Here is a 288,358-nt window from a genome sequence, read left to right on the forward strand (position 1 = left end):
AAATAAGTAGCAAAATTGTGATGCTAATGCTGAATAATCTGGGTAAAAGAGACACACCCTTAACTATTCAGCAATCCTGGATCAACATTTATTCTGAGAGCAGAGAATCTGGATTTGAATCTCAGTTTTGGCTTTGTGATCTTTTTTCTTCCTATCAGTAAAGTCTGGTTAATAATAGCAACCCTACATGATGGCTGAGCAGACCTAGTGAGAAAAGGTGTTCTGTAAATTATGACATGCTATATATATGCCATCAACAAGTTGTACATGTAGCGCACATTAGACACTGTCTTTACTGGGTTATATTACCCTATTGCCCCACGCACCCTGACCTGAAGGGACTGAACACACAAAATTGCACATTTTCAAATAATTTCTCATTGAGTATATCTCAGTAATCTTTGAAATTAAATCTTGATCTATGTGAGGATGCTAAGACATTAGTTATTAATTTTTGAATTACCCAGATTTTTTTCTCTCTGCTTTCCCACTAGAGATTTCTGGCAAGGTCTACAGCAGAGTCTTCCCTTCCCAATGTGGGACAATTCTTGGGGTGTGCAAAGAAAAGGTGATTTTTAACAAGGCAGGACAGAGTAGAGGACACCAGGAGGAAGCAAATGCAAGGACTATAGAGTTCTCACAGTTTGAGGAAGGAAGCTGTACTGTGTGGGGATATGGATTGCAAAGAAACCCAAAAGGGCTTATTGCCCAGGACATCGTATGCCCTTCACAGTATTGAATAATGCTAGTTTGAGCTGTTTTGAAGTCATTCTTGGTCTCTTGGACTGGGGTAATTCAAGCGCAATATTGCTCTAAAATTGATCTATGAGAGTCACAGGTTTACAAGCCTTACCACTACTGGCCATATCTTACCAGGGAAAGACTGCACACATTCCTTCCCAGTGCTTCTTAAATGGGAACCAAAATGTAGTAGGTAAGTAATGAGCTGTAGTAGCATGGCTGGGTAAAACCTAGGAGGACAATATTAGCAAATGGAATTGGGTTTTTGAACACTGTGTTGCTAAGTACCTACTTCAAAACTTCCTGTAAGACCTGAGTTTGAAGGGAAACACCTACTGTTTACCCGTTTCCATATCATCTGGGGCTTAGAACTAGCAAACAATAAATGTGGGTTTTGGGCTTTACATTGAGGTCTGTGAGGAATATGAAAAATATTGATTTTTTTTGAGCCAGAGATGGAATTCTATAGAACACTGACACTGAGGGAGATATAAAAAGGCTTAGGCAGTCAGGGAAAGATGAAGAGCGAGGAGGTCGAGGGCAGGGACAGAACGAAGGAGCAAGGAGAGGGTCTTCTGATAAGGTCAACTTCCTGGTGGACAAAAGTGCTCATGGACACAAGAGGGCAACCCAATCAGATAGATGCTTCCATACTTGTGCTCCTAAGTGGGAGATGCAACAGAAAAAATAAAACAGACCCATGGACAGAGGAGGCACCAATCAATAATATTGAGGAGTACATCATGGACAGGGGAGGTGATAAGGAGAGGAGGAAATTCCAGAGATCATAAAAAGAGAAGGCCAAAAGTCCCCCACTGGATTCCCAGCTCTGAGGTCCCTTCTCTTTGGAGAAGTCTATCTCTGTATCTCTGGCACTTTGCAATAATCCTACTTCTTGCTTGCTATCTCTGTGTCCTGTTCTTCAATTCTTTGCTGAACAGGGACGACAAACTCAGTGCCCCTAGACAGTAGTAACATAAGCAGCAAAATATAATTCACTGCCTGTGCTCCTAGCTCTGAAGTAGAGGTCAAAACTAGCTCTCGCCTTTTAGGGTTTTACATTCTAGAAACAGAATAGGGCAAGGAAATTGGCATTTACTATTTGCCAACCAGTTTATATTCATCATCTGCTGTTTTAAAAATATCCTTATAGGGCTGGGGATGTGGCTCAAGCAGTAGCGCACTTGCTTGGCATGCGCGGGACGCTAGGTTCGATCCTCAGCACCACATAAAAATAAAATAAAGATGTTGTGTCCACTGAAAACTAAAAAAATTCTCTCTCTCTCTCTCTCTCTCTCTCTCTCTCTCTCTCTCTCTCTCTCTCTCTCCTCTAAAAAAAAATATCCTTATAAACACCCTATTTGGTAGTTTAAATGACTTGCCCAAGGTCTCTTGTATTTATTACAGATATAAGAGAAGAAGAAAACCGTGGAGTTTTTCATTATAAGATACATGTTGGAAACAGTGGAGGGTTTTGGGAGAGAAAAGAACTGGAGTAAGTATTTCTGATTTAAAAAATAAAGAAATTAAACACATGAGTCTGTTTAAATTATTTTAGTTTGACAGTTTAGCTGTGATTTGAAAACATGGAAATGAGAAGGCAGAATTTGTTATGATGTTCTTTCTGAATGGGAGAGAGGGTGTGTCTACCAGCAGCTTCTAGCACTTCAAGATGAGTGCCATAACATATCAGGCACGGGCATCATGTGTGTACAACATGTATTTATTTTTCTTGTACTTTTCAGTTCTGAACCTGCTTTGATGTGAATGCACGATAATTTTAGTCAGCCAAAATAGTATTTCAATAGCATTCATTCAAATGGTGCATATAGGTATTTAATACACATAATTATATTTTTTTCTTATTTTTGTTATAAATTCAGAAAACCAGTTATGGATATACATATCAGTTATCTATTACATAATTTCAGTGGATGATTTATGTAGATTTTACAGTTCTATTCTGTTTTCCTTAAAGTATGTTTATTTATTTGTGTGTGTGTATGTATAATTTTATATTGGCTGAATCTAGTAATAAAAACAGGATGTTTTGAAAAAAAGTACAGTATTTCAAAATTTAGTAAACCAACTAACCAAGTCCATACTATGAATTCAACATAAAAAGCCACAATTTTTTTTCTTGTCTTCATATACAGATAAAACACTACATTTGGCCTCAGGAAAACCTTCACATGAATCCCATCCTGAATAGTTAGCTTTGTATCTTTGGCTGAACTAATAATACAACTTACTGAGACTTTATTTCCTTAACTGTAATTTGAGGATGATAGTACCTAACTTTTAGGAGTATTACTGGTATTAATTGGTAAAATATGAGAAAAAATTTAGCAAAATATAAAGCATACACTTATTTATTGTTTTCAATTAGTGATTATAATTATTACTCTTATGATATTACTATTATTCTATTGGCTGAGCTAATGTGGTAGTCTGCATATACAAAATCTCCTTGTAAATTTACCAACACCACTTGAGTCATCCTGAATATTCCAGGATGTGTGGAAGAGGCTGGATAGGATATCAAGTGCAGACAGATTGCAGTGAGGTGAAAATTGCAATAGTGAGATACTGATGGTGAAATCAAACCGAACTGGTTGTTTATCATTCTGACTGATGGGAACTGAGAATTTCTAATTCCCTCTCAAAACCAAGAAACTTCTTCCCACTGGGAAACTCACAAGCGTAGTTATAACAGAGGAAAGAAATTTTTACTCTCAGGAATTCCTCTTAGAAAGGAAACTGCATTGTTGGGGAAAGCATTGTGTCTGCGTGGTAGATGGTGAGACACCGAGGAAAGTGGTTCGAGTGAAATTATGCATAAGCTTTGAGATAGAGCTGGCTCCTGGAGAGGGAGAAGGAGACAGAAAGCAGCCAAAGACAACAGAATGCAAAGCTTCCAGTGACATCTCTTAGTAACATCTGCTCCCACACTCTGTCCTCAGCCAGTCAGTCTTTAGTAGCATCCTATAGAAAACAGAAGAAGCAGAGAGGAGCAGAGAGGCAGGAAACAAGTAAGAAATGTCAGATGAGGGAAAAGGGACTGAGTATTTTTGAAACCAGTTCCTGTGACCCCTGGAAGCTGGTGTAGGAGAGAAGTTCTTTCCCAGACATTGCAGTGAGTTTAATCCTCTGAGGCCTTTTATTGAGGGTTTGGGCATGATTTATTCACAGAGTTTAGAAAGGGTGGGATATTTCTGATAGTAAATATAAGGGTCTATGACAGGTCAGAAAGGCGGTGGGCAGGCTTCTCTCTGTTTTTATCCAAGAATGCACAGCAGAGAACAGGAGTCTGGGCTTGACTTGGAGGGGAAGGCAGAGTCTTCTGTGGCTGCAGCATGGAGGAGAGGTTCCTCCTTGAGCAAGTTCTACACAAGGACGCTAGAATTATTCTCCAAATGATGTAGAAGCACGTATTCTAAAACCAGCATGTTGAAGATCCTTAGTGACACACTTTTGAAGACTGTAGTGAAAGGAGCTAGAGGACGATGGGATATGTAGAAAAGAAAACTGTGTGGCACCTCTTCTGGGATGTTCCTTCACTGTCCAAGAGGATGGAGGGCATGAAAGAGGGTTCCCTGAATGTCACTCTCCACTCTTTGCACTGTTGTCCACAGAGAAGAGGGTGGGGAGTAGTAATTTTTATTTTCATACAATGTTACTTAGAGTCGACCTGTTTTGTGAGATTGGGCAATTATTAATCCTGCTGCTTTTCATTCTTCCACTCAAAAAAAATAGAGGTCAGCAACACATCCTAATGGGGACTGAGGAGGATGTGATTCCTTTAAAAATGGAGCTTATTTTTTCTCCAGATCTTATTAATTGGCAGTTATTAATTTTGGATCTAACTGATAAATAGTTATGGGTGGCTTAGTATTTCTACAATCAGAGAATAGTTTCTCTAAGTATGGATTAGACCCTCATTTTCAGCTTTTGAGCATCATGCCCAAAGCAGCTGAGATAATAGCTCTCTGTCAGTATTGCATTAAATCAAACAAGATATTTGACTTAAAGTTCAATTTATATGTCAAATACGTCACTCAACCATGGGATAAGTGGCATTACATAAGTGATCAACTCTCTGGTCTCATATATGAATGCTACCTGTCGCTCAGGCTACAAACCTTGCAGGGATCCAATACAATCATGTCGAACTATAAAACTTAATGACAATGGAATGTGACCCTGGCTTTAATTATGGCTTGTAATAGTAAAGAATCCCTCAGACTTTTGGGTATAGTTTGCTCCCCCACAGGATCACGTGCTAGAAGCTTGGTCTCCAGTGTGATGGTATTGGGAGGTGACGGCTCTTTAAGAAGTGGGACCTAGTGGAAGGTGATTGGAAAATGGGGAGCCACCCTTGGAAACAATGTAGTTCTAGCAGGACTGAGTAGTTCCTAGAAGAGGGAATTGTAATAAAAGAGTGAGGCTCGCCCTCTCTAGTCTCTTGCTCCCTCCAGCTATGTGAACTCTTCCACATGGGCCACTTATCCCTCTTGCCTACACCCTCATCATTTGATGCCATTTGCCATGTTACGATGTAGTCAGAAAGCCTTCACATGAGGTTGACCAGATGGGACACCCCCAATCTTGGACTTCTAGCTTCTAAACTATGAGCTTGATAAACCTCAGGTATTCTGTTACAGCAACACAAAATAGAATAAGACATCAACTGACTTCCCATAAATCCACTCTTTCTCCACTCTTCCCATTCCTCTAAATGGTATTGCCATTCAGCTAGTTGCTCAGGGTGAAGTGAGGAGTTCTCCTTACTTCCTCTCTTTCTCACATTCCTCTCAACCAATCTAATTGATCCTCAGCAGCAACTGGGTTTAAGTTTTACCAAAAAATTTTTAAAATGCAACTATTATAATTCCCATTGCTACCACCCTAGCTCAAGCCATAATTCTGTTGCCCACATGACAGCAGTCCTCTTCCTCTGCAGTTGCTGATCCCCTGGGCCTTCTGCTTTCCACACAACACACAGAGCAACCAGGTCACTCAGCTCTATTGATAATTTTGAAATTTTCCAGCTTTGTTGATATTGATGTACCAAGAACTTTCTTACCACGAGACATCTGCAATCTCTCTTCCTTCTGCCTGAAGAATACTTGCCAAGATTTCTGTGTGGCCTGCTTTCTGAGTTCAGCACTCCCGTCAAGGATTTGCTTCCTCTTCTCTCGCCTCCCTGATTTATTGTTCAAAGATCCTCTCACAAACTGGAACTTTATTGTACATTTATTAGCTCCCTTGTTATACCCTGGTTTCCCGTAGAATGTAAACTTGATCCAGATGGGAACTTTATTCCATTCATTGCCTCATCTACTAAGCCTACAGTTAGTGTTCAAAATTAGTACTTGTTAAATGAATGACAGAGTGAACTTTGTGTGTGCACATGATCCATGAAAGGAACTATACCATGAAAAGAAGGTTCTGGAAGATATGAGAAATGAAATGATTTGGACAGACTGGAGGTCATTCCAAATCATCATCATTTATGCAGCAAATGCATTATTACTATAAATAGCTGGAACAAAAGACCTATATCCACAAGAAAAGGACACAGATAAAAATGGGTTAAGTACTGCTACACAGTGTCATAAACATTGTCTCATTTAGTTCTTACTCAAACAAAATTGGTATTTCTTTTCTTTCTTTTTTTTAAAGAATAAACGAGGAAAGGGTAAGTCACTTGGCAAAATTCAATCAAACTGGTGGCACTGGAATTTCAATCTAGGTCTTATGACTTCAGATCTCTTGCTTTTTCCTCCAAAATATCTGTTGCCCCTATGTTGTTACAAATGCCAAGAAAGCTCAACAGAAGTACAACAAAAAAGAAGAAGAAGAAGGGGAGTAAGGGAAGAGAAATGAGAAGGAGGGTACTAGTTAGGGGCCTCAGTCAAACCACGCTTTTGTATGAATTCTCCTTTACTGCACCAGCATGTGTTAAGTAGTCATTCCCTTGAAAGTATCCTCAGTTCTTATTTGGGAACAGTGTGTTTGTAAACTTCCTTTTCACTTACTGATTTAGTGCATGTGCATCCTTCAAGTACTAAGTCAAGTCTTCTAAAATTGCTGATATTCTACCATTTTTGATCTATAAAAATAGCAATTCTGAATGATCCAACAATAAAATGAGCATTCCTTGAATACAGGGCCTACATCTAATGTCCCCTTGCTTCTACTAGTTTCTGACTAATGACAGCAGATACACATGCCCCTCTGGTAAACAGATGGAGGACAGAGGCAATGGTCTCCATTTCTCAGTACACTGAATATATTTTTCAGATGACATTGGGTTTCTGTACCTCTGCAAAGAATCACATCAATGATTTTACTCTCCCTATTTCTTTACTTCAATAGAGAACTTCATTCACCGAAACTTCCAACCCAATGTATGTATGAAGTAGCCAATTTAAAAAATCGAAGCAAAGACATTTAAATAATTGCCACTCACATTGTTCCAGACAGGATGCTAAGCACTTTATATTATCATAGTAAGTCCTCCTAGCAACACTGTAAAGAAGAATAATGCCCTCACTTCCTAATAGAGGAAATGAAGCATTCCACGGTGGAATAACTTGACCAATGATACAAGTCTAGTAGTGGAAGAGTCAGAAGTAAACCCCAGTTCTGACTGACAGTCTGCCTGTATAGCCACCCAACACACTATCATCTCCGCCAAATAACACCAAGTGCTCTGTGAGAAAAAGTCATTTAGGTGTCCTGGAACCAGAGGTCACATGCTCATTCTACCATTTATCTGGCATCTGAAGTATTGTGGATCCTTGGTTAAAAGCCACTTTCCATAGGGTAGGTGACCAGTTAGCCTGCTTCTTACTAAATACAACCAGGCAGCTCAGGGCCATGGCAGATGAACCACACTACACAGGGCAGTGACAAAAATGGGAGTAATAGAAATGCCAACATCAAAAATAAAATAAGAAAGAAAAATAATATTAAACTATTGAGCTCTGCTTTTCTTCCACAAAGTACTTACATTCAGGTACTCTCCTCACCGAGTAAGGCATCTGGGTAAACACAATGAGCAACAATGGAGGTTTCTGAGATGAGTTATTAACGTGTCTATTGCTTTCTCTGAAGCTTAGAGTGTAATTTTTTTCCTATGGGATGAACCACTTGGGTCCTTGGTCTTTTTACATCAGAGTGAACAAATAGACTAGGTGACCTCCCAAGGTTACCCCCAAATCCCTCAAGATCTGTGTTCAGATGATAAATCAAAACGAAGAATTCAGACCTTTACTGACAACCATAATTAGCATAGTTCTCTCAAGACTCTGCAGATGCCAGGTGTAGAGGCGTCCTTATTTTTAGAACACTGGAGCTGGTTGCCCATGAAAAGGATATAGAAAGGAAGAGGAGTAGACAATGTCAAGGGCAACTCCAAACAGATAGGAACATAACTAACATATTGATTATGCAAACACAGGGACCATATAATTTCACATTTTGACAGACATTGCCATTAGTTTTCTTTCTCACATCACAGTAGTTCACTGCATAATAAAACATTGTATGAGACAAAAAGGAATACATATTTTCTTTGTGTCAAAGGAAGTCATTTCAGGTATTTGCCTTATTTTGTAGGGCGGGCAATTATTGCAATATTATGTGTTTCAGTGCCTGCCATTATTCAGCTGAACTGTCTTCCATTTAAAAACCGTCTTTGTTCCTCACCTTTTTCTACCTGCCTCTCAATTTCCTCAAGGTTCCAGTTGTCACCAAAACCATAAACTCATTTTCACTTCTTCTTCTGCTAAACCACATCCCGACTCTGGGAAATTCCCACCCTGGGTATTCAGATTGATTTCTCTGACTTTTCTGCTTCTGTCAAGTTGCTGGCAAAGGTGTTAATGATAACACAGTGGGCTGTGGCCCCAATAACTCACCATCAGTCTGATGAATTTTGACTGAAAACAACTTTCTAGTCTTTTGCTTCATCTCTTACTAACAACATTCTCACTTTATATAATCTCTTAAATGCTTATGTTTTTTCAATATTTAAATACCAAGCTTGGGAGCAACAGTTAGATGGACATTAGACATCATGGAAATCTCAGCCATAGAAGCAGTGACTACATACATTCTGATATATTGGTTCAGTGAAATATAGGCACTTATCATTAATTTCTTCAGTAGTTATTAAGTCAATGTTCCATATCCTGTGCAAGTTGCTAGAAAAGAGGCAAAGAAATCGTCTCTGGGTGAAAATAATCTAGTACATGGGAAAAGAAGCCAAAGAAAAATTATTCACACAAAGGGGTAAACAGTATAACTTAGGTTAAAATAATGGACTGTGGAATAATAGAGAAGAGGATGATCAATGAGAAGAATTTCATGCACAATGTACAGTAAAATAAATAAATAAAATTGTATTATTGCTATGGGAACATCACATGTGCGTATTGACAAGCCTTAAAAAGCAATGCAGGAAAGAAATTAATATATAGTAAGATTTCTAGGCAGTTTTCTGGTTTATTTTCTCCTCTATTTTGTAATAAGTGAAAATTTGGTGTGAAAATATTAACTAAGTAAATGGAGTCACAAGTGCAGCATCACTTACTAAAATGGATCTAGCCTAAGTAAGAGGCATAAAAGCAAATTGGCAGACTTTCTATACACAGGCACAGAAAATCGATGTGCAGACCAATCTCAATACCACCAAATAGGCCACATGTGAGAACTAGAGGAACTATTTTTTTCCTTGTATTAGCCAGATATGCTCTCATTAGACAGGAAGCTAACTGTAGAATCAATAGTTCTCTGGATAAAAGGCATGAATCACTTAATCATGGGTTAATGCAAAAGACTTATTGACTGATATGCTATATTTATGGACTTAGTAGAAGTTTGCACTTGAATTAGTTGAATTCAGGGTTCTTTAATTGTCATAGAGTGTATTGGGTGATTTTTTTTTCTTCTTTCTCATTGTCATTTCACATGTATCCTAAGTTAAGAAATGGCTTTTTGTTGTTGTGGTTGGTAGAGGTAATATTTTTAGGATAAATTGTGGATACATTTTAATATTACCATTGACTTTTTATGAACGATAATATCAATAAATTTCAAATTTTATCTGTCAAAATCCTATTTATCATTAAAGTCTATATCAAGTTCCTACTCCACAAAATTTTTCCTATCAACAATAGACCTTAAATGGATGCCCCCCAACTTAATTTCTGCTTCTTTAAGCATAGCTTACAAATTAGTTGCTTATGTGTCTAAAAAATTGTGGGCTAGACTTCACTACTTTACTTAATTATAAAATCCTTAAAGAGAGGTAATCCTACATTTTACCACTAACTCCCAGTATCTAACATGTGACTAAAAACATACAAAGAGCTTAATACATGATTTTTTTAAAAAAGACATTAATTTTATATACACACACTCCTATTATTTTCAGCTTTAGTCACACACCAGGACCTCTCATATAGAAATATGTCAAACTGAATTATTAATATCCCAAAGAAGTGTTTAACACACACACACACACACACACACACACACACACACACACACAGAGCAAGATTGTCTGAAAAATCATGTTAAGTTGATATATGATGGTTCTTGCTGGTTCTGTGCCAAATTTTAACCAAAACCCAGGACAATATTCAGCAACCTATAAATGGGTGAAACACAAAGTCTACTCAGGGTCAGGGCTAATTATCTATAGTTACACCCACCTGGTAGATGTGAAAGGTTTAAGCAGTGCATGTGCTTGTTAATTGAGGGTCAAACTATACTTTGTATAATTCAGCAGAAGTCCAGGTGAATTATAATGGCATTCATTTTGAGGTAAAATTCCCAGATCATTAGGCACTTTGATATGTGATTTTTTTTTTGTCATAAGTAAGAGAACCTAAGTCCAGGTGAGCTCCAATCCTAGCTTTGCTTCTAAAAGCTCTGTGACCTCGGGCAGACTCCTTGCTAAGCCTCAGATTTCTGCCTATACATAAGGTACTTTTACTAATGGATCATTAAGTACCAATTTCTCTCAGACTATGATTCTCTATTATTTAATTGAATACTAAGAACCAGTTTTTATTGTGTACTTACTATACATGAGGCAATTGCTTTGATAATTTTGCACTGTATATTAAGCTGAAATTAAGCCATTCTGGGCTTAACCACAATGGAGATATCTTTGTGAGATTGTATCTTTTTGTCTCATCAGAGAACTACTGATAAGTCTGGCATATTCTTTCTTTCAGATCTAATGACCTTAAAACAAGTTGGATATTACTTCAAAGCACTCAATTTCCAGCACTAAGCGAGTCAGTCATTCCCAAAATGTATTTTGTAGAGCAGTCAACATCCTTTTCCAACAGTAGGCTTCCTAGTTTTATTTTCTAAATGAGTTTCAGGAATTGGGTTCACACAGCTCTTTTTTTGTGTGTGGAGGGAGGGGTACCAGAGATCGAACTCAAGAGCACTCAATCACTGAGCCACATCTCCATCCATATTTTGTATTTTATTTAGAGACAAGGTCTTACTTAGTATCTTCCTTTTGCTGAGGTTGGCTTTGAACTTGATATCCTCCTGCCTCAGCCTCCCAAGCTTCTAGTGTGTACCACTGCACCCATCTTTTTCTTTTTGTCCGAGACTGACATCAATCTGTGCTTTAGTTACTGTTTTGAAGATTATAATGTGTTAATTTTCTACTAAACTTACTTGTTACCCACTCTGGTGGCTTGTCTCCAAGGTTATGCCCATTAATTATTCTCTTCCCTGTACACACAGGTCATTCTGCCTTTAAAAGGTAAGGTCTGTTCTTCTTCCCATTTGATTCTGGCATGGCTGGTGACCAACACAATACAGAGTAATTGGTGTCATGATGTCTGGCTGGGCCCTATAAAGCCTTTCCTATTATACCTGGGTCTTTTAGAATGCTAACTTTGTGGAGATGGGACAACTGCCAATGTAAAATGACCAATGTATTATGAGGTCCTCATGATGTGGAGCAGAGTACTTGAGGGAGTACAGAGAATAATAAATAATTGCTTTAAACTTGTATATTTTGGGGTGGTTTGTTATGCCACACAGTATAATTTTAAAAATGCACTAAACTCAGAATATCAGAAAAGATAGAACTTTATTTCTTAAAGGATGAAGTACTTGGGGTCCTACTAGAGGGTACAGATTGGTATCCGTCTAGAGTTCCCTCCTACTGTTTGTGCTGTCTAAAATCTTTGGCAGAGCAGTGAATTTTAATGCAGCTAGGAATGAAGAATAATGAGGCAAAAAGTTCCAAAGGGTTCAAACTCAAATGTACCTCAAATAAGAAAGACATATTGGGCCCTGGACCTTCGACTCTAGGTTAGTGCATGTACCTGAAAATTTAAAAATCAAAACACAACTCCCAAAGCCAAGAAAGAGAAGCCATAGTGGCTTAGGAAGAACATAATCAGAGAGCATGAACCATGTAGGTTAGAATGGAGGAATGCCCTGGTGAGAATGCTTTGTATGCAGGTGTAACCTGCCAGCTGAGTGACAGAACCAACTCCACAAACTCCACCAGAAACCTCTACAACTTAATCACAGTGCCTAAAGGTGAGAGCTCTGTGTGCATTGCATTGTTGCCTGTGTGGAGAGCCTGATGGACTTAGACGAAGGATACGCACAGGCCATCTACCCTGGAGGCTGTATATTTATGGTGGACCACTTCTTTCCCCCAATATCTTCCTGGCAGACACCACCACCCAGGTGGCTGGGCTGCCCTGCCACAAATCTTCCTTTAGAATATTATGTAACTCAGTATTCATGAAAGGTTACATCTCCAAGTCCAATTAAAGACAGACTATCGAAAGGAGTGTTATAGATCAAAAGAGAGGTAGATGCTGATTTCTAGGGCTTGGGAACTCTCAAACAGATATTATTTAACAGATATGATGGAAATAGAACATAAATTGTTAGAGGACAGAATGGATTTTAAAATAACAAAATTCTCTCAACATTAGATCCTCTATACATGATGTCAAATGACTATTGTTACAGTACTTGATATGAGCTTTGCATGAGACTGGAATGTTTTCTAAAACCTACTTTTCTGATATGCAACGATGATATGATATTGATTTTGGATACTTAACAGGATAAGCTCAATAAAAAAAAATCAGATGTGAGTGAGTAGGTACCCTGATGGCACAAGTTCACTGAAGTGTTTGGAAGGCCCCCAAGTTCAACTGTGAGAAGTGGAGCATTGCTCAAGTTACAGAATGGCAAGATTCCAAAATCAACTTGTGAGCATTTGTTTTTATAACTTCCAAGGTGTTTTCCCATTGAAACAACATCTTGAAGGATGCTATCTGTACAGGGCAGCCTTTGGAAAATTGACTCAACATATCATAGAGCCACAGAGTGTCCTAACAGGAGAAGGAGATCAAAGCAGGAAGAAAAGGGAAGATTGGGGGTTATTTTCTTTCTGGTTTCTTCATTATTATAAATTTTAAAAATCTGTGTCAGTTAGGTTTGATTAAAATATTAATAAAAATAGCACAAAAATTCTTTCTTTGGACACTGAACTTTCACACAGTTTTGTGCTCACCAAATGACTGACTTTATTTTCTAAAATACTACCTCCTCATTCCTGACATCTGACATCCTATTCAATCAAACAAACATTTATCGAGTACCCCCAAACACTGAGCTAAGTGCTATAGTGCAATTTTGACAGGTTTGGACTTGGCAGACCTGCAGAACTTTTAAAAGTGGAGACACTATCATAAAGTTGACAGGAGTTTTGTTGTTGTTGTTGTTATTTTAATTGCCAAGAAGCACACACAAAAGAAAACAACTGCTGTCTAGTTTTCTTCACTGTAGCCTGGTAGTAACTTCACTCAGACTCTCCTTTGGGGATTGCTGCACTGTAAAGTATCTAAAAAATAATATAAAATATATTTCTGTCTAGTCTCCTTTCCCTGACATGTCAGCTTAATTCTTACTTGAATAATAACAAAAAATCTGATATTTCCTTCAAGACAATTCCAAATTACTTTTATAAAATATTTTAGATTAACTGATCATTACACAGAAATTCAGTCTTTTACATTTCAAGGCTTTATCTGTTTGGGATCCATATTCACCATCAACATACTTTTACATATTTTTAAAGGAAACTTCTAAATCTATTACAGAGGTTTTCAAAACTTTTTTGTTAAGCCATAGAATTCTTTCTTCAAACAAAATCTTACTCAGGAAGACCAATATCTAAAATAGATCAAAGTGAGCTGTTCTGATTGAAGCAGTCTGCTTGATTCCCCTCACCCCTCTCCAACAGAGCACAGGAACCCCCAAGGCACCTCCACAAAAACCTCCAGAGACCCACAGGGCAGACCTGAACAACACTCATCTAACAGAATCATAGAAGCGTGGAATTCACAAGTCAGGAGATATCTTAGAAACCATCACATATTAAGGAATAGCAGAGCAGAAAGGACCTTAAAGATCAACTGGTTAGCTCAACTCAATTCTCAGATAAGAAAACTGAGGCTCAGAATGGTTACAAAGTATCCTTCCAGGGTGTCATTCATTGCTACTTAATGGCAAACACATGACTGAAAAATCAGGATTCCTTTGTCTAAGTTCAAAGCCTTTTCTACATTATTGAAAGTCTTTTAGAGGCACTGTATATGTAGAAAGAAAATGACAGGAAGATTTGGAAAAGAAATCATTTAATGCAGAAAAAGTGTTCATCAGAGAAGAGAAAGCAGAGACCTGCCTCCCTGACCCACAGGGGAGATCAGGCCAGGGTAGGACCAGGTCGATCCTGTCACTGGCAGACACCTGCCGGAGTCAGGCTCGTCCCAGACCTGCCTCCTGACCTGTGCAAGACTCAGGGCCCTAGGCCTGGGTCCATCCTGCCACTGGCAGAGTCCCACCAGAGCTCAGGCCTAGTCCAGACCTGCTTTGGAGAACTCAGCGGGAGTCAGGCCTAGAGTAAGCTTGGGTCCACTCCACCCCCAACCTCAGAGCCCAGGTCTAACTCACTTCCATCTTGAGACACTGCAGCCATCCCCATAGCCTTTCCTATGCAGTAGCCTCTATCTTGGGACAATAGACAGGCCCTAGAAGCAGCTGCATCTTGGATCAGGCATCCCAAAGCCAGTGTAAGGCTCACCCTTCCAGGCCCGTTTATGAAAGACATTGCATCCATCTTGGGGAACCTCCACTGCCATCTTGAGTTATCTCCTGCTATTGCTGCCACCTCCTGTAGTTGCAGTAGCATCCATCCTGGGACACTGGCAGGGTCTGGAAGCTCAACACCAAGGTGAGGTGCAGATAATCTGCACAGATACTACAAGATTATGGGGTAGAAACCTAAGATCCTCACTGCAAACAAGAAAATCACATAGACTACATGAAAAAAAAAAAAAAACGAGGAAAGTGCCCCCCCAAAACCAGGATACTACAATAACAGAACCCATGGACAGTGCAGTTGATAAAATGTCAGAGAAGGAGTACAAACATTCATAATTAAAATGATCTGTGAATTAAAGAATTACCTAAATGAGCAAATACAGGCAAAAATTGATCATTCCAACAAGTAGATAAGAGAGTAAATACAGGCAGCTGTTGATGACACCAATAAAGATATAAGGGATCAAATACAAGCACCCATTGGTCACACCAGCAAAGAGATAAGGGAGAAAATATAGGTAGAAAAAGATTATTTCAAGAAAGAGAGATTCTGAAAAAAGAAAGAAAGAAAGAAATCCTTGAAATGAAGGAAACAATAAACAAAATAAAAAACTCAATAGAAAGCATCACCAACAGACTAGACCACTTGGAAAACAGAACATCAGAAAATGAAGACAACATATATAACCTGGAAAATAAAGTTGACCCCACAGTGAAGATGGTAAGGAACCACAAAGAAAACTTCTAAGAATTATGGAATAGCATCAAAATATCAAATTTAAGAGTTATTGGGATATAGGAAGGCACAGAGTTTCAAACCAAAGGAATTTACAATCTCTTCAATGAGATAATATCAGAAAATTTCCCAAACATGAAGAATGAATTGGAAAATCAAATACAAGAGGCTTACAGGACATGAAATGTACACAATTACAACAGATCTACACCAAGGCACATTATAATGAAAATGCCTAGCACACAGAATAAGGATAGACTGTTAAAGGCCACAACAGAGAGTAATCAGATCACATATAAGGGGAGACCAATTTATATCTCAACAGATTTTTCAACTCAGACTCTCAAAGCCAGGAGATCCTGTTACTGCATATACCAGGCTCTGAAGGAAAATAGATGCCAACCAAGAATCTTATATCTAGCAAAATTAAGCTTTAGATTTGATGATGAAATAAAAATCTTTCATGATAAACAAAAGTTAAAAGAATTTACAACTAGAAAGCCCACACTACAAAATGTCTTTGCACAATATTCCATGAAGAGGAATTGAAAAACAAAAATAAAAATCAGCAAATGGAGGTATTACACTAAATGAAAAATTAATCAAAGAAAAAAACAAGTCAAGTTAAACCAAAAATAAACAAAAATGGCTGGGAACACAAAACATGTATCAATAATAACCCTGAATGTTAATAGCCTTAATTCACCAATCAAAAGACATAGACTGGCAGATTGGATTATAAAAAAGACCCAACAATATGCTGCCTCCAAGAAACTTGTCTCATAGGAAAAGACATCTACAGACTGAAGGTGAAAGGTTGGGAAAAATCATACCACTCACATGGACTGTGGAAGCAAGCAGGGTTTTCCATTCTCATATCAAATAAAGTAGTCTTCAAGCTAAAGTTAATCAAAAGGGATAAAGAAGGATATTTCATACTGTGTAAGGGAACCATTCATCAATAAGACATAATAATAATAAATATATATGCCCCAAACAATGGAGCATCTATGTTCATCAAACAAACTCTGCTCGAGTTCAAGAGTCAAATAGACTACAACATAATAATTCTGGGTGACATTAACACACCTCTTTCACCACTGAATAGATCTTCCAAACAAAAGCTGAACAAAGAAACTACAAAACTCAATAATACATTCAATAACTTAGACTTAATTGACATATATAGTCTATTTTATCCTTCAACAAGCAAAAATACTTTCTCCTCAGCAGCACATGAATCCTTCTCTAGAATAGATAGTATATTATGCCACAAAGCAACTCTTGGCACATAAAAACATAGAGATACTACCCTGCATTCTAAAAGATCATAATAAAGTGAAATTAGAAATCAATGATAAAATACAAAAGCTACTCCAACAATTAGAGACTAAATAATATGCTACTGAATGAACAATGGGTTGCAAAAGACATCAAGGAGAAGATTAAAAAATTCTTAGAGGTAAATGAGAACAAAATATCAAAATCTCTTGGATACTATGAAGGCAGTACTAACAGGAAAGTTCATTGCATGGAGTTCATTCCTTAAAAGAATAAAAAGTCAACAAATAAAAGATGTAACATTATATCTCAAAGCCCTAGAAAAAGAAGAACAAAACAACAAAAGCAGAAGACAAGAAATAATTAAAATCAGAGCTGAAATCAATGAAACTGAAACAAAAGAAACAATTGAAAAAGTTGACAAAATAAAAAGTTGGTTCTTTGACAAATTTAATAAAATTGATAGACCCTTAGCCACGTTAACAAAGAGAAGGAGAGAGAACACTCAAATTACTAACATATATGATGAAAAAGGAAATATCACAACAGATACTACAGAAATACAGAAGATAATTAGAAATTATTTTGAAAACATGTACTTAATAAAATAGAAAATATTGAAGGCATCGACAAATTTCTGGAGTCATATGATTTGCCCAGATTGAATCAGAATGTTATACACAATTTAAGCAGATTTGTTTCAAGTGGTGAAATAGAAGATGCCATCAGAAGCCTACCAACCAAGAAAAGCCCCGGACTGGATGTATACACAGCTGAGTTCTACAGATCTTTTTTTTTTTTTTTTTAAAAAAAACTAATACTAATACTCTTCAATTTATTTCAGGAAATAGAATAAGAGGGATCACTTCCAAACTCATTCTAGAAGGCCAATATCACCCTGATTCCAAAACCAGGCAAAGAAACATCAAAGAAAGAAAATTTCAGACCAATATCTCTAATGAACATAGATGCAAAACTTGTCAATAAAATTCTGGCAAATCAAATACAAAAACATATCAATGATCAAGTAGGGTTCATCCCAGGGATGCAAGTTTGTTTCAACTTACAGAAATCAATAAATGTAATGCATCACATCAATAGACTTAAAGATAAGAACCATATGATCATCTCAATAGATGCAGAAAAAACATTCAACTAAATACAGCACTGCCTCATGTTCAAAAACACTAGAAAAACTAGGATTAATAGGAACATCTCAACATCGTCAAAGCTATTTATGCTAAGCCTCAGGCCAACATCATTCTAAATGGAGAAAAAATTGAAAGCATTCCCTCTAAAAACTGGAACAAAATAGAAATGCCCTCTTTCACCACTTTTATTTAACATAGTTATTGAAACACTGACCAGAGCAATTAGATAGACAAAAGAAATTAATGGGATACAGATAGGTAAAGAAGAATTCAAATTAGCACTATTTGCTGAGGATAGGCTTCTATACCTAGAAGACCCAAAAATTCTACCAGAAAACTTCTAGAACTAGTAAATGAATTAAGCAAAGTAGCAGGATTCTAAATCAACACCCATAAATCAAAGACGTTTCTGTATCACTGACAAATCCTCTGTGAAGGAAATGAGAAAAACTACACCATTTACAATAGCCTCAAGAAAAATAAAATACTTAGGAATCAACAAAAGAGGTGAAAGACCTCTACAATGAAAACTAAAGAACACTAAAGAAAGAAATTAAAGAAGACCTTGGAAGATATAAAGATCTCCCTTATTCTTGAATAGGCAGAATTAATATTGTCAAAATGACTATACTGTCAAAATTACTATACAGATTTAATACAATTCCAATCAAAATGCCAATGACATTCCTCATAGAAATAGGAAAAGCAGTCACAAAATTCATCTGGAAAAATAAGAGACCCAGAATATCTAAAGCAATACTTACCAGGAAGAATGAAGCAGGTGGCATCACTATAACAGACCTTAAACTACACTACAGAGCTATAGTAACAAAAACAGTATTGGCACCGAAACAGACTTGTAGACCAGTGGTACAGAATAGAGGACACAGAGACTAACCCACATAATTACAGTTATCTTATGTTAAATAAAGGTGTCAAAAACATACATTGGAGAAAAGATAGCCTCTTCAACAAATGGTGCTGGGAAAACTGGAAATCCATATGCAACAAAATGAAACTAAACCCCTATCTCTTGCAATGCACAAAACTCAACCCAAAGTGGATAAAGGACCTAGGAATTAAACCAGAGGCACTGTGTCTCTTAGAAGAAAAAGTAGGCTGAAATCTCCATCATGTCGGATTAGGCCCCAATGTCGTTAATAAGATTCCTATAGCACAAGAATTAATATCAAGAATCAATAAATGGGATGGATTCAAACTAAAAAGCTTCTTCTCAGCCAAATAAACATTGAGGAGAATATAGAGCATACAATTTGGGAACAAATTTTTACCACACGCACATTAGATAGAGCACTAATCTCTAGGTTATATAAAGAACTAAAAAATCTTAACATAAAAAAACAAATAACCCAATCAATAAATGGGCCAAGGAACTGAACAGACACTTCTCAGAAGAGGATATACAATCAATCAACAAATGTATGAAAAAGTGTTCAATGTTTCTAGCAATTAGAGAAATGCAAATCAAAACTACTCTATGATTTTATCTCACTCCAGTCAGAATGGCAGCTATTAAGAATACAAATAATAGTAAGTATTGCTGAGGATGTTGGGGGAAAAGGCACATTCAACCAATCTGGAAAGCAGTATGGAGATTCCCTAGAAATCTGGGACTAGACCACCATTTGACCTAGCTATCCCACTTCTTGGTCTGTACCCAAAGGAGTTAAAAATAGCATACTACAGGGACACAGCCACATCAATGTTTATAGCAGCACAATTCATAGTAGCTAAACTGTGGAACCAACCTAGATGCTCTTCAGTAGATGAATGGATAAAGAAAATGTGGTATATATACACAATGGATTATTATTCAGCATTAAAAGAGAATAAAATCATGGCATTTGCAGATAAATGGATGGAGTTGTAGAATATATTGCTAAGTGAATTAAGCCAATCCTCCAAAACCAAATGTCAAATGTTTTCACTAACTTAAGGATGCTAATTTATAATGTGGTGGGAGGGTCATGGGAGGATTAAATGAACTCTAGATAGGTCAAAGGGGAGGAAGGAGGAGGTAGGGGGTAGGAAAGATGGTGGAATGAGATGACCATCATTACCTTAAATATGTGTATGAAGACATGAATGGTGTGACTCTATTTTGTGTACAACCAGAAATATGAAACACTATGCTCTCTATGTATAATATGAATTGTAGTGCATTCTGCTGTCATATATAATAAAATATTTTTTAAAATTTAAAAAGAAGAGAAAAATAGGAGACAGATGAAAAAGAAATAGATGAATAGTTCTTAACTATTTCCAACTTCTCCAAAGTTCAAAAGTAGTACAACCTAATCCTCATAAGAGCTTACAATCTACTTAAGAAAACAAAGGAAGCGTGATGCAAGAGAATATTTATAATTTCTGTAACTCTAAGCAATGACTACAACTCATCAACATCTTGACAACTGTTAAACCAGATGTTATACAGACACATGAAGGAAACTTGTTGCACCATAGTCACAGGGTTAAAAGTTAAAGTTTAGACCCTGTTATGGTTTGGACATGAGGTATCCCCCAAACCTCCTGTGTTAACGTGAAAACATTCAGAGGTGAAATGATTAGACTAAGGAAAGCCATAACCTGATCAGTGCATCCTTGTTTGAATAGACTGGGTGAAAACTGTAGGGAGGTGGGGTACAGCTGGAGGAGGTGGATCACTGGAGGCATGTACTGAAAACCTTCTGAGCAGCCCCTTTATCCTTCCTTCTCTGTTTCCTGGCTGCCATGGATGGAGCGACACTCTTTCACCACGCCCTTCCACTGTGATGTTCTTTCTCACCTTGGGCCCCAAACAACGGACTGAGTGCACCATGGGCTAAACATCTGGGAATCCTGAGCAAAATAAACTTTTCCTTCTCTGAGTTGTTCTTGACGGGTACTTTGGTCAGAACAAAGAAAAGGGAACACAGGCCATGATTGGGCAATCAAGTTCACAAAAGGTGCTCTATAAAAAACTTGAATGAACTTTAAGACAAGGCACTTACTGCTTTGAAAGTCACAGAGCTCAGTGATGGTACAGATTTCCCAATCCATCAAATGGTATATTACAGAGTGAGCAATACATACATACACACCTGAAATAGATAAATGAGTCCCGGAGGTGTGGTGTAGGCAGCATTGTCTCTGTTCAACCTGACCTCAGTCAGTGCTCAACACACATAAATTCCTACTCCCTCTCTTCTCTTCATTACTTTTTTCCTTCCCTTTTATACTTCAACTTGTTTCATATGTTTATGTGTGTTTGTAAAATCAGAAACTAAACTGAATCTGTATTTTTTCCTAATCTTTAAAAAGTAGGATCCAAATTTCTACTCACATATAAGACAATGACAAATCCATTCCTAGAAAAGCCATTATCAAGTGGTTCTAAATAAGCATGTCTGCCAAGAAAGAAACCACTAACTCTGCCAATTCACTTTTCTACTATTAAAAACTACTATAATAATTAAAGGAAATTTTACAGAAAGGAAAAAAAAGTCCTCCTTGTCTTTGTATTACAACTGTTTCTAGTTGTCTGTGTTCTCATTCAGTCTATCTTTGCATTCTCATATATTTCTAAAATAATTGAAATAGTGATCTGGCATGTAATTTTGCATCTCTTTTGGTCATGTTGAATTACTAAGTATGGGTACATGCAACTACCTAGTCTCTTTATCAGAGCTAACATCATTGGAGAAACGTAAGTACTTAAAAACTCATCATCTTGATTCTCATTTGAACACCACTATGTACCAATGCTGAGTAGATACAAATGTTACTTGTTTGAAAATATTTTTAAAAATTGGCCACTCAAAAATAAAAAGTGAATATGAACCCTTGACTACATAATTTAACTCATGGGTAGCATGTTTCATTTTTAGAACAATGAGATAGCTGAACTGGCCTTCAGTAAAAGACAAACAATTTATATGATTCCACCTTGGAACAACTAGATCATGAACTCCTTATTAAGCTAGTTTTTTGATGCAGGATGTTGTGTTTTCAGTATTTACTTAATATTCTCTAATAGGAATTAATCACTTCCTATTCTGGGAAGTTTCCATAAAGGCAACACATAATGTGTTTTCCTCATATACTTTAATTTAAAATTCTAGGGAGAATAAAAGTGCATTATTTACAATGTTTTAAAAGCAGACAATAGACTATTGGTTCTTTTAGGGTATGGACTTTGATCTGTTTTGTTTCCTTCAGCTTGTACCACAGTGTTGTATAAAAAGTATGTGTTCAATAAAAGTTTGTTGAGCTGAATTGATCTTAGCTTCAAAATAATCAGTTTCCAGGGACATGTCTTTCTGACAACAAATCTAAGCCAGTCTGCAACCTAGGTCCTGACACTTACTGGGTGAATCATTCAACTGTGCTGGTGGAACATCCACCCTAAGAATTTAAAAAGCTATTTGAGTAATTTTGTCATTTCAGTTGTGGCTTAAATAGTTTCTGATTTCAGGAGGATTTTGAACATGTGACCTTTTGCATCTTGTCACTTTGTTTGAATTCACTTTGAGTTCATATATTCATTTACAGTATGAAAAGCATGTATTGTGTAATACCAACTCAGAAAAGAAGTGCAGATTAGATCACATGTCCTTCTTTATTCACTTAGAGGGCTCACTCCTAAATAACACTTTTCCAGTCTCTAATTATATATTTGTGTGGTTATTGGTTAATGTACCTCTCCATTGGATTCTGTAAAGATCACCAGAGCAAGGCAGGTTTGTTTGTGTACTGTTTTATCTCTACATTCTGGCCAATAGTGGATACTAAGCACCTGAACAAATTAATGACGTTCTAAAGAAGGCAGAGTTTAAGCTGGTTTTGAAGATAAGTGAGAGAACGTATCCACCAGAATGAGAAACAAATACCAAATAGGATGCGGTTTGAAACAGGGAATTGGAAAGTAGAAATATTGGTAAAGATCCCTAAGGGATTGTACCAAATATGCAGGGATCTCTGTGTTTTGGTGAAGGTATATATTTTGGGAGTTCAATCAAGAAATGGATTGTGTTTTTATCTGACATTATTTTAAAAATGATCAAGAAACCTAGGGCATGAGGTCTGTCTTTCATTCTTTCTTCTTTTTTTTTCTTCTATTTTTTGGGTACATCCTATAATGTCTCCATTATGCAAGAGGAGATTTCCATGATGCACTTAATTAGGCAGTGATTCTGAAAGGTTATTTTTGTTTTCATCTCCTGGAAAAAGTAAAATATTTAACCAGTTTTACCAGTAGCACACGACTCTCAACTGGTTATACCTTTTACTTCCCAGAGGATGTAATCAGATGAGACCATATAAATTCAGTGGTCCTGAGTCACATGGTCATGCCCACTGTTCTACCATGTTCTGTGCCCACCATAGATGTTTTAGAAGTTTAGAATGAATAGACCTCTTTCAAACTTAGGCAATTTATTTACCTTGTTTTTGACACTGGTCTGATGAGGGAATGACCATATATGTGCTTCCCAACTCCTCTGAGCTGATTGGAGAACAAGTAAGACAGGATTAAAAAACTTCCCAAGTTCTCTTTATTTCCTCCTCCTCCTCCTCCTTCTTACTAGTTCTATTTCCCTTTTCCTTTTTTTCTTATTGTTTATGTATAATTTGCCACATATCCTAGGACATTTGCTGTTCAGTGTTCCAAACTGGTGTGCTTATTCTGTATATAGAAAGCTCAATTTTTAAAAAGTCTTGTTTAAAGAATGCAACTACTTCTAAGCATTCTGCTGGACTGAAGGACTGTTTATTGTGGGTGTATGTTGTTTAGGTGATTTCATTCTGAGATTCATTTCAGTTACCCAGGGAAGTAAGAATGGCAGCAAGTGTGGATATAGTGTGGATATATTTTAACATGTAATCTTTTATTTTGAGTGCAGTTTTGACAGAAATGCAGTTTGCAACTCCCCTCTTTCCAGGGCAGCCAAATCAAAGCAAAGGGATTTTTTTTTTCCTTTTGAGGAAAGTATCAAAAAATGAAGAGATGGCCTTATCATATTGAGATAGTCAACTTGGCCATTATTTTTTCTTTGTCTGGTTTGTATTAAAGCCATTAATGGATTCAGAGAACTGCACTTCCTGCCTATCTTCCTAGAGATGTTAACCCTGGTGGCATCAGAATCATAAAAATAAAGACTGTATATACCGATAAGCAATTATCACTGGGCAAAAAGAAGAATGATAAGGTCTAGGCCTATCATAGGGCAAATACATTAAGATTTATTTCCACTGTTATCAGAGGAGATTTGCTGCCCATGCAAAGCTCTTTCAGGGAGGGAAAAAAAGAAAAGCATAAGAAGAGATTATATTTCTTGCAAACATTTATCAGTAAAAACAAGAAACTCTGAATGTGAAATTGAAACACAATCAAAATGTCAATTTTAAATGGGGGTGAAAGCCACACAAAACATAGACCTTCTGAGGATTAATAAGAAGAAACTCTTACCTACCTAAGATTTAAAAAAAAAATCCTTACCACAGATCAAAATAGAGAGGGCTTATGAGAGGAAGAAAGAGGGAAGATTGCTTTTACAAATGATTTTGGACTGAAATAATTTATACAGCTTGAATTCAGTCATTGAGAGCAAGATGGAAAATTTATAGAACTATATAAAATGACCTGCATTAGATCAGAACTATAAAAAATAGAACACAGGCTCAACTCCAGGGATGCAGAAGATTCTTTCATTAGAAAATTCAAGTTATCCATGAAATGCAATTTTAATCATGAACTTGAGGATGATGCATATTAATTCCAAACAAATCCTCTTAACCACAGTATCTTTTGCCCTGATAGGACTACAATGTTCTCTCGTGGAAAGAGGAAAACTCTATTAGGAATCACTTCCCACAATGCATTCTTAAGGCATTCTCACTGAAATAAAAATTTCAAGGAGTGAACCAACTGAGGAGCTACCTAGCAGACTAAGGAATACTGAAGTGATTTATTATACATCATGCATGGTTTCCTGTCTCAGAAATGCCTTCCACTAAAACTGAACAGCAATGCCTAACAAATATTTATGATTGAACCAATTTTGTGAACACCTAATTCATATGTACTGAGCTAGTCTCATTCATTTTATTCCTTCACTCATTCATTCATGCAACCATTATTTATTGAACACCTAAGTAAGATATGTTAGACATTGGCTTTAGTACTGAGGATGCTGAAGTGAAAAAAACAGATACCACCTGCTCTCTTATGTCTTTTAATAGGGCAATCTTATATTTCACTAGTCTGTTAGTTTGTATTTAAACCATTTTAAAGCCACCAACTCATTTTTAAAAAAGACTCATTTATGAACCATAGAATATAAGACTTATAGACATAAAAAGGACCTTAGAAATTCAGAGACAGGTCATCTAGCCCAACTCCTGAATTAAATCTTACCGAAAATGTAGACTCACAGTATGTAGCAGGGGCTCACAGTCAGTTACAAAAAGGCTTATGACTCAGGGAATGGTGATATGCACAGTGATAACTGAAAGCCAAGAGAATCCTTTATAGAAGATAATGATTGCAGAACAGGAGAGAAGAGCTGGAAAAGCAAGCAAACACACCAACCAACCAAGAAATGATCCAATACCAAATAGAGCTTTCAGATTACTATTCCAAAGAGGAGGAGTAAACGTCACTGTGAAAACATACTTTCAATCACTTTTTCTTCACAAAGGTAACCCCACTTATATTTATTTTAGGAGCAGTAAAATGGCTCTGTTGAGAGTTAAAATAAATTCTCCTGGTATCCCCTCTTTGAGTCACAAGATAACCTTATGAATAGAAGAAAACACTGGAGTCAAGCATGGTAGCACATGCCTGTGAACCCAGCAACTTGGTAGGCTGAGGCAGGAGGATTGCAAGTTCAAAGTCAACCTCAGCAATTTAGTGAGACCCCATCTCAACATAAAAAAAATAAAAAGGACTGAGCTGGGTGTGGTGGTGCATGCCTGTAATCCCAGCAGCTCAGGAGGTTGAGACAGGAGGATCATGAGTTCAAAGCTAGCCTCAGCAAAAACACAATGCTAAGCAACTCAGGGAGACCCTGCCCCTGTGAAGAATCTGTATAATTGAAACAGTCTTAAACAAGAATTGCAGAGTAATTTATGGGTTCCTAAGTATTATTATCTTTATTTCCATAACAATTGGATGGGCAACAACACCAAGTTATAAACTAGTAATGAAAGCACATAAGTGCCTTAATCAAAGTCACAAAAGAAATTAAGATTATTGACTAGGTTTTTCTCACTCCTGGTTTGGTTTTCTTTACATTTTATCAAGATACCACTCACAAACCTCATGAGCCAGGTGCTGTGGCACACACCTATAATCCCAACAATTTGGGAGGCTGAGGCAGGAGGATCGTGAGTTCAAAGCCAGCCTCAGCAGATTATTGAGACATTCAGCAACTCAGTGAGAACCTGTCTCTAAATAAAATATTTTAAAAAGGGCTGGGGATGTGGTTCATGTTTAAGCGCCCCTGGGTTCAATCTCTGCTAACAACAATGACAACAAAAAAACTCCTCATAACTCAAAACATCAGCAGGTGCACTCTTTCTCTACTTATGGGAATATTCACACAAAATTGCCCTTAGAGCTTGAACAGTATTTGTTGAAATCAGGGGCTCTTGTTACATGTTCTGATAGAATTCCCATCTTACTTCATTTCTCAGAATAGCCTCACATTACTTTCAGGAGAGGCCTACAAAGGTAAGCTGGTCCTTTGTGAAAAGTGGCAGAGTAGGAATAAATTCAACAATTGTTTCACTGAATTGATTTTAATATATTCCATCAATATGCCAGTATAATTCCTTTATAATATTTCTCAGCTTTTTGGTCTTTATATCATTGTGTGCTTTGAAAAATATATATCTATTAATCTATCTTATACACAACCTCTAAGATAAAACCTATCTTCTAAATTATACATATAGTGTATAATTGTAGGCATAATATATGTCATGTAAATATAACCAGAAAGGAATAGCTATAAACCCCTTAACTCACAGTGGACACATAGAAAAATGAATAATTGTACTCTTACTACTTCTATTCAAAATTTTACTGGAAATTTTAGGGTAAATCATTAGGGGTAGAAAAGAAATGAAAGGTTTATAGATTACAAAGAAAAAAATAAAAATAATTCTCTTTGATAATACTAATTTTTATATAGAGAAAAAATCTGCTTAGAAACTATTAGAACTAATAAATGAATTTGGTAAGGACTCAGGATATGAGAGCATCGTAAATATGTAACTATCGAATGTATTTCAGTGAACAATCTGAAAGTCAAACTATAAAAAACTAATGCCATTTACAATAGCATCAAGACAAATAGAACACTTAAGAATAATTTTAACAAAAGAAATGCAAAATTATAAAACACTGTTGAAAGAAAGTAATGATGTAGAGAGATGGAAAGACAGTTCATATTCATTGATAGAAAGGATTAATATTGTTAAGATGGTAATATTCCCCAAAGTGATCTACAGATTTCACATAATTCTCATATATACAGAACTCATATAACTCAATAATAACAACCCAATTAAAAATAGACAAATGATCTGAAAACATACTTCTCCAACGAAAATATAAAAATGACCAGTAAGCATATGAAGACTGTTGATATTATTAATTGAAAGCAAATAAAACAAACAGCCTTGACAAATCTCTTGAGTGGCAATAGTAAGAACAAGACAATAGTAAGTGTTGTCAATGACTCAGAGACATACGAACCCTCATTTTTTTTTTTTCTGGTGGGAATGTAAAACAGAAGTAGCCCCTTTGGAAAAGAGATTGACTGTTCCTCAAAGTCATGGTAACATAAATTTGTTGTATGACCCAGTAATTCTATTCCTACAACAATCTGATGTGAATATTCATTGTGCTGTTTTTCATATAGCCTGAATAGAAATGACCAAAATGCCCATCACCTGATGAAGGAATAAACAAAATGTTTTATCCATATCTATAAAAAGGATAATTCTTTGGGAATAAAGAGATGATCCATGCTACAATATGAACCTAGATAGCATTATACAAAGCAAAAGAAATAACTCACAAAATAGCATATATTGTATGATTCCATTTATATCAAGTGTCCACAGATTCAGAAAGAAGACTAGTGGTCCTCAGGGGCTAAGGCATGAAGCAGATAAAACAGTCATGCTAAGGATATGCAATTTCCTTAGGGGATGTGTTTTAATTCATTTGTGTCATTAATTACACATCTCTGTAGTATTCTCAAAACCACTGAATTGTACACCTTAATATATATATTTCAGCAAATTTTGGCAATTGTAACTAAAAAGAAAAGTTAAATGTAGTTTATCTGAGTTGTAACAGCATTTTATCGGCAAGACTCTTCTATAATAGTTTGTAACTTGACACATGGGCACATAGATCTTGCTCCTCTGGGTCTCAGCTTCCTCACCACTAGTTTTTCTAGCAGTGTGGCCTCCTTTTCCTCAAATAAAATTTTCATGGAAACTCAATGTGCAAAGTGAAGAAAAGCTGAGTTTCTCTGGTTCAAATGGGTGGAGGTTCTGAATTTCAACCACACAGCTAGCTGATTTCTCTGAGTTTGTCCCAGCTGCACCCTCAAGTAGCCACAGAACACTCAGACTTGACACAGAAAACTGTATAAAACTAATCTAAATGGACTCAAAGTTACCTTCCACTCTTGACAGTGTAGTGTCCACTGCCTGTTACCATGTGGTTTTAGTCCTAAAGCAGGTACAATGTGTGCTGTAAGACCTGGGTAAAAATAAGGGAATAAATTAGCGAACTTGTCTGGGGAGTAGAGAGGGATTCAAGATAATAAGGAATAAAATAAGGAACAAATTGTTATGATTTGGAGATGAGATGTCATCCCCCCTCCCCCGCCCCAAAGCTCCTATGTTAATGCAAGAATATTTAGAGGTGAAATATTTAGATTATAAGAGCTGTAACTCAACTGTCCATCCTAGTTTGAATGGCAGGTGGGGTGTGGCTGGAAGAGGCGTGTCGCTCGGAGTATGACCACTAAGAATGGTTCATCTTCCCTATGGCCCCTCCTCTCCCTCTTTATGCTTCCTGATTGTCACAACAGAAGCAGCTTCCTTTACCATGCCATTATACTATGATTTTGTGCCTCACCTTGGGCAGGCTTCTAACAATGGTCTCAGCCAACCATGGATTGAAACTTTGAAACCAGGAGCCAAAATAAACTTGTCTTCCTGTAAGTTGGTCTGGTCAGGTATTTTGATCACAGTGACACAACACTGATCTACACAGAACTGGTACCAGGAGTAGGGCTGTTGATTTGACTAATCTGACCACGTGGTTCAGAAGTCTTTGGAGTTGGTTTGCAGGAATAGCTTGGAAAAGCACAGCTTAATGAGCAGTTCTGGTGGGAGCTCAGTTAACCATAACTCAGAGAGTAATACAGACAGCAAAGACTATGCTCCTAAGGTTTCAGATGGAAGTGGGGCTTTCGTTGGAAAATGGACTGGAGGTCATTCATGTTGCATTCTGGCAAAAACCTTGTCTATATTTTGCTCATTTCCTGAGACTTTTGTGTGAATTTAAAAGTGATAGATTAATTAATCTACTGGAGGAAATTTCAAGGAAGCATAGCATTCAGGAAGTAGGACAGATTCTTCTGGCAGCTTTTAGGCAGATTTACAGTGGGAATTATGAACAGAAAGCAAGCTGGAGGATTTTGAAAAATTGAAGTTTGACCAGAAAAGTGCATATAAAATGAGTGCATATAAAAGGGCTAAGAAAGGTACGGTTGAAGAGATAATATCCCCTAAAGAGATGTTAAGAATTTTGTTCAGAGACTATAGAAAAGATGGCTTGAGGGCATCTCAGGTATTTGTAAGACCACACAAACTTCAGGCTGGATGTAGAAGGGGAAATTTTTTGAGAAGAGATCCTAGGGGCACCCTGCTTGCACAGAGGGCCTACTAGGAATTCAGAGTCACTGCAGCCAGGATTCAAAGCTTGAGCTGGCTGTAGACCTTGGCAACATCTACATGGTTCTGGTTCACAGGAATGTAGGATGCTGGAGTTAAAAAGGGTCAAGAAGCCTTCCACTGAGATTTCAAAGAAGTCCAGGAGGCCATTCAAAATATAGCAGGGGTAGAATCCCTGCTGGCAGTGCCTGAGAGGGTAATGCATGGAGCTGTGAAGGCGAAGCCAAAGCTGGAATGGAAATCCAAGGAATTGAAGAGATGACAGTAATCTGGACTATCTGCAGAAGAAGGCTGCTTGCTGTACAGAAAGCCAGGCTAGAAAGGCTATTTGTGTTGCAGTCAGGAAGGACAAAGGGCAATTTTGGATAGCACATTTCACTGTCATGTATCCTAGATGCAGTTACAGGATCTGTTTGCTACGTGGGTTTCAGTCCTATTTTGGACCCATCCCTTCTATGAGCCTCTTTCTCCCTTTTGAAATGGGTATGTTTACTTTTGCCATTGTATATTGGATATACATAACTTGCTTTTGATTTTTATGGGGGCTCACAACCAAGAATTTGCCTTGAGTCTCAGATGAGATTTTGTACTTGGACTTTTGGGAAATGCTAAAACTGATAAGACCATGGGACTCTTGGAGATGATGGACTACATGCATTTTGCATTATGAGATGGATGTGAGCTTTAGGACCAGGGGCAGAGTGTTATGGTTTGAATACGAGGTGCCCCCAAGAGCTCCTGAGTTAATACGGTATATTCATAAGTGAAATATTTAGATTTTAATAGCTGTAACCTAATCAGTCCATCCTAGTTTGAACGAACTAAGTGGGTGATAACTGTAGGCAGGTACAGTGTGGAAAGAGGAGGTTGGTCACTAGAATTGTGCCCTGTAAGGGTCCATCTTGCTTGATGCCTCTTTCCCTCCCTCTCTCTGCTTCCTGGCTGCCATGATAGGAGCAGTTTCCCTCTGCCACAAATTTCTGCCATGATCTTTTATCTCATCATTGACATGGAGCAATGGATTCAACTAACCAGGGAATCAAACTCAAGATGTGAGCCAAAATAAGCTTTATTTCCTCTAAGTTTTCTGGTCAGGTATTTGGGTCACAGTAACAACAACAACAACAACAAAAAATATATCAGATCAAATTAATTTTCAAATTAGCCATAAGGAACAAGACTAGATTTTTGTGGCATAAAAAAGAATCAGCTTCTCGTACCAGAATTATTCTTAGGGAAATGTATTAGTCTGGTTTTTGTTGCTATAACTTTATAAAGGGAAGAGGTTTATTTATCTCATAGTTCTGGATGTTTAAGAGCAGGGTGCCTACTTCTGCTTGGCTCTAGTGAAAGCTTCCTAAAGATATTATCTTGATGGGAACTTGTGGAAGATTGAGAGATCACATGGATTGACAGAAAGGAAGGTAAAGACCAATGAGAAGCCATTATTGTTCTTTTATAACAACTTGCACTTATAAGAGCTGACTCCATGAAACTAACATTAATCCATTCTGAAGGCAATGGCACAATGACTTAATGACCTGCCACTAGGCCCACCTTTTAAAAGTTTCACTATTTCTCACGTCATCACTCTGGAAAACAAGCTTTGAAACATGAATCTGCATCCAAAACAACAGGAAATACCTTTGCTTAGAAAAATTCTTTTACATGTCCTTAAGTAGTAGAATGTGAGATCCTTCAGGCGTAAGTATTTGGAGAAAATGAATCCAACACAGTGCACATTGTTCTGCATTGGAGAATAGCAAGATGCAGGGCAAAGAATAACAATGCCTGACTTGGGAATGAGGAAGAATAGCTGACAGGCTTTAAGAACAGGGTGAAATTTGCATTTCTGTAATGTAATAAATCAAATCTCAACATTTGTTGCACACACAAATGCTGAGAGCTTCAACAGTAGAAGGCAAATGAATGAAGTTATATAGGTCTATCCTTTGTATTAGCCTTGATGGAATTTTATTTAACTTATTTGTTGGTTAGAAGGTCATTGACCATTGGGATTGGTGTGCTCTGTACATTGTCATTTTACTGGAAAGTTTACATACCCTGCAGTCCTAGCACAGAAGGGGCCCGATGGGGAAATGACCAGGTTGGACAAGGAGACTCAAGGCATGAATTCAGATCCAAGAAAGCTCATGTGCATGAGCATTTGGGCTGCATGTCCAGGGTGATGTTGGTCTCCACTGGCAATCCAAGTCTCTTAGAAAAAATAACGTCCCCATTTGGGGCACTCTTATGATTAGAGGATTATGAAACGAACTTTTTATTCTAGGAACTTGTGGAAATGGGTTATTATTTTCTTTTTTTTTTTTTTTTTTTTTTTATTGGTCGTTCATAACATTACATAGTTCTTAATACATCATATTACACGGTTTGATTCAAGTGGATTATGAACTCCCGCTTTTACCCCGTATACAAATTGCTGTATCACATCAGTTACCCTTCCATTGATTGACATATTGCCTTTCTAGTGTCTGATGTATTCTGCTGTCTGTCCTATTGTCTACTATCCCCCCTCCCCTCCCCTCCCCTCCCCTCCCCTTTTCTCTCTCTACCCCTTCTACTGTAAATCATGTCTTCCATTTGTATTCTCTTGACTTACCCCTCCTTACCTCTTATATGACATTTTGTATAACCCTGAGGATCGCCTTCCATTTCCATGCAATTTCCCTTCTCACTCCCTTTCCCTCCCACCTCTCATCCCTGTTTACTGTAAATATTCTTCTCAAGCTCTTCGTCCCTACCCTGTCCTTGTTTACACCCCTTATATCAAAGGAGTCATTTGGTATTTGTTTTTTAAAGATTGACTAGCTTCACTTAGCATAATCTGCTCTAATGCCATCCATTTCCCTCCAAATTCTATAATTTTGTCATTTTTTAATGCAGAGTAATACTCCATAGTGTATAAATGCCACATTTTTTTTATCCATTCATCTATTGAAGGGCATCTAGGCTGGTTCCACAGTCTTGCTATCGTGAATTGAGCTGCTATGAACATCGATGTAGCAGTGTCCCTGTAGCATGCTCTTGTTAGGGCTTTAGGGAATAGACCGAGAAGGGGAATAGCTGGGTCAAATGGTGGTTCCATTCCCAGCTTTCCGAGAAATCTCCATACTGCTTTCCAAATTGGCTGCACCAATTTGCAGTCCCACCAGCAATGAACAAGAGTGCCCTTTTCCCCGCATCCTCTCCAGCACTTATTGTTGTTTGACTTCCTAATGGCTGCCAGTCTTACTGGAGTGAGATGGTATCTTAGGGTAGTTTTGATTTGCATTTCTCTGACTGCTAGCGATGGTGAGCATTGTTTCATGTACTTGTTGATTGATTGTATGTCCTCCTCTGAGAAGTGTCTGTTCAGGTCCTTGGCCCATTTATTGATTGGGTTATTTGTTATCTTATTGTCTAATTTTTTGAGTTCTTTGTATATTCTGGTTATTAGGGCTCTATCTGAAGTGTGTGGAGTAAAGATTTGTTCCCAGGATGTAGGCTCCCTATTTATCTCTCTTATTGTTTCTTTTGCTGAGAAAAAACTTTTTAGTTTGAGTAAGTCCCATTTGTTGATTCTATTTGTTAACTCTAGCGCTATGGGTGTCCTATTGAGGAATTTGGAGCCCGATCCCACAGCGTGTAGATCATAACCAACTTTTTCTTCTATCAGATGCCGTGTCTCTGATTTAATATCAAGCTCCTTGATCCATTTTGAGTTAACTTTTGTGCACGGCGAGAGATAGGGATTCAGATTCATTTTGGTGCAAATGGATTTCCAGTTTTCCCAGCACCATTTGTTGAAGATGCTATCTTTCCTCCATTGCATGCTTTTAGCCCCTTTATCAAAAATAAGATAGTTGTAGTTTTGTGGATTAGTTACTGTGTCCTCTATTCTGTACCATTGGTCCACCTGCCTGTTTTGGTACCAGTACCATGCTGTTTTTGTTACTATTGCTCTGTAGTATAGCTTGAAGTCTGGTATCGCTATACCGCCTGATTCACACTTCCTGCTTAGTATTGTTTTTGCTATTCTGGGTCTTTTATTATTCCATATGAATTTCATGATTCTTTTATCTATTTCTACAAGATATGCTGTTGGGATTTTGATTGGCATTGCATTGAACTGATAGAGAACTTTTGGTAATATCGCCATTTTGATGATGTTAGTTCTGCCTATCCATGAGCAGGGTATGTTTTTCCATCTTCTAAGGTCTTCTTCTATGTCTTTCTTTAGGGTTCTGTAATTTTCATTGTATAAATCTTTCACCTCTTTTGTTAGGTTGATTCCCAAGTATTTTATTTTTTGGGGGGATATTGTGAATGGAGTAGTTGTCCTCATTTCCGTTTCAGAGGATTTGTCGCTCATATACAGGAACGCCTTTGATTTATGCGTGTTGATCTTATATCCTGCCACTTTGCTGAATTCATTTATTAGCTCTAATAGCTTCTTTGTAGACCCTTTTGGGTCTGCTAGGTATAGAATCATATCATCTGCAAATAGTGATAATTTAAGTTCTTCTTTTCCTATTTTTATGCCTTTAATTTCTTTTGACTGTCTAATTGCTCTGGCCAGTGTTTCGAGGACTATGTTGAACAGAAGTGGTGAGAGAGGGCATCCCTGTCTTGTACCAGATCTTAGAGGGAATGCCTTCAATTTTTCTCCATTCAGAATGATGCTGGCCTGTGGCTTATCAGATTGCTTTTACAATGTTGAGGTATGATCCTGTTATCCCTAATTTTTCTAGCGTTTTGAACATAAAGGGATGCTGTACTTTGTCGAATGCTTTTTCTGCATCTATTGAGATGATCATATGGTTCTTATTTTTAAGTCTATTGATGTGGTGAATAACATTTATTGATTTCCGTATATTAAACCAGCCTTGCATCCCAGGGATGAATCCTACTTGATCATGATGTATAATTTTTTTGATATGTATTTGAATCCGATTCGCCAGAATTTTATTGAGGATTTTTGCGTCAAGGTTCATTAGAGATATTGGTCTGTAGTTTTCCTTCTTTGATGTGTCTTTGTCTGGTTTCGGAATCAGGGTGATGCTGGCGTCGTAGAATGAATTTGGAAGTTCTCCCTCTTTTTCTATTTCCTGAAATAGCTTGAAAAGTATTGGTGTTAGTTCCTCTTTAAAGGTTTTGTAAAACTCTGCTGTATACCCATCCGGTCCTGGGCTTTTCTTAGTTGGTAGTCTTTTGATGGTTTCTTCTATTTCCTCTATTGTTATTGGTCTGTTTAGGTTGTCTATATCCTCCTGGCTCAATCTGGGCAGATCATAGGACTCAAGGAATTTATCTATGCCTTCACTATCTTCTATTTTATTGGAGTATAAGGATTCAAAGTAATTTCTGATTATCTTCTGTATTTCTGAAGTGTCTGTTGTGATATTGCCTTTTTCATCCCGTATGCTAGTAATTTGGGTTCTCTCTCTTCTTCTCTTCGTTAGCATGGCTAAGGGTCTGTCAATTTTATTTATTTTTTCAAAGAACCAGCTTTTAGTTTTGTCAATTTTTTCAATTGTTTCTTTTGTTTCAATTTCATTAATTTCAGCTCTGATTTTAATTATTTCTTGCCTTCTACTTCTTTTGCTGTTGTTTTGCTCTTCTTTTTCTAGGATTTTGAGATGAAGTATGAGATCATTTATTTGTTGGTTTTTTCTTTTTTTGAGGAATGAACTCCAAGCAATGAATTTTCCTCTTAGAACTGCTTTCAATGTGTCCCATAGATTCCGATATGTTGTGTCTGTGTTTTCATTTAACTCTAGGAATTTTTTAATTTCCTCCTTGATGTCTTCTAAAACCCATTGATCACTCAGCAACCTATTGTTCATTCTCCAGGTGATGCTTGCTTTTTCCTTCCTTCTTTTATCATTGATTTTCAGTTTCATTCCATTATGATCAGATAAGATGCATGGTATTATCTCTACCCCTTTGTATTGTCTAAGAGTTGCCCTGTGACATAGTATATGGTCTATTTTTGAGAAGGTTCCATGTGCTGCTGAGAAAAAAGTGTAGCTACTTGATGTTGGGTGGTATAGTCTATATATGTCAATTAAGTCTAGGTTGTTAATTGTGTTATTGAGTTCTATAGTTTCCTTATTTAACTTTTGTTTGGAAGATCTGTCCAGTGGTGAGAGAGGTGTGTTGAAGTCTCCCATGATTATTGTATGTTGGTCTATTAGACTCTTGAACTTGAGAAGAGTTTGCTTGATGAATACAGCTGCACCATTATTTGGGGCATATATATTTATGATTGTTATGTCTTGTTGGTGTATGGTTCCCTTGAGCAGTATGAAGTGTCCTTCTATATCCCTTTTGATTAGCTTTGGCTTGAAATCTATTTTATTAGATATGAGTATGGACACTCCTGCTTGTTTCCGCGGTCCATATGAGTGATATGATTTTTCCCAACCTTTCACCTTCAGTCTATGTATATCTTTTCCTATCAAATGCGTCTCCTGTAGACAGCATATTGTTGGGTCTTGTTTTTTGATCCATTCTACTAGCCTGTGTCTCTTAATTGGTGAGTTTAAGCCATTAACATTTAGGGTTATTATTGAGATATGGTTTGTTCTTCTATCCATATTTGTTTATTGATGTTACTAAACCTGATTTGTTATCCTCTATGACTACTTTCCCCCCTTTACTGTCCTACCTCCCATTGTTGGTTTTCAATGTTGTTTTCCATTTCCTCTTCCTGTAATGTTTTGCCAAGGATTTTTTGAAGAGATGGTTTTCTAGCTGCGAATTCTTTTAACTTTTGTTTATTGTGGAAGGTTTTAATTTCATCTTCTAACCTGAAGCTTAATTTCGCCGGATACACGATTCTTGGTTGGAGCCCATTGTCTTTCAGTGTTTGAAATATGTTATTCCAGGATCTTCTAGCTTTCAGAGTCTGTGTTGAGAGATCAGCTGTTATCCTGATTGGTTTACCCCTAAATGTAATCTGCTTTCTTTCTCTTGCAGCTTTTAAAATTCTCTCCTTATTCTGTATGTTGGACATCTTCATTATAATGTGTCTAGGTGTGGATCTCTTATGATTTTGCACATTCGGCGTCCTGTAGGCTTCTAGGATTTGGGATTCTGTCTCAATCTTCAATTCTGGGAAGTTTTCTCGTATTATTTCACTGAATAGACTGTTTATTCCTTTGGAATGGAGCTCTGTGCCTTCCTGTATCCCAATGACTCTTAAATTTGGTCTTTTGATATTGTCCCATAATTCTTGGATGTTCTGCTCATGGTTTCTTAGCAGACTTGCTGAGCTGTCTATGTTCTTTTCCAGTTGAAATACTTTGTCTTCATTGTCTGATGTTCTCTCTACTAAGTGATCTACTCTGCTGGTAGTATTCTCAATTGAGTTTTTAAGTTGGTTTATTGTTTCCTGCATTTCTAGAATTTCAATTTGTTTGTTTTTTATTACCTCTATCTCCCTGTGAAATTGATCTTTGACTTCCTGGATTTGTTTGTCAATGTGATCTTTCATTGTCTGATTTTGCTGTCTCATGTCTTCCTTGAGACTCCAGATCATCTGAAGCATATATATCCTGAACTCTTTATCTGATATTCCATCTGTTGCAGCTATTACCTCTTCTAAAGTTGAGTTGACCTGCATTGCTTGTGGTCCTTTCTTTCCTTGTCTTTTCATACTGCCCGCGTTTCTTTCTGCTTGGTGCAACTGTTGTGCTTTGAAATTTACCCCCTATTTATTTATGTTGCTCTTGTATACTTGAAAAGTCTCCCTTGCAGGTGCGGGCGGCGGCTGTGCCCCTACTCCAATTGGGGTGACGTGTCTATCACGCTGGCGGCTCTCTGGGCCTGTTCCGGGAGTGGAAGGCGGCTCTGCTCTGTCCGTATTCCAATTGGGGTGTCGTGACTACAATGCTGGCAGATCGCTGGGCCTCTTCCGGGGCGTGGGCGGTGGGCTTGGCTGGTGGGATTCCACCTAATGGCAGTCCCTAACCTCCCTGCTTGCTAATTAATGGCTTCTCTGAGGCGCCACGCCTTCTGTAGCTGTGGGGCAGGCCGCGCGAATCAGTTGGCCTGGATCTCCGGGGTCCTGCTGCTGGCTGTTTTGATGTTACAAGCTGTTGGAGAGTGGTGGTGTATTCTTCAGCTTTCCCGGATGGTGGCCGCTGACTGCCTCGGTGGAGTGTCCGCTGTGGGGGATGGGACTGTACCGCTTTCTTCCCCTTCTGAGAACCCGAGCTCGGCCCAAGGGTCCGTGTGGGCTTGGCTGGTGGGATTCCACCTAATGGCCTTCCCTAACCTCCCTGCTTGCCAATTAATGGCTTCACTGAGGCGCCACGCCTTCTGTAGCCGCAGGGCAGGCCACGCGAATCAGTTGGCCTGGCTCTCCGGGCCCTGCTGCAGGCTGCTGGGATCCCTGGCGCTCTATCACTTTGATTTTTTCTGCTTGCCCCTCCCCCAGCGCTGGCTAGCCAGGTTTCCTTTTGGCTGCTACTGGGAGGAGGGGTTGGAGGTCAGGTGTCTCTGGTTTCCCCCTTGCCTGTATGGAGGCTCAGCTTGATACTCCCTCTCCCGGCAAGCCTAGGAGAGATTTTATGCGAATTCCCGCTGTCTGGGGGGTGAGCTGAATGACACCGACCTGTTTTGATGTCACACTCTGAAGGAGAGTGGCGGTGTATCCTTCAGCTTTCCCGGATGGTGGCCGCTGACTGGCTCGGCGGAGTGTCCGCTGTGGGGGATGGGACTGTACCGCTTCCTTCCCCTTCTGAGAACCCGTGCTCGGCCCAAGGGTCCGTGTGGGCTTGGCTGGTGGGATTCCACCTAATGGCCTTCCCTAACCTCCCTGCTTGCCAATTAATGGCTTCACTGAGGCGCCACGCCTTCTGTAGCCACAGGGCAGGCCACGCGAATCAGTTGGCCTGGCTCTCCGGGCCCTGTTGCAGGCTGCTGGGATCCCTGGCACTCTATCACTTTGATTCTTTCTGCTTGCCCCTCCCCCAGCGCTGGCTAGCCAGGTTTCCTTTTGGCTGCTACTGGGAGGAGGGGTTGGAGGTCAGGTGTCTCTGGTTTCCCCCTAGCCTGTATGGAGGCTCAGCTTGATACTCCCTCTCCCGGCAAGCCTAGGAGAGATTTTATGCGAATTCCCGCTGTCTGGGGGGTGAGCTGAATGACACCGACCTGTTTTGATGTCGCACTCTGAAGGAGAGTGGCGGTGTATCCTTCAGCTTTCCCGGATGGTGGCCGCTGACTGGCTCGGCGGAGTGTCCGCTGTGGGGGATGGGACTGTACCGCTTCCTTCCCCTTCTGAGAACCCGTGCTCGGCCCAAGGGTCCGTGTGGGCTTGGCTGGTGGGATTCCACCTAATGGCCTTCCCTAACCTCCCTGCTTGCCAATTAATGGCTTCACTGAGGCGCCACGCCTTCTGTAGCCGCAGGGCAGGCCACGCGAATCAGTTGGCCTGGCTCTCCGGGCCCTGCTGCAGGCTGCTGGGATCCCTGGCACTCTATCACTTTAATTTTTTCTGCTTGCCCCTCCCCCAGCGCTGGCTAGCCAGGTTTCCTTTTGGCTGCTACTGGGAGGAGGGGTTGGAGGTCAGGTGTCTCTGGTTTCCCCCTAGCCTGTATGGAGGCTCAGCTTGATACTCCCTCTCCCGGCAAGCCTAGGAGAGATTTTATGCGAATTCCCGCTGTCTGGGGGGTGAGCTGAATGACACCGACCTGTTTTGATGTCGCACTCTGAAGGAGAGTGGCGGTGTATCCTTCAGCTTTCCCGGATGGTGGCCGCTGACTGGCTCGGCGGAGTGTCCGCTATGGGGGATCGGTTATTATTTTCTTTTACCAGATTTCTGTGCAAATTTTACCCCTAATTCCCCCCCTCTCCTTTTTTTTTTTTATAGTGAGTTGGTTTAGAACTTCAGAAAAAGAAATTAGACTCCTCTTGCCACAGGGTAAAGTAAAGCATATTTTCTCCTTTTTTGCCCATGGTAGAGTAATGTTTGGGGGAGGAACACAGGGGAAAAATTTTTTGAAATGAATATGTATATTCTCATACATGTAAGTTCATACATGGAGAGGATGTGAAAGTGGGGAAGAGTTGGTGTCATGTTAATCTTATTTGTCCTTCCTAATCCTGAGAGGATAAAGAGTTTTTTTAAAATTCTGGTTTACATTTTTGGGGACATATGATCAAAAGGATTATAGTTTCTTTCATGATTTACTACCCATCAGTAAAAAATAAGGGGGGAGTATATTTATTCATCAAAATATCAAAGTCAGGATGTTCTAGGTTTGAGCTTTCTCAACTGTCTTTACCAAGGGCCATTCAAGGGCAGCAAGAAAAGTGTGATTCAGGTCATGTACTTCCACATGGCTTATTTATCCTGATTTTGTGTTCCTGAAAGATTCCTCCAAGGCACCAGCTCCTCTTCACTGTTGCCCAACTCCTCTGCTTGACAACTCTTCCATACTGCCTTCCAAGCCACTTCAATCTACAAGACATTCTTCAAAGGACAGTTCAGTGATATTTTAGTTGGGGTTTGCAGTTTTCCCAAGATGAACATTTGCTCCTAGCTACCTCCTCCCTGGGCAACGCCCAGTTATATTCCGAAGGAGCTTAGTTTCCTTTATTCCCTTTTGTATATCCCCATCATGAACAACTGTCAATTTGAAATCGACTGTTAAAAGAAATACCATCTTCTCTAAGAAGATGTAGAAACCTTTGTTTTCCTACAGTTCTCAGTGTTTGAAAGGCATCGCTAGCCCTATAGGGCTTGTTAAAACAGACTTCTCAGCTCCATCCTGACCCTGGTTGCCTAATCATATCAAGAATCTTGCCTGAACCAACAATAAAAATTAAAAAAAAAAAAGAAAAAAAAAAAGAATCTTGCCTGAGAATTTGCTTTGCTAACAAGTCATCCAGGAAAATCTTGGTGGTGGTGTAGGGTTAGCATGAGCTACAGTCTTATAAGTTCTAGGTCTAGACAGGATTTTAACTAGTTGTTAGTTAGGTGAAAGGATATTTCTATCTGAACAATGGGGCTTTCATGACCCTTATTTTCTTTTCAATTATTTTTCAGGCCTTAGAAAGAACTAAAACTAGTTACATTATATTTTAGCATAAGATACATCTGTTGTCCTTTCCAAACACTGAGCCTCTCCTCAGTCACATTTTTAGAGATAACAACAGATAAAACATGTTTATACATATAATTTCCTATTTCTGTTTCCCACTGAAGATCCTCCTCCTCCCTCTTTATTTAGTTCTTCATGTTCCCTTTCCTCCTTCCCCAAGCTACAGTCAAAAGAGCCCCATGTGCCAAATGACAGGAAGGAACAATAGGAGTGGTATGAGAACCAACTAAGAGGGCAAGTAAGTCTGCTCTCTATTTGCTCTGTTGTTGCTACTATTGTCAGTACTTCCTCTAACCTAGTCATTCAGGAATCATCCAAACATGCTGTGAACATTTGACTTGATGCTTTTATCAGTATTTTCAACAACTATCAAATTATCTGTGTGGAGGAACGTGTAAGATGGGTAGAACTTTGTTTAAAAAAAGACTGACGGTAGTTCTACCTTCAGTTTCTTAATGTCTACACTGGCTTTCCGTTTTGAAGCCTGTGCTTTGCTTTGTGGCATGGTCCTAACTTGCTATTAGGAAGCAGAGGCTTCCCACAAAGAAGGGATTTCTGATTCCTCTTTTTCTGTACCTGGACTTCAGCTTGGAGTTGAAAATCAATAAGTTCAAGGACATTTATTACCTTTATCCTCTTAGCACAGCAAATTGGGAGATGACAGGATTTTAACTAGTTGTTAGATTGTTAGGTGAAAGGATATTTCTAGCTGAAAAATGGGGCTTTCATGACCCTTATTTTCTTTTCAATTATTTTTCAGGCCTTAGAAAGAACTGAAACTAGTTACATCTCTAAGGTGAAGAGGTGCATGCTCCGGCAGTCTGCTCTAGTATTTCTGCAATGAAGTTCTTCAGGCCTTGACATCTTACAAGCCCACTTGTCAATCATCATTTCTAGCATGTGCAGCCTTTTCACCACCACTGTGAAGGATGTGGTTACCACTCAGAAATTATAGTAAGTTAATCTACAGGCTTTATTAAATCATCTTTAGAAACATAGGAACACAGTCGGTGTGCTTGAGCATTTGGAAAACTAAATTATTCTTTAGAATAATCCTACTGAGCTGGAAGAAAATAAAGAACACTCACCAAAGGGGAAAAAGTAACAAAAATTGCAATCACTAATGGTTTTTAATTATAATTGCATAATAGTCTCTTGATACAAGTGCTACTCATTGTTTTGATGATTCTTGCCACTGATCCATTGGGCCCCTCCATATTTACAGAAGTACCTAGACTAGAAAACAGAATGTAAGAATATTATCTAACTACACTCAAGTGCCTCGAATGAGATCAGTTCAATGGCACTCTTAACCATTCTACTATTAGTAAATGCTGAGAATAAGATAAATGATAAGCAGCTTCCAACTTATGTGCTATAATATGGTTTTATCCTGGGATAAAAGAAGCAATATATAACAATAGTAACATTTAGTTCATTATAACATTTTATTTTTAAATTTCCTGACCATTGTGAATAGTGCAGTTATAAATATTCATCGACTGGTTTTCATGTCTTCAGGATAAATTCCTAGAAGTTGGATAGTTGGGTCACAGGGCAATTATATGTTGGGAGAGTCTGACCATAAAGGGTCCACCTGAGATAATTCTGATGGTGGTTATAGGAATTTTAATATGTATTAATATTCAAATAACTATACACCAAAAATCAAATGCTGTTGTGTGAATTAAAAATTCTTAACATATGACAATTTAACAAATTCTCTGGATAATCTGTAGCAGATTTATAAACTAAGATAATATAATCCAAATTATCACATAGAACATCAAGATACCTCTAGTACTTGAGAAGGCTAAAGTTTGTAAAAGAAATATACCAAATAAAACCCAAAATATTTGTGAAATAGAATTTCTATTGGGTAAAATTATATATCCATCACAGGTCAAGATACCTGGAAATTCTTTGATTAAAGATGCAGTCAAGTCCTTTGTGCTACATTCAGTTTCTATTCCAGATTCCTCAAAGAGATAGAAATGGATCAGTGAAAAGTAATTTTTTGGATGAGAGCTGGGATGCAAAATCCCTCTTACTTGAACATTATTTAATTCTCCTATTCTCTCATCAAGGATTGGTCAAATTATCTTATATTAAGAAATTCTGGTAGAATTGAGAAAAGGTTCTGCTCCAGCATATGAGGTCCATAAAATTTTCAGCCTTCCAATGGCAAATGGTTAACAATTTTAATTTTAAAAGTGTATGACACACAGTGGGATAATAAAATCTTGAAAATTTTGAAATTTTTAATTAAATCAAAAAATGTTCACTCTCAAGCCCACAAACAACAAACCATCAATGAAAGAATTTTGAGGTTCACTGTGTGGGAGAAGTGGATCATTGGTCTTTCCTCTATATTTTAAGTTTTTAAGGTTGAAGGACAAATTTTTTTTAATCAATAAACATTACTTCTGATGCTGGCAATTTTCAAATCCTTTATTGCATTAGGAAAACAGGTTTTAATAATCAGAGGTTATTTCCGTGAAAAGACAGGATACCAAAAACAGTAGGCATTCCTTTAATAAATAGGACATACATTTTGGGAAACAGCTATTATTATAAAACTGAACCTATCATTCTTTTTCCTTTTCTATATTCAAAATGAGCCATGACTCAAGTGATGGTTCCCTCTTTCCTTAGACTAATGTTGGGATGAAACATGAGGTGTGATGTGAAGAAATCTTAAGAATTCATCATTTATTCATTTGGTCATTTAACACATAGAATACAATTGTGCATCACGACCCATACTGAATGTTTCGATTCAAAGGTAAGGGAAAGAGATTTGGGCTCTGACTTAGAAGAGAAGTCCAATTAATCACACAACTATTTAATTAGAAACTGTTATTATTAAGAAAAAAAGACAATATTGATGTATCGGGGATGTATTAAGGGAAAGTATCTATTCTAAAATTCAAAGAAGGCTTCTTTGGGGAGGTGGCATTTGATCTTCATTTTGTGACCAGCAACCTCATTTCCTAATTTCAATTTCCTTTTTCCTCTGAACTCTGGATAATATCTATGATAATCTTAGGGACCTCAAATTACATGGAACCTACCATTACATACAATTAGGTGCTTAGGTGGTACTCTGAGCAGAAGCTGAGTGTCATCTCCAGGATTTCTGATGTAGTTCCCTCCATTCCCACATATTTATAACAGAACCTCTCAGAAACAAAATAAATTACAAGTCCTCTTATCCTCTAGGCAACTTTGATGTTCTGAAAGTGAGGTTGGTTTCCTCCATGTACTGTCTGAGAATAGGAAGGAGAACAAGATCTATGTTCAACAAACATGACAAGCCTAAAGCTTCTGTGGTTGGTGAGCATTGGATACAATTTTGTGGAAAAAAAAAAATAAAAGGATCATGGCACCCTAATTTGATCCTTGATGCATTCTGGGGAAGTACAAAATTCACTAACAAAACAAACTAAAGGCAATGGCAAAGAATATTATAAGTGATAAGTAATATAATTACACTTACTTAATCTCTGCCTAAAATGTCAAATTAAGAGCCAGATTTATCAAAATAAGTCAGATATATAAAAATTTATTAGGATTTATCACAAAGTGTTAGGGTTATTCCAACTCCTGATATATTATTTTTTGGTTGTCTATACACCTTCAAATATTTTTCATAAACTTTTTTTTCTTAAAAATATAAAATATTGAAAAGTGTTCTAAAAATTATGCATGTCACGAGCAACTGAGACAAAATGAATCAGATTCTCCAGAGAGAGGCCTGGGACATAGGCCCAGTAATTCATGGGATAGGCTGACTGGGAAACACCAGGGTATCTGATGTTTATGATCATTTTTCAGACTTAATGGGTCCTCTGTAGGTACATGGCATGCTCTAGATCAACTCATTTATAAGTGGAAAGAAAACTCTTGATGGAAATAAACCTAAGTGCCCAGAACACATCCCTTCCTTTAATTTGTTTTTGGTATTAGGGTATTGCTAAGCTTACAGAATTAATTAAGAAGTGTTATCTCAGCCTCTATTTTCTAAAGAGATTATGGAGAACTGTTACATATTTCTTTAGTGTTTGGTGGTATTCATCCGTAAAATCAACTGAATCTAGCCCATGATTTTTTGGAAGGTTATTAATTATTGACTCAATTTCATTAATAGATACAAGCCTACTCAGATTTTACCAATTTTTCCTTGTTTTAGAAGTTTGTTTTTATCAAGGAATTGATCTAAAGTATTCAATTTACAGGAATACAGTTATTTACAGTGTTTCTTTATCATTTTAATCTCTGAGTGAATACCCTCTTTCATGTCTGATATTGGAAATTTGTGTCTTTTTAAAATTAGTATTATTTGCTTATTTGATTAGTTTAGGAAATCACATTGTCATAAAAATGCCATTAACATCTCAGATAAAAATTTTTTTCTAGTTTAGAAAAACAGTTAATATTTGTCCTTTTTAAACATACATAATAGTAGAATATATTTTGACATATTTATACAAACATGTATTACATCTAATTCTAATTAGGATCCCAGTCTTGTGATTATACATGATGTGGAGATTCACGGTGATATATTCATACATGTATAAAGGAAAGTTGAGTCAGATTCATTTCACTGTCTTTCCTATTTCTATCCCTTCTCCCTTCCCTTCATTCCCATTTGTCTAAACTACTGAACTTCTATTCATCCCCTCTCTCCCTTGTTCTGTGTCAGTATCTACCTATCAGAGAGAACATTTGACCTTTGATTTTTTAGGGATTGACTTATTTAGATAAGCATAATGGTTTCCATCTGACTAGAGGTTTATAAGTTTTACTGAACATTTCAAAAATCAGTTTTGGGTTCCCTGATTTTCTCTAGTGTTTTCTTATTTCTAATTGCATTGATTTATGCTCTAATTTTTATTTCTTTGCTTTTTTGTTTTGTGTTTAAAATGCTCTTCTTAATTTTATCACAGTGGAAGCTTAGATTATTGACCTTAGACATTTCTTATTTTACTTAAATTTAATTTTAACTGATACACAGAAACATACAAATTGTACATATTTATGGGGGACTGTGTGATGTTTTGATACATGTAAATATTATATAATGTTCAAATCAGGGTAAACATATCTAAATTCTCAAACATTTCTTAATTTTGTATGGTGAAAATATTCAAAATCCTCTCTTCTAGTTTTTTTTTTTTTTTTAAACTGCAGATTGAATCCAGGGGCACTTCACCACTGAGCCAAAACTCCAGCCCATTGTACTTTTTATTTTGAGACAGGGTCTTCCTAAGTTGCTCTGAGACTTGCTAAATTGCTGAGGCTGGGTTTGAAGTGCCTCACCTCCTGAGCCACTGGGATTACAGATGTGTGTGCTCCTAGCTTTTTTGAAATACACATTATCATTACCTGTAGAAATCCTGCTGTGTAGTATCTTCTGGCAATGGCACACTCGAACGTTTACCCCTGTCTTATTATAACTTGGACCCATTGATCAACCTTACTCTCCCTTCTGTCTCCCCAGCCTCTGAAAATACATGCATTTAATGCTGTAAGTCACCTGGATGCACTGTTTTCACTTTCTCCTACAAATTAGGAAAACTTGCAGTTTCATTTTTATTTAGTTCAAAATATTAATTACCTGTCAGAGTTTTTATTTTTATTAAATCCATGGACTATTTAGTACTGTCTAACTTAATTTCTAAATATTTTGAGATTTTCCAGCTGTTATTCATTTCTGCTTTAATTCCATTATGATCTAAGAACATCAAGTGATTTCTATTCTTTTAAAGATGTTAAGACATAGATATGAGTTTCTGAACTATATAATATTTATTCCCCTTAGGAATTTATTTTAACAATTCTTAATAGAGCAAATCTTCTAGCAATGAAATCCCTCTGTTTTTACTGGTGTGAAAACCTTTAATTCCTTCATTTTTTTAAAATAAATTTTTTTAGTTGTAGATGGACACAGTATCTTCATTTTTATTTATTTTTTATGTAGTGTTGATGATTGAACCCATTACCTCATGCTTGCAAGGCAAGCACTCTAACACTGAGCTACAACCCCTAATTTCAGTGGATATTCAAGGTGATTTTCCCTCCCAGTCCTTTAGATATTTCAGTTTACTCTTCTTTTGATTATTTTTTTGACAAGTATGATGTAATTCTTAAACTTGTTCCTCTTAATTGCTTTCCAAACTGCATTCTCAGTTTCTTTAAAATGTTTTCCTTTTTGTCTTTTTTCTTCTGCAGTTTGAATATGATATTCCTAGGTATAATTTTTTTTTTAAATGTTTATCTTGCTTGGTGTTTTCTGAGCTTCCTGGATCTGTAGTTTGCTAACCATCTTTAATTTGGGGAAGTACTGGTCATTATTACTTCTATATTTCCTCTGTTTTGCTTTCTCTTCTCCTTTCTCTTCCAATTGTGCTCACATTATGCCTTTTGAAATTGTCTCACAATTCTTGGGTATTCAGTTCTACTTTTTCATATTTTTTCCCTCCTCTGCGCATTTCTGTTTGGGATATTGGGGAAATTTTTATTGACTTTTTTTTTTTGATACTGGGGATTGAACCCAGGAGTGCTTAATTACTGAACAACATCTCAACCCTGTTTTTTTTTTTTTTCTTAAAGAGAGAGTGAGAGAGGAGAGAGAGAGATAGAGAGAGAGAATTTTTAATATTTATTTTTTAGTTCTCGGCGGACACAACATCTTTGTTGGTATGTGTTGCTGAGGATCGAACCCGGGCCGCACGCATGCCAGGCGAGCGCGCTACCGCTTGAGCCACATCCCCAGCCCCCTGTTTTTAAAATTTGGGACAGGACTTTGCTAAATTGCTGAGGCTGGCCTCAAAATTGTCATCCTCCTGCCTTAGCCTACCAAGTCACTGGAATAACAGGCATATGCCACCATGCCCAGCCCTCTATAGACTTATCTTTAAGCTCATTTTTTTCTTTCCTTTTTATATCTGGTTGATTAATGAAATCATTAAAGACAGTCTTCACTTCCACTTTTGATTTCTAGCATTTCCTTTGATTCTTAGGTAAAGTAACCAAATGGAAATGCTATCTGTTCTTGCATGATTTCTCCCATCTCCACTGGGACCTTTAACAAGTTAATTATAGTTATTTTCAATTCTTATCCTATAATTCCAAAATGTGTCATATCTGAATCTAATTTGGGTGTTGTGTTTGCTTTGTTTCTTCAGACTGTTTTTCTTGCATTTTACCAACTTGAATTTTTTTTCTGAAAGCTGGATATAACAAATTAGTCAATCGAAGCTGAGGTAAATAAATCTTCACCTATGCATCTAGTGTTTATCTGGCCAGGAGTTGAAGTGTATCTGATGCTTGTTATATTTTAGATACCTGAAGCTTTAAATTCTTCCAGTGTCCTTGTTTTCATTCTCTTAAACGGAGCCTGCTTTTTATAGTTTTTTCCAACTGTAACCCACTGTTAGTGTATCAGAACACCATGGTGTGTTGAGAGCCACAGCCGAAGGGGCCCCAGCAAACTTCCAGCTGCCAGCAAACTTCCAGATGCCTGCTGATGATTGGCTCACAGCGGCCCCAGCAACATCTAGCTGATTGGCTCCTCTGTGGTGATGCTCATTGGAGATGATCATTGAGCTGTTTCCCCTGCCCTTTCAGACTGCCAGCTGATGATTGGCTCACAGCGGCCCCAGCAACATCTAGCTGATTGGCTCCTCTGCAGTGATACTCATTGGGCTGTTTCCCTGCCCTTTCAGACCACGGAGCTGCTCATTGGGGGACTTCTTTGGCTCCGCCCACACGACCCAGCCAATCGGCCTCAAGAGCAGGAGGATTGTGGGAGTGGGAGAGGCTTGTGTGTTGGTGTGAGAGGCTTGGGGGAAGCCCGTGGTGGCAGTTGGGCTCTGAGGGTTTTTCCTGAGGAGCTGTTTTGTTTGGCTTGTGTGGTTCTAAAAATAAAGTTTGTTTCTTTTGACAAGTGGCTCCTGAATTGTGCCCAGCCAGACTGCGGCAATGGTGTGTTGGTAAGATGTGGACAGAGGAAGAAGAAATGTTCTTGAATCTTATGAATGAATCTCAGACTTATAGTGAACCTGCATTTCTTGGCTATGGCTTTTATAAGTATTTTTTAGCTTCCCCACATCCAGGCAAAACAGGAAAGTTCAATTGTGCTAGAGTTAGAGAAATAAACGGGATAAGGCTCCAACAGCTCTTTCTCTTTATAGTGAACATCTGTTATAAAAAAATGTCAGGGCATATCTTTTAATGTTTCTTCTTCTTCCTTTTAAAACCAAGAAGGGAACTTTCCTGCCTCTTCATTTTGAGAACCTGGTGTAGTTCTTAGAAGTAAAACCTACCAAAGGGGCCTCCCCAGACTATAGCACTCAAGAATTTCTCACTTTTCCTATAGTCTGTACTGATGCTTGTTATATTTTAGATACCAGAAGTTTTAAATTCCTCCAGTATCTTTGTTTTCATTGTCTTAAACAGAGCCTGCTTTTTATAGTTTTTTCCAACTGTAACCCACTGTTAGTGTACCAGAACACCATGGTGTGTTGGTAAGATGTGGGAAGAGGAAGAAGAAATGTTCTTTAATCTTATGAATGAATCTCAGACTTATAGTGAACCTGCATTTCTTGGCCTCCAGAAATTTATCATATATACCATTAAAATCTTCCTACCAGTTTATGGCTTTGGTAGCTTCTGTTCAGGTAAGCAATTCTTAGCATGCCTCTCTGGATTCTGTTCTCTGTATAGAGTTTGGAGTAGCAGTTTGCCTTGCATCTTCAATTCTCTAATGGGTCCGAAAGAAACCACTGATTTCCAGTTTGCTCAGCTTTTTCTAGTTGTAAGAACAGGGTAACCACTTCCAAGTTCTTTAAATGTTGCAAGCAAAATCACAAAAAAATGGCCCTTTCCTTTTATAACTATGTGTTTCTGGATACCGTTGAGTGACCCTGCACGGTTTTAAAATTATATGTTTTCTGAGCTACTGCCTATGGTTGTGAAGGCTGTTGCTCTGCACAAGGGCAACCAGCCTAGGAGACAAGAAAGGGGTGGCATCTAACTTATGGAAAGATGCCCAGTGGGCTAACAGCTGACCCTGCATTGCAAGGTAAGGCAAGAGAGACTGAATCCCGAGCTTATCAATTACAACCTTCCTACAAAGCTATACACTGGATTTTCACAGCTTACTTTGAGGAGGACATCCACCTGTGCCCCCTGAATTCCTCTACCCCATTGAGGCTTGATAGAACAGGGTCCAAGCAGAATGCCCTTTCATTAATCTGCAGTCCCTCTGGGAACACCAGGGCTTCCTTTAGGATGATTTTATCCTGCCCCCTGCTTGCCTAGCTGTTTGGTTTGACCACTTCCATTTGAAAGCAACAAGTGAGTCCCCGTGGTCCACAATCACTCCCTCTTAATGGATGCCCTAGAAGTGGTATATGTGAGCTTGAAAACTAGAGAGTAGGCTTGTGCAAAGGCAGACAGCTTCTTCTACATGGAGCCAAATGTTGAGGAAATGTTGCAACCAAGAGGGGCATTTGAGTTGCATCTCTTCCCAGCCCTGAAAATGACATTCAGTCCTTCTGTGGTTGGTAGCCATAGAATCTGGTAATGGTTCTGGCCTGTACGGGCAGCAGGCAGCCCTCATTTATTTTGCTGCCTAGCACTGGGGCGAGATCATTGTTTATTATGGCTCAAAGGCAGTAATCATTTCACATAATGTGAGGATTTTTTTCACTCAATTACTTTCATGCTTTGGGCTGATGAGAATAATAATCATGTGTTGATTACTGGTATCTTGACTGATGACGCTCAGAAATGCAGGTCACGGCTCATTCCTGCCTGCAACCCCCATCAGCCCCAAATATTGAAGGTTGTGATTTGGAATCTTCTTCAGTGACCATGTTCACATCCCACAGTTTCTAATGTCGAGAAGACCAAGACAAGATATTCCTTTCAGGGTCCCCCAATTCCTACAGTCTGCCCTGTGGGGTAATTTATGCTGATTTGCTCTAAGAAGATAGGCATACATAATTCATGTCTTGTGCATTGCGGCTTTTGGACATTGAAAATACTATCTCTCTTTTGGCAGTGCTTGCAGGAGCTAGCTACAATAAACATTTCATACCTCAGTAGACACTCTTTTCTCAGCTAATAGGAGCCTGACTTAAATGTAGACTTCATCATGAGAGAAGTGTATTTAATGGCGAATTCAGCTGAGCATTTTTTTTTTTACTTCCAAAGCATAAAATGAGCTTATTATCAGTATCAATAGTTGGTTTTTCTCAAAAGGAGTCAAGGTGTGAATGGGCATGAAAAGGAAATTAAATTGAAACTCTTGGTGGTTTCATGGTCGGAGGCCAGTTTAAAACTCAAACTCTAACAAACTGCTTTTGAACTAGCCAGGAGAACTGTAAGGTCAAAAAGCACACAGATTTGAAGGGAGGTATCAGGGCTGGGATTTCTACCCAGAAGGCAGAGGGACAAACAAATGAGATTTCTGAGGATATTAGGGCCACTACTTAGGATGGTTGAATTTATACCCACGTAGATTACAGTGATAGGAAATATATTCTACATAAGTAGAATCCAAGTGGTCTTTTAAAATGCAAACCTCTTCAAGCTGCTCCTCAGAACTCTTCAATGGATTTCTGTTTCATTTTGGACAAAGGCTGAGGAAGCTGTGTGGTTGATCAGGTGAGTCTCTCCTAGTGGGTCTCTCATCAAGCTTCTGATGTCCTTCCCTACTGTGCCCCAGCTGTTAGGCCTGCCTTCCTCACTTTCTACAACCACATGCTTTTACCCCAGAAACTCCTGTTCTTAGTTCAGATTCTTAAATGTCACTTCTTCATATATTTTTCATATTTATTAGATTCCCCCAATTAAATGTGCTCACATTTTTTTTTGCTTCCATGAGACTTTTTAATATTTATATAATGAAGCTTGTGTTCTCCCACGGACTAAGTCCCAAATGGTACTGGGACCATACTCTGATACCACAAAGTTAATAATAGGAAGTGAATTAATAAGAATCAGTGAATTCTGATTGTGAGGACCCAAAGTTAGAAGATTCACATTCTGGAAGTCCTTAAGCAAGATCTTATATGTTTTTTCTCTAGTCAGTCAGTGCAACATATTGCTTATTTCATGGAGGTATCTGTTGTACCTACTCATTCCTCCCCCTCTGCCATGTTTACATTTGGGAATGTTATAACCTTACATTTGAATTACTATAACTACATCCTTATCATTTTTCTTGATCCCCATTCTCTGCTCTTTGAAAATCCTTCATTTACTTTATTGAGATTTTTATGTGCCTAAGATACCATTATGATGATGCCTTGCCTTCATCTAACATTTTGTTGGGGATCTTAACATTCAAGACTTTTTACAATCTGGACCTCCTGCCGTGTGTGGTTCTCACCTATCCCAAATTCAGTATACAGTCACTCATAGCTTATTGCATTTACCTAATTGTCCATCTTTCCTGGCAGGCTGCCAACTGCATAGAGGGCAAGTACCATGTCAACTCTGTCTACCTCACATAAACTTGACCCATCGTTATTGCATCATCAAACATTACTAGACAGATGAAAGTCACTGAACACTAGTTCTCCCTCCTGGACAATAATAGTTCTAGAAAACACTTAACTGGAGCTATTCTGACAGAATTCTTCCAATCACTTTATACACAACAATTTATTCAATACTTATACTAAGCATCCCTGTTTTACAGATAAGAAAATTGAGGTACAGAAGTTAAAGGACTTTTCTGCTGTCTCACAGCGGTGGTACAAAGATTCAAACCCAGGAATTTGGCTGTTAGAGTTTGTGATCTTACCTATCATGCTGCACTGAGATGTGACCCCAAATAATGCATAATATTACCTGGTGTAGTAAGAATCTGTTGTGTCTGTGCCTTTTATGTGTAGAGAGCTATGATAGAAACTGAGGAGGCAAATAGGTATAAAATATAGCATGAGGCAGTCTAGTCCTATAAGTGGAGTAGTACAACCCATGTTCTACCTCTTTTTTAGCTATGTGACCTCAGAAAAGTTACTCAATCTTTCTATATTGTTTCTCACATTTAAAATGGGGGAAACATATGTCACACGGTTTCTGCTAGGATTAATGCTAATATGTATGTAAAGCATTTAGCACAATAGCAATCACAGCACACCTCTTTAGTAGAGATAGTAGAGTTTTTTTCCTCCCCCCACCACCCATCCTCCTCTGTAGTCACAAGACAGGAACTAGAAGTGATCCTCTTGGATTAAGAATTTAGGTACTATAAGCAGTTGTCTCAATATATCCAAGATGGAATACCAAATATGGTAAGGGTTTGTCCCAAAAGCTATTTAGGAAGGGTAGGTAATATTCAGTGAAATAAGAATAGTCATAAAACTATTAACAAGTAAGCTTTTCTGAGCACTCACTTATTTGTTATTTCTTAAGCACCTGGGTTTCAGAAACTGTGCTGGCACCAGGAGTCCAGAGAACAAGTTTTTTGTTTTTCTTTTCCCCATCTCCAAACTGCTTTAAGCACCCCTGCTGTATTCAAGCTTCTGTTGTTGCTCCCCTTGATCTCTGTGTTAAAAATGATTGAGGTTAAATTTAGGCTTGTTCAGAAAACAAACCAAAGTCCTGGCACTTGAACAGAAATAGAAAGCTTGGTTGAGCAGGCTCTTAACATCACCTTTCAACAACTAGGTGGGTATGATGCAGCCGTAATGAATCTGCATTTCAACCTTTCTTATCTTTCACTTGTTCAGTATTTTGAGCTAGTCTGCCTATCACACAATAGAGTTATGTCATGAGAGGTGAAGAGAATATTTTGGATATTTAAAATATGAAAAATTAATGTAGGATTTTGTTTTATATATATTTATTCATATAGAAGTTATAAGTATCACACCCATAGAGTCATTGAAAGTAACATATTTAATATATGTGAAGAATGTGTGCCTGCCTCTGTGTGTGTGTGTGTGTGTGTGTGTGTATTCGCACAAAGACACACTCACAGGCACACATTTGTAATCATTCAAAATTTACCACTTCTGAGCCTGTGAGACCAATTTAATCTTGGTGCAGCAGGCCCCAAGGCAACCATCAAACTCTGCACAGACAAGTACTTATTAGGTGCTTACTAGGAAGGTTCATAGACGCTTCCGGAAATAGGACTGGCAGACCTAGATGAGAATACATAAAAGGCCCTCTATGTAAAAAAATTACTAGCACTGCATCTTTCTCTTTATGAAGAAATCTCTTTAACTCATATTTTATTTGATGGTATTTATTCCAAACTAAGGCCCCTTTAAGAATGCAAGTGATGAGACAATTTTTCATCTAGTACAGAGATTTTCAAACTTTGGTGTATATTGTTATCATCACTAAGGACTGCTGTAAAAATGCCAGGTCAGATGCACTGATTCATCTCTTGAGGGCAGGATCCAGGAATCTGAATTTTAACAAGCATCCTGACTGTTCTGCTGCCTCTGATCTGTGGCCAACACAATGAGAAACACTAAGGTGTAAATTAAAAGCAGGTAGGATCGCCTTCATAGCTACTCACAAAATAAAGGAGGAAAAAGAGGCAAAGCTGGTCTGCAGGAGAAGCGGTTAAAAGACTGCATAATTGAGAGGCAGTTAGGGAAATACAGCACCCAGATAGAAACCACACTTACGATACAAAGAACAGTCAAAAGGAAGATAAAGGAGATGATGTCAGGAGGTAGCAAAAGTGGCCTGATGTAGGCAGTGATAAGAGAAATTTTAAAAGTACACATTGAGATATTCAAAGCTCATAATAATTGGTAAACAGGTACTAGATTATTTATATTGTTTCTTTTCAATATTCTCTGAAAGGTTATCTTCTTATTTAAAAGCAGTAGCATATTGTTTCCTATGGTTTAAACAAGTCTTGTGTTTTATGAATACACATACACACATATGCGTGTTCATACAGATTTCACATTGATTTCATCACTGACTGTAGGAATTATTAGCTGGTTTAGAAATTAAGGACAAATTTCATGGCGTGCTCTGAAGATTAAATATAATTATGTGTGGGAAGCTCTGAGAACAATTCCTGGCATGTCCATATTGTTCAATAAATTATACTTATTACTCTTAATAATTAATGTGCAATTATATGACTTTGAGAGCATTTCCTGTTGGTTGGGGCAAGGTTGCAGGTCAGAGAGCAAAGCTTAAAGCCATAATAGTTTCAGAGTCCCTAGGGAAGTAGCCAGGTTCCTACTGAGAATGAGGACAAATCTCCAGTAAGAAGCACAAGAGAATTGTTAGGGTAGCTGGCACAAACATCCAGGAGAGTCACAGATCTGAATTCAAACAAAGGTTTATTGACAGAGAATAGCTATTAGACTGCCCTTTTGCAAGGTGCAGTGGCCAGTGTCACTTCAATAAAAGCTTATATATCTTTTAGACAAGGAACAAGAGCAAGCTAGAATTGACCTTGGGTGGTTGGGTAACAAGAGTTTTTTGTGCTTAGGGACCTTAAGGGGTGGGGTTACAAGAACAGAGTATCTTAAGTTTCTTTTTCATGGCAGTTTATAAGTTTTGGTTTTGGGTCAAGATGGAGCCTCAGAACCAAAATGAAGTTACTGATGTCTAGGGACCTAACAGGAATGAATCTGGAATCCTAGAAATTAGAGGGGATGATGCAAGATCATCAGAGATGAAAAGATAGAAGTAAACCCGATCCCAAGGAAAAGGCACTCTGTCCTGTAGGAGCCTCCTTATACTTTAGGCAATAACTGGCTGTCTTTGAAGGTTCAGGTCAAGCCAGAAGGTTGAAGACTAGTGGTGGGTATTATGGTTTGGATCTGGAACCTTCCCTAAAGATTCATGTACTTAATGGCTTGGTCCCCAATGTAGCAAGGTCTAGAGGTAGGGCTTTTAGGAAGTGATTGTTTCATGAAGGAGCTAACCTCATCAGAACCTTAATCCATTTGACAGGTTAATAATTTGAATAAATTGTTTGGAAGGTGGTGGAAATTATAGGAGGTGGGACCTAGTTGGAGAAAGTAGGTACCAGGCATATGCTCTGGAAGGGTTTATCTTGTCCTGTCTGGTCTCACTCTCTTGCTCTTGCTCTCCGCTTTCTGGCTGCTAGGAGCAGCTTTCCTCAGCCATACCCTTCCACCATTATGTTCTGCCTTGACTCAAGCCCAAAGCAATGCAGCTAACTGACCATGGGCTGAATCCTTTGAAATCATGAGCTAAATACATCTTTCCTCTTCTACGTTGTTTTTCTCAGGTATTTGTCGCAGTGACAAAACAGTGGGTAAGCACTTGGGCACAAATGACTTGAGTTCAACACAAACTGGGAAGTGAGAAAACACCTTTCTTGAGTGATGTCCGCTCAGAATGGATGCCAAAAAAACTAAGTTTGATTCTTAAAAGACTGTGGATTCTGATAATTGGAAAACTCTAATAGGATCCTCTCACTCCCCAACATTGCTGACCAGAAGAGACTCATGTCCTTCAAAATTAAGCCCATTCTTTTTTCTTTAAAAGTTATTGGGTCTTTCTATTTTTTTTTATTGAATTGCAAAGATATTCATGGAAATTAAAATCATTTTCTTAATTTCTGAAATAATTATTAACATTTGCAAGGCAGGTGTCAAACCCATTGGTTTTGCACAATAAAGATTACCCTGGAGTCACTTTATTCAGACTTATCTGTAGATTCTTTAATCTCCTTCCCCACCTCTGTGCTGTCCATGTGGGCTTCAGCCTCTTTTTAAACATTCATATGGAAAACTTGAGACCTCATGAGAAGAGGAGAATAGAATTAATCCTCTGTGGGTCTTTCTTGAACAGGGATCAGATGTCACCCACCTTTGGATTACCAACACCTAGCATGGTGCCAAGCATGTAGAATGCACTCAATAGAAATTTCTTGGTGAAATTTTTAATTGGGCAAAATGAACTAACAAAAACCTTTGACTTAAAAATACTGTGCTTTCCTAAGATAGAGATGCTGTTCTAAATATTCAGGAATAGTGACTTAATAAAGTTATACCTAATAAAGGTCCCCAGGGAGCAGGCTTTAATGAAAAGATAAGAATGACTCATAATTAGTATGTCAATCATTTGCATGAAAATGAATGCTTGAAAGCAATTTATTCTCTTAAGTAGCTTAACTATTCCATTGCAAGAGTGTTTATCCTGCTAATTTGCTTAACAAACATTACTTTCTTAGTGGGTATAAAGCTAAACTTCAGCCTACTCTCCTGTACTGATCAGCACAAATTCTGAATTCTGTATTTATTTGCACACCTTTGATAAGTTGATAAATCCCCAGGGCCCCTTGCACTTTGAGGGGTGGAGGGAGAGAATGGAGGTGGACAAAGAAAGCAGAGAAAGAGGTAGAGATGAAGATTTCTAGGAAATAAGGATTTATACCATATAGTAACAAATGTAGTCTGTGAGATAGTGATAAGGTCATACGATCACTGTCATACTCTTCTAATTTTGATATCAATTCTATAACAATGAATGGAGCCTGTTTTCACAAGGATTTATGGTGTTAGGCAAATTCTCCTCTTCTTCTGGGCTATAATGTGACATTAAGATGGAAAAAGCAATAACTTCTGAAGACCAAGGCCATGTAGAGGACATAATTTCTTTAATATATCCAAAGTAGCAATAGTCCCTTCAGTCTCTGGGACTACAGGAACACTGTCCACATTGGAAATATTTAATAAAATGAGCCTGTCCACCATGTTTGAGTTTGATTATTTTGCAGAAGTTGAACTGTGTCTATCCTGTTACCTTAGTTACTTAGCATCTCAAAAACTCAGTTTCCAGACAGACACCTTTGCACACACATATAATCCCAGCAGCCTGGGAGGTTGTGGCAGGAGGATCATGAGTTCAAAGCCAGCCTCAGCCACTCAGTGAGACCTTATCTCTAAATAGGTTAAATGCCCCTGAGTTCAATCAAACAAAACAAAAAATAAAAAATAAAAATCCTCAGTTTCCTCACCTATATGATGGGGACAATGAGGTGTCTGCCAAATGGCAATGTCACTGGGGTGGGATTAGCTGAAAAGATTATTATGTGCCTTTGGTGTTGGTTGTGACTACTATCTGTGCAGGAATGACTGGGTTTATCTGGGAAAACCTTGCGAGTTCCCTTTCATTAATGTGCAGCCACAAGCTGTTTGGCATACACATGCATCTACCAGAGGAAAACAAATCGTTATAGAGAGATATTAGCAATTCTATTCTTAAACCATTGGGCAAAACCACACTTCACCATAATCCTCCAAACCCTTCTTAAAATACTTCAGCAATCTGGCATGTTATTGTGGCAGCCAACTGTGTGGAAGGCAGGCAGTACCTATTAAAAGTTGTTTGGAGATTAGGACTCAGAGAACAGCTGGGTACCTTTGTTACCGGCAAGCTGCTGACTCAAAATAATGAAATAAAAAAAAAAAAAAAAAGAAGAGAGGATAGAAAAACCTCAGAGCTGGGGGGGGAAACAAAAACAGCTTTGGTCTTTGAAAACATATTACTCTGCTGTCCTGTCATGAAGTAGGTGCATGGGCATTCACAAATCCACCTAGGGCCTGATGCATTTCTTAAACACACACACCCACACAACATGATAAAACCCAGGTCCAGATGCAGTCTGTTTTCTCTTGGTATTTTGTTTGAGAAAGGATTTGTGGCTGTATTTATATTATGAAAGTGCACAATTGCCCTCTCTCACTACCCAGCCTCCTTCAGTCTCCGGGACTACAGGAACACTGACCACAGAAGGGCTCCCACTGGAGATGAGCAGATGCTGCCCTTGTCAACAATAAATACGATTTCCATCACTAAGTGTTCCTGCCTTGTGATTCCAGGCATTCAACTCTGTGAATCTGGTAACAGCTTATGGAGAAGCAAGTATCAGAAATATCTTTCATCTCTCAATGCCTTTGGGCACTCCATTCAGTACTGAAAGAAGTTGGATGAAACAAACAGAACGGAGTTTCTTAGCCCCTTTTACGATGAAAACACTGAGAGTTTGAGTCAAGAAAACTGTTCAAGGTAATAGAACCAGCTGGTGGCAGAACTGGAATCCTGGAATGAGGACCCAAATCCATTATGAATCCATTATGAAAACACATATTGACGTAGACAGATCCTGCCAGAAATACTCTCCACATTTATATAATATAACAATAAATGCTACGCAATGCAAAATTCTGCTCTGGTTTACTTGAGTCCTAATAGAGCCAGTCAGTTGTGCCATGTCAGGGGAAGTATACAGAAAAAGGTGCAAATCAAGTTTTTGCCTGCTCTTGTCACATTTAAGTCTGAAAATTTTAGGAGAGAACATCCTGGTTGGCCTCATTCTTTCTATGACAATTATCCAAAATAAATTCTTGTGGTTCCCAAATGAGATGAGAAATGAGATAGAAAACTAGAAAACAGGGCTTAAATAGAGGCCAATACTATGGCAACTAATACAAAGCCTGCCCCATTCTACATTTGCTCCCAGGATCTCTTCAGGTATGTGTTGTGTTAGTTGTGTTTGTGAATTGTGTCTTTCATTCTCTTTGCACATATCTACTGAGCCCAACTCAGTGTGTTATACCAAATAGATGTTTATGAATTCTTTTAAAAAATGCTCATTGATTTCCAAGTATGACCTCCAAGATATGCATATTACATTCTTGTAACTGAAAGAATTCCAATGATGAAGGAAAGTTAGGGGTAAGGTAAGGGTCAGTGCCCCCCCCCCCAAAGTTGGAGACACTGAGGCAATTCTAGGCAGGAGATCACTCATTAGTAGTCAAAGGTTCTTGCCCATCTGCACAAGCTCTGCCTCACCGAATCCCACATAGGAGGGACCCATCATCAGCTTTAGTTGGTGATAGAGGAAGACAGAGAAGTAGGGATAGAAGCTGACATGGAATAGCTTTGAAAGGTAAATACAACAAAATGTCAATTGGGTAATTTCATCATGCACTGATTTTTTTCTAATTTTTCAAAATATTTTGAGGGTAGATTATCTTTATTATGGCAAAAACATTACTCAAAAATATTTGAAGCATTTCCATTCTGCTCAGGATTAATTCCAGTGTCATCTGTGAAATATTAAGTCCTTTAAAATATTGGCCAGTATCAGCTGTGAAATTTACTAGAAAGACAGAAGATATTGCCTAGTTCATCTAGTTAGTTTGACATGAACTCAGCCCAAATCACGTATGTAGTCTCCTTGAAAGACATATTTTCTGCAAATAATGATTTTGCCTGTCCCTGTGGGTAGAGAGGGATGCCAACCCGGCCTCAGTTTATCACTTTCCTCTGGGGTCTTCTATGTTCTTTTCTTGTAAACACAACTTCAAATATCACTTACTCTAAGAAGGGAAAGTTCATTTTAATGAACGTATGCAGGTCTTCCTTCTAAGAGATGCATTGGTGAAGCTTCATTTGCTCTGGAGGTCTCCAGCCCTCCCCAAGGCTAGGATGGTCCTCCTGAGTGAATTAGCTTCTTCTCCCCTTCTGCTCTACCTTAAACCTGTGAGGTGTTTGTTTCCCAGAGCAAGAGCTTGCTGGGGCATTCAGCTGCCTGTACACCAGCTGCTGCTCTGCTCCCTAGCGCACATCTTGTAACAGCACAGCTCCTTTGCTCCTTGTTGAATAGGCAGAGGGGCAGCTGTGAAGGACAGAAGAAAGCTGATTATTCATTTTCTTCCTTTTGGAAATTCTGCTTTGGGATCTTGTTCCTACTTAGAATGTTTCCCTAGAAGCCCATTCTATTTAGCTATCTTGCTAGGGAGCATTTTCTGTCAATTTTCCAAAATGCATATATCCCAGGCAATTAGTTAGTTGGAGATTTTACATATATTCTAGGTAGGAAAGCTCAGCATGGCTTTTCTTTGTGACCTACAATCCCAGACTTTTAGCCACTGAACATAAGTATCCTTATGTGTGATACTTGAAGAGTAGAACTTTGCAAGTCATCCTAGAAAACAGGATAGTATTTCTTGGCTCTAGAATAAAGAAAGTTCATCTCATCCCGGCTAGGAGAACAAAGGTTTAACTTGGAGAACAAGTTCTGAGGGATAATAGCTAGTGACTAACAATTTGTCTGTGATAGATTAAAAAGTGATATTTAAGCTAATAATTTCTATCTTCTCATCTTTACAGACACTTTTATTTTCTTTCACTTGTTTGGTTCTGCTTCTACAGACTAGAACCAAAGTACCATTTCAGGTAGGTCAGTTGAATTATGGATTTTGCATGTATAAAATGAGTGTGGCTACCCATGAGCACTGTATAGATGAGGGGTATCTATCACTGAAGACCCATCTATCCACAGCTATTTCACATTGCAAAAGTAACAACACTGATGCAACACCTTGAATAATTTACCTGTTTTGATATTTGCACGTTTTCTACAAAAAAAAATAAAATTTATATATTAACTTGTACATCTGCACTCCAGAAAATCCAGCCCTCAGGGTATTTTGGTACAATGGTCTGAAATTGCTTTTATTTTCCTAGTTCTTGTCAGCATACAGCTATTCAGTTTATGCATGTTCTTTCTCTGTTTTATGATTTATGCTTCAGAGAGATTTGTATAGGCAAAATGGATAAAGTCATAAATTTCCTTATAGAACATATTTTAAATAACATTACTTTGAATTCAGAATCTGTGTTCTCATTCTGGGTATCAATGCCTTTTTCAAAACAATAAATAACTTCAAGGGCAGATTCACACTTATGATAGGCTTTTACATTTAATTCAACTAACTTTAGATGAGTATGCAACTGTATATAACAGAACCTAGTGCCTCTTACCTAAAATAGTAAAATTCCTATTAAATTCAACATAGTAGCATGTGTGCTAATTATTAAACTATCTGTTGCACATTTGCACAACTGAAAAATGTAATTGAAGTCTATCTTCAATAGAAGCATTTAAGTATCTAATTGAATTTCCCCTTAATGACATTATTTTTAAAATTCTAAGAATGTCTTGGAGCATTAGAATTGAAATGAAATCCATCTTTTGAACATGCAGAGCTGATATTACAGTAGGGGTCTGTATGTTGAAAATGTATTGTTACATATTTTTAGAGGGGTCTATATGAATATAAAAGTCTATGATTGCAAGTTTTTGAACATTTTATTGCTTTGCTTATTATTTAAAATTAGAAGAAACATAGAGAAATTAAACAATGCACAAACAATACTAATATAATACTGTCTCATTAGGTAGTTGACTTGATGTGGTCATTCAAAACCTATCCCTCAATATTGAACACTGATTATTGTCGGGGCAGTGACAAATAAAGGAATAGTTTTTCAGTCTACTTTGAGACTTAGGAAATATCTCTATAGCCTTCCATGGAAGAGTTAAGGAATTTAAATGAGACCCAAGGGGATTTTCCATTGGTAAGGCAGCAATTACAAGAGAAGCCAAACCATCACACTATTGAGTAGGACTATTTTGCTTTGTGCTCATCATTTATAGACAAAGAGGGAAGATTTTGGAAGGTAGAAAAAAATCTGCTGTTCTTAGCTAGACAATTTTATCAGAAATTGGCTTCCTAGTAATTCCTTCTTACAGAGAGCAAAAGGATATAAGAGCTCTGCAGATCAAGGAAAAGGAAAGGGATCACCAGGACAGGACAGGCAAAAGTGATTCAGGGTAGGGCTAGTTTTCCCAGGGTACCCATTCTTTATTGTGACTCCTGGATGGCCAAACATGGTTGCCAGGGAAACCACAGTGATGGAAATGATGGATTTAGTTCTAGTAGACTTACAGGTGAAGGTATTACTCTGTCTAGAGGGCAGAATTTTTAACCAAGACAGGCAATAATACTTTGGTAAAATATATGGTTGAAAGGCAAAGTACTACTTTGAGAAAAAATAAAATAATGAGATTTAAGGCATAGGACTTTAGGCCAAAGTTTAGTACAACCTAAATTAAACCAAGATGACTCTTGGGTGCATGATTAGATGGAAGATGGCCACTCCATTTTAGTGTTGTGGTAAAATGTCACGGAAAGATAAATGCAAATAGACACATATGAAAGATTAAAACCAAGTTCGGAGAAATGACTTCTTATTAATTTAGATGAAGAAAATTAAGGAGTGGAAGAAGCTAGACTATTTCTAGACACAGAAAATTATGACTTGCTCAGCCTGAACAAGAGATTCTAAGAGAACTCCAGGAAAATAGAAAGTTACCCATCCCTACAACTGAAAGGTCAGTGTTTGGATGGAAAGGATGTGGTGCATATTGCAAATAGTTATATCAAGGCCTGAGTGTAATGCATTCATACTGTTGCTTGGATAATCCTGGATGAATTCCTGTTTTGAGTCTAAACTCAAGAACTTGGTTCAAATGTTAATGCAGGTAAATCTATTTCTGGATAGAGCTAAATAATTGCCTGGTTACAACCTGTGTTTTCCCAGGGTATGGTGGGAACTCTGAGTTGGATACCTATTTATACAAACACTAGTCAAGGACCTTCCAACAACCAACTTAAATCCCTCTTTTTAGGGGGAATCCCAGTCTTCATGTCTACTGCTCTAGCTCCATTCCTTGACTCATTTTTCATTTTTTAATATATTTTTTTAGGGCTGGGGATGTGGCTCAAGCGGTAGCGCGCTCACCTGGCATGCGTGTGGCCTGTGTTCGATCCTCAGCACCACATACAAACAAAGATTGTGTCAGCCGAAAACTAAAAAATAAATGTTAAAAAATTCTCTCTCTCTCTCTCTCTCTCTCTCAAAAAATATATATATGACTGGTGGGACGTGCGGCTTCCATTTGTCACGTCCAGCACGCTGCGAGCTGCGGGGAACCTTCCTGACTAGGGGCGGAGCGAGAGGCGGCATCAAGCGACCTGCAGGTGGTGCTGAGGATTGAACCCAGGATCTCACATGTGGGAGGTGAACGCTCTACTGCTGAGCCACAATCCCAGCCCAAGTTTCTGAAATTTCAAGCTCATAATATGTGCATTTTTGAGTCAGCGGCCACCATCCGGGAAAGCTGAAGGATACACCGCCACTGTCCTTCAGAGTGCAACATCAAAACAGGTCGGTGTCATTCAGCTCACCCCCCAGACAGCGGGAATTCGCATAAAATCTCTCCTAGGCTTGCCGGGAGAGGGAGTATCAAGCTGAGCCTCCATAAAGACTAGGGGAAAACCAGAGACACCTAACCTCCAACCCCTCCTCCCAGTAGCAGCCAAAAACGAAACCTGGCTAGCCAGCGCTGGGGGAGGGGCAAGCAGAAAAAATCAAAGTGATAGAGTGCCAGGGATCCCAGCAGCCTGCAGCAGGGCCCCGGAGATCCAGGCCAACTGATTCGCGTGGCCTGCCCTGCGGCTACAGAAGGCGTGGCGCCTCAGTGAAGCCATTAATTAGCAAGCAGGGAGGTTAGGGAAGGCCATTAGGTGGAATCCCACCAGCCAAGCCCACACGGACCTTTGGGCCGAGCATGGGATCTCAGAAGGGGAAGGAAGCAGTACAGTCCCATCCCCCACAGCGGACACTCCACCGAGGCAGTCAGCGGCCACCATCCGGGAAAGCTGAAGGATACACCGCCACTCTCCTTCAGAGTGCAACATCAAAACAGTGGACACTCCATCCAGGCAGTCAGCGGCCACCATCCGGGAAAGCTGAAGAATACACCACCACTCTCCAACAGCTTGCAACATCAAAACAGCCAGTAGCAGGACCCCGGAGATCCAGGCCAACAGATTCGCGCGGCCTGCCCCGCAGCTACAGAAGGCGTGGCGCCTCAGAGAAGCCATTAATTAGCAAGCAGGGAGGGTAGGGACTGCCATTAGGTGGAATCCCGCCAGCCAAGCCCACCGCCCACGCCCGGAACAGGCCCAGCGACCTGCCAGCATTGTAGTCACGACACCCCAATTGGCATAAGGACAGAGCAGAGCCGCCTTCCACTCCCGAAACAGGCCCAGAGAGCCGCCAGCGTGGTAGACACGTCACCCCAATTGGAGTAGGGGCACAGCCGCCGCCCGCACCTGCAAGGGAGACTTTTCAAGTATACAAGAGCAACTTAAATAAATAGGGGGTAAATTTCAAAACACAACAGTTGCACCAAGCAGAAAGAAACGCGAGCAGTATGAAAAGACAAGGAAAGAAAGGACCACAAGCAATGCAGGTCAACTCAACTTTAGAAGAGGTAATAGCTGCAACAGATGGAATATCAGATAAAGAGTTCAGGATATATATGCTTCAGATGATCTGGAGTCTCAAGGAAGACATGAGACAGCAAAATCAGACAATGAAAGATCACATTGACAAACAAATCCAGGAAGTCAAAGATCAATTTCACAGGGAGATAGAGGTAATAAAAAACAAACAAATTGAAATTCTAGAAATGCAGGAAACAATAAACCAACTTAAAAACTCAATTGAGAATACTACCAGCAGAGTAGATCACTTAGAAGAGAGAACATCAGACAATGAAGACAAAGTATTTCAACTGGAAAACAACATAGACAGCTCAGCAAGTCTGCTAAGAAACCATGAGCAGAACATCCAAGAATTAAGGGACAATATCAAAAGACCAAATTTAAGAGTCATTGGGATACAGGAAGGCACAGAGCTCCATTCCAAAGGAATAAACAGTCTATTCAGTGAAATAATACGAGAAAACTTCCCAGAATTGAAGATTGAGACAGAATCCCAAATCCTAGAAGCCTACAGGACGCCGAATGTGCAAAATCATAAGAGATCCACACCTAGACACATTATAATGAAGATGTCCAACATACAGAATAAGGAGAGAATTTTAAAAGCTGCAAGAGAAAGAAAGCAGATGACATTTAGGGGTAAACCAATCAGGATAACAGCTGATCTCTCAACACAGACTCTGAAAGCTAGAAGATCCTGGAATAACATATTTCAAACACTGAAAGACAATGGGCTCCAACCAAGAATCTTGTATCCGGCAAAATTAAGCTTCAGGTTAGAAGATGAAATTAAAACCTTCCATGATAAACAAAAGTTAAAAGAATTCGCAGCTAGAAAACCATCTCTTCAAAAAATCCTTGGCAAAACATTACAGGAAGAGTAAATGGAAAATAACATTGAAAACCAACAATGGGAGGTAGGACAGTAAAGGGGGGAAAGTAGTCAAAGAGGATAACAAATCAGGTTTAGTAACATCAATAAACAAATATGGATAGAAGAACAAACCATATCTCAATAATAACCCTAAATGTTAATGGCTTAAACTCACCAATTAAGAGACACAGGCTAGTAGAATGGATCAAAAAACAAGACCCAACAATATGCTGTCTACAGGAGACACATTTGATAGGAAAAGATATACATAGACTGAAGGTTAAAGGTTGGGGAAAATCATATCACTCATATGGACCGCGGAAACAAGCAGGAGTGTCCATACTCATATCTAATAAAATAGATTTCAAGCCAAAGCTAATCAAAAGGGATATAGAAGGACACTTCATACTGCTCAAGGGAACCATACACCAACAAGACATAACAATCATAAATATATATGCCCCAAATAATCGTGCAGCTGTGTTCATCAAGCAAACTCTTCTCAAGTTCAAGAGTCTAATAGACCAACATACAATAATCATGGGAGACTTCAACCCACCTCTCTCACCACTGGACAGAACTTCCAAACAAACGTTAAATAAGGAAACTATAGAACTCAATAACACAATTAACATCCTAGACTTAATTGACATATATAGACTATACCACCCAACATCAAGTAGCTACACTTTTTTCTCAGCAGCACATGGAACCTTCTCAAAAATAGACCATATACTATGTCACAGGGCAACTCTTAGACAATATAAAGGGGTAGAGATAATACCATGCATCTTATCTGATCATAATGGAATGAAACTGAAAATCAATGATAAAAGAAGAAAGGAAAAATCAAGCATCACCTGGAGAATGAACAATAGGTTGCTGAGTGATCAATGGGTTTTAGAAGACATCAAGGAGGAAATTAAAAAATTCCTAGAGTTAAATGAAAACACAGACACAACATATCGGAATCTATGGGACACATTGAAAGCAGTTCTAAGAGGAATATTCATTGCTTGGAGTTCATTCCTCAAAAAAAGAAAAAACCAACAAATAAATGATCTCATACTTCATCTCAAAATCCTAGAAAAAGAAGAGCAAAACAACAGCAAAAGAAGTAGAAGGCAAGAAATAATTAAAATCAGAGCTGAAATTAATGAAATTGAAACAAAAGAAACAATTGAAAAAATTGACAAAACTAAAAGCTGGTTCTTTGAAAAAATAAATAAAATTGACAGCCCCTTAGCCATGCTAACGAAGAGAAGAAGAGAGAGAACCCAAATTACTAGCATACGGGATGAAAAAGGCAATATCACAACAGACACGTCAGAAATACAGAAGATAATCAGAAATTACTTTGAATCCTTATACTCCAATAAAATAGAAGATAGTGAAGGCATAGATAAATTCCTTGAGTCCTATGATCTGCCCAGATTGAGCCAGGAGGATATAGACAACCTAAACAGACCAATAACAATAGAGGAAATAGAAGAAACCATCAAAAGACTACCAACTAAGAAAAGCCCAGGACTGGATGGGTATACAGCAGAGTTTTACAAAACCTTTAAAGAGGAACTAACACCAATACTTTTCAAGCTATTTCAGGAAATAGAAAAAGAGGGAGAACTTCCAAATTCATTCTACGAGGCCAACATCACCCTGATTCCGAAACCAGACAAAGACACATCAAAGAAGGAAAACTACAGACCAATATCTCTAATGAACCTTGACGCAAAAATCCTCAATAAAATTCTGGCGAATCGGATTCAAATACATATCAAAAAAATTATACATCATGATCAAGTAGGATTCATCCCTGGGATGCAAGGCTGGTTTAATATACGGAAATCAATAAATGTTATTCACCACATCAATAGACTTAAAAATAAGAACCATATGATCATCTCAATAGATGCAGAAAAAGCATTCGACAAAGTACAGCATCCCTTTATGTTCAAAACTCTAGAAAAATTAGGGATAACAGGATCATACCTCAACATTGTAAAAGCAATCTATGATAAGCCACAGGCCAGCATCATTCTGAATGGAGAAAAATTGAAGGCATTCCCTCTAAGATCTGGTACAAGAGAGGGATGCCCTCTCTCACCAATTCTGTTCAACATAGTCCTCGAAACACTGGCCAGAGCAATTAGACAGTCAAAAGAAATTAAAGGCATAAAAATAGGAAAAGAAGAACTTAAATTATCACTATTTGCAGATGATATGATTCTATAACTAGCAGACCCAAAAGGGTCTACAAAGAAGCTATTAGAGCTAATAAATGAATTCAGCAAAGTGGCAGGATATAAGATCAACACGCATAAATCAAAGGCATTCCTGTATATGAGCGACAAATCCTCTGAAACGGAAATGAGGACAACTACTCCATTCACAATATCCCCCAAAAAAATAAAATACTTGGGAATCAACCTAACAAAAGAGGTGAAAGATTTATACAATGAAAATTACAGAACCCTAAAGAAAGACATAGAAGAAGACCTTAGAAGATGGAAAAACATACCCAGCTCATGGATAGGCAGAACTAACATCATCAAAATGGCGATATTACCAAAAGTTCTCTATAAGTTCAATGCAATGCCAATCAAAATCCCAACAGCATATCTTGTAGAAATAGATAAAAGAATCATGAAATTCATATGGAATAATAAAAGACCCAGAATAGCAAAAACAATGCTAAGCAGGAAGTGTGAATCAGGCGGTATAGCAATACCAGACTTCAAACTATACTACAGAGCAATAGTAACAAAAACAGCATGGTACTGGTACCAAAACAGGCGGGTGGACCAATGGTACAGAATAGAGGACACAGTAACCAATCCACAAAACTACAACTATCTTATATTTGATAAAGGGGCTAAAAGCATGCAATGGAGGAAGGATAGCATCTTCAACAAATGGTGCTGGGAAAACTGGAAATCCATTTGCACCAAAATGAATCTGAATCCCTATCTCTCGCCGTGCACAAAAGTTAACTCAAAATGGATCAAGGAGCTTGATATTAAATCAGAGACATGGCATCTGATAGAAGAAAAAGTTGGTTATGATCTACACGTTGTGGGATCGGGCTCCAAATTCCTCAATAGGACACCCATAGCGCTAGAGTTAACAAATAGAATCAACAAATGGGACTTACTCAAACTAAAAAGTTTTTTCTCAACAAAAGAAACAATAAGAGAGATAAACAAGGAGCCTACATCCTGGGAACAAATCTTTACTCCACACACTTCAGATAGAGCCCTAATAACCAGAATATACAAAGAACTCAAAAAATTAGACAATAAGATAACAAATAACCCAATCAATAAATGGGCCAAGGACCTGAACAGACACTTCTCAGAGGAGGACATACAATCAATCAACAAGTACATGAAACAATGCTCACCATCGCTAGCAGTCAGAGAAATGCAAATCAAAACTACCCTAAGATACCATCTCACTCCAGTAAGACTGGCAGCCATTAGGAAGTCAAACAACAATAAGTGCTGGAGAGGATGCGGGGAAAAGGGCACTCTTGTTCATTGCTGGTGGGACTGCAAATTGGTGCAGCCAATTTGGAAAGCAGTATGGAGATTTCTCGGAAAGCTGGGAATGGAACCACCATTTGACCCAGCTATTCCCCTTCTCGGTCTATTCCCTAAAGCCCTAACAAGAGCATGCTACAGGGACACTGCTACATCGATGTTCATAGCAGCTCAATTCACGATAGCAAGACTGTGGAACCAGCCTAGATGCCCTTCAATAGATGAATGGATAAAAAAAATGTGGCATTTATACACTATGGAGTATTACTCTGCATTAAAAAATGACAAAATCATAGAATTTGGAGGGAAATGGATGGCATTAGAGCAGATTATGCTAAGTGAAGCTAGTCAATCTTTAAAAAACAAATACCAAATGACTCCTTTGATATAAGGGGTGTAAACAAGGACAGGGTAGGGACGAAGAGCTTGAGAAGAATATTTACAGTAAACAGGGATGAGAGGTGGGAGGGAAAGGGAGTGAGAAGGGAAATTGCATGGAAATGGAAGGCGATCCTCAGGGTTATACAAAATGTCATATAAGAGGAAAGGAGGGGTAAGACAAGAGAATACAAATGGAAGAAATGATTTACAGTAGAAGGGGTAGAGAGAGAAAAGGGGAGGGGAGGGGAGGGGAGGGGAGGGGAGAGTAGGGGAGGGGAGGGGAGGGGAGGGGGGATAGTAGACAATAGGACAGACAGCAGAATACATCAGACACTAGAAAGGCAATATGTCAATCAATGGAAGGGTAACTGATGTGATACAGCAATTTGTATACGGGGTAAAAGCGGGAGTTCATAATCCACTTGAATCAAACCGTGTAATATGATGTATTAAGAACTATGTAATGTTATGAACGACCAATAAAAAAAATATATAGATATATATATATTTTTTTAGTTGTTGATGGACACAACATGTTTATTTTATTTAGTTTCTCCTTTTTGTTAATGTGGTACTGGGGATCGAACCCAGTGCCTCATACACACTAGGCAGATGCTCTACCACTGAGCCACAACCCCAGCCCACATTCCTTGACTAATTGACTAATTTTATACTCCAATACAACTCAACTCCTTACTATATTAGAACTTTGCAGACTAATTACTTTGCTTAGAATTTATTGCTTCTCCTTTTTATTTGGGGGGGGGGGCTGGTCAGTTTTTATTCATCCATCAACAATTCAGCTAATCCTCCATCTTGTTTGGGAAGTATTCCCAGAGCCCTCAGATAGTCTTAATTACTCTTTCCTTGTCAATGGTTTTGTCTCTTATACACTTTTAATTCTTGAAATTTCCTATTACATTTTCATTTGTTTGCTATGTGCTGTTTTCCCTGCAGTCTGTGAACTCTTTGGGAGAAACAACTGTGTCTCTTCTTTGGAGTATGGTGTAATGCCAGAAATACCATGGAAGGGGATCACTGAAGCACCATTGTGTTAGTCTGTTTGTGTTGCTATAATGGAATACCAGAGACTGGATTATCTATAAAGGAAAAGATTTTACTTCTGATAGTTCCTGTAAGCCATGAGGTCCAAGTTCAAGGGGCCTGTACCTGGTGAGGGCATTCTTACCCCATGGCAAAAAGGTTGAAGGAAGAGGGGAAAAAAGGGTGAGAGAGTGCAGGTGAGCAAGAGAGGAGCTAGAGTCACCTTTATAACAAGGTGCTAACTAACCAACTCCTGCAATGAGATGTTAACTCATTCATGAGGCAGAACCCTTGAGACTTAGCCACCTCTTACTTCACCCTACCTCCCAACAAAGTTGTACCTGGGGGTGAAGCTTCCTTCACATGAACTTTGTAAAACACATTCAAACCAGAGCAACCACTGAATGAGTGAATGGCTGAATTAGAACCCAGGAACTCAAATATCTGGTTACTATCATTCTGTCAATGTTTCATGCAATGTCTATAAGATGACTCTCAAAATATCTCCTATTTGGGAGTGGTGCTATGTTAGTTGCATCCACTCTACAAGTCCTATTGTAGGAACTAACTCACAGGGTCACTACATCCATGTGAGGTTAGCATTATTATTATTCTTATTTCTAAGTGAGGAGACAGGCATATAAAAGTTAAATAACTTGGGCTGGGGATGTGGCTCAAGCGGTAACGTGCTTGCCTGGCATGCGCGGGGTGCTGGGTTCGATCCTCAGCACCACATAAAATAAAATAAAAATGTTGTGTCCACCGAAAACTGAAAAATAAATATTTAAAAATTCTCTCTCTCTCTCTCTCTCTCTCTCTCTCAAAAAATAAAAATAAATAAATAAAAAATAAAAGTTAAGTAACTCTTCCAGTTCATGCAAGCAATAATAATAGGTGAACTGGGATTTGAACCATGGTAGTGAGTTTCAGAGTTGAGCTCTTAACCACCAGACCACAGCACCTTTCAATAAGAATGCAGGCTCTTCTTAGCTAATTCTGAAAAATGAGCCTGTAATTTCATTTTCTGAGATGATAAGAGGGATTTTATCATAAGTAACCTAACAATTATAATGGATTTAATTTGATACCATGCCAGGACAGACATTTATCATGGTTCACTTAAGTAACTGTTCATTAAGTGGCCAAGGAAAAGAAAACCACTGAGAGCAGAAGGGGCCTCTAATGAGAAAAAGATGATGATCGGGGAAATCAAGAATTTGAGGTATGGGAAATGTATATTGTAGAATATTGTAGAAATGTGCTCATATTCATAAAGTTAAAAAGTACTACTTATAAGATTATAATACATAGAATAACCACAGTACTCTTAAGACCAAAGAAAAATACTCCAATAACAACAAAATGTACTTTTAAAAAATGCAGATTTTCACATGTAGCGCTTAAACACTGTGAAGGACATTCACAAACCACAAAAATATTTTTAAAAATATTATTTGTTTTCTGTAATCACTCCCCTTAGACACCATAGTTGCTTGTTCCCTATAATGTCTCTCTAAATCTCTTCTGAATAAACCCAAATTTCCTCCTCTGGGTTTGGTTTCACAGCATGAAGTCTCAAAGAAGGACTTTGGCATATAAAGACCATTCTCAGAGGGTGAGGGAGAGGGAGACATTTAATGCAAAGCCAGAGCCTTGCAGGAGAGGACATGTTTCTATTCAAAATTGTTTTTCCATCTCACAGAATTGATAAAAACAAGAATAAGCTGCCTGTGGGGCTCTGAAAATGGTGTGTTTATGGAGTCCAGTTTTCTATGAATGTTTCTTAAAGTAACGAGGCTTTGCCTTTAATTTATAAGAAATGGGACTTACAGAGGAAATGACCAATAAATTTGACTAAGTCATTTTTAAAGTTTTAAAAATTCTACCTATAAAATGTAAGTACAAAGAGAATCTTAAATTTTCTTTTGGGCAAAATGTGGAAAAACACATCACAGCATACAAATTCTTACAAAAGGGACACAATTAAAAATGGGGAGGAGGGGAAATAAACTTAGCTGAGGAAATGCCCCTAGATGGCTGGGCAGAATAGGTATTAAGAGGGAGAGGGTGTATGTTTGTGTTTTTGTGTAAAATAAACACAATAAGAGTGGTATCTCTTACATTTCTTTTGAATAATTTATATATATATATATATATATATTATATAAGAGAGAGAGAGAGAGACTTTTGCATTGTCTTTGAACAGTATCACATCACTATTGCTGACCCTGAAGAAGGGAGGGGTGAGGATCTTTGTGCCTTCATGGAATACACCTTAAGGGGGGTTAACTCAGTCATAGCAAAGTCTCCTGAGCTTTTTGAGCAGATATCAAAGTTTAGTCTTTACATAGTCTCCTAATTAAAATTATTTCCATCAATGGTCCCAGCCTCCTCAGAAGGCCCATTTCTGCTCTTTTCTTTGAAGGGCTCCCCCTCTGACAACAGCCATTTTACTGGAGCATCAGCTCGATATTTTGTAGATGGGTTTAACATTATTTCCTTTACAACTTTTCTACACTCAAAAATGAGAACTTAATTAAAACACACGCTAAGCTAGAGCCCATGTGCTAATCAGCATGAGATAAGGTATGCTATTTTATTTTGGCCCTGGACGATTTTTTCAAAACCATTTTGCTTCATTCACTGAATTTACAGGGTAAATCAAGTTTGGGGTGATTATCACTCTCTTCCTTACAAATTACATTTGGCCTTCTTTCTTCTTATTTTTTGTTGTTAATGTTGGCAAAGCAGGTTGATTCATTAAAAGTTAGATATGACCTCTTCAATTTCCCCTCAAAATTTATATGATTAGAGGAAAGGCACATTACTAGTAGTTTGTCTTGAACAATGTGGCTCAGTGTTTGACTGGAAAACCTTTACCACCAAAAATGAACCTGAACTTCAAAAACTGCTGAACTGGAAATTTCCTATCAATGGTACATTGAAACTTTCTTTCCATCTTTTTAAATGGTCTTTCAAAGACCTATTGAAACCTTGATTTACGTGGTTTTTTTTTTTTTTTTTTGGTCAGAGATTGTACTATCTCAAAAGATTGATTCACTCTAAATAGTTTAAATCAATTTTCTTTGTATTTTGAATAAAATTCCCTTTTCTTGACAGATTTATAGCAGTTTTATTCTCTATTATGACATGGCTCATAATCTAGTTATTTATTATAATTCTATTGTTTCAACATATATTGAGCGCTGCCTACTTCAAATTCTTCTGCTGTTGGCTACAGCCCATTAAGTGCCCATTATTCAATAGTTGTGTAGACTGTTTGAAACCTAAACAACAGTCCTAAACATAAGTTTTGTTATTCCTGTTTTACTAATAAGGAAACTGAGTTTCAGAGAATTCAATGGACTTTTCACAAAACAACAGGCAAATTAGCAGATACAGTACTTTGAACCAAGGAATGTCTGATCCCAAATTTTTGTTCCCTTCCCCTAACACAAAATACTCTTACCACTTTCTTACTATATTGACCAGTTCATATTAGGCACTTAGCTCAGTGCTGTAGTGATAAAGGGATTAGTCTCTGGTACACATTTGGTCTTTGGAGCTATCAGTGTGGCAGGAAACTTAAGTCAAATATGAATAGTACCTGTGGCAGGTGTCATGAGGTAAAGTCATCTTCTCTCTCTAGGTGTGATCATGCCATAGCATTGCTGCTGACGTTTCCTCCATGTAACCCAGAGTATAAATGAAGTGGAAGGTCAAAATGTTACCACTATTGTTGGATGAAAAATATCCCTCAAAAGATATCTAAGACCAGTGGTGTCTGACCTGGCATCTATTCTCTTTCTACTGTACCCATAAACTCTGTTTTCTCAAAGACTGGAGGTAGAGAAAGTGAAGACTCATACCAGAGCAGCCAGAGTTGGGTTCAATCAACATCCTTCCATGGGTTTACAGAGAGTGGTAGAAGACAGAGGGTGGACTGCTGTCTTAAGCTTCAGGTTCAACCTGAGCTGAGAAACTGAATTGTTTACAACTACTCCCAACCTGTGTGACCTACTCTGAGTTGCCCTTCCTTGACTAAAAACAATAGTGTTAGAAGGCACTCCGTAGGGGTACTGTCTGTGAGAGATATTAGCTAGCTTGGAAAGCCTATTTAAGATATTGAAAAAAAAAATCCAGCCCATCTGAGCAGTTCGATTTTTGAAAGTCTCAATTCTGAATGATTGAGATTTATAGTCCATCAACCACAAATAGAAAATCACAGAAGAAAATAATTTATGTTTTATTTAACCAAGTCACTTTATATTTGGCAGAGATGATTTGGGCCCAGAGAATTAAGGCCTTTATTCAGAGCCACACAAATAGCTAGTAACATTGTATGATGTATATATTTTCTCCTTTTCCAAGCATCTTATCCTACAAAATGCGTGTTTGTACTTAATGGTTATTGCAAGTTGAAAAGTCAATAACTCTAAAGTGCCTAGAATAATTCTTTTAAAATCTGCAAACTACTTTGGTACCATATCCTATATAGTAACATAGCCAATAAGATGCAATAAAAAGAAAACAGATGTTAGACTCAGAGCTGGTTTTGAAGCTTAGCCCTGTGCTTCCTGACTGAATGACTATGAGTTAGTGAATTCTAAATTTCCAGTTTCTTCATCTGTAAAATAGAGAATAAAATTACCTCTACCTGTGTTTCTAAGGATTTAATTAAACAAAATGTGTGGAGCACCTTGCTTCATACTAAAGTATAAGTATCAGCTCCTGTTCAAAACCAGTAAGAATGGGAGATGCACAGAGACAGAATCTACAGACTGCCAATTTCCATTTGCTTTCATTTTAGTACTCTGAAGCATTTCCTGACAATGCCTGTTCTGAAAAGAAGAAGGGTAGAATATTTATCCCGTAAATACTTGCTATCTCTACTATCAGCCCCACCTACAATTTGCCCCCTTTTGCTCTATCCTGAGTAGATCAATCTGCTCTGTACAGAATTAATCTAGTTGTATAAAACTAAGTTGGGGAGACAACACTGGTATATGCTGGGAATTTGATTATAAGCTATATCCTATGTTGTTGTGGATATTTTTTTAATGACATACCTATTTTCTTTGACTTTTGAAGAGAAGTCATGGAAAAGGGTGTGACATAGCCAAAGGCTACCACCTTCCATCCTGAATCCTGGCATTAGCTAGTTAGTTCATGATATGAAAGAAATCTATAAAATTCTAGGAGATATTTTGCCCTACAATTTAAATTTCATCATATGCCTTATGGAAAACTTCACATCTTTAATCTATTTTTCAGTGTTTTGTCTCCACTTCAGAATCCCACTAGAATCTCAAGAAGATAACTTATTTGCTTCATATTCTATAATAAATACTATCTTACATTCTTTACTCTTTCTTCCCCATGTATGTTAGCTTTGTTCCTTTTCTTCTCCTCTTTAGCATGTTAATAATTATCTGAATGATAATTGTGAATAATACTGAGAGGAAAAGAGTTACTAAGGAAACATTGCCATCTTTCATTTCTGTGCTTGACAAACATGGTAGCATGAAAGAGAAGGAAGGAGAGAAAACAGGGTAACATTTCTACAGAAAACAAGTACTCTTTGGGGGTTCTAACGCAATGTGACTAGTACATTTCATGGGTTGAATAAAACTCTTGCTTAAATAGCATGCACATGCAAATTGGGGCCCCCTGCCTGTGTCAAGCCCCTGGTGTTAATGAGACACTGCAGGACAGCCTGGCTTTACCAAGGAGACAAGTAGAAGATGTCAGTGGGTGCCTCCTGGGCATTGAAAGCTGGCACTAATTTTCAAATTTCCTTCTTGCCTGGCAAGGGAAGAACTACCTCAGACACATGATAAAACTGCAGCAAGAAGTGAGATAACAAGGCTCTGGAAAGACCTATTTCAGAGAACCATTTGTGCTCACTAGCCCATCAACCACAATCCCACTGCAAACCCACTCCCCACCACTTCAGAGAAAGGACCACCTCTTTTTTACTACACACTCAATAAATAATTTCATCCGACAAGGCTCATCCAAAAGGAATTTGTCAGGTGAGGACTAGGATGTGAGAGGAACGTGGAAGTTGCTGCAGTTGCTGGAGGAGAGGGTTCGTTGAAGGCTTAGGGGCTGGAACTGCAAGCAGGCAAATGTGGCTGCCTAATAACATCAGAAAAAGAATACTTTCCTATTCAGAATTCTGACAGCAAAGGGAATGCTGTTCTAGTTTTACCATTTTACATACTATTTTTTATGGAAAGTCTCAAATATACACAAAACAATGTGACTAGGAATCTATCACCCAGCTTGACAATGATCAAATTACGGACAATTTCGCTCCCTCAGTTCCTCTCGCCCTCCCCAAATCTTCCATTCCTTATTAGATTAAAACAAATCTGGCTTGGCTTTATTTCATCTATAATAATTCAGCATATATCTCAAACCTATGATACTTATGAAAAATATACTATTTTAGATAGAATATCTTTAGGTTTTTTTATTGTTGCTAGAATAATTACTATCTTCAAAACCTATGATACTTATGAAATAAATAATTCCTTATAATTATCAAATGTCCATTCAATGTTCAAATTTTCCTAATTATTATTATTTATGTTTTCTGTTTTACATTGTGTTTGGATCAAGATCAAATGAAGGTCATTATATTGTAATTGGTTGTTGGAATCTTTTAGTTGTTTTTTTTAATCCAAATTATTTTCCCCATTTGATTTGAAATATCCTTTGAATCTTTAGGCCTTTGTATGGGGGTTTATAAATCTGTCTTTATAGCAACTTGAGACAACTTAAATGTCACATAAGGAATAATGGCTAAATCAACTATAGTACATACATTTAGCTAAATATTGCTATTGCCCATGATGTAGTTTAATGAACACCCTCTTTGTTAAACCTAGGGAAAGTTATATTTGAGCCCTAATGTATCATTTGTAAAATGTGAATAATGATACCAATTCATGGATTAAGTAAATTAAGATTACATTTCCTATCACAGTGCTCAGTATATAACATGGTAGCATGCAGGAGTGTTTTGATGTACTTTTAACATGCATAATATTTAAATATTTTGAATAGACATTTCAGTTTCTCCTTAAATCATATTAGGTTTTAGCTAGGTCTCCTTCAGGGAAGCGGGCAGTAGATATTGCCCTACTTATCATGGAACAGCTTTACATTTCAAATCAATCTCTAAGAACACACAAAAAAACTAAAATCTAGGTTTGTGTAGCAACAGCCTGGCTTGCTTTTTCATATCAAGATCTTGGACTTATAAAAAATATTTTTTTGATTTGGTTTCTTTCTTTCTTTGATGTACAGGAGGCACAAGTTAAACAGTATATATGAATCTCTAATCTGATAAAAGGAAACCATTCTATCCATGGCGCTGTGCTACAGGGCACAGTCCAGACAAGCAGGGAGATGACCAAGAAATCAAAAAAGAAGGGGAAGAATCAGGGAAGCAGATGGGAAGTACAGGTGTGATGAATTTTCCCCTCAGGCAGATGTGTTAGGATTAGGGAGATTTTTCCAGAGGTTGGAAAGAAAGCTAAAAGCATACTGGCCCATTTCCCCTTCTGTACTTGGAAAAATCTTCCCCTAGAGACCATAACTAAAGCAATGTAGGAATGATAATATCAAACTGGTTGAAGATGGCTAAAGAGATGAGTGTAAGACAGTTCTAACTCCCTGCAAATCCTGAGTGTGCATTCTAGTGTGCATGCCCCTACATGCTAGTGGGCCAAGAGAGGGCTTGTAGGCTCTAAGAAGCCAGTGAACTAACAAAGGCCTACTGCTGGAACAGGGAAAAACTGAGTCCTCTTTTCCATGACCAAGATTCCATATAAGTCATTTATAGGCTCATTTTCACCACACCCCTCAAAAAACATAAACAAATCCAAAACAAAATGCATACAGGTTCCATCTTATAAACAAGCAGCAGGAAGGAAGAAAATCTGAAACTGAGCATTTATTTGAAATACAACAGATTATTCAACACACCCTGACGTGAGAGTTTCACAGACATGAAATGGTTAAACGGAGAGACTGAGATACCTAGTGTCAAGTTTTAGTTTTCCCATTACCTAACCAGCTAATGAGAAGAATCAAGTTAGCTTAAAAAGTTGTATTCTCTTTGCACATCTGAGTGTTTTGTGTAATTTGATTCCCCAATACACACTGATCCAAGGGGAAGCAGCAGAATTCAGAATTTTGTGCATAGTATGTTTATAACCATGTAAAACAAACAAAGCTTTAGAGTATGTGAGAAAGATCTGGTTAGTATTCTGAAATATAAATCTTGTTTGTGTTTGGTTATGGGAGTCTGGGGGATGATCTTCTACTCTTTTGTTTCATTTCATCATAATGCTTTAATAGAAGCATCTGAACCTGGAGAACAGATGAAATTAAATACATTGCGTTTAATGAGCAATGATTGAACACGAATGTTTCTCAGGCACTGTGCTAAGCACTGTGGAAGAGACACAGATGGATGAGACATGGCCTCAATGCCAGAGGAACTTTTCGCAGCATGGCAGGAGAAACAGATGGTTAACTGGCAAGGGAACTCATCATCCATTGTGTCCCTGCTATAATACAATGCTCTTCCCATCTATCTTAACTCACCTCTGGAACATTTCAATTCAGTTTGATGAGGAGGAAAAGAAGAGAGTAAAATTACAGTATTAGGTTTTAAAAATTTCTTCCTGTGTCCTCTGGGGGGAAATTAGACATAATGAGGATGATTGAAGCCTTCACTAGTGGACACAGCTTGGTGTGTGGAGAGACCTCCAGCCTCGTAGTGGAACACCCGAAGTTCAGTTGAACACTATTTCAGGGTTCACACCATGAAGAAATTTACTGGATAATATAATGAGATCTTTTTCCTGTTTCAATTACTGTCTTCCCTTAGATTTGATACACTATATTGTATAATCTGATATGAACATGTACTACACGACAAATAGAAGATTTAACAATTTTAAGGGACTTAGGCATTTATCTAGGTACAGTAGTTCTCAAACTTTAGTGTGTATCAGAAAATATCTGTATGCCTGTGAAAGCAGAGATTTCTGGGTCCCACCTTCAGTTCTGAATAGTTTGAGATGAGGTCCTCTAATTGGTATTTCTTATAGCTGTAGGTTCTGGCTGATGCTACTGGTCCTGGACCTACAGTTTTAAGAACACTAATCTAGGTTAATTTCCTTTGCCGTTTAGGAATCTATTTTTGGGGGTCTTTGGTCTCTGCTTAAGGACTTCAAAAAATGAGGCAAAAAATTGCAAGGAAGCCAGTTTCACTGTTGGACATGTTAATTCTGAAAGTTCTCACCCCAGACCAAATCTGTCTATTTAAAACTTCTATTCACCTATACGCTTATTCTATTCTGACATAACTGTTCTTCCTATGTCTTCTTTTAACCATGTTTAAAGTGCTCATCCTCAACCAGTTGTTCCACATAACTCCTCTTAATCTGCCAGGTTGAGAACTATACAGTTGTATAAGACATTCAAAATGTGGGGCCCACGAGGTCACATTCTAGATGTTAAGCCACTGGGACTACATGCTTTCATCAACTGACACCACATATCTATTAACCCAGAACTGGATTTAATTGCTTGGTTTAAAGCAATTCATGTAAAAAATCTGTTCCAGGTATGTGACAGAGAAACAAGTTAGTTGTAGGACACGGTGACTGGAGAGAGCAGACGGTGCCAAAGCAACTGCAGCAGTTCAGAACATCCAGCCCCTTTTGGGAGTGTTCGCCAGATTGCAGGGAACCCAAACAATCCCTTTAAGCAGAGAGTAAACTGACTTAAAAGCCACCAGATGGCTTAACATGCCACCAGTGACACGTTTTTCCTTTTGTTGGTATAAAGGCTAGAGAGGTATGCATTGTAAGCACCCTCTACCTCCTCTTACTGCCACCTGAAATTGCCTCAATTATTTCTCCTAATTAAATACTTGTCTACCTACAAGCCTGGAGTGGTATGCCTCTTTTTTTGATCAAAGATTATCTTCAGCTTATGGAGGGTGGTTCTTGGTTCTGGCAGGGAGCTTTCCCAACAGCCAGTCATGTTATTGGTTCATACCAGTAGAAAAAGTATCATGAACATTGTGCTCTATTTCATATTCTAAATAGATATTGGCCTTCCCCTCTTTGTAAAATTAAAATATTGACCTTAGCACAAGAATTTTCCTTTTATTTTCACTAAATCTTCCTTCTATTTTCACTATATTTCATTATCTTAATAGCCCATAACTTCAGTTTAATAAGGGCAAGGTGGTACATTAAGAGCTTGGCTTTTGAAGTCTGACTTTGCTAGGTACAGACCATAGTTCCACCACTTAACAGCCATGTGACCTTGGAGAGTTTATATGATCAATCCAAACTTCAGTTTATTCCTAGGCATTATTGTGATGATAACAGCAGTTATCATCAGGGCTCTTGCATAGATAACTTGATTAGAAAATTAGTTCAATGACAGGTATAAATGTGAGCTATTATTATTTTATTAAAAGCAGTCTAAGACAGGTTTGCACGGAACATGAGCCAAGTCCTACACAAACATAAATCCTTATAGGAACTTTATTTTTTAATAAAATAAAATACAGGTATAATGTTTGCTTCAGTGAGACTACAGATTATAGATCTCTCTGCTCATGCTAAGGAAATTTACAGATTGAATGGAATTTCAATCAAAATAACCATATAATTTTTCAGCACTCAATAACATTTCCATGAAAAATGTGAGAAAACGTAGGTAAGACTATAATAGAAAATCTGAAAAGAAGGAAATCTAACGGTATCAGACATTGAACTTAAGGATTGGAATTTAAAACTTTGTGGTACTGGATCAAACATTTAAAGATATCAATAGGAAAGAGAGAAAGATTAGAAATAAGCCCAAAACATATGAACAGAGTCAGCTCTGCCTAGTAGAAGGATAAAGAAGGCTTATTTAATACGTAGTATTAAAATAAAGCAATTTAGAAAACAAAGGAATTAAAGGTATGCCTTATTCAATAACTCAGAGAAAAAATTTAAACACACATTGCCATAACTAAATATGTTAAAATTAAAAGCCTCTAAGTGAAAAATGTCATTATAAAGTTTTTATATTAACTGATTATACACTATTTATACTAAAATGTCAGAAAAATTAACATTTATAATATATGAAGAGTACATTCAAATTCAGGAGAACATTTTAAAGTTTAAAAAAACTGCATGAACAACTGACATATGAACACAAAGATTATATAAAAAATTAATAATTAAGCCACACAGAAAAAGAGTATCCTCAATGGAACCTTAAGATAATTTTCATGACCTCTTTATCAATTTATTTCTAATGATCATATGGATTTATTTTCCAAAGGGAGTAGACCACACATTAAGAATAGTAAAGATATTCATCATCTTTGGTTTAGGAATTTTACTCTAGAATTTTTAATGAAATGATTCAACAAAAAAATATATATGCACAAAATAACATGTGATTCTAAAAGACAAAAAGCTGTACAAATGTTCAAGATTAAAGGAATAGATTTAATAAGATCAACTCAGGCATCTATAGTACAGTCAATAAAAGGATTATTATGTAGGTTGTATAGAAATGAATAAAATACCATATTCAAGGAAAATAGCAACATGCATTTTTATACATATATGTTTGTATTTTGCATTTTACATGCATGGGGGATGAATTCCATCCCGAATGTAATGAAGTGAATACCATGTGCATGTAAAATGCAAAAGGTACTAACAATATTATTAGAGGAGGAGCACAGTTTTTGAATCATTATAAGAACTCATTCAGCAAATATTTATCAAATTTATACTCTGACTCTGCAAGGAAAACATACAAGAAGAACATGATATGATCTCAGCCCTGATGGTCTAATGAGGAAGACTGACATACAAGTATATAAAATCATTAAATTAGAATTTAGCAGGTATAATACCAGAGTTATTCTGGGATATTTTAGAAGAACCAAGGTGGTATTTATTCAACATAAGAGTTAATAAAAGATACAGGGTTAGTATGAGTTAGGGAAAAAGACAAGTATTTAGGGGAAAGAAAGGCTTTGGGTGTAGAGTAGGCATGATGGTAGGGAATAGTGTGGTAAGTAGGGGAAACCTGGAGAGTTGGAAAAGGCAAGGACTTTGACTTCATATTTAAGTTTGGTTCTAGCACTTATTGTGGGGCAATTCAAAACACTTTCTCTCGTGTAAGATGCAAATGATTCTACTTACCTCACAAACTGATGAAAGGATTAAATGAGATGCTGTGTGTAAAGGAGGTACTGTAATGCCTGACACAAAGGAGGCCATCAACAAATAGAGGCTACTCAAGAGTATTTTAAAAGTTTTGATAGTTTTTAGAAAGCTTGATATTAACCTAAAAGGTTGAGAAGCCAGAATGTTTTTAGAACAAAAAGTACAAGATTGGATGAAGTGAGAGGTAGGGGACAATCAAATCCTGTAGGGCTTCTATAGTAGGCTAAAGAACTTGGACTTCATCCCATAAATCACTGAAAGCTCTGGAAGTTTTTAATCAGGAGAGCAGTGTGGCCAGGGCTGCTTTTTGATAGATCACTCTGAAAACTGGCTTCAAGTTGGATTGATGGGACTAAGACTGTAGCAAGGAGGTCAGTCCGTTGGCAGCTCTAACAGAGGGGGTGATGAGGGCTTGAGATAGGAATGGAATGGGGGATTGCTTCCAGAAATGTTCCCATTGGAAAACAGCAAGGCTTTGTGATTATAAAGCAGAGTAGGAGCGGAGAAGAGAGTGAGCTATCAAGCATTACTAGCTTTCTAGTATGGGTAGTTGAGTGGATGGGAGCAGAACAGCTGAAATAATTGAAAAGGAGCAATAATTTAAGGGAAGACGTTGAGTTATTGGGTACCATGTGGTAGGTATTATGCTGAGTTCTGAGTTACAAAGATGAATGACACAGCCCAGCCTGTAAGGAGTTTGTGTGCTGGTAGGGAAGACATTAAAAATAAGCAAAAAAAAAAAAAATACAGCTTGTTTTTTTAAAAAATTACCTATCTGCATTCTTGCCCCAAACCATATGTGATCATGAAAAAAAAAATTATACATATCCCAATTAAGGGGTATACTTCAAGGCAAGGTAGACTCTGATAATATCAATGTAATGAAAGACAAAAACATTGGGAGATGGATATTAAAGGCACTAATAAGACATGATAACTTAATGCAATGTACAATTATTGATTAGATGCTAATCTTCCCACCCAACTCCCGGAGAACTGTTAAAAGGACATGAACTATGATACTGGGAAAAGTTGAGTATGGACCAAAAGTAAAACAATTCTATCACATTGCTGTTAGATGTCTTAGCTGCCTGTATCAGTGCTAATATCGTGTAGGAGAGCCTTAGCTAGTCAAATATACATTCTAAAATACTTAAATATTTGGGGTAGCCTGCCATTATGCCTGCAATTTATAAATATGTATATATTTTATTTATATGGATATTATGAACAACTAGAGAGAGAACATGTGAATGTTGCAAAATGTTCAATATGGTGATTTTATATGACAGGCATTTGCGTATTTGTTTATTGCTTTTTCCATTAAATCAGATTTGAGTTTTTTCCAAATTAAAAAAAATGGAGCCGTGCATGGTGTCACACGCCTGTAACCCCAGCAGCTAAGAAGGCTGAGGCTGGAGGATCTCAAGTTCAAAAGCCAGCCTTAGTAACAAAGAGGGGCTAAGCAACTCAGTGAGACCTTGTTTCTAAGTAAAATACAATAAAGGGCTGGGGATGTGGCTCAGTGGCTAAGTGCCCTGAGTTCATTCCTCGGTATAAAAAAAAACATGGAAAAAATTAGTGAAGTATATGTTATGACAGGTAGGAACAACACACTGTTCAGATACATAACAAAGACAAAACAAAGTTTTTATCTTTAGCTAATCCCTTTCTCAATTCTAGGGTTTGGCTAATCCTTTGCTCCAATATCTTTATATTTTGATTTTCCCCCATTAAATATGTGGAATCTCATTTTCAGAATAATAGTATATGTGATGGCAAATTGAGCCACTTCCCATTGTTGTAGAAACAGCAACTATTGATGTCATTGCTACAGCACAAGATTTCATAACTGTGACACAATCAGCCAGTATAGAAAGCTTTTTCCACGGGGAAGATTGAACCCATGAGAAAGGATGTACTTAGACCAGGATTGCAACAAATTCACAAACCATATGACAAATCCCCCCATCTCTAGCAGAAAAATTCATCTGTTTTCAAAGTGTTTCTCCATAGCATTCGACATTCACAAATCTTGTCTGTTGAGATTTTTCCCACTCCCATTGGTTCCGGAAGGAATTCTTGCTACTTCCATTTATTGAAAACTCCTATGCACCTAATATTATGGTATATATGATATTAATTTATCAAAAAAGCATCTACTGAATGAATACTTTATAACAGACACTATTCAAGGACTGGAGACAGAGTAGATATAAAACCCTCCCTCTTGGAGCTGATTACATCCAAATGATCTCATTCAAACTTCCCTTATGATCTCATTCAGTCTTCACAGTAATGCTAAAAGGGAGATTTGATGAGATTTCAAACCCTCCAGCTCAACTTCAACCGTACTCTTACAAGTGTGTTTCAAGGCACAGATTTTTTTTTCCCATATTATCCTTTTTCTCCCACTAACTCAACATCACTGAAATTTGAGGAACTTTGAAGATGGTGTGATTAAACAGAGATTTGATCAAGAATAAAATAATTCATTAAAAAAAAACAAGTAAAAAACAAGATATGCATTCCATCCAAGAATAGGCATGTGGGTCTCAGACACAGTTTGTACAGCAAAATGTTGGCATTTTTCATATCCAACAATAAAAATAAATACAGAATATTCAAAATCACAATTGCCCTGGGTGCTGTGGCACTGCCTCCAATGCCATGTGTCCTATCTCTCATTATACAGTTGGGGTTGTCTCCTGCGCTCAGCTCTTATCACTTTGATATGCTAAGAAGCTTTGAATCAGCAGTGGGTGAATTGGGCCCAGCCAGTGTCCCAGATTTAAATTTTAATTCATTAAAGAAGCACAGAGTTCTCTGTAGTGAATTCAGCAACAAAAATTATGGATTCTGAAAAAGACAGTCCAAATGTATTCCTACGGCAACTTGACCTTTGACGAAGTAGAAAAGTGCTGCAAGTTTGAGAGCTGCTTAATGAAAACAACAATAATCCTGGAGAATGGAAATTTAAAGTGCTAATACCAGCAATTAGAAGTAATGACTAGTTTATTAGGCTATCATTTGAACAACTTTATTTCCACTTCAAGACAAATCGCATGGTTCATACCTCATACATGGACGGCAGGATCCACTGTGGGAATTTGGGGGTACCCGAGGAGCTAAAGAGCAGAGTTCTGGGGTTACTGGTTCTTGCCTCTGAACACATTTCCCAAATATACAACAATGAAAGGCACTAATACCATCTCCTAGAGAGGACACCTCACACCACAGGCAGTCCTTTACCTGGAAACAGCAGATGCCTAACTTGACAGCATGAATGTATCCAGTGAATTTGTGTCATTGAGCCTTCAGGATGGGAATCAGGAAATCATAGTTTTTAGAGGTAGAAAGAACCAGTGCTATTAATTCCCAAGCTTTCTGGCATGTAGGTAGGTTCTCACAATTACATATCAAAGCCCAAGGAGGCAAAAATAATATTTTTTATTAGTTTTATTTGTTCCAAAGAAAGACTTTCTTAAGGAATAAAATCTAGTAAGAAAAAAGGAATATCTATCTTAGTTCTCAAATGCATGAAACATGACATGAGGAAACTCATGAGGAAATGACCAAGTATTTAGCCATTTTATGTGAAAGTTATTCAGACTTGAGATATCTAGATAATTGCCAACTACTGTTTCTGTGGGCAAATAAATTTTTTTATATAAATAGTCAATTCAACATGTATTGAGCATCTACTATATGCTTGGGCAATTTCCAAAGCAATCAGGTCTCATTTTTTCTACAGGGCAACCTGAGTCCACCTTTTTCTGGTGACCCAGCAGTCCCTATAGAGGGAAAATAGGTTGTAGCACAGATGAAAGAAACAAAATCCTGGGAGAGAATTTGTTGATGGAGTAAAACTGTGCATAAGAGGGATGTGGACTGGGATGCTGTGATGGGAGGTGGGGGGAAGCCTGATATGGAAATCAAGGTGTTTGGGCTCAAAGGGACATTAGGGGTCTTAACTCCTCATGTACTTAACTTCAGATAGTAAGAAAAATCTTGACCACAAGCAAAGAAACAGTATCAGACAAATGCATGGAAGGCCTGGGACCTTCTCTCACATTCTCTCCTGTTCTTTTATTCAATTCAACCAGGAGAAGTTGTGGTTGCATCTTAATTTTCAACATGACTTTGCATTTTGCTTGACTTAGCTATTTTACCTACTGGCTGTGAAGGTCTGGAAAGGTCAGCAGTAGTTAAAAAGTGAGATGGGCCATTTGACACAGCCTGCGGTCTTCACCTGTTATTGCTATACACACAGATTTCTTCTTTTCTATAGCCTAACTAATAGTATGTATTAAGGATTTTAAGAAGAAAATATGTATTATATTTATTGAGTGAAGTCTAAAGTTCCCTAATGTGTATTTTTTTTAAGTTTTAGAAGAAACTTAAATTTTTACATCACTACCCTTTTACCTATTTCAAACATAAGCAAAATACAAAACAAGCATTAATTTGAATTTGTCTTTCCTTTGGCTAATAGGTACTCCTCCTCCTTATTAGGAAATTATAGTGTGTTTATAGATTAAACCCCCCCCCCAAATGCAGAAATAATAATATCCCAGGCTATAACCATTGAGGATCTTTAACTTTTAATATTTCCTTAGATATTTATACTGAACCTAAATTTTAGGTTTTTATGCTACAGTTTTAGAAATAAAACTTTTTCAAATACCCAAGCAGTACTTTCACACGTGCCAGTTTTACATACCTAACACTATATAAATGACAGTATTCTCTCCCTTCTTCTAAAATGTGAGCATCATTCACTAGGCCTTTACCAAAATTTAATTGCTTTCAGATTAAAACAACAAAAAAATGCAAACCTACAATCTAATATATAGCCTCCCAGAGAAAGACCAGATTTTGTAATCAAGAATTTGTGGAAATTATAGAATGCTTTACTTACAAACAACATTTCAAAGCAAACTGCTGAAAATATTTTTCTTCTATTCCTTGTAATTTATTCTTATGTAAGAATTGCCTTAATCTCTTACATTCTTGCAAGCTTAATTCCTTATGAATGAAGAGGACCTGTGAAAAAGGAGGAGGCCTTGAACTTGTATGCTTTTCCCTTGAGTGATCTTGTGTTTTTGAGTGTCATAGCAGTACCTTGACAGGACAGGAGCCTGTGGCGGGGAAATTGTTGCTCGGATAGGCTGCAGACATATCCCAGCCCTGGCCTCTGAATAGCTGGAGCATTTTAGGCCTTGAACACTTCTGTTCTACTCAATGTTGTATCTGTTGTGTAAAATGGCATTTTCGGCCATCTATCTGCATAAAGTCTGAGAACTTATGAAAGATTTAACTTTAGTATAGCATGAAGTACTTTTCATAGTCTGACCTTGTGACTTCCACACCGAATGGAATTCATCAGAAAAGTCAAGGCCTTCAGTGCAGTTTTTCAAAAACTTTTATCTCTATTATGGACTTGCGTGGCTTACTTTTGAGATAAAAGTTTTTCGTGGAAAAAAGGATGAACAAAATTCTTTGTTAACCATCTGCTATGTTATTGAAAAAAATTAACTTTGTTTATTTCTATTTGAAGCCTGTGGATATAAGTTGATGCAAAAATAGAGTTAGTCTTATTGCATAGTTTGGGTCACAACTTGCATGGGTTTTGGGGCAGGGATATAGCAAATGTTAAGAGCCAATGTTCTTGCCCTGTCTCAGCTTTCTTCCCATGGGAAAACTACTTTTCCTATATTCTTTAATCAATGTGCAGAGTTCATGTGGTTCATTTCATTTCTAACACTGCCCCCTTCAGATCCCAGGGGTGATCCAGTGATTTGTGAACAACACAGGACTGAATAGAACAGTTTGACATAGTCATTGGCCCAAACCAATCAGGTCCTGGTAGGAGCTATCAAGAAAAATGCACTTGGGGATCTACAACTCTCAGAATGACCTTGGAGCTCTCACCAGCCATTCTGCTAGTAGATGGAGCATAAGAACAGTGTTGTGATTTAAACTGGTGTTATGTTTTTGCCATTTGTAATGTCAAATAATCTTGGTCTATATAGAAAGAGGCTAAGGTGTTGTCATATCTTTTAGAATGAAATGTCATAGTTTGAGATATGCAAACTCAGTCCAGTCTTTTAAAAAATAAGAATGACAAAAATTGATTTGACCTTAGATTAAGCATGCTACATATTTTTTACAGAAATATTATACTGAGTTTTAAGAGAGTATCTTAATTTGCCTTCAGAAGTGCCTTCCATAGATGGTCCCATATAAAATAACTAAGAAACACCATAAAAATGAAAAAAATCCACCTGATGATATGCTTGTTATTCTATTTTTGAAGCTGTAACTGTTACACTTACAAATGAAATAATACATGATCTATTATAAAAAAAATCAACGTAAACCAAGATGTCCATGTCAGCTCTCTTAAGATACTTGGCTATATTAATTTTCTTCATGGTATTCTAATTGATTTAGGCTGAATTATATTCCATGTTGAACTAATTTGGGAACCACTATGTTAAGCAAAATCAAAGTTTATTTATTTATTTATTTGCACTTTTTTTTCAAAACCCTGAAATAAAACATATATTCAGACATTTTCAAGCTTATTTAATCAAGGAACCATTTGTGACTAAGCAGTTTTTGAGGACTAATGTTCTGATATACAACTTGAAAAATTCATGTCCATGTTGTTAAAACAGGCTCCATATATGGTACTTTTCAGTCACTAATGCATGTAAAATAATTGCCCAAGTAAGGAAGATATCTCTATCCATTTTGAAAGGTAGTGTGGTGGCATTATCAAGAATATACTTGTGAATTCCACCTCTTTTGCTTACTAGTTGCCTTTTATTAAAAAAAAATTTTTAGTTGTAGTTGGACATTTATTTATTAATTTTTATGTGGTGTTGAGGATCAAACCCAGTGCCTCGTGCATGGTAGACAAGTGCTCTACCACTGAGCCACAACCTCAGCCCTTTATTAGCTTCTTTTTAAGCCCATTACCTTCTAGGTTTTTTTGGTGAAAATGAAATAGTATCTTCTCTCTGCCTAGGCTACTCTTCTTCTACTTTTTTGTATAGATAACCCACCATGTATTTTTTTTTTTAATCGGGGATTGAACCCAGGGGAGCTCTATCACTGATCCACATCCCCAGCCCTTTTTATTCGAATACAGGGTCTCACTAAGTTGCTCAGGGTCTCATGAAGTTGCTGAGGCTGGCCTCAAACTCATGATCCTCCTGCCTCAGCCTCCAGAGCCACTAGGATTACAGGTATACACTACCACAGCCAGCACCACCATATTCTTAAAACAAAACAAAACAAACAAAAAACAAAAACATCTCAAGCATTGCCATGTTCCCTAATATCCTCTATGTTCCTGTGTATTATTGCACCAAACCACACTGCACCATAGTTTTCCTTTTGTTGATTATTGTTCCCCATTAAGCTTTGAGCTACTTTAAAACCAAAAACATGATCTGATCATTTCATATTCTTGGGGACAAAGTGCCTGGCATTTAAAAAATTCTCAATTGGGCTGGGGATGTGGCTCAAGCGGTAGCGCGCTTGCCTGGCATGCGTGCGGCCCGGTTCGATCCTCAGCACCACATACCAACAAAGATGTTGTGTCCGCCGAGAACTAGAAAATAAATATTAAAAAATTCTCTCTCTCTCTCTCTCTCTCTCTCTCTCTCTCTCTCTCTCTCTCTCTCTCTCTCTCTTAAAAGAAAATTCTCAATAAATGATTGTGCCAATTGGAGAGTTATTCTTCTTGGCTGCTACACTTGCTTATGAAGAACTCCAGTTGCTAGTTGAAACTAAAAGGCTTAATGGGTTAAAATATTTCATGGTCTCTAAATTTTTTGGTAGTCTTTAAAATGGGATGCTTTCACCAAAGTGGGGGGTACGATGTGATGTAATAACTAGCATATTGAAAGATATCAGTACTTCTACTTATATATATATTTTTACTAAGGAAAACTTCAATCTTTATGGATATTTAATCATTGTCACCCACAGGACACATATTGTATCAAGTACTTAAAGTAACTTTTACACAATAGAAGGAAGACTATAACATGTAGCTATAAAACTGGCTTAACTTATTTCTTCCTTTTCAACATTTGTTGGTTAAATAAATTTATAGTTTCTATCATGGGGTTTAAATTAAATGTCACTAAGTAGACAAATGACTTTAACAAGTTTCTTTCCAGTTTGAAGATAAAGCAAAATACATACAATGCAAGCACAAATGACTGAGAAAATTGAAGAACTATCTTCCTTCAATTCCTAGTTTAAACTTTCAGCCAATTTATGTGCTCAATATGGTTACAGTTTAATCAGAGAAAAAAATTAATGAAATTCAAAACTTACCATGAAACTTTGACATAGACTTTACTTATATTAGCTGGCATTAGTTAATGATGGTATGAGGATACTGGAATTTCTAAGACATTAACAATATAGTTTATTTCAACTTGCTCTGATCTACTGTTAAAATCTATATTTCTTTCTAGATACGAACAATAGTATACTTACATAATTTATAAATAGTTATACATAAATTAGTGTGCATGCTCATGCTTCCTTCCTTCTTATAAGGGCATATATCAGAAAAAGAGTTTGGAGTTTACACTTCAATGGTACCAAATATTTTACTGGCCATTAAGAATGCCAAGAATCTGGCAATGCATTTATATAGAATTCTGCCTTCTCTGGGCACAGGGAATAACCAGGGGATGCCACATAACCAGTCATAGTCCTCATAAATGTGAGTAGAGAGCAGATAATAAAAGAACCATTAGGCTTATGTTTTCTTAATCATAAGAAACTAATTTTTCAAAAATTAGTTTCTTATCAATAACAACATTCACGGGAGCTTGCAATTATGGAACAAATTTGAACAAGAAAATTCAATTATAAACATATAATTGAATTTTTAGAAAATTCAAAAAGCCCTATACCCATCATGTTGACTTTAAAAAGTTCAATTCATCAAAATTATATAGCTAATAATGTTGTTTATAATGATATTATTTTAATAGAGGGATATAGGGTTGACTGTTCTCAATAGTGCTTTGGCCAGAACCAATTGCATGGGCTCTACCTACATGGAAATAGAAGAATGGGTATGAGAAGAAAAGTGGAGGTTGGCACGAGCTATCTGTGGGTGATGTATGGACTGTTGCACATAGTAGCCGTGTGATGGGATAAGTCTGACATTGGGAACTTCCATGGCACCCCTCCCTCAGAGATTGACCACCTGATGCAGGTGAACTTCCCCCTCAAACTCTGCCAAAGATCCCATACAGCACCTCAGATGGGTATAACTTTCCAAGATGTCAATCAACCTGCTGACTGCAAGATAGTGAAGCAAGACTCCACCCTTGAAACCTTATCCCTGCCTTCAATGTACCCCCTTAAATAAACCACGGGAGCCATTTTTTCTTTGTCTAGTTCCAGAACCCATGTGGACTACTAGATCTATCAAGGGCTTTGCCTTTTGTAAATATATTTTTGAGTATTTGTGTTTTGTTATTTGAAATTTTAAGTTTTAGGGTGGCTTACAGCCTTCTGGGTAGGAGGAAGAACACCCAATGAGACGTTGGACATGGATACCCCCACTACCACCAAATAAAGGGCTTTGAACTTAAAGATCTTGATGCAAAACATAGATGTGCTTTGTACTATCTGTGTCTCTGGAAGCTTCATGATCCTTTCTTAGTGTCAGTTTCTTTGGTTATAAAATTAATTAAAATACTTGTCATAAAATACTTGTCATAAATTTGGGGGAATGGTTTTAATGATTATTGCTACTAATATTAAAAAATTAAAATTCTTAATCTGGTATGTTACAGAGAACCAGTCAAAATGAAAACTTACAATGTGACCACTTGACCAAAAGTTTTCACTTACTATTTACAAACAAAATTTCATTATGATAGTCTAGGAGTTAGGAACAATTGAATTTTAAACCTAAATACTCAAAAATACCTTCAATTTTTTTTGGTTGGTGGAAATTCTATCATCATTGATACTGTTATCATTATCAATACCTTATGAGAAAACATTTATTAAGCTTCTAATATACACTACACATATAATTATACACATATAATTAATGCTAATGCCTTGATTCCTTATTATGTGCTGGGTACTCTTCCAAGTGTCTCACATAGTATTTATACATTAAACTTTTCATAAGACAAAAAAAACTACTATCCTCAGTTTACAAATGAGGAAAATGGGTACTGAGAGATCAAGTGAGAGGACAAAGTACAAAGCCAGGAAATAAGTAGATCTCAGATTTGAACCTAGGCTGTCCGATTCCAGAGCTTGAGGCGATTGCCACTGTACACATCTGCCTAGAGGAGAGGTACCCTCTGTGAGCCCGATATGCAGAGACAGTACAGCAGAAATGTAATTGAACTGAGACATGAGACCAGCCCCTGAAAGGAGATCAAATAAAACAGCAAATCTTCAGGGCCAATTTATGCAAATTTAAGATTCAAGTTCAAAAGGAAATGTATAACTGGGATTTTGGACTGGGGGGAAAACCTGGCCTAATCATGAAGTGAGTTTCTGCTCTCAGCTAGGTTGACCTCTTTTCTTGAGGAAATGCCCTCCTTCTTCAGGGCTTTCAGACATGCTGTTTTTTCTTACTGGTATACAACCCCCAGCACCCTTCAGTTGCCAACTTTACGCACTTTCTTAAAGGGCTTTTCCTTCTCATTCCTCCCAAGATTAGGGAAGAACCTATAGTCGCATGCTCTTATTATGACTTGCCATTCTCCTTGCAATAATTATTATACTTACAAATATTTGTTGTAGTTAGTTTTAAAGTCATTCTTTTCTTCTAGAACATAAGCTCTACATTCTTTTTGTTTATCTGCTTTATGTCACATTCTCAGAATCTAGTAGGTTCTCTGAAAGAATGAAAAGAATTCTAAGGCATGACTTGCGGGCATAAAGAAAACCATACAGGTAGTGAGACCTCTAATGATAAAAGAAAATAAGGACCACAGTGCCCACGTGTACCATGGATACCAGTTCTCCTCAGAAGCTAATCACAACAAACCAGAGTCCCATCTCTTGAACACTAGAATTTCTCTTTGTTCATGCTTGCTGAAAGCACAGTCAAGGAAATTAAGGAAAATAACATGAAACAGGTTAGCAAGTGATTAAGAGAATACATTGCGGGGGCTGGGGATGTGGCTCAAGCGGTAGCGTGCTCGCCTGGCATGCATGCGGCCCGGGTTCGATCCTCCAGCACCACATACAAACAAAGATGTTGTGTCCGCCAATAACTAAAAAATAAATAAATATTTAAAAAAAAAAAAGAGAATACATTGCCTAAATTTTAATCCCGGCTTGAACTAATCTCTCCAAGCCTGTTTTTCATAATTGTAAAATGGGATAATAAAAAAACTTACTAATAATGTTGGTATAATATTTAAAATGAAATGAAAAGAACCATTCAAAAAGTCCCCCCACTCACAGTGCCAGGCAATACTATTTCTACTAATGATGGAAAAAAATATGTATGTGCATGTGTGTATCTTATTATATACGTATATTTTTCCAGTGGGAATAAATTGGATGGCTTTGGGATATGAAAGTTATCCTATCTCATTGCCAGGATTGATCAAGTCCCGATATTACAGAAACAGATGGGTGAAAAGACGATCAAGTCCTGATATTACAGAAACAGATGGGTGAAAGAACCCAAGACTAGAAAAACGAAAAGAGATGTGAAATGGGCTTCAGATTCACATCCAATTTTGACTGCCTCATCAGCTTCCCAGGGAGCGCAGTCCCCACTAGCATTACTACAGGTTGTCACAGAATTGGTGATGACCATCTTCGGAAATGCATATTCAGACTTCCTCTTTTTCAACAGAATATTTCATTAAGGAGTCAATATTTTCCACTTAGAGTCATACATGTCTAATCAGTATCATTGTGTGCCCTAAGATATAGACATACACCTAATGTATTTTATTGCATTTATTCTTTATTCATCTTTTACTATATTTATGTGTATACATATAAATGTGAATTGTATTCTCTAAAGGTACTTTTTTGAATAGCAGGTTTATTGAGATATAATTTACAAATAGTATAATCTACCTATTATATGATTTTTTTCCACTAGATTCAAACAGATATGCAACCATCATCACATTTTCATCAATTTCTCCAAAAGTCTGACACTCTCCTCCTGCCCCCATCTCCAGCCTTACACAACCACAGATCTACTTTTAGATCTCTATGTATTTCCTTATTCTGGACATTTCACATACCCAGTGTATTTTAATTAGTACATTTATTTCATACTTTACATTGCAAAGTCTACTTGGCTTCAGAAGGATGTAAAACTTCTCTCTCAGAGAAAGAAATAACAGAACCAAGGCAAAAAGGACCTAAGTTGCAGACTAGTTTATGGAATAATCCAGAAGTTGCAGAACATAGCTAGGAACAGTTCATGGTTTCTGTATGTGTGTTGCAGAAATAGAAGAACAAAATATCATCCATTTTGTCTTATACATTATTGTCTTGATACATTGTCTTATACATTACTGTGCTTGATACTTAATTATTATTTTATCCAGTCTTTCAATTACATATTAATTGAGCCATGTAATGTGTATCAGACACTATGTTCAACTTCTAACAATTCTGTGACAGAAAAGTAGGGTTATATTATTATTTCTGTTTTAAGATAAGAAAATTGAGAGACCCTTGTCCAACACAACCCATACATAGAAGGTATAAAATTTGAATTTAGGGGTTTTTTTACTTCTATTTTGTGCTCACTCCATCATGTTACCTTTTGCACTTTTGAGCAACCAGTTGACCTTTTATAAAGACTCTGCACAAGAGTTAACACCATAAAAATGATTTCTACTTCTCTAAGACCATTTTCCTAAAGTACCTATGATTATACAGTCTAGACACTTCTATATGCAACAGGATCACCTCACTATAATTAATATTGTAGGTCTGGGCACAAAGCCTCATGCACAAAATCCCTCTCCTGGTTTGTTCTTCCTCATTGTCCCTAATGCAGAAGAGTTTAGCTAGAATTTATCTTTCTCCTCATTCATGCCTCAATACCCAATACTCTCTCCTGGTTATTAAATCCCAGTGGGCTTGTTGCAAACTGAAAAAAAAAATACAAAAAATAATGTGTGATCATTTTACACAAAGAATCTTGAACTAGAAACTCAGTAATGAGGAGGAAAAGAAATGAGGGGAAAAAAACTGATGATTACTAGGTCAGCCTCTATCCGCAGCAGCAGTGGCATAACAATATCAGAGAAATGACTAATCACCTTACCCATCATAGTGCTCTCTTGCTGTGTTTAGTACAGTGTGTTTCAGAGCAGACTGCAGCTTTCCCCTAGCTCTTAAGTGCCTTCGGGTTGAAGGCACCAACATATCCATGAGGTACACACATTTAACCTGGGGCAGGAATCATCTTCTGCAGTAAACCAGGCTGCTTATATTAGGTTGGGTTTCCAGAGTCCACTGGCACAAGTCTTCACTGAGCAGAAACAGGGCCAAGCCAGGCAGGACTGCATTGATGGATCAGCCGGGCTCGTCTTGGTACAGTAACCTAATAAACTCCAACTGTGAAAGGCGCCACCGATGCTGAGAAACTGGATTGTTCATAGTAATGGGACTTTCTCCAATACGGTTGGTGAAATATTCAAGTGATCCTGTCTGCCTAGTAATATCCGGGGCACTACCTCATCCATTTAATTAATCCCCAGAGAGTTAGCCAAGGAACCGCTCTGATTACAAAATAATGGGTCCATCAGGCACAATTAGTACCCAAGTGAAACATGGCAGTTTGCATGAAAACAATTGAAGTAAACAATTCCAGGCCCTGACAGGGGCTTGCTTCCTAATTAACCCTTAGAGGGCTAATCTGTTTGCCTGAATAAAACCTAACCTGGTGCCTTTGCCAATTGGCATGTTGGAGAAAAGATTTTTGCATCAGATCTTGCTAGGCTTGACACTGGCAAGTGGAAACCACTATTCCCCGAAGACCTATGCCATAGAACACCTTGGTAACACACAGGACTCAGTGAACTATTAAAAAATGATTTGCCAAGGCATTAATAGATTATAGAGAATGAGACCTAGAAAGAATCTTAGAAAAATCTAAATTCCTGGAAGCACAGAATTCCTGCACTTGCTACTGGAAGGCAAGACGTGCTTTCTTTAACCTGAGAGCTCCATAGAACCTAGTACAATGCCCTGTATGCAGGAGATACACAACCTGAACTGTGGATGTGCTCTGAAGTGAGATTGGAAGAGAGAAATTTGTTCGTTTTTCTGCCATCAAGAAACAAAATAAGCTGGGCGCAGTGATGCACACCTGTAATCTCAGCAACTCAGGAAGCTAGGTAGGAGGATTGCAAGTTCTAGGCCAGCCTTAGGGACTTAGTAATACCTATCTTAAAATTTTTTTTAAAAATGAAAAGGATCAGGATATAGATCAGCAGTAAAGCATCCCTGGATTCAATCCCTATACCAGAAACAAAACAAAAAGCATAAATACCATTGTCTCAAGGTCAGTTTTAATGACTTTATTTTTGTTATGTATTCTGATGATATTTGTCTTTATTTTGTTCATTGCTATAACCTCATCCCGTAGAACAATGGCTGACACAAAACAGGCTCCTGTCAAAATACTGTTGAGTAAATATGTGAATGACCTAAAATCAGGTTATTGTGAATGAGGGTGGGGGCAACAGCAGTCATTGAAAAGCACATATTTAAGAATTGTATGGCAAATAGGAAAATCATTAACAGGTGATAAATGGGGTCAAGTCATTTTTTACCATTTTATTACTTAAAATGTACCTTAAAGTAATAAAAGTACATGTTAAGGGAGTAAAAATGGTCATAAAGACCTGACCATATTTATCAAATGTAAATCAGTCATTTTCACTTGCCAGTGACATGTCTAAATATCCAAAAAATATGTATCCTCTAAGAGTCTAATACAGGCAGATCAAAGATGCTAGTTACTAGATAAGTGAAATTTTTCTATTCTTACTCAGATTTTTAGTATCTGGTGGGTTGGAGACAAGCATGAGTTAGATGCCATAAAGTCAAATGGTATAAAGCATAGTGTCCTTACCTGTAAATGGGGCTATCACTGTCCACCACCTTTGTCTCCATGTGAAGGGCTCAGTAATTATTGATGATGACGATGATAAAGAAAATTATGGCTACAGCTCATAAAATAAAAAGTTATATAAAATTGTTCACAGGTGCAGGAAATCATTTTGACTCAGTTGTATGTATTACACATACACACTCACTAATAATGTTCTCCATATACATCTTACTACATAGCAGAAATAAAATCTAGCCAAAGACACAATTTTGTGGTTCTTGCTGTGCCAAAAAAAACATATCAGAAGGGGATTTCCTGTATGATACAGCATTCTATTTTGTTAAAAGCCCCTGAAAGTCTTCATTGTGGTAGAACCAATGGTCTGATACTTTACTTTACCTAATTTTTAAGCCAATGAAACCACTGATTGTATACCAAGGGAGAAGCTGAATTTTCTCCATCATTTTGATTGTCAGAGCAGCAGGCAGAAATCATACTCACAATACATTTGTGATCAGCAGAAGAGAACAAAGTTTGGAAAGTATCGGTTGCTGGTTTATCTTTCAGTTGGGCAAGTGAATACTGAGAGCCTGGCTTTATCTACCTGCTTAGCGTGATTATTTAAACACATGTTTAGGGGTGGCACCATGGCAAGCCCAGTCTAAGACCATGATCTCATACTTACAGGAAAGGCCTCTCAGCTGGGCTCCTTGAAATTGTATCATGACTTCAGCACCTTTGGGGCCTCCTAGGAGGAAACCTTAGCTGGAGAACAGGAATTCCCCAGAGAACTGAACCAGGTCCCTTTCCACAGGAGGCTCAAGAGTCCTGGGCTTTGTCTTCTTTTATTGAACTGCCATTAAATGATAAGATTTAGGGAGAGGAAATTTTCACATCAATCCAGGAAGAAATACCTTCTGTTCTTCCTCCAAAACTTAAAATGCAGAAGAGGTATTTAAGAAACCCATCTAGGCTCTGAATGCCCAATTTGCTTTAAATTCCTGGGAGTCAGGCTAGGCTGTCAATATAATCTGAGCAATAATGTGTTATTCATGTTTTTTCTGAGGTCATCAACGTCTTTGCTTGCTATTCTTACTATTCTTCAGAATAATGGTGCTTAGTGAAGCAATTTCTTCTTAACTTCTTCCCTGTGCCTAGTTACAGGCTATATTCAAAATCCTATTGTAAATTTGTACACCTCATCACCATCCTTCCCCCAGAGATTTCTATATAATCTACACTTTTCATCTTGTTATTTGCTTAATAAATAATATCTGTAGATGTGGAACATGAACCTACATCTTCTTATTTTATGCCAGCTCAAGCTTTAAACTATGCAGGATCACAAGCCCTTTTTGATATTTATAAGCATAAAATATTCTTACATTAATAGTCCTTTAAAAAAAATCTTTGTGAAAAGTTAAATATCAATATGGTATTATGCCAATCTTAATAAGGGACCCATTAACAATTTGAACAAGGGACCCTTTGTTAAACTGTACCTTAAAAATAGATGCCAATAAGAATATTGCCTATTTGCAAAAATTTAAATTAGAGGTAGTGGAAAACTTCATAAAATCTGAGATATTATTTTGATTGGATTGAAGATGATAAGAGAAACTGGATCTCACTGAAAATAAAAATTGTTATTTTAAAATATATAAGTTTAAAACTCAGAAAGCTCATGTCTTAGTACTTTAGAGTGAAGAGCTACATATTTAAAGCTATTGAATATGTACTGAGGACCTAGGTGTCACTGTGGCAAGCTGGGTAGCCCTGAACAATTTACTTTGCCTTTATAGCATAGTTTCACTGTAACATGGCTCACTTTCTTGTAACATGGCTCACTGGATTTTAGTTTTGATTTAATATATATATGTATTTTTTTTCTCAATAAATCCTAGGATGCTTGAAATTTCTAGGTCATAAGCAATCTTGGTAAGGAAGCTAATTTTCTGAAGCAAAGAATGTAGTATAAGCCAAGTTTTTAATGGAATGCTACTACCCATATGAACTAATATTTTATTGGCATTTAATCATTTGCAAAATATCAACACATAAGTTAGTTTGATCATCACAACAATGCTAGAAAATATATATCTGGACATTTTCATCTTCGCTTTATATAAGAGGATAGAGGATCAGAGAGTTAAAGTGTCTTGCAACAGGCGCCAAGTGAGACTTTAATGACTTAATATACTGTTTAATTCTTTCCTTTATGTTCTGAATTTAGGAATAAAGTAGTTGATTTTAGGAAATATATTCAGCAAACTTAGGCCATATTGCTTTTAAACATTAATTAGTTTTCTGGAATGACTGCAGTGTTTCTTTCCTGTAGAGTACCTTTGTTTACCTCTTGATTAGATCCCCAAATTGCTTGGATTTTATGGAATTGTATTTTCTATTTATTCATTCATGCATGCATGCTGTTTTAGTCAGCTCAGGTTACCACAGTAAAATACCACAGACCAGGTGACTTAAATAACAGTCACTTATTTCTCAGTCCTGGAGGGCAGGAAGTCCAAGAATAAAGTGCTGGCAAAGTAGGTTTCATTTGGAGGACTCTTTTTGTCTTGTAGACAGCTACCTTCCTGTTATATGTGCCTATGATCTCTTTTTGTGCACAAGAGGAGAGAAAGAGCAAAGTTGCTGGTTTCTCCTTGTAGTAAGGTACAAGATCAATGTAAAGCCCCACCCTTATGACCTCATCTAACCCAGATTACCTCTCTAAGGCTCCATCTCCAAATACCAGTATACTGGGGTGTGGGGCATCACTACATGAATTTTGGAGGATAAAAACATTCAGTCCATAAAATATGCATTCATTCAATGATAATCATTATACAGTTAGTTGTAATTACTTTTACTATTTTAGCAGTGAACAAAGGGGCTATTTTCCATATATATCATAATTATTTTTAATCCTCAAAATAATTGTGCATAGTAAGTAAATTATAAATTCTTCTTCTTATTTTATATATAGGAAGCTGAATCTCAAATAGACAAAGTCAAAGATTGAGCTTGATTTTAAATCTAGGACTTTGGAGCTCAAAGCCAATACTCTATAAGTACAAGAAAGTACTGTGATGGAGAAAAAACTCTTAATTAATGAATAAATGCAAAATATTTATAGAGTTTACCTCATACCTACAACCATTATTGTGGATACAACAATGAAAACAAAATCTCATAGAATCATGCTACCTTTTTCAAGCTTGTATTCTAGATCTTTTACCCTACAGAAGCATACAATTTGGAAGAATACATACACAAAATCAACGATACAGGCAAGCAGAAGATAAAAAAGCCATCTGAGCAGTGAAGACAGGAAAATGCAACAGGATTTTAAAGGACATGCAGAATATTTTAGGATAAAACATTCAGAAAAATCTTCACACAGGGAAGTCCTTGAGGTTAAGCTTGGAGGATAGATGAAATGAAGATGTAAGCAAGCAAAAATAAAATGCCCTCAGGAAAAGTTTTCTCCTTGTATTAAGGACTAGACCAGATACTGACATATATTCATTGCTCAATATTTACTGAGAAAGGATACAAGGAATGGCATCCTGAAGGGAGGGAGATAAAGCTCAAGATGTGTCTATGGGAGCTGAACTGGGTAAAGCAAGTTGGCTAATGTGAACTATTCTAATTGTAGAGAAAGGATATCAGCAAATTCTTTCATTTTCTTATATTTAAGCAAGACTTAGCCTAGTGATTGTTTTGTATTCAACCCATGGCTTGGTATTTGGTATTCTTTCAGAATGCTTGTCTTCTACCACCACTCCAAAATTTCACTTCCCAGAGTTTCCAGCCCTTCAATCTCATCAGATTTTTCTGGTGAGAGAACACACTCTCTCCAAGGAGCATACTAAAGAGTAGCAACATTTAGTGCCCAGGGAACCTCATGTTAAGCTTGAGGGCAGAGACATCCAAGTTTGAGGTCTCTCCATTTCTATGTACTCCCTGTTCCCAGTGGGAATCCCATAAGTGGGAATTAGTAGTGACAACTGAATAGTTGTTTTAACTGCCAAATGGTCATAGGATAATGATAGCCCTTTCAATAACTGCTGTTGAATATGGCAGTGCACTGCAAAGAGATGCAACAGAGAAAGGGCAGCAGCCGAAGCCAGCCCAAATGTAGCAGGTTTGAATAGAGCCAAGTGGCCTGCTTAAGATAGACAACTAATATAAGCCCATTCTCTTAAACATGGCAGGGCATTCTGACCAGGAAGCCCCAGACATCCTATACCTGGGAGACACCCCAGGCCTCTCCTTTGGTGGTTCACTACCAGCCAATTTATAAGTACAACTGCACACACCCATCCTCACTTTGAGCTGTAGGCTGCAAATATACCAGGTATTGAATCATCATGAAAAAGACACTTTCCCTGGAGTTGGCTGGGGTCATCCACCTTAGATATGGTGGCAAGAAGTTAGAGAAAAGGATTCAAAGGGAAAGAAAAGTCTATCAAGTTTATCGAGTTTAAAACCTATTTATAGCCAGCCATGTGGTGGTCTGCGCAAACAAACAAGTCAACCAATATAAATAAATAAATAAATATGACAGGTACACACGTGATTATTCAAACCGATTTATGTGTCCTGCATTCTGGCCTTAGATCCCAGGATGGCCATCCATCTACTTACACAAATGAAAGGAAGTGTCATTGATAACATAGAGATGTTCATCTTTCTACTCTAATTCATATACAAAGGCAACTCATTCACAAACTTTTATATTTTAAATATTAATTAAAATTATTTTAATCAATCTTATGACTAGTTATTATGTACTTAGTATTCTATGACATGGACCAGAACTGCTAGTTTTAAAAGATCTCAGGGAAACTGAGGTGATTGACGTGTCCATCCAGGTCCTTTTTCCTATGTTCTGAGGCACTTTTTTTTTTTTCCAAACAAATTCTTGACTTGACTCTCAGTAGCTTAATTATCAGGAGGTGCCAAGAAACACCCATCCATCTGGTAATGTCCAAATTCAGGTAATGAGAGTCATAGAGAAAGCCACCATGAAACTGAGAGTCACTGTTCACAAAGTGAATACCAGTAGTTACTTCATGGAATCAAGTAAGGGTGATGCTTCCCTGCATGCACTTATAGGTGACATTAAGAAATTTGGAAGATGAATATTCCTGCTTGTTTTTTCAGGTATATTGGAGTTAAAGGTGGGGAGTTTGTTATTTTTGGACTGTAAACTTCAAGTGATGGCCCCATGCTTTCAACTCTCGCCAAACGACTTGCCAATCATATTTGCAACATTTAGTAGCATAATGTGGGGTCGGCTATGTTCTTTCTCCTTTCTCTTCATAGCCTTTTAATGTGGAAACAGCAACAGTGCATTCTTCATACTTGGCCACTGTTGGTGCCTTTTCAGTTGCTCTGGCGCCCTTTGTACTTATTCATGTACCCTAGCTGATCGTCACACATAGACATCCAGTGCTTATCACCTTAAGCTTCTTTCCTTGGCTGTTTTTTTTTTTTCTGGATGATTTTGAAACTTCACATTTATAATCACTCAAGATAACTTTGATCTAATTCCTACTTTTACCAAGAACCCTTAAGAATATTATTGAATGGGTATTTGTATCTCCACTTGAAAGAAAGTTAAGGACCAGAAATATTGTGTACTTTGTCCCAACTTGGTCATTAAATAAGTGGTAAAAACTGTTTATACACCTAGGTTCAACTGATTCTAAAACTTTTACTCTGTGTTTTATTGTCTTATCCTGTTTAATATAAATATAGTTATGAATATAGATATCAAATGTTTATGAATTAGATTCTTATATTTGTTATCCCAGAATGAAAACTAAGACAGTTAACTAATAAAATGACTATATGAGATGAAATCATTCAGCTTTTAATGTATTTCCATCCCTCTATATGCTCTATAATTTGTAAAAAATATACATGTCATGATTTTGTTAAAGTATAGATTTCATTAGAACAAAACCCTATGTTCATCATCTTCCTACACGTAAATATTTAACTACAAATACCCTCTCTTTTAGTAACCCATCACAACACATGACTAATTGTAGATAAATGATAAAAGATGCTGAGTTCTATTTGCCCATTTGTATGTTTTCTGGGAAAAGGACTTACACAACATTTATATAACTGACGTCTAGCACACAATGTGGATGGAGACTGGAAACGCTAGTTCTTTCATCTGTATTCTGAGACCAATCCTCTCTAAGAAAACACAGCTGCAGGTCCACCTTTCAATCTTCCTCTCAGGGGCTTTCCTAAGAGGTGGCCAGGCAAGGGAATATTAAGTGGAATTTGCACTTGTGTGTCTTAGAACATTTTCCATCTGAGCATCAGCAGCAACAAAAACCTTCAAACCCTCAACCACATACCTTACTAAGCAAGGAGACTACTGAGTACTGAAATGAATCCTGACAAAATACTTCACCTAGGTCAACACATTTAGTGTAATTGCTTTGGTGTGAAGATTCCTATATATCTTCCCAGTAGGACTTCAAATTATTCCACTTTCTGACTTCAGCTTTCAAACAATAACTGCTTGGTAAATGAGGCAGAAACTCTCCCTCTGGATTTTTTTCCTCTTCTTTTTTGCTAGGAAGTAAGGTAGGAATGAAGCAAATATCTTTAATTCATCTCTATCTTCGCCAGGATAAAATGCCCCAGGGTCTTGCTCACACATTATTGTGGAAGGGCCAAGAGCTGTTCTATTTTTTTTTTTAATATATCTAGAAAGTCAGGGTTGGAGACCTTACCAGTACTCATAGTGTGCTCACTGATAACACAACATGACTCTGGGGTCATGTCTAAATTCTGTTCAGGCTTGTCTTGTGCACCAGTGATCCTAAGCTGGTTTGATATTTATTTAAACTCTTGGTCTTGGCTTGACTTCTTAGTTCACATCAGCATCCTGATTCATGGCAGAGTCTGGACACTTTGGTCTGGGCTTAGTTGATGTGGACCTCAGGACAGCAACCAGGTGGTGCATTTGGCAGACTGGTCTCCAGTACTCTTCCTGCTCCCACACTGGGCTTCTCTAGGGTTGACCAGCATTTGATGGAGAAGAATACATGGAAGTCCAACTCTCTTCCCTAGCTTTAGTGAAGGGCCACCCCTTATTAACTGGGTAACTGGGACCCAGTTAATAAGGGGTGGCCCTTCACTAAATTCCTTCATTTCTCTATGTTTGTTTCCTTGTCTGTTAACTGAAGATGAAAATAACTGGCTTGCCTACTTTTGTGGCAGAGATAGCAAGAGTTTATATATGCATGAAAGAGCTTCATAAACTGTGAAGTGCCCTGTATACAGTTGCAACAAAAACAAAACATCTTTTAGGTTAGTTCTCTGCTGCCCTCTTCTGGATCCCAGTTTTTATAATTGCAATTTAACAGTGGGAATTAAGTCTGGAAAGCCCCAATGACTAGACCATTGATAGAGGGCAACTCTTTTAAAAGATATAATCGTGTCCATATATATTGAAAATGTAAGTCCTACAAATTGGTTAAGGTTAGATTTACATCTAGAATCTAACTTCTGAATCACTTTTCTACTCAGTTTTCCTTATCTGAGTTTTCCCACTCAATCTTGTTCTTTCTGTCTATCAAGAATATATTTATTTATATATATATTTTTTGTACCAGGGATTGAACTCATGGACACTCAATCACTGAGCCACGTACCGAGCCCTGTTTTGTATGTTATTTAGAGACAGGGACTCACTGAGTTGCTTAGCGCTTCACTATTGCTGAGGCCAACTTTGAACTTGCAATCTTCCTATCTCAGCCTCCCCAGCTGATGGGATTACAGGTGCCAGCCACAGTGCCTGACCTATCAAGAACATTTTTGATGAAGTTTTTCTCAAAATGGTTTCTTTATTAGTAGTTTTCTAGGCATTCTTCCAAACTATTGATATTCATTTTATATGTTTTGGAGCTGGGTTGTCTTGACATGTCAGAATATGTCAAAGGAAACTTGATAGAACAAGATTCACATTCTTTCTTCAAATGATTTATTGACTGAAGCATCAAGGGAATTCTGGGGTCTACTCATGCCACTAGGAAGAATCACTAAATTTGTTCATAATCAGGCAATGACAACTGCTTACCCCCCGAGAGTAGTTAAGTAGTTAAAACACCCACCTTTTAGAGAAAAAAAAAGTGAAAAGTGTGTGCCCTAGAATTGATGTTAAGTTAAACTTTAAAAGAAGATTTGTAATACATTTCTTCTATCAAAATACAATTAATGTATGAAAGTTTTCCTTTCTCCATAACCTCACCAAGATTTGCTAATATCCTACTTCAAATTTTTTTTTCAGTGTGTTAGGTATATAACATTATTTCATTGTGGAATTAATTGCATTTTCTCTATCAAATGATGAATGCATAAAGAAAAAGTAGCACATATAAACAATGGAAAATATGGATTCATAAAAAATAATGAAATCCTGTCATTTGCAATAACATGGAGGAAAATGAATTTCATTATGCTAAGCGAAATAAGCCAGCACAGAAAGCCAAATACTGGATGATCTCACTTGTATGTGGAATCTAAGAATGTTGATGGCATAGAAGTTGAGGCTAGAATGGTAGTTACAGAAGCTGGGGATGGTAGTGTGGGGAGGAATGGGGGAAGGTTGAACAATGGGCACTACTGGATTACAGTTAGATAGAAACAGTTTCTAGAGTGCACAGAGGACTGCCTATAGGTAACAATAACACATTTCAAAAGGTTAGAAGAAAGGATTTTGAAAGTTTTCACCATATATAAATGATAACTGTTGGGCATGGTGGCATATGTCTTTAATCCCAGCAGCTTGGGAGGATGAGGCAGGAAGAATGCAGGTTCCAAGACAGCCTCAGCAACTTAGTGAGGCCGGAAGCACCCTAGTGAGACCCCATCTCGAAATAAAATTTAAAAAGAGGAGCTGGAGATGTGGCTCAACTCAGTGTCTGAGCAACCTTGGATTCAATTCCTAGTACCACACACACACACACACACACACACACACACACACACACAGAGGAAATAGACATTTTTAGCCTGATTTGGCATTACACAATGTATACACGTATCCAAACATGACATGGCACCCTACTGATATGTATAATTTTAATGTTTTCATATATCAGTTAAAAATAACTTCACATTTCCTGGCGTAAACATGAGACTGAAAATACTTTCATGTATTTGTTAGGCTGTTGAGTTTCCTATTCTGTTAAATACCTGTGTCTTCTTTTGCCTTTTATTGCCCTCTTTTTGATAGCTTATTTCTTCCTCATTGACTTGAAGAAATTCTACATATATCATGGATCCTAATTCCTTTTTGGTTTTATAATCAGATGTTGCAAATATCTTATGATTTTGTGACTCCTCATTTTTTTATATCTTAGAAGATGAATGGTTTATAATTTTAAAGTAGTAAGCTTTGTTCATTTTTCCTTCATGACTTCTGCCTTTTGTGCCAATCTATTAATTTGAGGGAGATAGCTACTTTTTTTGATACACATTATCAATTGTTCCAATGATATCTATTGGTGGTTCATCTTTTCTGTTCTAGAGACTAAAAGGCTCAGTGGTCACTCCAGTTGAACTGGGCTAATTGGGCTGTGCAAAATAACCACACAAGAGACACAAATACCTTTATCTTTGAGGTCACTGTGATGGCTCCTCTGACCTTAAGGGTCCACAGGGAGAGAGAGAAAGAGCATGCGCTGATCCCTTTTATTAAGGAGAAGCTATTCAAATGAGGCAAGGGGTCAGGTTTCAGGGGGCTGAGTCTAGCTTCATGATGTCTGCTGTCAGCAGGTTGACTGACATCTGGGTAGGCCGCACCCAAGGGCACAGTAAGAGAAGGGGACACGCACAAGGCACTTCCATGGAAGATTCAACCCTCAACAGGGCAAGGGGTTACATTATAAAGGAACAGGTGAGCGTAGCTCCACCCATGGGGCTGTAAGGAAGGCAAGCCTGGGCAGGAAGACACAAGTCACTGGAACCCTAGAAGAGCAGGACAGTCTAGCAGCATGGGTGCCTGACGGCACATTGCCCGGCAGGAGAGTTAAGTTAGTCATGTGCGAGGTTAATCTCCCACAAATATCTATTTTTTTGATAATGTATATCAATTGTTCCAGTGATATCTATTGAGTGGTTCATCTTTTCCCCAGTGATCTTTAATATAACATCTGCCATATTATCCTAAGTTCTTGTCATGTCTTAATTACTATTACTCTTTAAAACAAATCTTTAATATTGGCTTTCATAACCAACCTCATGTTTTCTTCAGGAATTAGCTTTTCTTGATCTTTATTTTTCTATATACATCTTGGAATCATATTGTGTTTTTAACTGAAAATGTATTTGATTGATCATATGTTTTTTAAATTTTATCACCTGGTTACATATACCATCTTTATGCTGTTGATTTATCCCATGGAAGTGTAAACATGCATACTTAATACAAAATAAGTCAGCCTCTTTAATCTCCTTCCAAGCAGTAGAAAGATCTGAGAGCACTTTAATTCTAATCTCCCCCAGCTTAACTGCACAGCTTTTTGATACTTTACATCAAGCCTTTTTCTTTTCCCTCCATTTTTAGTCCTACAAATCAGACATTTTATGGTTATTTTTAAGAAGACACCGTCTTGAGTCTATCAACATGTTATTTTCTTTGCTTGCTTTCCTTCCTTCATCTCAGATTTTTTTTCTGATGATATCAGTTATTTCTTTTTAAAAATTTATTTTTAAAGTGAAGGTCTTTCATTGGTAAGATTTGTTTGTTCATGGAATTTAATTTATTTAAATATGTCTCTTGAAAAATAGCTTCCTTAGATTTAAAAGTTCACATTGACAGTTATTTTTTTGTGTGTTATATTAAAAATCAATTCCACCATTTTCTGGATTCTACAATTGCTGGTGAAAAGTTACCTGTCAAACTCGGTGCTGATGCTTTATAAGACAGCAATCTTTTCTCCTTTGCCTGCTTTCCGTGGATATACCAAGGTATTTGTCTCTGAAATTCTAAGGCCTGTTCTTTCATTGCTTGTTTTGTTCTAAGAACAGACCCTGGAAATTGTGTCATGAAGCTGGAAATAGTAATGTGTAGTGACAGTGGTAAGTATGGGTGCTTTTCATTAACATTTGTGATGTAACTTAGTAAAGTTCAATGGCACAGCTCAGAGGTTTCTACCCCAAATAAAATGACAGTAAATTGCTCTGACAAACACATGGACAATGTGGACATGGCTGGATAAGAAGATCTGCAACAAGAAATCTGACAGTTAATGGAGCATGAAGGTATGTTCCTACTGAACAGTAAACACTTGCTACTTGCTTTTAGAATACATGAGTGACTGTTCTGCCCATCATAAAATGTTAAGAAATAAGAGTTGAGGCCATCTCTCCATCTGAAAAAGGCATGTATTCTCTCTTGAATATGCATTTCTTACTTTAACCCAAAGGATGTACTTCTTGAGATAGCCCATATTCTCCTTTAAAGTGAACTGCTTTCCTAAATAAACCTGTCTCCAAAATAATAATGACAACAATAATACTAATGGTTGAGTAAGGCACACAGGACATAAAGTGCATTGAATGAGATTATTCCATTTCCAAAAAATTATACATAAAATATATTTTCATTTACTCAGTCTTATGAAAGTGTCTTTCATTTTGTGCAGTAACCCTTGGTAAAGGACAGGTATGGGACAACTTATTAACTATATATGTATACTTTGTTTATTTGCCATATTTTATTAGTTATATTTATTCATTTGTAGATTTATTCACTTAAAAAATGACTAAGGAAAAAAACATTGACTAAAATCTTCTATGTTCTGGGGACCCATGTTCTGATCTGATGAAATGGATCAATCATTTCCTTTTTTCTCCTCAGAATGATGAAACAAAAGCTCTAGGATTATGAAGGCAACAACAACACAGGTGTTGTTTTTTATGGGGGGGTGGGGATCGAAGTCTGAGGCACTTGACCACTGAGCCACATCTACAGCCCTATTTTGTATTTTATTTAGAGACAGGGTCTCACCGAGTTACTTAGCACCTCACTTTTGCTGAGGCTGGCTTTGAACTCATGATCCTCCTCTCTCAGGCTTCTGAGCTGCTGGGGTTACAGGTGTGCACCACTGTACCCCCCAAGGTGTGCTATTTAATTGTCATTGTGGAAAAATATTTTCATTAAAATGCCAGTTAATATGAGTGGAAAAAATCCAAAAACTAAAAGCCAAACCTCATTTTAATGTTACTTGAGATGGTTAAAAAGGTTTACTTTATTCTTGGATAAGACTGCAAAGAAAAAGGGGACAGAGACAAGGAAAGAGAGAAGTGGGAGAGGAAAAGGGAGAGAAAGAAGAATGGATATGAAGGAGGGAGAGAAGGAAGAATTAAAAAGAGAAAGGAACTTCAATCTGACAACTGGGTGCTCAATTTCCAGCTACTTTGCTTTGTCAAAATAGACCTACTGGACTGGATGCAGTGGCCTATGCCTGTATTCCCAGCAGCTTGGTAGGCTGAGGCAAGAGTATCACAAGTTCAAAGCCAGCCTCAGCAATTAAGCAAGGTCCTAAGCAACTTAGCAAGACGCTAAAGACGCTCTCTCCTTAAAAAAAAAAAAAAAAAATATATATATATATATATGTGTGTGTGTGTGTGTGTGTGTGTGTGTGCGTGCGCACGCGCGCGCGCGCACACACACATGCACATGCATACACACAGGACTGGGGATGTGGCTCAATGATTAAATACTATGTGTTCAATCTCCCCAGTACCAAAAAAAAAAAAAAAGACCTAGTGTAGTGTCTCAAGAACACACTTAATTTGATGGTCTTAGAATGATTTGGTTGTAATCTATTTGCCACATATTTTATGGTTATGCCGTAGTTTAATATATCTATTTTTAAAAACTTTTAAAACTTATCAAATGTAACAAACCAACAGATATGTCTTTTGCCTAAAATCATGCTAGCAACATACTGACAAAGGAAAACCTCCCTTTCTCCTACTTTGAATCCATCATCTGTGCCAATGAGAAGGGTGCTCAGGCTGGTAAGAGAGAAACACATATTGGTGAGAGGTTAGTGAAATTCAATGGAAGTGAAGTAATTCTCAGGAAGCGAGTGTCCACTGCCAGACAAAGTACAGGCCTGTAGGGCAACTGAGGATTGCAGAGTTGCTGTCAGTAATCTGTGAGGAGCATGGGGAGCAGAATAGGTGCTGAAGGACCAAGGTATTTGTTAATACCTTGAATAAAACAAAACCAAACAAACAAAACTCCAAACTTGAAGACAATTCTAAACCTAACTTTAAAATAGATTATTTTTAAAAAAATTATAAGCAATTTGTAAAAGAACAGTGATCCTAGGAGCTGCCATGTATTCTCCATAACAACATCTGTGCCACACTGACCTGGCTCCATTTCGAAGAAAAATCTCTTATACTTTTCCGCTAGTTAAATCTTTTTTTTTTAATTTTTTTTTTATAAAGAGAGAGAGAGAGAGAGAAATTTTTTAATATTTATTTTTTAGTTCTCGGTGGACACAACATCTTTGTTTATATGTGGTGCTGAGGATCGAACCCGGGCGGCACACATGCCAGGAGAGCACGCTACCCCTTGAGCCACATCCCCAGCCCCAAGTTAAATCTTATAGACATAGTTCAGGTAAATAATTTGTATTAAAAAAAGTAAGAAATAAAACTGGGTTCAAATGAGTTCATGATTTGATGTTTGCATAATTGATGGTACCCAAGGGAGGTGTGATGTCTAACTGAGGAAGATCCCTGGGGAAATGGTGAAGCCCTTTAGGTTCATGGTCCTTCTCAAACTGATTATAAATTTTATGTGTGTGTGTGTGTGTGTGTGTGTGAGTTCATTTTTTTATGGAGACTTAATTGAAGACATATTTGTTAAACTTGCAGGTGGCAAGAAACTGGGAGAAGTTTTTACTATTATGTTTTATAGAAAAATCAGGTTTTTTAAAAAATCTCAACTGCCCAAAATAATGAAATTCAGCACAGATAATTGGAAAGTCTTAACACTTGAATATAGCATGATTATTGAGTAAAATTTAACAATTTAGCAGGTAAAAACACCAGGGTTTTGGAAGAACATAATTAAATGTAAGGAGGTGATGATAAGAAGTAACCATTCTACTCTCTATGTCCCAAAAAAATTCCAGGAAGGACTTATTCAACACAAATTAACCTGTCCAAAGGCATTGTGGGCTATTTTTATTTCAAGTTTCCCACTCTCAGTTACTATAAAAAAAGTAATGATGCTACCTTATATTTACAATATTAGTTTATAGTTTTAAAGCTTGTTACCCCCCCTTCCCCACCCACACTTTTCATTTTGTCTAGACCAAGCTAAGTAAGCATAATAATTTTCCAGATCTTTTCTAGTACATAATATTGCTTACCTATTTCTTGGTACCTGCAATTGTTTTGACCTAGGATAGAGGAATATTCCTGGAGGCTGAGTTACCTCAAATTTCTTTATAAGTGTCTTCTTTCCTCTATAAATACATTCTCCACAGGGGATCTCATTCAGTTTCAAGGTTTCAAATGCCATTTTCATGATGACAACTCTGAATTTACATGTCTATTTCTGATCTTTTCCATGATGTCCAGATTTACTTATCCTACGTCCCTGACATCTTCAATTGGATGTCACAAACAATACAACTTGTCTGACCATACAATATTTCCTTCTAACCTATTTAGCTCTCCATATCAAGCCTATCAGCTTCACCGCCAAAGTAATTCCTTTTAATGACCCACTTGTCCACCTCCACTGCTCCCCCGTCATCTAAGGAAGCAACATCTTCCATTATTTCAAAATCCTTCTGACTCCCTGATTTCATTTGTGCCTCCCACAGGACATTCTCCAAAGCCAAAGACATCTTTCAAAGCACATGTCAGATTTTCCCATGTCCCTACTTTAATTCCTCTAAAGAGTTTTTCATTGCAATAAAAAGATGACCTAATTTTCTATCATGACATATGAACACTTATTTAATCTGGCTTGCTATAGTTTTTTTTTCAGCCCTTTCTCCCATTCTATCAGTTGTTCACTAGAATCAAGGGTTTTACTTGTATTTTTCAAACATTTCAAACTTATTCTTGATTTAGAAATGGAATTTTTCTTGTCCCTTTGATTGGGATTCTCTGCTCCCAGATTTTTAAGTATCTATTTTTTTGATGTGATTTGTATTTTAGTTCAAAATATTAGCTTCTCAATAAGGACTTCAACCCCCTCCCCCACTACTTTCACAACATGCTATTTGCATTTGTATGTATCTTGCTTGTTTCTATATTAATTGTCACCCTCTCCCGAGGGTATATGCAGTAGTTGATCCATACCTGCCACCATTGCACCATTAAAACCTAGAACAAACACTGAACACAGCAGACATAGTGTTTCTTAAATGATGTGTTCTGTCATCAGTAATGAGAAGTTTAAATGCAGTATTTAAATTTCAATAAAGGTGTAGAGTTAATTAAGAAAATATGACTATGAGCAGATATTTTCAGCTTGACCCAGATGAGACCATGAAGAGACTATGAAAGCTTTGGATTTTCATGGAAAACGTCTCAGTCCTTGAATGACAGCAAATGGAACAGAGTTGGTGGCAGGGGATAAATAGAATGGAGTTGGTGGCAGGGGAGGGAAACCTGGAACAGGAGACAAGATGCAGTTTCAATAATTTGAGTCTAGAACTTTCTCCTCCAAGAATTCACCAATGGGGGCGGGAAAACAACAACACTGAAAACAAGATTTCTCAACCACAGCACTACTGAAATTTTAGGTTACATAGTACTTTCTGATGAGGGCTGTTTAGGACATGGTAGAATATTTAGCATTATTCTTGGTCTCTACCCACTGGATGCAGTACCATGTTCACAGTAGTAACAACCAAAATTATCTCCAGATATTGCCAAAGGTCCCCAAAGGGGAAGAGAAGTAAATCACCTCTGGTTAATATTCACAACTAAAGAATTTTTTCACATTCGCAATTAATTTGCTTTTAGTACACAAAATTGTGTAATTAGATTTTTTAAAAAAAAACAATCGCCTCTTATGATAAAACATTATAAGATCTTCAAAAAGGTAGTAAAAGAGAAAAAAGTGGCTAAGACTTTCATGGTGATATGTAATGGTTATTTAGACTCAATTGTAAATTTTCAATATTAAAAATAAGAGGCTTTATATTCAATTACAATTAATGGTAGCTTCAAATACAAAAACCTAGAGAGATCTTGTGGAATTCTGGACAGAGAATGAGCTATATAAATATAGACAGCTGTTTTAAATCTCAGCTTGAGGGCATTCTAGCTGTGTGACCTTGGATGAGTTATTTAATGTAGCTCAACATCAGTTTCCTCCTCTGTACAATAAGAACAGAATCGCTGTATTTTAGAGGGTATAAAGACTAAATGAAGTAATGCAAGAAAATGTTTTGCCTGAGTATATAGCACAAATAGACTCTTTGGTGACACATTTTTTCCAAGCTTAGTGGGGTTTTTCTTTTTATGTCATACAAAAGTAGCTAATGCAAATATATACAGTGATACAGAACTAATTTACATTGAAAGACACCAAGGGAATGCCTTTATTATTTCCACGCAAATACAATTTGACAGGAGTCAAGTATCAATTAAAATACTACTTTCTGGTTAGTCTTTGGACTACTTGATCATAAAAACCTTCTTAATTAGATCTGATCTTTATACTTGGCACATGCTACCACACTCTCAACCTGTTTTACTAATTTTCATTTTGTTGAGGTATGCTTTCCTTCCAGAAGCAGGTGGGGGTAAAGCACATCAAAGTAAATAAAACAGAAAATTACCTTCTGAAACCTTAAGACAGAAAAATCTTTAGGGCTATCACCTTCAATTATTGATTTCAAAAGACCTCATCTCAAATTGGTAATGGAACCATAAGTGAAATCATCACAGGTATGATAACCAGTCTGTGCCTGAACTCTGCATAAAACCTTCAATATTATTACAAAGTGTCAGATTTTTAAAAATCTTGCTATTGATTCTCTGATTAAGGCTTAAACCTTTAGCATGAAGATGAGTCACATCTTAATAGTGCTTTGTCAAATTCATACAAAGCTATGAGTATAGCCTTTGGCAATAAATCATGGGCATGATATGATATTTGGATGGGTTTGCAATGAGACATTTTAAGAATGGAAGTAAATAAATGGGCTAATAGTTGAGCCTTTGAAAACTGTTAACTGGGCTTTCAAGGTCTCTTATTTAGTTTTCAAAGCTGAGTAGTATTAACTCAAGATAGGGCAGAGGGGTGGGAGGGGAAGGAAGGAGAAGGAGGTTAGTTAGCAAGGATGGTGGAATGTGATAGACATCATTATCCAAAGTACATGTATGAAGACACAAATTGGCGTCAACATACTTAATACACAACCAGAGAGGAATAATTGTGCTATATACCTGTAATAAGAATTGCAATGCATTCCACTGTTATTTATTTTTTTAAATCAATTAAAAATTAAAATAGAGAGCTGATAAGTATTATTTATATTTTTTAAGCAAAGTTCTATTTTCTATTTCACAATGAGCCATATCTCAGTTAAATAAAGGCAATGTTCTCTTATTCTTTCTTTCTCTCTCACTTCCCCTTCTGGTTCTTTCTCTTGCTCTGGATTTTTCTGACTCTTACCTAAGTGTCCCTTTCTCTGGATTGTCCTGCCATCTCATTGTCCTTCAGAAAAAAAAAAAGGACCAAAATTTGGAAGCAATTTATGCTGTCTTATAAGGTTGCTTGTGGGTTCCCACTATGCCTGTGACATCATCTCCATGACCCATGCGGATGACTTATTGTCCCTCCAACTGGTACAGTTTGGTGATCCCATGGTGCTGGTGCTTGTCTCTGCCTTAGCACCTGTTTTTGATATTCTAACTCTTTCCTTCCTTGCCTGCTTCTGCTCTACACTGGAAATACATCCCAGCTTTCAGTGCCCACCTCCAAAAGTTTCCAAAAGGATTCACATGCAATGCTAAATATTATGTCTAAAAACCAAGACTCCCAACCAGGACACACTTTTGGTGAAGTCAAGAAAATCCCTGCAGGCAGGTCATCAGAATGTTTGCCTCAGGAAAGCCTGTGGGGTTCATGATGTGTTGCCCCAAGGAGTCAGTCTTCTCACATTACTGTGCCACTAAGTGATGGTGGGAACCTATCTCAGCACAATGCTATTGGTCGAAATATGAAAAGACTCTCTAAATGGGTGGTCATTATAAAAAAAGGAGTGCCACTTCTTTCTCTTAATATGTTGACCATTATGGATTGCTCTTCCTAGTTGGCATCAATGTTACCCTGTGTTAAAACTTCCTGTGCATCACAGTGGGAAAACCAAGAATCATGCTTCCCAGAATCCCCTTTGTGGCTCCCAGTTAGATTTGGCTGCTGTGAAGAGTAAATAAACTACCATATGTGGGAAGCAAGCATAATGCCTGGAACAAAGTAGCTAATCATTTCAAAGTGCTTTTCTCTTTCTTTCTCAACTATGGAAACTGATACCACATTTAGGGCATGCATACCCAATCTAGTGAATTTATAACATTGAGAAGGCCATCAGATATAGTCATTAATCAATAATGATCATTTTTTTTCTTCTTGAGAGTGTTAACTATAGTAATTGCAAAACCTGGAATTGAGTTAATATAAAGTCAAAGTGAGGAAGGAATAAAGAACAGTTAAGAGGACATATGTGTTGGCAAATTCATATAATAAGAGTAATTGTACATCGTGTGTCACATCAAGATTAAAATCCATTTTTTAATTAACTAATAATGATTACGCTGTCATTTTACTGTGCTGTGCATATCTTCTCAGACCTTCTTGGACTTTAAGAGTACAATCTGATGAAATATTAATTAAAAGAAAATTGGTACATTCTGAAAAGCAAGAGAAGGGAAGAAAGTGGTTATATATATAAGCACCTACAGCATATTTGTTGTCTTAAAGAACTTGTCATAGTCTGGTTTGAGGTTTAAGATTGTTTCTACAAGAGTCTTTTGTTGGTACCAGAATCATTTCATCCTAATTAAATTGGTTTTTTTGGCTTTAAAAATATTAAAAGCATCACTCACTGAGCATCTATTCCTATTCCTGGAATGCTCATGAAATACATCCCTACATGTATGGTTCAGCACTCAGACACAGAAATATGCTAACAGTATTGAAAAAGCAACTCAATTTCCACTCCCTTCCCTTCCTTATTTTGCCAGCTCCTTAGCCAAGTATATTGAGGGCCCTTATGCAGTTCCTGAGACAATGCTGTGAAAAATACAATCTCATTGGTTCATGTTTTCAGCCCTAAGACATGAGTAATCTGTGGCATAGCCTTCAATATAGCACAATTTCCTCCAATATTAGCTTGGACAAGGTGTCAACACCAGTAGAAGGAACTCTTTGGTTGCAGTATTCCCAACAACTGTAAGGACTCAGTCCAGGATAATAAGCATCTGTCCTGATAAACACATTATTGTCAGTTTATGCTACTTTGATGCCAAGTGAAGCAATTGAAGGGAACAGACCTTACAGTTAAATCCTAGTGCTGTCACTAACTAGCTTTGGGTTGAAGAGTGAATTAATCTGCCTATCAGCTTTCTTGTTTAAAATGGGGATAAGAGTATCTGTTTCACTGAGGATTAATAGAGAATAGAGGGACAAGATTTCTCTCTCTCTCTCTCTCTCTCTCTCTCACACACACACACACACACACACACACGTTTTAGTACAACTAAAGGGCAAATAAATCATGAAAATAATGAAGTGTGAAGTTGATTTATATTCTAGGCAAGATACTAGATCTGCTTCTAGGGTATACACTTAGATCATTTGGCTGAACTCTTGTGCACTTTAAGTTCTGGTTTTCATCACAAAGCCACCTTGATTAAAAGCAAAATTTAAATCCAAATTCTTTTGTAGAAACACCATAGTGATCAATGTTCCACCTGGTTCTGGCTCTCCTGCCACCTTGGAGTTCAATGATGAAGTCCTGGCATGTCCCAGGTCTGATTTTTTGATTACTAGTAGAAACATGGCATGTAATAAAGGGATAAACACAATAACACAGGCTTCAGTGTAGAATTAAGATCAAACTTGAAAATACCGAGGTTTGCTCTATCTCAAACTGAGAAACATCTTATGAACAATAAGAATTCCACATTCTTTAGTGTTAGGGAGCAGTTCATAACATGGGGTCATAAAGATAATGACCTTCATTAAATACCTGACATTAGTCTATGTGCTTTATATGTATGTGGCTTTTAATTCCTTTCACAATCTTATGAGTTAAGTGCTATCACTGATTCCACTTTGTGATAGGGATAAGTAATGCCAAAACGTCTAAGTAATTTTCCCAGGTCCAGAGTTAGCAAGTAGAAGATTTCAACCTAGGAAGCCAGATCTCATGCTTTTTATTTCTGTACTAGTTACCCTACCTGCAGTTTGCAATAGAGCCAAGCTTCTGCCTTTAGAAGGATTCTTAGACTAGTTCTGAGGCTGTGCTGCCTAAGAGATAGGAATGTAAGAAGCAATTTATACAGTGCATTTTCCTCTGGAATGAAAGGACTCATTTCCTTGTCAGAGAGCTGCAGACACCTCTGTGTAAAAAAATCCCTGGTCATTACCAGGAGCATTAGTCGCAATCTCTGACAAGAAGCAAAGGTTTCTTTGTTCTGATAATGACAAAGATGGGCATTTGGGGCAGACTATGACACTGCATAGTAACTTGCTTTCAGCATACCAATATCCTAGGGTCATTGTGAAATTTAAGACATTCACAGACTGTATTTAGTGTGGCAATTAGGACATAGTAAGTACTCATTAAACATCAGTTTCTTTCAACTGTCAACTTTGCCAAAACTTTTAATGCTTTCCAATTAATATTAACGTCAGACACATTATGATACTTTTTCAACATTCAGGAAACCCTTTTGTTCCCGAAAATGGCACTTTTAAAGGCCTTTGCTATTGGTCTGAAAATGCAGTGTGCTGCTAGCTTAAATAATCCCTTGCCATTAGCGTGTCATTTTTACACTCTCAACCAGGAGCATTAGTGTTGGCAGACTGAGCCATGAGAAAGCAATGGCTGTGAGCCACCTTCTGAGAAGATCTTGAAATGTGTGTATCTTTCCCAAAAGCTAAACATTTTATTCTAACATCTACAACCTTGGAAATTCAGCCAGAACCACTTTTTAGGAGTTTGTAATAAAAGTACATACTTGAAAAAGATAACTCTGTTATGTCAATTTCCACACTTATTACAGATTTGGAATTTTCCAATACATCATGAGTCTGGTACCCCAAAGAGGACCTGGTACATGCTTAGCACTCAATAAGTAACCACACTTATTGTAACAAGGAGCTTTTTGCAAAGGCAAAATAGCCAAACATCATTTATAATTAACATAAAGTATCAACTGGAAACCAGAATTATTTTGACAAAATTTAGTATAATGGGTACGGCTTATTAGGGAAGAAGATGATGAGGAGATAAGTTAGTCTTCCCCACTGCCAATTTACCTAATTAAAAGACTACCTAGATAAGCTGCTGAGAAGATTGCTATTAACAAATGAATACATTTCTTTTGTTGCTCAGACTTCAAAAGTTATAGGAAATAACAAGATGTAGTTTCTCTCTGTAAGGCTCCTGTCCCACTTTCCCATTCCAGACTCTCCCAAAGTAAATTTAGTGTATGCCACAGCTTACAAGACCATCTTGAATAAAATCTCTAAATTTGGTAAAAATCTATCAAGGTATATTTTGTATGCTGAAACAATAGGAAAAATATCCATGCTTCATTTTATTTATGTTTTATAACTAAGCTAGGAAAATCTGTTCTTCTAATAATATTACAAAGACATCATGCATCATGGGAAAGGTTCTATGTGAACTAAAAGTGGAGAGTGATTATTTTTCCCCTCGAGCATCCTCAAACCCTGAATAAGCTACACAATAAAAATAGTATTTGATTTTCATGTTTTCCATTAACATATGAGAAACATATAACATATACAACATACTGAAACATGTACAACATATAACAACATACTGAAAAGTAGACTAGTTTGTACCATAACTCTTTCCTGATCTATCAGGTCCCTAACGGTATTTGTGACATTCTTAAAAGGAAAAAAAAAATCAAATACTCCTCTCAAAGTTACTTGGAAGCATAATGCACCTTGGGTAGCCCCTTTATAGAATCAGGAGATAGGACACAGGTGGACACTAATTACATATAATCTACTTCAGAAGTAATTAGAAGGTAATCACACATATCTAAGCCAATAACCATGTTTCAAAAATGTAATAACAATCTAATTAGAATACACAATTAAAAGTTTAATATTATGTCTGAATTCTGAAATTTTCCAATCAGATTTCTGAAACAAAATTAAATGTCATCTCTCTCTGGGAAGACAGAGCAGCCTATTCATTATGACCCACTGAAGAAAAATACACATTGTTAGCCTAAGAATATCCAGCCCCCAGCCAGGCCCAGGACCACTGAAATGCTGCGCTACTTTTACAAACCAATTAGCATTAGCTACAAAGACCATCTCCCACTCCAACTACTCACTCAGCCACTCAGCATCAGTGATGAGGTTGTTTGCCTACAGTAAAGAGGTGCTGAATATCATAAAAGTAGGCTTTGAGATGGGAGGAGCTGATGGAGCATGATACCATGTTTCAAATGTCCGCAAATAACACTCAGACAATGCTTCTGTTTCTTTGTTCTAAAACTGTATTTGTAAAAAATATGTAACATCACATTTTTTTTTGGTGATTATTTCCTCTACCTGCCCCATGGGTTTGGCTTACACTCAGGTCCCTTCTGTCCACATACAGTGCCTTTGTGTTAGATTATCTATTGCTTAGCAACTAGCCCTTCCTGGTGCAATATGGTTTCAAACTTACAGCATGGATCCTTCTCTTTTTCTCTGTATACTAGATAAACTCTGTTATTTTTTTAATGGGGATACTAGACACTAGCAAAGTCACATATGAATTCAAATATTCAATTCTAAGCACTACATGGGGATGTTTAGAGAGTCAACTGGTAGGTGTTATGCATCCTAAAGACAAGCGTTCACAAACAGGCAAGAATATTTATGGGAAATAGGAAGTGAAGTCTGCATAGCTGGTACTCATCTTGACAAGGGCCCACAGCTTGTTTGGAATATGGAATGTTTTGATGGGACGATGCCAAAGTGGGAAGAAATGGTGAACATGTTTGTATTACGGACAGAAGAAGGTAAATATCCACAACTTTCAAGATATTTTTAGGCTGTCTTTGAAATGTATTTCATGCTGCAATGGTGATGGTGGGCACTAGAAATGAAAAAAAAAAACTCACTAGGAACTGTAATTCTCATTGGCACTGAATTCAAAAAATTATGCTGAACCACAGAAAAACCATATATTTCAGGTAGGAATATTGATTAGATTAACAGAATTGCCAAATCTACCTCAAAGCTCCTTAAAGGTGAATTTTATATTGTAATCTTGACTATGCAAAAGTCTAAGGTTCTATATTATATCCTGGGACAAGGAATATTAGTGGGATAAAATATTTAGTAATTCTTTAAATGGCATTTTTATGTGTTTATTAGTGCATTATTGTTATATAGTTATATAATACTGGAGTTCATTTTGACATAATCATAAATGCATGTAACAGTCTGCTCCATTTCAATTTCTAGTACTTTCCCTTTCCCTCCCTTCTGCTCTCCCTTGACCCTCTTCTTCTATTGGTATTTCTTCTCCTTATTTATTATTTAAATTGGTGCACTATATTTATATCTAAAAGTGGAATTGATGTATTCATATATACACATAGCATAATTTGGACAATTTCATCCCACAGTTCCTCCCCTTTCACTTCTCCTTCTCCCTCAATCCCCTTCCTCTACTTGATTGTTTTCCCTTCTATTTTCACGTGATCCTCCTTTTTATTCCTTATTTCTTGTAGCTTCCACATATGAGAGAAAGCCTTCAACTCCTGGCTTTCTGAGTCTGGCTTATTTTACTTAGCAAGATGTTATCCAGTTCCATCCATTTACCAGAAAATTTCATTCTTCTTTATAGATAAGCAAAATTCTATTATGTACATATACCACATCTTCTTTGTCCATTCATCTTTTGATGGGGACCTAGGCTGGTTCCATATTTATAACCATTTGAAACATTACAACAAATCATCAAGGAACAGACTTTTGAAAAGTACTTGTACAATTTAATCTCTCATTTTATTTTCTTATAGCATAGTATTTATTCCAGAATGGAGACTTACACAGTATATGGATAAGAACAAAAGGAACTAAACTTAATCACTCCCTTACTTCCTACATATAATCAGTGGGCACGTCTTGCTGACCTAGTCCACTGTTCACTCTCCCCAACTCACTGTGGCAATTCTGTCCCACAACATAGTATCTCACTGGGATTATGACAAAACCCTCCTGTCTATTCATGTTCAATTATATTGAGTGAGCAAAAGTAAAGTCAAAATGACCTTAAAATGCAAATATGATAATATTAATCTCTTATTTAACATTTTAAAAGTTCTTTTTAATTTTTCTGTTTAGATATATATGACAGTAGAGTGTATCTTGATATATTAGACATACATGGAGTATAACTTAGGATCTCATTCTTGTGGTTGTACATGATGTGGAGTTTCACTGGTTGTGTATCCATATATGAAGATAGGAAACTTATGTCTGATTCATTCTACCATCTTTCCTATTCCTAAACACTGTGCTCTTGGGATATTCACACGTATTGATAAAGTGGCTTTTGAGGTCAGGAATAATTTTGTCTCAGCAAATGTACTTCTCTGAATTCATCATGCATTACTCTGTATCAAAGCCACTGTGCTCTAGCTCCTTTGACCTTTTGTTCAACTCGGACCTTTGTTCAATTCAGGCCTTGTCTTACTGCTGTTCCCTCTGTAGGTCATATTCTTTTACTCAGCCAACTGCTGCATACTCTACAAGTGTGACTTTCCACTTCTACAAGAACATGTTTTTGCCTACTGTGTTCCCAGCATTTACAGGTTCAACCATTACTCCTTTTAGCATTTAACAAATTCAAAAGTTATTTGTGGATTATTTGTTTCGAATCAGCTTTTCCATTAGATTGTAAGTTCTAGGGGGCAAAGACTCCTATTATTCACTGTTGTGTTAGCTTAGCATTCCTGTGACCAAAAAACCTGATGAGAACAACGTAGAGGAGAAAAGATTTATTTTGGCTCAGGTTTCAGAAGGTCTTGTCCATGGTCAGCTGGCTCCATCACCTTCAGCCTAAGGTGAGATGCAATCCAGGAAGGAAGCTGCCCAGTTGCTGGTAGCCAACAAACATAGAAGGGAGGGAGGCAGATTTCCTCCAACTGGGTCCCACCTCCCAATAGTATATCCTACTATCAGTGGATTAATTCACTAATGAGGTTAGAGTCCCCATGGTGCAATCATTGCCTGAAAGTCCTACCACTGTCATGTGTGCCATCCTACACTTGCATTTGAAAAAGAAAAAAACAACAACCACAAAAAAACCCAGAAATTCAAAACTGGTTTGACAAATAATAAAATGAATAAAATTAGCAAACTACCTAGGAGAGATTCTCCTATAATAGCAAGTGAACCACCCAGTTGAGAAGGGCAAAATTCTCTTATTGTGAACTCTTCACAAGCCATAGGCACTGCATATACAAAAATAATGTAATGCTCCCTGCTTTTGAAAAGCCAGCTCCTAGTTTAGTGGGATTTTGGGGAGAAAATAGAGGGCACAGTAAATGGATGAAACAGAATGCAATGTACAAATGCTAACAGATCTGAACGATATAATATGAAATAGAGAAGTGAACACAGTTTGATAATTAAATGTGAACTTTTAATTCCTTAAAAATATGAAACAAAGTCATATTTGAGTCTCAAAAAGAGAATTAACATTCAGTGTGCAAAAGACAGGTCTTGTTTGCTAATGTTTTTGCCTACTGTGTTCCCAGCATTTATAGGTTTAACCATTACTCCTTTTAGCATTTAACACTTAAATTCAAAATGTTATTGGTGGAATTATTCATTTTGAATCAGCTTGTTTCATTATGCCCATTAGTGGCTCCTTACCAAGATAGAACCAAAGAAGCTCTGTGGAAATCAAAGCTGTGTTGACTTTCTTCATCTCAGGGAATGCTTCCTCTCATTCTCCACTTGGTGCTGTCTTGGTTGAGTCTTTCAGGACCTGACTTCTTAGCATCAATGGCTCTACTGGAATTGAAATTTATTTATAATTTTGTTCCTTTTGTTTTTGTATTTGCTCTCACATCGCTCCTGAAAATTACATTTTGAAAGTGTATTTGATGGAGTACTGCATCAGAAAATTCCTGAGTGAGTGGAGATGTGTAGTCGGGGGTTGATGTGAGAGAAAGCTAGGGAGCAACTGTTCTCCTTGAAGATCTTCAACAATTATACAATTTCAATTTGGGGCACATTATATGTTTACATAATTTTCTTTAAAGCATAATAAAAAGTCATGGGCAACATAGTAAAACTAAGGCCATAAGGAGAGAAAGCTATAAAATGATGCTCTTTTTTGATAAATCCTGGCTCTCCCTCCATCCAACACTAATACTGCTCTCTGTACCTCTGGGCTATGTGTGTCTATACTTGGATTTTGACTATGCTATTGATGATGTGTCCATTCTAAATAAAAATCTTGAAATACAGAGTTATTAATCAAAAGGAAAAAAAAATATAAGTCTTGAATTTGCTAAAGGCTATGCATTTCTACTAACAGAGCAAGCAAATGTTAGTCTACAATATTAAAGCAAGACAGTGCTTCAGAACAAACTATACACATGATTTTCACTAGGTCACTTCAAGGCTATGGCTAAGGGGAGAAAAGGGCTTTTAATTGCTTGCTATTATAAATGTTGCACAGCCTAATACCTCACAGTGTGAAGGGTAAATTAGAACAACTTTTCATTGACAAAGATTAAACTTTTTCATCATTCCTAAATTCCTGGGGATTTCCCCCACTGATTCTATGTGTTTTAAGCTTTTCAATTAAATCTCCTGGGTAGTGGTTGCAAGAATGCCCACTGACAATGGAATATTGGTGTCTGGAAGAGTTAAATTCTTTCAATAGATGTTTGTCTTGTTTACTCCTAAATAGACTGAATCTCTCAGCAATGGTACCTTATCAGCACACACTGCTAGAAGCCAAATGAAGTTTACATCACCATGCCACCAAAATGGGTTTAATGATAAATTTAGTTTTGGAAGAGAAAGAGTTTCCTGAAAAGTGAGGAAGTCAAGAACAGTAAGCCTTGATAACTCACTTGTTTTCCCTGGGATAATTTACTTTGACATTTAGGAGTATGCACTAGAAATAGAAACCCTAGTAAACATGCTACCATAGACTGGTGTGACAAATACAAGTTTCTGCCTTCCAATTTTCCATCAGCTTTGCCTCCAACTCACCTTGATCCCTCCCACTGAGTGTTTTGAATGCTTTAGTGGGCTACCGCAGAGACTGTGCTGGAATCACAACTGTTTTGGTCTGTCCCTGGGCTGAAGCAGTCAATTAAAATCAGCTTAGAAGCAGCCCTGGAAAGGGTTGTATTTTTTTTCCTATAAAATATTTCTGGTGGGACTAAGGGAAAAGACAGCTTTCAATTTTAAACAGTATATATGCTTGAATGATAGATCAAAACAGCCATGTGGGAAACTGGTAGCTTGGAAAGTTGTGTGGTGAAAATAACAATAATATTTTAAATTCAAGTATTAATTCTGATTGAAAAACGCAAGGCAGAGAAGAGGATCCCTAGCTGCCAGGAATGAGGTAAAAGATGAATTCATTTAAGAGATCTTTATTTCCTAAAACTCAAACTTGCCTTAAGCAAGAGAACATTTGTAAGATATTACAGATGGGAGAAGAGGGCAAACAGATCAGTAATTTTATTTTAAATATGCTGTATGTGTTTAATTAATTTCAAAACAAGGATTAGTGTGAGAGACTGCAGCTGGGAAGGCAAAAGGGTTATTTATTTATTTATTTTTAAATGTAGCAGCTTAAAAATAAGCTCAGTTCAGATTTGACAGATACTTAAAATTCATAGCCCCAATGATAAATTGTGCATCCAAAACCATAAAGAGGGATTCAACTTTGATCCCTTCTTATCACTCAGAAGCATGAAAAAAATGTTCACTAGATTGTTTTCCAAACTTTTATTTACAACTTACACCTACTATGACTACTGGAAAAATTTAGTAGCTAGATATCGTTCCAAGGAAGTTTGGCACTTAGCATTTAACAAACAACTAGCCTTTGGAAACCAAAGAACTACAGAACAAGCATATTTCAGAGTGATTATTCTGAACATCTCTGCATGAGGAACCAAGCTGGTAATCCATAGTGAATTCAAGATACTATTTTGTCTGTCTTGCTACATTTTCTGCTTGGGTCAATTTTAAAATATGCTTATATGTAAGCCATTAGCATTCTTATAAATGGGTATTCACCTTGAGTTCAAGAAGATTTATTGGTACAAGTTTCTGATAACTTAATATGCTTGAAAATATAGATACATGACCTATGTAACTTAAGATCTTTTGAATTTTAATGCAAAGTTGAAAAGTATGATTAAGTATAAAAAGTTAAAAATGCACCTGCATTTTTATTTATGTGGACTGTAGCAGATTATTAACATCATCATAATTTTTTGCAGCTCCTCTCATCAGAGGGCAGAGTCTCCACCTCTTGAACTGGGTTGCCTATGATTTGCTTTGGTCAGTTCAGTGTGAGTGAGCCTGTGTAAGTTCCTGAACTGGGCACACTTGTTTAAGTGGCAGCTCAGTTTCCATTCACTCTCTTCGGATCCTGAGTTACCAGAAGAACAAGCCTAGATTAAGTTTCTGGATAAGAGGTATAGTGCTGCCCTCATTGCCCCTATGGCCAACAGCCAGTAACCTCAAGGAACTATGCTGCCAAACAGACCAGACATTGTTCTTAGGTGCTTGAGTGAACCCTACCTAAGCACAGCAGAAAAGCTACTTAATTGAACCAAACCAAGACTGCTGACCAAAAGACACATGAGTTAGACAAATAATTGCTGTTTTCAATCACTAAGTTTTAGATTTGTTTGAGATAGCATGAAAAGTAGTTGATACATATATACATAGAGAATAAATATGGCAAAGCCATCATGACCCTATCTCAGTGGGGAATGATATTTTAACTCTTTTGGATACTCAAAGAGCTAAGGATAAAATATAGAGTAGGAAAGCACAAGTTACAGGATCTCCCCTCCCCACACACGTGAATGAATATGTTAATGAAATATTTTAACTTCTGGGCTCTATATAATTGAAAACATCTTCGTTTAGGCATTGATCAACCTGCCATATGCACATCCTCTGAAGCATGGGGACCCAGAATCACTCATCATTCCAACCTGATTGCAATTAGAGTTAGGAAGTCAGATTGGCACACTTTATTCTCTGGGTATGCAGTAATAGGTTTCTAGAGAGAAAGTAAGAATATGCATGAACAGCTGAAGACAAAAATACTTCACTTCTGTTTTCCCTCTTAGGACCTGTTCTGAAACACCAGGGGGTGGTTTTTCTTGTACTGATGAGAAGTCACAGTATTAGGAAGTGCTCAGAAAATGTGCTCTCCAGTGAGGCTCTTCTACAATATATGAGAATTGCTCTTGTCCTCATTTGGTCCTGTTTGTGTGAGGCACTAATCTAGGTACCCAGAGTGCTGTGATGAGCAAGTCAGAGTCTTGCTCTAATGAAGCGTATAGTCTAGTCTGAGGAGATAATGATAATGAAAATCAAGGAGATAAATAAATGAACAAAAATATCACATAGTGATAACTACTGCTTAGAATTCAATAGCATGAATAAATTCAGGGGGAAAAATGAAGCGAGGTGCTGCAGACTGGATTGTGTTGCTCCCCCCAAACACACACTGAAGTCCCATGTGAACCTTGGTGTGACTCTATTTGGACATAAATCTCTTAGGAAGTAATTAAGTCTATATGAGGTCATATAGGGTGAGGTCCCAAATTGATAGGATTCGGGATTTCATAAGAAGAGAAGACAGTTATCCCCTTCTCTCTTGCTCTTTCTCCACCCGTGCTCACTAGGGAAATTTTGCACAGCAAGTCAGTGGCCACCTAGAGGTCAGGAAGAAAATCCTCCTCACCAGAAACCAAATTGGCTAGAACCTTGATCTTGGACTTCTGGCCTATGGAACCCAGAAATAATTTATCTTATTTAAGCCATCCAGCATGAAGTATCTCACCACAGAAACACAAGAAGATTGACTCAGAGGGAAATCTCATATAATTTTAAAAAGAATCTAGAACATTAATCTTATTTTCCTCCACGGGGACTATTCAAGACTGACAATTGTTCTTACTCTAAATTTCAAAATTTTCAATTGCCTTCTCTTCCATTTCTACCTCCTACCTCAGGAGATGCTATGAAATAATCAAGACGTCTGAGGAGGAGGAAAATTTATTTCATCTTCATGTCTGACGAAGAAATACAATCTAGGCGCTATATGGCCCCAGGGTACTGTACCCATTCCCCATTCTCGTACTTATCCTCAGTTCATTGCTCTATCTTCACCTGCTTTGTATTTCAGTGTCCCTTCCCAGCTCCTTCCCAGTTTCTGTCCCCAGAAGGACTACACTGTGTTCTAAAATCTGACAGTCTGAGAGTTTTATTTGCTAGGTGTTAAGATATCTCAAGTCATTTAAACTTCTCAAACTTTTGTTTGCCTGTTGGCAAATTGGAGAAAAATTACCTCTATCATTTGGGCTGCTGGGAGGATTAAATAAAATCATACAAATGAAGGTAATTTGTTCATGGCAAAATGTATGCTTTTCCCTCCACATCTTAGTCCCATCACTCAATCTTGTGCTACTGCTCACTACATAAGCAAAGAATTCTGAGTTTTCTCATGGTGTTTCCTAAAGTCTGGAATGATCCTGGCATCTCTCCACTATTGCTCAACTCCTCTACCTGGTTAATTCTTTTTTTCTTTTTTTTTGTTTTGTTTTGTTTTTCAGATCTCCCTTTGCTCCTTCAGATGGTTTATTTCTCAATTCTCCCTTCTATATTCTCTTACCCATAGAGGACTTACCACAATTGGATCTTTACATGTATTTGTATGATTTGGGGGGGGTGTCTTTCTCCCCATTGACCTGTATGTGGACTGAAATTATATTTTTCTCATTTATACATAATTAGACCTGTCACAATGCTTCATGTATAGAAGTTGCAAGTTTAGAATAATTTTAAGCCTTCACTTTAATCATTTTCCTTCACCATTGCCATTTTATATTTTGGAATGTATTAGGAGTTTTGGAAAGTTATTTAATTTTGTATCATAATTTTTTTTTACTGTAAATCATTGGGTTGGGCTAGTAACTCTAATGTTTCTTCCACCCTAAAATTCTAATGCTCTTTCTATATGATTCTGAGCCACTCCATCTCATTTACTTGTTTCCGATTGCTTTACTGCCGGTAGTTGTCCATGTATTCCAATAATTACAGGACAGAACATTTATGTATGCTAATTAGAAAAGTATACTAAGTTAAACCTTTTCTGAGCAACAGAGGACAAAGTAAAGAAACCAGTGCTAATTTACTAATATTATTTCAGATATAAACCTCAGTTGGTTTGCTTGACCTCATTCATGTTTCATTTCTAAGGATGTTGTGTGCATTTAAAACAACATTTAAAAGAGAAAAAACCCCACAAAATCCCCATGTGCTTAGCCATTTTTGAAAATAGGTGAGTCATCCAAGTTTAGAATTTAGAGTTACTACAACCTCCCCTACATTTATCCCTTCTAAGAAAAAGTCATTTTAGAAACCCACTTCATGTTTCAGGACATAGAATTACAGGGTCTCAAGTACAATCTATCAGAGTTGTTCTAAAGGGAACACCGATGTGAGAATAACAGCAGTGCAAGTTCACTGATGCTCAGACACAAATGGGAGCAAAAAGCCAGTGGCACCTCCAGAACCTTGTTCAGATGGGTGTAGATACAGGCCTCAGAGCTTTCCCTGAACGAGCCTTCCCTTTACTCTCAATTGTGAAAGCTCTCACAGTAACAATACCTAGTGATTCAATCCCCAAAACCATCTTCAAAAGGGAACACAGACTCTGAGGTCCCTTTAAGGTTGTAATTAGGTTGTTTCCCTTATGAAAAGACTGGAGGAAATGGGTGTGAGCTAACTCTTTTCAGAAAAAAAATTGCCTTTGAAGGGTCTTCAGGCAGCATGACTATTAAACAGCATGTCACACTTGATGCAATGACTTAACACTTGGGTACATTTCCACAAAAGGAGAGTGCACAGAAAAATTTCCTCCTCTGTACACTGGCTGTTGATCTTTCATGCTCACTCCGTGGTACCTTCGTCTCAGAAGGATCTGAGAGTAAGATCAAATCCAACCAGGAGAGAGGAAAGGGAACGGAGTAGATTCTCACTCAGGAGTGTAACTTTCTCAGCCATAGGCTTCCTAGAACTGCATGCTTTACTTTTTCTGTTAGGTTTCTTAGGAGTAAAAAAGGTAAAAATATAGAACGCAATCTGGGCCGATTAGTTCCTGGCAACAAGGGTCCCAAAGGATAAAACTAAGGACACTTGAATACTTATTAAATGAAAAACACCAATCTGAATACTTAGTTGTTATTGAAATATATATATTATACCATTATCCAGTATGTTTTGTAGATGAGGAATGTAGTCTCAGAAAGGTATTCCAAAGTGCTGATGTTCAAGTGTAGGAGCAACCTTCAAGCCAACACAACACTGAGACTAAAACCTATGTGTCTTCTTCTACTTAATGCAAAAGTGGAGAGAAAAAGACCAACTTCTTATGTTAACTCACTGGTGTGGCACAGAAAAAAGTTATTCCAGGGAAATTTTAACTTTGGCCTGATGTTTCATTAACTTATATATTTTAGAAAGGAAATAATCATACTGAATATGACTAATTCAGAGTAATTGTTCTTCTAATTGCACATTAATTCAACAAATATGTTTACCCCTTTTCTGAAGGGAATTAAAATCTATCATGAAGTTGGCAAAAAGATAATTGTAGTTCAATAACATAATGTAAAGGGCTCCTACCATTTATTGGCTCAGTGAAGTACAGTTTTCTTCTCATATTAAATACAGAAGAGAATGCTGCCATAGAAATGTATGAGGGTTTTAGGATTACATCAGGGGAAGGGATGCATTATTTCTGGAGAAACCATGATATATGAAGGTGATATTTACACCATATCTTAGGAGATGGAATGGGCATTTATTAGTAAGACCAGGCTGAAGAGTTTAACAAAAAATGAGAATAGCAAGAGTGAAAGCACGAAGCATAAGAATTCAAAGAGTGCAGAAAAGTGTGGAGAACAAGGAAAATACTGCATATCTTTTTCCCCTAAATGAATTGCAGATTGGTTTAAAGTTGGAAGCCATATGCTATATGCCATACAAAATATCAAATTGTCTCTAGATTCTCAAAAACTTTAATGATTTTTTTCATCAAAATTAAGTTAGTGATATACCTGTGGTTTAGTAAGGACCAGACAGTGTTTCTAACAGAGCAATAACACATTCAGAAAGCTATCCAATTTGGGAGTAGTACAGAGAAGAAAGGTGTATATAAGGAATGAGAAAGGTGACACCCCTAGGTTTAAATGCATTAACAAATAGAAGTTTTCAGTTGATATAGAGTGATTCTGGTGGTTCAGTGTGATTTTTTGGAAAGCTCACAAAAAAATAAAATGGAGGAAAGTACTAGTTGCAGTATACATAGACTGTTGTATGCATATTCACCACTACTAGGAAACTTAACTATATGCTTAATCAGTTGTTTGTGTTAATTTTTTGAAGATTTATAAATTGGATCATGCAAGGTTTTTAAAATTAAATATGAAGTATACATATTTAATTAAGTATAATAAATATAGTACAAGATAGAAAATTTCTTTGCCTTGAATTATACAGCAGAGTAGTCTGGAACCTTAATAGCAAGTATGCCCTTTTCTGTAAAGTGGCTGGAAGCAAAAGAACTGTGAAGAGTGTGACATCTCTGATATGCTATACTTAGGGTGAGGGATTAGAAATTAATTGTCCATGAATCATTACTAGCCAATATCTGGGCTCAAACAAGTTAAACATGGTTAACAATTTTTTTTTGGGGGTATTGGTATTCAAACCTATGTTTATTTGTACATAATAAACATATGTTCTACCACTGGGATATAAACCCAGTCCCCATATATTTTTTTAAATGAGGCTTACTTCTCTGAATCTGTTTTCTAAAATGAAACTTACTTCTCTGAGTCTGTGGTCATGGAAGAGCACAGAGTGAATAAATTCTGGCAAAACCTGTCTTGAAAAGAAACCTCCAGGGAAAGGATTTCAGCACCTGGGACAGCAACTGCTAAACCAGATCCTCATTGTGTAGCTTCTCAACCTAGAAAACTCTGAGACTTAGAAAACTACAACCAAAAGTTTTTTTTTTTTTTTTTTTTTTTTTTAAGATAAAGGTTTCAGAAAACCAGAGTTCATAGAAGAGAAAGATGAGATCCAAAGACTGTATCATTATCTTAGATGATGTATAGTCTGCTCCTCCTATTGGCAAAAAATTACAGAGGGTTTTATTAATAAAAGCCTGAGATACATTTATAAATCTATTCCCAGTAAAATCTAAAACCAGTCACTCCTGTTATGCTGACCTTAGAAGTATGGTCAAATGCACTGAGATAAACAAACAGATGGACTGAACACAAGATTTCTAGTCAATTTTGAAACAATCCAACATCAATGTAATTTACAAGTCAAACCACAGTTTAAAACACTTCTTTCCCCCTTATATATGTGTTATAGAGAAAACAGAGGTGAAAGAAATAAGACCTTCAGCTTAATTTTGAAATCTTTGAGCTATACTTATATTTCAGTTGGGAATGGTTCCTTGTAAGGTAATAGTGGCAACTTAACAAGTAAATTTCTTCTAAAACAAACTGGAAAGAAATAGAATTGATGCTAATGGAACTGAGGAAGGGACTAAATAGACTGTAAAAGCCTAGGCTGCTATCCCAAGCACAAAAAAAAGATGAGGAAAACCAATCTAAGGTAATTCAGTTCATCACAAAAACACATTGTCCAATCAGAGGTACTGTGAATAATACCTTAACGCCTGTCACAATAGATGGGAACGGTCCTTTCTTTTATTCTTTTATTCTGAGGCAATCTCTTTGTGGGACTTTATTTGTATAGCTAACAATCTGAATGAGGGAGCTCTTGTGAGGACTTGTGCACTGTTCTTGTTGCCAGGGAAACTGGGTCTTAATTTCTAGCGGCTGAATGCCAAAGAAAACAGGCTACAGAAAGAGGGGAGAAACTTAGTAACACGGGATTTGTTGGAAATATTTGGTGTTAAAGGGTCTGCATTTTTAGAGTCCACAATTTCAAGTAAAAGTATAGGTCACCCCTCCTTTTTTACCCCAAGTTAAATGCATTACCAAATAGCAGTTTGATTTTTAGTTGATGTGGCAATACAGTGATGATCATTCACAGAATCTTGAGACTTAAAATAAAAATTAATAACCAATGTAGGTTCTTATGAAATTCCAATGGAAGAAACACATAATTATTTTTCTGACAGCTCAAGCCAGCATATGGGAAAAAGCCTACTGTTTCAATTTACAAGGTTCTTCTTGCCCAAACCAGATGCTATAATGTACCTTGTAAGGTACTATTCAGTGGTTCACAACCGTGACACTTTAACTGGAATAGAAGAAAAAGGAAGAAACAAAACCTCCTGGATTAAAAAAGAAAAAAAGCACATGAAACCTACCACATTTTTAGAGTAAATGATATCTATTCTCTATTGATTTATTTATTTGTGGAAAATCTGCTTGAGTATTTTGGTATATATTTCCCCTCAAGATTAGATTTTAGACACATGTATAAAAGATTTTTTTTGTCTCCAGAAAAACAAAATTCCAGTCTATAAATCTGTAGCAAAGATCCAAATAAATAAATAAATAAATAAGGAATAAAAAAACAAACAGAGAAACATGCTAGTAAGGGAGTATATATATGCTGTCTCTCTGGATAGGGGTTTCTTCTGTAGCATCATGCATATTTCTTGACAAATTTACTTTATCTGTAACTAAAATAATTTTTAATTATTTGTAGACAGCTTCAGTTTTATTTCACCAACATGAAGGCAATAAGTAAAACATGTTATTTTAGGATTTTTGTTATTTTCTTGCTCATATAAAAGAATTTAACCTCCTAAAATTTCAAATCTATTATCTTTGATCATTCCTATTTTTTTCTGCATTCTGTTTTTCTGTTAGACTTGGTGGACTCCCATGGAACCTTCCGGAAAACAAAGAGACTCAGTTCTTTTTGTACTTGGAGCTACTGCAGCCAGTAGATAGGCAATCTAAATGAAATCAGCTGGGTCTCTTGGCAGAGCGCCACAAAAGACAATAGGACAATAGAGTCTAAAATGTGTCCCTTACAAGAATGTTCTTCAGAGGAATACCCAAAGATTTATGAAATATATCTTGGAAAAGATTGTTTTATTTAAGGGAAAAAAGGCTCTTCTAAAGATCAGTGAATAAAGGAAAACTGGGCACTTACAAAATCCAATTTATTCTCATTACTCCACTAGAATATAAATCAGTGAAAATAAGCATGAAGACTTCAGAACTGCTGAATTATATATTCAACCTTTGTGCTATTGAAAATAAATATCTTGCAAAAATGTAATATTTAATGCTCTTTTAAATTCCTATTAATGGAAAAAATTTACAGCACTGTCCAAAATAAATGCCACTATCTTCATTTTATGTTTGAGAGAGAATAAAAGACAAATGGACTTACCTGGAAAAATCAGACCTGAGAGAGGACTTAATTCCTGCCCTTTATGAAATCAGTAGATGATACTTCTCTTTACCTAATCCCCTAAATTCCATGGCTTCAACTAACTTGAAATGCCATATGAGGAAGTTTAAAATAAAACTATCAACAGTATACTCTTTTTTAGTGCCCACTTTGAGGATAATTTACTTGAAAAATCATTAAAATGTTTTTTTTCTAGAAAGAGATACAGTTGTATGATACGACTATAAGCAATACACACCATTTTTAGGATTATTAAAATGTGTTAAGAGTTTTTAATGAAATAGGACTATATAAATAAACAGGGATGAGAAAAAGAAAACAACAAGTGCTAGTGGCTCACTGGGTGTCAGATAAGTACAAAAGTCCTATGAAACTCCCATCTTATGGGGTAGCCCTCAGCATTATTATTTTGTATATAAGAAAACAGAACAAACAATTTTGGATGACTTGTCCAGAATCACATGGGTCTGGATGGATTTGGAAACAAAGATGTTTGGTGCCTTAATCTTTATTTTCTATCACCCTGCAAAAGATTAGCTCTGTAGATTTCAGTGTGAACATTACACAATGGTTCGTCATTCTGGAATTCACACTTTTAAAAAGCAAGTTATCCTAGAATATTGCTAACTTAGTGTTTTTCTTGCTTCTCTATTCCCAAGCCATCATCACAACATCAGCAGAACTACAAGACATGTTTTTATAATTTTGTATCTTATTTCATGTAATTTTTTGAGTTCCCTTACATTCCTAACTATTGTACTTCTTTATTCCCATGAAATTTGTTGGAGGGACCATGATGCTTATCATAGGCAATCTGCTTACTGTTGCCTGTTTTCTAATGCAAGGATTGGAAGTCTGTCAGAATAGAAGCAAGGCATATAATAATTACCTTTTCTTTCCTTTGAGATGTTTTATTTTTTATTTATTTTTATTTTTGGATCAAGTTCTTAACATTAAGAAAATACTGTTATGTTGGCATTTTCTTCTTATTCTTGTGCTCATCTATTTCTGTTTGGGACCAAAGTTGTATCAACTTTTTGAGAGACTTGAATAATGCTCAGTAGAGGAAAGGGATCACTTCATTTGTCCAGATTTTAAAAAATAAAACCAAGATTAGTTAATATTTTCCTAGTTTTAAAGAGGTTATCACTTAGAATTACTAGCTTTCAAAATAGAAATCAAATAATTAACAGAACACAGAGAAGGAACATCCTAAAAATGGGCTGCATGTTTAGACTTGGCTATGTGAAATGTGGGGGCTATCAGGAATCCATTCCAGCATCAATTCTACTAATCTGCCTGGTCACCAGCATCTTCTTCATTCATTCCCTTTTTCTTGGCTGCAGGTATGTCCTTCCCAAAATTTTACTGTCAGAAATGAAGGACAGTTTTCCCAGAGAAAAGGGACATGCCTTCAGTCAAGAATTACAGTTCAGTCTGTGTGGTCCTCATGGTATAGGATATAGTGTCTAACACAGAGTCAACATTCCAAAATGGGTTTGTTATTGACCTTCAGGCTAACATGAAACAAGATGCAAGACATTCTATAAAAGAGGAACAGGTAGCCTTTTATTCCTCAATACTGGCATTAAAAAACTGAGATTCTTGACATGGAAAAGGCTTAATTTTATGGGATATCCCAGGTCTTTTTTCCAGCCTTGTTTTCTGAATAAAAGTACAATTCTTTCTACAATGGAAATGTTATTTGTAGTTGGCACATTACTGTGGATTTTCTCAAGGCTTGGGTTTAAGGACAAATGACTTACTCTTTACAGCATTTGTTGGTAATAACCTTAAACAATCCACTTGGCTTTTCAGCCATGAACCCTGGTCACAAGAGACAGAATCAGGTTTTCAGAGTCTAGATGGGATTCTGTCTTATTACTTTAAGAACTACCCTTCAAGTGAGCCTGCTAAAATTATGCATTTATGTTTAGGAACAAGATCTAAGATAAGACTTTGGGAGAATTAATCTACTTATTTTTATAGGAATAGAAGATTTTTCAATTGTCTTCCTTCATGGTAGTTTCAAAATAAGAAATCTGTAACAATAGTTTTCCTTGATCACAGACATATTGCATTTATAATGATGCATGTTATACCATCTGTACAAGACTATTAAAAACAAGAAAGGGTTACAGGATAAACTATATTTGATTTTTAATTTTAAAAATAACTTTATACACATGATCCAGATTGATCTCAGTGGCAAATTAAAAAGTCCAAACAGAGATCAAGCTTATTTTTCTTGGTGAATCAGATATTGGCCTCTCTGATAATTATTCTATTAGCTGTCTGAGAAGTGGGGTCATTATGAATGTTTTGGGCCACAGACATGCTATTGGAAAGAGGTGGAGAAAATTTAGACAATGATAAACAAGAGCAAAAGGAAAGCCTACGCCTTTTTCCTATTGTCTACACCCCGGCCTTTCAATCAGTTTGAGCAATCTATAGTGACTAAATATAAATATCACCAGCAATAATATATTAAATTAGATATAAGGAAAAACTGTTTAAAATATAAGGACATGTGTCATAAAACGGAGGACTGTATATTTATTATTCATGCTAAATGGATAATAGAAGTGGGGTCACTACTCAGGCAGCTACCAGCACCCTTATCTGGACCCATGAACAAAGGAGGGTGGCTCTCAGCAGTACCCTAAAGGCTATTTAAAATCTTAGAGGGAGTGGTGCTTCTGGTTGGACATACAAAACTGGGTACCAGGTAAAACTCTCTGTGGGTATGTATACACATTTCCACAAAATCATTGGAGAGAATAGGAGGAGGGGGGAAACATGCACACGTGGCCTTTCTGGTTATTTGAGCATTTCAATACCAGAGCAAAATTGTGGCAATAAATTTCTTAAGACCTTTCAAAAGCCCAAGAAGCACGACAATTCATTGGCTTAAAGGGAAATAAAGAACACAGGGTTTGTTTCATAATTAAAGATCACTATGATCTGAGGCATCTGTTTATTTATCTCAGCAAACTATATAAATGTATTTGTTCCAGAGGGAACTATATACAGAACAGCTCACATGTAACATACACTAAAAACTTATTTTAGCACTTTAGTTTGTGGAATATATACTGGCTTTCTGTAGCTAGAACAAAATATTCTATTGAGACTGGATTGTTATGCTTCCTCTAAAATTTTTCTGGTGCCAAATTAGACCCAACCGTGTAAACACAATACTGTTGACTACAGAAATTTCTTAGGATAGCAACCCCAGGGACAAAAGAGGTTTCAGTTACAGATCATTAAGGTGTACTAAGATTTCCAAGACCAGAACTCGAAGGAAATAAGAAAATACAGTGAAAGAAAATGAGTGACTTTCAATTTTGTGGAAACAAAAAGAGTGGGTCAAACCCATAAATGGTGACATTAATTGAAAAACTGTAATACTGCCTAAGGCTGATCAATCACTAGTAATAGTTATTTTCAACCCCAGCCCCAGAGGTTCAGTTTTGATATTTCCTAAATATCTAATTGCCAGCATATTTATTAAATCATTTGTGATGAATTTCTAGTGATAATTGACTACCAACTGAACTGCACCTGTATTCCACACCAAGAGGATCTCAATTTCAAATCATTCCAATTAATTTTAACGTGACTGTTTTAAATTAAGAGTCTTAAATATTAAGGAGTTCTATCATGTCAAAATAAACAACAAAAATACTCATGAAAGGTGAGAATTTCTCTCATTTCTCTTATAAAATAGTCTGTCATTTTGTAGCCAAAGTATGTGACACCATATTCTATGCTACATTTTGGTGCTGTGACTTACAATAAAAGTTCATTTCTAAAATATTAAAAGCATAAATAACTATCTTATGGGATTTGGTTGCCACAAAAATTTGAAACCAAGAATAACTACTAAATAAATTCCTTATGCCAGGGTTTAGGGAGGAAGCTCCATGAGATGAATAGCCAGATGTAACGTATATAAGTAGAAAGGAAAAAATCCTGATGACCATTGACCAGGTGCACCACCAACACTGATATAAGACACTGTCATAACAATTATTTATGGGGCTCCACCATCTTACAGACTCTGCCTAAAACAAAATGACTTTTGTCCCTTCAGTACTACAACTGAATGAAAGCTGCTTCACTGTTATCCCAAAGGTGAATATGTTTGAAATAGTTTGACTCAAACTGCAGGCCATTAGGTAAAGCTGAAATTCACTTTGGGGACCCCTAGGGGTGCCTCAAAGAAATAAATAGTCATACAATTAGAGGCTTAGGATGCTCAGCTGAGGACTCACCACACACAAAAACAAGCCACAAACACCAATTTAAACATTGGTGATAAATTAAAATTTATAGCAGTAGCACTTTATTTTCCAGTGTTAAATTCATCTATATAGTTAATAGCTCTTCAACTGGAGAAAGCTTAGTGGTGAGTATATTCAAAGTTGAGTATTCTCCTTTGTAGAAAAGATTCTCTTTACTTTGATGTTGATTTGTTATTGATGAGGGCATTAATGGGGGAGGAGGGGGTGGAATATGCACCTAACTTTTCTATGAAGTTTTATGCTGGACCTTTTACCTGTTGCTTTTGTCAGTGATCACAATCTTAAAATGAACTATTTTTAAGAGGAGGAAATTGAAGCTCACAGAAGTCCCTTAGGTATTAGTTGAAATAAATTAAATTGAAGTTCAGGTCTGTCTGATTCCATCTACAAAGATGGCCACCCCACTCCCTTCCTGCCTTTTCACTCCTCTCATTTACTAAGTGGAGACTCATACCCTTTGAATCTGGGACTGAGTTGACTAATAGAATATAGCATAAGTGATGTGATGGCACTTTGGAGCCCAGGCCTCAGCGGCCTTGTAGCATGTGCTTTCACTCCTGGAGAGTGCCACTCTGAAGGGCAACTAGACTACTGAAGTGAGAGAGGACCTGGAGGATGAGTGGGCACACACCCCAGGCTAGATGTCCTCACCAACACTGCAAGAAACAAAAGATAGCCATTCCTTAAGCCCTACCCAAACAAACAATGGACAAATAATGGACACTTTGATTCTAAGTAATTATTATTATTTTTAAGTTTAAATAGAGGATTGTTAGACAACAACAGATAAGTGAAAAAAGTTTCTCAAACCCAGGTTATTTCTATTGTGTGGTGTTGGCTTCTCTGTTCTTCATCCTTAACTATTAGTTTGATAAAGAAACATTTGGCTGAGTTAAATGGGTTCTAATCAAAAGAGCATTGAGGGGAGATTCTAAGATGGCGGCGAAGGGAGTGCATTACCCCGGGGCGCCGCGTCACTAAGTGGGAGAAAGACGATGCAAAACGGCTGAAGGCTGTCTTTGGGAAGTTCCAGTGAAATTGAGGTGCTCCAGAATCTAGTGGACAGATTTCCATCATGCGAAGTTCGGCTCTGAGAGCTCCATTTCTCCTCACGGAGGGTCGCATAGCCTGACAGGCGATCGCCTGGAGTCTGTGGCGCGCGCCGGGGAGCGGCAGGGTGCCGGAGCGGGGGAACAGCGATACGGATCCGGGGGGGCTCCCGCCAGTGGTACATCGGAGCCCTTAGTGCTGAGTTCTGGCTTTGAAAAAGAGGAGAGAAGTGGCCCAGTTTGGTTCCAGACACGGGTCGGACCACAGTGGAGGACAGCAGCAGCCATTTCGGAGAGACGATGTAATCATCCCCGTGTTCTACTGATCTCAGCCCATTCAACTACAGAACAGGTGATTTCAGGCTGGTATTTGCCTGCGTCTAGCAGACAGATTTCTTGCTCAGGCTCGGGACTGGGGTTCTTGTGGAGAATACTCCTAGAGGCGCGTGCCGGGCAAGCCGTGTGCCGGGCACTGAGTAGCTGGATTCTGGTTCCCGGGGCTAACCTGGCCCAGGTCTGAGGAAACTGCAGAGACTGCCGGTGGAGGCCAGCTCCAAGTGGAGCGTGCGCTGAGCTTGGGGCGACTGGGTTCTGACTCCCGGAACAGTTTTGGCCTGGGGCTGGGGAACCCGTGGGGGTCGCTCACTGGAGCCAGCTCCCAGCGGAGAGGGTATCGGGATTGGAGAGGCGGGGTTCCGGCTACCTAAGCTGCTTTGGCCCAAGGCTAGGGAACCGGCAGTGACTGCTTCTCAATCAGGGTCCCCCGGGGTGCTGTAGGGGCAGAGTGGAGCTTTCACCTGCGCCCAGAGCAGGCCAAGTGACCCGCCGGCGTGGTACCATGACACCCCAAATGCAGCTGGGGCTGAAGAGAGTAGCGGCCCACGCCTAGAATAGGACCAGTGATTCCGCGGCGCAGTAGCCAAGTAACCTCATTTGGAGTAGGGGCTGTGCAGAACTGCCATCTGAGCAAGTAGGGCAGGCAGACCTGCCGCCAACCGGCAAGACAGGCCAGGTAGCTTGCCAGCATGGTGGACACGTAACACCGAGGCAGTCGCGTCACACTGGTTGGAGTGGGGGTGGAGCAGGGTCGCCACCCGGGTCCGGAGGGGGCTCAGCGACCCGTTGGAGAGGTAGTCAGGTACCCCCATTGGGAGTGGGGGCTGTGCAGAACTGCGACCCACCGGCCTAGAGGTCTGCCAGCGCGGTAGACTCGTCACACCAATTGGAGTGGGGGCCCAGCAGAGCCGCCACCCACATCCAGATCAGGACCAACGACCCCAGGGCGTGGTAGTTACCTTACCACAATTGGAGTGGGGGCAGAGCAAAGCCGCCACCCGTGCCCACAGCGGGGGCAGACCTGCGACGGATCAGCGGGGTAGACAGACCACCATAATTAGAGGAGGAGCACAGCCAATACCCGCCCTGCAAGGGAGACTTCCCAACTATACAAGAGCAACATAAATAAATAGGGGGTAAATTTCAAAAACACAACAGTTGCACCAAGCAGAAAGAAACGCGAGCAGTATGAAAAGACAAGGAAAGAAAGGACCACAAGCAATGCAGGTCAACTCAACTTTAGAAGAGGTAATAGCTGCAACAGATGGAATGTCAGATAAAGAGTTCAGGATTTATATGCTTCAGATGATCTGGAATCTCAAGGAAGACATGAGACAGCAAAATCAGACAATGAAAGATCACATTGACAAACAAATCCAGGAAGTAAAAGATCAATTTCACAGGGAGATAGAGGTAATAAAAAACAAACAAATAGAAATTCTAGAAATGCAGGAAACAATAAACCAACTTAAAAACTCAATTGAGAATACTACCAGCAGAGTAGATCACTTAGAAGAGAGAACATCAGACAATGAAGACAAAGTATTTCAACTGGAAAAGAACATAGACAGCTCAGCAAGTCTGCTAAGAAACCATGAGCAGAACATCCAAGAATTATGGGACAATATCAAAAGACCAAATTTAAGAGTCATTGGGATACAGGAAGGCACAGAGCTCCAAACCAAAAGAATAAAAGGTCTATTCAGTGAAATAATATGAGAAAACTTCCCAGACTTGAAGAATGAGACAGAATCCCAAATCCTAGAAGCCTACAGGACGCCGAATGTGCAAAATCATAAGAGATGCACACCTAGACACATTATAATGAAAATGTCCAACATACAGAATAAGGAGAGAATTTTAAAAGCTGCAAGAGAAAGAAAGCAGATTACATTTAGGGGTAAACCAATCAGGATAACAGCTGATCTCTCAACACAGACTCTGAAAGCTAGAAGATCCTGGAATAACATATTTCAAACACTGAAAGAAAATGGATTCCAACCAAGAATCGTGTATCCGGCGAAATTAAGCTTCAGGTTAGAAGATGAAATTAAAACCTTCCACGATAAACAAAAGTTAAAAGAATTCGCAGCTAGAAAACCATCTCTTCAAAAAATCCTTGGCAAAACATTACAGGAAGAGGAAATGGAAAATAACATTGAAAACCAACAATGGGAGATAGGACAGTAAAGGGGGGAAAGTAGTCAAAGAGGATAACAAATCAGGGTTAGTAACATCAATAAACAAATATGGATAGAAGAACAAACCATATCTCAATAATAACCCTAAATGTTAATGGCTTAAACTCACCAATTAAGAGACACAGGCTAGTACAATGGATCACAAAACAAGACCCAACAATATGCTGTCTACAGGAGACGCATCTGATAGGAAAAGATATTCATAGACTGAAGGTGAAAGGTTGGGGAAAATCATACCACTCATATGGACTGTGGAAACAAGCAGGAGTGTCCATACTCATATCTAATAAAATAGATTTCAAGCCAAAGTTAATCAAAAGGGACAAAGAAGGACACTTCATATTGCTCAAGGGAACCATACACCAACAAGACATAACAATCATAAATATATATGCCCCAAATAATGGTGCAGCTGTGTTCATCAAGCAAACTCTTCTCAAGTTCAAGAGTCTCATAGACCACCATACAATAATCATGGGAGACTTCAACACACCTCTCTCACCACTGGACAGATCTTCCAAACAAAAGTTAAATAAGGAAACTATAGAACTCAATAACACAATTAACAACCTAGACTTAATTGACATATATAGACTATACCACCCAACATCAAGTAGCTACACTTTTTTCTCAGCAGCACATGGAACCTTCTCAAAAATAGACCATATATTATGTCACAGGGCAACTCTTAGACAATATAAAGGGGTAGAGATAATACCATGCATCTTATCTGATCATAATGGAATGAAACTGAAAATCAATGATAAAAGAAGGAAGGAAAAATTAAGCATCACTTGGAGAATGAACAATAGGTTGCTGAGTGATCAATGGGTTTCAGAAGACATTAAGGAGGAAATTAAAAACTTCCTAGAGTTAAATGAAAACACAGACACAACATATCGGAATCTATGGGACACATTGAAAGCAGTTCTAAGAGGAAAATTCATTGCTTGGAGTTCATTCCTCAAAAAAAGAAAAAACCAACAAATAAATGATCTCATACTTCATCTCAAAATCCTAGAAAAAGAAGAGCAAAACAACAGCAAAAGAAGTAGAAGGCAAGAAATAATTAAAATCAGAGCTGAAATTAATGAAATTGAAACAAAAGAAACAATTGAAAAAATTGACAAAACTAAAAGCTGGTTCTTTGAAAAAATAAATAAAATTGACAGACCCTTAGCCATGCTAACGAAGAGAAGAAGAGAGAGAACCCAAATTACTAGCATACGGGATGAAAAAGGCAATATCACAACAGACACTTCAGAAATACAGAAGATAATCAGAAATTATTTTGAATCCTTATACTCCAATAAAATAGAAGATAGTGAAGGCATAGATAAATTCCTTAAGTCTTATGATCTGCCCAGATTGAGTCAGGAGGATATTGACAACCTAAACAGACCAATAACAATAGAGGAAATAGAAGAAACCATCAAAAGACTACCAACTAAGAAAAGCCCAGGACCGGATGGGTATACAGCAGAGTTTTACAAAACCTTTAAAGAGGAACTAACACCAATACTTTTCAAGCTATTTCAGGAAATAGAAAAAGAGGGAGAACTTCCAAATTCATTCTACGAGGCCAACATCACCCTGATTCCGAAACCAGACAAAGACACTTCAAAGAAAGAAAACTACAGACCAATATCTCTAATGAACCTTGACGCAAAAATCCTCAATAAAATTCTGGCGAATCGGATTCAAATACATATCAAAAAAATTATACACCATGATCAAGTAGGATTCATCCCTGGGATGCAAGGCTGGTTCAATATACGGAAATCAATAAATGTTATTCACCACATCAATAGACTTAAAAATAAAAACCATATGATCATCTGGATAGATGCAGAAAAAGCATTCGACAAAGTACAGCATCCCTTTATGTTCAAAACTCTAGAAAAATTAGGGATAACAGGATCATACCTCAACATTGTAAAAGCAATCTATGATAAGCCACAGGCCAGCATCATTCTGAATGGAGAAAAATTGAAGGAATTCCCTCTAAGATCTGGTACAAGACAGAGATGCCCTCTCTCACCACTTCTGTTCAACATAGTCCTCGAAACACTGGCCAGAGCAATTAGACAGACGAAAGAAATTAAAGGCATAAAAATAGGAAAAGAAGAACTTAAATTATCACTATTTGCAGATGATATGATTCTATACCTAGCAGACCCAAAAGGGTCTACAAAGAAGCTATTAGAGCTAATAAATGAATTCAGCAAAGTGGCCGGATATAAGATCAACACGCATAAATCAAAGGCATTCCTGTATATCAGTGACAAATCCTCTGAAACAGAAATGAGGAAAACTACTCCATTCACAATATCCCCCCAAAAAATAAAATACTTGGGAATCAACCTAACAAAAGAGGTGAAAGATTTATACAATGAAAATTACAGAACACTAAAGAAAGATATAGAAGAAGACCTTAGAAGATGGAAAAATATACCCTGCTCATGGATAGGCAGAACCAACATCATCAAAATGGCGATATTACCAAAAGTTCTCTATAAGTTCAATGCAATGCCAATCAAAATCCCAACAGCATTTCTTGTAGAAATAGATAAAAGAATCATGAAATTCATATGGAATAATAAAAGACCCAGAATAGCAAAAACAATGCTAAGCAGGAAGTGTGAATCAGGCGGTATAGCGATACCAGACTTCAAACTATACTACAGAGCAATAGTTACAAAAACAGCATGGTACTGGTACCAAAACAGGCGGGTGGACCAATGGTACAGAATAGAGAACACAGTAACCAATCCACAAAACTACAACTATCTTATATTTGATAAAGGGGCTAAAAGCATGCAATGGAGGAAGGATAGCATCTTCAACAAATGGTGCTGGGAAAACTGGAAATCCATTTGCATCAAAAAGAAGCTGAATCCCTATCTCTAGCCTTGCACAAAAGTTAACTCAAAATGGATCAAGGAGCTTGATATTAAATCAGACACACGGCATCTGATAGAAAAAAAAAAGTTGGTTATGATCTACATACTGTGGGATCGGGCTCCAAATTCCTCAATAGGACACCCATAGCGCAAGAGTTAACAACTAGAATCAACAAATGGGACTTACTCAAACTAAAATGTTTTTTCTCAGCAAAAGAAACAATAAGAGAGATAAACAGGGAGCCTACATCCTGGGAACAAATCTTTACTCCACACACTTCAGATAGAGCCCTAATAACCAGAATATACAAAGAACTCAAAAAATTCGACAATAAGATTACAAATAACCCAATCAATAAATGGGCCAAGGACCTGAACAGACACTTCTCAGAGGAGGACATGCAATCAATCAATAAGTACATGAAAAAATGCTCACCATTGCTAGCAGTCAGAGAAATGCAAATCAAAACTACCCTAAGATACCATCTCACTCCAGTAAGATTGGCAGCCATTAGGAAGTCAAACAACAATAAGTGCTGGAGAGGATGCGGGGAAAAGGGCACTCTTGTTCATTGCTGGTGGGACTGCAAATTGGTGCAGCCAATTTGGAAAGCAGTATGGAGATTTCTTGGAAAGCTGGGAATGGAACCACCATTTGACCCAGCTATTCCCCTTCTCGGTCTATTCCCTAAAGACCTAATAAGAGCATGCTACAGGGACACTGCTACATCGATGTTCATAGCAGCACAATTCACGATAGCAAGATTGTGGAATCAGCCTAGATGCCCTTCAATAGATGAATGGATAAAAAAATGCGGCATTTATACACAATGGAGTATTACTCTGCATTAAAAAAATGACAAAATCATAGAATTTGGAGGGAAATGGATGGCATTAGAGCAGATTATGCTAAGTGAAGCTAGTCAATCTTTAAAAAACAAATACCAAATGACCCCTTTGATATAAGGGGAGTAAACAAGGACAGGGTAGGGACGAAGAGCTTGAGAAGAAGATTTACATTAAACAAGGATGAGAGGTGGGAGGGAAAGGGAGTGAGAAGGGAAATCGCATGGAAATGGAAGGCGATCCTCAGGGTTATACATAAGGACATATAAGAGGAAAGGAGGGGTAAGACAAGATAATACAAATCGAAGAAATGATTTACAGTAGAAGGGATAGAGAGAGAAAAGGGGAGGGGAGGGGAGGGGAGGGGAGGGGAGGGGGGATAGTAGAGAATAGGACAGACAGCAGAATACATCAGACACTAGAAAGGCAATTTGGCAATCAATGGAAGGGTAACTGATGTGATACAGCAATCTGTATACGGGGTAAAATTGGGAGTTCATAACCCACTTGAATCAAATTGTGAAATATGATGTATTAAGAACTATGTAATGTTTTGAATGACCAACAATAAAAAAAAAGAAAAACAAAAACAAAAAACAAAAGAGCATTGAGTACTTACATCCTGTGACATAGGAATGACTTTTAATCCCTTTACAGGTGAAGAAAGTGAGATCAAGGTGGAGTTATGAAGAAGCTGGCAGCTAGAAAGTTGTAAATTTAGGGTCAAACCCATGAGGCCAGATTGCATAGTTTCACTCTTAATTATCAAGTCATATTGCCTGGATGTTTTTGTCACTGACATTCAAATCTGGTCAACTGACATACATGGCTGAGACAAGTACTCCACTTTCATTATCTAGAACTGTAATACTTCATTTGCAAAACTGAACGGTAGATGACCCTGAATAACTTTCATTCTGAGTAGCCATGGACAATGGATAAAAGGGTGCTTCTGTCTTGCAATGCTACATTATGAGCTTAGGGAGTGAAGCTGTTTTATGTGGGATTGAATAAAACACCTATAATAGGGAACAAAAATCTAGGCATGTGGTAAAATGACTCCTGGCTATGGTAGACTTTTCCCAGATTCCTTACCATACTGAGAATATTTCCCAGGCATAGAAATAAAACTTGTGTATCACATTTGATATCACTTTTTTTCTATGATTTTTTTCTGATTCAGTGCAGAGTTTTATGTCAGAGAGACCTTGAGGAGTAGCTTGCTACCTACAAATTCTATGATCTAAGAAAGTTCCTTTTCCTCTCCTCTGATATTAACAAAATAGGAGTAATAATGTCTAAATCATGGAGCTCTTCAAAGGAAGAAATGAGATCAGATGTGAGTGTGTATACGTGTGTGTGCATGCATGAACTATACATATCAAACATCTAGAACACAGTAATAACTCTGAAAAAGGTAGCTGATGTTACCTTTGTTATGCTCATGCTTCTGTTGACATGAACCAAAACTAGGTAATAAATTAGAAGGCAACTAAAAGAAAGATTATCATGCTAGAAGCGAGTGAAGAGGCCCGAAGTAAAAAATAAAATATGAAGAAACGAGGAAGGTGAAATTATTCAAAACACAAATAGGAAATTTAGTTATGTGACTTTTTTTATTAAGAGTTTGTTTTTAACATCCAATAAGTTTTCTGCTGTTCAAAATGTTAACATGTAGAATTTAGATAGTACATGTTGGAAAGTTCTGGTTAGATGTTAAGGCTGCTTAGAAGAGTCACAGATTGATTAAAAAAAAAAAAAAAAGAATGCCCACAGAGATCATCCAGCTCAACCCTTTAATTTCATAAATAAGAATGGTTCATAGAGGGAAAATGACTTATCCAAAGAGATAGAGCTTCTTAGTGACAGATGAGCAATGGATCTAAGGTTTCCCTATTCTTCAGTGAAGAAAGGTTCTCACTATAGAGAACTCAAATGTCTGCTGGGAAAGAAGAACATAACTGAAAATATCCCCAGTTACCACTGATGATAATTACCATTCCCAGATTAGAAACTGTAATAAAAACCCCAAATGGGTATGAATAAATCAAACTTCTTGGTATTTATATGTGTATAGGAGCCAAATGTCAGTGTTAATCTAGTTTCCTCTATTTCTCTTAGTTTTCCACGTATTGTAGCACATAATCCTGAAACTTGGCATGACCAAAAAGAGAAAAAAGTTATGAAAGTCTTAGCCAAGGTTGGACGAGTGCTTTTATTCTTTCTCCCTAGATGAGGTGATCTGAAGCTTACCATTGGACTCAGCTACTCTGCTATTCTGTCCTGGGTTGGACCAATGCTTACAAAGAACTCTGGTGAGGTACAACCTTCACTATCCACAAGGCTGATAAAGCTCCCTTTGTTCCCCACAATTGGTTCTTCTTCCATTATGCAACTGAGTACTCATAACTCCCAAGGAGTTGAGGGCTTGCCTCACTCTTGTAAGCATGATATTTAGATACTCTTGACCGAGGAGAAATCCAAAATACAGACTCTTGGCTGGTCTGAATGTCTCAAAAAAGAAACAGTATATTCAGTCATATTTTCTAATCAGTCCCCAGAATAGGCCAGATCCTGTCTAGATGAATAAGTCCCAAGATGCCTAATTCTTCCAAAGACTTACTGGATCTGACTTCTTGTAAATAAGTTATGTGACTTATCAATTGTTTGAGCTAAAGCAATAAGGGGCAGGAGGGAGGAAAACTTGAAAAGTAGATAGTTGGGTATTAGTGGTCCAGTTGTAAATTTGGAAGTTTTCATTGACCAAATGTGCAGATATTTTGTGTACAGATATTCTGAGTGATTGAAAAAACTAATCCAGTCATAAACCTTTCTATTTAAAATTAAGTTTGTTTTTTGTCTTATAAAATTGAAAACACTGATAAAAGAATACTTGGAAAATGATCAGAAGTACATAAGGATAAAAAGTGGTTTTCTTTTTATAACATGAGAAATAACTCTAAACAGATTTGTGATTTGACCCAGAGCATATGAATCTTTGTGGTATAATAACTTAGGTTCCAGTGGACTACTATTTTAGAAGACATTTTCCCCCCTGTAAAATGCAAGGAGCCACAAAGTGACCTCTCCAGATTGCTACAGATATTTCAGGGTCTCATGAATATATTTATTGATCTTTAGGTAAACTCATGGGGATTTAGTCAATTCTGACATTGATTCCCATCGGCAATGGAGGACTTTTCTAGATTTAGAGTTGTGCCTCAATTTTAACCATTGGTTTGAACTTCAGACCCTCTAAAATAGAACTTAAGACACCTCATCAGATTTTTGAAACTTGCTGCTTATTTTTTGATTCATCTGTACTTGTTCTTCTGTGACTGTATTACTTTTGAATTCAAAGAGGTTAGCCACCCATAAGTCTGATATTCAACTCTCCCTTTAGCTCTAAAACCATAGAAGGTATTTAAGCTTTCACATGGAAAGGGCTGTGTTGAGATACAGTAACAGACTCTACAGGTTTTTTCTTTCTTAAACAAATTCAAGGGTTTGTAAACTGCTTTCCATGAGACCACTGATAATGATTTAATCTCGTAGAGATATCTGTAAAAAGAGAACATTGCTCCTAACCCAAGGAATTTACGATCTAGATAGAGAAACAGGCAGCGTATGTATAGACACAAACAATTTTAGCTGAAATCACACCACAGAAGTCATTAATAAATATATACTAGTCAGTGTCAGGGCACAGATGTTTGAGTGTAAGAGAACTATCTAGAGTCTAGATGGCCAGTGCTTATGGTAATAGAGTAGGAAATTATTTGTGTTAATAGATATTCTGGGCCAAATGCACAGAAATGGAAAATATTTCAATTCTAAGTAATACAGCTTGGCATAGAAGGAAACCTACATATATTCCTTCCTATGCAGGCATTTGGAGTTTCCCAAAATGGACCCCACGTCTATATTTGCTTTGGTCCCCTCTATATATAGCCATCAAGACAAACTGGGATAATGGGAATTTCTCACACGACTGCTTTCCTGTCTTTGTTGGTGTTTCTTCCTTAACATCTACCATGCCTCTACCCTTCATCCCCTTATGTCCTTATTATGAGGGTTAAAAAATCATTTTTCGTTGTTGCCAACTCTGATAAATTGACTAAGTTGCTTGGCAGTGATGTGTGGGGAAAGGTTATAAAGTCTCTTTAATCCCATGAGTGATTTGTGATGTCCAATAAGAAACAGATTTGGGAGTGATGGCAAAAATGTCATGTATTTTGTCAACGCCATTCAAGGCCTAGAGAAAGTATTTTTCTGGGTCTTAAATATCTTCTGTATGCTTTTAAATCAGATGTTTCCCTTTCTTCCTTGACATCTCCATTGTATTTTCCATATCTTTTAAACTATGTAACTTATTCCACTTTAAGCTTATACTTGGTTTATCACTAACAATAGACTTAGGTTCCTTAACAGTAAAGAATGTGTCCTAATCTTTATTTTATCTCCCCATAAATTGAATGAACTGAATATAATAAAGGGAAGAAGGATTGAACGCTGAAAAAGTAAATGATAGAATAAATACCAGCTAAATTAATTGTTTATATAACCTATCATATTTTCATATATATCAGTTTAATTCCTATCATAATTAGATGCTACAGGGCCTTAACATACATTCTAACTCACAGACTCTAATAAAGAGCAGATTACTGACCCACCATCTAGGTGCCAGTCTTTCACTTGGGTAAAAACCAAAACAAAACAAAAACATCTAAATGAAAGAATGATCACACCCTTAAGGGTTTTTCAGGAAAATTTACGTCTTTGAAGAAGAGGTTGAAGAAAGAAAAAAAATTGTATTTAGTTTGTATTTAGCTTGAAAATTGATGAAAACTCTTCAGCTGTGATAGAAAGAACAGACTTGGGGAAATCAAGATTTGAAATTCAAGAACAAATCTTGGGCTGGGGATGTGGCTCAAGTGGTAGCACGCCTGCCTGGCATGTGCAGGGTGCTGGGTTCGATCCTTAGCACCACATAAAAGTAAAATAAAGGTGTTGTGTCCACCGAAAACTAAAAAATAAATATTAAAAAATTCTCTCTCTAAAAGAGCAAATCTCCTCTCTACCAGTCAGCTCCACCATCTTACCACTGTGCCCTCTTGAAAACTAAATTCTCTACACTTAATCTCTTCCTTTCCAATGAAATATAATTATGCCTAGTTCCAAAAAGTTCAAAGCTAAATATTTTAATAATTAATTTTCTAAATATTTTACTGACTAATTTCATAAATTCAGACTTGCAAACTTATCAATGCACATGTGATATTTTCCCTTATTATATTCTATGCTATGTTTTCATTGACCCTGGTTTTTCTAGTTTACTATATTGATTACATTGTTAAAAACCACCTCTAAATTTCTGTATAAATAGATGGATATAAATATATAAATTGGGTTATAGCCACTTGTGGAACTATTGGAGGATAAAATGGGATGCTACACACACACACACACACACACACACACACACACACACCTTAATAAATGTGGCTTTCCCTCAAATCTATTATAAATTCTCATCAAAAGTGTGACTTAAAGACACTTTATAAGAAGGGAAGGCAGACACCAAGGATTATGGTTGTCAGAGTTATAATCATTCTTGCTCTTCAACTAGACAACTTTAATTTCTATGGTCAGTTCTTTAGATTTTCCTGAGATTACATCATTTGACAGGTAAAAATTTTCAGGAAGAACTTGAAAGAAATTATCATTCCTTTGTGTCAAAAGGAAATGTCATTCCTTTGTGTCAAAGCCCATCATTTTAATAAATTAAGCTCACATGTAAGAAAACTATAGTTACTTTGCCTTATATGCTTTGACTTAATGAAGACCGAGTTTTAGTCTGTTGTTCTATAAAGTGGAACGTACCTTATGTCATTTAAATCCCAGATCACTCTATGACCTTCTTTTAGATGGTATACTTCACCAGAAAACAAAGCTGATCTGGACCCGTTTGCTTTCAATGGGCATCTACACAAATATCAACCACCACCACTATGTCCTAGAATGAGACATCACATCAATGTGAGCAGATATCCCTATCCATCAAAAAATAATCTCCACATTCATGAAGAAAATTCAGTGAGCTTTAGGTAAGGCTTTCAGTCCATACATTTTCTTAAACATAAATACACTAAGAATAAGTACCTTAAATGTCACAAAAGCATAGAGGAAGACAGAAATCAACTTCTGCCTCATTATATCAAACCACAAAGCAGATGACATTTCTTAAGAAGATTATTTAAACAAAATTGCTTAGGAAAGCTAAGATTGTCCTATTCACAAGTAACCTTTGAAGAGACTAAGTAGATAAAAGACAAAAAGGATAGGCAGGATTAACTCTTGCTATTTTTGTGCATACATATTTATATATGATGGAAGTATCATATACATTAATAATAATTATATATTATGCAATTATGATTAATTATGTATAATATATAATGTATTATTAATATAGCTTTTATTCCATAAGATATACATATATGTATACATATGTATACATTTAACTTTTGGGGGAATCTATTGCTATAGCTATTATAAACACACAGAAAATAATTCCATATTTCTACTAAATATTTGCTCAGCACTGAATATGTATGTTTGAGATCATATTAGACCATCAAACAGAACTGTCAATTAGAAGAGTGTCATATGAACTTTGAGAAAAGTGTTACACTAGATAAATGAAATTAAAATTGACAATATACAGAAAATATTAAAAATTAAACCAGAGATACTATAAATATTTTTTCCAGGTAAATTTTCACACCAAGAGTGAATCTTGGAAGTATTAATTATCTTAGATCACTGACCTAAAACAGTGACATGTTAAGAAACAAACTTGGAAAGCATTGATGGGTACCTCAAAGGCATGGGTCATAAAATTCAGATCCTTTTACTGAAATGAGGCTTTCTGTGTACCTCAGTGTCACTCCTCTTCAATCTCCTTTGCTATCTCCTCTATTTCCTTCGTTTTAAATGTTGATATCCTTAAGGGTTTGGACTTGGGATCTTTAATTTCATTAAACACTCTACATATGACTTTATCAAAATTTATGTTTTAAATGCCATCTGAAATTTATTAGTGTCCAAATTATTATCTCTAATCCAGACCATCCCTTTGATTTCAGGTTTGACATTTCTGCTCACAGGTGTTACAATATTAACATCTAACATGCCATGTTCAAAAGAAACTCTCAACAAATAACACTACCACCTACCCTGTTCCCCAAAATACTGAAGTATTGGACTCTTCCTAGTATATGTTTTCTTCTTTACACACTACCTCCAATTTACCAAGTCCTATCCATTCTATCTCTGAAATACATCTCACATCCATTCATTGATCATCTATCTCTTCTGCCATACTGTAATCTTAGCCTCAATCAATATAGATTGGACTATTAAAGTTCCTTTAAATTCTTATTTCTAGTTTTGTAAAAACAATCTGTTTTTCACTTAACAATCACAATGATCATTTTTGAGAGAGAAAAACAGGAACATATATACATCAGTATGAATATGATTGTAGTTCTCTTATATGGTTATAGCTTACCTAAAAAAACTATCATTTTTCTTATGCACCATTATGTAAGAAGAACAAAGAACATACATAAAATGACCAAAAAAAGTTTAATTTCTGAAATGTTAGGGAACACAAGCTGCAACTCCAAATAATATGTTACTACTACCAAATGCTGCTAAGAGCTGAAGAAATCTGAGCCATTCCAAAGAAAGGGTAACTGGCGACCTAGATGTAAGCAGATTCCAGGAATTACAACACAGATACATTCCCCTAAGGGTCAGAAATCTCCTGAAATGTGAAAGTGAAACTTGTTGGAGCTATAGTAAACGGGACTGAGTTCTATGGAGGCTGCCATCAGAAAATACTTGCAAGACGACAGGTCTAATAGTAGGGTCAGATCAAAGGTAATGCTACTAGAAAAATGTCCTACAATTATTTAAAAAATATTGTCTTGAACTGTTTCTCATCACAGTGGTGGGAAAGGGGTATGCAGGGCTGACAGAAGGAGCTACTGCATACCTTAAGGTTAGGGAGCCAAAGGAAACCTGACTACACAGATAAACTCAGGGATTCTGTACAGCAAGAAAACAATCTAAACCTGGAAAAAAGATAAAACCTTAGAGTTACAAAGCCTGGAAGACTACCTCCTCCTAATGCGGAGCCTTTAGTTCCAGTTAAATGTTATCCATTCAACTACAAGTAACAAAAGTTACTGGACACAGCATGGCTATAAAGATATGCTACAAAGAAGGTGGAAAGAAGAAACAAAACGTATCAAGGGATGACAAACATTTAAGAAAAAAATCACCATGGAACATATGAAAACTATAAGCAAACACTTACTTCATCATAGGCTTAAATAAATATACACAGTGATGGCTTTGAAATACCACCCTAAAAAGGAAATGTAAAAATTCAAGGAAAAGATGTTTAGAAAATGTGATGAGATGAAACAAAAATAGGTAGAATTACAGAAAGATACAGGTAAAAAAATTATTAAACAAAATTAAAGGGAGTACATGGAAGAACAGATGATAGAAAATATGGAAATATACTCATAATGGAAATGAGAAAATTAAATAAAACAAACGTCTATGATTTTACTTATTACTGTTACTCTAGTATGTCCTCAGTAACAAGATTCAAAGTAAAAGAAGGAAATTCTACATGTCACTTCCATTCCTCAACCTTTTAATGGGCTCATGGATTATAAAAGGAAATTCAAACCTTGCATCATGGTCTGTCCTGCATAACTGGCTCTCACTCCCTCGACAATTTAGATTTTGCAATTCCCTCATGTGTTGGTTGGCTTTTCATTGTGACCAAGATACATTACAAGAACAACTTAGAAACAAACAACTTTGGCTCATGGTTTCAGAGGTTCAAATTATGATCAGCCAACTCCATTGCTCGGGGTCTGAAATGAGGCAGAACATCATGGTGGAGGAAAGTGGCAGAGAAAAGCTGTTCAGCTATGGCAGCCAGGAAGCGGAAACATAAGAGGGGGAGGAACAAGGGGAATAAGACACAATTCCCTAGGCCATGTTCCTAGAGACCAACTTCCTCCAGTCACACACCACCTGCCTATAGGTACCCAGTAACAGTGGTCCTTTCAAATTATTAATCCATTTTATGGATTAATCTACTGATTAGGTTACAGCTTTCATAATCTAATCATTTGACCTGTGAGCATTCCTGCATTATCAAATGAGCTTATTAGGGAACACCTCACAGCCAAACCATAATACCTCACTCAGCCACACTGATCTCCCATGTGCACTGCAGCTCTCTCAAAACATGGTTCCCAGAACTTCCCACAGCCGAGTCTCAATGTAATGCTATGAAAGGCCTTCCCTCCACTTCCTCCCTGACATATAAGGTATTTACCCAAGATACTCTAGTCCATCATCCTATTTTATTAATGTGCTGGTACTCATATTGTGATCATAATTATCTTATTACTTACCTTGCTTACTTAGATACTGCTTTTCTCCCTTTACAGAAAAGTCAACTCCCTAAGAACATAAACCTGCATAGTTCAACTTCAATAGTCAGTACTTGATAAAGTCTGATGAGTAGAGTACATAAAATGAATTATTCCTAGAGATTTTGTTTGTTTGGTTCCCTGTTTGTTTTTGTGGTGCTGGGATTGAACCCTTAGCCTCATGAGTGCTAGGTAGTTTCTGTTGGATCTAATGTCTCAATACTCATATCTAGTACTTTGTGGAGCCTGACAGACTTTATCAAAAACATGTAATGAAATTTAAGTCTTTAAATATCTTGATTTATCAAGCCAGTAATTAAATCATGAACTTCAGAATTTTAAAAAAAGTTTTTGTGAGGCCTGGTATAGCCTCAGTACTGAAAAAAAAAAAAAAATTGGTTGTGAATATCCACGTTGCTGCTGGCCGGGATGGAGACATTTAAGACTAGGTAACCCTCAGCAGCCTCACTCAGTCCCTGTGCAGGATACTGTCTCTATGGCCATCTCAGATCCCACACTGCATCTTTGCTTATTATTTGGTTGAGTACGTATCTCTGTGTCACTACCAAATAGACTGACATTTGGTCCATCTGTTCCAACTAAGATTAGTGACATTACTGGTACTTCCTGGAGAGACACTTGGGATTCCAGAGTCACCTTTATGCTTTCCTACTCTGATCAGAATTTATATTTTACTCTAACATAAACATGACCTGACTAGGGTAAGCTTGGGAGATAACTGCTTCATTGTTGTTTTGTACCACATCTTACACTGTGATGACTAAGTTTATGAGTCAACTTGATTGGGTGCTCAGGTAAAAATTTAGTTAAGCTTTGTCCTAGGTGTGCCTCTGGGGGTATTACTGGATGAGTCAGTATTTGAATGGGTAGACCAAGGAAAGCAAATTGCTTTCACCACCGTGGGTGGGTGTCATCCCATTTGTTGAAGAGCCAACAGAACAAAAAGGTTGAATAAGGGAAGATTCACTCTAAGCCTGTTTTTGAGTTGGGACATTGGCTTTCTTTTGCTTTTAGAATTGGACTTGGATTATAATTTACAGTAATCTTTCCTGGTTCTGAGACCTTCAAACTTGGATTAAAACTATACCATTGATTTCCCTGGGTCTACAGTCTACTGACAGCAGATTTTGGAACTTCTCAGTCTTTACAATTGTATGAATACATTCCTTATAAACAAATATTCATATGTTATATAGAAAGTCACACATACACATATACACATATATCCCTTCTATGGGTTCTGCTTCTCTGGAGATCCCCTAATATACATTTAACACACTAATATAATTTTATATAATTGTATTTGAGTTGAGTATCAATTATACTAAACATACATTAATTTAAATTTTTAAGTCTAAACCATTTTTATGGGGCAATAGTGCTTCATAGAGTGACTGGCTTACCTCTACAACAACACGGCTTTTATGGGAATTTAATTAAAACCAGGCCTTCAGTATCAACCCGGCAAGCTGGTTTGTTACTGTTCCCATGTTCTCTCACCCAGAGTCTAGCATATTTTCTGAGGAGACATAGTCCTATAAATTTTTTGGTAACATGGACCTTTTCTTGATTTTACACATATAATTGATATTTTTACTAAAAATTTTCACTAAAAATTTTAATATAAAAATCTAATATGTATTTGATAGAAAAGAAATTTTCTAAAGCCTGATTTGTTCATTTGTTCTTATAATAAGTGAAAAGTTTGGCTTTTAAAACAATAGGTATATGACATATTAAGATTTTGGTCATTTCAAAGGGAATAAGGTAGATATGCAATCAAGCTATTTAGAGATAAAGTTGATATCCTAGTGTTACTTTAAAAGTATTTTCATATGTAAAGGAAAGGGACCAGGAGAGGTATGAGGGGAGGGAAAGTGGAAATATTGGAGAACAATACTGACCAAATTATACTGTTATATCATGTGCATGTACAAAAAACAAATCCCACTATGATATATAATACACCAATAAAATATGGAAAAAATTCTGGTGGATTTGGGTTCCTTGAGGTAAGAGTTTTCCTAAAAATTAATGCAAACTAAACCAGTTGTGTCTGAAAAATTAGTCAATATCAACCCATTAATCTGTGTGAGAGTAAATTTATGTTTCATAAGTTACACACTTTCAGAAAACAGTAAATTCCTCTAAGATCTATAGCTACTATTAGCAACCAGTGTCAAACCTTTTGCTTCTAAATGGTTCACTTGCATGATCAAGTTCATTCTTATAAATACTGTAGCAGGTAGATATCATCCCTGTTTTATAAAGAATTATAAAGAAAAAGTAACTTAATCAAGACCATCTTGACACTTAGAATAAAAGTAACCAGTGGCCACAGTTTGATTGAGCCCCATCTAACTCCCCCAACGATTAAACACAAACTGCTTTTCAATTCACTGGACTAGTTCTCAGTAACATAGTTCCTGGATAATAGTTCCCTAGACTCTACTGATTTTTTTTTTTACTTTGATTTTGACAGCATCTGCAATAATTTAGAAATTCATATCTCTATTAAGAGACATAGCTGAGGATTATAAAATATGCTCTGTCTCCATGTACGCAATGTAGGAGGCAAAGATGCCAATCCAAGACAGCTAGTCAGTGATACAGCCAGGAATTAAAATTTTAATTCTGCCCATCTCAAATACAGCATTGATGCATCATTTTTCATGAGACAATTTTTCAAATTTGAATTCAAGATAAGTGATGTAGTGAGATAACAATTTTCTTTCATCGCCCCTAGTCTTGATTAAAGAATTACAGCCTTGCTTTGAAAATCAGGCATTCTTCAGTGACACATTAAAATAATCATGAACCATATTTTACTTCCTTTAGCAGTGATACTCATGTCCTTAAGCCTCTTTTAAGAATATTGTATAAAACTTAATGATGCTAATATTAACAAGCACATAAAATATATTATAATAAAACTTTAAAAAATTATGTTAACTGATACATAATCATTTTCAATGAATATACATAAACAAGAATGCACAAAAAAATGGAATTCCACAAAGCAATACCTTTCCCTAATTTCACAAATGAAAAAAAAAAAATTCAAAGGACAAGTGAGGTTAGAAAAGAATCAGCTCCATCTCAAAAGATTGAAGTACCAGTCTTTATCTTATAAAAGAATGGGTATTTCTCCCTAAATGATCAATTTCACTGAAAGTTTATCCTTTCACTATCAGTGATTCTCAAAAGGCCTGACTTAGAGAAGGGAGTGGTCTGTTCAGTCAGGCCTGAAGCTATTTTTCAGGTTAGTTAAGTATCAAAAACCTTAGAGCAGCCCTGCTGAGTGCATCATTATCTGCCACTGCAGAGTGACAGCCACAGTTGTGCCACTTGGCGATGCAGGGTCTGGACCTTAGCAGTGACCCCACTGGCATCTCAGTCATTACTTAAAAAAAAAAAAATCACCAGAGACATAACCTTGGCCACTGGTAATTTGCTCTTGGCAAAAGAAAGCTTACCTTCCAATAGATTTCCAGAGTCGGTTAAAGCACAAGTCTACATACACCTTATTTATATCCTATAGCCAGGGTGGACATATATGCATGCAGAATAATGTATCCTTAATGCAAATTGTGTGGATGAAATATATCTTGCTTTTAAATATATTCCTTGTTCTTATTATCCAATTCTGACACCAGCCTCGTCAATCAGCTACATTCCTTTGTATGTACTGGGGCACAAATGTAGAAAGCAAAACTGATAAGAGAAATGTAGATTTTAATTAAAGAGTAGAAAATAAAGCATTTTCCATGGTTAGCAATAGAAATTCTTAGATTATTTACTTTTCACTTTTCATTGAATTTATTTCTTCCTACTAGGAGATTTAATTTAAAATGCGAAGAAATTTTATTGCCAGAAAGACTTTCAGAAATTTTTTTAGAAAATACATTGAGACATGCATTTTGAAAAATCAGATGTACATTTCAAAATGAAAAAAAAATAAGATTAAAACATAATGAAAGTTATAAGTGTAAAGCACAGAGAAACCTGTGTTGATTTTGAGTGAGAAAACGTAATATCAAGATCATTCTGAATCATTCAAAAAGATCACTGAACTCATTTATTAGTCCTCTTAGATAACATTTAGTCTAATGATTATGACTTACAAATATTTCTGCTCTACCATTCAGTTCACTCAAAAGCATTCTTCTTACATTTCTTGAAATGGTTTAGAAGGTCAAAATTATTTTTATCCAAAAATGGTGTGCATGTAAACACACACAATTCCAAGGTAACCTTGGCTCCTCAAGCAAAACAGTACTGATGTTAGGTTATCTAAAACTTAAATAGTTGGACTTAAAAACCAGCGGACATCACAAGACAAAAGAACTTTTTCTGGGTTCTTGTGAAGGGCTCTTTTCAGTTCTCTTATAAACATTGAGACCTGTGGAAGCCTTACTGTCTGTCTGGTGGCAAACAAAAACATTTTTCTTCCCCAAATTCCCATAAAATAAAAATTTTAATCTTCAATCAATACAAACTCAGATGTTTTTACTGAGAAGATCAGATGTGATCAATGCATATGAGAGAGTGCCTTAAAGTTTGCAAACTAATGAATTCATGCACACTATTGCCTAAGAAATCCTCACAGGATTTCCTATTTCCCATATGAAAGAAGTTATACTTCTTACCAGGTGTTCTTTTGAGTGCACATACATCATTTAAATCACATGTCTTACTATTTCATTCTCTTCCAGTTTAATTGAAATAATACTATTTAATATCTCTGTTGCTTTGTCCAAAAATTATCTTACAGAAAACCATTCTCTACCTTTGAACTCCTACTCATACTTTAAAACTTAAATGAAATACCTTCAATGAAGATCTCTTTAAACCCACAAATTTATCACTATCCCTGGAATTTCCCCCATACTGTTCTACATGCACATTTTCTATATCTCTTAGAAAATTCTCTGGTAATTTTTGGTTAACATTTTGCTTTCACTACTAAATTATAGACTTTACACATCAGGATCATTCTTACACATGTAGCTGCAAAAACAATCATAGGGCTTGTTATATGCTAATAATCCAAGTTATTTTCTTAAATACCTAGTGTTATGTGTTAATTTCTTTATTCCATAATATTCTTGTTATTATCCTTATTTAATAAAATATATCCCAGGCATGTAGAACATGCCTTGTAATCACAGGCACTTGGGAAGCTGAGGCAAGAGAATATAGAGTTTGAGACTAGGCTTAGCAACTTAGGCCCCAAGCAACTTAGTGAGGCCCTATTTCAAAATAAAAAAGAACAGGCAATGTAACTCAGTGGTAAAGCACTTCAGGGTTCAATCCCCAGTGCCAAAAAGTAACAAACATGTAAATAAATAAAATATATAATGTAAATATATAACATATACTTACTTAAATCATTAGTCAACAATACAAAATTAAAGTTCATATTAAAAATACAAGTTACCTTGAGTCACAAACCCATAATATTCAAATTAATATTATTTTCAGCATCCTGATGTAGAAAATTGCCTTAATTATCTGGTGTGAATGAAAAAAAAAAAGGAAGCTCTTGTTAGCTGATTAGAGGAAAGTTATTTGTTTCTGGGATTCAACATGAATTTTGAAGGGGGCAAACCACATTTAAACCATAGCAATGAGAGCATTCTTTCATTTATCTATCCTGAAGATTTGGGGTTTACATTAGCAAAATCCCAAACTATTGATCATTGTCTCTGTTAGGTTAAGGACAGCAGCCATATACATCCTCAATATTTCCATTCAGCTGACTTCAATTACAAAGTAAACTGTTTTCCCTAGTGTTTTCATTCTGATTCCCCTGCCTGAAGAAGGGGTACTGACTGATTGAAATGACTCTAGAATTGGTTCAGTTAGCAGTATTAGTTCTCATTATAAATCAGTAACTTCCGGTTCAAGTTTATGTGGAGTTTTGTTATTGAGCAATCAATTCTGGTAGGTTTCAATCTGATCATTTCTAGATGCTTTAGCAAGAACTGAATTTCTGGAACTACAAAGCTCAAGCTGACTCTCAATTAACTGTTGTCCAGATCCCACCTCCGAGGCCCTAGACAAGTGTCAAATTACTTCTACTCAGAAATCACTCTCATTTTCTATAATTGCAAAAATAAGCAGTAAATTTGGGGGAATTTCAAAACTTGATATCTACATTAAATCTGTTAGCTTTGTGCCTTAATAGTATATTTAAAGCAATCCACATTTGTTGCATTTATTGAATGGTCCTAGAGAATTGAAAACAGCCAGAAGTGGTAAGTTGAATATGGATTCTAAGGATGAAAATGAAAAGACAGTGAACACTGTAAATGCAGAAAGAACATTTGCTGTTTTGCATTTGCACAGATATTTCACATCTTGAAACTGAATCCCTTTTGTATTGAGTCTAATAAAAATCACATCTCTAAAGTTTCAAGGAGCAGAGGATTAGAGCAACAAAATAAATTGTAAGGAGCAGGCAAATGAGCTAATAGGCTTAAAATGGTTAAGGAAATAGATGAACTAGTGAATCAAATTGCTCAGCATTTTCAATATGAACTAATGACTAGGAAGAAGATTTTCAGTAGAGTTTTATGTATGAAAGATAAACCCAAGGGAAAAGAGGAGGTATTTGGCACAGAACAAAGACACATAAATAGAAGGCCTGGTGATGAAAATGAGAAAATGAAACTTTAGAATCAATATCAAGTGCATTTTTCTCATCATAAGATTAGAAACATTCCTATTAGGTTACTTAAATTGAGAAAGAGAAGTAGCATAGATCCCCCCCAAAATATATTTTAATGAAAAAACTCAGTGAAGTAAGAGGTATTCTTAAATCTTCCGGGTAATATTAGTTTTTATATTTTTTTTTTGTGGCAAGCTCTTGCTGTAGCATCTCTTTAGTGTTAATTTAGGAAGTTAAAATTATTTGTGCAGAAGATCCTTAAGTCCTTTCTAGAAAAGGGATAATAAATATATTGAGTGGATGATAAAGATGTGGGTAGATAGGCAGACAGATAGATGATTAGAGGCAGAAGGACTGTTGAAGAGAGAGACAAAATTAATTTACAACACTGTGAAAATTAATCAATCTTTACTTTTTCACAGAAAGAAATGTCTATAACAAAATGCCCTATTTCCTTCCACTTGGGAGTTGAAGAGAACATATATAATTCTGCCCTCCTAGATGTAGGTTCATCCTACCTTAGTACCATGTTCTCAAAATTGGCTACAAACTATAATTCCTTGGGAGGACAGTTTATGGTACAAATTCCTAGAATGTATTGCAAGCCATGGAATCAAAATCTTCAGGAGAGGGGCTCGAGCACAGGAAATCTTAAAGGCACTACTGAGATTATTATGGTTCCAGAATTTAATGTAGCAGCACTCATAACTCTAGGAATGAGAGTTTTAATATGTAAACTTTTCAGTCTTTGAGAAAATAAGTAGTATATTTCATCTCCTGGAATATATGTTCAGTTCAGTTGCCCAAGAGTGTTAAAAGTCTGCTGATTCTGTGTTTAGGCCTTTGCTAAATGCTGGAAGCTGTGGACAGAGTATGGGGAGGTAGTCATATCAAACAACAATGAGAAAGGAGACTCCCTCCTATAGAATTTAGAGTTTGGTTGCCAAATATGAATAAAAGACAAATGTGAAGCATGTGCAGGACAGTATAAGATCAGGGATTTGGATACTGGGGAAGTGTAGCAGGAATGTCAAAAGGAAAGATCAGTGTGGGCTTGTGCTGCATCACAGGACTGCTGCAGCTCCTTTGGTCCAATGTGGAGGATGTTTTATAATAGAAACCTTTGAAATGTGAGATGCCAATACCCAGAATCTCCTTCTGGGGGAGGGGTGCACACAGTGAATAATGGATCAAGGAAGGAGCACAGAGTGCTGTCAGATCACTAAGGAGACTATGCAAGAAGGTCAGTGCTTCCTCTCCTCTTCTCCAAACCTAGGATCATTCGAAAATTAGGCCATGCTCTGCTATGATATGGGTTCAAAAGTTGGGGATATTAGGAATCCCAAATGGTTGCTGGAAGCTGAGAGGGTCTGTAGGTATGTGGGAGAAAGGCAAGGGCTGAGAGAGAGAGGATACAGTAATAACTGCAGAGAATTTTTTCATGCATTAGATAATTTGTAGTCTCAACTCTGAATTCCTATGGATTTATTTACATGCTTTGGTTATTTTCAGCAATTCTCTAATCCTAGTAGTCTATAAAATAATATGTTTATATAGTATTTTCTAAGAACAAATTGCTTTCTCAAGACCACCACATTATCATCTCTTTTAAAAAGATGAGTTCTGATTTACAATTAGAGTCGAGACTGGGTGTCTGTACTCAATCAGTTCGGAGATGTGCTTATGACCTATTTTTGTGAATACTTGGAAAACATCTGCTTCATATTTGAGCAAACCATGTTTCCTCTGTCTTCATTCCTTCTCTCTCAATCTTTCCATCATATTATTTCTCTCACCCCTCACTGAATGTGAAATTTGAACTGAGAATCAAGTTCCCCTTCTTGTCCATTCTTTAAGCAATTTTTTAATAGAGCTTTAAATTAAAAAGCTTCATTTTCTTCTTTTGCAAATAGCTTCAATAAAAAGTGAAAGAAACTACTTTATTCCTTCCCAGGCTCAATACACCAGGATTCCTTGATCAGAATTCTTCCTAAAATGACTCTTTTCCTGGGCCTTGGGCCCTTTGGCAGATTTGCTCTGTGCTGAGGTTATCCCTGATCTCCAAGTCTTTGTAGAGCAAACAGATGGAAAGGGATGAAGTTGTATGACATTGTCAAAAATTATTTAATGAAGTTCCACTTTATTCTTACATAGAGTCATGAGAGCAAGTCTTTTCCCACTCAGCCCTGCCTGGTTCTATTCACAATAGGAGCACAGCACAGCCCTCATCACTTAGAGACTGCCAGCTGAACCACAGTCAGCTCTCTTCAGATGCAACTGTCCACAGGGGAAGAGCAAGCTGTCAGTCAAACTTTGCCTGAATGGTCAACAGAGTAGTTGTTCTCTATGGGCCCCTCTCCCCAACAGGCCTGCTTTCAGGATGTGTCAGAACTGGGAAAGAGAGGAGCCAGAAACAGTTCTTACATAACCATCCTATCTTACTGCTGTCCACTCTGATCTCAGCCCTTTTGAGATGGACATGGAAACTGTCCACTCCATGCTACCATGTGCCTAGCACTCTTAGAAGACATGAACAACTTACCTCACCTAGTTCATGGGGTCCTCACAATAACCTTAAGATAAGCACTATTATTATCTCCAGTTTACAGAAGAGGAAACTGTAAAGAGGTACAATGATTTCCTCTGAAGCTCACAGTTATTAGGAGTTCCAGAAAAGGGAAATTAGCAATTCCAAATAAAATCACAGGGATATATGACTTCTAGCAAAGCCATATGAATAATAACAATTAAGACCATTTTAGGTTATTCTTTTCCCCTGCCTTAGGCCTATATTTCATTCACCCCCAGAAACGTCAGATTAGAGCCAAAGTGAAAGAAGACTTCAGATACCAAGAAAGTCTAAACATCGACAAAAATTGATAAAAGTTAGGGGTTGAAATTCTGAAAAATACACTGCAGACATCCTTTTGGTGAGGCTGTTGCACCCAAGAGGATCAGACTGTTCTCTAGAGGATTTCCTCTAAAATTTTATTCCTTTAACATGGATAATATAGCAACACCACTAAAACAATAACTCCTAGAACTTATCCTGCTTCCCCCTCACTGCTGCTCCAACCATTGCCAGGCAGAAAACAGAATGAAAGGCAAAAATTAAAGCAAAAGTAAATTAGAGATAGAATTCTAGAACTATGCTTCAAGAGCAACTAATAAAATAAGCGTGCCACCGGCTAGCCTAATGTAGCAAAGGACAGAAAGTACAAACACTGATTGTGTTTTGATAAATGGGGGAAAACGGCAGTTATAGAGGAAATTAAATGTTTGAAAACCTCGACGAAGTGATTGATTTTCTCGGAAAGCGCAAACCAGCAAAATTTACTTAAGAAGTGATAAAAATCCTTAACAGGTCAATAATCATGGAGGATATTAAGTATAAGAACTTGGTCAAATAGTTATTTCCTGAAACAGTGCCAAACTCAGTTTTAAAATTAAATTCTTCATCCTTAAAGGAACACAGAATTTCAATGTTACTAAAATATTACAGAACTGAAAAAAAATGCAAGGCATTCCATTATTTTTATGAAGCCAGAGTAACATCCATATCCTGAGAAAGTAAATGATTGAATGAAAATTAAATTAAAATTAAATTAAAAATTCAAAAATTAAATTAAAAAAAATTAAATGAAAATTATGCAATAGTTTTATTTACCATGATGAATAGAGAGAGCCATGAAAATGATTCAACAGCATATTGCAACAATTTTTTAAGTGATTATGGTCAAGCATGGTTTCTTCTTTGAGAGCAAAAATGTTTTCATATTATGGTATCAATAACTCTAATTCATTATTATAGTAGATCAATGGAGACAGATCTAATGATTCCCTTAATATGTACTTAGAAGCATTTGTTAAAATCCAAAATTCTTTCCTAATATTTAATAAATGAGTACTATGTAAACCTTTCTTAAAATATAAATTTTTGTTTATGTATATATACATACACATGAATATGTTATGTATATAAAGAAAAAAAGCAATACAAAATACCAACCATCAATATGATATTTAGACTTACTGGTGATATTCTAGAAGCAATGCCAATAAAGTCAAAATCAGCTTAAGGATATCTTTTATCATTAAATAAGCTACTTAATATTATTCTAGATGTGCTGACAAATATAATTAATGGTGCTATAACTATTTACACAAAGAAATATTATAATTACTTGAAGTTGATGGGATTTTAACCAGACAACTCAAAACAATAAACTTAAACAATTAATAGAACTTAATGGTTTTAACTACTATAAAAAGTGATTCATAAGTTTAATTAAAAATACTATTTACCATGGCAATAAAACCATAAAAGTTTGGGGAATTTAAAAGGAAATAGAACCTGTAGGAATTAAAAACTAAGGAAAATTTGAATACAGGGATACATTTTGGTCCTAGACCAGATGATTCAGTATGGTAAAGATATCAATATTCCTTACATAAATCTAGAAAATAAAACACAGTCCCTGAAAAAAGTATGAACAAAACTATTTTGAAATTGATTTAGAAGAGCAAGTATAAATATATAATAATTTAGAAATGTTTTAAGGGCCATGAGGGCTTTTAATCACCCTTTCAAATACAAAACATAGCGATTATCAGAGTATGGTGCTGACCAAGGATTGGAGAAACTAATAGAACAAAACAGAGAAGTCAAAAATAAACTCAGGTAAGTATGAGAATATAAATAAAAATTGCATTTTAAATTAGTAGAAAAGTAGTAAATATCGGTGGAACAACTTGGGGTATTTTGAACAAGTAAAGCCAGAGACTTATTTCACATTTTACTGGAAATTTAGATTGAGGCACACAGTTAGATACAAGAAGTGAAAATACTCCCCAGAGGTATTGGACAACTTATATTGTTACATTGTGTGCATATGCAAATATGTAACAACAAATTCCATCAATATCTAATGTACAACTATAATTACCAATAAAAAATGTAGAAGAAAAAAATGTAAATAGTAAAGTACTAGGAAAACAAGTTGGTATTTTTGTAATTTGGGTGTATAAAATGCTTGAAATGTGAAAACCTGAAAGTAATTTGGAAAATTATTGATAAATGTAAGCAGTAAAACATCAAAATAAACCATCAGTCTTCTTTAAGCAATAAACTTATAACAAATTTAGAATAAAATAATTCAATATAATTAGAAACCAAAAGGACTAATATCGGTGCTATTCAAAATACCTAATCATCAATGAGGACAAGATAGAAGACATTTTTGTCCTCAGCATTATTAATAAAATTGAGGAAATTTAATCAGAGAGTTTACTATTCACTTAGAGAAGTAAAATGTTCATGTTACATAAAACATGCATTATTCCTTTGAGTTTACATTTATACAACTTTCTAAAAGCAATTTGTAAAATAATCTTGTAAAATAATCTTGTAAAATAAATACCAATAATTTTGACCCATTAATTTCACTTAGTGAACATTTGTTTAAGTGCAGAAAGGAAAATGTACTGAGAATTCCTTGTTCCTTTTCTGGGGTGGGGTGGGGGTGGGGTCTATGGAAATTGTGAAGCACTGGAAAAAGCCTGAATACCCATTAATGAAGGTTATACATTGTGTTATGGTATGTGTATGTAGAGAGGTACATCTCTACCTTTGGCAATGGTATATATACACCTTGTCTAGATTATTACTATAACCCATAGCCTAGAAAATTACCTGTCACTGATATTCAACAAATTTGTGCATTGGATGAACTATTTATTTATTTATTTATTTATTTTAATTGCTTTAAAAAAATCATGACAGCACAATGCATAATAATTCTCATTACACACATAGAACACATTTTTCATATCTCTGTATATAAAGTATGTTCACATCAATTCATGTCTTCATACATGTACTTTGGATAATGATGTCCATCACATTCCACCATCATTGCTAACCCTCTGCCCCCTCCCTGCCCCTCCCACCCCTCTGCCCTATCTGGAGTTCCTCTATTCCTCCCATACTCCCTCTCCCTACCCCACTACGAGTCAGTCTCCTTATATCAGCGAAAACATTTGCCATTTTTTGGGGGGGATTGGCTAACTTCACTTAGCATTATCTTCTCCAACTGCGTTCATTTACTTGCAAATGCCATAATTTTATTCTCTTTTATTGCTGAGTAATATTCCATTGTGTATATATGCCACATTTTTAATCCATTCATCTACTGAAGGGCATTTAGGTTGGTTCCACAGTTTAGCTGTTGTGAATTGTGCTGCTATAAACATTGATGTGGCTGTGTCCCTGTAGAATACTGTTTTTAAGTCCTTTGGATATAGACCAAGGAGGGGGATATCTGGGTCAAATGGTGGTTGCATTCCAAGTTTTCCAAGGAATCGTAGTTTTTATTTGTATTTCTCTAATTGCTAGAGATGCTGAACATTTTTTCATAGTTTTGTTGACTGATTGTATATTCTCTTCTGAGAGGTGTCTGTTCATGTCCTTGGCCCATTACAAAAACAACATGGTATTAGTACCAAAACAGACTGGTAGACCAATGGTACAGAATAGAGGACACAGAGACTAACCCAAAAAATTAAAATTATCTTATATTAGACAAAGGCATCAAAAACATGCATTGGAGAAAAGATAGCAACTTCAACAAATGGTGCTGGGAAAACTGGAAATCCATATGCAACAAAATGAAATTAAACCCCTATCTCTCACCATGCACAAAACTCAACTCAAAGTGGATCAAGGACCTGGGAATTAAACCAGAGACTCTCTAAAAGAAGAAAAAGTAGGCCCTAATCTTCATCATGTGGGATTAGGCTCCAACTTCCTTAATAAGACTCCTATAGTGGCAAGAATTAAAACTAAGAATCAATAAATAGGATGGACTCAAACTAAAAAGTTTCTTCTCAGCAAAAGAAACAATCTGTGAGGTAAACAAAGAGCCTACATCTTAGAAGCAAATTTTTACCCCTCACACATCAGATAGAGCCCTAATCTCTAGGGTATATAAAGATCTCAAAAAACTAAACACCAAAAAACCAAATAACCCAAACAAATGTATTTTTATGTGACTAAATAAAATAGAATACAACATAAAATCATGCATCTATCAAATTTACAAAATTTTCAAATTGTTATGACAAACATGCAATTATACGAGATCAGAATGTTGAAGTATGAACAGAGCACTCTATTCATTCATACTGAAGCTGTGGTATTTGGAGTCATCTAAATGTATATTCTTTGTGATCATGCTAATAGTGAGGCAGCAGGATACTACAGTATAGTGGTGGTAATGTTATACCCAGGGAAGGAAGAAAGCTGATAAAGTAATTTTTCATTAAAGAAAGCAAACCCAATTGAAACAAGACTCACCTCTACTTCATGAAGTGATGTTTACAAAGCACTTTCACATACACATTCATTTAATTCTCATATTTTAATAGAAATGAGATGAGTAATATTTAGAAGAAAGAAATAACCTATAATTATTAATGCAGAATCAAGACAAGAATTTGCTTTAATGGCTTTGGATTGTCACAGGTATAGAAAGTATCACTACATAGCAAGTTCTTCTAGCCAGGTAGACAGTATCTTTTTGGGTGATGAAGAAAACAGGGAGGGAAGAGGTTGGATGGGAAAATTCAAATTTCTATCTAGGACATAATTCTATAGCTTGTTATTTATTAGCATACTATTGTGTTTACCTGTACTTTTTTTTCCACTCATAAAGACAACTTAATTCTTTGGATCATAATATTAAGTCAATATTTTTCTGCTCAAAATAAAGCTTACCCCCTTCTTTGTGGGGTCAAATAATCTTTGAAAAAGTTGTAAATCAAAGATGAACACATGCTGATCCAAATGTAAAGAAATTCTAGGAAGTAAATATGGTATTTACACTTCTGTACTCTTTGGTCTATTTGGACACATGCCTCTGAGTAGGTTTTTATTTATAAAGACACAAAGGCAGATTGTATATCATTTTCCTCTTATGGGGGAAATGAGGCTTTGTTCAGAGTATTGTATTTCTGGGCATCAAAATTACTTTCTACCTGTATTAAGTCCCTGTGTTTCCATAATGAAAAGAAAGCCTTTATACTCTAATGAATTATAGTGCACAATTTATAATAAAAGGTTATGAATTTCCACTTTGCAACATTCCCTTTCAAGCACCTACGGACTTTAAGTATTTGTTCCAACACTTACAGAGGTAACAATCTCATCCTAATAATGCCCTAATTTTAGATTACAAAGAAGAACATAATGTCAGATTTGAATGAGAGACAGTTTTCCTCCAATGGAGAAAATTAAAAACAAAACTGAACTTGTTTTATTTCTGCTCATTCTATACCATTAATGTTATATTATTTATAACATGGTATAGAATGAGGAGAAATAAAATAAGTTCAGTTTTGTTTTTAATTTTTCAGAAGAAGTTTTATACATAACTTGCTTCATCTTTTAATCATGGAATCCCTTGCTGTTGTAAGACAGAAGGGAAAATTGTTGGTGCATTGCAATTGCTCTTGGGTTTTAATTTTCTCCTATGAATTCCAGTTAAATTCTTATTGCTGGTATTTTATTTACTAGTAGTTTTATTAATACAAAAAATCTGAGCATTAACATTCATTAAGGAAAAGATAAGGAAAATAAATAAGCTAATGACAGTGATGGTTTCCAGCTTAGGAGAAACAAGTTTATCTTGATAATATATTCAACTTACTGTAAGAATCCTATTCATCTATGTTTAGATTTCCAGAAAATTCAATAATCAGGGAATATAGACAGAAATCCAGAAGTAATGAGAACCAAGGTCCTTTAGGAAGTCACATATCATATGTAGTCCATCATGATAAGTAATGCCTTTTAGAAGCTCCTATATGCTCTCACTTAAGGTCTCTCAGCTTTCTCTTTTTATACTCTCCTAAAAAGTCATACTTCCTTAAGTCTACTGTTCCTTTCCTCTAAATTCTCTGAACAGCAGTCAGAAAAATGTATTTCAAACTCAAAACGGATCATGCTACTCTCTGTTTGAAATCTTTGAAGATATTACCAATATACATTTGTGGAAATTACTTTTTCTGTAAAATATGTCATCAAAATATTTATCTTCTTACAATTACATACATAGTCAATGCATCCAAATGTCCATTTATATAATATATGTATACATAGGTGCATATGCATAAATATCTGTTATCTGTTTATATTTATGATAGAAAATCAGCTCTGGACTTGAGGGAATAAATGATATAACATTAATGGTATAGAATGAATAATTGAATCTTCCCCAAACTCATATGTTTAAATCCTAACACCCAAAATAATGGTATTAGAAAATGAGACCTAGGGAAATAATTACATTTTGAAGGTGGAACTCTCATAAACAGGATTAGTGCTCTTATAAAATAGATGGAATTTTATTTACCCTTTCCTTCACATAAGGACACAGTGAGGAATAGTGCCCTTGCCAGACACTAAGTCTGCTGGCACCCTGTTCATGGAATTTCTCAGCCTTTCAGAATTGTGAGAAAGACTGTAAGCCACCCAGTCCATATGATTTTAGTATAACAGCTTGAATGGATAAGGAACAATTACTGTTGACTTTAACCCTTTCAGATGAATTATTCAAAACAATACAAAATATTTTATTGAAACAAGTATATAAGGAGTTTTGGGTATCCTATCCTTTTCCTTTCTGGGTCTCAGTGGGTTTTCTAATTTCCTTCTATATTTCATATTTATGTTTTGAGAACAATAATATCAGATATGAGTGGCTTCAGATATGTATATCAGATATATACTCCCTACATTGGGGGGAAGACCAGAAAATGCTCTTTCCTTTAATAGAAATCCACCAGACTCAAAATAACTCAGTGAGAGTAACCACGCTATATACTGGTTTGTAAAAACACAGTAGTTAGTGTTGTTAAAGAAGTTACAGTACCAGGCATTGTGGTGGGCATTTTTAAGTATACCCCCCTCATTATAAGACTGAATCTCCTTAACTTTATAATTTTTACTCTAAATTTGCAAATAAAGATCAGAGATTTAGCTTTTAATATAAGTTTTCCTATGATATCACAAAATAAGAGAACTAAGAATTTTCATTGAATTTAGCAAAATGAAAAATCAGACAAGTATGATTTTTCACTATTTAGGGAATAATAGAAGAATCCTTGTATCAGGGGGACCAGGACATGCTGAGTACTAAAAGTTGAACTCTTTAATGGAGCAGGATGCATCTTAATTAGCATGGATAAATTATAATGATGAAGATGACAATATGCTAGTTGATATTGTAACTTATTGAACCTTTCTCTGAATCAAATGTATTTAAATTTTACAATTGTATGAGAGAGATACTGATTCAGATTTTTTTTGGCTGAGAAAACTGGAACTTAAACAGCTTAAAACTGACTCTAGAGAAACACAAACTTTAACTTCAGATTCTTGTGATTCCAAATTCTGTTCTTTGTCAGTGTAAGTATAGCCTTAACAACTGTCCAATTTCCCCATTTCCCTTCTTTACAATAATTTTATGCTCAACAAGAAACATCCTGACTATACATCTGGTTTCCCAGTTACATGCCCCAAATAATGCATATTCAAGCCTTTTTAAGATGGTCACCCTATTGTACATAATATCTTTTTAGTTTACTGAATACTATAGAAAGTGTAAGTATTATAACTCAGCCCCTTAAGTCCTTATTACCCTGGGAACAAATAAAAAAAAAATCAAGTTTCTGAGATTGCAAAAATCAAGGAACAAACTGTACCTATGCAAACCCAGCAACTCAGTCACTTTTTGAAAATTTGTAGTAGTTTATAAACACAATTGTTTTTACAAATTCAACAGACACTTAATGAAAAGCTTTCTAATGAAGAGCCCCACGTTACCACCAAGTTTTAGAGGAGACTTACTAGAAGCAAAAACTGAAGTGCCAATGACGAGTTCTCAAGTAAGAGAAAATGTACTAAAGGAAGGTCTGAGAAAGGAGGAACTTGAAGTTGGTTAGGGAGTCTGAAGGCAAGGAAAGCAGGTTTCACTCCAGCCCAGACTGTGCTCTCAGTTTCTTGTATGCCATGTCCTTCTTCTTTTCCCCTCCTTTCTTTTGAAATTGGATTAAAACTGAGGCTTAGGGCTCAGTGGAGCATGTCCAGTATAGACAAGGTTTTGGCTGGAAAACTTGTATTATACTATCTATAGAGGTAGCAGTGAAGGGCTACCTGACATGGACAAGGGTGCGTACCCTTCCAGCTGCTGTTTTGACTTAGAAAAACTTGGCATGGATGCACAGCCATTCCTAAGGATACTTGAGAATGAGTTTCACAGGGGAAGAACCTGAATTTACAACATAGCTAAGGGACAGTCCATGACCATGTAGGCATTGAGGAAGTTGTTAGTTTAAATTTTCATTTCCACTGAAAATATTTATAAAGGATTATCTTGAAAAGCAGTTCAATTAGATTGCACTAATTCCTACATTTTGCTTCAAAGAAAAATAAAATACAACAATAAAACAAAACTAAAAGGAAGTTGCACATAGACATACACCTGAAGAACAGATCTGGTTACTGAATTCCAGTTATTATTTTCATTCATGATTTGGATGAATGACAAACTGTTTTAGCATATGTATAGTAATGTTAACCATAAGTATTTTTATTTGGTTACTTAAATTATTAATGTATAATATATTTCAATTTGGTTTGATGACTTCTTTGGGGGTGGGGAGCGGGTACCAGGAATTGAATTCAAGGCTGCTTAACCACCAGCCCTTTTGTTTAGAAACAATGTCTTCTACAGCCACTGATTTGTTCAGTTACTATTTAATAATAGCTTCCAAAGAAAAGTGTCTGCCACTTCGCTTGTCCCCCGCTCCATCTCCACTTGCTGTGAATCCAATAAAGCTGCAGTCTCCAAGTTTGCTTACTAACATAAATCTTAGTTCCCATATCTTGCATCTGTCTTTAGAATGAAGCTGTCTCAGAAACATGAGATGTTTCTTAGGGCCTCACTAAATTGCTTAGGCTAGCCTTGTACTCACAATCCTCCTGCCTTAGCCTCCTGAGCCACTGGGATTACAAGTGTATGCCACCATGCCCAGCTTATGATTTATTTAAAATGATCTGGACCATATTTCCCCACAAGTATTATGAAGTTTTAGGTAAATTAACAGAATTAAAGTGCCAAAACTATGCTATGGCATATTTTAAAGTCAATTAAAATTCCCTTAAATAATAAATGTAACTAGTTCTTTGTTTCAAACAAGTTTTAATGGGCATATGTGCATATTTTCTATTTTTTGCACTTAACATGCATCTATATTTTAAGATTCTCATTTCAATTAACAAATTCTAATTACACATATTCATGGGGTACACTTGATATTTTGATGTATGTTTATAATGTGAAATTATGTAACTAATTAGCAAATTCATTTTCTTCCTTAAGTAACCAATTCCTAAGCTAGTTTTCTGATATCAAATTTTGTTGATTTTCATACTTGACCATTATAAATAAAAAAGACCAATCTAAAAATCCAAATGAACTTTTAAATTCCTTTAGAGCCTTCTGGGGTTTTCTGGCATTATTTAGAACTCCAACAAATAAAGACCAATTGGCATGTTTCCTGCTTTACTAGATTGCTTACCCAACAAAAGAAAAATTTAAAAATATTTTATTTAAGCTTCAGGTGACTAAGAACATTATTTTTTATTTGAATGCAGTTGTTTTGTCTTTTCTTATAAAGTAACCTATTACCCACAGGTGCATTCGTCTGAGACTTTTTAAACTAGAAAAACATGACAGATGTCTGTTCAACAGAGATAATGACTTGGAGCATCTAACAGCCTCACTGAACATGAGATTCTGGTTCTTACAACTGCTGAGAAATATTGTGCCTGATAAAATTTAGTAAATACAATTCTCTGGGAAGGTGCTACCTTATGAAAGGGAATCCAAGGCAACTATGAAACCATGACTCCAGAACACCAAGGTTAATGCAGGTATCCTCTAATGTTCTAATGTGCGGAGAAGATCAGTTGAATCAAGCATGTCAGCATGTATCTTGCACTGACTAGTCTACTGGACTCCAATAAAAACAATGGTCCTCTTGGGTGATATTTTGAGGAAAGGCTTGCACTGATTTTATGTGAGAGGCCCACTCTTTAAAAAGAATGATGTTACTTGAATCTTTTATGTTTAAAAACTATAGTAAGAGGGAGTGAAACTGAAGAAAAAAATACCTGGCTTCCATGTTATTTGTCAGCATATAAGCTGAATTGTGTGCATATTTTTTGAGCTATCTTGCTGCTTCTTTTGTATCAGTCTTCCCCTACCCCCAACATCAACTCACAGGTCATGAATGCTTCATAAAAGAAACTAACAAACAAAAAGACTCACAATCTCTCCTTCCTGCTCTCCCTTCCACTCTTTTCTGCTGTTGTTCTTCATCTCTGATTTTATAATCTACAAATGTACATTGCTAATAAATTCATTCTTCTACAGCCACTTGTTAATATTTAATAATAGCTTCCAAAGAAAAGTGTCTGCCCCTTCCCTTGTCTTGCTATCTGGTCCCCACACTCCATCTCCACTTGCTGTGAATCTAATAATGCTGCAGTCTCAAGTAAATCTTAGGTCCCAAATCTTGCAGCTGTCTTTAGCATGAGAGAGTCAGGTGGAAAAAAAAAAAATCACAAGAACAGATTTGGATTCACCTAGCTTGGGTCAGAGATGCACTAAACAACCACCTGGAGCTAAGGAGATAGAGATATATGGTGTAGATGGAAGCCATCTCAAAACCACGAGGTGTCAGTAGAGGAATAAGCCTTTTCCACTGGAGGAAGACCTGCTGGGGAAACCAATAGCATTATCTATTCTATTATATGGGTTAATATGAAATGCAGTAGTTTGTTTAATATGGGGTTAAAATTTGTGTTTTAGAAGTTGTTTTACTTTTTTTATTTGTGTAATTCCTTGTCCACTACTCCCTACCCCAGAATATGGCTATGGTGGTAGTAAGACTTGATGGGAACAGTTACTACTTACAGTGGAGTTTAACCTATTGTCCATGAATATCCATTCAGCACAAACTGGTATAGCACTGTGAGAATTTACACAGACAGAGAGTAAAATGTTTCTGGGAAGAAGGAAAGGATTCAACAAAGGAACAAAGTGGAAGAATACCTTTTTGAGTCCGCTGTGAAAACATGATGAAACTGAAGTGTCAGGGGAATCTTACAGGAAATCAACTACTGGAACATTGTGAGTAACAGTTGAGAAATTTAGTTTTTATCTTTTGGTAACAGATAAATTAAAACTGGAAAAGATCATATTCATATTTGTGCTTTGGAAAACAACTCCAGTGGGAGTAAGTTCTATCAGAGGAGCAAAACCAGATGTGAAAAATAATTATATATAAGTTTATGATAAATATTCCAGATAAAAGTCCTAGTTACTTCTTGATATGAGAGACTTTGGAAAGGAATCATCAATAGAAACCGTAGTTAAGTGGGAGTTGAGAGAGATCCAATAGCCAAAAGTAAGGGAGAATGCAAGCCTGAGCTATTGGCATCAACATTGTGCCAGGAGGTTGATAATTAATAGATACTTATTGGTGACCTGAAATCAAGGTACAGTAGCACCCCCTTATCTACAGAATATATGTTCTAAGACCCCCATATGGATGTCTGAAAGCAAGTGGATGGTAGCAAACCCTATATATATATATATAAAACGACTATATTAATAAAATTAAAAATTATATATATATATAACATATATAAACATATATATATGTTTTCTCCTACCTATACATATCCAAATAAAATTTAATGCACAAGTTATGCAAAGCAAGAGATTAATAGCAACAATAATATACTATAATAAAAGTTATGAGGATGTGGTATGTCTCCAAAAATGCTTTATTTTACAGTAGATCATAGCAACCTCAGCACAGTCGTTTTTTTTTTTCCCCTGTCCTGATTAAGTCAAAAGCTTTTGCCTTTTCACTTAAATGAAGTCCTTTATAGTTCTCTTTGGCATAGCTGAATTGCCAGCATACTACTTTTGTACTTTGGGACAATTATTAAGTACAATAAAGCTTACTTAAACATAAGTGCGTGGTACTGTGACAGATGATCTGATCACTAAGGTGGCTACTAAATGACTGATGGCAGGTGTCATCTATTGTGTGGATGTGCAGGATGGAGCTGGACAATGTGAGATTTTATCACACTACTCAGCATAGCATACAATTTAAAATCTGAGTTTTTTTTTTTTTTGGAATTTTCCACTTAAAAGTTTGGGCTATGATGCACCCTGATTGACTATGGGTAATGGAAACTACAGAGGGACACAGAGATGAGGGGCTACTGTGACTTGAATTCAAAGCCACCCATTCCTTTTAATAATATGTCTTAGAGATGTTTGAAAGCATCCAATAGTTTGTTTCCAGAGGACAGATATTTTTAAAGGACACTATAAACTAATCTACAGAATTCAGATAGAAAATATAGGAGAAATTAAATAATATGGCTTAAAAGCAATGTATGATGGTACCATATGTTGTTCCGGCTAGTTCATTTTTTGTTTGTTTATTTGGTAATGGGAATTTAACCCAGGGACACTTAACCACTGTGCCATATCCTCAGCATCTTTTATTTATTGAGACAGGGTCTTGCTAAGTTGCTTAGGGCCTTGTCAAGTGGTTGAGGCTGGCCCTGGACTTGCAATCCTGCCTCAGCCACCTGAGTTTCTGGGATCTCCGGCATGAGCCTCAGTGCCTGGCCTACTAGTTGTTCTTAAGACAAAAAGAAATAAGAGCAAGAATACATGTTTGAAGATTTACCAGCAAAATCAGGAGTATAGATGATGACACAAGGTCACTTTGTCTATTTTGTGGACTACAGAGTTTGTCTGATTCAATAATCACCACCACTATACACATATACCACGTGTATAGCCAATTTTCTGCCTAAATGGTATCCAACTTGGCTATTTACAACTCACTGGACTTAGTTAAAACTCTAATAACAATTATTCGACTGATTTGACTTCCTGATGTAACCAGGAACTCTTCCGCAACAGCCCAGAATTAAGATGTCTTTTGTCCCTGACTTGTAACATCGATCAAGATGAAAGTAGGCCAGCTTGAATTTGTTCAGCAAATGATTCTGCCTGCATTTTATAAGGCCAAAAATATCAAATTAACCAGGAAAGAAACTTTCTCTAAATGTTGGAAATTATTTGCTTAAGTGTAATAAAAATAAAAAAAATTATAGCCTACTAGCCCTAGAATAGAATAAAATTATCACTTTTGAGAAACTGTCAGGAGGGATGCCTACTATATTATTATTTTAATTCTAACTAAAAGGTGACTATTTTGACCATTTAAGGAGCTTTATAAACTTAGGATTCATTCTCTTTCATTTACTAGTGTGGTAGGTATTTACAGGTCTTTCATAACGTGTCAGTCACTGTAGTAGACACTGGTAAAATATAAAATAATAACGACTATATTAATAAAATAAAATTTTACTGGCCTGCCAGAAATTATCCAAAGAATTTTTCATTTGTTTACTCATTTAATTTTCTTAAAGTTATGAGATCTGTAAACTTTCATTATTTCCAATTGAGAGATGAAAATATAGAAGCACAGACAGATTAATTTACCCCCAAATACACAGCTACAAAGTGTTAAGCTGAGATTGAATCCAGGTGATGTCTATAGGGACCATCTATAATAAAGGACAAAGACAAATTATATAGGAGCAGTACTAATCAATGCTTTGGCAGTACAAAGGAAGCAAAGATCATCTTGATACCAGGCAATGTAGAAAATCATCAGGGAAGATCACATTTGCAATGTATCAGGAGTGATTTTTGTATTTGAGCTGTCTAGTGCAACCATATATGTAGCTGGCATTATGGCATCAGGGTAAGAGCATCTTCCCAGTTCTGTTTTAAACCACTCAACACTCTTGCATTCTCCTGATCAGTTCTGTATCTCTTTTGCTTCCTAGTTTTGCTTTATATGGTAATTGTCACTCTATATAGCCCCTCCACTAACAGTTTTGGCTTTCTACTTACATATGATTCAATGGGCCCTTGGAAACTTTTCTTCAAGTCATCTGGACTCTTTGATAACAAGGAGGCACCAACCCCATCTATGGGTAACAACCAAATTGAACTTTTCTTCCTGCTGGTTAATTTATGAAACAGAAAACCAGACATATAGGACTCAATTTTTTCATTGCTATAGCTTCTAATTTTGACAAAAGACACTAAGTGAAAACCTAGTTATCCAAGATAAGGACAAGGGCAGAGACATAAAATTTGTAATTCCTTTAAAGAACAATTTTTTAATGGGTCATTTATTTCAACCAGAAGTGAATCAATAGTGTTTTATTGGTCTTTTCCATACTAAAGCTTTGAACATGGTATACTTTGTTACTTTCCTCAGAGACTCTTGTGACATGCTGAGGAAATCCAGGGCCCAAAGTTCTGAGTTCAGAAGACTGACTGTGGAGTTAGGTGAGGTACAAGAGGACATGAGATAATCAGCATTGTCTTTCCACTAATCACCCCTGGATTTTTACAACAAAGATGCCTTGTTTTCTGTTCAAACTACAGAGTAGCTTAGCTGGAAAAAAAACTGTCTTCAGTACATGGCAATCTCAAATTCATTATCATCAGGACATTCTCCATTATCAGCTTTATAGGAAGGGAAAATACATGCAAGAAAATAAATTCTGAAATAAATAATTGAGCTTGTAAAGTTTTTATCTGTAATTATTTTACCCCCTGGCCCCACCACCCTGGAAAAGCTGGGGAGGCTTCCTTCCAATGACCTGAGATTCCCTCCTCCCAAATTTACCAAATCTTTTCCTACTAAAAGAATTTTATCACAAAACTTGACAGCTCTGTAAACACGATCTCTTATGTACCAAGAACTATATTTTGCTTCAAAACCTTAGCAAAAATGGGACCACAAAGCAAAGCGAATAGGTGAACAAAAAAAGTATAAAAAGGAATTCGACGTAAATCTTATTTACCAAAAACAATACCACAAAACCCATCAACAATGTATCTCCTACCACACAGACAACAACTTATACTGGCTGTGACTCACCACAGAATCACTTTTCAAAAGATAGTTACAATTCTCATGCTACTCATTCAATAAATACCCACCAATGACCAGCTATAGGCAAAACACTATGCACAGGACAAACAAAGATGAAAAGCACAACTTTTGTCTGTAAAGTTTCTAATTGAGAAAATAAAGTTAAAAAAAAAAAAAAAAAAAGCAACATACCTTAAGGAAAGGTGGTGAAGCCAAGAATTTGTTCCCTAAAGCCAAATCGCTGGGCTCAACTCTATGCTTTGCTACTTATATGCTTGCTAATCCTCCATTTCCTCCTTGGAGAAGTGAGAATTAAAATACTGAGCCCATGTGTCTGTTGTTAAGGTCAAATTAGATAACGTGCACTTCTGCTTCCTGCAGTAACCATCCCGCAGTTATCAACAAATAGTACCTAGGGCTGTGGACGGCTTGCTTCAGGTCTCTAGAACACTCTCCTCCACTCACAGTTTTGGAGCCCATGAGACATCCAAGTGCTTCATAGGAGGGACAATCCTTTTTAGTTTGGTGTTAGAAGGAGGCTCAGAAAGGCTTTTTGGCATTTATGACGGACAACAAAGGAAGAAAATGATTCTCATTTACTGAAATTTATTGTAGGAAAGGGAGTATACAAAATTGAATGAAGGAAAGGTATGTTAAAACTGAAGGGGTGTCTTATTTTTTTCTGTTGCATTTTAGAATTTGACACTACAAATAAGTATGGAGTTTTTCTACAACTAATAACATTATCCATGGTCTTGTATTTTTTTTGTTGTTGTTGTTGTTTCCTCAAAAATTAAAAAAGAAAAAAGGAAGTGGCAATATTGACAGTTTGTACCTTAACAATTAACTGTATTGTAATATTTCTTATTAGTTCTAATCAGTTATACACGGCAGTGGAAAGCTCTATTAGTATACAAATGGAGCAGAATTTATCACTTCTCTGGTTATACATCAAGTAGTCACACCATTCATGCAATCATCTTCTTCCACCATTTTTCCTACCCTCTTGCCCCCTCCCCTTTGTCCCAACCAAAGTTTCCCCACTCATCCCATGCTACCCCCCATTACGGAACAGCATCTACTTATCAGAGAAAACATTCAGCTCTTTTTTTTTTTTGAGATCGGGTTATTTCGCTTAGCATGATCTCGAACTCCATCCATTTACCTGCAAATGCCATAATTTTATTTTCTTTTAAGGCTGAGTAATATTCTATTGTGTATATATACCACAGTTTCTTTATCCTTTCATCTATTGAAGGGCATTTAGGTTGGTTCCACAATTTAGTGCTACTAGAAAGATTGTTATGATGATTGTATAAATAAATATAATTTTCTATCAAGGGTATAAAAGTCTAGCACATACAATTATGTAGAGTACTTGATAATGAAAACAAATGACCATGTTACTGTCTTATGTTTTTCCTATATTATACTGCTATTGTTATTTTAGATATACTATCCTTTACTATAAAAGAGTGTGTCATAGTGAAAAAAAAAAAAGAAAGGAAATGAATTCAGGGATTGTATCATATTACACCTACATGTTACTCACTTTTCACCTGAATGCCACAGGTGGTCAATGAAGATTCTTATCTCTGGGAAACCAAAACTCAAACTTCTCCCAGCTCTGTGTGACTCAGATTGTTAAGCATAGGGTCCTAGTTAGTATTTTTCCAGCCTTTAGAATCTCAACATCTGTGCACACGATTTATTACTCAAGAGGAGACTTAAGTGAGGTACGTGCAGATTCCTGGATCTCTCATCTCAATGTAACTTCTTCCTCTCCCCTCTGGCAAATTCCAGGCACCTCAGCTTCCTCAACCCCTGATCCTCATCTACTATCCTTTTATAAGACCCTTTGCCTGTTTCTGCACTATAATCTGGCGAGTATGTCTAGGCACAATTTCTATGATCTCTGGGCTTGTCTCCCTTGTTTCCTTTCTCCCAGGGAAAACAGTGTTTCTCTGACTGCTGTTTAATTTTGGAAAACAGTTGCTCTACATGTTTTCCACTTTTCTGGTGGATTATGGTGGGAGAGTGAATCTGCTTCTCTCTTACTGCATATGGCTGAAGCAGAAATTTCATTGGCAACCTACAGATTAAAAAGCAACACAGGTGATTCTAAGGGAAAGCCAGGTTTGTAAGCAATCAAGATGGGCATGGGAGTTATCTTCTTCCCTCCACATGGGAGGATTTTGCACAGAAGTGAAGAATTGTGACTTTGCTAACAAGTATCCATTCAGCCCTTTTCTGATAATGTGCTCTTATTTTCACCCAGCTAGTCCTGGTCACCCAACTCACTCCCTGAATGTAGCGTTCCTCTGGTCACAATGGTTTCATCTCTCAGATTTATGCTTGAACTTCTGGGAAAGAGTCCACCTTGCAGTCTGGAGGAAAGGTCGTGTGCAGCATGTTTAAGTAGGGAATATCATTTTGCCATCTTTTGTGCCCTTATTCTAGTTGCATCTAAAGCTAAATATCTTGGATATTTCAGATCTATTAGCTAATAAATTTTCTTGAGATTTTTATTTTTTCTGTGATACTTGGAGCAAGAACTGTGTCTTCTCTCAACAATCATGAAGTCCTGATGCCTACAGTTGGGCTAAAATATGCACATCCAAAGTAATGTGAAAATAGCAACCATGAGGCTTCTTTAGCCAAAGACCTAGAATTAGAAAAAAGGTATTTGTCCTCCCATCTTTAAAGTTCTCTAAATTTAAGAGCATTTACCTCATGTGTTTGTTGTTAAGTAGGTTAGGAGTTTATAACAGGTGCCATTATTTCATTCCTGTTCATTTGCAGTGCTAATAGCTTACTTTTCAAAGGCAGTTACTTGGTTCTAAACGGCAATAGTTTCCAAAATGTGAAAATCATATGCATGCAGAGTCACATATACTGAGCACAGACATGACACATATTGCTCTGGTGGTATGCACAAGTGATTATATGAATGCTTGATGCTAGGGCTTAAAGATTTGTGGGATCTAAATGGCACTAAAGTAATCATAACTTACACGTATTGCAATTGGGACAAAAAAAAATAGTCAATAAATGAAGTTATCACTTCCAACTCCACACAGTGGTTTTGCCTCCCAGCGTCCATTCAGACATCTTTCAATCACCACATGCATGACAAATAAATGCATGAATGAAAGCACTTATTGAACAGCCAATCTATGCCAGGTAACATGTTAACTGCTTGACATACCTTATCTCATTTAGAAATGAGCTACATATCTCCACCCATGAATGCAATTCTTCCAGGCTTTGAATAGGAAAAAAAAACCAAGTCTCTGACTGATAATGTGCACTAAATATTTTGCAGCCATTTTTCAAAGAGTATGGAAATCTTTATTATTTTCCTTATTTGTAATGTACCTATTTTGACAGTTCAATTCACTTTCCCACATTGTTGGGGCAGTAGCCAAAAGAACAAAAAGGAACACCTGATTAAATTCAAGGCTTTATCCAAACATTGCCTTTTTTAAAAAATTGAATAGTCTTTAAGCAGTATTGGCAAGAGAAAGGCTAAATTTTTATATGAAGGAATTTGTATTCAAAATATGTTTGTCCAGAATTTCCAATCAGAATAAGGATGAAGATTTCATAAGTAGAGATGTAATGGAGGCAAAACCAGAAGAAAATATAATTAATAATAACATTTTAAGTACAGGAATTCTAAATAATTTGCTCATTCAAAACATATTTTAATTGGTTTATCTATTCAGCAAATATTTATCAAATATCTAGGATACATGCACTCAGGCCCTCTTCTAGATTCTGATAATACAGCAGTATAAAATGACAAAATCCCTATCTTCATGGAGCTTACAATTTTATTTTTAGGGAAAAAGAAAAGAGGCAAACAAATAGACATAATACATAATCAAGGATGTAGACAACATATGACATGGGATCCAGAATTGAGAAGTGGAATGGTATGTGGAAGGGAGAGTGAGGTAAAGAATGTGGGGTTTTATTTGCTCCATGAGAGAATCAATAGTATGAACTTTGTACCTGGACTTTGTACCTAGAACTCTTTCTGTCTGGATTGCTTTTCCCCAGAATATCTGCAAGACTAGCCGTCTGATGTGATGTGCTTGAATGTTATCTTTTCAATGAGGCCTTCTTTGTTCACCTAATTTAAGTTTATCTTCCTCAACAAACTCCCTAGCATTCCCTATCTTGCCTGCATATTTTACTTTATGTTATCATTATTTCTCTTGTATATTATCTCACTCAGCCCCCACAACATTGGATGCTGTCTCTATAGGGCAAGGAGTACTTTCTGTTGTGTTTACTGCTAAGTCCTCAGCACATGGAACAGTGCCAGGCACAAGCCTGGTATTCAATATTCTTTTTTAAATGAATGAATAACTAAATAAGCAAGCTGTGAGAGGGAAGGATACATTGTGAGGCAGAGAAAGGATGCTGGTTGAGACCACTATAATGAACAGACATTGCCAGATACTGTTCCAAGTAACTTTGTGTACAAATAATATCTATTACAAAAAACTATTTTATGGTTATTATTGTTTTCTATAAGGAAAAAGAGAGCTTCTGTAGACATGTAAGAGATACCTAGTATTTATTCATTCAGTATACTCAGTGGCACATACAAAAACAAGAGTCAAGAGGTTCCTAAACTATGAGAAGCTACATTTAATTTCTCTGAGGTCTTCAGATTATACGTGAGAGTAATTGGCAGTAATGGCCTCTGAAAACCGACTCTACTTCCCAAATGGATGGTGTACTGGTTGCCTATTGGTGCTGTGAAAAATTACCAAAGGAATAGATATTTCGATGAGTAAAACAATACATTTATAATCCTAACTGTGGAGGTGGAAAATGGGTCTCAGGTTTGGGGGAAAAATCCATGTCTTTGCCTTTTCCAGCTTCAACAGGCTTCTTGCATTTCATGGCACATGCCCCTATGTCACTCACAACTCTGTGTTCATCTGTGTATGTCCTTCTTTCACTCTTCTGCCTCTCTCTTTCCCCTTTTAGTACTTTGTGCTGACACAGATAATTCAGGATAATCTTCCCATCTCAAGAACCTTACCTTAATGACATCTGCACAGTCTGTTTTGTTATATGAGGTAACACATTTAAAAGTTCTAGGGATTAGAAAGTGTCCATCTGGTGGGGTCATTATTTTATCACAAATGATTTTAACTGCCATATCCCCTCCCACAACCACTACTCTCTCTCTCCCTCTGTTTTAGACAGACAGACATGCACACATATACATTCCATATAAACGAAACATCTGCATCTACTACTTCTTGCTCAGCATCTGCATTTCAGTTTAGATATATCATCATACAAGATTGCGCAAATTCAGGTCCATATTATGTCCTTTCAACTTTTCTCTTGGTGCTATAGACTACATTCAAGATACATGCCACATTGTATGGCAACTGCCTGAACATTTGTTTGTATTTTCCAGAGACTATAAGCTCTATGAGAGGTTTAAAAGGCCTCTTTTCAACCAGAACAGTTTTAGTGTCAGCTGTTCTTGATCAGGGTGGATGGCGTACCTCAAAGGGCCACTTTCCACTATGCCCTCTACCTAACACTAAAACACCTGAAGTGTGAAAGATATTGCTGCAGGGATTACAGAGGATATGGAGGGCTCTCAAGAACACTAAATAGACAAAACTCCAATAGGATGTGGGACAGAAATGCAATACCTGGGATCATAGGATTTTCGTACTACTCATTCATGTGTTGATGCTTTTGCTACTTAATAATTTATCCTCTTTTGATCAAAATTTCCATGTCTAGACCTTGCAATTTGGCAAAAAAAATGTGTACCTCTGGATCCTGGTTGAATTTTGATAACCACTTCTACTTCTATTTCAACTGTAGCTGCTACTGTATCTGCCATAGTTGAGGATTTTCGAGACACTGATCTAAAGTGCTTTCCATGCATTATCTCACTGAATCCATCAACGGATTCTTCTACAAAGAATTATCTTCATTTTAAGTATCTCAGAATTAGGGTAATTTTGACCTAAGTGTTGGATATTTCTGTGATTGAAAACACATTAATCTCTAAATAGTAAATCCATAATCAAAGGTTACACATGAAGAAGTGGCTCAATTTGAAGGAAATTTTTTCAGGAAAGATGGACAAGTATGTATCAAGAGCTTACTGTGCTGAGTCTGTAGGTCTGAGTCAATTCACTGTTTCTATGTGTAAGTATCTCAATATTTTTTCCTTGAAGTTTTTTTCCTAGCTCCAACCACTCCCACTTTTTTTTTTGACATCCATTTCACATTTTTTTTCATAGTTTACTAATGAATGTTAAGGAAAAGAACAGTGCTTGGAATATTGCCTTTTGTCTATGGCCTATTTCTTACATGCATGCCCAGTCTTATATCCCCAGCATTGTGGACTGGAGAAATGGTATGCCAACCTTCTGGAGGCCAGCATATGCAATTACAAACTTGCTGAAACTATTATCTTTGGTTGCAACTAATAGAATTAACCCCTGGGTACTTAACATTTTTAAAATTGTGTAGTCCAAAGGCTCCAGTTCAATACATTCAGCTTCCCCTTCAAAATACTCTGATTTTAGTTTTAAAGACATCTTGAGGACTTTGTGGTTCTTTTTAAAATACACATACTGAGATCTATCTATCTATCTATTTATCTGTCAATACGCATGCCTACCAGAAGCTGTAGGACTACTGGAACTTATTAATGAATGAGAAAACCACAATCAAGCATCCAATAATACCCTGCCTAAGTCTTTGCTTCATTTTCCTTGTATTTGAAATTTTCAATTCTACGAAGACCTGGTAGATCACTCACCTTAAAATGCATTTATATCTGGTATTTTTTCTCTTATATGTCAGGACCTGATAGTGTGATACAGATAGCTGAACTCTAGAGGAGTTGAAAATTGGAAAGTTAGATATAACTGGGGGAAAAATCAAAGGAAAAAAATTCTTACATTTTTAGTGAGGCTTAAAATGATGGGACCAATTTTCTGGGTTATATAGAAACTAGGAGACAGTAAGATGAGTAACTCATCTATCAGCAAGTGAAGAGGGAGAGGTTGTCACAACTGCGGAAGGATCACTTCATTTGAAGTTTTGGTAAATACACTCTATGGAAAGACATGGGCCATCAGTCCAGATCTAGAAATAACACAAATTGCAAAGTGCTCTGCCACACTGGTTTTTTGATGACAGAATGGTTATTAGAATGGTTGTTTCACTGTGTGTATAATTAGCAAGAAAATAATTTTAATAATTTGTTTAGCATAGTGTGTGTCTGCATATATATTCATGTTATATATATACTTATATGTATATATACATATATATGTATATGGAATCTAATATGTATCTTGTCTATTGTGTTTTTATCTTGTTTAGCTACTAATAATAACTTCTTGTAACTTTTTTGGAGAATAAATTTTTGAGGAAGACATAATAGTAGAAATAGGTGGTTAATACAAGCTCTGTTTAAAGATTTTTATTAATTGTTTTTAAATCTACCAAGTTCAGGGAAATTACATCCAAGAGAAATCTGAGAAAGCTTTCTTACAAAAGGTTCAGATCTTTTAATATAAAGGGCTGCAAATAAATAAATAAATAAATAAAATGCTTTGTAAGGTAACAACGTAGATGCACTAAGATTTTTGTAGGAACTTAACAACAAAAAAAAAAAATGCATGCACTATGTTTCTGTTAAGCTATTCCAAAAACTGCTCATAGAGGATTTGGCTTAGCGCTGGTGACAGCTGCTTGGTGTGAGCTGCGACATTTCTAAAATGAGAATCCACTCAGAATTATAAGCATTCATTCCTGCCTTAATTATAAAGGTATAATAAAAAATGTTCCCCTCTTGAAGATTGAGAGGTAAACTACAGACTCAACACACAAGGGATCAGAACAATGCTACTGCAAGCAAATTACTTGCTTTAAGTTTATTGAATAACCCTTGCTCATGAGGACATGCTTTTCCTTCCTGATCTCAATTCACTGTGGCCTTTCTCTTCCTAAATCAATCTCCTTCTCTCTCTCTCTCTCTCTCTCTCTCTCTCTCTCTCTCTCTCTCTAATAAATATATACTTGTGTGTGTGTGCACACACACCTGTGTGTGACAGACATGCATGCACATACCCATTTTAAATAGATATATGCATTTCTTCCAACCAATTTTTGGTTAGCTTCTGTATTTCAGTTGAGACATTATTATGATTTAGATATGAGGTGTCCCTCAAAAGCTCCTTTGTTATTGCAGGAATGTTCATATGTGAAATGATTGGATTTTGAGAGCTCTAACCTAATATGTTCATCTTAGTTTGAATGGACCCACTTGGGTGGTAACTGTAGATAGGTTACCACCTAGATAGATGGGCATAGGGGGCATGCTTGGAGGAAGTAGGTTACTCAGGGCATGCCCTGGAAGGGTACACTTTTTTGTGGTTCTTTCCACTCTTCTTTTTTTTTTTTAAGAGAGAGAGAATTTTTTTAAAATATTTATTTATTTAGTTAGTTAGTTTTCGGCGGACACAACATCTTTGTTGGTATGTGGTGCTGAGGATCGAACCCAGGCTTCACTCATGCCAGGCGAGAGCGCTACCACTTGAGCCACATCCCTAGCCCTCTTTCCACTCTTCTTTCTGTGCTTTCTGACCCCACTATGAGCTGAGCAGCTTTCTTCCACTGGACCTTTTGGCCATGATGTTCCTTTTCATTTTGGGCCAACAGTAATTGTCCATCTATGGACTGAGTCCCAATAATCCCACCCTCTTCTAAAGTTGATCTGGTCAGGTATTTCGATCAAAGCAATACAAAGCTGACCCAAACAGACATAATCTTATAAAAGAAGATAATTCTGATTCAAAGTTAAGTTGTAGTACCGTACATCATCTTCAAGATACATGTCACATTATATGGTGATTATTTGAGCACCTGTTTGTGTTTTCCAGAAGACTTAAAATTCTGTGAAAGAAGAGTCTTATTTATTATGTGTCTATTCCAGGTCTGCTTTACTCAATAAATGTTTATTAATGTTTCAATGGAAGAACTTTAAGGAATGATTTGTGGTCTCTGTTGAAGCTTATTTAAAGGATGAATGCATTTAATGATGCAATGGTACAGTCAAAAGAGATAAGGCGAGAGTAGGTTGGCCAATAACCTAAAAAGAAAAATATGTTACACAGGCAAATGAAAACAGTGTCCTTTCAAACTGCCCTCAGGAGAGAGGACACTCTTGCCAAGTGCTTCAGTCCTTCTTCTGCTAGCAGGTGGATGTTCATCATTGAAATGGGTACATCAAGCTATTTAAGCTTGATTTTATTGGACATTTGAATCAGATAAGAGACTTCTGGATTTGAGTTCAGATATCCAAAGCAAACTTCTGATTTCAAATCTCCTATGTGGTATTCTGATGAGAAGATTGTTTCATCCATGAGAGCTTCCAACTCTCACTCACTGTGTACTTAAGAATGCAATTCCTGGGGTTACAAAAAAAGGCTGAATCCATGAATTTATGGGTTGAATTCATGAAAATAATGCTTTATGGTGGCTATCCTTTACTGTGGCTAATTGGCTATTTTGATAAATTGTTCATCTGTCTTGTCATCTCATTTGAATTTACAGATTAACAGCTAACCAATGCAGATGCCCTATATATAGTAGCCTTTGAAATGAAAAAACAAATAGAGTCCATGAAGCTTATTTTTGAAACATGAAACAATATTTCTTGGCATTGTTCATAATCTAAAACATTTTATCAAGCATAGAATGTTTCCAGTTCTTAATTACACCACATAAAGGAATATATGCATTATATAGTATTTCTCAAATTAAGGTTCTTTATAAAGAAAATAATTATGCAATTTGAGTTATTTAAATTTCATCAATTGAAACTATTCTTAGCCAGATATGCATTATTAATGCTCAAGGACCTTCTATAACTATCTGAGAAAAATAAAGTTAGAAATTAAATATGAATAAGTCTGAAAAATCCAATAAAATTATAATTAATAAAGTATAATTAATTATTGAGAGGCATCTTGTTATTACAGGAATTTTGTTATTATCCACATATATAGTAATATACTAAATATTTGAAAAACTCTTTAGAATGAAAAAGCCATGATATATGATAGTGCTGAGAAACAGTCTCAGTGAGAGGTCAGTCAAGTTGTTTTCCTGGACCACCTGTGGTGAGTCATTGCATCTAAGTTGGAGTGAGTTTTCCCTGTTCTGCAGGATAAGAATGCTTCCAAGTCCTGTTCACTCTCACTAACACTTAGATGTTTGGTCTGTGTATTGCCTGCATTATCTCCAATAACTCTAGACTACATTGGATGAAGCACCCATTCTGGTCTTGGTGTAAATTCTGGTCCTGATGGTGAGGGTCAAGGAGCCAGTGTGCCTGTGTACGAAAGGATATGGCCATCCTAGAGTCATGATGAACACTTGGAGGTAGGAATGATACATTCTCTTCCCTCTTACATCTCCCTTCAAAAATAATTAAAGAAAAATAAAGACAAAAATATTCTGTGTTGGTGTCCTGCCAAAGATATTTTCATGTCTTCCCAAAGTGTTACAGTCTTCACACACAACCTTCAAACCTGCCATGTAAGCTCATCTCCTGCTAGATGCTCAGTCAGGCACCTTCCACATTCCAAGGGGTGTGCTTTGTTAGGCTTTTGTGTCCATTCTCACACAATCCCTTCCATGGAGGATATTGTTAACAGAAAAGTGTTCTTCCTAAAGAACTGACATCACTGTGAATGCAAGCTCAATATGTCACTCCCACATAAAACTTCTCTGACACATCATGATTGCCCTCAATTAATTATGCCCCTTATTACCATGGCACTAGGGCACTTTGTCTATACATCTATAGTGACAGTTTTCACACTGACCTTAGTTGTTTGGAGAAGACACATATGTTCTCCATTAGAAAGTTATATCTTTGAGGGTAAAATCAAGTTTTTTACCAAAATTTCAGTGTTTGTATTCCCATCATCAAGTGGACTATGCTCAATGGAAGTTTAATGGTCTGAATTTAATACAATGTCTAATATTTATGTAATAGGCTTCAAATACATATAGTCTTAATTCTTACAACGAACCAATAAGGCGGATCTATTTGTTATTTCTAGATTGCAGATAGGGAAATTAAAGCTCAAGCATATTTAGGTTCTTCTCCAGCACAGCATTCACCCACAAATACTTTCAGATTAATAGTTTCATATGAACACTGACCCTCAGATCGATCCCTCTCTCTCTCTCTCTCTCTCTCTCTCTCTCTCTCTCTCTCTCTCACAGAAAACAGACCCATGCAGTCTTCATTCTAAACTTTGTGTCAGTTGCCTGTGCCCCACAGTGCTATTCAATTGTTTGAAATCTAAGAATCACATTTCCAATCTTCCCTCACAACTTCCCACAGGCATGACTTACAACATGGTCCTGACCTCATGTTGGTCACCTCTCCAGTGAAATTAGCATTCAAACATTTTGTTTCAAGCCTTCTACACTTTCATTTGATTGAGACAGCATTTCCCCTGCCTTAGAAAACCATCAAAAATTAGGAGATGTAAAAATTCAAATGTAATTGTGGGCAGAAGGGGATACACCTAAAGAATGTACGTTTCTTATTTCAACATGAAGGATGCCTTCTGCTATCCTGTGGTCAGGTGTTTCTACTGTGCCATATATTTAGATAAAATCATAGGCAGCCTTTTTAAAAAGTGGTTTCTTTAAGTACACATACAGATAGAAATAGACTAGATTACTTGGGGAATAATTAGCTTATTGAAATGGAATTTTTTTTTTTTTAAAAAAGTGATTGGAATTGGAACTGGCTGAAGTTCCACAAGATTTTTCACCCTGAAGCCCTGTCATTCCTAGTACTCTTAGGGAAATCTGAATTCATGCCTTCTAATTTCCAAAGGTCACACAGTATTAATGCTTCAGGAACCTCTGAATTCATAGATTTATGTTCAAATCCCTAATTCACCATTAACCTTCATGAACTTTTCTGAATCTCATTATCTCCCTTTGTTAAATGGAAATAAAAGAAGTTACTACCCTAGAGGTATTTTGATAATATCACATGTTGTTTTTTTTGGAGTACATGTGATGATGAACGTAAAGACTGTCATAGTGCCTGACAAGTATTAAGTGTCCAAAAAATATTGTTATGATTACTGCAGTGGGAATAGAAGAACAGGAGCAAGGAAATGGGTGGATTCAGAATTCTCAGAGACTAGGCACACACTACTGGGCATTTTATCTCATTCTTAACAAAAATTTCATGAAATAAGTTTCTGTAGCAACCCCACTTTTTAGATGAGGACACGGTGACCCAAATAGTGGGTGATTTGATCTAAAGGTCTCATTCATGCACTATATCTGTCACAAGTGACACTGCCAATAATTTATGACTGTACAACCAAACACATACTCATTGCTTTTTCATTCCTCTTTGTAAAAGAGAAATCTGTTTTAGACCTCCTAGTTTCCACCAGGTGTTTTGAAGGTTATATGAGAAACTATGCAAATGGAGATATTTTTCCCTTTTACTGCCCTCTGGACAGATCCTGAAGTCCTAGAAGCTATGAAACCTACTTGTAAATCATCGTCAGCTCTTGGCCTTCCATCACTTTATCTCTGCCTTGCTCTCTGAGCTTTAACAGGCTGAAACTGATTGGCACAGCGTTGTCTATCTGCCTGACACTTCAGGGCATAAACCATGGGGTGAAATCAAGCCGCAGATGCTAGCAGCTCCCGCAGTGTTGTGATAAAACTGAAAATTACAACTCAAGAGAAGACAGTGTATACATTATATTAAAATGCCTGGGCCATCACATATAGTAAAAGGAAGCTTGATACTACAGCTTACAATTTTAGTGAACTTGGAGCTTGAAATTCCTCATAGGAATGAAACTCACATTCAAAATATATAACAAAATCACAATGAATGCTTCCTTCCATCAAAACTTTCTACATATTAAATAGAGATAATGGATCTCAGTTAGGCACCAGAGGTGTTTTGATTTTAGAATGCTACAAGCATTCATATTCATTATAGAAATAAAATTTGATAACCAGAGAAGCAACAGGGTTCAATATTTGCTGATAACAGGAAATTATCTTAATGTTTAGGAAATAGTTTGCTCTCCATTTTTACAAGTCAAAGTTGACACTGAAAGTTATATTCCCTTTAGACTGTACATTTTCTTCTATAACTGTGCTCTCTTCATAGCTTGATTCTCTTGTTTTTATCCTAGCAATTATAATATAATTGATTCTACTCAAATGCATATCATGGATATTATTATTGATAGCTGGAGGGATTCCAATCCAAGAACATTCCAATGGGAAAGAGAAGTCAAGTGCAGCAAAATAATTTTTATTACCTTGTTTCTAAGTTGGAAACAATATATACTCCATTTTCAATTTTTCTGAATCCATGCTCCATTGGGTTATATCAGGTTTCACCTTTAACATCAGCCAAATAGATTTGAAGGGAGACAAATTGAGATTCAAAGGATAATATAGTTTTTTGGGGGATATAATAAAGCCCACAAACATGAATTGAATAGTAGCTTGAAGCAAATGTTAAAATTTTTTTAATACATGGAATTGGTGTCTGCTAGAACCACTTATTTAAATTTCCTCCCATATTTTATTGGAAACTGATACTTTAAAGGATTTATAGCATGGCCAAAAAATCTCTTAGAACTGGCCCACTATTTGCAAAAGCACTTGGTTTTAACTCACTTGCTTTTATACCATAAAATGGATATGAAGTATTCTCCCTTAAATAATCACTTAGAGAAACATGCAGAATTCTAAATTTGCAATACCTTACGCATTTTTTTTTTACCTCTTTTCCTTACTAACGGAAAGATGTGTTTTCTAAAAGTGCCTGCTAAATGGGTTTTTATGGCTAGAACTCTTTGGAAAGTTAAACTAAAAAAATAAAGGAAGAGTCAAATAACTCCTAAAATAAAACTTCAAAATAAACGAGGTATTTTCTTCTTTGAATGTATTTTCATAAGCATGGCATCACAAGTCTATGATAACAATTAGCCTTCATATTCATATTTACTATCCCTACTAATCTCCACTGACTCTGTGACCTTGGACAAAGATCAGTCATTCGGTGCCTCAGTGTGGATTGGGAAAATAAAACAAGATCCCTTTTCTGTAAAACATAGAAGGCACTTCTGGGTAGACTGGGAAGGAGAACACTGTCTGTTTTATCAGTGGTTCCTGGGATGTCCATATGCCTCTTGCTGATTGCACTCAGGTGAATGTTCTTTCTGTGGCTATGTGGCCATGTGTATCTTCAAAGATGAGAAAGGTTCCTAGAGAACTCAGTAAATCTTTGCTGAAGCATGTGTCCCATCACTTAGTGTTAATTATTCTACCTTGTGGATTTTAAAGGATGTTTTTAAGTATCTGTTGTGTATGTCTAAGCAACATGTGTGTGAAAACTATTTACAAATTCTACCTTTTTGTAGTAGATTACTTGTTACTATGGTCATTCTAAGGCAAAAGGAAGAGGCAGACCATTTCCTTTGCTTCCCCTCTCAATTCTATTCTTTTCATCTTTCTTCACTCTCTTTACTTGTTCTCCTTCTGGTTTCAGCTTCTGTTTACCTGCACCTCAAGTATAATTGACTGCTAACATCTTAAAGATATTTTTTTTCCAGACAAAACAATGTAGTTCAGAGAACAAATCAGATATTAGCTCATGAGGAGAGAAGGATTTCTGGAGGAAACTGGATGCTTGCCAATTCACTTATTCAATAAACATCATTTTTCTCTTTTCCCCTCTGGAGTAAAAAACCATAGAAGTGTACCAAACACACACACACACACACACACACACACACACACACACGGAAATGTGCACTATTTACCCAAGAAAGGAAAAAAAAAAACTAATGGATTGTTTAATCCAAGTTAATGTAGCCAGTCAAATGGAGAGTTACATGTTATTGTGGTCTCCCAGGTACTTTCATGGAAACAAAGCATTATGGACTTTGGGATTGAATTAATATATGAAGAAATTTATTGTTGGATTTTTATCAGATTGAGATAGAGACTCAATTCTTTAAGCCTCCCCTCTAGAGGCCAACAGAGACCAGTGGAGCTGGAGGTAGACTGCAAGCATGGGATATCTGATAGTCTGGGGGACCTTTGTGAAATCTGCAGCAGTTCTTACCACCAACAAGCACATCTGCTGATTTAAAGTTATATACCTTCTTTGCTGCCTGTGATAGGTTAGAAAAAAAAGGCTTATTAGTTTATCAGGTGGGAATATTGTATAAAAAGTTTAATATGAGCAATGCTTGGTGGATTAACCAATTCTATTGTTGCTTGAACATTTTCTTATTGAGTATCTTAGATTTTTTTTAGGTAAAAGGGATGGCTCAGGCCAGTGAATCTCAAAGTGTGAACTCTAGACCAGAAGCATCCACATCCTTGGGAAATTTGTTAGAAATAAATATTTTCAGGTCCTATTCCAAACATACTGAATTAGAAATGCCAGTGGTAGGGTCAGCAACCTGTATTATTATTAAGTCCAATAGATGATTCTGATGTACAATGAAGTTTGAGAACTACAGGTATAGACATTGTTTTCTTTGGGAACTGAAACCAGGCTACATTCCCAGTCCTTTGTATTTTTAATTTTGGGAAGGTTTTGCTAAATTACTTAGGTCCTTACTAAATTTCTGAGGCTGGCCTTGATCTTGTGAACTTCCTGTCTCCTGAGTCACTGGGATTACAGGCATGCATCACTGTGCCTGACTAATCTAGGCAGTTTTGTAAAGTCCAGTGAAGTTTTCAAATTCATATTAGGGACCAAGTCCTGATGGCAGTTCACTGAAAGTCATGCAACATGAGGCCTATTCAAGTTTTTCTGACAGCAATATCAGCAGGGTCAATACTTGAGTCTTAATCTCCAGAATCACTGGTGAGTTAGTGTGCACAGAAATGTAGCTTTTATGCAGGGGGTGGAAGAAGAGACTATGATGAATGAGGCAAAGCTAGTTCATTACCTGTTTTTTTTTTTTTTAATATTTTTAGTTGTAGAGGATCCAGTGCCTCGCACATGCTAGCGCTCTACCACTGAGCCACAACCCCAGTCCCTCATTGCCTGTTTTTGCAAATAGTTTTGTTGGAACACAGTCATGATACACTTTTTAATCCACTTACTGCCTATAGTTGTTTTCGAACCACAAAGGCAGAGATGAGTGGTTGCAAAGATCCTACAGCAGAGAGTTATACCTTGCAAAGAGATGCATTGTTTTCCACCCTTAGATTTAGAGCTAGCCTGTGTCTGTGGGGTGTGTGTGTGTGTGTGTGTGTGTGTATGTGTGTGTGTGTGTATCCCTATGAGGAGTTATACAGAATAACAGGGTACCCTTGACCAAAACTGGTATCATCTTGGGACTGAGCTTATGTGAAAATGTGCTATTTTGAAAGACTGAAGGAAGAGCACTTGAAAATGGCGCCAGCATAGTAAAATATGGCTGGGAAATAAAAGAGAAGAAACAGATTTGGAGTAAAATTGGAAAGTTCATATGTAGCAATATCCCTTTCACACTAATGACAGACATTGTTAACTGAGCTTTAGTTTCCTGTTCTCAGAGATCTACCAGGAGCTCACCACCCTTTGCAGCATAGCTCTGTAGGTAGCCATTACTCATTGTTTGGGGTTAGTATGCTAAAGAAAAATTATTGGCCATTTTGTTCTATATTAAAGAGTAAGATTAGCAAAGTATGTCATAAAGTACTCTCAAGAACCTGTATAGGGAAGTTCTAGGGAATCAGGAGGGAAATCTGGAAGGAGAAATCTCCTATTAGGGAGTATTAATGAGAAATGAGAGGTAGGTGGAAGTGACAGAAAATTCCAGGCACTTTTATATATGTTGTTTCATATAATCCTTTCTGTTCTTCCACATGTTAGATACCACTGTCTTTTGTTTATTTTTTACAGAAAGATATAGTACCATAGTTCTTAAGTAACATGCTGGGGGTGAGCCAGTTAACAAGAGATATGGACCCACACTAAAGCACATATTTTTCTGCTACTTCTTATACTGCTACACTGTTTGCCTCAGGCTACAGTGTTCCTGAATTTTGCTTTTTCTAAAAACCGGACAGTGTGGTTTATCTAAATGAAGAAAGAGGGGAGAAAGGGAGAGGAAGAGAGATGAAGAGAAGGAGAAAGAAGGAAGAGTCTCTGAGTCACACAGTTAAAGGCAAAGAGGTTGGCCAGGGACATAATGCATAAAAATATGGCCACTTCTTCTAAAAGAAGAAAGTAACCAATTAAAAAAAAAAACACTTTAACATAGAACTTTCAGAAAGAAAGCAAAATGGAAAAGGCCCAAAATAACTCTACCCCTCTACCCACAGTACAAGAAAAGATCTGCTGCTTTGTACGACCCAGGAGGCAAATATTCATGTACAAATTCTTCATTTTCCGGAGAGCATACTAATGAAGGGTAGCTGATGAACAACAAGAGGGATGAACAAGCAAAAGAAGAAAACTTAAACAATTCTTTTCCAAAACTTTGGAGAGACAAGAACAGGGCTAGATTTATGGGAAAGTGAAGTAGGTGATTGCTTTGAGAAATGTCAGGAAGCCCCAGCTATGCTGAAATAATACTCACCCCAGCTACCAGAATTCCCAAACAGCACCTTTTGAAAATTATTCCTTGGGTTTAAGTGTAACCTTATTCTGAATTTCTTTTTAAAGGTTAATATATTTTGAAATAATGTCACATTTAATCAGAAGTAGCCAGTGTGTAGGTATCAAAGGATAGTTTTAAGTTTTTTAATGTGACACACAATGCAAGATGTTTGAAGCATCCTTATGTGGCTTTACACTTGTAATAAATTCTGTCTTATAAATACCAGTATTAATCAAATGTGTTTCCTGGAATATTCATTCTGTATAATTCTTCCTGATTAACAGATAAAATGGTAAAATATAAATTTGGGAAACATGGCCTATTTTATCTTCTTCATGGTATATCACAATTAGTTCTAATCATAATGGCTTTGAGAAGTCCTAAAGTAATGTCATTTAGCCAATAATTTCTCCCAATGTATTTGTCTGAGGGAGACTTCACCCCCTACCTATTAGTATTCCTTAGATGACTGGGACACAATTTTGGAGATAAGACTGTAATAAAATAAACTTAACAACATCTCTTTGCTGACACAGACTTTTTTCAGGATTATGTGTGAAGCCTTGATGGCTAAAGACACTTGTAGGACTTTATAGTCCACAAGAATTATCCAGAATCTTTAAGAAACACAGTTAACATTATTCTGAATCAATTATTCTAGGGAGTGATCAGTAGTCTGCATTTCTTTTATTCTATGGTCTGACAAATGCCTTATAAAAGGCATTTCCAAGACTGCACTCTGAAATATAAAGGGAGAAACAGCCTGTCCCTTCAGGAAGCCCTAGGTTTGATCGCTAGAGACTTGCCTATGTGGATTTGAGAAAACCAGACAAACAAAAGAGTTACTGTTGGAGATGTTCAGTCCTTTAGGACTTGTCCTTACCTATTTTCGTCTATACCCCATTTTTCTGGCCAAAAACTTTTTTCTCCATCTGATTCCTAGGCCGTATTGTATTATTCTGGATCCAATGTTATGTCTTTGCTCTTTTGACCTTACCATATCATTGCACTTTTGACAGAAGTACATCTGATGCTCCTCTCAACTGGCTCACCTATTCAGTCCCTTCCTTCCAAGTGTTTATAGGTATAGCATGTGGGGCCCAGACTCTTTTATAGAGAGAGAAGTGATAAAAATTACTGCAGTTGAGATGCTGGATCACAGTAGAAGAGCAAGGATTGAGGTTGTAATCCGGGAGTTCATCTTTCCTTCATGCAATTATTCATATTCTTCCTGGCCTCTGTGGTCATTTGACCTCCTCTAATAGGGGGATTGGAGAAATCTGAAGGAAGGGAGGCTCCTATCCAAACAGCTATTTCTTTGAGTGATAAAAGGCTTATATAGAGAGAAATTCCTATAAAGGCTCTTATTTTATGGCAGCATGAGGAAAAATAAATAGATCTATTATTTCAGTGTCTATATATGTTAATATAATTATAAATGAGAGATTTACTGAATCCTGCAGATATTTATTGAAGGCTTTCCATGGGCCACATATAGCTATGGTCCTGGGGACTTAGCAGTGAAGAAAAGAGCAAATATTCCTTTTGTCATGAAGTTTTTGTTCTAGATGCTAGATAGTTGAAACAGATAAAGAGAACAATAAATAAGAGAAATATACACTAGATTATATAAAGGTCTATGAAGAAGAATAAACAATGAACAGTAAATAGGGAGTGTTGGAAGGAGCAAACAAGTGTAAAGTTGGGACTTTATATAGGATAGTACAGAAAGATTTAAATGAGTGAAAAATTGAAATGATGAGTAATACATATATATGTGAAGTAAGAATTGTAGGGTAGACAGGAAATGGTAAGATGCAATGTTCTTGAGGTATAGAACAAGCAGATCTGGCAAGTCAGACAAGTAGAAAAGGGACCAGGGTACTGGAGGGATAGGTACTAGGAAGTATAGAAGCAGATGGGTCAGAGAAATGCCTAGGAACCAAATCCTCAAGATGGTAGAGGCCACTGTGATTCACTCTACAGTTAACTTGGAATGAGATATGAAGTCATTGGTGGATGGGTGCAGATGACTGACTTGATCTCATTTATGTTTAAGGGATTCCTTTGGCTGCTGTGTCAAGACCACATTGAAGGGAGGCAGTGGTAAGGAGACCAATTAGGAGACTACAGCAATCTTACAGGAAATAGATGAGGGTGGTGAAGATCAGGTGGATGCAGTGAAGGCAGTGTGAAGTTGCAGGCATATTTTAAAGACGTCAGAACTTTCTGCTGGAAAGAAGATCAAGAGAGCATTCACAGATGAATCCAAAGCTTTAGTCTTCACTACCAGAATTACCAACAACTCAGCAGGGAAAGTTTACAGAAAGAGCGCATTGAGGGATTGAACATAAATTTTTGACATTTTAAGTTTGCAATGCTTATTTCAGGTATCGAATTCAGATTAGAAGTCCAGGGTAGGCATACATATTTTAAAGTTGAAAAGAGAAGGAAGAAGTAATGTCGTTTTTTTGTTTTTTTTTTTTTTTTTTTGTGTGTGTGTGTGACAAATATATTCATCCTTACTAATTTAGACAGGGTTGCATAATTGATTACTTCTTAACACACAAGCAGTAACATGATCTCTAAGGCTTATCCACATTCTACACTGTGATTTAATTTTAAACGACAACTAAACAATTAAAAAAATATAAAGTCTCAAAACCCCTAAGAATGAGGTAATTGCCTTTTAATTCCAAACTATGATTTGTTTCTTTATCTTTCTCCCTTGTGCTTGTCACCTCAGACAGTTCCATAGCTTTTGGACTCGGCTATCCAAGCTTGTAATTAGTTGCTCTTTACAAAAGGTTCATTAATCCGTTTTAATATTTCTCTGCTATTTGCTTTGGACTCTAAATGTTTCTACTTGGCCCTTCTTTAGGCCAAACCATTTCTTCTGCTGTCTAGAGCTCAAAACCTTTGTGTGGACTAAACGGCTGAAGGACTTTTCAAATGAGCTTCCCCCAGTCCAATTCATTGTTAATTTCTACTTGTTCACTCAGGGCTTCTTCTGTGTGAAATGAACATTAACTCAGACTACCTATTTCTTTAATATAGTCTAGATAATTTATTCTGATAGAAGATTAAATACAGCATGTTTTCCACAAAACTAAATTGTTCCTTTCTCTCAGATGCAGCAGCTCCTGACTTGTAAACATCACATTTATAAATAGCCTCATATTTATGAATGGCCAACTACAAATTAGAGACATTGCAATGGCAGGGATAACAGGGACAGAGGGTGTGGGAAGAAACAAGATTAGCATTTTTCCTGCAATTTTTGCTTGGGAAAAGCCATTTTAGGAAAAGAAAATTTGCTATTGTATTCTCTAGAACCAAAAATTGAGACACATTTTTTCCTACCACATTTGAATGCAAGAAGTAGTAAGAAAGATGACAAGAATATCTTGGACATTTGGATGGTTTCTAAGAACAATCTCTCCAACATGGAACAAGCCAAGGAAAGTCAAGAATGGCCTTCATATGCATATGATCTGCTTTCCTGCTGTCAGGATCAAGACATACAGCTATTCCCACTGTGATGGGTCCATCTTCTAAGCTGGAGGTGTAACAATCATTTATACATAATTAACATGTCCAAATATGTCCCAGGTTCAAAACAAAGGACTTTCAAACCAACGGTGGGAACATAACCTCTCCTTATTTGCCTATCAGAAACAAGCATCTCTGAACTCTTTAAGATTGGGGAGGAAAAGCGAAGTAGAAAAAGGAGAAGAAAAAGAAAGAGACCTCAAAGTCTGCATCAAATAGATAGAGAATCAGAGCAAATATTAGCAGCTTTGTACTAGACAGTTTATAGTCTGAGGCCAACTTCTGTGTTTTCTACAGGCCACCTTGCATGTTCAGAACAGTTCCTGATGTCATGGTAGTACAACTTCTGGAAATACTCAGAAGTAAAAGGAAAGATGGACAAAGTGGTGATCCTTAATTAGGAGGGAAAGAAATAAGATTTAAAAGATGATTTAAGTTTCTAGTACTTTGCTACAGCCTGCTATTTCCTGGTGAACTAAAACCTTGGAGCAGTTCCAATCAAAGCAGATATTCTTGCTGTGTGTGTATTTAAGTATGTGCTGATGTGTGCTATATGTGTTTATAAGGGATGAAGGGCAGTGAGGGAGAAGAAGAGCCTGACTAGTAAATAAGAGCCTGAACAGTAAATAAGCAAGAAAAGGAATTGAGTGGGGGAGTATTTTCTGTTGATGAAGAACAATGTAATTTAGGGAGGGTGTATTTAATTGAGGCCATTTAATCGGGTGTCCTTGAATACAGCCAGGATTACTGTTCAAACCCTTAAAAAACAAACAGGAACCTTCACACACAGTACAAAGAAATAATGTTTCCAATAGTCTCCACAGGTCCACAGTGATTCCATTGCCAGGTTTACTTGCATATAACTGCTGAATTCCTGATCTGAATTGTCCATATATCAACTTAAGAGGTTGATGAAACTCCTCAAATTGTAAAATTTGGGTTGTGTCACTTTTGTTCTGGGGAGGCTATCCACAGTTTATGAAGATTTTGAATTCCATAACATGTCCAATGTAGTTAAAAAAAAAAAAGACTACATCAAAGGAAATCAAAACTTCTGTTACAATGGACTGCTTGTGTTTCCCCAAATTCATGTGTTAAAATCCCAACACTCAATGTGATGGCATTAAAAGGTGGATTCTTTCAGAGATATTTAGATCCTGAGGGCAAAGACCTCATGAATGAGATTAATGCCTTATAAAAGACAGTGCACAGAGATCCTTTATCCCTTATGCTTTGATGCTTCTGCCAGAAGTCATTTATGAAACATTATTGGATCCCTCCCCAGATACTAAATTTCCCAGCACCTTGACCCTTGAACTTCCCAGGCTCCAAAAGTATAAAATAAGTCTGCTATTTATAAGTTACCAGTCTATAACATCTTTTTAAATAAGATGCTGTTAGTTGTGGTTTATTCAATCTCAGGGGCCACGGACATGATTCATGAGGAGGAGTTGGGGGAGAACAAACACAACTAGGCCCTATTAATTGGTAATATGCATTCATGCAAAAAAAATCTAAATTTTAAAATCATGTTAAAGAGTTATGAGAATCTAAACACTAACATATCAAACAGATGCCTGCTCTCTTATTGCTTTGCACAGCAATGACTAAATAACTTGCAAATGCTTAAGTGGAGAAACTGAATTATCTGACTGTCAGCCAAGTGCCAGTGAGCATTTTTAAGGCAGTGTGTCTTAACCAGCAAAGCAAATGCTCAGTTATTGTTTGCTTCTTAATTTCTTTAAAAATAAATGGCCATATGCATATCAAAGTGCATAAATGCATTCTACTGTCATGTATAACTAATTAAAACAAATTAAAAAATTAAAACAAAAGGCCAGTCCCAAATCATGTCCTCCTGGACAGAGTTTAAGAGGAAGCATCCACGTTTAAAAGAAAGTCCATGGCTAGACTTGTTTTACGCATGTAAGCCGGGCTTTGTGCCAAGGACACATTACTGCATAAAAACAGGCAAATGAATGGAACAACTCTTGTCACAGTTGTAAAGAAAGGAGTTATTCTACAATCAAGGGTTTAGATTCCACCTTTATTGACATGGGACTATTTGTAGGAGGCCTGTTTAAAATTATTCCATTATGCACAGATCATGAAGAGAAGGCAAAGATTAGATCTGATTTTCACCTGGGATTCCTTAAATAAACTGCTTACAGCCTGTATTCTATGGCTGCCTCATTCCTGTGATTTCATTCTCTAAGCAGCATCTCACATAATAAAATATCAACTTTCACCTAGGCAGGAGGAATAAAATAAAATCACTCAGCTCATTTACCTAGTCATTCCTTCCTTACTTTTCTCCTATTTCTTTTCCTTTCTCCCAGCCTTTCTTCTCTCCTTTCTTCCTCTCCACAGGCATTTACGAAGCACCTATTATGTACCTGCTCACTGCTGGGAACATGATGTGAGCTCAGAAAAAGTGAGTGGCATGAGTAAATGTCACTGGCAACCTCTCTCCTTACCTTTCTCTAACTCTAAGCAGAACCTAAAGTTTTAATCTCTTCCTTCGCTTGAAATATTGTTTCCTGGTTTGTCATCTGGTTTTCTTCTGACTTACTGGCTACCTTCTGATCTATATTGCTAGATTTTCTTCCCCTACTTGGCCTGTAAATATTGCCTAGTGCACATTCTTTGCTAGTTATTTCTCTAGTTCAAGCGTTTCAGATACCATCTTCATGTTAATGAATCCAAATTTTTTTTTTTATTTAGTGTTGGTCGTTCAAAACATTACATAGTTCTTAATACATCATATTTCACAGTTTGATTCAGGTGGGTTATGAACTCCCAATTTTACCCCGTATACAGATTGCTGTATCACATCAGTTACCCTTCCATTGATTGACATATTGCCTTTCTCGTGTCTGATGTATTCTGCTGTCTGTCCTATTCTCTACTATCCCCCCTCCCCTCCCCTCCCCTCCCCTCCCCTCCCCTCCCCTTTTCTCTCTCTACCCCTTCTACTGTAAATCATTTCTTCCATTTGTATTATCTTGTCTTACCCCTCCTTTCCTCTTATATGTCATATTGTATAACCCTGAGGATCGCCTTCCATTTCCATGCGATTTCCCTTCTCACTCCCTTTCCCACCCACCTCTCATCCCTGTTTAATGTACATCTTCTTCTCAAGCTCTTTGTCCCTACCCTGTCCTTGTTTACTCCCCTTATATCAAAGGAGTCATTTGGTATTTGTTTTTTAAAGATTGACTGGCTTCACTTAGCATAATCTGCTCTAATGCCAGAATATACAAAGAACTCAAAAAATTAGACAATAAGATAACAAATAACCCAATCAATAAATGGGCCAAGGACCAGAACAGACACTTCTCAGAGGAGGACATACAATCAATCAATAAGTACATGAAAAAATGCTCACCATCACTAGCAGTCAGAGAAATGCAAATCAAAACTACCCTAAGATACCATCTCACTCCAGTAAGATTGGCAGCCATTAGGAAGTCAGACAACAATAAGTGCTGGAGAGGATGCGGGGAAAAGGGCACTCTTGTTCATTGCTGGTGGGACTGCAAATTTGTGCAGCCAATTTGGAAAGCAGTATGGAGATTTCTTGGAAAGCTGGGAATGGAACCACCATTTGACCCAGCTATTCCCCTTCTCGGTCTATTCCCAAAAGACCTAAAAAGAGCATGCTACAGGGACACTGCTACATCGATGTTCATAGCAGCACAATTCACCATAGCAAGATTGTGGAATCAGCCTAGATGCCCTTCAATAGATGAGTGGATAAAAAAAATGTGGCATTTATACACAATGGAGTATTATTCTGCAGTAAAAAATGACAAAATCATAGAATTTGGAGGGAAATGGATGAATCCAAATTTTTATATATATTCTGGACCTCTCTACTGAGAACCAGATGTGTGTATCCACCTGCCTATTTCATATCTAGATATACATACATAAAAAGAATTTCAGATTTAAGAAAGCCAAACCTAAACTCTAATCACTTCTTGATTATTATTTCCCATCTCGATAAATAGCACCATCACTTTGCCATTGCTAATCTTAAAATGTATGAGTTATCTTTCATAAGCATAGGTGTGTGTATATGTGATATTCACATGCAAGTATACTCAAACACACATGTATGTAAGTGAATACAGTTAATATTTTAGTGCATTTTATATGCCTCAAGTGCATACAATAGGAATCCAGAAACTGTTTATTAACTAATTTATTATTAAATATTCAGCATAAGCAACCTTTCTCAGAATATATTCCAAATCACTGGCATCTTATCTATCTAGCTCAATAGGAGACAATAAGTACCATCTCAGAGCCATGATTTATCATTTGATGATATGAGTCCTGGCTTATCAATGATCTTATTGCTTGCCTCTTCAACCTTTATTCAACCCTGCAGAGACCAAGGTCTAATTGTTATATGCCATAGCATCCTGCCTGGTTCTGGTGGTAATATTTTTCTCCTTACTATAGACAACTTTATCAAAAGTCTATGTACTTTTAATGGAATCCTTGCAAGATTTGATAGGTCATGATTTTCAAATCACTAAATGGACACTTTATGCAAAGTATTGGTTTTATTTCTGATTAATTCATCTATCCAAGTGGCTACCCTGAGTTCACTTTTGAAAGAGTGTGTACACAAAGGCATAATATTTGGTATATGTATTAGGCTCTATATATTTAAAAAATGCATTTTTATGATAAAAATTTATCTTTGAAACTCCTGCATCCTTCCCAGGGGGTCAAAGATAAAAGAATTACAACAATACCCACTGAGACAATACTAAAGGTGTTAAGAGCAAGAGATAATTGCAGAAACATAGGAGAACCTAACTAGTATGTCATGCAGAATAGCTCCCATTTGATGTTAACCAACTTAGTACAAATTTAATTTATTCCTAGAGGAATAAAGATGAAAAGATAGATTACTCTGATGTTTTCAAAAATTTATGCTGGGAGTTCAAATGGTTTGTGAATTTTACTATTATGAATATGAGTTCAGCCTCAGAGTAGCCCCATTCATTCTTAGATCTAGGACTAGATCACATTTATCAAGGCTGAGTTCCATTTACCATCCTATTTTACTGCAAAATATGATAATGAGAAGTTCCTGGTTGACATTGACACATGTCTTGCTCTTTGGTTTTCTTAACAAAAAAATCAAATAATGTCTCCTAAGATTTTTAAAATATTAAATATATACACTTGGAGATAAAAAATAACTTGAGTGATAGATACTCCAAATGCATTTAAATAGACATTGCTATGTCTTTAATTCTGACTGCTGTAAGTTAAAATGTTTTTTTGAAAACCATTTAAAAGCACTCTAATTGTGAACTATTTTCAGCAGTAAAGTATTTTAACAATCAGAAATTTATGCATACAGTGAGCAGGTTGCATAAGAGCCATGATTTAGCATGGACTAGTAGCTTCATACCCATGTAAGTGGAATGATTGGGATCAATACATATTTAAGGAAATATCAAATAAAAAAGTTCAAGAATTTTGAAAAGTATAAAACTAATTCCAAAGTAAAATTATATACTAAAATTTAACAATGAAGGAAGAAAGTGGAAATATACCAAATACATTAAGATTCAATAGGAGACAATAAATACCATCTCAGAAAACAGGACTGAACATATTATATAAGGTGATATAAATGTAATGACTAAAGCAAAAATGCAAACTCTGAGGTGTTTTGATTAGCTAGAGCTATATATTAAATCACCTCAGAATTAAGGGCTTACAATAGCAACAGATACTTTATTATCTCTTCTCTCCTCTTCAAACTTTATTCAACCTACAGGGACCAAGGTCTAATGTTATATGCCAAACATTCAGAAAGGACTTTCATCAGTTCTGGTTCAGAGTTCCTTGTGCATGTCCAGTCATGTGGAGGCTGGAGCTGAAACAGTTGAGGGGGCCAGGGGCAGCTAGGAGCTGTCTTGGGGACTCTGTGTAGTCTTAGAGTCTCTTTGATGTCTATGGGCTAATTTGTTCTTCCTCACAGCATGGCAGTCTCAGTGCAGCCAGGCTACTTAAACATCAGCCAGTTTATTCCAGAGTGAGCAGTCCAAGAAAGAAAAGGGGGAGGATGGCATTTTTATGACTTGCTTTGAAATTACATGACATCTCTTCTACTATATCCTATTGGTTAAGGCGGTCACAAAGGCCAGTCCAGTGTCAAAGGAGAGGATAGTGTCAAAGTCATATTGCAAGAAGAACGTAGGGAATGGGAGATACTCATGGCTATCTCTGGAAATTACAATCTACTGAAACCTTCCATATATATTATCAGAAGAAACAAATAACACAACAAAGGGAGGTACTGGGGACTGGAATTGACCAAGTTACATTATGTGTATGACACTATTATGGATAATTATAATGTACCAGTAAAAATAAAATAAAATAAAGGAAAAAGAAAAGAAATATATAAAAAAATAAAATGAATATAGACCAAACAGTGAAAAGGAAAATGGAATTTTAAAAAAAGTATGGCATAAAGTAGAACATAGTAGCAAATACTATGTGCCAAGCACTTTTCTAAATTCTTTACACATATAACCTAATGAGCCCTCACAATAATTCTGAGAAACATACCAGTAATACAGATTTAGAAATTAAAACAAGAAGGGAAATAAATTGCTAAATTCCCCTAATGTAATTGTTGAGCTTCATGAGGAGCAAAGTCTGATTCCAGAGCACATTCTCTCAACTGCTTTATCACATTCCTCTCAGAAGAATAGAACTCAGATATGACCTATTTATTTTAATAACAACAAAAAATTCACCTACGGGAAGAAAAACTTCCAAATAAATAAAAAAGAAAACTACTAGTGAGAAATTTATACAAAACCATGTGATATGAAAGAAAAAAAGAGAGGGTGAAAACAAACCTATCATTGCAAACAACTACAAAGCACTCCTAAGGTTTGATTCCAGGCAAAAGCAAGAGATGAGAAAAAGATCATGATGAGGCAGCAACCCAACAACATCTAAAGGTGATTCTTATCAATGCACCAAGAACTATGTAGCATCAAAACTATAGAAAACAGAGAGCAATTAATTGAAACATATTAATAGTGGGCAATTTAATTCAGCTTTTTGAGCCTAACAAAACAAATGGACCAAAAATAAAAAAAAAAAAAGGAAAGAAGAAAGAAGGAAAAACAGGATTAGCAATAAGAATAGGGAAAATGGCTAGGGGCATAGCTTAATGGTAGAGTTCTTGCCTAGCATATTTGAGGTCCTGGGTTCAATCCCCAGCCCCAAAAAAGAACAAGGGGAAATAAGTGACTTCCTAAGAAAATAAATAAATAAACAATATATGGTTGTTTATCTTCTGAAATATAGGGAAAAATATGCTCTGTGTGTGTGTGTGTGTGTGTGTGTGTGTGTGTGGTTTTGGGGATTGAACCCTAGGCCTCCTACATAATAGGCAAGCTATACCCCCAGCCCGGTAGTCTCTTAAATGAATTGCATTGGGACAAAATGCAAACCAAAACCAGAATGAAAGAATATTTAGAATGTAACAGAAAAAGCACTACATGTTAGAATGCATGGAAATCAGGTAAAATAGATTTGGTAGGACATTACATGAAATTTGACAGCTATCAATTAGTCACACCTTAAATAATCATGTGAATTAGGTCCTTTCTACCCTTTTTTGTTTTTGTGTACCAACATGATTTAGAACTAATAAACAAATTCAAGAAATGGGTCTTTATATAACAGTAGTGTGAGCATCCAGAACAGTAGTGTGAGCATCCATTAACTAATTTAGCCTAGAAATCTAGAAAAATGTATAATCATATGAGGATAAGATGAGAGAAACAGAATATTGAGAGACACCTAAAAATATATTTTACCAACACTATGCAAATACATTTGAAAACCTGGATAAAATAAGCAACTTCCTAAGAAAATAATATAAGACTGACAGAAATTGTATTAAAAAAAAACCCTTCCACTTAAATCCTTCCCTATGGCAATAACTAGTTTATTTATAAATAAAGAAATATTATAGTAAAGATGGATTTGTAGGAAGAACTGTATCATTTGCAGTAACAGAAAACTTCAAGTTAAAGAATAAAATAGATATGAGAATCATACAAGACTGTTGTTCAAAATTAAAATGCTAAAATAGACAAACAACAGCCATTGACAAAACATGTCAGAGGAAAAGTCCTCATTTGCAATGGAAATAGCAAGAAATAATATCTAGGAAGAAGCTTGAGAGAAACATAGAAGGAATTTAAGTAGATTAAATTCCTCAGTTAGAAAAAATTGCATTTAAAGCAATGTAAATTTGTTCCATTTCTTAGGAAGATTCTATGTTAAAAGAGTATCAATTCTCTTAAATTTATGGAATTTTGATAAAAATACCTATATGTTACTTTTTATAATATTTTGACAAGCTAAATCTAAATTTAATAGAAAAATATAAGCAAGAATTTCTGGAAAATTCTAAAAAAAGAATAGAATAATTAAAGGAAGATAATCAATATAATATCAAATAGGATATAAAGCTAAAATAACTAGAACAGGGTAAAACAGATTAAAAATAGAGTAAGAGGGTGAGAAATAAAATTTAGTATAGAAAAAAATAATAAAGGTAGCATTTCAATTCACTAGGGAAACATTTGTTAGTCAGTAAAATGCTAATAAATAGTAATCTGGTAAACTAACAAAGTTATGTTTCTTTCTCATGATTTTTATCAATATAAATTCCAGATGGATCCAAGATTTTAACATGAATAAAGCAGCAAAATTTAAGAATCTCAGAGTTGTGAAGATTTTCTTAGTGCTTTCAAATAATTAAAAGAAAATATAAATTTAATTCATAAAAATTCAAGTAAACTTACTTCATATAAGAATATATACTTGCAAAGGCTGGGGATATAGCTCAGTTGGTAGAGTGCCTGCCTCATATGCACAAGGCCCTGTTCAATCCCCAGTATCATGAAAAAAAAAAAAAGAATACAATAATATATTACAAAGGGCTTGCAATAATATATTACAAAGGGCTTACTTAAAATATCTCTCACAAATCAACAAGATGTAGACAATTTGCATAAAAAGCCTATTAATTATCCTCATAGGATAAATATAAAATACAACTGGAGTGATATGCCATTGTTTAACTAACAGATTGGGAAAATGAGAAAAGTTTAATAATGTATTGTGCTGATAAATGTGGTTAGACTTATTTAAATTGGAGGGGAAATTCATTAAAACTGTATGGATGGCATTTGGCATAGTCATCAAAATTACAGGCATATACCCTTTAACTCAAATATTTTACTTCTAGGAATTTATTTTACACACACACACACACACACACACACATTTGAGGGACAACAAAGAGAAATGTTGGAGGAAAAATGTAAATGTGCATCAGTAGTGTATCTCAAGGCAGATTACAATGTTTGTTAAAAATAAAGTACCAATTAGAGAAATTCAAATTAAATCTACACTGAGATATCATCTCACTTCAGTCAGAATGATAATTATCAAGAATACAAGTAACAATAAATGTTGGTGAGGATGTGGGGAAAAAAGGTACATTCAGATTTTACTGGTGGAATGGTAAATTGGTGCAACCACTCTGGAAAGTAGTATGAAGATTCCTCAGAAAAGCTGAAATGAAACTACCATTTGACCCAGTTATCCCACTCCTTAATATGTACCCAAAGGACTTAAAAACAGCATACTACATGGGGCTGGAGTTGTGGCTCAGTGGTGGAGTGCTCACCTAGCAAGGGTGAGGCACTGGGTTTGATCCTCAGCACCACATAAAAATAAGTAAATAAAAATAAAGTCCACTTACAACTAAAAAATGTTAAAACAACAACAACAGCATACTACAGTGATGCATCCACACCAATGTGTACAGCAGCACAATTCACAATAGCTAAGCTATGGAACCAAAGTAGGTGACCTTCAATAGATGAATGGGTAAAAAAACTGTGGTATATATACATAACAAAATATTACTCAGCCATAAAGAATAATGACAATGATATTTGCAAGAAAATGGATGTGTCTATAGACTATATGCAAGCAAAATAAGCCAATCACAAAAAAATAGGTCAAATGTTCTCTCTAATATGTAGATGCTAACATGCAACAAGGGGGAGATAGAACAACAGAAGTTCAGTAGATTGGAGAAGAGGAAATGAAGGGAAGGGATGGAGAAAAGGAACAGGCAAGCCAGTGAAATGATTCTGAAGGAACTTAGCCTACGTTTATATATGCATACACCATGGTGAATCTTAACATCATGCACAACCACAAGACTGGGATCCTAATTAGAATAAGATGTACTCCGTGTTTGTATAAATAGGTCAAATTATACTCTAGTGTTTTATATATAATGAAAAAGAACAAAGACAAAAAATTTAAAAAATTAATATGCTAATTCCACATATAAATATAACAAGATATTCCAAAGCATGGTTCAGAATGGTGTGTATATATTTTACTATTTGTATTTTGTGTAAATGTTCATGTACCTGCATGCACCATATGTTTGGATATGCGGAGATCATATCTGAAGGGAGAAAAAAGGAACTGATGATAGAGTTTGCTTCTAAGGAAGAATGGGAAAAGGAAACAAAAGTGAATTTACTTCTCACCAATGGTTAATTCTGTGCATTTCAATTGTTTTCCTATTACTTGAGTACCTATGCAGAAATAGAGAAAAGATTTCCTTTTTCAACTCCTCTTGCTTCTTCCTCCTTTTCTTTTTTTAATGTCAAGTGTATCTTAAAAAATAGAAAAAACTGCTGAGTAGTCTCAACCATCACTAACAATAATCATTATTTTTTTTCCCCACTACATTCTTTGGCTTCTTGTTTTTGAGGAAACTGTCAAAAAACACTGTGCTCTGTAGATGGCAACTAAACGAAAAACAAAGTGATGTCCCTATGTTTCAGTTAATTTCCAGAATTCAGCTTAGTAAAACTGTGGACAAGTTTACCAGTAGTCCACATATAATCTCTTAAAAACAGAGGATCTCAGAGTCAAATGGATCCTAAATGTCCCATCTGTTGCTGGCTTTTAAATGATTTCCTGACAAGTGCTCTTGCTTGGCTTCTGTTGGAAGATGTGGAAGTTTAGCAATTTTCTTCATTTCAATAAAACACATTTTTGAAAGACTCAGAATGTTATGAAGATTTCCTAGAAAATTTCTTTTCCATGTACAGCTTGAAAAAGTCACCAGCTGTCACCCTATTTCTCCATGCAGCCTGTTCTTGTTAGAGCACTCCCTACCCCTGTGCATATACTCAGTGTAGCTGCTATTACACACAGGTGCAACTTTCTACTTGCTTACCTGACTCTACATTGTGACTTATCTTTACTCCCACTGCCTACTAATCATATTGCCTGGCACAGAGGGTACAATTAATAAGTGTTTTGTGATATGAGGGCAGGCACTTCCTTAAACCTGGGGGTTATATTTTCCAACATGCTCAGTAATTTGGAAGGCTATCGGCTATCTTCTTAATTTTGAAGTAACTCAGCTTCTTACATTTAAAATGAATCTCTCTCTCCTTGTCAGTATCTTCTTGCTAATTTCAATTAATGTTTTTTTTTTAAATTTTAATTTTCTATTCTGAAATTGATGCTGTATCAAGAATAAAGAACAGCAGAATAAATCATGTTACGGAATCCAATACATGAGAGGACCCTTCCCTACAATAAATATGACCGTAAGATGAGAATCTTTAGAAAGTTAACTATAGGGATCCAAAACTACAGGTCATAAAGATAACCAACAAAAACCTCCAAAGTGACTTCCTATGAGCTGAAATTCAAGTAAACTTCATTTAAGGAGAAAAGAAAAGCTTCCTGTGTAAAATGAAAGCTAATTTTAAAAATAAACAAGCAAACATCCACAAGACACTGCATTTCCAAGTAACACAGAGCTATTATGGGATTTTCGATTCAATAAACAAGCTAATATAGTTACCGCCAATAAGGGTTTTAAGCTGCAAAACAGTGATTAAGGTAGGTAACCCTTCTTCTATAGTTATTTTAAGCAAAAGATAGTGTTGGTTTATAGGGTTGAATTGGACTTAATTACTTCCCAATCTTCCTTCCAATTTTATCATTCTATTCCTTTTAGGTGGGGGAAAAGTGTCTCCAATTTTGGAAGAGAAGAAATAAGACTCCACAATTTTAGGATAAATCATACATGCTTTCTCCGAAGTGTCATCCTGGTTGTGTAAAAAAGAAACTAGGTCATGGAGGTTTAAGCAATGGTTTTCCCAAAACAGATACAGTTCTCTTAAGGAAAAACCAGTCATTTATATAAGTCTTCAAAAATACTTCTAAATTACTTCTAGAAATTCAGTATTTAGTTGGGACATACTGGCCACAAAAGCATGACTCATATTATTCAAGATGTTCTTGATAACTGTCTGCATGTGAGTTGTTCTGTGCAGTCGACTATTTTAAATTAACAGAATTCTTTAATATATAAGGGATGGAAATGATACATAAACAAGAGTCTCCCAGGCATTTTTTTACTATAAATTCTACATGTGGAATAATACCAGCATTTTTTAAATCCAGGGATAAAACATTAAAAATAAAGTTAAAAATATTAAAAGTGACTTTGATTAATAACAGTGGATCAGTTTTGATGTATTTAAGTACTAAGGTGATCCTACACATATTTTTTTTTTTAAATTAGATACATCCTTGTACAAGAACTCTAACCTGGTTACTATCTTTAACTAAAAAGTTTTAAGCTTTTTCTTTTATTGCCTCCTTGATTCAAAATCATACTGTTATATTTGAGAACTGTTGTCTCTGATGTCATTTTTTCTTTTCCTAAGGAGAAAATTGGGCCACTTGAGCTAGGTTGCTATCTGATCTTGAGCTCCTTCCTTGCCCCCATCTTCCTTCTCTGCTAGTTTTCTCTTCCTCTGCTCCTGCTCCTCCTCCTCCTCTGCCTTCTAAAACTCCTCTAGTGCTTTAATAGAAGGTTTTACAATAAATGTGCCCACTGCCCTAGTAGTTAGTGCTGTTCCTGCTGTCCTTTTTATTGAGAGTTGATTCTGGGTCACTGGTTCTCAGACTTCAGTATTCATCAGAAATCACCTGGAATTCTTGCTTAAAAAGGCCAGTTCCCTTCTGTAGCAGTTTCCTAAGGTTGCAGTACCAAAGTACTATAAAGCAAATGGCTTAAACAGAAATTTATTATCTTACAAGTCTGGAGGCTAGATGTCCCAAATCAAGGTGCTGGCAGGATGGTTTTTTCTGAGGGCCAAGGGAAAGAATCTGATCCATACCTCCCCAGATTGCTAACAATCTTCGTGGGCCATGGCTTGTGGGTATCTACCTTCATTTTCACATAGCCTTCTTCCTGTGTGTATATATCCAAATTCCCCCTTTTCATAAGGATGCCAGTCATATTTTAATAGAAAGCTACTCTACCCCAGCATGACTTTAGTAATTACATTTGCAATGATTCTTTACGTAAGGTCACATTCTAGAATACTGGGGTTAGAACATATGAATTTCATAGGGGACATGATTCAACCCATAATACTCTCTTTGAAGGTCTGACTTGGTAGTTCTGAGATAGGAAACAGTATACTGCATTTTTAACAAACACCTGGGATTTTTTTTCTTTTTTCTTTTCTTTCTTTCTTTTTTTTAATTGCTGCACTGACTTTATTAGCCTGGGATCTCCAGATTGACCAGCAGGTGATGAGAACTACTTTTTATTGCAATACTGGGTATTAAACCCGGAAACTTTCACATGCCCCGGAGCCAAGCCATACATCTGTGCCTTGATGCTATGATCTCATTGTCTACTATCACCCTCCCATTCAGGGAGATTTATTCTGTTTTAGATCAGGGATCCAGCCCTCCTCTCACCCACTGCTTCACTTAGCTCTAAGGAGCAGGGATAGTATTTGATGAGAATTCCAGTATAAATCTACTTCTATTCTTTAAAAGAAATTACCTAGAAATAAGGTTTATTTAAATTGTTGGTTAAAATTCTTATGTGCGAGTGGTGAAAATAAAACCAAACTGGTTCCTTAGTAAATTCGGGTTCCACGCCCTCTACTTGCCAGCCCAAGGATTCTTGCCAGATTCCCCGCATGGAAACTGGACGGCAACACCTACCTCTGGTGGTTGGTGGTAGGACACGAAATAATGGGGGTAAGTGCCCAGCCCACACAATAGATGTCCAATTAATCTTGCCCTTCTCCGCACCTACTGGGGGGCGGGCGCTAAATTACTGGAAAACGTAGCTTTCCCAGGCGACTGAAGGGCTGCGCTCAGTGTTGAGAACCAGCTCCGGAGCCTCCGCGGCTGGGAATTTTGATGCAGCTGACTACAACTGAAAAAACCTGGACGCATAAGCTCACCTAGTAGTTTTAAGAGCAGTAATTCTCTCCTGATGCTTCTCCTCCTGACTTTAGAAAGGCTTCATATTAACATATCTTTTATAGTCATAGATATCTTTTAGATAAATGGGGCTTTCAATGTAGAAAATCCTTGGCTCCAATTCTCCTCCTGTGACTTCTTCATTCTTTAATATATTATCGTGGACAAGTTACCTAACCTTTGTGAGCCTCCATTTCCACAATTGTAAAATAGAAAAATTGACCTCACAAGGTTGGGTTGTGCCTGGAAAAACCTGAGTTCAATAAATGTCATTGCTCTATATACCAAGCTTGGGTGATGTCACAAATTGATATTCTTGCAGGGTCTGCAGTCATAGACAGTCCTCAGACAATCTCTCTATCCAAAATTAAATAAATAAATGAGTGGAAAAAAAACATTAAAAATAGTTCTTACCTATTTTATTGCACAAAATAACACATGTTTATTAAGTATAGAATATAAATAATGTAAAAGAGGGACTTTGCCTTGTTTACTGCTGTAGCCTTTATATTTTGGTATTTAGAATTTAGGAGGTGCGCAATGAATAAATATTAAATATATCAACACAGAGTTAGTGAAACACAAAAGCAGGAAACAATTCCACTATCCAAAATTGTAACAAAACATGTAGCCTTCCACCTTAAATATTTGAGGTTATATTTTATAGAATAATAGTAAACTAAATTATAAGACATTATGTATTCTTATAAAGGATTTACAGCATAATGTTTCAGTGTGTTTGAATACCATAATTCATTTAACAATTTGGCTGACTTTTAGTTTATTTCTAATGTGTACTTTCTAAGCAATGCTTTGATATTGTTGGTAGTGTTATGCACTCGTGATGAATTCCATGGAGAGAATTTACAGTTCAAAGAGGAAGCACATATTTGGTTTGGGCTGCAGCAAGATGGACTCTGTAATCACTGAAGTATGATATAAAAACTGCAGTGCCTCTTTGTATGGGCCATTACAAAGAGAATTATCTCTTTTAGTCTGAGGATCTGAAGGAGGGGTAGGCAGTGAGACAGATGAGGAGTACGGAGCCTGGAATGATAATTGGAAGGACTCTGAATATCAGAGTCATTATTGAATTATGATAAGCACTGCTCCATTGATTAATAGCTTATCAAAGTTTTCCATAAAGACTATGAATGAACTGATGGGAAATTCACACTCTACAAATTCAACAAAATAATCAATAAACAGAATCAAGGAAAATGTCCTATCATGCACAGTATTAGCACCCGAGGAATAAATAAAATATATCTATATCACAAAATGGAATAATGGTATAATTCAAACACAACACTTGTTATGAATAGTTTCCTGAAAACTAATAGCACTAAGCCTCTGGGCTCCAGGATGTTTGGTGTAATATACTCCATGAAGATTTAACAGGTATAAAATAAAGCAAACAAATAAAAATGGATTATAGGGGCAATATATTTAGGAAACAATGGGCTCAAAACCATGCATTGTTTTGTTTTTTGTTTTTTTTTTTTTTTTTACTGAGGTTCATTAGAGACTTTATTATTGTATTGTGCATTCTGAGACTTCCAAAAGGGTCACAGAGTATATACAGATTTTTCAAAACTTATTTGACACTGAACATTTTTATTCACTGAATGTTATGAGGGGTTGGTGTTGCATGGAATGCACTTCAGTATCGCCTTCCAGGCTCCCTGAAGCCAGGTCACAGTGTCACTGCAGCAACTATTTTTCACTTAGCTGTAGTTTTCCCAGGCATAATTTATATATCTGCATCTGTAACTATGTCCACTTCTCTCTTTACAGTTAGTTCTCTGTAGCTGTGGGTTCCACATCACAAACTCAACCAACTACAGATTGAAAATGTCAGAAAAAAATTGTGCCTGAACTGAACATGTTCATACTTTTTCTTAGTATTGCCTGAAACATACAGTGCATTAACTACTTACACAGCATTTGCACATATTAGGTATTACAAATAATTTGAAGGTGATTTAATGTTATACAGCATAATGCACATATATTACATGCTAGCTACCATGTCGTTTTATATAAGGGACTTGGGCACCTGTGGATTAGGGTAATCTGCAGAAGTCTAGAAACAATCCCCTGAAAATACCAAGCAATAACTCTATATGTATGTATATATACATGTGTCCACACATACACACACACACACACACACACACACACACACTATTATATGTATTCCCTATCAATAATTTTAATCTTTAGTGGAATTCATTGTAATTAGATAATGCTTATTATTTTTGCATTTATAATGTACTGAAAAGACCAATGCAGACAAATTATGAAATACTGATTCTCTTTCTCCAAGTATAACAGTCTACTTTTACTTTGATTATGTATCATCTTTTTTACCATGGTTCAATGGTTACTTATTCTGGTCATTGCTCTCAGTCAATTGTTAGCTGTGTTTCTCCTTACAGAATGACAGGTCAAAGTAGCTTCCTAGGCACATATTGCACTTGGCTGGTATATGAGAATAACATTGAATGACTATTCTTCAGTTCTGCAACTTGGGTTGATGTTTTCTTCATCAAAGTATCATTCGGATTAATTGTTTAATTAAATGGTAACTCTTCTGCGGAGAATTTTTTATTTAATGTTAACTCTTTTTCATATATATATATGTATAGTACATAAACATATATCTATATATACATACATATATATGTATGTATTTATACCTATGTGGTCTTAATTGGCACTTCTCTAAATTATACTATGAAATTGCTTGTTTTACCTGCAACAAAGAAGAGAACATTAACATTGAGAAAAGGTGACTTAGCAATCTGAGTAGCGTTTAATGAAGGGAACATTTAATTTCTGGGTTTAGAGAACATAAGACAGTGTTAAAACCAGGTGCCAGTTGCTAGACTGATCCTATGCACAATTCCTCTACATAATTTTGTAAAAAATATATTGCTGCTGAATTAAAAGAAATGATCTCATCTTTAATTTTAAATTAAAATTATTTTAACTGATAACATAAAATATAAAAATTGTACATATTTATGGGGGTATTATGTGATATTTCTATACATGTATGCATTGTGTAATATTAAAATCAGGTTAAATAAATATATCAATCTCCTCAAACATATATCATCTCTTTGCTGTGAAAACATTTAAAACCCTTCTTTCTGACTTTTAAAAATATGCAATCATCATCATTATCTGTAGTCATCCTACCCTGCAATAGCACACCACAAATTCTTACTACTAACTATAACTTAGAACCCATTGAATTATCTCAATATGTGACTGTTCCTACCAATTCAATAGCATGTATAAATTGTTCCAAATCCCAAATCTATGCTAGATCCTATTCTAGATACTGGGGGAGGGGGATACGGAAATGACTAAGATCCTGTCTATAACTTCTATGAATTTTTTTTGTACCAGGGATTAAGCCAGGGGAACCCACTGAACAACAACTCTAGCCCCTTTATATATATTATTTAGAGATGGGTTATCACTGAGTTGCTTAGGACCTCACTAAATTGCTGATACTAGCTTTGAACTCGCAATCCTCCTGCCTCAGCTTATGAAGCCACCAGGATTACAGGTATGTGCCACTGTGCCTGACTCCCTCTTGGGATTTATAAGTACATTTAGTCAACAGAAATCAGTAGCAGACATTCAGGAATACTTGTATTCATTAGTATGTGACATAAACTGATGATTACATTTGGAGAGGGCAAAATGTATTTCTCATCAGAATATTTTCTTTTCTGACATGCACTTGGGTTTTGCTATTTCTTTTCCAGGGAATTCCTTTCTCCAAATATTCACACCTGGCTCTTTTCTGTCATCCAGATCTTAGCTCAAAAGGGGCATCCACAGGGATGCCTTCCATGACTAACCAACACATTCCTCTGCCATCTCATCATTATCTTATGCCCTTATTACACTCAGCAGCAGGTGACAGCACTCTACTTCACTAGTACCTCTTTGGTTTTCTGTGATCTCTAACTAGAACATTAGCTATCTAAATGCAGGACCCTTGTCTACCTTGGACATTATGTTTTAGGCATTCAATAATTAACTATTAAATGTAAATTGTTCAATTAAAAGGGAAATAGAAAGGAAGAAATAGCAGTATTTACCCAACTCCAATCAGGTGGGGAATCATTTGTTTTAGTAACAGAAATATGTTAATCAATAGAGAAACTTCTATGATAAAGCACATAGATGGCTCATTATACCTCATCATTGTTTGGGTGAAACAAATAAACATATGTATACACATATGCATATATGTATGTATTTATACTTAGGGAGGTCTTAATTGGTGCCTCTCTAAATTATACTATGAAATTGTATAATTTCACTTCCTTTGTTCCAAGTGCAAGCTCAAGATTCAAGTGCAGTCTGAAGTACATACTTCCCAAGTACCTGATTTCCAACACACTCTAGAAAACAGACATTACAGTTCAGGAAGTTTTACCTTTCTTTATAAATGAAGTTATTAGAATTTGGTTTAATTATCCCTTTTATCTTGTGAATTTGAATATTTCAAGTCAAACTTCTTGCACTGGATAACCTCTGGCTATGCTTATAATTGAATGTTTGACCCAAAAAGCTGAAAATAAGATATTAATTTGCAGTGACTATGTAAAAAAAAAGTTACCCTAAAAAAACCTTCTCTGAGTGATTGGCAAATTTCCCTAGAAGCCTTCACCGAGAGTGATTTGGGGTCTATAAATTTAATAATGTTGAAAATCAAGCATAAAAAATATAAAATACCTAGCTTTATACTAAATAAAATGCTTTTGAACAGAGCTATGTGTTTGATGAAATGTCAGTCATATTGAGAAATGTTTCAGTCCACTGTCCATGTTTTCAAAATGTCTCACAGGGAAGCTAGAGGCAGCCAGTCTGGGGACAAAAATCATCACTAATTTTAGCCTGTTTAATATTTTATATATTAGTTTTATGATCTATAATTCTATAATACTATAATACTAAGTTGACTTATATAACTAAGAAGTATATTTCCGTACACATGTTAACTCTTTAATAAACCAAATCAATAAAAAACTGTATTTTGAGAAATGTTAAAAGAATAATACAGGTGTTTATAATCTGCAGCATTAATATTAAATCAGAAGAATGTATCCAATGTCTTCTAAAGCTTTCTTGTAAGGAATCTTCTTTTTAATAGTTTAAATTTTTGAAATACTTTATAGATTATAACTGACTGAATCAATGGCTTAATCATTCATTTCTACCAATACAATTCTTAGGCAAACCCAATTATTTCTGTACACTTGGATAATTTTTGACAACATAAAATTGAACTATTTGATTCAATATCAGACCATGGTTATACAACAATTTAAAACATATTATGTACTTTGGGGGCACATATACTTTCACTATTAAAGGAATGAGACAACTTTAAAAGTTATGCTATAGTCAATTAAATGTCTAACCACAGGATGTAGTTTAGGCACCATATATCATGCATTTGCTGATATTTATAGCACATCTACAATAAATATTTGCTACATATGCAGTTAATTTTAATATGAAATGTGTAAATAATTGCCATTCAAATAAAGGTACTTTCAAGTTGGCTCTGAATTTATATCAAACACAGTGCATTTTCCAATTTACCACTGTAAACATAGTCAGTTGGAATAATCACATTCTGTTAAGAAGATTAAGACTATTTAATATCATTTAGAATTCTTAAACTACAAATTTCACAATTTTCGTTTACTTTACATAAATTATAACAGATTAATAAGGTCTTTAGACAGGTTAATTAATGCCTTTAAAATATTTCCTCAAGTTTTAATTGTTTTTTTAAAAACCTGTTTGATTTCTCACAATAAGGAAGTATTACTCATGAAAATAAAATTTATAACTAACCAATAAATTCTTCAAAAGGAGAAAAAAACCCTTTCTGTTCTCACTTCCAATATCTAATAACAAAATATTCTTATCCCTTTGAAATAACTTTTTTCTTCATTTCCATAATGATTTATTAAAATCTAAAAGAGGTACTCACATTGAAGTTTATCTATGTGTCTTAGCTCTGTATGTCCAGGACAAATGTCCAGAAACCAATTTTGGGAAGCACTGAATCTGAAGGCTTAAGCTTTTATTGCCCAGACTAAAATTAATTAGCTATGTTTAATTCCAAAAATAGACTTTCGGTGTCTGCCAATATTTTAGGAACCGAAGAAAAAACTCAAGGTAATATTTAAATAAATGAAACGTAGCTGTTCATACATCCTCAAGGGGCCTGGGTGATGATATTTCCATATGAGTAAGTAGATTGTAATTCAAGATCTACTTTTTGGCTTATGTGATTGCTACCAATTGAGCCTAATTTCCAGGCTCAGTTCAGAATACAGATCCTTTTATATCAGTATTGGATCTATGTCCATTATTTCATGGCTAGTTTACTCTTTGTAAAAAAAAAATCAGAATACTTTTAGTTGTTTCTAAGAACGTGTAGATTTGATAGCTATTCAATTGCTTGTTTACACTCCAAATGCAATTAAGAGACATTTTAGTTTTAAATTTAAAATCATCATAAGCCTTAGGACCCAAAATAATAGTTCTCTTTGCCAACTGCTTTCTATATGCGCCTTTTCCTATAGGGGTATAAATAATGATGTTTTGTTAAATACATTTAAAGTCTTTTATGATGATATACCTGCGGTAAATATACTTTATTCATGGAGCCTGTTTCTTCAGAAGATTCTTCAACCTGCAATTTATGGAAACTGGAATTATAAGCCTGTTACAAGGTTCTGGGAGGGCTAATGGGGGAAAAAGTCATTTTCCCTTTCTATGTTCAAGATGGTACTAACCTTTTTAATTGTATCTGGTTCCCTAGATCTAGTTATAACTTTCCTCATTTCATTTCCATAAAGAACAAAAGCTTTCAATCACTGTTTTGGATGGAAGAAGAGATCTGGGCCTCTTTAAAACAATACTCTTAACTTCCAAACTTCAGTTTTTAGTATCTCCATTCACCTGTGTTCTCTGGCATGTGATGTCTTTAATTTCTGAGAATTTGAAGATCTACAGCTTTAATTGGAACTATAGTTTGGTTATGATATGAGTGGATCCCAGGGATTCATGTGTAGAAGGCTTGATCCTTAGCAGGGTGATGTTGAGACGTAGTGGGAACTTAAGAAATGGGGTCTATTGGAAGGTCTCTAGGTCTTCTGTTAGTTTTCCTCAGAAGAAATTTTGTGTGACCCTTTTTGATTTTTGAGAAAAATTTATTATAAAATAGCAAGACTAGTTTATCTCTGGTATGAAGGCTTAAGGTTTTCAACTCATAATGTTATATTTTTTTTCTTTTTTAAGCTCAAAAACACATTTTATTTTGCTGCTTAAGATAAAAGGAGTTCTTTATATACCCTAGAAATTAGTGCTCTATCTGATCTGTGAGGGGTAAAGATTTGCTCCCAAGATGTAGACTCTCTGTTCACCTCACAGATAATTTCTTTTGCTGAGAAGAAACTTTTTAGTTTGAGTCCAGGCCATTTATTGATTCTTGATTTTAATTCTTACACCAAAGGAGTCTTATTAAGGAAGTTGGGGCCTAATCCCACACGATGGAGATTAGGGCCTACTTTTTCTTCTATTAGATGCAGGGTCTCTGGTTTTATTCATAAGTCCTTGATCCATTTTGAGTTGAGCTTTGTGCGTAGTGAGAGATAGGGATTTAATTTCATTTTGTTGCATATGGATTTCCAGTTTTAAACACACACAAAAAAAAATCCCCACAAATAACCCAATCAATAAATGGCTCAAGGACCTGAACAGACACTTCTCAGATGAAGATATACAATCAATCAACAAATATATGAAAAATGTTCATCATCACTAGCAATTAGAGAAATGCAAATCAAAACCATTCTAATATTTTATCTCACTCCAGTCAGAATGGCAGCTATTATGAAGACAAACAGCAATAAGTGTTGGTGAGGATGTGGGGGAAAAGGTACACTCATACACTGCTGGTGGGACTGCAAATTAGTGCAGCCAATATGGAAAGCAGTATGGAGATTTCTTAGAAAATTGTGAATGGAACTACCATTTAACCCAGCTATCCCTCTCCTTGTCTATACCCAGAGGACTTAAAAACAGCATACTAAAGGGACACAGCCACATCAATGTTTATAGCAGCACAATTCACAACAGCTAAACTGTGGAACCAATCTAGATGCCCTTCAATAAATGAATGGATAAAAAATGTGGCATATGCAATATTACTCAGCAATAAAAAAGAGAATAAAATCATGACATTTGCAGGTAAATGGATGAAGTTAGAGAAGATATATTAAGTGAAGTTAGCCAATCCCAAACAAACAAATGCCGAATGTTTTCTTTGATATAAGGAGGCTGATTCATAGTGGGATAGGGAGCAGGAGCATGGGAGGAAGAGATGAACTCTAGATAGGGCAGTGGGGTTGGAGGGGAAGGGAGTGGGCATGGGGTTATTAATGATGGCAGAATGTGAGATCATTATTATCCAATGTACAGGTATGAAGACACTAATTGGTGTGAATATACTATGTATACAACCAGAGATATGAAAAATTGTGTTCTATATAGATAATAAGAATTGTAATGCATTCTGCTGTCAGAAAAGACAGCCTCTTTAAATAATGGTTCTGAGAAAATTGAAAACCCATATGTAGTAGATTGAAATTGAATGCCTATATCTCACTCTGCATAAAACTCAACTCAAAGTGGATCAAGGACCTTGGCATTAGACTAGAGATCCTGTGCATATTAGAAGAAGTAGGTCCAACTCTCCATTATATCAGCTCAGGAACAGACTTCCTCAATAAGACTCCTAAAGCACAAGAAGTAAAATTTTACCTTTTTCTCTCTCACATGTATGACTGTCGTAATGCCATCTTCCATAGACCCACATTAGAGGTTGAAATGAGGCAGCTGCTCTAAGATCAAATACAGGGCTATGTACATGCTAGGTAAGTTTTCTACTACTGAGCTATAACCCCAGACCAAACCTCTTTTCTTTATAAAGTTCCGTGAATCAAAAATTTTGTTATAGCAATGGGAATATGACTAATACAATCAGATCATTTCATACTTAATTGACCACATGCAAGCATTTAGGCTTCTTATTCCTCTTTTTCTGTGTCCTCATCAGTTTGCAATCTGCTTTTCATTTCTCACCATTTTATTAAAATCACTTCTCTACTCATCAATTCTATCATCTAGGTCCTTACTGGGTTTTCTCCTATACAATCAATTTAAGGAAGTTTCAGAAGGGAGTGAAGAAAAATAAAAAATGCATGTTTTCCCTATGCTATATATCTTCCTATTATATTTATCACAAAGACCATAATTTTGGGTAATAAGCTTATGTAGTATTGAAAATAGTTACAAAATTATGCTAGAAATCCCTCATGTTCTTTGATGATTTTTTAAACATATTCTTTTATCATATTTATTCATTCTCTAAACATTTTGTGATGATATCGGCTTTAGTTTTAATACAATTTGCAATTTGTGATTTTATATATCAAATATATGTTCAATTCAGAACTATAAGCCCTAGAAACATTGGATTATACTTGTTGTACCCATCATTAATTCTTCATTACCCTGTTGGATTCATCTGTCCTGCACACATAAACCTTAACACCATGTCCCACTACTTCTTAGCTTTAGTTTTCCTTGGAAATCTCCATTCCTGTTATAAATGATACCAAGACCTTGCCATTACTCTCTAGTTATTGTAACAACATTTTCTGAAATAAAAAGCAGGTTCTATTGTCTAATGATTTTAAAAATAATACCTTTTGTTTTCTGAAATGTGAGTTTATTTCAAAGAAAGTATACAATCAGGTCATCTAAAAAATGGTTTGGTTTAATGAACACATTGAAAACTCAGGGTCATTATTAATCTAGGTTAAAAAGATAAAGCCAAATCTGTCTTTGATGAACTTAAGTACAAGTATATAGTGAATAAAATTGCATTGTTGAAAGGATACATTGAGTGCCTCAGAAAAAGTAAATTAGAACTATTCTAGAAGATCCCAGGAGAGTGATGGAATGAGGTAATAGAATAGCATGGTATACAATTTGCTAGAAATATTTCACTAAATGAACATGTTAGGGTATTTTGTATTTTATTTCAGCAGATAAAAGATCATCCTTGCAGGCATATAAGCATCGAAGGGAAGCAGTGAAACTACATGTACCCCCCAAATTTTTAAAATCTCCTAATTTTTAGGGTTACATTCATAAATAATCCAAAAGAACTTCCAACTACCATACTCTAGAGCTATTTTAATGCAGACTAAAATAATTCTAAATGGATTTACTCTACTTTTTTCCCCCAAAATAGAAGTAGGTCCCATAATTACATATATGGAAAACAAAGTTTAAAATACAGAGCCTGGATAAAAATCTGTTATGCCAAGAACAACACTCAACCATGACTATTAATTTCAATCACTAGAGACATTTCTTTTTTCCAGAAATAATGGATCTGGGGAGTCAGTTTGATTGATTTATAATTACATATATTTCACATTTTTTTCATTTCTATGAATTTGAACAAACACATACCATCACGTAACCTTCATTAAATCTAGATAGAGAAGAGTTTCCATCGCCCCAAATGCTCCTTCATGCTGCCTCTTTGTAGTTATTCCTTCCTCTTACCCCAGCCCCTGACTACTCATCCCTCTTTGACCCTATAGATTTGCTTTGTAAAGAATGCCATAGAGAATCATTCTGTATATAACCTTTTGAATCTTCTTTCTTTCTCTTAATAAGAGATAACACTGGAATTCATTTGTGTTGTCATGTGCATCAGAAATTGGTTCCACTTTATTGCTAAGTGGTATCTCGATGTGTGAAAACACCACAGTTGATTTATCCATTTGCCAACTGAAGGGCAACTGGATTGTCTACATTGTGGTCAATGTAAATAAAGTCACTGTAAATATCCACACACAGGTTTTTGTGTGAACACAGGTTGTGATTTCTCATGAGTAAATGTTTAGGAGTAAAATTACTGGTTTGTATGACAATATGTTTAACTTCATTAGAGCCAAACTTTTTTTCCAAAAGGCTGCATTACTTTTCATTCACGCTAATTATCAGAGTTCTGATTGCTCCATTCCTTACCAGCACTCAGAATTGTCAGGTGGTGTTTTTTTTTTTTTGTGGTTTTGGTATTTCTGCCATATTATAAAAATTACACAGTGACATCTCATTGTGGCTTAATTTGCACAGATGATGTTGAACATCTTGGTATATGTTTAAGTTCATTTGCCATCCAAAGTACTTCTTTTTTTTTTCTTGATGAGTTTGTTTCCTGCATGCTTTATTATATTAGAAATCAATAACTGTAAGATATATAGAATCCCACTATAGAAGAATGGGAATCCCATTCTAGTCTCAGTTACTTCAAAATTAAATGGCACACTTATAAGTATCTCCCAGGTCAAAAAAGAAAGCATAAGAAAAGTAAACAAAATGTGCTATGAACTAAGTGATAATAAAAGCTGAAAATACCAGAAACTCTGGGATGAAACAGGAATCAGATGAACACTTATAACTTAAAGTACCTGTGCCAGAAAGAAGCTAGATTAATAATTAAATTATTTTCAAATTAGGTAGTAGAAAGGAAAAAATAAGGGTAGGAGCAGAAATATATGAAATAGGAAAGAAATGATACAGCTAAATGTTGGCGAAAAATCTAATAAGTTTGATCAAGAAAAAAAGCAAGAACACAAAAATATCAATGGAAAAGGAGCTATCAAAGCAACCCTACAGATGGTAAAAATATATTAAGGTAATAGTACAACTGTATGCTAATATTCCTGATAGCTTATGTAAATGGTATATTTTAGAGAAGGATCTGTATGTTGCTAAGAAGAAAGTGTATTCAGTCATTGCTGGATAAAATATTTTATATATCTCTGTTAAGCCTAAATTATCAATTGTATTCTTTAGTTCTAGCTTCTTTATTTAGTTTTTGTTTGGAGGGTCAATCCAATGGTGAGAAAGGCATGTTAAAGGCACCCAGTATTATTGTGTTGTGGTCTATCTGAATCTTGAAATTGAGAAGGGTTTGTTTGATGTATGTAGATGCTCCATTGTTTGGCACATATATATTTATGATTGTTACATCTTATTGATGTATAATTCCCTTAAGCAGTATGAAATGTTCTTATTCGTCCCTTCTGATTAACTTTGGCTTGAAGTCCACTTTATCTGATATGAAGATAGAAACTCTTACTTTTTTACAAGATCCATGTGAATGATATGTTTTTTCGCATCCTTTTACCTTCAGTCTGTGAATGTCTTTGCCTATGAAGCAAATCTCTTAGGGACAGCATAATGTTGGGTCTTGTTTTTAATCCAATCTGCTAGTCTATGTCTTTTGATTGATGAGTGTGGGAAATTTACATTCAGTGTTACTGAAAAATGATTTTTATTCCCTGGCATTTTGATTTATTTTTGGATTTTAATTCTAATTAGCTTCTCCTTTGATGGACTATTCTCCTAGTGTAGTTCCTCCTTTTGCTGGTCTTCACTTTCATTTTTTCATTTCTTCTTCATGATATGAATCAGGGGCTGGCAACTGGGGAACTGATTCCTGGCAAACCTGAGTTTGGGTGGGTTTCCATGACCAGTATTCTCCTATATAAACTTCTCTCCATGTTTGATTTTCTCTTGGTCACTTGGGCACACTCTATGTCATGCAATGTGGGTTTGGCAGGCCTATATTTTGGGCCAAACTGAGTTGCCAGTTCCATATTTGCAAAATGGTTCCTCCCTCTGTCCTCTGCAAGCCTCCAGGAGAGATGACAGCTTCTTTCCTGCACAAGGACATGGTCCAGCACACCTTCAGTTTAGTCAGGCAGTGTCTTTGATCGCAAAACTCTCTGTACTCAGACACACATCAGGCCTCATAAAAATTAGGGTTCATTTAATTCCCTTATCCCTTTATTTTGCTCATGGAGGGACCTCTCTGGTGCCTCTGGCCTTAGCAGCAGCGGTGGAATGGGAGATTTCTTCTTTATTTTATTAAATACAACCTCCTGAGTTCCTAATCTGCTTTGAATGTTCAGTATCAAATTCCAGTAAAGCCCCTGCCCCTTTTATTTTTCACCCATCTTGCTGAGAAGCTGCCTGTATGCTAACATGGTTTCACACCACAGAGCAGCCAAAAAAAGCAACCTACTCTATTCCACCATCTTGAAACTCCTCCCAATTTACTATAGTTTTCCAAGACAGAAGCAATCCATGTCCTTTAATGTCACATGTAATTTACCTCAATGTGATTGTTAAAGTTAAGTTCTAGTTGTTGCAATGTTTCTTCACTCTCTAATGACTTTGGGTTCTCTGTGGTTGTTGTAGCCCTTGCCATGTTCCCTAATAACTTAAGGTACCAAATCAGTAGATTTTAAATAAATTTTAAAACATTGAGCAGTTTCTCCATACTTTAGCGGTCCCTAAACCACAGATTTGTGAAGTATAGAACCTAGTAGAACATTTAGCAATTGTGGTTTTGTCTAGTCTTCAAATCCTTCAGTTGAATGTGAAAATGTTACTATATGGAAACTGAGGCTTTAGGATCAAAAATAAGAATTCCTTGATTTTCATTATAATAGAAGCTATTCACATAAGCCAAGTTAATGAGCTGGGGGAGAGATGGCAATAAATAACTGTTTTGTGCTATTATAATTAATAGCAAGTTTTGTAGTTATTCTCAAAAAATATTACCATATTATTTTAAGTGAAGAATCTGTACTTAATTTGACAAATTACAAGTCAAAATTTTACAGAGAAGATAATCACAGGAATAAAATTGGTAGAGTTCTATGAATGTTGTTGGACTGTCATCTGTGTTATTGATACTTACTTAATAATTCTGTTTATATTTTTTGGTATTTGGGAAAATATTTCATACTAATTTTTTGAGACTTCCATTCAATTAGACAGAATTTCCAAATTTGAGGGTAAATATGGAGTACCTGAGAGAAGTGAACCATCCCCAGACAGTCCATTGAGAAGGCCATCATAGAGTCAAGATCTGGCCTAGAAGTCTACTGTTCACAATCAAACTCTGAATGATGAAGAACCCCCCTACCCATGATATAATTTGCTTGTACTTCCCATTTAAGTGGAGCAAGAAAAATGTGTAATTTCAGAAGCAGTCTAAATTCCCTGTTTTAAAACAATCTCCATCTTTAAAATCAAACTCACCTTTAAGCTTCTCAAAATTGCATAAAATATATTCAGGATTAAGTAATATTTATCTATTCAGTCTACTTATCCTAGACTATACAAATATACATTACTCAAGCTCGTGCGATTAATTATGAGAGTATATCAAGGGTCACTTATTTAATGGTTATTAACCATGACCTACATTCCTCGGGTTTACCAAGAAAAATATCAATTCCATCTCTTATATTTTCAGTTTGAAAGCTGTTTTTTTTCCTGCCATTGAGTTATAAACATAAATCATTCTTGCCTCTGAAGAGCACCTGTCAAAGGTTTTGCTACTCGGAGTGAAATACATTAAATAATTTTGAAGGTGTATTCCCAAGGTCTTTAAGTATTGTCAACAGGAGAAGCAACTTCCAGGACTCTCTCGTGGACAACTTTCTCTGCTCTCTCTACCATCACGCCAAAGAAGGATCTGCAAATTTTATTTGTCAATACTTGAGCAGAGCTATGCTTTCTAAAAATCTGGAACTTGTGTTCTATAAACTTTTTCTTGCATTTCTTGAGATAAGTAAGAGCCAGGTTCAGTTGGAACTCTCAGAACAGGCCATTCATATTCATGTCATTTATATGCTCTCTTTTTCTCATCCATTTTCCTTTCCTTTTCTTGAAGTGAACTAATGTACATTCCTCAAATATAGACTTAGAGAGAGTTTGTCTCTTGCTTGCTTGCTTACTTTATTCTTTCTTCCCATTCTCCCTCTCTCCCTACCCCACTTTTTTTCTTTCCCTGTTTTAATGGCCTGGGTTAGAATCTTGTTTTATTTTCTCAGACTTCCACATGACTTAGATATCACCTTCAGGGTGACATTCCTGGGTTCAAAATGATTATTTTAGACATTTTAGGTCTAGTTGGCTACTACAAAAAGAGGCAATGGAACAAAATGAAAAGAACATGTTTTTAGAATCAGGCTTCCAATTCAAATTTTGGATTAGCTAAATGACCTTGAAAATAATAACTTAATGAGTTCAAACTTAGTTTTCTACCTGGGAAATTGGGATAGCATTTTAATAGAAGTCTTAAAAATTTATTTAATGAGCCAATATGGCTAAATACAACACCATCATGGACAGGATCATCACAACTCTCATTATTTTCTCTGTGCTGAATAAAAGCACACTATAGACATTATTTCTTAATTAATATCTTCATTTACATCCTATAAATGGAGACTCAAAAAATTCAATGTTTTATTTAACATATCAAGGCAAAAGAAGGCAGAGTCAGGATCTGAGTTCAAGTCTGTTGCATTCTCCAGCTGATTCTCTGCACTGCTATCTAACATAGCCCTCCAATGTATTCTTTTTATTCATACAACTGATTTCCCTCATTCTGTTCATGCACAATATATGCATGAGCTGAATTCAGGGAAATAATTATGTATTTCTCTTTACTCTGGGTCTCTGAAGATAGACACATACACACATATGATATTCATGTATGTACTGAATAAAATATTGGTTGTAATTATGTCAAGTTTCATTTATATATAATGTAGACCTGTGTTGTCCAATATAATAGCCCCAAGTTTAAAAGTGGCTATTTAAATTTAATTAAAACTAAATAAAATTCAAAATTCAAATCTTGATCACACTAGCCACATTTGCAGCACTCAAAATCTTCATATGGCTGGTAGCCACCAAATTGAACATCGTAGATAAAGAGCAATCCCATTATTGTGGAAAGTTCTATCAGACAGTAATGGGTTAGATGAATTGTTCATAACAATTCCTTCACCACAGAAGAGAAAGCACTTAACGTGAAAACTCTCCTGTTGGGTCCTAACACAGAGATACACTCACTAAAAATTATACAAATCAAATAGATGGGAATTAATATTCATTCTGTCACTTTTTTTTTTTTTTTTTTGTATATGGTTACTGAATCTGAAGCCATATGCAAACTTTGTCCTGGGCAACCACATTCTTAAGTACCACATAGCACACTTTCTAATGTTATTATTTACCTACTCCAACAGATTCTAATCTTGGACACTCCAGAATACATGCAGGCTTTTGTAGTAGCACAAACATTAGTCATCCTCATTATTTGAAAGTTCCTAGAGAGTTCAATTTGTTGGAGAAGCTTCAATAAAGGCGGAAGGAAGTGTAGTTATTTGGGAACCCTGGTGTTTTTCTAGAGGAAATTTAACAGGCAGAAGAGATGGCATTCTGATATATTGAGCCAATCTTCTGAAATAGTCCATGCAGCCACAAAGATATGGAAAATGAAAAGCAGAATGATCAAACATTTTAGGAAAGTAAATAGATAAGCACACACACAAAAAAAAAAAGAAGAAAAAAAGAAATGAATCAGCATGCTTTTCTTCTGCCTAGTTTTCTGAGGACCTGTAATGTAACATAACTAGTAATGGAACAGCAACTTATTAAGAAACATATATATTCCTCTTCCTCGGTCTTGTTTTTGTTTCATTTTATTTCATTTTCTTTTTAAAGGAAGCAGAGACCAATTGTATAGAAAATATTTACATTTTTCTTCTTAGTCAATAAAGGAAATCTTATTACCTAAATCAGTTTATAAGTAGATGCTTATCAACAATTTAATAAAATAGATATCTCTATGAATCACCATGCATATAAATATCCTCTACAATCACCCATTGATTTTAAACATTTTATATTAGTATTGAATTCGTTTACCTCTGGAAAATGGCTTTTAAAAACTTGGTGTGAACACAGTAGGATGAGTTTGCTTAATAAAAGAAAAAGCTACCCTCTAACTTGCATTATTTTAAATGATCAGTTACATTCTCTTTGGGCAGGGATTCTATTGAATCCAGAGGTGACTTATCACTAAGCCACATCCCCAGCCCTTCTTAAAAAAAATTGAGACCAGTTCTCACTAAGTTGCTTAGGGCTTTGCTAAGTTGCGGAGGTGGGTCTTGAACTTGCAACCCTCCTGTCTCAGCATCTTGAGTTGCTGGGTTTTTACAGGCATGGGTCACCATGCCAAGCATAAAATTATCAGATACATTCTAAGTATGTAATATACCCTAATTCAATCCTCAGTGTCTGTATTTAAAAAGAATAAACAAAGCTTTACTTTTAGGTATACATTTAAAATGGCGTATGAGGAAGAGAAAGACATTTGACATTGTATCTTAAAAGACAGGGAAATTGAGCAAAAAGAAAAACAATATTTTTCCTAATATCAGCAGAACCCATGGGGCATTAGATAGGAAGATTTAATTTTAATATTAGAGTAAGAGCTAATGATGGATTTTTTAACAATTATGTGAACTGATCTTGAGTAAGGCATCTTTTATATTTGTGTGCATAAAAGAAACAGAATGAAAATTGCTGATGGATCATGATATCCCTTTTACCAGCTATCTCCTGATAGCTGACAATTATTGATATTCAAGGCAGTCATTACCAATCATTTGTAAATATATATTTACAAGGCTACTGTATCAATTTGTAGAAAGTCTTTTCTACATTTGAAAATGCACTAAAGATTCTATTCTGCCACTTACCCAAAGAAAATGTTTCACCCCAACTACTGAATTCCATGTTCTCTAGACAAACCATAGGACTCGACTCAGAAAAGTCCCTCTGGGGTCTTTTCCAACTCTGCCTGAATGATTCTTTAGGTTTTTCTGCTCCATTCATTCTTCCCAGCAGCCTATAAAATTTACTAAGAGTACTAAGAGGTATAAATCTATAATAGGGTCTTTGAGGAAATACTAAGAAAATGATGTCACATACTAATGTAGTTATTTTATATGTAAAGTACTCAGAAAATCTGCAGATCACAATTGTACAAATAAAAGTGAAAACTCATTCTCTGAAGGAAGGCCCAATGATGTGAGCATGCTCCACTCTGTTTTGACATTCTGGTGTGATAGTAGAAAAGATACTAGTCTTAAAATGGAGACAAGCCATCTTATTTTCCTAATCTTTCTGTCAATGTAATGTATTTATAATACACAATAAGACCACATTCCAAGACTCTAATAACTGTAGTGTAAATGTAAGTACCAGGGGGAACTGAATAGCCTGATCTGTATATCCCTACTGTGTTTTTAATGATAAGGGGAAATTTAAATGCAGAGATCCTCTTGCTTCTATAGGAAATGCTATAATTCCTATCATAATTTCTTGGTTGCAAACAAGGCAAAGATATCTTAAGTGTGGCTACTATTGCTGCTCCTCTATTATTGGGGGCCAGATGCGAGCACATAAAGATTCCTTCAAAAGCCAGAAGACAATATCAGAGGTGCGTTTACATAGCTCTGGAGTCTAACATTAAAGTCTTGTTTTTTTTTTTGTTTTTTTTTTTTTTTTTTAGAATTGCATGTCGTAGAAGAAAGTAAAAACATATAGGTCATCTCCCCTCTTATCCCCACATCTGTGAGACTTCAAAATCTGTGCTTGAGGGATCATGATGTGATAGAAGGGCTAAGTGCTGGAAAAATCTCACCTTATGAATTAATGTGGAAAAATGTAGGCAGTTGAGGAGGAACATGAAAACTTCAATAATCAATAATGATTAGAACTCAGGGGGTAAAAACATTTGGTTAATAGTCATATGATTAATACGAAGGTGAGTTAGAATGTTTTAAATTTGTAAAGGCAAGAAAAAAAATAATGTTGGTGATTAAAGCACACATGTCTTTGACCTGAAAGGGCAAGTTATTGCATTCCTTTAATGTACTGAAAAGTTCAGTTTAATCAAACAACTGGTAGGCCAAAGAATTAGACAAGGTTTTCATATAAAAGAAATGTCAGTCGTGTGTGTGGGGTGCACATGTGTGTATGTGTGTATGTGTATATGAACTAAATTGTGTGTATGTGTATATGAACTAAATTGATGGAAGTATCTAATCCATTACATCATCATAGTTATGGCAGCATATAAAATACCCAGGACTGGAACGCATCATAGAAACATTCTTCATAGTCACGGTATTGATTTCAATTATGATATCTTTCTTGCTAATGCATTCTGTGCACCTGTTGGTAGGCAGAGGAAGCAGGATTAAATGAAACCAAAAGCCATACCTGCAGCAAAAAATAAAAATAATAAATAATAAAAAAGAAAGGCTCCATGAAGCCAAAATAGGAAAGAAGAAAACACTGTGAACTATGAGAGCCATTCAGAAAAATGTGCTAGATGGCAAGGAGCTTTAAAATCACCCATAAAAATGAGTACATTATCCATCTTTTTCTGTTTTGGCACTTCTGCAGTTGACATTACCACTGTCTGCTGTGTTAAGATTGGGAGAACTAAGCTGGAAAATGTGATAGCAAATCCTTAACTCAAGCAGCAGTATATGGGGCAGGCTGTTAAACTGCCATGTTAGCAGAATGCATAAATGTCAACATTATTTTAGAATGATTTATTATATCCATACAGTCAAAATAAATAAATGTATCCCCATAGTCAACAACTCACGGATAGCTTTCCTAATTTGGAATATGCACACAACATTTTCTATTAGGATGACATTTCCGACCTTCAGAAACAAAATTTGGAATTTTGCTAAGAATTTCTGAAGTTCTCAGCATATTATTTCAAATGAGTCTGGAAGGTAGGACAGTTAGTAAAGCACTGCTATAAAATAGTTAAATAAAAGAAGGGTGGAAAAAAAGAATTTATGGTGTAGCTACCTTAGATATTCATCACTAAAGGATCAGCAAGTGTAAAGCAATTGCATTGCAAAGTGTCTTTCTTTAATTTGATGTCTGTGATGACAATGCAAACATCTCTACAAATAAACTTCTAATGAACAGAAATTGCGGAGGAATCATAACTGTGTGAGTTCAGAATGCAACCCAAAAAGTTATATCTGCAAATGTATTTAAATATTCAAATGCTTCAGAACTTATGTGTTTTAGTGTATTATCTAGGATTAATTCTTTGTTTTTGCTAACATACAGCAAGGGCTTCTACTGGCAACAATACTTTTTAGAAATAAAATAGCTCATTTATAATCATTATTTAGGTCACTGGGCTTTTATAGTCTGTCACTTTAAAATAACACATTATTCATCCTAATGAATGAATCAATAAATAACAAATTTCCCATAATATGAAAGAAAAAAGATATTTGGAAGTCAGATGATATTCTAAACTTTGTACTCTTATACATAACAATTTCCATTTTGTGGCAATATCCTTCATATTATATAAACAGAAATGGTATGAAAACATGATACATGTATTTTATGTCATTGTAAAGGGCAAACAAATAGGGTTTTATTAATATAATTGTAAAAGTCATCATTATTATTGCTCATTCTGTCACTAAATTAATGAACTTAGGTATATATATAGACTATTTAGTATATATAATAAGCATAATATACAATATAATCCCAGCAGGTCAGGAGGCTGAGGCAGGAGGATTGAGAGTTCAAAGCCAGCCTTAGCAATGGCAAGGTACTAAGTAAATCAGTGAGATCATGTCTCTAAATAAAAGTAATATTTACAAAATATTATATATTCTATATTATAAGTAATATATAAATAAATTGATTGAGTCGTATGTTATTTTTACATAGATTTTTTTAAAAAAATTTTGGGTGATGCAGTGAATTGAATCCAGAATATTGCACATATTAAGTGCACACTCTACTGCTGAGCTATACTCCCACTTCCCTACATAGTTTTTAAAAAGAATAACAATACCCTACTTAGAACTTCTGAGATTAAAAAAAACATCTCAGTAAATTTGATTACATAATTTATCCTTTAGGTTAACAGACACCAAAGATAAATGAACTAGTTCCTTTATCTCTATGGGGAAATACACTGTTAAGGAATTTAAAAAGATATTTTCAGGTTGAGAAAAAAAAAGACAATTGAAATCAAGAGTTTGATAAAATGTGGGGAAAGCTGGGCAAGGTGGCACATGCCTGCAGTCCCAGTGGCTTGGGAGGCTGATGCAGGAGGATCTCAAGTTCAATGCCAGCCTCAGCAACTCAGAGACGCCCTAAGCAACTTAGTGAGATCCCATCTATAAATCAAATATTAAAAAGGGGTGGGGATATAGCTCAGTGGGTAAGAGACCCAGGGTTTAATCCCTGGTACCAAAAAAACATTAAAAATGGGGTGGGTAGGAGTTAATTATTGAGGTTTTTTTTGCATGTTTTCCAAACACAGCAGTAGTACTCAAACCCTTATGCATGAAATAGATTTCAGTTTTTCCTCCATATGAGCCAATACTGCCATAGAAAAACATTATTTTAAAACACTCTTAGAAACATTTAATCTCAAAATATTCTGTCCATATTCTCTTCTGCTAAGATCATTATTCTCTCACTATCTCTTTCATTGCCTTGATGGCCAGAATAGCCTTCATATTCTGAGCTCTATAAATGTTATTTAGATTAGTTCTTTTACCTATTTATTAATTGGGTTATTTATTTTTTGAGTTCTTTTTTAAATTCTGGATATTAAACCCCTGTATGCCAATCAGATGGCAAGGGTATTCTCCCATTCTGTAGGCTCTCTCTTCATGCTCTTGTTTTCTGTGCTGTGAAGATGCTTTTTAATTTGATGCCATCTCACTTATTGCTTCTGGCTTTATTTCTTGTGTTTTAGGAGTCTTGTTAAGGAACTTTGGTGCCTGAGCCAATATTTAAGCCTATATTTCCTTCAAGCACTTGCAGAGTTTCTGGACGAATTCCTAGGTCTTTCATCCAGTTTGAATTGATTTTTATGCAAGGTGAGAGATGGAGATAAATTTTCATTCTTCTACATATGGACATCCCGTCTTCCCAGCACCATTTATTTAAAAGATTCTCTTTTCTCTAATATATATTTTTGACACCTTAGTCAAGTATCAGATGAATTTATCTATGTGAATTTGTCTCTATATCTTCTATTCTATTCCACTGGTCTTCATGTCTGCTTTGTTGCCATTACTTGCTGTTTTTGTTAATATAGTTCTGTAGTATAATTTGAGATCAAGTATTGTAATACCAGACAATTTTCAAGAGAAGAAATACAAATGGCTAACAAATATATGAAAAATATGCTCAACATCTCTGGCAATCAGGACAGTACGAATCAATCTCACCCCAGGCAGAATGGAAATCACCAAGAATACAAATAATAACAAACATTGGTGAAGTTGTGGGGGGAAAAGTTAAAAAATTTAAAATTTTAACTTTTCAGTGGGGCTGAAAATTAATACATCCACTCTGGAAAGCAGTATGGAGATTCTAGGAATGGAACCATCATGTGACACAGCTATCCCACTTGTTGGTATAGATCCAAAAGATCTAAAATCATCATTCTATAGGGAGACAGCCCCATCAATGTTTATAGCAGTACAATTCACAATAGCTAAGTCATGGAACCAGTAAACATACCTTCAACAGACGAATGGATAAAGAAAATGTGGTGTATATATAACAATAGAGTTTTACTCAGCCACAAAGAAGAATAAAACTATGGCATTTGCTGGCAAATGGATGACACTGGAGAACACAACGCTAAATGAAATAATTCAGACCCATAAAGTTAAGGATCAAATATTTTCTTTCATGTGAAAAAAGCTAGAACAAAATAGTGGAAAAAAGAGTGGGAAGTCGAGTCCCATAAAAATAAGAGAGATCAGTGGATTAGAGAAAGGGGACTGAGGGAAGAGAAGGAGGGACAGGAAAAGGGAGGAATAGTGGAATGAAATCGACCAAACTATCCTATGTACGTATATGAACAGACAACAGTGAATTTCACCTTTATGTATATCTATAATTCAGCAATTTAGAAAAAAAAACTCTACAAACACACAGAAGTCAGATCAATAGAGGAGAAGAAAGGGAACAGGGGGAGGGATGAGGGGAGGGAAATGGGAAGTACTGGGGACTAAACTGAAGCAAATTATATTCCATGCTTGTATAATTATGTCAAAATGAACCTCAATATTATGTATAACTATAATGCACTAACAATATTTTAAAATAAAAGTCTATTTGGTGATTTATAACTGTGTCTTGGTCCAAAAGACAGCTTTTAGCATTTTGGCCCTCTGATAATGAGAGGATCCTGGGCTATATGAAATAAGAACTACTTTTAATGTTTAGGATTAACAAGAAAATAATAATGTGTCCACCAAAAGTTAGGTACATTGTCATATTATTGTTTGTAGAAGTAAGTTATTATCCAAGTTAAAAAACGTATAATAATCAGCTATTATAAAAATTGAGGTGCTAAGTAAATTATATATCATAAAGAAATAATTTGGACAGAGAGGAAAGATATATATTCTTTAAATGCCCTGAAGTAAGACTAAACATAAAACCCAATTTAGAAAGGGGTTGAGATAGAGGTAGAGTTGTATATATACAGGTCTAGAGCTGAAGATAGAGTCTGGATTCCAGTTCTATGTTTATAGCAGTGAAAATAATAATTTAATTATTGTGAAGGTAATATTTTAATGTGAAAGTAATAATTTAATCTTAGTTTCCAATTCCATTTCTTTAGTCAGATACATGTGAATTGAATTTATCAAAGAAAAATGAAGTCCTTATGCACACACCTACAAATTGGATCATGTCCTCAATAGGTGAACATAGCACTAATCTAACCATCACAGCCAGTCTGCTCCCTAGCTCTACCAGTGACCCAAAAAAAACCTGTTGTGAAGCAGAGGAGTCCTACGTTTCCCACCGTGAAGAAAGAAGTGAGTAAGTGACAGGTGTCTGAGTTTATGTTATTTTACACCGCAAAATCTGTAGCTACAATCTACCACCTATTACTAGATTTTTGCCCTGGACAGTTGGTGAAGAACATGAAGCCACAATATGCTAATGTTTCACAGGCCCCTTCCTGAGACTGAAATTCTTCCTGAATCTCTATCCTCTCATAGGGAGGCCATCTGTCATCACAGTCACACACATAAAACTTCTACTTCTGAATGTTAATTATTTCAAATCTACTCTTTGCACATTAGCCTGTGCAACCTGAAACTTTTCTTCACTGGTGAACTTTTGCTAGAAATTCTAGCCACTTAACCTCAGTTTTATCAGGCAGCCTCTGTTGGAAGTTCAGCTCTTGCAGAGTCTAGAGGGCTTAACCCAATGGCTACTGGTGCCTTTGGCTATCCTATGAAATATTCCCTGGCAAGTTTCCAAATCCCACCGAAGAGGTAGAGAAATATTTATGTATGCCTTTACATGCCAGGTCCCCTTGTAGGCCCTGATCATACAGAATGGATCTAGAAAGAATCCTTGTTTTTTTTTTTTTTTTTTTTTTTTTTTAGGAAATTTAATGTTCAGTGGAGTAGACAAAAGGGAATGATGGGAAAGAAGGAGGGACAGGATAAGGAAAGAACAGTGACATGAATCTGACCTAACATTCCTATGTACATATGTGAACATACCACCATGTATCTCACCATCATGTGCATCCACAAAACACTAACTAAAAAACAACGACTTTAATTAAATAGCAGAAATATCAGTAGAGTAGAGGAAAGGGAAGAGGAGGAGATGGGAGGATGGGAGGGGAAAGGGAATTACTGGAGAATAAATTAGAAGAATTATATTCCATGCTTTTATAATTATGTCAAAATGGATTCTATTGTCATGTATCTGACTTGAGGCTCCTTGTTCAGTTACACTCCTTTATATTTCAAAATGATAGATACGCTTGCCTTATCCCTATTTTTAGACGTTCTTTTTTAAGGTCTCATAAATAGCAAGAATAATGCCAAGTAAAATTTCATATTACTGCTGTCAAGTTGTCAATATATTTATTTCTCTTGTTAGAGGCAATGTGAATACATATTCCTTAAATTATAATTTTCCTACAGAATGCCTGTCACATAGATCTTTTATCAAGATTATATTAAGGTTGTGTAGTGCCAAATCAGTTTAACTTTCTTCATAAAGCTATCATGAAACAGAGTCCAGATATGCGACTTTTCTTGTGGTGGATTTTTGCATTTATTCCCTTCATAGTTATTTATGCATGTTGTAAAGAGCAGCATTCTACAAATTGTGTTCTGCTATGTAGGTGGTGAAAAGAGATTTTCATAGACTAATTGATTGTAAAATGCTACATACTGTATTTTCCTCATGGAGATTAACAATGAAGATTATTACACAGTCAGGAGTAGTCCTATAGGAAAAAAAAAAAAACCTGGTTGAACTATGTTTAACACAACATTTCCCAAACTTATTTAACCATGAACCCTTTTAAAAATGTAGTATTGGTTTTCAGATCAAGCTCATCATTTGTAATCATCTTTGTCATGTGTTATCCACACAAACCTAAGTTCCACCATGTACACCAGTAGCACATGGTGGGCACTCATAGAAATTCATCCAAACAAATGAATCAAATGATGTTATACATATACGTTTTAGAAGTAGTGTTATGTGGATTTATTCAGAGTTATTTTTAACTATTATCTCTGACTATGTCTTAGAGTTGAACTTTTTCAGATTTGGCAGACCAACAAGGAAAACAAACTGTTCATTTACTCATTTGGTTTGTGGGTTTTAAGTCTATTTCTCACATGGGGTTGGTTTACACTGCTTCATTTTATAAGGAACCTAAATCCTAGATTTCTGACCTGTAAAATCCCCGGATGCATCACAAATACCTACAAATGGTCTCTAGGGGAGTTGGGGTAAACATAATGTGGATTCCATTCCAGACCTTTACTTCTATTGCAAAACATTGAAGCAAAACAAACAACTAACACCCTGCCCCAAAGGAAAAACAAACACAAATCCTGAATTCAAATCCACTCAGTCCACTTACTATTCTTAACTGGGAGTGAGGGGGAAGGAGTGAGGGTCAAGTCTGCCCTTTAAAGAGAAAGCACATGATTCTGTGGTTCATAATCATATGGGAAATAATCGGGATATTTTGAAAATTATTGTTAATAAAGTTAAGTATTAAACTTTTGAATTATTAGTCTAAATTAAGAAATATAGACTATGTTCACTGTAGCTATTTCTGGACAAAAGATGAAACTAAGGTTTCCAATGCTTTAGTGGATTATTAAGATCTACTCCCATAAGATACAAACAGAGGAAGAAATGTTTCAAGTAAACCCCTGATCATTCTTAGAAGGTCAAGAGATGCTTTTATTACCTCAACTTTATTTCACATTCACCGATATTTCCATCAATCCAATCTTTTAAAATGAATGCTTGCTTTTTTTTTTTTCCCCTACAGGGCCTTGTTTGGCTTTCCTTAAGAGTAAATAAGTATCTTAGCTAAGGTACTTCTACCTCTGAATATTTCACTCTAAATCCATTTTGGAAAAATAGCCCTCAAGACATCATTCACCAGGAAATTGTATCTATATTCCCTTTTGTAAAATGTGCCTTGGATTTAGTTTCAAGATATATTATGAATCCCACTTTAAAAGGAAAATCCAGGAGCATGAACATATTCACTTTAAGAATAAAAATGAAATTCATAGAACAAAGGAACACCAAAATATATACCTGAACATTTTTCTCATTTGATTAATTATTCAACAGTAACATTTTTGTGGAAGAAATGTTTCCCATTCAGTAATTTTGAATTCAATTCTAGTGTGATAAAAATGTGGCAAATATGAAGAAGCACTGAATATTACTTTTTAAATATTGCTGTAACTTGGTATAAGTGTAATTTAAATAGTGCATGAAAATAAATGGCGTTTCCAGGTATTATATGACATTGTTCCTATAAAATTCCAGTCTAAGTCATAAATCACAGCTTTTGAATCAAATACCTAGGTGCACTGATGCATTTCTAACAAATAACTCATTTTAACAGTATAAAACCCACTGGCATGCAGAATTTCATAATCAGAGGCTCTCAGCTGCTCACCTTAAATTAAAACCTGAGTTAGGTAAGGGCAGAATGAAGAAATCAGTATTACCTTGGGTTTTATTTTAACCAAGTCACCTTTGAATCCAATCAAACTAAGGCATATTTTTTCTTATTCTGAACCACAGGCAATTCCTATGATAATTGAGCCTATTTAATTTGGTTTAATAAATATTTAGATGACTCCAAATGTGCACAAAGCACTAATAAAATGAAAGATGAGGAAGATCAATCCCTGCAGCTAAGAAGCTGAAAAATCTAGAAATGGAGATAAGTATATAAGCAGCTTTATATTCAAGTCATACCAAAAGTTTTTAAAATTAAGGTAAGGGGGCAATAGGGGCAGAGCAGGGAGATAGCATGCAACTTCAAAGAAAGTTAAGATGCACCCAGGCAAAGGAAAGCAAGATTGCTCTTTGGGGAACAGCTGGAATATGACCAAGTAAGTGAACATAGAAATTCACTTGTTAAATGTGTCTAGACAACAGAAATAGTCCTATTGCAGGATGGAGTAATGACCTGGAAAGGCAAATCACCAGAACAGGAAAATGAAAGAGAAGATAGGGAAGAGGGTCTTGCTTTCTAAATTGGGGACTTGTACTCAGTTAAACCAGCAGCCCAAAGATCACTTATGGGCACTCAATAGAGGAGAGAGGGAATGTGTTAGTGTATTTGTGCTGTTCTAACAAAATACCTGAGACTAGGTAATTAATAAAGAACAGAAATGTATTTTCTTGCTGTTTGGAGGCTGGGAAGTCCAAGATCAAGGAACCACCAGGTTTGGTATTGGGTAAGGTTTGTTCTTCTTTCAAAATGATGCCTTTTCATCATATCCCCCAGAGGAGGGGCAAACTGTCCCCCCACATGGCAGAAGGCAGAAGGGCAAGAGAGCTGAACACTGTGTGAAGCCCTATATAAGGGTTTCAATCTATATAAGGAACCTTCATGGCCTAATCATCTCTCATAGGCCCCAGGCCATCACATTGGTCATTAAATTTTAACACCTGAATTTTGGAGAAGACACATTTAAAACCATAGTATGAAATAAATGTTTTATTACAGAAAGATTAGTAAAATGTTTATCAAGCTCATTGGGATGGAAGAAAAGAAGATGGAAACAGGAAGATTGTTTTAGCTGCCAATGAAATAATCCAGACAAGAGGTGAGGAGACAACAAACTGAAGCAGTAGTTATACAAATGGAAACAAGGGAATAGATACTGGAAACTTCTTAAAGCTTAAAGATTTAAGACCTGACTACAGATTGCAGATGGAAAGAGGAAGAAAAGACAAAGCTGGCTTTAATTTTTTGAATACTATTTTTTTGAACACTCTTGACTTCCTTAATCAAAATAAGGAAGTCAAGAATATAAAGTATACTCAGAAATGAGAGAAAGAGCTGTCCTAGGTATTTTGTGTTTGGCATGCAATGATGTTTTATGGAGAAGGTTATGAGTACTCATGTAGGATGGGAGAATCCGCAAATGTTGAAGTTATGGACATTCAGGTGATAGCTAAAATACTGGGATAGATTAGGCAGCACATCAGACAGATTATAAGAAACCAAAAGACAGAAGTTTTTGAGTGTTCATATTTTATGTGACTAAAAAAGCAGGTAAAAGGGCTGGTGAATAAGAAAAAAATAAACAGAATAAAAAATATGCACTTATTCACTTAACAAATGTTACCACTGAAGGATATAAAATATTAGTATGTGATTATTTAGAAACTATAATTCCAGTGATATAGTATGTTTCTGGGTGGCAAAGCTGAATTACTAAAGATTTTTATAGATGTCAAAATTCCTTGAATTACTACTGGGGGGTAAATGCAATGCCAATCAAAAAAGACAACAAGACTCATCTTCTAAACATGGCAATCAAATCAATTACTCTTGAAATGAAAGCAGATTCTACAGATTCTTTCAGTCAAGACTGGAAATTCCTAACTATATAAACACATGAAATATGTTAATAAATTTTAATGGTATAGTTTAACAACCTCACCAAGGCCATACAAAGTTGCTGCATTTTAGGGTATTCTGAGTATATCTAATTGAAGAATTTAATAGATGAATTAGAAATAATTTCATTCAACCCACCTAGTAAAATCCAGAATGTAAATAGCAAGTAGTTGTTTTGGGTAATCACACCTCTAGTCTACCTAAAGGACTCCATCTTCCTCTTCAAGGGCCAGCTACCAGCTGTTAGGCTTTCCCTCCTGGTCTCCATTAACTTCTTTCTATCCCTGGCAGAGTGAAAGTATCTTCCCAGTCTCCTGTGTCCTTTACAGTTTATTATGCAGAATACACCCCTGCTATAATCACTGCAATTTGCATGTTTTTTACCCCTGCCAATTAAAGAGTCAAACATGAGAACAATTTCTTTCTTTTCTAATTTCTTTGACTCTTGGACCTAAGAAAGGAAAATAAATGGGAAAAAAATAGAGAAATAAAGGGACAGAGAAGTGTGTGTGGGGGGGGAGAGGGGACTCCAGAGAAAACTGGATATTCTAACTCAATTTATTATGCACCCCTTATGTTTCTTTAAGTTTCTAATCAAGCTACATATTTTAAGTCAAACCATTCCCTTCAGAGGGCTGTTTATTCTTGAATTAAACTGTGTTGAAAATTGCTAGATATCTCCTTGACTTGGCTGAATATATAGTTATGAAAAAATGAATTCCAGGTAGTTCAGTGACTTGTTTGTGCAAGTAAAGATGCTCTTTAGAAAGTTGGTGAGCCAAAGGGTGGTATGAAGAAGCTTCTGCTTTTTTGAGTTGAGAACAACCATTGCTGTTCTTGGAGAATACTCTCAGTAAACCCAGTGACAGGAACACCTGGGAAAGGGAAAGAAGTGACCTCAGCTCTAATTCTCATCATTAATTGAACATTAGGATAAGAACTAGAGTAAAGGAACTAATAGAGAAAAAAAAAATTGCTAAATTTCATGGAACTTCAGCTAGCTAGTTCTTGTTCATCTGAACAAGTGATCTAGATGGACAGTGGTACCACTGAACAGCTCTGTTGTTTATCAAGTGTGGCCTCAAACAAATATTTAAGCTCTTGGTATCTTACATTCACCATTGGTAAACAGGAGTGAAATAGAACTTATGGGACTGTTATGAGGATGGAATGAGATAATATGTATAAAATACATGACACATGTACATAATATTGGTTGTTGTTATAGTGACAGACATTTCAGAAGGTAATGAATTCAGCTTGCAACATGTGGGGAGAGCACTTAAAAAAAATAAAAGAAAGTACAATGATTCAATCCTTACTGGCTTACTGGATCCTCTTCTAAAATTCAGTAACTTTACTGAATGAAACTAAACTCTGTGAGATAGGATTGTGCATCACAGATTGGCCCTTCTCTCATGAAGGCAAGTGGAGCGGAGGAGGAACCACGGGGATATGGCACCTGAGAACTTATTGGAAGGCACCTAGCCCAGTTTGGGAACATGAGCAAAGGCCTCTTTAACCAGGAGATGATATCTATGCCTAATATCTGCAGAAGTAAAAATCACCTGTAGGAAAGAAGTGGTAGAAGAGATGACATCAAATGCCTTTCCAGTTGAAAGAATGCTAAATAAGCCAAAAATAGTGTGATTAACTCATCAATACTTTTCATCAGAAACTGACAATTTAAAGTGCAAGTGACATTAGTAAGTACTAAGCCAATTTTTCATAAAATTTTAGAACTAGATAAAGTTTTTATAATTTATACATCTTTTTCAGGTATTTGAGTTTATTTGTAGGCAGGCCAAGGATCTAAACTCAATATCAGTTTGTGGAAAATCTCTAACCCACTGGGTTTTTGGAAGATTAAATAAAATAATAGGTATAGAGAGTTTAACATAGTACTTGGCATATAAGAAGCCCTCAATGTATCAATAGCTATTATTACTATGTGGTATTTGCCTCCCAAATATCAGATTAGGAACTAGAAGCTCTGATAATATACACAAAATCCATAGGAATTGGCAGAACAAGAACTAAAATCCAACTATCACAGAGTTTGTTCTCTCTCTCTCTCTCTCTCTCTCTCTCTCTCTCTCTCTCTCTCTCTCTGCATCAGTATGCTTTTGGTTCTCCTTTACCAATACTCCAAACTATGGCTGGTACCCATACCATTTGGAGAGATAGAAGAGGTACTCAAATAAAAGTTTGATTTCTCTTAGCTATTTTCTCCAGGATTTTTGTTTCTTCCATCTGACCCATCTATCAATTATGTCACATCTAAAAGGGAGAAAGGTGCATTGTATATTTAGCTATAATTCTCTAAAATGGAAATGCAGAAAATATATTATTGTTCTCTTCTGCCTTTCTATTTGGTTAATCATTTGTTTTTTTTAACAATAAAAGCAACATTCTTTTTTTCCCTATGTTAAATATTAAATATTTAAGCTTCACATCAATGTAGTGTTTGAAACTTAGCAACTAAAAAAAAAAAAAAAAAAAAAAAAAAAAAAAAGATCTTAGAATCGCCCCTTAAAGATTGTTTAGAATCTCTCTAGTTAACAGCCACATAACTGTAATGGAATTGCAAACAGATCTTCCACTAGAGGGCTTTTGCTTTGGTTAGAATTCTTTTGGGAATTCCAGTATGAGCTCTATGAATGACTCACTTACCATTTGTCTGGTATTCAAAGGAGGGTTCAGGGAAGATGGTAGCAAAGGAGTCCTAATATCTACAGAATATTTGAAATGCAATCTTTCTCTTTCCAGAGTTTAACAAAATCCTACAACATTCTTATGGGCCTTAGTATATTTATTAATTATCCCAATTAACTAAGGCTTTACTATTTCAAATAAACAAATTCAGATATTTACACAGATAGATAAAAGCTTAATGTATATGTATTTTCAAATTATCCCATATAATTATAAGTACTTCTCAAGAAGCATATTAGCTTTGGGAAAAAAATGGTGAATTGCATATTTTCAGAATCAGATATTTATCTAAAGGGCAGCTGCATAGTGTTAAAATTATCTATTATGAATTATCTTTGCATAATATCCTGAGAGGAGGTACCAAAACACTGCAAGAATGCTTGTATTGTATACTATGACTTTGTAAAGCAGCCTTTCATCCACCTTTAAAAATCCCTGAATGTTAGAGAACTCATCTTTTTATTCAGCTGACTTTCTATATAGCTTCTACCTTTTGATCTTAGTTTGCCCTGTGGAATTACACAGACTAAGTCAGATCTCTTTTTCACACAACAATATTATGAATTTACCACACATACATCTTTCTTCCTTTGGCTTAAGACTGTAATTCCTCAGGAGAAAATGTTGAGTTTCAAAACTTTATACTCAGAAAGGTATTGTTCTTATTAATAAGCAATGTAATGCTATTAATGAATAAAACAAAAGTTTAGGAAACATAACATCTGTGTGGTATTTTTTAAAATACTATTTGAATACCTATTCAGGCAGCCTGATAATTTAGTTTAAATAATGGGGAGATACAGTAGTTATAAAATGATTTGCAAGAAATCTCAAAACCACTTATTATTAAGTTAAATCTAAAAATAGTTGAGGTTGTGTTCACAAAACTAAACATTAAGTGTTAAGCTTTTCTTTAAAACAATAATATTTTAAAATAAGAATTTGATAATATTTTAAAATTCCATATGTAATATACATATTTACAAAGAAACACATGGGAAGTAAAAGTATGCAAAACCTTTTCCTCCTTAGGTACAGCATAATTAAAAGACATTATTTTTATTCTTTATTAAAAGGGTGGTATTTAAAAGAAAATAGTTTTAAAAATTCAAAGAGTATATAAGACTTTCAAAATATTGAAAATAGAGCAAATAATCTTCAATTACAACAATAATATATATAAATTTTTAAATTAGTAAAAGTCTATAATAACTATAGATGAAAACATGCTATATGCTATTTACAGGAAAAATCACCAAAAATAAGATACAAGTACAGACAAGTATCACGTTAGCAAAAAAGAAGAAGAGGAGGTTAAGGGTGAGGAGGAGAAAAGCAGCAGAAATAGAGTATGTATTTTAGACACAGAAAAAAAAGTTAGGTAGTAAACAGAAAAAGAAAGTGTATGTGAATAAATGTTATAATACACAATGATATAACAGTCACTCAGATCTTCTGAGCTGAATAACATAATCCAAAATGTATGCAATAAAACTCCAGAAAGCATAATAATAACCCAACAAAAATCATTTACTAGGAAATTGTAACACATTTCTCTGTTTTTAATAGGTCCAGTAGAAAAAATATATGACATAGGAATTTTAAAAAGATTGGCAAAGAATTGAAAATATTCTACACAAGAGATAATTCACCCTTTATTCTTGAGTCGAATAGATAAAATCTGGTAAGAGTGTATTGCAAAATAAAAATAATTTAACTCATTTCCCAAAAGGGACACTTTGTACAACTAATTAATCTGAATTAAAGGCAATAAAAGAAAAATTAGCAATAAAAATTCCAACAAACAAACAAAATTTTATTCTCGTGGAGAAAAAACAAAATAGCAGGTTAATAATATTATAAAACTCTATAGATGAACTTAGGTGCACCAAATATTTTTTCAATATTACACGTATAACTTTGAAAGCTTTATTAGATAATGGAATTTAGAAAAGTCATATTTAGTAAATTCAATGAAAGAATGAAGAAAATGAGTGTTTTATGCAATTAATTAAAATGTGAAAGACAGTTGAATTGAAAATGAATCTGAATCCCAATTCTTCAAAAAATAAAAAAATACATGTAAACTCCACCATGAAAGCTACTAAAAAAACAAGAAAAAGTGTAGAGATTCTATCTTATCCCAGTTAGAATAGTAAGCATAAAGAATATTAATAATAATAAATGCTGATGAGGATGTGAGAAGGTGCATTCGTAGCTTATTTGTTGGTAGCTGCAAATTAGTTCTACCACTGTGGAAGGAAGTTTGGAGATTCCTCATAAGACTAGGACTGGAGCCAACTTATGACTTAGCTATAGCACTCCTTGGTGTTTATTCACAAAATAGCCAGGCTAAGGAATCAGTTTAGGTGTCTGTCAGGAGATTAAGAAGAGTGAAACCATGCCATTTGCTGGAAGTGGATAGATCCAGAGAATATCATGCTGATGACGAGAAATAAGACAAACTCAGATGGTCAAGGGTCAAATGTGTTCTCTCAGAAACTGAAAAACCAGCCTCTACCTCAGAGCAAAGCCTGTCCAAGGGAGGGGGTATGACCCTTGTCCTTGGAAAGACCCACAGAACACTCCTAGGCACATACCCACCCTGCTGAGTTGTTTATCTACAAATAGCAGGAGAGATCTGCCATGCTAGGTGTTGCTGACTCAGTCAGGCTAGGTGGGGATCCATAGCAACCCCCTAGCAGCCACCAATCAGCATGAGACAGGGAAATACCTGGGATGCCAGATGACCCTCCTAGTAGTTAATGGTGGTTGATAAGGTGTTGGGAAACCATGTAGTTCAGCACTACTCCCCTCGTGGCTTAAACCAATCAGTTCAAACAATCCCCCTCTTGTAGTAACCAATCACCCCTACCCAACTTGTTCCCACCAGTGAATGTGCTAATCATGTTTTAGAGTTGTTTTATGATTTTCCCGCGGTGTGTGATGATTTGCTAAAAGATGCTATGTTGTATGTGAAGTCCCTGCCTTCCCCAAAGAATGTATAAAACTGCTGCAAACCCTGGGCTCTAGGCCTCTCAGCATCACCAGCTGCTGTGTGTGCGTGCCAAGGACTGAGCTAGCTTGCAATAAACACCTCATTGCTGCTTACATGGATCTTGGTCTCTGGTGGTTTTTTGGGGGTCCCGAGTTCGAGCATAACAAAACTAGAGAGAAACAAGGAATCAAAAAGGGGGATCTCACAAAAATAGAAAGGAGAACATTAGAGTAGAGAAAGAGGGTTGAGGATGAAGGAAGAGGAAGAATTGCAGAATTAAATCAACCAAATTTTGCTTGTGCTTGTATGAATATATGGCAATGAATCCCACATATGGATATGTATACTGCACCAGTTTAAAATAAATAAATAAACAAATAGTAGAAAGACCAGTAGGAAAGATGAAGAAGATCAGGGGGAAGGTTGAGGAAGGAAAGGGGAAGTACTCAGGAATGAAACGGAGCAGATTATATTATGTGCCAACATGAATATGCCACAATGAACCCCACTATTTGTGTAATTTTAATGCACTAATAAAAACATGAAAAGTAAAAATGTAGGCGGACTTTCAAAAATAAAATTCAGAGGAGTCAGTGTCATGTTTGTCATGTGTAAAACTTATTAAAGCAGGTATTTCTGAGATCTAATATCATTTTGGGTCTATTGATCATAATATTTTGCTTATTGTAGCTTTATAATGGGATTTGATATATGGTAGGGCAAATCCTATCTTAACTACTTTAAAATATATCAAGTATCACTATCAATATTTTATCATTAATGAATTTGAATTCTTACATTGTTAAAAACTAAAATATTCATTTAGATTTTAATTAAAATGCATTAGATCTATAAGTCATTGTGAAAATAATTTCATGTTTCATGCAGGAAATGGATGTGTGTGTACATTTATTCCCATCTTCTCATACATCTATTAATAGAGTTTTCTTTTTTTCTCCATAACAGTCTACATATTTCTTAACAGTAGATTAGTTTTAAATACGTTTTATACATTTTGGTATCAAAATTTTCTATGATATATTGTCTTATGTGATTTCAATGGTGTGAAGGGTTAGACTAACACATCAAAAAGATGATAAAACAACTGAATTATTGAAACAGATCATATAATTTTCTGAGAAGTAATCTTTATGTCAGCTGTGACTTTAACAGTGGTCACTTCACCTTCTGAATATAGCCATAGTTGCTCTAAGGCTTATTTTTCAAAACACTGTTTTTTTTCTATCTTCTCCCCTCTCTCCCTCCCTAACAAGATTAGGGAGACAGTATTATCTTTTCTTCTAGTTAATTGCCCTTGAACACACCCAATACAGGAAGGAGATGCCTGCTGAGAATGTGGGAAGTGAATATCTCCCAAATTCACAAGTGAATTCTAATATGTCATCAGGGTGCCCTGGGACCTCCTACCAGAGCACACCTGGAATATGACCCTTGAAGAGTTCCTTTAATGGCCCCCGGCACCCCACCCGTCCTTCCAGATAGAGTCACAGCCTTCAGGACAAGGAGTCCCCTGTGTTTCTCCTTTGCTAGCAAAAAAAATAAACCTTCTTTTTCCTTTTTCTCGAAACCGTGCCCTCATTTAAAATTGGCATTAATTGGCATTTGGGACAAGGACCGAGCTTTTGATTCATGACCATCATTGATTTATCACACATTTCTCGAGTTTCTAAAACATAAGGCAGCGAAAACATATGACACAGGGTTCTTAATATCAAGTCAGAAAAGCAGTCAGGAATGAAGAGTAGAAAGCTTGAGAATAGGAATCAAATCAATGACATCAAAAGGTTAACTTTGGTTTCAAAACAAAAAAAAAATATCTATGATCAAAGAAAAGTCATGAAAATATGCAGGGATATCATTAAATTGTAAGGAAAAGAGGGTTGCCAGGTGAAGGAGTTCAGAATATATGCTAAAGTGTTACAAGTAGAAGAGAGGTTACCTATCTGAACCACAACTCCCCACCCCCATCTAAGCCATTTACTGAGGAGCCATTATCAAGTAAATTTGAACATTTAGAAGCGTGGTGTAGGGAAATCAGCTTTCTTTGGTACTTAAAAACTACAAAATCTAAAGGATTTGGGGAGGGTGCTGGGGCTGGAACCGAGGGGCTCATGCATGTTGAGCAAGGGCTCTATTACTGAGCCACATTTCCAGCTCAAGGATTCTTAAATATTAAAGAAACTTTAGATATTTTTATTTAAAGGAAGTGTAGAAGTCTAGAATTTAGAAATTACACAAGCTTTTCAAATTAAATGGAAAACAAAATTGGTGTCTCTCACAACCTCATACATTTGGAAACCAGCATGAACTACTGATGCCATGAACTCTAACACTCTTCCCTAATGGGCTTCAAAGGACACACTCTCACACAGTTATAGTAAAACTCTGTATTTATATAATGGTTTTTGAGAGGCTCCTTGAAAAGTCTTATTATCTCTCACCAAATCCCTTTTAGATAAGTATGGGAAGGGGCCATTATCTCTCCTTCAGAGATGAGTCCATCAAGACACTCAGCTTCAATGATTAGTAAAAGGCGTGAAGCATGTTCATGATGGAAAGACCAAAAATATCCTGATCACTAGACATCTTACCAAAAAGATGTGTCCCACAGTCTTCTGTTTTTCTCTATCCCTTAAACTTATTTGTTTCTCCAATATTTTTAGTGCTAACATTTAATGTGTTTATTTAAAGAAAGTGAAATCTGTTTCAAACCTATGCTAATAGGAGACACTATAAAATTATTTCTCTTCTGTATGGTGACTTTTCTGTGGATGCATCTATATTAAAAAGCTGAAAGGTAACTCACGCTCCCAGAGCTTCATTAAGGTATAATTTATAAAATTACATTTATTTATGGTATACATGATGCTTTGATATATGGATACACTGCAAAATTATTTTATCAGCTTATTAACATCTATCACCTGACATACTTATGGATTTTTTTTGGTGAGATATTTAAGTATTCTTAGTACTATAAGTATCTCTTAATAATTTTCAAGTATAAATTACTATAATTAATTATAGCCACCATGCTATACCATAAATCTCTGGAATTCATTCATCCTGTTTAACTAAAATCTTAGTACTCTTTGATGAACACCTCCCCATACCCTCCCACCTCTGCCCCAGGCAACCACCATTCTATTCTGGCTTTTATGAATTCAACCTTGTTAAGTTCCTTATTTGAGAGAGATTGTGTATCTGTGAACTTCATTGCCGTGAATATTAATAGCTAGTCATTCATTTCTGTAGAAAATACTCTAGGGTCATCCAATCTGGAACAGTCTTTTTAGTCTACTATAACTCCATAATCAAAATAAATCAGGGTGTTATATTGTTTGTAAGAAACCCAGTGAGTTTAGGCAGCTAAACATTTGATACTCACTTCCTATAAGTCTGAAACTTGGGTATATCTGACATTATGACAATGCTATTAGGGAGATATTTGGGAGCAGAGGAATGGCATTCACAAATGTGCAAAAGTCTGACTTGATTAACAAGTAAAAGGATACTTATCATTATATAACAGTGGAGTGAGTAGGAGTTAGATCTGCAGAGTTATTTGGTGCTTATTAAAAGCTTCTGTGTTGAACCCATAGCACCTACAGTAGGTTTTTTTTTTTTTTTAGCCATGCTAAAATTAGAAATAGTGATGTCTATAAACAAATTAGATTTAGAGTTCAAGTTTCAATCAACTTTTTGGAATCCCAAGTTTGAGACAGTTGTTATTAACCTAAGTCATCTGTGAAAAGAATATTTATTATTAGAAGTCATCTATGAAATGAGCAGTGGGCTTTCTAGAGCTACTTGAGAGAATATCAAATTTAGAACAATGGCCCCCTCCCACATATACACATGCACACTCAGAAATGTGTCTAGTCACATATTTACCTACATGATATTTTGGGAAAAAAAAGAAACAAAGTATTATTTTACTTTGGAAAATTTTTTTTAACATACATTTTTTTGTATATATGTATAAATACACAAATACTATATGTATAGACTATATATAATCTATGCATACACATAACATACTATATCTACACATATATACATATATAATATGTACATACGCATATATTCATTTTGGCTCATGACTACTTTATTCATAAGAATATCTTAAATGTTTTTCAAAACTCTTTAATTAAGCCTAGACATATACATATCTTATAATAAAAACACATTTTTTTATTCTGAACAAATGTATTTGATATACTCACACCAGTAATTGAGTTTGATCAGTACATTAATCCTTATTTTTCAAGTTTTTTGAATAACTGTGGCTAGAAATGTGTTTAATGTGCTTACAGCAAATTAATTGCAGAAAGAATTACTTAAAACAGAGAATAAAGTTAGAAGGAAAGAAAGCAATAAAACCCATCTCTATTTTTTCGTTTTTTCCTTTTATAGTCTTGTGCTTTATAGAAAAGATTCCTAAAATTAATGGGCTATAAGAATTTTTTTTCTTGAATGAAGTAGGTTGATTGAATAATCAAATTCTACAGTCTAATGGAAATAATAAACCTCCTAAAACCCAACCTTGCAAAAAAAAAAATAAAGAAACCACTTGAGTTTTATTGAAGAAAATTTTATATCAATGCTTAATGAGATGGCAAGCATGCGTGAATAATTATTTTTACTTACTGTTCTCATTAAAGAAAAAAAATGAGTTCTCATTCTTATAGTCAGAAAAAAATTCTTTCCCTATCATTACCATGAACTTGACTTATTTTATATTTTTTAAAAAGAAATCCATGTAATTCTTTCTTAAAGTGAAAGAAGGAATAGGCACTTTAAATCAAACAAATCAGGGGGGGAGGGACGGGGGGGTGTCACTTTTCCTTTGAATAAAAAATTTCCTGAACTTTTCCCCTAAACTGCTACAAATATTCTGGTGCAAGGGGTAACACCTGGGAGCCATGACTATTGTTCTTCACTTTAACATATTCTTAGATATGAATCTTACTACAAAGACAAGAAAATACTTTGTTTTCTCATTAAGAGCAAAGAACTAAAAATTGCCTAAACTGAATACTACAGCCATCCTTACAGCGTTCAGTTAGGAAAGTAATGATTTAGAAATTTCTGGATGTTAGTAATATCCTTTTGAGTTCCTATAATGTGGCCTCAATGTCACTCTTGCCAAAATATGTGGAGACTTCTGCTTCCAGGAAGGAGTGGATGAGCTTTTCCTATTTTTCTCAAATACAATTAACATCCTTATATTCCATACATAAAACAAATTGAAGACGACTCTAAAAGATGGAGAGTAGGATGGCTGGCCATGTAATTGAACACAGCAAGTAGTTCTTGGGTTTTCCTTGTGCTTCATATGCAGAAAAAAAATGAATAAATAAACAAATAGAAACAACCCAGCAAATGCCCTCTCTTGGGGCAAAAGGACAGCTCAGTCATGCGGAAAAATTCTAGACAATGACCATTCCAGACAGACATTACAGAAAAAACTATGGTACTCTCCTTCTTGCACCTATCAGGGTGAGGGCTGAATAAGCAGGCTAGGTTTGTACCCTAGAGAACCTGTGACAAAGCATGCCCACTCCCCCACCAAAGTCATGTTAAAGAAATAAGATGTTCATTTTCTGCCAGCCAGTAATGGTCTCGGTGGAGACCACTTGGAAGACCTCCACTTAGACTTCCACCAGCAGAAGTGAGGCAGCCCTCTTACTCTTCATTTGGAGGTGTAGAAGAACTTTTGGAAAATCAGGACTTTCAAACTGATTTGATCAAACTGAAGTTTTCTGAGTTGACAGGAAGTGTTAATTATTTTCTCCCAGGATTTCAAAGAAAAGCAAAAACACTAAATTAATATCGGGTAGAACTTGGGATTAAAAATAAAAACAAGATCTTAGAGACATAACCCATGGTTTATGAGGCTACCCCTCAATTTCCCATTTCTGTGTTGGTCTCCACTAATCCTGGAGGATGAATTCTCTCCCTTCTGCTGCCCCCAGCCACCTAGTCCCCAGCCCTAAATGAGGAGTCCTCCCTATGGTGTGTCAATGCAGGCCAAGTACAAAATTTGGACTTCACATCCACTTGGGGATAATAAAGTGTCCTTCGTCATTCTATAAAGGTAAATTCAAATTAAAATGATAGAAAATAGTCATTCCCTCCCTATCTTTTTCTTAGAGCATTTACTTTAGAAAACTTGTAATAGTGAGTTCTTTCCCTCCCTATCAAACATATATGAATCTTTTTAAAACTAAGTAGTTTTATGCAAGTTTTAAAAACCAGAAAACTCTTTTCTCAAGGTCCTAGGAGCCATCTATTCAAAATGTAAGGATCAAAGAAGATATATCCCCTATTTCCCAGTTTTTTTGTAAATATAAGAACCCAACATCCTCAGGGTAGGTACAAAACTAATTATTTTTACAAATATATGAGACATTTCATTTTCCTTTTCATAAAAGCAGCTAGTAAACACAAATGGTCATCCTGAGTATCAAGTGAATTTAGGCTGAACTGTGTGACAAATGCCAATTCGTCTTCTTGAGGATTGGTCATCATTTATCCTAAAATCATTCATGCCTGACTATGTAAAAAGAAAGGATTTTCTTTCTCCCTTTGAAATTTCTTTTGCAGATTGCTGTGATGGACATCACATTCTGGTTTAATGCTTATGCAATAATAAAATTGTTTCCTTTCACTTACACTTTTTGGGAGAAATTTTCTGAGTTGACAGGAAGTGTTAATTATTTTCTCCCAGGATTTCAAAGGAAAGCAAATAGGATATATTAACATCAGGTAGAGCTCAGGATAGAAATAAAAACAAAATCTTAGTGACAGAAAAGGATATTATATAATGATAAAATGTTCAATCCTCCAAGAAGACATAGCAATCCCAAAATTAGTATACACCAAACAAATCTGTAAAATATACATAGAAATTGTGGGCAAAATCATGTATTGGAGTTATCCTCTGTGTGGAAGTAGTGGAAGGAATGTTACACCAAAAGTATAGGAGGTATTGATACTTACATGTTCTATAACTAAATTATTATATGATAGCCAATTTTTCTAATTTCTGATAGCCTCAATTTCTCTATTTTCTATACAATATGGAGTTTAGATAGATGAGCCACACATTCCTCTCACTCTAAAATTCTGGATTTCTATGCAATCATGTAACTAAATAGGTTCAAGAAATTGATAATTTTCAGAACAAGCAAAGTATTTATGATGCTTGATAAAATATATTCATTATGTTCTGAGGGAAAAAATTGTAATAGTCTATATAGAGGTTATTTATATAAATGGAATGGAGGTTAAAAAGCATAAGTACCAAATTGTTACAATATGGAAATAAACCACATTGTCAACATCTTAACTCTGAAGGCAGCTTATCACTTTTAAAACATCCATTAAAATACACCAAATTACCCCTCAAAGTCTAACTCTCAAATTCACAAATGCATGTGTAACTTATTTAAAAACAGGAACCATGTTGAAAGAATTTAGCAGACCTTAAATCTATTCTAAGTCAACATTTCTGTGACAAAATCTTTAAAAATCCTTTTACAATAATGAAGCACATTTTAACACAAAATCAAAACAGTCAAATCAGAGCAATCATATGATGGTAATATATTATAGTCCAATATACAGGATATGATAGTATCAGAAAATATTACTCTGTGAAGAACCTGAGAAGCAACTTCCTTCAATTCCCACTTAATAGCAGGGAGGAAATTAAGGACAGAGAGTTTGAGTTGTGTAGTCCATTGCAATAGCACAAGAGAAAAAGCAGGTCTCCCAGTAGTTTTGCTATATGGGGGCTACCATGAACAAAGCCATATCATAATGTAGATTGGCCATTAACTTACAGAGTAACTTGAATGGAAAACATCATTTTCCCAATATTCAAAATAAATAACTCAAAGGAAGCTACCATTTGGAGAATGTAATAAAAGTTCTAAAGCTACCTAAGTGCTAAAAGGTAAGCAGCAAGTAAGCATTTTCAGAGCAATTAGCAGACTTAAACTTTCTTATGTTTCAACTTGCTAAAAATGCACACAACTATTTTTTTCAATAAACAGGTGAAAAAAATAAGGCACAGAAAAATTAATGGATGTTTTCAAAGCATTATAATATAGATATTGATTTTCCTGGGTATTAGAACAGATGCACATTTCTTTTATAAGAGTACAGTTTTATTAAATCTTAAAAGTACACTGTAGGGTATTGACAGATGCCCAATGGGAAAGTCCATCAACAAGCATTTATTGACCACTTAACTCTGCAGGGCAGTGTACTAAACACAATTAGATGTCACAAAAGAAATGGAAGGAATGACCCTTGACCTTGTAGAAATTAAAAACAAAGGTGTCTGCATAACAATTATTCTAGAATTTATGAAAGTCTGTCATTTTAGATAAGCAAAAAAGCATTCTAATTTTCTTCACACAGTCAAGAGGTAAATATATTCCTACATATTCTCAGTAGTAAGCTAAATGATTCCTTTTACCTGTACTATATTTTTGTAACCTTGTTTTAGCAACTTCCCCCAGGTATTAAATCCATTAAATCCATGATAAACAAAAGTTTTTTCTCAAATTCAAATGACAAGGTTGACTAAGATTGTAGGAGTTAAAATATGAGGATCTGGAAGCAAGCTCACCTGAACCAAATGCCACTTCCATGAGTTTAACCATGTGACCTGGAGGACATAACATCCCTTTCTGGTTTCAGATCCTGGTTTCATTTGTTAAATGAGGATCATAAAATCTAGCCTCATTCCATACTTGTATTAATTAGATTATAATGTGTTTAAATGTTCCGTATATTTCCTGCTATACAATAGTTGCTCATCAAAATTTGGCCATTGTTAGCATCAACATTAATAATACTATTACAATTTTTAAAATTTGTTAGAATACATAAAAGAATATTTACATTTAGGTGCTGTTTTCTTTGTGTTCTTGGAATATGACAGGGAGTGACATTTAAATGTGTACCAATGATGCTCTTAAACTCTCTTTCAACTATTTTTTAATACACTATAATTTTTCAGAAAAAAAGACTACTTTTAGGGCACTTGATTTATCTGCCTAGATGAAAGACAGGCACATATGTATTTATTTCACATCTACTGCAAAGAATATATCATCATGACACTCAATAAAGAAAAATCGTATAGTTCATAGCAATTGATAGCTTTTAGAGGCACTTTAAATCCCATGAGAAGGTTCACTTCTATCATATTCATCTTTTCACTCCTGTATAAAGGTTCCATGAAACCCTTCCTTTTACTGAAAAATAATTTTACTTTTCACAGAAGATAAAGTTCCCTAAAGGCTGTCAATCAAGCAATGATTTTATAAGCAACCAATGGCAATACCAAATATAATACATAAATCTATGTAAATCCTAAATTTATAAGAGTCGCTACTTTATATTAGAGTTCCTCTATTACTTATATTGGAAAATGATATCTCTCAACTTTATTTCAGAATAGTTGTGAAAATAGATTTGTGTGTAGCCCATGGAAATGAATCAATTCTTTGTCTCACATGGTTCTTAGCATTTAAAATTATAGTTGTCCCAAATTGGGGATATAGATCTGTGATGGAGCACTTGTCTGGAATACACAAAGTCTTGGGTTTGATTCCCAGCAATTCTTACATGTATTTTATCACTTATATTACCTGTGCTAGTCAGTTTTCCATCACTCTATAAAATGCCTAAGATAATGAACTTGTAAAGAGAAAAAGTTTATTTTGGCTCACAGTGTTGTATTTTCTAGTTCATGATTAGATTTTGTTGCTTTGTCCTGTGGCAAGCACATCATGGTAGAAGTGCTTTGTGGAGTGAAACCTGCTCACTTCTTGGCCAGGATACAAAATAGAGATCCACTCTCCACTTTAAGGACATGACTCCAATGACACAAATACCTCTCACTAGGCCCCATCTCTAAAAGGTTTCACTGATTCTCAATAGTGCTTCTCTTGGGACAAAACCTCCAATGCATGGACATTTGGGGGACATTTGAGATCCCAACTATAACCATATCTAATAAAAAGTAATGACATATAAAATCATAGTTTTACTATATTGCTGAGAAAACAGGATACAAAAAAAGTCTAAAAATTCAGTATAGACACAGTCATTTTTCCCCAACTATTTTTAATCCTGATTTGGTTAAATCTGCAGATGTGGAGGAGCAATTGTAGTTAGCAATTTCTAGGCTTATAGTAAGATCTCTAAAGGTGTTACAGTAGACTCAACTGGAAATATATTCTAACCCATGACCAGTTCTCTAGTTATTCCAATTTTCATTTGGAAAACATTTCTATGCAATGGAAAAGACAGATTAATAGAAAGTTTCTAGTTTGGAAACCCTACTCTACAAGTTGTTAGTTGATATCATGGCATAAATCACTAAACCTCTTCAATTCTCAAGTTACTTTTCCTATAAAATAGTTATATTGTTGGGGCTGGGGATGTGGCTCAAGCAGTAGCACGCTCACCTGGCATGCGCGGGGCGCTGGATTCGATCCTCAGCACCACTTAAAAAAGTAAAATAAAGATGTTGTGTCCACCGAAAACTAAAAAATAAATATTAAAACATTCTCTCTCTCTCTCTCTCTCTCTCTCTCTCTCTCTCTCTCTCTCAATTGTGATGTGGTATATGGAGCCTGGGAATGTGGCTCAGTGTTAGAGTGCTTGCTTGGCAATGCATGAGGTTTGATCCCCAGTATTGCAAAAACATAGATAAATAAATAAAAATAAAGTATTCAAAAATAAGATGCATGTACAACAATGAGTCCCTACAACTTGTAATGCACTCAAAAAACACTTCCTGTTATTTTATTATTATGACAATTGTTCAGGATGTAGCTCAGACACCACGTCTACCATGAAACTTTTGCTATCTTGTTGCAGAGGAATGAACACTCGTTTTTGACTTAGCCTCAAATGAAATTCTATGCTTGCTTTTCAATTCTGCAGTCCCTTTAATCCTCAATTCTATTTCCTGGACTAAAGATAATAATATCTCAATGGTATCTTATAAACAATATGCTCTGTGAGAGGCTAAAGTGGAACTTTTGTTCTCTTCTAAGACACTTATGAAATCTTGGGGAAGATTTTTAACTCAATGGATCCTGAACTTTATCACTTATAATGCATGTGACATAAGACAGAGTAGTAGCTTTTATTGTGGAATCCATGCCTTTATAAAAACTGTTGTCCAAACTTCTTATGTATCCAGATATGCATGAATATATTTCTGAGGGAACACTTCAGATCTTCTGTTTGATTTTCAAAGGTCCATACACAAGACCAAAAGGTATGGCCCACTAATTTAAAAACAGACTCATGATCCAACTCCAATGGCCAAAGAAGACTACTTCCTTGCATTCATTTTATAAGATATCCTCACCCTTTGTTTATTTTTCTATTTTTAATTTCTTTATGTTTATATTCTTCTTCAAAAGTGCAATGTATTTCACCCTAGCAATGCCAAAACACAGTAAGTATTTCATTGATACTAGTTCTCTATATTTCTTCTCAATATTAATGAAGGTTATATATCCCAACTTGTAGGTAATGACTTAATTTTTTATGATTTCCTCTTCTTAATTTAACAAATATGTGTCTAGGGTCTTCTTTATGCCAGACAAAATTCTATTTGGACACTAACTAAATAAAACTGGCAAGTTTTCCACTATTTTTATAGAATTATTTTTTAATACAATAGACACTAAACAAATACTTAGATTAAAATAGATTAATGGTATAATTTCAGATGATTCCATAAAAAAACTAAGCAAGATAATGACAGAAGAATGATAAGGCATGGAACATTTAATAGGGTATTTGGGGGGAAGTTTCACTGAGAAAATGATGTTAGAATAAATATGTAAAATGGTAGAAAGCAGTGAGCCATGAGAATAGAAAAAAATATTCCAGGAAGAGGGAACAAGCACAAAGAATCTGTTTAATTCACTTGAGAGACTGAAATATTTCAGTAAAATACCTCTAAAGTAAAAGGTCTTAATTCTTTAGGCTAAATAAAACAACATTACCTTCTTTCTGTAGAAAACTTAAAATATACACAAATGAAAGAAAATAAAATTTCATGTAGAGCACTCTAATAATTATTGTATAATTCTTCCAAGAATTTTTAGATGCATATTATAGAAAATGGAAGGCGTATGAGATGCAATGTTTATTCTGACTTTGTTGTTTACTTAACCTATTATGAGAAAGATCTAAGTCATTAACATTAGTCATACACATGGCTGAAATGATTGTGTATTATTCCATCATACAAAAATATTATCTTTTTATATAATCAGTTCCCCCATTGGACTTTTAGTTTATTTTTATTTTCACTTTGAAATAAATGCTTCAATCAACATTTTTATGGACTATATTATCTTTGAGTGGCTTCTTGGATTGGATTGTAGAAGTAGAGTTCATTTGATCTTAAACATCAAATTAGCATAAACTCTCTGTCTCTGAATTATTATACTCAATGTACGTTTGAAAGAAAATCTTTAAAAATCCTTTTGAAGTCTACCATTTGTCTATATCAGTAATACATTTACACATTTCTGTGTCTACTTGCCTTTTAAAAGAATTCATCAAAACAAAACTATTGTAGTCTATGAGAGAACGGTCACTAAAAGAGAAAGAAGTCTTGATTTAAAAGATGTCTTTCGTGAAAATAGTCTCCCGGAGACTCACTAAAATTATGACTATGAGAACTTACTAATTCAGAGTTCAGTGAAAAACATTCTGGGTTTCTTTACAATTTAATAACAGAAAATAATTCCAACAGTAAGATAACATTTTGGCAATGATGGATCTCCCAAAATTTGTACTTACAGATTTACTTTGAGCTACCTTGATCTCCAGGTGTGTTTCAGCAACTCTCTCTGATCCACATGCTTATTTATTGTCTTTGCATCTTATCCTAGAGCTATTTCTGCCCAGTGGAGGAAGAACATCAATAAACTGCAAGATTTTATTAGGTTTATCCAACAAATGCTGATCTCTCCTGTTGGGTTTAATTTGTTGGTCTGTTATCATGGTTGTTCCAATACATCATTTCGTGACCTTTCCTTGTCTGTATTCTAGAATCTGTGTAACATTAATCCCTCTATGTTCTTACATTACAGAATTAATTACTGCTCTATAATTTTCATTTTGATGATTATGATGTTGTTGATTAATGCAAAAAAGTCATATAGGAAAGCAACTGAAGTAAGACACTAAAGCTATAGAATAATCAGTTTATTCCCTTGTGTTTCATTCACTTGGAAGAGGAACCTGAGCAAACAACTTAAACTTTTTGTTAATAACCACACCCTTATGATGATGCATCTATGTTATCTTGGAAATGGGAATGACGTTCTGTATCAGTTTTTGAAAAAAGTGTCTAATCCATCTAATTTTAAAACAATTCACAAATGTAAAGACTAAAAATATTCAATAAGACTTCTGTGTTCATTGGGATAAAAAAGCTTCCTTAATATATTTCTAATGAAAAACCATGAGAAGTGAGAAAACTATCTCTCTCCCATTTAAAGGAGAAACTATCCTCATGATCTTTGCTTTATTTTTTTCTAAGGGTGAGGATGAAGGGACTCAGCCATGCAGAGCTGCTGAAATAAAAGAAACATAAAACATGTAAAACTAAATTCATGTACTTTTTCAAATAAATATACCGAATGATTATAGAAAACTTTGCTGGCCGAAAACTTATTGAAAATACACACACACACACACACACACACACACACACACATGCACACAAGATAATTAGAATTATTTTGCTCTTTTTTTTAATAGTCTGCTCAACTTAGGTTTCTTATGTATGCTTCATTAAAAGTATCTTCTAGGATTTTTTTCCAAGTCTGTTAATATTAACATATATCTCACCAGAGGGATTTTCCAGAGAGGTTTAGAAACACATCTGAATTCTACAACCCAACAAGAACTGTAAAGTACAACACAGAACATCTTTATGAACACTGGGGTATTATCTTTCCCCTTCTCATCTATATATTCACTGACTTGCCAACTATGCTGAAGTTTATACCATGTGTGTTAGCCATATCCAAGAGGAATTGCTTTTTCTTCTGGAATCCTAGGCGTGCATAGTTTTGACTTTTCAAAAAAAATGCAATAAATATTTCATAAATTGGGAAAATTTAGTTTTAGGGCAAGAAAAACATAGGAGTATTGGTCCCATATAACCTTTAATTGGTCCCATATAACCTTTAACTCTTGGGTAGATGTAAATGGGTTTTGTTTTTATTTTATAATTTAAAATTTACCCTCTCCAGAATTAGTCCATATGCATGTATGGACAGCACATTCTAAGAAGATAGGGCTTTGTTCAGGGTGCTATTCTATAAGGAGTGCCACTTACTTTACCCCTAATATATACCATTTCTCTCTTGACTACCTACAAAGGTTCCTAAAGTTGGGATTTAATCAAGGTAAAATAAGAATTATCTGAGATTAACTGAAATCAAAATATATGATTGTGATAGGAATAAAATATTCAGACTATCTAAATGAAAGTACAATTTGTTGGTTTGCTTTCTCCAGCAGGTACCTAAAGAAGAACATGGAAATGGTTTCCTTCCTGGAAGAGTTTGGAGAACTTTACCAGCCCTACCAGAGAAGGCATGTTGATTGTACCAGCTGATAATTTGGGATCTGGGTCACTGGACCATACACAGTCTACTGCAGAAAGAGGAGTTTTTTTTTTTTTTTTTTTTTTTTTTTTTGAGACAGAGTTTGAGGGAGAGAGAAAAAGAGGAGAGAAAAAAAGGGAAGGAAGAGTATGAAGTAGGGAGGGAGAGAGGGAGGGAAGGAGATGGAAAGGGAGAGACGGGAAACTAAGAGAAGGAATAGACAAAGCTTTTCCTCAGATGAAAAGACCAGTTGAGGGAGTAGGATGAGAGTGGATATAGGTGGGTCCTGAGGGTTCAAGGGGGATTACTCAAGAAGGGAAAGAGTAGGGGAAGAACATTTAAAAATAACCCTAAAGGAAAGATTATCAAAGGTCCAGAAACCAAATGCTGAGTCATTGATTCCCACTCTCCAGCTCTGATCAGAATTAGACCTTTCCTTTCCTGATTTCAAAACTCTGACCAGTTGAGCCTCCCTTCTGCACCAGTAACTAACATCTCATCTACTGATCACCAGCAAAAATGAATATTTTTCACAAACTTCAGAAAGATATATATTGTCTTCTTTGAACACTGTGTTTTAAGAAGCCCTGGAAATTTGCAGAAGTGAAGCTGAGCAGTGGGCAACCACCCCAGTATTCTTGACAGTGTAGGCTTGACCTCAAAACTTCAGACTCCGTAAGCTCAGACAATATAATGAATACACTAATTGTACTGAAGAGGGACTGTATGTGTAATCATGTGTACACAGACTATAGACACTGCTCAGAATAAAGCAAATGGTAACCTTTACATTATTTTTCCACTGAGGAAACATTTAGACTGAACTGCCCAAGAGAACTAACACTTGATTCTTGAAAACTTCTGTGTCCAATCAACAAAAGCTTTTCTGTGTTCCCTGTTGTTCCAAACCCTCTCCAGATCTGTGTGAGAACAGTGACTCTGAGGCAGAAATTTAATTCTGATTTCAGAGATTTCTTAGCCATCTAAGATACTTAGATCAACTTTAAGAACTGTATCTTGGTCACAAGTGAACAAGAACACTCAGTCCTATGAGACGCACTCTTTGAAGGCTGAAGTGCTTTGCTGTCACTACCAGTTGGGATCCCTCAAATCAGGATATAGATCATGGTGGGAGAAGCACACTTTCAAACAAATTTGCACCAGCATCCTATATATCTTGTCATCTTTATGCCTGCAAGCTCTGATACAGATGGATTTATTTTTTTTTAGTTCCTCACTTCTAATGAATCCTTTGAAAGTAACTAATGACTGGCTATCTTAGAGTAGATTTTCCCTTAGTCTCACATTATGCTTTCTCTGCAATGAAGTTGATGGCTGGAGCTTAAAAAAAAAATAAAACAAAACAGTGGTATATTCACCAGAGTAAGAATAACTCCCACAGTCTGGGAAGAGTTTAATAACCTCCTGTGGAAAGACTTAGGTCACCATTAGAAATCCTGATCTGGGTGTTTAAAGATTTCATGTGCCAGTAGAAGTAGAATACATGTCAATTCAGCAACTAGAACAACCTAGTACTATTCTTTAATTGTGCTGGATGCTATTTTTTAATGCTTCATTATTCTACAGCTTTAGAAACTGAGCAAAAGATTATTCTGCTAAAAAAGAGTAACATTTCCACACAATTGGATCCTTATATAACATAATATAAATGGGAATTAGACAAGAAAAAATAAGGGAATTTTTCTATATTATGTATAAATATACAGAAATGAGAAACAACTGAACTGGAAGAGATAATACAAATCCTTAGGCAAAGATAAATTCCATCCTGCTCCTTTTTCAACTATACTTAAATGCCACTAAGAACTATAATGTAAGTTTCTAAGAAAGTTTATGGCATTGCCATTGTATTAAAAATATATATATGAACCATTAGCCCCTATTGAGTTGGAATCCAATAGTAATTCTTCTCTACAATACATTTGTATTCATAATTTCTCACTGGAGTCAAATCTCAAAAAAAAATCTGACATATAGTTCTTTTCCATGTTCTAATAAGACACCTTTAGATTTCAATTTTTAAAGCAAATTAGAGTTGTCTTATTCTTTATCATATGATATATATACCTAGGAACAGTGGTGTACATTCCTATAATTCAGAGAAAAAAAGAGTACACCTTAAAATTAAATGACAACATGTTACTCAAGCAAAGGACTATGCAATTTGCAGTGATGGTAATTATAGACTCTAATATAGAAAATTAATATTTGCTAAGCAATGGAGAATTTCACGTTAGGCTGTCAAAACAGTAGGCCTTATTATTAGATGATGTTGTAGTTTAGTGGACAAACTTTGGACTAGGTGTTAAAAGGTCATAAATTAATTTTCTGACTTGGCAACCATCTTGCTGGTGACTAAGGATAAGGCACTTAATTACTTTTCTCCATCAACTATTTAAATATAAACACTCAAGTTTTCAAAGGACAATTTGAATTACATGTAAAATAAATCAATTTATGTTCAGATACCATGCAAAAGTTAGAAAACAGTTAGTTTAGGGAGAATCTTCCTTTCATGGTTATGTTATGTTCCTGCACCTGACTTTTTCCTTTTATTTTTTTTTCTTAAAAAAGTATGGTTTAATAGTACTTACCATTTGAGTAGTTGAAGAATAACTAGGAAAATGCTTATAAATCACATACCTGACACCTAACAGTGCTTAGTAGATATTACTGCCAGGAATATAATTTATTACTTAAACTGAACTGAAGTTTATTCTGATGTCAAGGATAATCCTAAAATATGCCATGGTCTCAGATTACAGTTCTGCCATGAAGTAAAAAAGATAAATATTGTTATGATGGCATCGTTGGAATAAAATAAAAGGATATAAAAATGGCTTATTTGGATATACAATGTTCATATTTACATAAAAATATCTTAAAATTGATTTTGAACAGCACAGTTTTTCCACAAATTTTCAATTTCTCTCTCTCTCTCTCTCTCTCTCTCTCTCTCTCTCTCTCTCTATTTCTTAGTTGTAGATGGATACAATATTTTTATTTCCTTCATTTATTTTTATGTGGTACTGAGGATTGAACCCAGTGCCTCATATGTGCAAGGCAAGCACTCTACCACTGAGCTACAACCCCAGCCCTCTCTGTGGTCTCTTAACAACAGAACTGCCAAATAGTGGCAATAGTTTCAAATGCTACTTTTAAAACTATTGTTACGGAAAAAAATGATTACAATTTATCTGCCTATTCTGATTAGGGTTACTAATTAAATGTAACTCTATCTGTGCACAAACATATTATATTATAATGAAGCATTTTAAAAACTTATACAGATTTATAAGGGCATATAGAATTTTAAAAGCCATCCATCACAGACTTATTCAAAACCCATCCATCACAGACTTATTCAAAACCCAAATCACTTCTAAAACATTCTCTTTGGCTGATTGTTCTCGAATACAACTAAGGACTGGAAACTTATCATTTCCCAAATCATCCTTTGGTGCCTTTACTGCAAATAATATGACTGAGACAACTGACAAAATCCAGTATGAATTGTAAATAATATAAAGGTGGATTATATTAACAAATGCACTGTAACGATATAAGATAATATTCTTGTTTTTTAAGAAACCTGTCCTGAATTATTAAAGCATAAAGGGTCATGATGTATGCAACCTACTCTCAAATGCATGTTGAAAAAATGTGTTCTAAATTGGGAAACATGAAGCAAATATGGCAAAATGTAAACAACCATTGATTCTTGGGGAAAATTGGGTACAGGAATTCTCTACTATCCTTTGAACTTTTCTGTATACTTAGAATTATTTCAAAATACAAAGTAAAAAAAGGCAAATTTAAAAAGTAATTAAAGTGGCACAAATGGGTCTTAGCACCTCTTCAGCACCTGAACTAACTTGCTGTAGTTAGTAGCATCCGTTTCAAGGAGCTTCCTGTTCCTTAAACACTGACTGAACCCAGGGTCACACTCAAAGTGGAAAAGGGGCCACAGTCTGAGATGATCACAATAGAGTTTGAAGATACAAAAGCACCCAGTCATTTTCCCACCACCAGCTTATGCTTTTCATATCTGAATGACATAATATTAGTTTTAAAATGGATGAAATTTAAGAGCATTTAAACCCTGTCTGTTTTTTTTTTCTTTAACATACTCACCATTTACATATGGTAAGAAGATGCTTCCTAGGGTCTAGCTTTTTAAAGCTTCCTTTTGAGTAAAATAAGATACTCAACTCAAAAGGCCCCATGTGATGAACTGCCCTCAGAGGGTCACTTGCTTGGGGATAGTAAGGAGGCTGCCATCAAGCTAATTGCTGCACACCATTTCAACAGTAAGATGTTTTATAAAGAATGAATTTCATTCCAGAATGACCACAAAAAGGTAACAAATTTAAAATGAGCTTCTTTCCATTTGCTCTAGTGCAACTAATTATGACCTATCTGATGGATAAAAGCCACTCAAAGGCCATTGTCTGTCATCAAGGCTGAGTGGAAATCTCCCAGACTTCTTTTTAAATTCAACTACCTAGTAAACAAATACTTGGTGAGATACCTTAGAATTTCAAGTCCATTTAACATAAAGTTGACAGAGATTTCTTTTTTCCACTTGAGTTCTTCTCTTCCAGCATACAACTCATAGATTCTCCCTTATCTTTTCTTGGCATCTACTTGTTTTCCCTGATACCTAGATATTGTGATGCAGAGGCAGTTCAGCCAGAAAGCTGAAACCCAAATTAGGTTTAGATGCTTACTCTGTGCCTCTTCACAAACTACAGAGACTTAGGTATGTATGTCTGCTAAAGCCAGCAAATCTTCTCCTGGCTCAACCATTCCTAGTCCCTTGTGCCCAGAGTAAGTTCTGGCCATTATTAATGACTATTTTGAAGTAGCATGTACATCATTATTCCACACCACAAGACAGCCACAGACATCTGAAAATAATGTACCAACTGTGCCCCTCTGTACATTTATCTTAGGCAAACCTGTCACCAAAATACAGAGCAAAGTTAAAAGAATTGTGTCACTCATGGCTCAGAGTGTAGGAAGGTACTAAAGAATGGACTCTTCCAGATTTTCGGGTGGTACAAAAGTCCTGCTTGTGTAGGATGGTCAAGAAAGATAACATTACCTTTCTAACTGTACTTTTTTGGCTATAGCAATGCCATTCCAAGATGTGCTGGTTTTTGTCTCAGAGTTAACAAACTTTGGAAATTTCCCTGTTCTACTTATTTTTGTTTTTGTTGTTCTTGTTGAGGCATTTAAATCCATTAGAATATCAACCTTTTTCTCTCATTCACCTTCAAATCTTTTCCATTGTCTATTTAATCAGTTTTACACATAGCTGCCTAATTCATCCTCCATCATTTACTCCTTTGCTTAGAGAAAACAAACAAACAAACAAACAACAACAACAAAAAAACAAGATAAAACAAAACTAAATGAACTTCTTGTGAGCAATCTTCATATCCAGAATGAATTTCAAACTCTTTTACTTGGACTTTGAACTTCTATGGAATTTGCTATGACTACTCTTCTAAAAAGTTTCTTCCTGATTTTAAAATTCACTCCAGTCTGAAGTGTGTTGTCCTCCTAACAACACCTGTGGGTTCCCTGTCTCAGTACCTTTACTGATGCTGGTCTTTAGGCTGTAATGTCACCATAAACTCCACCTGCCAACACTCCACCAACACTTTGGGCTCAGCTTCAGCTCCATTTCCCCTCTTTTATAAACTCTTTGTTTTCACCCCATACAGGACCCCCCTCCTACTTTGAGTTCCTGAGTTGTTCCCAAGTGGCTACATGACTTGTCCTTCCACCATCGGTTCCTGGAGGTCCCAGTTTCCTTCCACGTCATGGAGTCTCACACACTGTCTAAGACCATGGAATCTTGAGCCAAATCATACAGGCTCAATTCTTGATTTCTCCATTTCCTGAGCAAGTTACAGTACAAAATGGGTATGTAAAAATATACCCAAATTATAAATGAGAATTAAATCAGTTAATATTATTAAAAAAAAACAACAGATCAATGGCTTCCAACTTAATATTCACCATGTTTGTGAGTACTAGTGTTATTTGTGTGCACGCATACCTATGTCTGCACAATACAGACATAGTACATTGTATATAGACATTCTAAAAATATATATCAAATTAAAAAATCCAGGAAGCTTTGGAATATGGGGGTCCTAGTTTTCTATAGCAATTTCTCTAATGCACAGGCAAATTTGAGTAATCTGGTCTTTATAAGGATATGTTGGGTTAATCATTTATTTGGAAAAAATAAATAACAATTTAAATTAGATTACAAAAAGACCACAATCTGAGATGGTATCTGAAGTAAGGAATAAAAAATATTATAGGGTAGATCTCAAGGTTATGCAGGAGAATCTGACGACATATAACCCTAGAACAAAGATTGCATAATATTGGAATAAATATAAAACATCATGTCCTTGGTTTACATGTTTTTGAATTTTTTGAGCTGAGTCTTATAGGAAACTCAGTGTGTGGGAGCAGGGGATCTACTCTTATTCCTGACCTTGTTGGGACCTTGAATTCATTTGATTAGAATATGTTCTCCCTATTTCCTAACACCATAGTTGATATATGGTGTTATTTTTCCAGAAAATTTTTCTGATTTATAAAATGATGTATATCAAATTGATGCAAGGATATAAAAGTAAATCATATTATTATGTGTTTAATCAATTGCTTTTGCCAAAATAATTAAAGTGTGTGAAATTAGGACTATATAGCCAATTAACACACATTTCCCTCACCTATTATATTTGAACTATAATATAGGTACACTATATAAAATACAAGGTCCTTAGTAGATATTATTGTATAATAACTTGGAAAGATTATGATGATTTCTCCAGTTATGAAGCATCTATAAGGTGGAATAAATTTTAAAGTACAAGTCCTGAATGATTTGTTGTTCTGATCTTATCCACTCACTCCAATGGTTGTCATGCTAAAGAACTCACATTTCCCAGAATGCACCCTGCTCTTCCTACTCTCTGTCTCTGCACATGTACATCATCTTTTTGTTCCCTATCATGATAAACTCTTACACACTACAAGTTCCAGTGCATATATCACCTTTTCCCCTGTCTAGATTTTTCTGAGCACAGTTAATCATGTCCAGCTCTTATGCTTCCATCATGTCATGATCATACTTCTATTTTCCTGATACTATCTATCTATACTGATAGTAGTACATCATATATATATGATGTACTACTATATATATATACATATATACTATGAAATATATATATACAGATATATATATGCAGATACATATACACCCACACATATACATATGTGTATATATGTTTTGATTTAATTGTGAGGCTTCAGAGGGCTGAGATCCACTTAAATTCATTTCTCAGACCACAGCATCCAGTATAAAGTAGGCATTTAATAAACACTATTTATGTTCCTGGATAAACTATCATTCTCAGTAGAACATTAATTCCATTTTCTCAGTGTCCATGTAAATATTCAATTCAATAGTATTGCCTTTACATATTTTCATTTAAATGTCATGTTCATATGACATGTTCATGAATGTCCATTTTTACTTTTGAAGACATTTTCTTGTTTCATTCTAATTTGTTTTCCCAAATTATCAAAAGCATTTTATGGATGGAGTAGTAACTCTCAGGTTTAATGTTATGATCTTAGCCTTGATAGTAAGACAAGTTTTCTGAACTTCAAAACTGTCTTTTTAATCAATAATTCCTTCCATCAAATGTTCATCTGCTAATAGAAAAGTATCTACATATGTACCAGAACCGACTTTGTGGGATTATTTTATTACCCCCTATTTCATCAGTAAAGCCATTCATCCATTCTTTCACCAATCTATGCATTCATGTAGACAACAATTGCCATTGAAGCACTTATTGTATACTGGGCACTAAGCTCAGGGCTGGAGATCCAAAGACAAAAATGGAGAGGATTTGCCCTCACAGGGCACACAGCCTACAGCAGACAGGCAGGCCCATAACCACAAACAACATCAGAGAGCAAGAGTTAAGTGCAAATAAAAAAAAGGTGTAAAACTCAATGGATACAATCAAGGCATGAAAGCAAGGCTTCTCTGATAGTTTGTAAAGAAAGAATTGAAAATACTTCAAATGCCATACCTCTAAGAATCTGAAGATACCCTTGTGTCACCTCACATCAGCCTTTCCATGGACTTCAGCCAAGAAAGGGACAGGGGCATCACCCTGCCCTCTCCACGATATCTCTCAGTTGTTCTCAATTATCGTCTGGAAGCAATGTATTTGAAAACCAGAGAGCCCTTTCCCCTTCAGCCAGCCTGTGGGGTGATGAAAACATGGGAGCTGAGCCTATCAGTGCTTGTATCAAGCAGCTGAAAAAGTTGTAGCCCATGAGTCATGGCTCTTTTCATGTACTTCCAGCTCTGTGGGAGGAGAGGCCTTTGGCTGGCAACACTAGCAATCTAGCACCTATGATGATCACTTGGGGAAAGAAGGATGCTAGAGCCACTAGGAAAGCTACACAATCCTCCCACCTTCCTGAAGTGTGCATATCCCCAATGCCACCACCAGGCCATGCCTCAAAATAGTGTGAGAGCCAAAACCCACATTTTCAAAAAAAGGGACAAATAAATTAAGCTCCTGCCACCCACTTCCCTTATGTGCAGCTAAGGAAAATCAAATGAAATAAACAAGCAAATTAGCAGCTGGTATGTGAGCTTCAGATCACGAATATGTTTTGAAGCTTCTGCCAACTTGTTCTTCCTGAACTGAATTTGTTCTTGTTGGGAAAATAATAATTAGTAATCATACTACTAATATCAATGTCTAATACCTATTGAAAGCTCACAGTGTACTAGACGCCATGCTTACAATTTACAGGCATACCCTATTTAATTGTTACAAAACTCTTGAGATGCTTCTGTAAAATCCAGACTTTACAGGCAGGGAGTCTGAGACTCTGAAAAGCTAGATAATTGACCAAAGTTCACACACACACTAGGTCCCAGAGCAGAGTCTACCTCTGTAGGTATATCAAGCCTGTTGCTCTTAAGCAATACACTTTCCTAAAACATTAATGTAAGATCATTAGAAGCGTGGGCATTTTGTTCCCATCACCTGTTATTGCGCAAAGTATGTATTTCTGTAAGGTTTTTGCTGTCAAGAACATCATTCTCTTCACCTGGAGTTATTTTTTCCTTGCTGTACATTCACAGAAAATAGTAAGATAAATAAATAAATAAATTTTAAAAATACCTGGAACTTCTAAGTTAATTAATTACAAAGGAGAGAATAATTTTTAAGTGTTGTTAATAGTTTTGCTAACATTTTAGTACTAACTTTATATATAAAAATACATTATATATATATATATGTGTGTGTACACACACATACACATATATGTATTTATATTTATTCTGGATATATATATATATATATATTTATATTTATATATATTTCATTCTGGGTACCTTGTTTTCTGCTAACAAGTTAGTTTTAAATTACTTAGCACAACTTGTACAGACTTCTATAGCCACAGAGGGACAAATACCTTCAGTGTCTGATACTATACAGCCTAAAGTCTATCTACCCCATGAAGAAAAACAGCTTTATAAATGAATTTTAAAAAAGGAAATTGGGGAATTTAAAATGAAACAAGAATAATTGTTTTTCTGAGAAACAATATAGAATTTGAAAGTAAAGGACACTTGGAGGGAGGGCAATTTAAGTAGATTCTACTACATTTTTTTTTAATTTAAAATGGAAATCTACCATGAATCAGACTTCAAAGGGATCACAGTAGTTTTCAGTGGGCTAATAAATAGACCAAGGTAAAGCCTTCCTGTGGGATTTTGAGTGCTGAAGCAGAAAGAAAACTTAGCTGATGCCAATTCTGATGCCTTATTATTTGGGGGAATTAGAGAGGAGAGAGAGAGGTTTCCAAACAGGCCCCCAAAGCTCCCCTGCCAAGTATGCCCTTTTGCCAGCATCGCCAGTGTGGCCCGGGAGTTTGTTACAAAGGAGAATATCAGGCTTCACCTCAGACCTTCGGAATTACACTCTGCATTGTAATAAATGCCCAAATAATGTCTAAGCTTCATGGTGTCTGATAACTGCCATTCTGAAACACCTTATTAGAGTCTCATACACACTTGCCAAGCCCAGTAAAGGCTGATGCCAGCTCAAGACAATTCCAGCCATGTATGGACTTCTGCCCCTATTCTTGCCCATGTAACCAACTCACCATTCCACTGCCACAGCCTTAATGCAAGGTACCTTCTCCTTTCATCTGGACTATTTTAGTAAAATTGTAACTGTTCTCTCCCAAGCTGCTCATATTCCATAAACCCTTCAGAGGGATCTTGCCATTGGGGAGGCAAGATTGTGTCTTTCCCATGTTAAGAATTGCTCAGGTGCCTTTTTTGGACTCAGAATAAAATTGAAATACCAAAGGTGGCCTATGAACTGCCTAGCCGTACCTCTGTCTCACAAATCCCTTCCTAGAGCCTCTGAGTTGCTGTATCTCCCACATCTTCACATGGCTTTCTGCTTCTCAAGGGTTTCAACTTGATTGTCATCTCCTCAGACATCTCCTTAATGACTGTCTTTGTTGTTTCCTTAAATTTTCTTTCTTCATTCATTTTACCAACATTAAAACTCTTTTATTTATTTGTGTGCTTTCTGTAAATCATCTTCATCCACTCCAATGGCAAGTGTTATAGTAGCCAAAGATGAAAATTACAACCTGGGCCAAACCACAAGGATCCCTCCTTTCTCTTCACCTTATAAAATGCCACCTCTGCCTTCACTTGGAGAGTTACCTGGTCTTCAGATGCTGAGTAAATCTATAAAATATTTTTGAGTCACTAAATGAATACAGTTTGTTATTTGCCTCCCTTCATTGGAATGTAAGGTCTTTGGGGTCTTCTTTTGTTAGGATTGATCTTTCTGATTCACTATAACTATCAGAACTTAGAATACTGCCTTTCCTATGGTATATGTTAATAAATACTTGTGGGCTACTCCTAACACCCAATATAATTGGTTCTTGCCTGTCATATGAACTGAGCACATCTACCTTTGAACCTTGGCCTGTTTATTTTCAAACCCATTCATATTATCTTGCTCTTGAATGCAGCTTCAATAAATGAGTCTGTTCGTGGTTCTACTTGCACTGGTTTTATGGCCTTAATAACCTAATCCTGCCAATGGAAGAAACACATAGGTCTTTTTGTATAGATGGATTACTAACACTTGGAAAAGAAAGCAACACAAATTCTCTGGAATCTTTCCCATAGGCAAAAATGGCCCCTTAATATTTTGATTATGGAGCTTCTAGTACTTACAATTATTCTAAAAGTCCCCAAATGCCCCAAGGTTCAGGGAACAGCTACATGACAAATCACTGAAGGACTGCACAATGAAATTCTGTGAGCAATCAGAGGAAAGATTGTATCATGTGTATTGTGCCTATTTTGCTTTACTTCCTGTTTCACCTAATTAACTCTTCCATTAGAGGAGGTTAGGACCAATATTATGACTTTCTTCAACGAAGGGTCCTATAAGATCCAAGAAAGGGAGGAAATTACAAACACCCCAAAACTAGGATCGAACTCCAGCAGTAGCTATAATTAAATGATATCTCCTGGCCTCCCTGTTCAGAGATTGAGCCTAAAGGAAGCCCTGTGATTTTCTGGCATGTCAGTGTTGACCCTCATAAGCTGGATACCTTGACTAGAAAGAATTTCCTTAGCAATTCACCAGATATAACTATTAGCTCTGTACCTTGGGAGCAGCAGGCACAAGAAGAGCTTCACTGTCTTCCAGATGCAAACCCCATGTAATGGTAAAGAGATTGTGAATGGATCAAATGTGAGCTAGGGAGAATAGTTAAGAGGCTGTTATATCCTCCCAGGAGCAGAAAAGAAGGGAGAACTGGATACATCTGAGAGCTGAAATAGGAAGAATGTTCAGAGTAGATGACATGCATGAACACTGCTTTTTGAATTGTTGTTAATATATTAACTCAATGAGCAGAGCACACAGAATTAGTTCTAAGCACATGTATCAAGAAAAAGTTTCCTGGAGAAAAATTTACTTTTATCTATTCTTTCCTTTGTTTCATCACTGTACCTTATTCGAACCTCTATTTCATTCCTCTAAGGTAAATTTCTGAGAGTAAATTTTAAGAGTAACCATGGCCCCGTTGTGAGTATATATTTTTTCCTTCTCAAAATTAAAAAAAGTGTGACTAGCATATGGGTTAAATTGACAGTGAGATATATTTCATAGCACATTTTAATATTTTCACTGCATGCATATAGAACTTGGAAATTCCCCCACTTTAAATTTATGAGAAAACCACATCATGCAAATGCTCTCTGAACTGTGCAAACTGAAGATTTTTCCCTTCATCTACCTCTTAAAATTAAATTTATCTACCAATTATTTCAAACTTCCAACACAAAATCGTACACATTTTTAGCATAATTTGGTTCCTTTGTAAGCTATTCTTTCTAATCAAACTGATCCAGAATAAAGTGTGACTAAATGAGTAGTGTGGAGTAGCCTACTCTCCCCCAGGTGCTTGCCTTTATCAGCATCCATCATGGTCGGTAGGGTGCTTCTTCCAACCAATTCAGGACAAGACTCCTCAGAGACTGCTGATAACTGTCCTCAAAGTGGGTCATCACAGAAGCAGCCTGTGCCCTTGGCAGCTCTCAAGTGTATTCAAAGCAGCTTTAACATGGTCCTTGAAAGTGATAAAGCCAGGTACTCATATTTAGAGTAGATAGAAGGCGCCTCCTCTTTCAATAGTAGAGTAAGCCTTTACTGATTTCCTGTCAATGTGAGTATCTTCATCTCTAGGCCCCAAGTCATGTCTATTTCCAATCCAGAAGGCTGGTCTAGCCTCCTTCAAAGTCAGTCAAACCTAATCTCTCTCTCCCAGCAGCCATCTTCAATCCTAGCCTTTTCTGTTTTTCCATTTGGTTGTTTCTCATACTGGCCTCATCCTCAATTACAAAACCTATTTCCTTTCTCTCTTCTTATAGCCTTTAACTCTTGAACTCCCTGTATAGGTTACAGGGGGAAGAAAAATGTGTCTTCTGTTGAAGGACCAGGAACAGGGTCACGTACAGCATTAACATACCAAGGCGGATCTTGCAAGTATATGTAATGTTGAAATATTTGCCATAAGTACTAGAATTAAAGAAAATAGTTAAAAACTCAAGGCCAGCATCTTCAAGAAATAGGGTATATATCATTAAAGCAACTGATTTCAAGAAGTGAGAGATCCACTATTAACTTTTTCCTAAATGTTATGTAATATAGAACATAGTTCAAAATTTTTGATGTTAGATGGAATCACCATTGTTTTATCCAAGGAAACAAAACAAGATAGGGAAGAGTCAAGCCTGAATTGATCCTATTGAGATCAGAGTAGTAGAACAAAATTAGATAAGGGTGGCAGCATGCCTCCATCCCCTTATGTTATCTTGAATTAAAGGATAAAATGTTCATGCCTCAAATCTCATAGATGTATGAAATCTCATCAATATTAATATTCTACATGGTGATTTAAATCCCTATTCTTTCTTTCTCCCCCAAATCTTGAGATGTGCCAGTGTTAAAAGCAGGTACTCTGTTGGGGACAAATTCAAGCAGTTCATCACATCACTCTTCCTCTCTGATGATTAAAGCTTGGTTTTGAGGTCAGGTTTGTCTATGGATTAACTTCCTCCTTTAGATTACGTTCTCCCAGGAGGCCCCGCAGCTCTTCAAAACTTTGAATTCTGGAAGCTGCCCTCAAAGAACCTATGAGGTTCCCCGATGTGGGTGTCCTGAATATTCTCAGCTCTGGCACAGTCTTAGAACATGCTACCTGCACATTATTCACTGATTTCATCCTTCATTTTGTACTTCAGTCTTTCATATAGTTTTATCTTCTTTCAGGAGACTCAAGGGGGCCCCGAGAAGCAAAGCACAGTATTGTGACACAGTAGATACTTTTAAATATTTATGAGTGAGTTTTGAGAGAATCCGAAGTGGAAGTGGAATGATTGAATTTCAGAATTATTTGAATATGTAGATGAAAGGCAAAAGTGATGTTGCAAAAATAGTATATAGAAAACTTTCATTTATTAATTTAGCAAACATTTTTGGAGAGTTAATAAATATTCTACTTTACTGGAACATTAGACTATAGAGTAAATAAGATATATCAGTGCTCAGAAGTATTTCTTGATCTAACAAGAGAATTAAATGTGATCAAAGGTATAGTTTATTGTTTTAAGGGTTATAACAAATATAGTATAATATGGGAAGATAAACATGCAAAAGAATCCCAACAATGTTAGAAGGTTGTAAATTTAACTTTGTAACACAGGACCCACTGATGTTAGAGCATCTGAAGGTTGTTTTTGTGAGTGTGTGTGTGTGTGTGTTTTAATGTTTGGCTACTTTCAAGTATGCTCCAATGAAGATACCACCCTTTCCCTCTCCTTCAGTGTAGAGGGTTCAGGGTGGAAGCTTACATAGCAGGGTGACCAGAATGATTGCTAATGCCTTTGAGAGAGGTCCTATTTACCAAGTAATATACATAAGAAGTGCTTTTACCCTTTTCTGTGATGGTGCTGTAGTCTAAATAATGAAAGCACTTGGTTATTCTCTCTGTATGAAGCAAACTGGGTAAATCCAATATGCTAGGCCTGCACACAATTTTCTGCGGTTACTTTTCTATCAGAGAGTTTCAAAATGTATAAGTTCCCCTAAAAGTTACTCAGCCACTGACCAATTCTTCTCTGAAATAGTCAGACCTTGAACTGACTCAGATTCAAGTATTAAAAACCATTGATTTTTTTCTTATGTAACAACAACCCTAGCATTTCCTTTTTTGCAACACTAACAGAAACAATGTTATATTTGTTTTACTCATTTACATTAGTCCTTTTTAAGAGTTTCATTTAAATATAAAACATTGAATTGGACTGCATATTTTGCAAAGTAGTTGTTTTAACTGCTTTTTAAATATGGGGACAATTACTAAAAAAAAAAAAGAAGGTAATATGACTACAGATGCATGTGCAGAACAGGTGAAATCTGCAAACATTTGAAGCACACTGTAAATGTCACTCTGTCAGCAGGAAGATAACTCTATTTTTAAAAATTAATAAAGTGTGTAATTTGGGAATACTAGCAAGGAAGTTACTTCCAATGCTTTAATATAATATTCAAATTTGAATTTTCAGTGTAACTGATTTATAAAGTAATCAGTGGATGCATATCCTTTTCTTTTAACAATTAAATGCCCCAGTTTACTATTAAAACATCTCCACTGTAATAAATGCCATATGCACAGTCCTTATTTTTTTAATTCATTAATTTATTAATAAATACAGAGCAAATTAATATTAGGTACCAGGCATTTTTTAATTCATCCAGTTATCAATTTTTACCATTTACCAGGCCCTTCATTGGGGATGAGGAACACTACTCTTAAGCAAAACTGAGTCCCTGCTGGGGGAGGTGGCGCATGCCTGTAGTTGCAGTTGCTCAGGAGGCTGAGGCAGGAGGATTGCAAGTTCAAAGGGCCTACCTCAGCAACTTAGTGAGACCCTTAGCAACTTAGTGAGACTCTGTTTCAAAACAAAAAATAAAAATGTGCTAGTGATGAGACTTAATTGTTAAATGCCCTTGGGTTTGATCCCCTGGTACAAAATAAATAAATAAATAGATAGATACATAAATAAATAAATACCTCTGACCTTAAGTTGTTTATTGTCTCCTGAGGAAGAAAAATAGAGTTGTGGACAGCAGCTAACATGGGGGACACGGCACCAAAAACACACTTTGTTAATCATGAAATCACACTGCTAAATCTAGTCTTGCAGATACTTACATTCACTTCTATAGAATCTGGCATTATGGGATTCTAATTTGTTTCTAGACTAAAACTGTAAATGCCTTCTTGGTGTATTCAAACCCTGGTTACTGGGTTTCTGCATATGAAAATGCTTATTAAAAATATAACTGTTTCCAAGTAGAAAACAAGATTTTATACAGGAAAGGAGAAAAGAATTTGTTGTCAGTTTTTAATAACATAAACATTTGAAGGAACTTCAATGTTCAGTCATGGAGTTCTAGTTAAACCATACCCCCAACTGAATTTTCCAAACTGTGCAATATGCAGAGGACAGACCCAGACTCACCTGGGTAGAATTTGATTCAACTTGGCAACTAGAAAGATGCTTAATGCAATTACATTCTGATTAATTAAAGGCCACCTTTTGAAACAGTTATTTTCTTGTATCTAGAAATAATCTTTCAGTATTAAGTACATGATACTGACTACAATAAATTATAGGATATCTCACAAGGGTGAGACATCTATAACTCATGTGTGAATGATGTACAGAGTTTAGGACAAATGAGATCAAACTGTAATTTATCAACTCTTTCAGGAAAAATTTCTGGAAGTTCTCCAAATCATGTATTTCAGAAGGTTCTGGCTTGATTAAGAATTCTATGTGATGAATGATCAGATGGAGAAAACACTACCCTTTCTGCTAGTGAAGTGCTTTTCTACTTTGCTGCAAGCTCACACCATGAAACAAACATTACTTTTCAAATAAAAATATTATAACTTAGCTTAGACATTATAAAATAATAACTATACTCCCATGGCTTATACTGTATCAGATTTGGTAATATAAATTACATTAACTATGTCCTAGAGATGTTCAAAAAAGGGATCAGAAACTATTAGGTATGGGTTTGAGACATAAGATATATAGAAGGCTGCTGACTTATGATGGTTCAACTTACAGTTTTCAAATTTATGATAGTAGGAAAGCAATATGCATTCAATAGAAACCATGCTTAGAATTTTAAAATTTGAATGTTTTTTTTCAAGCTCAGGATCTAAAGTGTGATATTCTTTTGTGATGCTGGCAGCATCACTTAGCTGCAGCTCCCATTCAGCCAGGCAATCACAAAAGTAAGTACTCGATGGTCTGCAGTGCACTGTGTTGCTAAGCTCTGTTAAAATGTATAACTGTTTGGTAGGTGAGATATATTAAATGCATTTCTCACTTACAATATTTTCAATTTACAATGGATTTATTGGGACGTAAATGCCATTATAAATTAAGGAACATGTGTACTAGAAGTTGTCATTCTTAGCTAGAAAATTCTTTGATGCCTCTTGCAGTACTTTAGCAATTAGCTATAAAAAATGCTTTAGATTTGCTAATAATGACCTATAAAAACCTCTGTGCAATGCTTTGACATTTATTTTTGCACACACACACACACACACACACACACACTGGAGATTGATCCCAGGACCTTGCACATGCAAAGCACACATCACGGAGCCATGCTCCTAGCCCTCGATATATATCATTTTCAATATTTATAATCTATCTCCCAGAAGCTGACATAATATACATAATCACATCCTAATTGTGGCCTTTTATAACACTTCTAAGCCAATTTATTATATTTTATGACTTGTTTTGTAGAAGAAAGAAAAATGACAAGGAAGAAGAATGTTGACGTTCAAGATCTTAGGTACACTTTACTTAAGCCATGGAATGGGACAAACTTGTTCATGAATATATCCAACCATGTGAAATGTTAGTTCTTACTTGCTTCAGCACTGTTTAGATTAACATATACATGGTATTGATAATGTTTAATCCAAGTAGCATATATTACAGAAAATTAACTGATCTTTACAGCCTTGCTAAGTTTCATAAAACCATGAAAAGGCATATAAATACTTAAAACTTTTATATCATAATTTGTTTTCAATCTACTTTGAATCGCTCATATGAATACTATCATTTTTTATGAGATCACATTTTTGAGTCACATTGGATACCATCTGCAATATTTTCAGAGCTGGAGACAGAATTTTTGTTTTCAATCATGATAATTTACATCATATTTACCATCCCACAACATTTTTTACTAGGCTTTTTAGAACCCACTGTTCTTTTCCCATCCCATAATGACATTTCAGTTAAAGACAAAGAAGGTAGTAGTGTTCCAATCATCAAAACTGACAAAGAATTATATGAGTTAGTCTTGATATAACTGAGAAGAAAAGACATATGTTCATTTATATATGCCAGATCTAAAATCAGTAATTCAATGATGATGCCCATCTAGTTCTTAGTTTCTGTGGTACTTTATTCTCTCTTTGACTGGGGAGCCATTTTTTTATAAGAGAGAAATAAATTATCGGATATTTTTCTTATTTCATATATATATGTATATTTTTTTTCTCTGTGAGATACAAATGTTCTGGGAAAACAAACATAGATAAATAACTGGTCCCTGATTTAAGTTGTCTCACCTTTTTTTAAGTTGTTGATAGACCTTTATTTTATTCATTTATTTATATGTGGTGCTAACAACTGAATCCAGTGCCTCACATGTGCAAGGCAAGTGCCCTATCCCTGAGCCACAACCCCAGCCCCTAAGTTGGCTCACTTTCTAGTGAGAGAAAACAGAATTATATTCAAAGGGTCAAGGTAAGGCAAAAGGTAAGATACATGAATATAAAGTGTGATCCTGTAGACATAAAAAGAAGTTTGTTCATAAAAATCTTCCCTATGACGCATTAAGGCATAAATGCCTTATTCTAAGGGCATGCGAATAACATGTTGAGGTTTGCATTTGGGATAAGTTTTGAATAGGTAGAAGACAAGACTGAAGTGAGGGAGATATATTGAAAGACTACCACAGCAAAAGAGGTTTTTTTTTTTTTTTTTTTTTTTTTTTTTTAAGAGGGAGACCATTGCAGGAATTTAGTGAGAAAATATGGGGCCCAAATTATGGGTGAGACATTGGAGAGAAGCAAATAGATCAGAAAAAGTATGTAAAAAACAGAAAAAGATTGCAGCCATGTTGAGATGCGGTAAGAAAAAGAAAGAGTGAGAAGTTTCCTGAGTGGAGGAACTTTGGATAACGGGAGGCTGTGTTTGTAAAGGCAAATGATATTTCACTTTTGTCCAGGGTAACTAAGGTTTCGTGAAACATCACTCATCAACAACGAAATTCAGCACATTTTCAATTCCTAGCAAATGATGCAGTGTATGAATGCTACTACTTTCGATGATCAAGCCCCACTTAGACTTCTCTCAGCTGCAGTAGGAGTGGAAATTTGCTTGAAAGAAAACAAAGTTATAATCTAATTGTTAGTGTTCATCTCTAAGGAAGATATATGTGGCCACAGATGATGATCTTTTTAGATCGAAACACAGGGAAGCTCAAAGAATAAAATATTAGCACGTTCACAGGTTGGGAGGAGAGAGGAAAGAAGAGAAGGCACTGAGACAGAGGGGAGCAGAGAGGTAGATGGAAGAGCAGGAAGAGATCCAGGGTGAAAAGGAAAGAGGAGAGAAGAAAGTAAGAGGGCAAAAAGAAAATGCCAACATATCTGGCCACGGTTTTCCTTTTTAATACCAGAGCTGTAATCTGGGGGAAAAGATGGCTAAAGGCCACTCGCTTTCCTCTGATATGACCAATATTCAGGAAAGGGATGGACCCACCATGCAACAGGAAAATCCAAACTCTTAGCTTTCCAGTTGCTACTCAGAAACAATCTTTATCATACTTAATACGCCAGCAAAATGTATTTGTCTATAGAGTCCCTTGTACATGGAACATATATCTCCAAATCAGTGTCCCATAGAACAGGTGTTGGAAAGCAATCCATTGGGTTCTTTTTGTAAGAAAAAAGAAAATCTCATATAGATGAAAAACAAAATACTTTTCAAATTATTTTTAACTCAGCCACTTATGCAAATATGAAATAAATTTTAAGTATATAATTTCACAGTGGAATCTGCAACAAACCAGGCCTGGAAAGCAGCTTAAATTCCCCCAGCAGCTCAATGCTTTCTCCAGTCAGAGGCAAAGGAAGCTGAAGATGGAAAGGAAGCAGGTGCTGGGGTGCGTTGCTTGAATCACTGTTCACCTCCCACTATGTTTTTCTAATCTATGTTCTCTTTCCTCACACCTTAGCTGGTAGATCTACATTCTGCCCTCACTGAAAAGGATGGAACCACACAAAGCACTGGCCAGATACTCTTGGAATTGTTTTTGACCTAATTCCATTCTTCTAATACAGTTTTAGATCACATATTGTGATATTAGTAATGATAGTCATTTTTAAGTGTTATTTGAACATATTAAATGCAGTTTTAATTCTGACTTTGCATTTCAAATTTAATAACAGTCTTCTTATAAAATATATTTAATAAAAAAGGTTAAAGGCATAATTATAGTTACTGCTTGATTAATGTCAGGAACTCTCAATGACAGTCTGTATGAGTGTACATTAAAGTAGAATTTCAAAATTAGAGAATTATGTCAACATATCAGAATGCTTCTTTGCTACTGTAAGATGCAGGTTAATATTTAATTTAGTGAATTTCAACGTGTTTTATTGATTCCAAAGAGTATAATTTCATAAGAAAAAACATTCTGGTAATTTTTTGTTGTAAAGAAAGTGAAATTTTACCACAACATCCAAACACTCAGCAATATGATTATAAATATTATTAGATTTTTAAACAGAGCATTATCTCAAAATCACAACCCTAACCATAACTTACAGGAATGCCATCATCCTCAGAAGGACAATGTTGATAAAAAAAATGGATTTACAGACAAAGATTTACCAAAGAGCAGCCTGAAGAAAAAATTGCTTGTGGAAGTGAAACTAAAACTACTATCAAAGGTGAAGACAAAAGGTAAAATTTTCTGACGTTTGGCTTAAACAAATGGATTTCTAGAGAGACTTGCTCTGTATGTAGACTTCACATCACAATAATGATAGTAATGACCTATTTGTACTGTATCAGACACTGTTGCATGTTCTGCACAGATGATCTCATTTAGTCCTTACAATTGCACCAGGGGACAATACTATTATCTCCACAGTATTGATAGAGAATAGAACCTCTAAGAGGATGACTTGCCTAAGATCACAGAAGTTTCGGAGATTCAGAGATAGGAATGAAACCTGATGCCTGAATACATCCCTATTAAACTTAAAGCTAATAGCTAGAAACATGAAAGTTTCATAGGTCAAGCACAATTTTCTTCTTTTTTTTTTCTTTTTTGTTTTTTAATATTGAAGTCTTGGGGATTGAACCCATGGATCAAGGTTCAAGAGGATCTGAGGTTTAATTTCATGGGGTGCTCTAACACTGAGCTATATCCCTGGCCTTATTTATTTATTGGTTTGTTTATTTATTATTTTGAGGCAGAGTCTTGCTGTGTAGATAAGACTGGACTTGAACTTGTGATTCCTCTGCCTCACCTCTGGAATTAGCAGGATTGAAGGTATGCACTACCACTGAAGGACCAATCACAATTTTCTAAACACCTCCTTCTCAAAAATAAAAAAGGGTAACTTCCTGTGAAGGCAGGATTCCAGTAAATCCTATCAGAAAAGTAAATATCTACTTCATTGAAGAACCAAAATGGCAAATCTTACTTCTTTCTCCCAAACATAAGAAACATATAAATAGTAAAATGGCTTAAGTTTGTGAGAATTTGAAAAAGAGAACCACACTGAATTTATTAAGGCAGCAAGATGTTTGATAAAGGTTTCTTT

This window comes from Urocitellus parryii, chromosome 4, assembly GCF_045843805.1.
Source record: "Urocitellus parryii isolate mUroPar1 chromosome 4, mUroPar1.hap1, whole genome shotgun sequence".
NCBI lineage: Eukaryota > Metazoa > Chordata > Mammalia > Rodentia > Sciuridae > Urocitellus > Urocitellus parryii.